The following is a 288,358-nucleotide window of genomic DNA, read 5'->3' on the forward strand; positions in this document are numbered from 1 at the left end:
AGAAAGCTTCTCCCGCCCACCCGCCCCATTTTTGTTAATCTTTCCTTATGTTGATTATTAACTTTATGTTTTTATTTTTGTTTTTGTCGTGTTGTTTTATTAGGGAGGAAGAATCGCCCAGCCATCTGGGTGGATTACGGAGTGATTACGGTGTTATTCAGTATGGATTGGTTATAACGGTATTTTTATGGTATTCATGGTTTAATAAAAAGGTTTAATTTATTGAAAATAATCTCCTAATAAACAACACGGCCATTTTATTTCCACAATATCTGTCTCTGGTGTCACTTATTTATAGGAATTAAGAGGGTGTGAAAGGAGTGTGGGTCATGTGTCATCATAAGTCCCCATCGGTTTGTGACTCTCCCACCCACAGGGAGTCTTTCACCAACGATTCAATCATCGACCGGAGTGGACAGACTATACACCTTATCTCACATCTGTTCTTGTACCGACCCGTTCTGTCAGGTCTATGTTAAGCCTTTTCCTAAGCATTCAGTACATTATTGGCCAGGGAAGACACTAATGCTGACCTGTCATGTATCCATGCAGTAACAGGAAAGTCTCTTTTGGGTCTTGGGCCTTGAGTAGTTTGCAGTGGGATGGAGGTAGTTCTCTATACATCCGCACTCCTTGAGTCCTTCCCAGGTTCCCTAATCTTGCCGTTCACAGTCAGGAGATAATAGCTGCAGTCACCACAGAGCAACCACCAGATGCGGCCTAGGTATCCTATGGACCTGCACATCTTCTCTTGTGACTTGTCAGACACTACACTCTACTCTGAACTAAGATGGAGTCTGTCCTCTTCTCATAGAAACTGGCTCCTCTCCTTGCGGGCTACTCCCACAGCTTAACTATTGCTTACCCTACCGTCAGTAGCTGAACAAGCTTTCTGTCTTACTAAACACCTTATCAAACACTGGTACTCAACATTCCTATACCTCATATACACATATTATTCCAAAGGGCTAATTAACACATTACCCGGACATTATCAGCACTGCTACATCTTATGACACACTACACCATCAACATAAACGCATAGCATAGTTCACATCATAACACAACATGATTGGTGTCTTCTGGTGCAGGAACATATTAGTTAGCTCAACCTCTTACAAGTGCTATTTAAAAAAAATGTCCAAATAATTTCCCACACACAGCTCCTCTCCATAATATTGCACCACACAGCTCCTCTCTGTAATATTCCCCCACACAACTCCTCTCCATAATATCCCCCACATAAAGTTCCTCTCTATTTTTACTCCCCACAGAGCTCCTCTACATATTATCTCCCCACATAGCTCCTCTCTGTAAAATCCCCCCCATACACAGCTCCTCTAAGTAATCCCACCCACACACAGCTTGACTCCATAATATTTCCGACCACACAGCTACTCTCAATAAATACAGTTCAATCTAGGGAGGTGGAAGCCAGAGCCATGTGGTTCTCTTCGGGTTGTACAACATCCTTCGGCCACATACGACCCACGGGCCATGTGTTGTGCAGGAATAGTATAGTCAAATAGCCACTCGCTTTATTTTAGCTTCAAATACACAGTATATAACAAAAGTGAGTACACCCCTCACATTTTTGGAAATATTTTATATATTTTCATGGGACAAAACTGAAGATCTGATAATTTGATACAATGTAAAGTAGTCAAGTGTACAGCTTGGATAACAGTGTAAATTTGATATGACCTCTAAATAACTCAACACACAGCCATTTAACGTCTAAACCACTGGCAACAAAAGTGAGTACACCCTTAAGTGAAAAAGGCCAAATTGACCCCAAATAGCAATTTTACCTCCCCCGTGTCAGGTGACACATTAGTGTTGCAAGGTCTCATGTGTAAATGGGGAGCAGGTATGTTGCATTGGGTGTTATCATTCACACACTCTCTCATACTGGTCACTGGAAGCTTAACATGACACCTTATATCAAAGAACTCTCTAAGGATGTGAAAACAAAGCATTTGTACTCATCATAAAAATAGCCTAGGCTATATGAAGATTGCCAACACTCTGAATCTGAGCTGCAGCACAGTGACCAAGACAATACAGTGATTTAACAAGATAGATTACACTCAGAATAGACCTTGCCATGGTCAAGTAAACACTGTGAGTGAACATACTCAGTGTCATATTCAGAGGTATAATTTTCAAGACAGACATCAGTTCTGCCAGCATTGTTGCAGAGGCTACTGGGTTGTGTGGGTCAGGCTGTCAGTGCCCAGACCATACTCCGCACACTGCATCAAATTGGTCTGCATGGCTGTCTTCCCAGAAAGAAGACCAAGAAAGCCCGCAAACAGTTTGATGAAGACAAGCAGACTAAGGACATGGATAGACCTGTGGTCTGTTGAGAAAAATTTGGTTTAGATGGTGTCAAGCATGTGTGGTGATAACCATATGAGGAGGTCAAAGCCAAGTGTGTCTTGCCTACAGTCAAGCATGATGGTGGGAGTGTCATGTTTGGGGCTGCCTCAGTGCTGCGGCTGTGGAGAGCTACAATTCATTGAGGGAACAATAAATGCCAACATGTACTGCGATATACTGAAGCAGAGTAAAATCCCCCTCCATAATCCCTCTACATAACAACCCCAAACACACCTCCAAGATGACCACTGCCTTGCTAAAGAAACTGAGGGTAAAGGTGGTGGACCAGCCAAGCATGTATCCAGACTTAAACCCTATTGAGCATCTGTGGGGCCTCCTCAAATGGAAGGTGGAGACGTGCAAGATCCCTAACTTCCACCAGCTCTGTGATGTTGTCATGGAGAATGGAAAAGGATACAGCGGCTCCTATGAAGCTCTAGTGAACTCCATGCCCAAGAGAGTTAAGGGAGTGCTTGAAAATAATAGTGACACTTTGGGCACAATTTGGCTATTTTCACTTAGGGGTGTACTCACTTTAATTGCTAGCGGTTTTGACATTAATAACTGTGTGTTGAGTTATTTAGAAGGCACAAAATTTACACTGTTAGGCCCCTAGCAGACGTTCATGTTTAAACAGGTGGAAGCCACATGTACCGGTATGGTCATCCGTGTTGTCATGCGTGTGTCGTCCGTGTGCTGTCCATGTTTGCATACGTGTGACATCCGTGTGACTGGTACTGGTAAAAAATGCAGGATACTGAAATTAATGGTTTTTGAATGTGTAAAAGATGGGCAAAGCCTGAAAAATTATAGATAGTTATAGAAAAATAAATAGAACAGATAAAATAGATAGATGGATAGAGAGATATAAAGAAAAAAATAAGAAAGAACATATAAACTAGAAAGAAAGAACAGATAGAATAGTGATATAGAGATAGCAGCATTTTTATTTTTTAATTAAAAAAAAATGACGTGTTGTTCCCCCCCAATTTTCTTATCTAGCACAGGAATAGCAGCAGCTGTGGGCTGCAACCCTCAGCTCTCTGCTGTACCTTGGCTGGTTATTAAAAATAGAGGAGATCCCAGGCTTATTTTTACATTTTTGATAACAAAAAGAAAAAAAATGACGTGGGGTCCCCTCCATTTTACTAAAACCATCCATGGTACAGCAGACAACTGGGAGCTGATATTATTAGGGTGGGAAGGGCCATGGTTATTTGGCCGTTTCCAGCCTAACAATAGCAGCCCACAGCCGCCCCCATCCATTAGATGTGCCATTTCTAGTGCTGGACCCGGCTCTTCCCATTGCCCTGCTGTGGTGGCAAATGGGGTAATACTTGTGGGATTGATGCCAGCTCTAGCTGGAATCAAGTCCTGGTAATAGTAATGGGTGGCGTCTAGCAGACACCGCCATTACTAACCCAGTAGTTGAAAGGAGAATAAAAAAGTTTATTTGAACAAAACCCCCCCAACTCCAGCCTCGTTCACCAATTTATTTGTTTGTGAAAAATAAAAAAATACAAAATGTCCCCCAAAATCCATCATGAGTTACCATGACGTTCCCCAAAAGCGAACCTGAAAAGACATAAAAAGAGAAAATCATTCAATAAATAAAGAAAAGAGACACCCTCTTTTCTAATTTATTTCCCTGTCAATGCCCTAATCCTGGTCCGATGTAATCCAATGGGGCGGGGGGCACATGGATCCCATACTGCTGTCACATTCAATGGAGAGCAGAACATTTCCCATTGATTGTGAGAGCAGCCCCCTGCAGGCACACACACCGCTGTATGCAGGGGTGGGATTCAGTCAGTTCTGTCCGGTTCGGGCGAACCGATTGTTAAAATAACAGCCAGTTCGCAGAACCGGCAAGAATCGGCGTCGCGACCCGATTCCCTGTATTCATTTGTATTGGCATCTTTAAAACGCCAATACAAATTAATTCCCGTAGTTCTGTGTACGACGCACTTCCGGGTTCAGTGGAGCCAGTTTGCTCTCTGACCCGGCGTCCGGCGGCATGATGACGCTACAGAGGTTACGGTAGCGTGGTGAGATTACCTCACCATACTGCCGCCTGTCAGCGTCAGTATGCAGAGTGCCGCGGATGAGTGATCGCCGGCACTTGGAGAAGGTAAGCTCTCTGTGAGCCGAAGGTGCGACTCTGCAAGGCAGGAAGCCACATGGGCTCTGCAGGGGAGAGGAGGCCACATGGACTTTGCAGGGGTGAAGGACCACATGGACTCTGCAGGGGAGAGGAGGCCACATGGACTCTGCAGGGGAGAAGAGGCCACATGAGATGGGAACCTGCATGGGAGAGAAGCCTGCATGGGAGTGGAGGACACATGGGGTGTGAGCCTGCATGGGAGTGGAGGCCACATGGGGTGTGAGGCTGCATGGGAGTGGAGGCAACATGGGGTGTGAGGCTGCATGGGAGTGGAGGCCACATGGGGTGGGAGGCTGCATGGGAGTGGAGGCCACATGGGGTGTGAGGCTGCATGGGAGTGGAGGCCACATGGGGTAAGAGGCTGTATGGGAGTGGAGGCCACTTGGAATCTGCATGGGATAGGAGGCCACATGAAATCTGCATGGGAAAAGAGGCCGCATGGGATAGGAGGCCACACGGAATCTGCATGGGAAAAGATGCCACATGGGAAAAGATGCCGCATTGGATGAGATCTGTAGGGGATGGGATCTGTATGGGAAAGGTTGTCCGTTCCAATTTGAGCAGGGTTCTTTTAGTAATAATTTTCAAACATTGTAGAAAAAGTTTCATACAATATGCCAAGTAAAAAAGGGACTGACAGTGACTGAAACAACTGGTACTTGATAGGAAAGTGAAGGTATAGGAAGAGTAAGAAGGGGAAAGTTTTAATTATTAATTACTTGTATTTTGTGGTTGAGGATAGTGTGCCAAAATGGGTGTGGCTAACAAAATGGGTGTGGTTACAGAATGGGTTGAGGTTTTCAAACGGTTGGGGTTTACAGAGAACCTGTTGTTAAAAATTTGAATCCCACCCCTGGCTATGTGTGCTTCCCTGCTGTGACCTGTACCTCATAGGGTCAGCCCAGTTTACGGCAGGTGTGCCCTCAGCAGTGTGTGTGCGGCCGCGGCAGTGACATCACGGGTTCATGGGTTTATCGGAGTTCACAATGAACTCTGAAGACACCCCCGTGACGTCCGCAATACAGCAGGTGTCCTGGCAGTAATGTCACAGGTTCATCAGAGTTCACAATGAACTCTGATGACCTCCTGCGGGTGTCGCGGCAGTAATTTCACAGGTTCGTCAGAGTTCACAATGGGTGGTGCGAGTGGCACGTGGGTATCATCAGGAGATCATCAGAGTTCATTGGATACTCCGATGACATCCTGACATCACGGAACACACTGCTGGATACTCACCTGCCCCGGCGATGCAGTCCCCGGCATTGCAGCTTCTGGCCTGCGGTGCAGTGAATATGCAATGAACTTAATGAGTGGGGGTTGGGAGCAAGTGACAGCAGCGCCGAAGTTTGAAGCACTGGAGACAGTTGAGTGTAGAAAATAATTATATTTCAAAGGCACGTGTTTTCTCCGCTACGTGTCACACTGATGTCACACAGATCACATCAGTGGGCGGGCCGTGGTGACATCAGTGCTGCTGGGAAAAAACGGATATGTCTCCGTGTGTGCGTGTGGGGCCACACGGTGCGTGTGAATTAGCCCATAGAATAACATGGGTACACGTGGCATCCGTGTCAAAAATGGATGTCACATGTACCTAAAACACGGATGTTTGAAACAGGCCTTATACATGCTGTAGACTGACTATTCTACATTGTATCAAAGTGTCATATCTTTAGTGTTGTTCCATGAAAAGATATGATAAAATATTTTCAAAATGTGAGGGGTGTACTCACTATTGTCATATACTGTATACAATAAATGTAAGATGTCTGGTTTATTAACTTTTTATCTTGGGGTAATCTGACTTAAAAGAGGGGAATCCCATTAGCAATCTCAATCAATTAGTCAGAGTAGAAAGGACTCTGGGGTCCGTTGGTGCATTAGATGGACAATTGATTGGTTTGAATGAGCACCATGAAATATTTCACTGCTCGCATTGGTGATAATGAAGCATGCAGATTATTGTTAACGCAGATTGCAGCTATTAGGCCTAAGACACACGGCGTGAAAATCTGACCTAGTGGGATGCGATAAAACATCGAATTCCACTCGGATCAATATTAGCCTATGTGTCAGCACCCGTGAGCGATTATTTTCTCAGCTCTAATCGTACCGAGAAAACAATCACAGCATGCTGCGACTGTACTGTGCTCCTGTTTCCTCTCGCACCCATTCAAGTCTATGGGACGAGAGAAAAATCGCACTGCACTCGCACTACACCGGTGTACTGCGCGAGTGCAGAGCGAGAATGGCAATATCCGGCAGCGGAGGAGAGAGGGAGATAAATCCCTCCCGCCCCTCCTCAGTGCTGCCCCCCCCTCCTCAGAGCCGGCCCGCCCCTCCTCAGAGCCGGCCCGCCCCCCGCAGCTGACAATTTGATCGCATTATCGGACCTCAGTCGCAGTGACACTCGCATGACACTCGGCTCCTGCTGTGCTGCCAGCGTGAGCAGTGTCATGTGAGGATTGCACTAGTGCCCCGTGTGGCCCTGGCCTTTATCGGTGGCTATAGAGGTGGAGGTAGCAGTCACACCCAGGCACTGGAGTTAGAGGGGTCATCTCAGCACATGAGAAGAGACCAGTATTAGAAATGATGCATGTAAATACTTACAAACTTGTAAATACAAGTTATGCCTAAACAGGAGCCTGTGATCAGCTTATTTTTGTTGAGCCTCTTCTAAGAAAAAGGTATTGTCTAAAGTGAAGAACATACTAAACTCTACGGAATTTAATATATTCTTGCAATATATTATTAGAAGGGTAAGAGCTGCCATGAAGGAAACCTAGGATATAATATAAAAAGGTATAAATTAAATAAAATCATTATTTATTCCTGGAGTGCTGAGAATTTAGCCATTACTATTATCTATGAAAGTAATTCCATTTATCTGGGAACATTTATCTACTGTTCAAATCCACGTTCTTGTCCATAGGGGGCAGTTTTTTTGGATTTAGAAATGACACAGTGAAGATATTCAGCTCAGTTTATTAGTTAAATGGTTTGAAGGAATTAGGAAAGAAACAATTTAGTGAAACAGAAATGTTCTCAGAACGATTATTACTTCCTTCCCTTAGTCCTCATGGCGGGTCATATCGAGTGCAATGCACAGCAGGGGGCGACAATGAGCGACAGAGGTACAGCAGCTTTTCCTAAATTTAATTTTGAAATTCCTGGTCTATGATTGAACTGACAATCTGAACAGGAAACAAAAGCTAGTTAACCCTTTAATACCAGATTATAATTAATTATAAATATTATTAATTCTAATTATTATTAATTAATATTCTAATAATAAAGGTAATTAAAATACTAACCCTCCAGCAGATTAGAACAAGTAGGATTGGGGTAGAAGAAAAATGGTTGCAGAGGATAATTTATTTATACATTCTCCACATATGACTGCAGAAAAGCAAATCGGCTGGCTTAAAAGGGATGTCCGATGAACAACATGTTACCTATCTACCAGACCACTGTGATGACCCCCACCAATGAACAGAGTCACCAGACCCAACAATGCAGACAAGCTGAAGACTGCTATCCAAGCAACCTGGGCTTCCATAACACCTCAGCAGTGCCACAGGCTGATCGCCTCCATGCCACGCCGCATTGATGCAGTAATTCATGCAAAAGGAGTCCCGACCAAGCATTGAGTGCATTTACTGTATAGACTGTAATTTTGTTAGTCTTATATAATAGTCTAACTTTCTGAGATAATGACTTGTGGGTTTTCATTAGCTGTAAGCCATAATCATCAACATTAACAGAAATAAACACAAAATAGATCACTCTGTGTGTAATGACTCTATAATACATGCGTTTCCCTTTTTGTATTGACTTACTGAAATAAATTAACTTATTGATGATATTCTAATTCATTGAGATGCACTTGTAACTGACTAACAAGGATTGCTCTATTATCAAGTTATTCATGTCGGGTGGGCAGAAATGAGTTATATATACACATATAGTCAAAATTGTTGGTACCCCTTGTTTAATGAAAGAAAAACCCACAATGGTCACAGAAACAACTTGACTACGTTCGGGTGTCCGTCTGCAGAAAACGTATATGTGCAAAAATAGCACAAAATAGAGCACACACTAATGTAATGTGCTCAATTACAGTGAATGGCCCTGCCGGAGCATGCGTCCGCAACACGCTTTGCGGAGTGGGGGAGGGGCGGTTCGGACGGATGCTCCAACGGGACCTGTGAACGTAAGGTAAAACGCAATCTGAAAGGAGCCTAAAGCATATCTAGAAAAGAACACTGTCCCTACTGTGAAACATGGAAGAGGCTCTGTTATGTTCTGGGGCTGCTTTGCTGCATCTGGAACAGGGTGTCTTTAATCTGTGCAGGATACAATGACATTTTAAGACTATCAAGGGATTCTAGAGAGAAATGTGCTGCCCAGTGTTAGAAAGCTTGGTCTTAGTCGAAGTTCATATGTCTTGCAACAGGATAATGACCCAAAACACACAGCTAAAAACACCCAAGAGTTGCTAAGAGGAAAACATTGGACTATTCTGAAGTGGCCTTTTATGAGCCCTGAACTAAATCCTATTGAGCGTCTTTGGAAAGAGCTGAAACATGCCGTCTGGAAAAGGCAACCTTCAAACACGAGACAACTGGAGCAGTTTGCTCTTGAGGAGTGGCCAAAATACCTGTCGAGAGGAGCAGAAGTCTCATTGACAGTTACAGGAATCGTTTGATTGCCTCAAAAGGTTGTGCAACAAAATATTAAGTTAAGGATGGAACCATCATTTCTGTCCAGGCCTATTTCATGAGTTTTATTTTTTTAAAAGTTCCGTGGAAGCAGAAAAGCATTGTCTGACTTTCATTAGGTCATTTTCATATATTTTTTATTTATTACTTTTGTCAGATTCAAGTTATTTCTGTGACCATTGTGGGTTTTTCTTTCAATAAACAAGGGGTACTAACAATTTTGACCACGTATGTAACTGATAAGCTTGGCTTATAAAAAAAATTACAGCAGCATTGGGTGACTATTTGTATTTGTGCGATACTGTGCCAGTTTACTTATCGTTCTTTTTAGGAAGAAACTTTTGAAAGAGAAAATTAGAAATGTTGTTTAACTTGTTATTTTGCAGATTTTATAGAAAACTTCAGTGGTTTACTGATTTCTAAATTTTTCTTAGCGGGACATTTACCAACTAATTTATTTGCCACAAATCACTGAATGTCGAGGAACCTTGAATTTTGTGAAAATTATTCTCTTATCTATCATCCGCTTTAGCTTCTTCAGCAGATATCTGTGATTTGTTTTTCATGCCGAAAGAACAATATCCTGTACATAAAAATAAATCTCAGCATTTCACTCATTTAAAGTCAGCATTGCCCACATTCCAGTTATTGGGACTAATGATATGATGTGTATAACTAAAGATGGAAACTTTTACATTCAAACTGAACAGGGCAAATATCAATCGTAAGTCCACCTCTTTTCCATTGTGTTTGGTTCCACTTGCGCTAAGGGTATATGGCAAAAATCAATCATAAAGCCAGCTTTGAGCATGTTATTCCAGGGGCTAGTTGAGTACTTTGACCTTAACTTACGCTTGTAAGAAAAAGGGGTCATTTGGGTGAATTGTCCATCCAGTTGACTATTTCCCCGGGTTTTTAAGAGCTCTGACTGTTTGTTTTAATTACAAATATATTGCCGCTTCAGATTTATTTGTGGCTATCGTCTAACTTCTCATTTAATATCTACTTTCTTTCTTGAAATGGCCTTCACTTCGATCTTGAGCCATGGAGACTTGATGGATGAACACGCTCTATATGATGATTGATCTTGTGCAGCCTAGATAGATCCACCAGGGTCTTCTCAACTCTTTCATTTTTTGTATAAAACCATTGGGTTGCTGGTCTTGCTCATCGCCTTGTGCCTTCTGTTTTTCCAACCATGACATCCATTTCCAGTGGTTTCTCTTTTCGTATGATGTGTCCAAAGGAGGCAAGTTGTACCTTGGTGATCCTTGCTTCGAGTGACATGTTTGGTTTGAATTGTTCCAAAATTGATTTGTTTGTTCTTCTTGCCATCCATAGTATTGATAACATCCTTCTCCAGCATCACATTTTAAAGGCACTGATTCTTCTTCTGTCTTGTTTGTTTATCATCCAGGGTTTGCATCCATATGTTACCACAGCACATATATGAATTGTACATTTGGGGTCTGCCAATCTCTGTTTTGATTAGGTACTTCAATATTTTCCCAAATAGGAGTAGAAATACTCTTTGAAGATTATTTAAACTCTTCATATTATTTTTAACGTCATAGTTGGGTCAGAAGTCTTGATTGGCAAGTGTCTGGGTCAAGTGTTCCTCACTAACTGTCTAAATTAAGGGAAATAAGTGCTCAGCTGATCCCACCAGTGTGGGCAGAGTGGTTTCTCATGACTGCCTATTGTACTTTTGTTGGTGGGATTAGCTAATCTGGTAATAGGAAAATGACCTCACTAATTTATACCATGGTCCCATTTGCCGGTAACGGTGTAAAACATCTTGACTAGGTGTTGTGGTCAAAGCAAAACCAAATCCTGTAAAAAAATGAATAGTCTGTAACACCATTCTAGTAAAATAAACTATTAGTCATACAAATCACATCAATTTTAAAAAATGAAATGAATCCCTCATTGGATAAAAATTATGACCATTAGAGAATTGAAAAACCCTATGCAGTGCATGAAGAATTTTTAAGCAGGTGAGTAATTTGACCATATCATCATTTTTATAAATAGTTTCCAAATCTTCAAGCCATTTAAACTTGAATGCTGATTTGTGTATTGATGGAGGGTGCGGCCTAAGTATATCAATACCCTTTATCAAAGTGTGCAGAATTATTTGGCAGCTTCTTGTCCTCCAACAAAATGGGCCCAAAAAGTGATTTTACTGACTCTGACAAGTCAAAAATTGTTACTTGTGATGCAACACTCTTAAAATAGCTAAGATATTGGGGTGTGATCACAGAACCATCTAACATGTTGAGAAAAAAAACGCACATTAACTGATAAAGATTTGAGAAGAAACAAATGTGGAGCGACCAGGATCCCATTATCCTCCAGCACTGTCATATTCCAAAGCTGCAACCTCCCTGGAGGCCAAGAGGTACATGGTGCCAGTGCTCAGATACATGGCCAAGGTAAAGAAGGTGGAAACCCGACCACCACTGAGCAAGACACTGAAGTGGACACGTCAACACTGGACCAAGAAATATCTAAAGTCAGATTTTTCGATGGTTTTATGGACTGATGAGATGTGAGTGACTTTTGACAGACCCGATAGATGGGTCCGTGGCTGGATTAGTAACGGGCACAGACGTCCACTTTGATTCAGGCGCCAGCAAGGTGGAGATGGTGTATGATCTGGTGTTATTAAAGATGAGTTGGACTTTTTCAGATTAAAGATGGACTCAAAATCAACTCGAAACCTATTGCCAGTTTTTAAAAGACACTTTCTTCAAGTAACAGTACAGGAAAATGTCTGCATCTTTCAAGAAAACTATGATTTTTATGCAGGACAATGTTCTATCACATGCATCGACATCTCCACTGCTTGGCTGCCAGTAAAGGCATTAAAGATGAATGAATAGTTAACAGGCTCCTTCCTCTCTCGACCTAAACCTTATTGAGAACTTGTGAGCCCTTCTTAAAGGGAATTTGTCACCAGGTTTTTGCTACCCTATCTGAGAGCAGCATAGTGTAGAGAGAGAGATCCTGATTCCAGTGATATGTCACTTACTGAGCTGTTTGCTGTTATTTTGATAAAATCACTGTTTTCTCTATTGCAGATCTAGCAGTTATTTAAATGTCGAGCTCTATAACCCACCCACACCACTGACTGACAGCTTTCTGCCCATATACAGTGTACACAGAAAACTGCCAATCAAAACTGATAAATATGATTGACTACTTGGCAGCAGGCCATTTAATGATAATCTCCTGCTGATTAATCAGTGATTTTATCAAAACTACACTAGAATCAGGATCAGATCGCTAGAATCAGGATCTCTGTCTCTACATTATGCTGCTCTCAGATTAGGTGGAAGAAACCCGGTCACAGATTCCTTTAAACCAGAGATTTCCGGTGAAGGAAAATAGTCCACCTCTCTATGCAGTGTGTTGGAAGCTCTGTTTGGTGCTAGCCAAACACTTCATAGTAAACAGATTAAGGCCTCTTTCACACATCCGTGTCTCCGGTACGTGTTTGGTCCGTTTCCTCACGTACCGCAGACACGGGCACACGTAGACCCATTAAAATCAATGGGTCTGCGCTCACGTGCGTGTTCTGCCATGGACCGTGTGGAGCATACGTGTGCCCGTGTGCTCCACACGTAGACATGTCTGTTTTTCTCTGGCATCACGGGTGTCACACGGCCCGCATACGGACCACACGGAGGTGTTCTGTGTGACACGCACAGGAGAAAACACACGTGTCTGAGAAAAAAATAACAAATCTTTACTCACTTTCTCCAGCCCTGCTGACTCTGCCGCTGCTGTCACTTGCTTCCGACTGCCGCTCATTATGCTCATTCCATATTCACTTCAGTGTGGCCGGAAGCAGCAGCAACGGGGAGTCGGCAGGACCGGAGACCGTAGATCAGCACCAGGGACAGGTGAGCAGAAAGTTGCCGTTCTCCGTGTGTTATCACGGATAACGCACGGAGAACACACTTGTGCCATAAACACGGCTCACGGAGGGCAAAACGCACCTTTGACACGTCCGTGAAAAACGTGCGTGATTTTCACGGACATGTGAAAGAGGCCTAAGAAACTGACAGATTCCCTTGATGGAAGGCTTATTGCTGTTATTGAAAAGATGGGCACCTATATTGGTCACTGATATTTAATTTGAAAATGTATTTTTGTACACTTTAACCAATGAAAATAAGCAATTGGGATTGGGAAAAATTACATTTTTCTCTTAGCTGCATAATAATTCTGCATACTGATAGCTGGCCAATATTCTGCATGCATAGATATTCTCTTAAGAAAGGCAAAATTTCACTTTTACTTTCTTAAATTTTCAGGTGTATTAAACTTTTGGATTGACCGACAGCACTTTGATTGTTCAATAATAAAATAAATCATCAAGCATATAAATTGCCTAATAAATGTGCACACTGTGTATAGTAAAGTGCATATAACTGGGAACATTAGAAATAAATAATCAATATCTAAAAATTTGTTGAAGCAATCTACTTTAAAATATAATTAAATTAGTAATACTGGGATATAGCCTGAATTATGACTCTCTCAGGACCCAAATAACCCGCCAGCTGTGACAACAACAAACCTCATAACTTAAGGCCACTTTACACGCTGCGATCTCGCTAGCAAAATCGCTAGTGAGCGTACCCGGCCGTCGTTTGTGCGTCACGGGCAAATCGCTGCCCGTGGCGCACAATATCATTAGGCCCTGTCACACTACTTACCTTCCCTGTGACGTCGCTGTGGCCGGCGAACCACCTCCTTTCTAAGGGGGCGGTTCGTGCGGCGTCACAGTGACGTCACACAGCAGGCGGCCAATAGAAGCGGAGGGGCAGAGAGCAGCCGAAGGAAAATCACACCCACCTCGTTGTTGGCTGGATGCAGGTACGCTGTTGTTCCTTGTTCCTGCGGTGTCACACATAGCGATGTGTGCTGCTGCAGGAACGACGAACAACCTGTGTCCTGCAACAGCAACGATAATTGGGAATAGAACGACGCATCAATGATCAACAATAAGGTGAGTAATTTTGATCGTTAACGGTCGTTCGTGCGTTTCACAAGCAACGCCGTCGCTAACGAGGCCGGATGTGCGTCACAAATTCTGTGACCCCAGCGACATCTCGTTAGCGATGTCGTTGCGTGTAAAACGGCCTTAAGTATGGACCAAATCATAACAAAAAAGCGGGAGGAAGGGTGGGTGTTGATCCACAATCTGGGGTATGAAAGAGAGATACTGTACACCACTATCTGTTATACCCCTTTTTACCCCTCCCTCTTGTCCCTGACCCAACCACAACACCTGCACATTCACATATTTACAAAACACGATCATTTGCTTAGCTTCTCCAGCAGTTTAACCCTTCGCAGCAGTCCTTGGCCCCTGCGCTACGTGCTGTGGGTCAAGACAATGAGCATGTGACTCTCTCAGGGCCCAAACAACCTGCCATGGGAGGAGATTGTGTAAATTTGTGCAATCCTCTGACCACTGCCACCCAGCAAAACCATAGCACTTTCTGAGCCGTCCTGCAAGCCAAATAAGAAAATGTTGTTGCCTATGGAATTTAGATGAACTCCGTCTGTCAACAGTAAATCCTGTTTGCTCCCTTCCAACAGCCGCCGACACACCACTACATCCCCATTTGTCCTCATGAATAGAGATGCTCTCATATTTAAAGCCTATTGGTCTTTTCAAAGCCGCTAAATTTCAAACCCCTTCCAAACCTGCTTAACCCCTTCACAACCGGCCGATTTTTCGCTTTCCGTTTTTTTTTTCCGCCATTCTTTTTCTGAGAGACGTAACTTTTTTATTTTTCAGTCAATATGGTCATGTGAGGGCTCATTTTTTGTGGAACGAGCTGTACTTTTAAATGAAACCATCAGTTTTACCATATAGTGTACTGGAAAACGGCAAAAAAATTCCAAATGCAGAAAAATTGCAAAAAAAGTGCGATAGCACTATGGTTTTTGAGATATTTTATTCACTGTGTTCACTACATAGTAAAACTGATGGGAGTGATGCCTCATGTCAGTGCAAGTTAGTAGACACCAAACATGTATAGGTTTACTTTTATATAAGGGGTTAAAAAAAAAAACGGAAGTTTGTCAGAAAAAGTGGCGCACGTTTTACGCCATATTCCGTGACCCGTAGCGTTCTCATTTTTCGGGATCTATGGCTCAGTGACGGCTTATTTTTTGCGTCTCGAGCTGACGTTTTTAAAGGTACCATTTTTGCGCAGATGCTACGTTTTGATCGCCTCTTATTGCATTTTGCGCAAAAGTTGTGGTGACAAAAAAACGTCGTTTTGGCGTTTGGAATTTTTTTGCCGCTACGACGTATACTGATCAGATTAATTGATTTTATATTTTGATAGATCGGGCGTTTCTGAACGCGGCGATACTAAATGTGTGTATATTTTTTATCTTTTTAACCCTTTAATTTTCAATGGGGCGAATGGGGGGGTGATTTGAACTTTTAGGTTTTGTTTTAAGTTTTTAAAACTTTTTTTTTAACTTTTTTTTTTAATTTTACTAGTCCCCGTAGGGGGCTATTGCGATCAGCAGTCCGATTGCTCTGCACTATCTGCTGATCACAGCTACGTAGCTGTAAACAGCAGATACGCTCACTGTCTTTTTCACTGTGCAGCGGGCACAGCGAAAGTGAAAGCAAGTCATGTGTAGTACAGGAGTCATCACATGACCCTGTGCTACCATGACAACTATCGGAAGTCACCCGGTATCGGGCGGTAAGTAAAAGTTTACCACGATCGCGCTTATAATGGCGCTGTCACATATTGACAGCACCATATAAGGGGTTAAACGGCACGAGCAGATAACGATTCTGCTCGTGCCTAGCAGGCACGCATCTCAGCTGTGAAAATCAGCTAAGATGTGTGCCGATCGCAGCATGCTGCTGCCAGCAGACCGCGGGCAGTAACGTTATGACCGCTAGGACGTAATTTTACTGCCCGCGGTCGTTAATGGGTTAAAGATAAAATCCGAATCATATCTGCCAATTTTACTTTACCCATCATAAGAGGTCAGCTTAGGCTACTTTCACACTTCAGTCGTTTCAAATCCGCCAGGTCTGTCGTTGCGACTGAATGACGGATCCATCATTTTTTAGCTGTCAACGGACGCAACAGATGAGTTATTTCACAGGATTCCGTTCACTGGAATCCTGAGAAAAACTGATTTGTCGCATCTGTTACATCCATTGTGCGTCCATTTTACGACAGATCCGTCGTGATCTGTTTGTTTTTGGGACAGCCCAATGGGAGTGCCAGACATGTTGGGCATGCTCAGTAGAACATGACGGAATCCAGCACTGGATTCCGTATTGTGACATATTACGGCGGAATCTTGCACCATAGACAACCATTATACCACTTGACGGATTGCGATGGAATCCTGCGCATTGCGTTTTTTTGACACTCTAAAAACCGTTACAGTGTCAGTTCCTTCCGCCCACCGGTCAGTCATTCCACGACTCATCCGTCGCGTGGCGGATGCAACGCAAGGCCATCAGTCGCAATCTGTCATTAATACAAGTCTATGGGGAAAAACTGAATCCTGCAAAATATTTGGCAGGATACCATATTTTCTCAAGGCAACGGATTGTGACTGATGGAAAAATCTCAAGTGTGAAAGTTGTCTTAGGCGGGCTTTGCACACTACGACATCGCAGGTGCGATGTCGGTGGGGTCAAATCGAAAGTGACGCACATCCGGCGTCACTTGCGATGTCGTAGTGTGTAAATCCTAGATGATACGATGAACGAGCGCAAAATCGTCGTCATCGTATCATCGCTGCAGCCTCCGACATTTCCATAATGCCGGGGGAGCGACAGGTACGATGTAGTTCCTCGTTCCTGCAGCCGCACACATCGCTGTGTGTGAAGCCGCAGGAGCGAGGAACTTCACCTTACCTGCCTCCCGGCTGCAATGAGAAGGACGGAGGTGGGCGGGATGTTTACATCCTGCTCATCTCCGCCCCTCCACTTCAATTGGCCGCCTGCCGTGTGACGTCACTGTGACGCCGCACGACCCGCCCCCTAAGGAAGGAGGCGGGTCGCCGGCCAGAGGGACGTCGCACGGCAGGTATGTGCGTGTAAAGCTGCCGTAGCGATAATAATCGCTACGGCAGCTTTCACTATATATCGAACGTGCGACGGGGGCGGGACTATCGCGGCAGCATCGGTAACACATTGTTACCGATGTTGCAACATGCAAAGCCCGCCTTAGGCTAGGTTCACATTTCCGTCAATTTGTATCAGTCACAATCTGCGGCTCTGGTAAACAACGAAATCCATTTGGCGGATTCCGTTGTTCCCACAGACTTGTATGAGCAGCGGATTGTGACTAATGATGCTGCGTTGCATCTTCAGCCCGACTGATCAGTCGTGGAACGACTGACCATCGGGCGGCAGGAACGCAACCTGTACCATTTTTTGAGCAGCGCAATCCGTAGGCTTTCGCTGCGCATGCTCTCTCTGGTTCCCTGCACACGTAACCAAGGTACACATCGGGTTATTAAGCAAAGCAAAGCGCTTTGCTTAGTTACCCGATATTTACCCTGGCTACGTGTGCAAGGAGCCAGCGCTAAGCGGTGTACGCTGGTAACCATGGTAAATATCGGGTAACCAAGCAAAGTGCTTTGCTTAGTTAGTAATGGCTTTTTTTTTCCCTCCTGCATAATACACAGTTGACAGATACCACAACTGAGTTCATACCTTTGGCGAAGAAGCAATTTTGGCATTTGCTGCATCAGTTGTTACATCTGATGTCTCCCTGCAGTGGACAGAAACAATGCAGTGTTTTGCCTGGCTATGTATGCTGACCATTGCAAAAAATGGACATAAGGCGCTGTGACTTTCTGGTGCCCGGACTCACCAGAGATTCCCAGGGCAGGACACACTCATGAGAATATAATGAGTGCAAAACTGTAGTATATTGTTAAAAAAATTCTGGTTCCAATGAATAATGTAAACTTCATAACAGTTTCATGAAACACTGTATAATTAATAGCATTTAAAAACAAACAAATAACATTTTATATTAAAGTATAATTAGCCGAAATCTTATCTCTTATTTCACCAAATGTAATCGTCTGTCGTGTTTGGTTCAGGGAATAGCACATGCTGGAGAAAGTGGGGGTAAAGCTGCAAACCTAATCTGTGCCCCAAGCTTTAAATAAAGAATGAGTCCGTATAAAACTGGATTACATGGATCTCCAAAAAATGACACAATATAACAAAATAAGGATATTCCCTGTCATTCTGTACTGGTGCATGGTAGAACAACAAGTGTGATATGCTGGGAAAATATACAAATGCTAAGCACGTTTTCTGCCTCTTTTTAATGCTGACTAATCATACCTAAGGACTAGTCAGCATTACCAAGTAGTCAGCATTAAAACTTCACTGCCCCAGCGATGTTACTCACTGGGACAGTGCAGATGAACGATTTCTTCACTGGCAAAATCTATCTGTGAAATAAATCGGATGAGACTCACCATTCAACTCTATGTGTGTGAGATATAAATCCACAGTATAGCATCCAATTTTTATGGATACTTAACAATTTTACAGCATAGGAAATTGTACGTGGTGCTATTATATATGATTAATAACCGCTTCTGTATAAAAACAAACAGATTGCACATGGAAGACAAATGAGAATAAAATCATTATACTGATATGAATGACAGTCAGACCGATTTTTTTTTATACTTTCATGTGACCCACCTCCAAGATCCTATCCCAATATGTAGTAGGTGTAATAATAATATTAGCAAAATACCTCCAATTAGAAATGTAGTCTAGCCATGAATCTTACCTCATGTGCAGGGCATTGCAGCTTAGTATCCATGGTTAGTTAGTCAGTTAGTTTCTCGTGGTTGTAACCATGGATACCTAAGCTGCAATGCCCTGCACATAAGGTAAGAGACATGGCTATATCAAGAGAACTACACTATATTACTAATTGGAGGTATTTTGCTAATATTATTATTATTACACCTACTACATATTAGGATAGAATCTTGAACATGGGAATACCACTTTAAAAATGGAGCTAACAATTCTATCTATCTATCTATCTATCTATCTATCTGTCTGTCTGTCTGTCTGTCTGTCTGTCTGTCTGTCTGTCTATATCTCTATCTTTCCTTCCATAAAGTGCACCTCTGGGAATCTACTAAAAATATCTTCTTATGATGTGTATTATGTTATGGTATATGGTATACTATGGTATATTATGGTATGTGTGTACTGGAATTAGTATAGGAAAAGTGGCAGGGGTAGACATATCATTGACATATCAATAAGCCCAAGAGATAAAGGGGCCTATTTTTTACCTCTTGGTGGAATTGTGCATTATGAGCTATTGAACTGCAAAGGGCCCATATATTGTTCTTGCACAGGGGCCTCTTCTGTCTGTGTCTGAAGCGATGGAGCGAGGGCACTCCGCTCTGCAGAGCAAGTCACGGTATCAGACAGACTTAATGGGTAAACCAAGAAGAAAATTTATTTATCAGGGTAACAAATGTAAGTTGCAGAGCAGCGGCGGGATAGGGGCAAAAAGGAACAAACGGTAAAAGAGACAACTCCAAATACAACAGTGTATACTTTAGCTGAGGCGGACGGCCCAGGTCGCCACAACTAGTACAGTAAGCAATGCAAGTTCAAATAGCAATACAATGAAATGCACATATACAACATTAACCAATCCTACTATATCCACTAACCTGGGTGGTCTCCTTTAAAGGAACCGTGTGGATACTGCACTCTCACTATGGTGGCCTATACTGCTTCCCTCACCGCCGTATACGGGCACTCACAGCTCCATCCACAGGACCGGTCTGCTCTGGGGCTTTTTCGTACAGAGGTGCACACTTCACTCCAGGAGGGCGATGCAGGACTTATTTTCCCAAATTTTGCTGGACAGCTGGGCTCCTCAGGCAATGAACTCTGACAGGCCAGATGCTGACTTTCCTTTATCCATCCCTCTGCACGTCCTGGAATCCACACTGTCCCAATTCCTGCTTCTCTTTCCACTTCTCTCCAATCAGACCAAATCAGCTCCAGCAGCAGGGGGAGATCTGGGCCATACCTTATGCTCTACTAGTGAGCCAGTCTCTTAAAGCCACAGTACAACACAATCTGAAAGTCCCAGTGAAGCAACATCCTTAGTAGGGGCTGTACTCCCCTACATGCCTACCTCCTTAACAATGGCCATCCTCAGCCATGATGATATAAGGGCATGCACCATTCAAGGAAGTTGTTTTTCTGCCTCTGGAGACCTACAATAAAGGGTGTCCGTTTCTCTAGTTATCTCCAGCGGTCCCACAGTACAACACAGGAGCACATAATGCATAGGTAACACCTTTAGAGGAAGACAACAGCATCAGGAATAATGATAATACAAACTGGTCCGCATATCTAACTGGTGGAACCCCTACCCCTACCCCTACGGATATCCTGGCTCTCACTTGAATCTTGGCTCTCTTCTAGGCTAGTGTTCACCACATGGTCCACAGGAGGATTCAATGGTTCTTCTTCTAGCCAACGTGACAACAATGAAGCTGTGCTTGTATTCTCAGACAGGGAGGCTCAGTTACGTTTGGGATGGACCACCAGTCTTCAACGTCTATAAAGACGGGGGACTCAGTCGCAGAAGCAGGGGCTGACTCCTCAATGCGTGGCAAATCTGGGGGTTTTCAAAGTGGCATGGACACAGCATATTTCTGTAGAGGACAAGGGGCTCCGCCGTCCCACCTTCAATCTGAACTTAATAGACGGGACCATCAGTATACACTCTTTCCAGCACCGTGTAAGGGTGCCCTTCCCATCTTTCATTTAGTTTGTCCTTAGGGCACATCTCTTGCACCAGCACTCAATATCCAGGCTGAAGTGGGACTTCTTGTACCAGCCGGCAACCACTGTGCACCTTCTTCTGCAGTTGTTGCCCTGCTAGTGTTAGGGCCAGGTGGACGGGCAGACCCAGGAGGTGGATCCACTGGGCCGAACTCCTCACTGAAGGCAAGGGGTCCGGTAGCCGGAGCACTACAGGTAGCAGGATAGTCCGTGCAAAATAGTGGAATGTAGAAGTCCCTGGGACCACGGAGTCACAGATGGTAGTCCGGGTGACGGAGCTCAGGTTCGGAGGCCAAGATGTTGTCAGGCAGAGTCCGGAACTGATGAAGTGAGAGGACGGGTCACCACAGGGATCAAAGATGGTACGGACTGACGGGATGGCAGATAGTCAGCGTGCGGGGTTCGGGAATCGGCAGGACCGGATGGCGAGGCAGGAGCGGCTCTAGAAGAGAGAGAGGTGAGTATATCACAGAGACAAGGAGACCTGACTCCTAGCTTAGGAAACACGAAGAACAGGCCCCGCCCACTTGGACATTAAACCCCTTTATACCCTGTACCTGTGTGTTCAATATCCTGTCTGTGGACGCTGGCCCTTTAAGAAAGGGTCAATGACCGCGCGCGCGCCCTAATGCGCATGCGCGAGGCCCGGGTGCCAGAAGCCAGGGCAGGGAGCGGCGAACAGGAGGCAGGGGAGCCGGGCTGGAGCGAAGCTGACAGCGGACGCTGGGAGCGGGGACCGGGACGCCTGGGGATCCTAGGTGAGGAGGCCTGGAGGCTGTGGAGCGGGGGACGCCGGACAGAGGAGCCGGGGAGCGAGCCAGGGAAGCCGGGGAGCGTGGCAGGGGAGCCGGGGAGCTGGACAGGGGACCCGGGGAGCGTGACAGCTAGCCGTCAGATTGTCTGCAGCCGTTGGCAGTGGTCCTTCACCCAAGAGGTGACTGCGTGTTCAGATAGGTCTTCGGGTTGGCCTAGGTTCAGTTCAAAAACCTCCCGTCCAGTTCTTCTGAATAACAGCAGATAAGGGCTGTGCGCTGTTGCAGAATGGACCCGGTTGTTATAGGCCCACACCAACTCCAACAAGTACTCCGGCCAGTGTACCTTTTTATCTTCCTCTAAGGGTCTCAGCATCTGAAGACGTGTACGATTGAACCGCTCACATGCTCCATTACCCTAAGGGCGTCTTTGCACGTTGCAACATCGCACATGCGATGTCGGTGGGGTCAAATCAAAAGTGACGCACTTCCGGCGTCACTTTCGAGATCGTAGTGTGTAAATGCTAGATGATACGATTAACGAGCGCAAAAGCGTCATTATCGTATCATCTTCGCAGGCTCCGACTTTTTCATAATTATGCTGCAGCGACAGGTACGATGTAGTTTCTCACTCCTGCGGCTGCACACATTGCTGTGTATAATGCCGCAGGAGCGAGGAACATCAGCTTACCTGCCGCCGCCGGCTATACGGAAGGAAGGAGGTGGGCGGGATGTTTACATCCTACTCATCTCCGCCCCTCCGCCGCTATTGGCTGCCTGCCGTGTGACGTCGCTATGACGCCGCACGACCCGCCCCCTTAGGAAGGAGGCGGGTCGCAGGCCAGAGCGACGGTCGCAGGGCAGGTGAGTGCATGTGAAGCTGGCGTAGCGATAATTACGCCAGCTATCACAAGATATCGTACCTGCGACGGGGGCGGGGACTATCGTGTGCGACATCGCAGCATCGGCTTGCGATGGCGCAACGTGGAAAGCCCACCTATGGATGATAGGGTGTGGTCCTAGATTGCTCGATGCTATACAGGTGATACAGTTCTTCCATTACTTTGCCTTGAAAACACGCACCTTGGTCAGAAGGAATCCATTTCGGGCACCCATATACACTAATGAAATCCTGGCAGATGACTCACGCAGCTGATTTGGCCGTCTAATCCCTAGTCGGGATGACCACAGCAAACTTGGAGAAATGATCAGTCATGACCAAACAGTACTGTGTACCCCGACCTGAGTTTCCCACGAAGAGGTAATCGATGATCAAGACTTCCAATGTCTCCTTAGTTTGGATGGTCTGGACGGGTGTCCTTTGCTTTGTGCTCTTGACAAGGTCGCACACTCGGCACCGCCGACAGCCCTCTTCTACTGCAGACTCCAGACTGGGATAATACACATACCTCTGTAGTCACTGACCGCACCACAGTGGGCTCCAAACTCATGAGCCTCTTTGACGACTTCGGGCATCAGGTCTCTCGGGAGGACCACCTGCCACCTCACCGCGATCTTCTTTGCTTCTGGCGGTAAAGTACAGCATCCCGAAGCGCCAACCTAACCCACTGATGCAGTATACTCTTCATGTCAGCATCAAGGCCTTTCCTCTCCTCTTTGTTTGGGATCTGCTGCAGGACTACCCATTGTGTTATCTGTCTCAAACCTTCATCCTTATCTTGAGCAAGCCCCCACTCTTTTTTAGTTCCTTCCAATGATTTAGTTGGGCACACAGGCCTCTCCGCTTGTCAAGGCCGCCATCACCAGGGGCAGGAACTTCCGGAAGTCAAGAGTCTCTTCCTTTTCCAAATCTTCATCATGATCCACTATGGGGACGTTGATGGTTACCCTCGACAGACCGTCTGCATTAGCGTTCTCTATGGCGGCATGATACCGGATGCTGAAGTCGAACTTCATTAGGCGAGCCACCCATCTCTGTTCTAGGTCTCCCAATTTGGCATTGTCTCAGTGTGCTAGCAGGTTATTATCCGTGCGGACCTGAATTTTAGTCCCTTTCAAGAAGCCTGCAAATTTCTCCATCATGGCCCACACCAAGGTCAGCAGCTCCAGACGGAACAAACTGTAGTTATGGGAATTTCTCTCTGTGTCCTATGGGGACTAGCTTGACTATGCGATTACTCTCTCCCGACCATCCTGTCATAGTGAAGCAACATCCTTAGTAGGGACTGCACTCCCCTACATGTCTACCAGTGGAAAGTGGGGATGATAGGAATGAGTAACATGAGCTAACAGCATTGTAAAGACAGTGATGGTGACCAGCTTTCAGCTACACTGCATCTACAAACTGTACATAGGTGAAAGCTCACTTGAGTGAATTAGGAAGGATGACATAAATAGTACAACTAGTTTAGAAGGTAAAGAATTAACCACTCTTAATAATGCTAAAGTTAACACGCATAGAAATAAGTTATTTGATAACCCACTATGCTCCTGTACTTTATCCATCTTATAGTTATCCTTTTACTTTAAATGCTTCTTCAGATCTAGGGATCACTGTGCCCTCAAATCTTCATAATGAAGATAAAGCAAAATTTCTTCTCTTGGAGCGCCTTGACTTTACCTTGGTGTAGTAGAAGGTGTCAGCTTTCAAGATCTATATTCTTTTTAAAATAATAAAAAAACAACTAAGCAGAAATAGGAGCACACCACTGATAATAAGTTAAAGTATGAAAAAAGTTTATTAACAATAATACACTAAAAACACCTAAAAATCACCATAAACCAAGTGCCCTAATGAGTATTCTCTGTATATATTGCCCTTTTGGCGCCCACTATATGTCTTTTTTCCCCTGATAAAGCTGCCTTGAGCAGTGATACGCGTGAGGTCTGTGACCACCCCACCAATCGCACCACACTTGTGATCTATATTTGTGCTCTTAATTTAGCTTTACTTCACGTCAGTTTCTTGCCTGGGTATTGTGTCTAATATTACCATCTACTTTTACTACATTTATTAGGCTCTTTACTTAGTTTGGGTATACTACGTTATAATAGTATATATGCCTTAACGGTCACTTACCTGTGACTGTATCTACATTTATTGGCTTTGGTCTAGTATACTGTATACATATATATGTAACCTTGATCATGATCCAGAACTGGTATTCCCTGCTCCAGAGTTTCCCAGACCAAGCCTGGTCATGTCAGGGATTAACTCCCATCAGCCTCGTTCTGGTTTCAGGAGACACTATATCTGGTCGCTGCACCAGCATTCCAGTGCTGGTTATAGTTTTGCTCTGCAGCCTGTGACTGGCTCTGGTGAGATTATTTGTTTGATCTGACTCCTTGTTACCGTGCCCTGACCTGTACCCTCCTCCGTTCGCCGTGTGTCCCAATCCCTAACTTCCAGCTCCTGTCAGTTGTTTACCTATCTTGGTTCATCCTCCTTCCCGTGTTTGTGTCTCCTTACCCTCTTGTCTTCTGTTCCCTGTGACCTTTGTGTTTCCCTCTGCATACCTGATCTCCCAGCATCTGACCTCGGTTCTGTTTTCTGACATGATCTTGCTCCTCCCTCTGCAGTGATTTGACCCTGACTGCTTGACTACTCTATTGCCCCCTGGTGGTTCGCTTGTGAACTGCCTGCTCACGTTACTTTGCTGTACTTCAGCCTTATTTCTGTTTCAGTGTTACTTTGACTCTCCTTTTCTACTTTGCTTCCACCTAGTGGGAAATTCACTGTACTACGTCTTACCAGCCCTTTGTACAGCATGACACCCTTACTTTCATATGTGATACCCCTGATTCATGGTGTTACTCGTGGGTTCAGATTCATGGTGTGGGTGACTGTCATGCAGAGACTACCGGGGTTCTGCCAGGTACATGGAAACTACCAGAAAGCGCCGAAACACTCAGGGTACACCAGAAACATGATACAATGGTGAGCCCTAGTGCTAGGGAAAGGGGAGCATGGTCACCTCCCATGCTCACCTCCCATGCTCACCTGAGGTTGATCCCTGCATTCTCTAACGTCCCTCTACAGGTTCTTAAACCCCATCGCCGATCACATCCCTATCCCTGTCTTTCCCTGGGCTCAGCCTTGTCTATTGAGCAGGGCAACAGGAAAGTTACTCCCACTCTAGGGTAAAGACACAGAGGATTAGACAGACATGGGTAAAATAAACAACAATCATACAAAGTGCTCAAAATGACAGGAGGAAGTAATTAGGAATGGACTTGAGGTGCAAAACCAAAAAGTAATAAGGAAGTGAACAGGTTCCCTCTAGAGGCAAGCTAAGCAGAAGCTATCACTGGCATTTACCTGTGCTGGGAGAATAGTCTTTATAGCAGTGGTAATTAGCAACACAGAGCAGCTGGCTCCAACTTTCATCCAGACTTTAGGATACCAGAGAAACTACCCTACAACCCTAGCAGCACTGGATAAAGGAGAATCTGCACAGCCAACAGTATCAATCTGAGAAAGTGTGTATGTAGCCCTTCTCTGCGATCTCCTGACACCAGAAATAGGAGGAGCCACTCTCCATCATGGTACCCTGAAAACAGCAAAATACTCATTGGCACACTTTGCCCATGGTGATTTTTAGGTCTTTTTAGTGTGTTATTGTTAATAAACTTTTTTGATACTTTAACATATTATTAGTAATGTACTCATATTTCTGATTAGTTCTTTTTCTTTATTGCATTTTTCACTACTAGTACTGAGCAGCCCTATATTGATTTTCTTGTATTTCTGTGCATCGCTAATATATTACTTAGGATATTCCTTTTAGAACCAGCCATTACAATTTAGATTTACAAAATAAATTAGACAATTGCTTTTGGACAATTTTTCTCCAATGTCTGCTGTCAAAGACTACAAGATTCAAAAACAGAACCCGGCACTCGACCTTAAGTTGAAGAATTTTTTTTTAATAGTGGCTGTACAGGTGCATTAAAGTGACGTTTCGGTCACAGGGAGCTTCATCAAAAATACACACTGTAAGGAAGCCAGGGGGAGTCAGCTGACCTGCAATCAGGCAGCGCTGGTGACTGACATGTCAATACTCTGCAGAAACGCAACTGACTTTTAGGATTGTTAACTTCATCAGGTGACACTAGAGTTCCTGTACTCTTTCTCTCTGAAAAAGATATTTGCTTATTTAATTTCTCAGAGGAGTATTGCATGGTTTATTAGTTTCCTTACAACCAGCTTAGCATGCTTCACAAGGAGACATGTTTCCTCTTAGACTCTATGTCACAGATTTCTCACCCAAATTACACCTCCTGCTTGCACTGATGAAGGGCAGACACCCTGAAATATGTGTGCAAAAATGAAGTGTTTGGTTTGTTCGTTTTTTTAACCTAAGTCATATGGTAAGACTCATTAAATTGGCATTATTGCTAGAGTTCTAGTCTTCTCCCTCTCCAAAGAGGATATTTGCATAACAAAACAATAAATATCCTGTAAGTGTGAAGATTTTATTTGTCACCTTGTCTGTCTTCCAACAACTATAGGAATTAGGCCAATAACATTCTGAGGTATTATTGGTATCATGGGAAGCAGAAGTGTCAGCACCAGTGAGAACGGAGTAAATTGGTATTTGGGTGGCTTTATCTTGAAGACACTTCTATGTTCCTTTAAAGCTGTTACTGTAGGTCTTTTTTTTAGATCAATTTGAACAATGTTATAGACCCCGGCCAGCAGCGTCGGACTGGCTACCGGAGGAATCTCCAGTAATGCCAGGCCTGGATTCAGTTACCTGCATTGCACTCCGGAGCTCTCACCTGAGCTCCGGCGTGCAGCCTAGACTGAACCGCGAGTGCCGAGTGATTGATTCCCCGGCGATTGCGGTTCACTTCATGACAGCTGCAGACATCCCGGGCTGATCTCCGGTGTTCTCACCTGAACTCCGGATTGCAGCCCGGCCTGTCTGCAGCTATCATGAACTGAACCGCAATCGCCGTGGAATTAATCACTCGCCGCTCATGGCTCAGTCCTGCAAACTCTGAGATCAGTCCAGGCTGCAGGTGAGAGCTCCGGAGTGCAATGCAGGTACCTGTATCCAAACCTGGCATTACTGGAGATTCCTCCGGTAGCCAGTCTGACGCTGCCGGCCAGTATGCCAAAATCCCTTGTAATCTAGGGCATCGATAGGTTTTGTGATTAAACCCTGGTGGTCTAGGGCAGTGAACTGGATAATAATATTATCTTTTGTGATCTAGAGCACAAAAGGTGTGTATGTTTCGATCCTTGGTGGATAAGGGCAGTGAAAATGTAAGTGCGATATACCTGGTGGTCTAGAGCAGGTAAAGGGTTAATAATAATGTATTAGCTGGAGTGCGGTGCCTATGAGAGACTTGATAAGAATGACAGCAGGAGGAAAGGGCAAGAGAAGCAGCATTTAACACCTCATGTGCCCCCTGCCGCTTCTGGGCCCCTGTGCTGCTTCAATGGCTGGATGCCTGCTCCTGGATATTGGGGCTTTTTAAGTTCTATTCCTTCTGTTATTTTTTTTTTTAAAGATAAAAGAAAGTGAAGAATAAACCTTTAGACAATAGTTGAGAGTTGATCAAAAATCGTTTGTTTTGCCCTTCAACAATGCCATGGGAGAAGCTGACAGCATGACATATAGATCACAGAGCAGTGGTTGAAGGTGAATGGTATCCGCGTGTATTACTGTCACTGATGGGGAAAACATTACAACATTGTCAGGTGGATGATATTTGTAGCAAGGGCATTGGAAGTATTCTGTGTGTTGTTAGTGAACATACATAAGCAGGTCTTCCATCTTCTTGCTTGGAGATGCACATGATTAAATAGGTAATTTACAGAAGGCAAGCTGGGAATCAGGATAAAATGCTCAGCCAGCACCAACCGTGCATCTCCTCTAATGGATAAGGTCATCTCCCTGATCTGCTCAGAGGCGCTACATCTCATAGAATATGGTGCTCCCTAAGTAATATTTGTAGACCCATCTGTAAGGTTAAAAGCTGCTCTGCGCACTGATTCCAGAGCTGATTCATGCTGCTTATTACCAAGGACAAAGTTATGGGGCTCCAGGTGTCATCGGTGTACTGACAAGGCACGTGGACGCAAAGCTTTCTCTAACTCACAAGTCAATATATGACATAATATAAAGGTAGTATTAAGTATTATGTTCTGTAAACAAACTCACATTTCTCAATCCATCTCATTGTGTAACATTTTGCATACTAGAAATGTAAAAAAATAAAATAAAAATATTTCTTTATTTAAACAGGTTTTTATGAAAAATATGTTTCAAAGGACTATGCCAAGATTGTAAATTATACCCTATCAGTAAAATAAGGGATAAGTTACTAATTGCTGTGAGTTTGACCACTGGGACCCCCACCCCACCAATCTCTTAAAAACTACTATTCATAGCCTATTCCATTCTTTGCGCTCCATTCAGACAAGACGCTGCAGAGCCCCATTCTTGGTAGAACTCCAGGTCATAATGTCTATGGGATAGTGGGGAACCAGGGCTCCTAAGCTGTCCCTCAAGCTAGGGGGCCCTATGCTGTCTCTATCCTCTGGGATACTCCTGATGGTGGAGAGGCCTGAGTCTCCTTCCTGGCCCTGCTCTTGACCAGTCCTGATTTTATTCCCCCTCCCCCCAGGGAAGGACGGGACAAGAGTGTGATGAAACCCACAGATAAAGACAGACAAAGGAAAACCAAAACACTCTCACTCAGCAAGCACATACAAAGGATAAGACAATAAGAGATTAAGGAGGAAAAACAAGAGCAGGAAGGAAGCTACAACAACAGGGGTAAATTTCACAACTGCTCCAAGCTCCAAGTAATAAGCACAACTTTCTCCACAGAGTCTAGGACACCACACCTCACAGACCAACACAGAACAAACTATAGCTAACATGGGCATAAGAATTCAACCAGAATAAATAGGAGGGGAGCAGATGTGATTTGGCTCCCCACAATATGTGATTAAAGGAGAAAGCAGCTGAGAAGAGATTAACTCTTGCTAGCCTGTCTATGAATCAGCACACAGCATGTCAATGCCCAAGTCTGCCTGTGTTGATCCCAGACAACAGAGAAATCATTGGGCAGAGTGTCAGAATCTGCAATCTGAACAAAGCCCAATGTTGCAATGATAGTCTGCAAAGATTGTGCAAAACTCAGTGTGACATTCAGCAATCTGTAAGTTATACCCTATCCAATGGAAAAGCAATGATTTACAATCCTGACACAACCTCTTTAACTTTTTAATGGGGATAATTTTCATAATAATCACATGTCAAGTATTCTACCATTTTATAGTACTTCACAGGTTTAGACTGAGACATGTATTACCAAAAAAATGTGGGACTTAACAGTTCTTCTATACTGCCTAGATAAGGCAGAATAGTAACACTCCCCCATTTTACTCCCTACTCTCTAGTAGAGTTGAGCGATGTTCGATGTTCGCCAATTTCATGTTCGAGTGATTTTGGGGGGTGTTTGAGAGGCTCGACAAACTCAAGCTTTTTGCTAAAAGCTCGACAGTTTGAGTTATGTTCCAGAACGGTTCGAGCACCAAAAAGCCAAGCTAGTTACTAGCTGGCTTTTCACTGTAATAGTGTGAGTCACTGTGTGAATCACGCTATTATCAAAATTCAGCGTATAGTGTGCGGGGGGGACGGGGTATAGATCAGTGCTGCTGCTGAGCTGAGTGCTGAGATAATGCTAATCGCCATTTTTTTTTTCCTAACCGCACGTACAGTGGGGTGGGCCAGGCTGTCAGCAAATCACAGAGATACACACTACACAGTGGATTTTTGCCAGACAAGCAAGGGCTTGTGTCATAGGCTGTGCATGTCACATGTCTTTGCTCTATAAAACACTGCCATTTTCCCCGTCGCCGCCATTATCTGTCTGCTGCGTGTGGGTGACAGTCACTGCTCCCGCTACCGCTGCTACTGCTGATGTGTGCGCTATAGTGATACAGTGAAATCTACACAGCGCTTTGGGGGTTAGGGACTATTGGTTATTTAAGCCCTTTTCAGGGCTGATTTAAAGGCGTTCATAGCCATAGCTGCTAGGCAGGTCTGTGCAAACGCTGTGCTGGGCTTTGCTGTCCTGCTGCCTACAGCACCCGTGCATTCTACCCACCTGGCCATTTTTTGCCACGCTATTTTATTTCCCCAAAGTGCTGACACTTTTTGTGGCATCCTAAAAGTGTCTGGAATACTAAGTTAGTGTTCCTTTGCTGTCCACTGACCCACAACACCTGTGCATGCTACACACCTGTCCATTTTTGCTACGCAATTCTAATTGCAAACTGTGCTAACACTGTTAGGGTCATTCTAAAATTGACCGGGATACTCAGTGTTGGTTCTTCAGCTGTCAATACAGCTAGACCACCTCTGCATTGTACACACCTGTCAATTTTTAGCAACGTAATTCTAATTGCAAACTGTGCTGCCACTGTTAGGGGCATACTAAAATTGACCGGGATACTCAGTGTTGGTTCTTCAGCTGTCAATAAAGCTAGACCACCTCTGCAATCTACACCACCTCTTCATTTTTGCTACCACATTTTAAGTGTCCAATCTTGTTGCTAACAAAATGAGTGGCAAAAGGACAGATGCTGGTGGAAAGGGGAACAGGCGTGTTGGTAAAGGAAAAAAAGTTTGTGTCCATGGGGTAGGTGAGAAACCTACATTAACATCTGCTGAAGAAAGGCCATCTTCCAGCAAAAGTAAGATGTCTACTACTTTCCGAGGCCAATCTGATCTGCTCATTTTTTTACGGAACCGAACAACTCTAACAAAGGTAGATGATGCACCAAAAAAGAACATGCTTGAATGGATCGCAAGTGCTCCAACAAGTGGCCTCTCCTCCAACTCAACTTCAACATCCAAAAAACAATAGTCCTCTGAGTTATTTGCTTGCTTTCTCCCAGCTCTCAAGTCTCCACCCGCCATGCAGAGTATGGTGTAACAGAGGTGGCTGAGGTGACAGGTCTGCAGTGGGAACTGACAGGTGCCAGGGTCGTAGCCCTGGTACCTCGGCTAGGAAGCAGACGGTGGCCTTAGCCTGCAGGAGCCGGGAAGACGGCCAGGTGGAACCGTGATGGACCGGGACAGGGTAGTGGCCCGCCGGTACCGACCCGAGGAACTGACTGGAAACCGGAGCACACAGGGGGGTACTCAGACCCTGAAATGAGGTCCAGAAGCCACTGGACTGAGTTAATTTACTGATTGAGGTCTGGACTATAGGTCCTTTCCCACCCAAGTCCCGACTGAAGACAACAGCCCACCGAGGGGGATAGAAAGCCACCACACAGGCAGAGAGATACCACGGGCCAGCATCTGTGGGCAAACAGGCTTTCCCGACACACATACCGCCGGGGAGCGGACTCCCGTCGCTGAAGCGAAGGCAGTCTACATACACACTACACAGTGTAGAAGAAAGGCAAAGACCACCGAACCGGGTGGGGGACCGGACGCAGACGGCTGCGGGCACCGACCACCATCAACTTTGTTTACCAGAGACTTGTGTGTGTCAATAACAGTGAGTACCACAGTGCCCTCCAGCCGCGCATCGCCATGCACCGCCCAGCTCTCCCCAGCGGATCCCGGGGCCAACATCCCTGCCCACGGAGGGGTTAACATCTTGCTGCATAACTATCTCCCCCGGGTGCCCCATAACTGCAGCGGTGGTGTCTACACCTTCACCACATCCCGTGGGTGGCGTCACGAACTCAAACATGGCTCCGGCCGTACACCTACCTACCACCCCCCTACGTAGCGCCAGCATCCTTTCAGAGCGAAGTACCCCGGGTCTGGAGGCGCTCAAGCCATCCACCAACGAGCCCAGATCCGAGCGGCTGGGCTGCAGCCGAGCGCGGGGCGGTACACATCGACTCTTCTGGCGTCATGAACAGGATTCGTACCTAATCACTTACCTAGTGAAGTGCGCCTTGAAGTTGAAGTCAGCGGTGACCCGTTAAAAATTTTCAGAATCCACCATCTTTTGGCGAGAAGATTCCCGCCAGAGTCTTTTTCCCCGCATAAATGGCGCGAAAAGCCGAAGCCCCACCCCCTGGGAACACAGCCATGCAGCAAAGCGCGCGGTCGGAAAGCGAAACTGCCCAGCAGAAAAAGGGAGTGCCGTGAAAAGACCAAGGGGGAGCAGATGGAGGATGTCTGCCCCGAAGCCTGATGCCGGCCCCGCGACGACCGCTGGAGCGGAGGTGCCCGCAGAGAATGCCACCGAGGAGGAGGTTACAGCTCCCGCTCCAGTTGCAGGAGCGCCGGGTCCAGAGGCTCCGGTGGTGACTCCCCGTGCAGCAGCTGGCGGTGAACCGCCTGCCACAGGAAGGATGTTGGCCCCAGCAGTCCGCTCGGCCGCGACGGGAACGGCGCCCGCCTCAGAAGACCTCCCAACAGCCAGCTCGGAGCCAGAGGGGGCTGCGTCTCCTGCCCTAGACGCTGGAGCTGAGGCGGCATGGGATCGGTTGCCGCCGGGAACGGCAACGTGGTTGGAGAGGAAGCTGGCGCAGTTTTGTATCCAGGTACGGGTCGAGTCGATGCAGCAGGCCTTGGGCTGGAAGCGGGAGATGCAAAAGATGGTGGCTGTGGTGTGGGGAAACGAGAGGCCTGCCTCCTGGAAAGCACCCCGGCAGGATAAGGCCGTGCAAACCCTTCCAGGCCTGCCGACCCGTCAGGAGACATGGTCCGTTCACGGTGAAACCGGCGAACCCCAGATGTCCCAGCGCCCAGAAGAGACAGCGTCGTCTGTGGGGCTGTCCCAGATCTCCGTGCAAGCCTTGGGTGTAAGGAGGGCGTACATGGGTGCTTAGCTGCACGTCCGCCCCTCTCCACCACCCTCTGACCATGAAGAAAAGAAGAGTGTTAAGGTAGCGGTTCCTGGCTACCATACTGCCCGTCCCCGTTGGGACTTTGTTGATTTTCCCATTATAGCCCGTTTTATATGAACAAGGCCGAGAACTTGCAGGCCACCCAATAACTTTTGGGCTTGTAAATAATCCCGGACCACCCTTTCAGGTCCTGCAGCCCCCGGGGAGGCTGGTTGGAGGAAGGGCCTGCGGCAGAGGAGGCCGAGGTCCTGTCACCATTGCAACCGGTGACAACCCTCCGGGTCAGGGGTCCCCTGGACGTGGGGCCTCTGAGAGACTGCTGGGTATGAAACTCTGTACCCGGCCTGTATGGGTAACACCTGGACCCGGACCCGATTCCTGGACTGGGGAAAAGGGGTGCTTACTTGTCTTTAGAGGCAGCATCAAGGTTCAGATTGTTTAGGTGGGCAACTGAAAGGACCCGGTCCTGTCTTGTTCCCGGTTAATAAAAATGTTTTTACATATTTGCAATGTTTAAGCAGAATGCCTCCCGTCAAAGGAAGAACCAGAAAGCCTGCATAATTGTATATATGTTATTATACTTGTAATGTCTCTTTTATCTTTTTCCAGTTCAGAAAGAAAAATAAATGGTGGTCGGACAGCCCGTGGACGGTCTGTAGTTAACCAAGGGGGAGTGTGACGCCCTGGACTAGCCAGGTAGTCACAAATAGCGCCCCGCACAACACCAGTCCCACACAGGTAACACCAGCCAAACACATAAACCCTAGTCACCTCCCTCAGTGCTTAATGGACACATCAGGGGGGCGGAGCCAGACGGTTGGCTCGCCCACCAAGGAGTTCAGAGGGCCTGAGGCAGGAAACACAGTTCAGTTGTCAGTTGTAGTCAGAAAGTTGTTAGTGGAGTCAAGTGCATCAGGCCTGTGGTGACAGGTGTGCAGCGGGAACTGACAGGTGCCAGGGTCGTAGCCCTGGTACCTCGGCTAGGAGGCAGACGGTGGCCTTAGCCTGCAGGAGCCGGGAAGACGGCCAGGTGGAACCGTGGTGGACCGGGACAGGGTAGTGGCCTGCCGGTACCGACCCGGGGAACCGACTGGAAACCGGAGCACACAGGGTGGTGCTCAGACCCTGAAACGAGGTCCAGAAGCCTCTGGACTGAGTTAATTTACTGATTGAGGTCTGGACTATAGGTCCTTTCCCACCCAAGTCCCGACTGAAGACAACAGCCCACCGAGGTAGATAGAAAGCCACCGCACAGGCAGAGAGATCTCACGGGCCAGTGTCTGCCAGCAAACGGGCTTTCCCGACACACATACCGCTGGGGAGCGGACTCCCGTCGCTGAAGCGAAGGCAGTCTACATACACACTACACGGTGCAGGAGAAAGGCAAAGACCACCGAATCGGGTGGGGGACCAGACGCAGCCGGCTGCGGGCACCGACCACCATCAACTTTGTTTACCAGAGACTTGTGTGTGTCAAAAACAGTGAGTACCACAGTGCCCTCCAGCCGCGCATCGCCCTGCACCGCCCAGCTCTCCCCAACGTGTCCTGGGGCCAACATCCCTGCCCACAGAGGTGTTAACATCTTGCTGCATAACCATCTCCCCCGGGTGCCCCGTAACTGCAGCGGTGGTGTCTACACCTTCACCACATCCCGTGGGTGGCGTCATGAACTCAAACATGGCTCCGGCCGTACACCTACCTACCACCCCCCTACGTAGCACCAGCATCCTTTCAGAGCGAAGTGACCCCAGGTCCGGAGGCGCTCGAGCCACCCACCAACGAGCCCGGATCCGAGCGGCTCGGCTGCAGCCGAGCGCGGGGCGGTACATTAGCGTTATTGAACTGAGTGAGTACGCAATTAACCCTTACCGGCCCGACGGCACCTCCCCGACACCATCACCGAGTCCCGGGGCATCCCCCCTACCCGTGGACCAGTTAAACACCTGGCTGCCCACACCATCGCCACCGGGTACTCCCAGCCGCAGCGGTGGTACTCTATCCTTACCACACACCACGGGTGACGTCACGAACTTTCCACACCATCCCCTGTACATAACCCCCCTTCAATTCGGGTGGTCTCACGACCCCCGGGTCCGGAGACCCCTCGAGCCACCGCGGACTTGGATCTGAGCAGCCCAGCTGCTGATGCGGGGGCACAATACCACTGTGATCCAATCCTGCGATCACAGCACAGCCGCGGAGGAAGGGAACGGGTGCTGCAGAGGGGAGAGAGTAATCTCCCTAACTCCTCCACTGTCAGCTGATGTGATTGGCGCACTGCACTCGCATTACCCGATGTAATGCGAGTGCAATGCGGTTTCTCTCACCACCATAGGTTTGTATGGGTGCGAGTGAAAAGAAATCGGATTGCACCCAGCGCATGCTGCAACTGTTTTCTCGGTCTGATTAGGGCTGAGAAAAAAAAATCGTTCATGGGAGCTGCCCTATAGAGTAACATACAGTAGGTGCGGGTGGAATGTGATTTTTTGATCGCATTCCATTCTCCCCGTTTTTCTCACCGTGTGTGCTTACCGTAAAAGTGATTATCTCCTACATATTGTTTTATATGGATGCTCCACAAATTGATTGAATGCCAGGAGTTTTCTACACTTTGAAGCTGTTAGCTGAAGCAGCAGCCTTTCCTCTCCTTTAGGCCCGTTTCACACGTCAGTGAAAACCACAGATGTTCTTCACTGACGTGTAAAACACGCCCATGTCCCTCCGTGTGCCGTGGGTTGTCTAAGTGCAATCCGGGCTCCGTTCTCCGTGGCCCGTGATTGCATTTAGAAATCAACTCACCTGTGCCCGCTCCCGCTCTCCATGGTGCTGATCGCTCCCGCGGTGCAGCATCCAGCCGGCGCTGACCCCCGCAGCAGCTGCTTCCGGGTCGGTTGTGTCGTGCATCATGAATATGCGCGACAGTAATGAGCCGGCTCAGAAGCAGCAGGCAGAACAGGCTGCACAGAGCGTTGCTGGAGCCGGGTGAGTTAAAATGCTTTTTATTTTAGAAGCACGTTTTTTTCTGGCACGTGTTTCACGGATCACACCATAGTGTGGTCTGTGGGACATCCGTGATGCCAGAAAAAAATGGACATGTCTCCGTGCAGCAATCACGGACACATGCAGTGAAAAATCACTGATGTGTGCGCAGACCCATTGATTATAATGGGTCTGCGTATTTCAGTGATTCTGGTACGTTTAAAAAAAAGCACACACGTACCAGAATCACCGACGTGTGAAAGGGGCCTCACAAAGATATTATTTTGCTGTCATGAATCATTAGTACATAGGATAGTGCAGCATGAAGTATCATAGTAGTACATGCTACAGGGTTTGTATAGCAATCTGATTTGGAAGATTTTGGTATTCCTAATTGCTATATAACTGACCTGGCATTGAATGTCACTGCCAGCCCTGTGCCAAACAGTCAGTATGACAGTTAATAATTTCTTTGTAGACTGAAGGCAGAATGCTCATGTCACCAATAAAGCAATTCATTCACATCTCATGTTTTGGAAATGTGTTTTCCAATGTTGTTTTGTATCTTTCATCCCCAAAACATATTCTAGAAGGCTTCTGTGATTTGGAATTGCCAGAGGACTACAATCAGTGGTATCTAAGCTTGTGCACAGAAGGTCCGGACTTGTGTACAGGAGGTCAGGACTTGTGCACAGGAGGTCCAGACATGTGAGCAGGAGGTCCAGACATGTGAGCAGGAGGTCCAGACATGTGACCAGGAGGTCCAGACATGTGAGCAGTAAGTCTGGACTTGTGCACAAGAGTTCTGGAGTTGTGTGCAGGAGTTCCAAACTTGTGTGTATGATGTCCATACTTGTGTACATGAGGTACAGAATTATGCACAGGTGCTCCAGACTTGTGCATAGGAAGTCCGGACTTCTTGCAGGAGGTCCGGACTTGTGTAAAAGAGATCTGGACTTGTGCACAAGAGGTCCGAACTTGTGTACTGGATGTCTGGCCTTGTGCACAGGACGTCCGGTCTTGTGCACATGACTCGCCCACCCCAGGGCTATGGGACACCCGGTGCCGGGCCGGACTAGTCCGGTGGTAGTCAGTGGTGGCTGGGCCCGGCTCCGTGGCCCTGGTGGGTGTCAGTAGTTTATGTGGCTTGCTTGTTAATGGTTGTGTTCGTGACGCCACCTGTGGTATGCGGCTAATAAGCCGCCGCTGCTGTGTGAGGCCTCCGGGATGATGTTATGGCAGCAATGGTAGTACTGCTCCCCACAGGTGGAGCAATGCCCGGGGCACAGTTGGTGCTTGTGAATGTCTATGCAGCGGAAATAACAGAGACCACTTCAAGGGTGCAGTTCAAGTTCTTTACTCACAGTTCTTGTCACAGCTGTGGGGACCCTCAGACTGCTGGGACCACTGTCAGGGACCTCCGCCGTTTCTGGGTGATTCAGAGAGTAAAAGCCGGTGCCCTCCTCTTAGTGTCTCTTTCTTCTGCTGTCTCCCTTAGCCTTGCCTTTGTTAGGATGGACCTGGCTTGGCCTCCACTACAGCCTCCAGGCTGGGGGGTCACCTGTCGGCTGATTACCCCTTTTCTGGACGTCTGCTATGGGTTCTGGCCCTGGGAGCTTACAACGTCCCTGGGCCTCGGTTTTTACTGTTTGGAGATTGTCTTTGCACTCCTCCAGTCTCTAGGGACCGTCCCCTGTCGCAGCTTAATCACTCCACCGATGTTAATGTGGAACAGGCCACCGCAGCCTGCAACTACCCGTGGCGCCTCTAGGCCCTCTCTTCGGTACCTATCAAGGACTGCTCGTGGTACCTCCAGGACTACCCGTGGCCCTGCGACTCCTTCTGTCTCTGCGTGGTGTCACCTGGACCTCTGGGTCCCAGGTTCTTCACCAGGAAGCGTCTCCTTCTGGCTCTCTGCTCCTGACTGACTTGGAGCCTTTCTTTCCTTCTTTCTTTCTTTCTCCTCCTTGCCTGCCTCCAGCAGGCCTCCTCCTCCCTCCTTGCTCTCGTTCTTCTTCTCCAACTACATGCTGGCTCCTCACTCTTTCACTCCCTGAGGTAAACTGAAACTAACTTGACCTTCCTTTCTCTATCTGCTCTCTGGTGGCTCCTCCCACCTCCCCAGTTGCTAAGCTACCTCCCTATGGGAGCAGGGATGGGTCTTACAGCCCCTCTCAGCATGCAGCATGGGAGGGTTGCCTGCCACTTTCCCTGGTCCCAGTATGTACCTAACAATGGGTGTAGTGTGGATTTACCAGGGGACCGGAGTTCACTCTCTTCCTCTCCCAGAATGGGGCATCACACCGCTGGTGGGGTGCAATGACCTGTGGCGACGGAAGCCTCAGGGGCGCCACACTCCCCCACAGCAAATCCCAGCACGTCCTCGGGCTGAAAAACAACAAAAACATGTGGAAGAACTGCAAAACATTTTTGGTATGCAAAACATAAAACAATAAAACATTTCTTCCCTTTATGGGAGGCACATTTACTTTAACGTTGCAAACTTCTTATAAAGAAACTATGTGTGCACTTTCAGTTCATTGCACAGTTTGGGCACTTCCCCCATAATTCTGGTAGGGGGCACAACGGGTGCAACTATCTACATTTTCGGCTACAACAAGTCCTGTAGCCCGGCAGTTCGTTTCTTTCAATCAACAATACGACACAATCAACCAGCCATTAAGTCCAATGGCCTGGTTACATAAGACACATACACATTCACCGGGGCCCACATTCCAGTTCAGTGGCCCGGTAACACATAAACATGGGGGGTGACGTCTTCAAAAAGCATGAGGGGCAGTACAGCAGGAAGGGTGTCATCTTCGAAAAGAATGAGGGGCAGACAGGGGCTATCTACAGTTCAGCATCTCTTCATCTTTACTTGTAGGGATTCTTCTCCGGCTCCCCACCTGGCAGCAGGTAGACAGCGGTCAGCACAGTCTGCGTCTCCTGCGTGGCTGTAGCAGGCCTGCTGCAAGATGCTGCGGCCTGGGCCTGCTCTGAGGTAGTGCTGCTGGCTTGCATAGGGTTACTGGCTGGCGCGAGGCTGCTGGCTTGCAGGGGGTTACCAGCCATACGGCGCCACTCTGGCTCTTCTGGGGCTGCCTCCTTGTCTTGGCGGGCCGCGCCTGGCATGGCGGCGGCCTGGGTTGGAGTCGCTGCTGCGGTGAGATCTTGGCGGGCCGCACCTGGCGTAGCTGCGGCCCGGATCGGCGTCGCCGTGTCGGGCGTCTCTCCAGGGACCGCGGGCATGGCAGCGGGGGTTGGGGCTCTCGCGCCGGCAGGGGCATTAAATGACTCACCCCTCAGTTGCATCTCCGGTGTTCTGGTGGTCGCTGTCTTGCTGCAGGGTGCTGGTATCGGAGCTGCGGTCGTGGCACGCGCGCCTGCAGGAGGACCGGGCAGGAACCCCACCTGGCAATCCGGGCTCCGCCGGCTGGGGGTGTCACTCTCTTTACCCGGCTCTGCAGCGGTGGCTGGATCTTCTCCGCTCTCCAGGACGCAGGACACAACCCGGTTCTGAGGTGCGTGTCCCGGCTCGGCCACTCCTCCTCTGGCCGCTCGTTGCTCGGCGTCCATCCTTTTAGCTTCTTCACGCGCCATCTTTTCTTCCTCCGCCTTCTATGGCGGGCACCGCTTCGCCGCTTTTCTTGGACAAGGGGGCGGGGCTTCTCTTCGTGCCCTTTCTTCTCTCACGCCCCCCTTCTTCCCGCTCTCAGCAGCGCTAATGGCAGCGGTTTCTCGCTGTAATACACAGTCTGTTTCACGATTCTTCAGGCGCACAGTACCCGGTGTGACCGGGCACGAAATCCTGTTCACAGCGCCAAAATTTGACTCGCCCACCCCAGGGCTATGGGACACCCGGTGCCGGGCCGGACTAGTCCGGTGGTAGTCAGTGGTGGCTGGGCCCGGCTCCGTGGCCCTGGTGGGTGTCAGTAGTTTATGTGGCTTGCTTGTTAATGGTTGTGTTCGTGACGCCACCTGTGGTATGCGGCTAATAAGCCGCCGCTGCTGTGTGAGGCCTCCGGGATGATGTTATGGCAGCAATGGTAGTACTGCTCCCCACAGGTGGAGCAATGCCCGGGGCACAGTTGGTGCTTGTGAATGTCTATGCAGCGGAAATAACAGAGACCACTTCAAGGGTGCAGTTCAAGTTCTTTACTCACAGTTCTTGTCACAGCTGTGGGGACCCTCAGACTGCTGGGACCACTGTCAGGGACCTCCGCCGTTTCTGGGTGATTCAGAGAGTAAAAGCCGGTGCCCTCCTCTTAGTGTCTCTTTCTTCTGCTGTCTCCCTTAGCCTTGCCTTTGTTAGGATGGACCTGGCTTGGCCTCCACTACAGCCTCCAGGCTGGGGGGTCACCTGTCGGCTGATTACCCCTTTTCTGGACGTCTGCTATGGGTTCTGGCCCTGGGAGCTTACAACGTCCCTGGGCCTCGGTTTTTTCTGTTTGGAGATTGTCTTTGCACTCCTCCAGTCTCTAGGGACCGTCCCCTGTCGCAGCTTAATCACTCCACCGATGTTAATGTGGAACAGGCCACCGCAGCCTGCAACTACCCGTGGCGCCTCTAGGCCCTCTCTTCGGTACCTATCAAGGACTGCTCGTGGTACCTCCAGGACTACCCGTGGCCCTGCGACTCCTTCTGTCTCTGCGTGGTGTCACCTGGACCTCTGGGTCCCAGGTTCTTCACCAGGAAGCGTCTCCTTCTGGCTCTCTGCTCCTGACTGACTTGGAGCCTTTCTTTCCTTCTTTCTTTCTTTCTCCTCCTTGCCTGCCTCCAGCAGGCCTCCTCCTCCCTCCTTGCTCTCGTTCTTCTTCTCCAACTACATGCTGGCTCCTCACTCTTTCACTCCCTGAGGTAAACTGAAACTAACTTGACCTTCCTTTCTCTATCTGCTCTCTGGTGGCTCTTCCCACCTCCCCAGTTGCTAAGCTACCTCCCTATGGGAGCAGGGATGGGTCTTACAGCCCCTCTCAGCATGCAGCATGGGAGGGTTGCCTGCCACTTTCCCTGGTCCCAGTATGTACCTAACAATGGGTGTAGTGTGGATTTACCAGGGGACCGGAGTTCACTCTCTTCCTCTCCCAGAATGGGGCATCACACCGCTGGTGGGGTGCAATGACCTGTGGCGACGGAAGCCTCAGGGGCGCCACACACAGAAAGTCTACAGTGCACAGATAACAAGTCGTTAAATCTTATTTATGGATATCCATGATTAAGATTTTTATAACTTGTTATCTGTTGAAATGAGTTGGATCGCTAAACTTGTGTTTCTATGGTTTCTGTGGACGTCTGTACCGCTGAATTTTAGAGAAATTTTGCAATAAAGGAAGATTTTATACATCCCGTACTGCTGGATTTGTTTCTATATCTCCATTTCGTTATACCCGGACCAGGGATATCCTGTGTTGACATCGTGAGACACTCCATATTGTGAAGGTGGTGAGCTGGCTAATTTGTGTATGTGATTCTATTGTGTAGAGAACTGGTAGTCAGATTTAGAAATAAGAAATGTCTTGTTTTATGGGTGTTTAGTAGTTCAGATTTGCAAGATTTCAGCACATCTTAGCTGTCTGCCTCAGGGCTGTGTGCTTAGACAAAAACTGAGTAGAGAAGTTATCGGCTTACCATAAGTTTGGCAGATACTTCATGTCATTAGTATGAACTCTTTAACCACTTTGCCTGTTTAAAAGTTTTACTTTGGAAGTTTTATTTTCTGTGAAGCCTGGGTTAGTTGATCTATCAGGGGACTGGAATACCTCATCTTTTTCAGACGCTCACTGCCTTTATAATATCGATTGCAGTGACAGTTAAGGGGGCTTTACATGGTAGCGATATCGCTAGCAATTTCTAGCGATAGCGACCGTGTAAGTACCCGCCTCCGTCGCGCATGCGATTGTTTGTGATCGCTGCCGTAGCAAACATTATCGCTACGCAGCGTCACACATACTTACCTGGTCGGCGGTGTCGCTGTGACTGCCGAACAATCCCTCCTTCAAGGGGGAGGGACGTTCGGCATCACAGCGACGTCCCCGCAACGTCACTAAGCGGCCGGCCAATCAAAGCAGAGGGGCGGAGATGAGCAGGACGTAACATCCCGCCCACCTCCTTCCTTCCTCATTGGGGCCAGCGGCAGGTAAGGAGACGTTCCTCGCTCATGCGGTGTCACACATAGCGATGTGTGCTGCCGCATGAGCGATGAACCACAACGCTAAACAACCCTTACCGATTTTTGACTTTGGGACGACCTCTCCATGGTGAACGATTTTCACCATTTTTGAGGTCGCCTAAGGTCGCTGGTATTACACGCTGCGATATCGTTAATAACGCCGGATGTGCGTCACTAACAACTTGACCCCGGCGACCAAACATTAACGATATCGTAGCGTGTAAAGCCCCCTTAAGTGGCACTTGAACACCAGCCTCCATCATGACTCCATCACTCCCCCTTCGGACCTCTGTACTAGAGTATGTGTAAGCTGTCAGAGTATATGTGAGGTGGAAGGTGCCCATACACCTTTAAAAGCTGTCTGTGAAATGCTCTTTTGGCCCACAGAATGTAGAAAAGTTATATCCAGTACTGAAAAAAATTGACATTTATTAGTTTTTAAAAAAACTTTTCTACATTGTTTGGGCCTGCCTGCTCCATTTTGTACACCAACTGGCTTATCATACAACTGGCTTACCCATACAAGGGTGAGCTGGATTTGAATTCCTGGAAGAATCATCGCTAGTGCGAAACATGCGTTGGGTATGGGGGATGCCATTACCGTTGCTCTGCTGACTCCCTTTTAGTGTAGGTATACTGCGAGTTACCAATGGACCTTTTTTATTTAGCCATATGTTTATAATGTGACTTCTGTTGGATATTTTTAAAACACACTTGTGTTTTTACTTTGTTATTCTGTCTAATATTTGCATTACTTGTATTATTGGCTTGTACAATTGTAGTTACTATTTGCACTATACGGGGAGTTGTCTGGCTAGGTGTTCCCAATATAATATCTACCCTTTGAGGGGATCTGTTTTTTGGAGACATTTTTTTGTATGTTTGGTATTTTAACATTTTTATTTATCTAATAAAAATTAAATTGTCATATGCGATTGCATATGTTGTTGGTATCTTATACTGTTATAATTATACAGAACGGCGACTTTCACACCTTTTTCCCCCAATAAAGCCTGTTCAAAGCCATAGTTTGTTAAGTGATTGATAGTCTACCCCAATAATAAGGAATAACAAATCCTGCGATGTCCATCTTCACCTATAGATTTAGCTCTTTTTATTACTACAGGTTTTTTTTTTCATATACATTTTCATAATTGAACCAAGCTCCACTTCAATTATTTTTTTCCTATAAATATAAGAATCTGAACTGATTTAAATATATCGCCCTAAAAATGTACAGAGCTAATGAGATTTCCTTCATGGCTGGAGACTTAGCAGTTCCTAGATTGGCATGTATATATTAAATAGAATATTCGCTCTGATTTGCCGTCTTTCAGCTCCTATGCCCAGCTATTAGGCTAGTGGAAACATGTTTCCCAGCAGATTTGCTAGACATATTTTCCAGCAGGAGGGGGTAAGAGAGTGAAGAGCGGCGAGCGGGGCCACCGTGTGAATCATTTATAAAGCTTAATAAATATGCTAATCTGGAGCAGAGCAGGAGAGAGGCCTGGTGCTCTGCCATGTTAATTATTAAAGCCCTGCTAATTCAGAAACGGCTGCTGTTTGCTTAATGGTGGGCTACTGTAAGTTCAGAGGCAGCGAACACTGAAGGCCTGGGCACATTGTGCTCCGCACTGTATGCCCTCCACCAGCTTCAATCTGATTATCTACCAAGGTCAAGAGGAAGCTGCTGCTGGGTCTGTAGGCCCCTGTAGAACCGGCAGCCGCTTCTGAGATGTATGCTTTCAGTTCCCCTCCATCTTTCTTCCATTTGTCTTGCATTTTATGCTTACAGCTTATTAACAGGTCACTGGTTTTGGCTGCTTATTAAGTATAAATGTGTGAAGCGCTGCAAATCTGAATCAACAGAGTCAGGATGATGCCTGCCGGGTCATTGGGGCAGAACAAGGACTCATTGGCAGCTATACAAAGTGGCAAGCGAAAATAGCCATATAGACTGTACAAAGACCCTTCTCTGTTTATATAATTAAATATTCAAGTGATTGTGCAACCACAGAAACAATAGAAGACTTCATATAATACAAGTCTGTGCTTTTATTAACAGGGCTACTTAAAGAGATTGTCTACTACCTTTACAGTGATGGTTTATCTTTAGGATAGGTCATCAATCTCTGATCGGCCGATGTTCTACACCCTGCAACCCAGCTGATCATCTGTTCTCCTATCCAACAGCAGCAGCCGGAAATGCTCAGTTCCGGAGCTGCTCCGTCTTTGGGTAGCAGCATACTACACATCCACCTCGTATTGATTTGAATGGGAGGCGGATATGCAGTACCCGGCCACGGCCACTATCAGCTGATGGGGCATTTCCAGAACTGAGCACTTCCAGCTGCTATTTGCTTCCACCGACACCAGGGTGTTGGACCCCAGCCAAACAGACATTGATCACCTATCCTATCCTATCCTATCCTATCCTAAGGATAGCCCATCAATCTAAAAGTAGTGGACAACCGCTTTGAAGAGTAATCATTGTTTTAATTTTTATTACCTAAATCAATAGTTCACATGAAAATAAGAACCTTTGTAATACATCTTATCAAAGAAATCTGCTTCTTTCTCCCCCTGGATTGATGTTTCACTCTTCATTCATGGATAAAATCTATAAAATCTGTATTCAGTGAAGATAGCTTCCCATAGATAGGACATGACAGTTAGTGTTTTAATAAGTCTATGGAGGGAGGAGTTAGAAACTGACACTGACATTCTGATGGAAGTTTTCCAGAAACGACATTTACAGTTCTCCATTGAAGTTTAAAAGCACCAACTGCCGTCTCTTATCTCAGTAGTGGGAAAATCTGTCCTCACTGAGGATATAGTGAGGAAAATAAGTATTTGCCGATTTTGCAAATTTTAGTACCTACAAAGAATGGAGAAGTCTGTAATTTTTATCGTAGGTAAATTTCAACTGTGACAGAAGTATTTGATCACCTACCAACCAGCAAGAATCCTGGATCTCACAAACCTGTTATTTTTTCTTTAAGAAATCCTCCTACTCTGCACTCATTACCTGTATTAATTGCACCTGTGTGAACTCATTACCTGTATAAAAGAAACCTGTCCACACACTCAATCACACTCCAACCTCTCCACCATGGCCAAGAACAAAGAGATGTTTAAGGACACTAGGGACAAAATTGTAGACCCTCACAAGGCTGGCATGGGCTACAGGACAATAGGCTAGCAGCTGGGTGAGAAGGCAACAACTGTTGGCGCAAATATTAGAAGATGGAAGAAACACCAGATTGTGGAGACACGGGGCTCAGTGGGTGCTCTTGTCTGCTGGCCCAGCCGCCTTTAGAAAGACAGCATGGCCCAGGGCTCATCCCAACTGACCGCCGATCTCCTTAACCGTGGGCGGAACACTACTCAAACAACACAGGGTGAGGGAATCACAATAGTAAGACTTTATTGGATCCTCAAAATATTAACAGCACATAACACATAACCAGCAAAACACACAAATGTAACAGGCAACAGAGTCTCACCCTTCCGCTGGCTCACCAGGGATTAGAATGTCCGTGCTTCAGAGCTTCCAGGGCTACTTACTCCAATCCAACAGCACCCCGTTTTTGGCGGGCACCCACCGAGACTGGAATAATGCCAGATTTACAAAGCTGGCTGAGGACTGCAAAGTCTGTAGCCAGGTGACTGGATTGTCCCACGCTGGGTTTCCTTCTTAAGTAGTCTCTGGTATGATGATATAATCCTGGCAGCCGGAGTCGAAATCCCTAGACTGTGGATATGGTCTCCAATCGGAACCGGAGTCCCTAGGTTGAAGCCATGTAGCCAAGTTATCCTCTAGTCAGAGCCAAAGTCCCTAGACTGAGTCCACAAGGTATCTTGGTCCTGATCCCCTAGGCAGCTCCTAAGAGCTTAGACTGGATCATGCACATCCATCAACTGGTGACTTAAGGAAGTCCCCTTTTTATAGCCCGCGCCTTCCCTATGGATATACTGTGCCCTTATCGGATTGGTTGTACAAGGTTGACTCTCTTATTGGATAAATTTCAAGCTGCATGGATAATGTTCATTTAAATTATGTGGATAGAAAGACTGAGGATTTTTACATGTAGTCTGCAAGTCACAGACTAGACAATGGCTACTAAGGTAATTTACATTAGATTAGCAATACACAACTACATTACAATGAATGCTCAGAGGGTCTGGTCCCAAACAATAGTTTAGCAAACATGAGTTAACACACAGAAGAACAATACGTCTGGCTGAATTTTAAGAAACTTTAACCCATGCTAGGCATTGGGTGTCCATGTCATCACACAGATAACTGTCAATTTTATTCAGTATTGGGCTCAATGCAAGACCTCGTCTCGTGGGGTAAGGATGATTCTGAGAAAGGTCAGGAATCAGTCAAGAACTACACAGGAGGATCTGGTCAATAACTTCAAAAGAGCTGGGACCACAGTCTCAAAGATTATTGTTAGTAACACACTACGCCATCATAGCTTAAAGGGAACCTGTCACCAGTTTTTTTACTATTAAACCAAAAGTGTCACCTTCTGCAGCTCCTGTGCTGCATTCTATGAAAGTGCAACTTGTTGCTGATCCCCCTTTGCATTCCCCAAAAAGAACTTTATAAAATCCCACCGTGTTGTATGCTAATGAGCTGTGTTGGCCAGATGGGCGGGCTCTATTTCGGCTTCTGTCCCTCCGTGTCGCATTGTTTGCCATCCTCATGTCATGATTGACAAGGATGGCGTTGCCATCATCATCCCATGCTGCTGTCCAAGTCTCGCGCAGGCGCAGTTCTCTCTGCCCCTATGGGCCGAGCATAAAAACAGTTTACCTCGCGCGTGCCGGTGATGTATCTGCGCAGGCGCGAGATCATGGTCGGGTACGAGGATGACGCTGCTGTCATGCACAGCGCTGACCATGATCTCGCGCCTGCGCAGATACAACACTGATGCACGCGAGGTAAACTGGTTTTATGCTTGCCCTCTGAACAGTGCAAACAGGTAACGAGTTGGCGAGCAGAAAATGCCTCCAGTTACTTGTCGAGTCGCAAATCCCAAGGGTCCACACAGACAGACTTGAGTAGCCCAGAGGCTGGGCCATCAATTCCTCAGCCTGGTCCTCCTTACTCACAACATTAGTATGCTAAGGAAACATATGGCGCCAAAGCAGGTTACTCTGAAGAACTGTTTACGGGACCCTTTGACCTTTCTTGCCTCTCACTGCACAACACCACCAACGCACGTGAGGCCGTAGTGTGCAGTTATGCACAGATTTGGCCTGAGGAGGAGCAGTAGGAGAGACAGACTGAGGAGGAGAGGAGGTTTAGGGAGACAGAATGTATTCTTAGCAGTGACACAAAACGGTGTCCAGTTCGGAGTGTGGCACACATGGCACAGTTCATGTCATAAAGCCTTTCTCATGACTGTCAGCTAGTCCACGTTTTGGCAGACAACAAATACTGGTTATGTACCTTCCTTGACCCACGCTACAAAGACAAATTTACTTCACTGCTTGTGTTGCGGGTGGGGGACAGATCACAACTGGGAGGCTGCTCGAGTGACGCTGGGGTCCGGGATCGTGTCTGGGGCTCGAGTGGCAGCCGGATCCGGGGCTCGAGCAGCCGTCTGTCGCCCACAAGTGAAAAGGGGTTATTTACAGGGGATTTAGTCTTTGTCAGTGACGCCACCCGTGGGTTGCGGTGAGGGATGGTGACACCGCCGCTGCCTGGTGATGGGGCGCCCGGGGCTGATGGAGCGGGACAGCAAGGTGGGATCCCCTCCACGGGTAGGGGAGGTGTAGTCCCGGGGCCCAAGGTAATATGAGAGGTATTGCAGGGAGCAGGAAACTCACAGTTCGGTTGTCGTGGTGCTGGATAAGGCTGTACTCATGTGGATGATCAGTAAACACAGAGTCCTTTTGTAAACCAAATCCGAATATCGGGAGCCTTTTGGAGGGGTGTGCTCGGGTCCCACACCCAGATATATAGCCAGGGGCCCTTTCTTCCACACTCTCTGTCTGTCTTTTTCTTGTCTGGAGTAGTCCGCTTGAACGGCCTTCGGATCGGGTCCCCTCTCTCAGCACCGGCAGGCCACAATCCTGCACCGGTCGGCCTCAGGCTCCCCACGACTTGATCTCCATGCCTGTGGCTCTCACTGCCACTTAGTCCGGTAGTCCAGGGCTCCAACCTCGACTACAAACCTCTCCAGGGAGCTCCAACTCTCTCCTGTCAGCTCTCCACTGACTACAGCACAAACTGAAACTTAACTCCCCTCTGCACTTCCTAAGCTCCTCTCGCTCCCTCCGATATTCCTGGGGGAGGGGGGGTGAGTAGGGCCTGATTGGCTGGTGTATATCTGTGTGGGGATTGTGTTGGTGCCAAGGAGGATTAACTCTTTTTGTGACTACCTGGTTTTGTCAGGGCGTCACACTTGTCGAGGCAAATAAGGATTGTACTATGGAAACATTCAAGAGGGCTGTAGTGGACCAGTTGATGAAGTGATCCCCCTCAGATAATGCTGGCGTCAGACGTAGCGTGTTATCTCATGCAACAGGATTACAAGAAAGGGCTATGCATTGTAGGAGCAACACAGGCAGGGAACTAATGTGCCAAAACTGGTCCATTTTCCTCAAACCGTCAACTTCGAATCAGATACCGGTTGGGGGAACTATGACAAGAAGGGAACACTTAAGTCCTTTGTGGAAGGTGCTATCTATACCTAGTATAATGTTTTCTACCACTACCTGCATTGCTGTTTTCACACTGACATTGGTATTTCTCATAATGCGCTGCTTTAACCTGATATAGCAGTATACACTGCTACTTGTGATTCTACTCTAGTGCTTACATTGATCATTTACATAAGTTGTTTGATGAAGGCCATCACGTGGCCGAAATGTCACATGTTGTCAACTTTTTTTTGGAAATAAATTATATGCAAATCATACTTTGAAGATTGCCTTGTATTTACTTGAAGACAGAAGGTTTGGAAGCAGACAAGTGCACCTCCATTTTTTCCACTACAGTGGTTGTGCCTCATCCTGTTATAATAATCTAACTTGTTATGCTGCTGCGATTTAATTGTTTGGCCCAATCACCCAGGGCATTATTTTTCAAGACTTTGTACATTATGCACTGGCACAACCACTGTCGAGGTTACACTGTCTATAACAATTAGTCAGGCAGTCTCTATTTGTGTTCTTTATTTATGCTGTGCTCCATGGTGTGTTACACATGGCCCCCTGCGGAACCATAATTTTTTTTTTACTCCTTGGCATGTTATGCACTGTTGCAAATCCTCACAATTTTAACAAAAAAAAGTAGTTGGGAGTACCTTCTGATGCTGTGCTCCATGGTGTCTGAACCATTCCCTCCTGGGGAAACGGAATTTTTTTAAATCCTCAGTGTTAGCTAGTGGAATAAAGCCTGAGTTCCAGAGTGAAACAACTGCCACTTCCATTGTGCTGCATGCTTCACAAACTGTGATCTAGGAAGCAGGCGATGATGCCTTCTGCTACCCACCCTGCTTTTGTCCAGATGCAATCATCATCAACGACATCAGCTTCGATGTCCCAGCGTGGCGTTTATTTGTCCATAAAACAGACATTACTGAATAATTTGAATAGATTTTGAATAGAGGGCCACTGGAGCCGGTGGTGTTGGTGGAGGAGGAGGGCAAGGCCGACATCCCAAAGGGCACATTGTAGCTGACCTTTTAAAGTGCTGTCAAATATGTCCCAAAAAAGGAGATGCGAGACAAACACCAATATAATGTATAAGTTAGAGCCCTTTCTAATCAAAAAAGGGAGAAAAATGTAAAAAACTAAACATGTGAACATATGCTAAAGTGTTTTTTTTTAGGTCGGGGCTTGATTTTATGTTGTATCACAGTGATTAGGCACTACAAACTATTTCTTATCAATTTCCCCTCTTTTACTTTGGCTTGAGAGCTGTTCTGGCGACTACGTAAAAGCCGCGTGCTGCTCTGAGCATGTTATTCCAAGACACCAGAAATGCAGTCACACACCTTCCACAGGTTGTGCCCATACTGTTTCTGCCTTTTCCCATCCATTTCAGCCTTTTTCTCAGTCCCCACAGCTCGCCGTTAGGTCCAACGTGAAATTATTCGAGTTTCCAATAGACTTACTTTGCTCATCAAAGATTCGCGAAGAGTCGAATAGTGGCGACATATTCGTTGGATATTCGCGAAGTTGAATATTTTGGTATTCGATCATCCCTATTAAGGATTCATGGCGTAAACAAGGGGACGGATATGATAGGTGTTTATTACAGACCACCAGGTCAATCAGAGGATATGGATGACATTTTTTCACATTAAATGGCCACTTTCTCAAAAAAACATGAAATAGTAATCATGGGAGATTTCAACTACCCATACATTCATTGGGAAACCCTCACAGGTAAGAGTAAAGGCTCTATACAATTTTTATCCTGCCTTGCAGACAACTTCATCTCCCAGCTGGTAGAAGAAAATACAAGGGGAACAGGCATCTTGGACCTAGTTCTAACAAACAACGAGGATATGGTTAAGGGGCTAAGGGTAGCAGAGACACTGGGACTCAGCGATCATGCTTTCATTGAATTTGGGGTTGCAAGAGGGGGAACACCTGAGAAGACAAATAATTCAAGGCTTGACTGCAGCAGAGCAGACTTCAAGGGCCTAAAAGCAAAGATTTGTAGAATTCAATGGCACCTAATTGTTAGGCACAAAATTGCGCACAAAGGATGGGAAATCTTCTGTAAGGAAATACTTAATGCACAAGAACTAACAATACCTAAAAGGAAGAAAATGGTAAAGTCCTAAGGAAACCAGGATGGATGACCAAAAAATTACATCACCCGCTTAAAAAGAAAAAGGAAATATACATCAAGTGGAAGGATGGGGGTTATACGTAGGGGTGAATACTAGAGATGAGTGAACCGGTCGCGGTTCGGCTCGAGGTCGGTTCGCCGAACGGGGGTCCCGTTCGAGTTCGGTTCGTCGAACGTTCGACGAACCAAACTCGAACCTATAGGCTATAATGGGAGGCAATCACAAACACATAAAAATGCATTATAAATGTACACAAACAGTTAATAAACATTGCCATAACACTTACCGGTCCTCGCGATCCCTTCTGCACTCTGTCTCCTGCCGCTATTCCATCCGATGATCGCTGAATCCTCCCGTGACCGGCACTGCTAGCAGAGATGCAGGACCTATCGTGACGTCAAAATAGCCATGTGACCAGTCACGTGGCTATTATCTCATTGGCTACAGACTGGTCACATGACTATGACGCGTCATGTAGGACCTGCGAGTGCATCTCTCCGGTACACGGTGCACATATGTGTATCGCCGTGTACCGGCGACATGCTCTAGCACACGGTCGACTCCCCGTTCCGTTAGGGACCGGCTGACACAGCCGGTCATTAACGGAGATCACCGTTGCCATAGCAACGCAGTTAGCGGTGACGTCACCGCTAACCGCGGCTCCGAGATCACCGTTGCTATGGTAACGCGTCTGTCAGCGTTACCGCTGTTACCGCTGACAGCCAGCACTGATCACTCACGGAGTGAAGGCTGCACGCTGCTTCCCGATTGTAGTGAGGATTGTAGTGAGGATGAGGTTCCCCAGCCCCAAGTGATGAGCTGGTGAACCTCATCCTCACTACAATCGTCACTACTACTACACTAGTGAGGATTGTAGTGAGGATGAGGTTCCCCAGCCCCAAGTGATGAGCTGGGGAACCTCATCCTCACTACAATCGTCACTACTACTACACTAGAAAGAAAGAAGACAGAAGAGCAGGATCGTGGAGGGCTGACAGGGGGTAATAAAGATGGAGTCTCTAATGTGTCTGTGTATTTATTTCTATTAAAGTATTTTTTCTCTGTGTGGTGTCTTTTTTTAACCCTTTATTGGAGATTCTTAATGGCCGGGTCAAACGTGCCTGACATTAAGAATCTCTGGCTTAATACTGGCTAGTAAAACAAAGCCAGTATTAACTCATGATTACCCAACAAGCCACCCAGCTCCAGGGCTGTTGGAAGAGTTGGATACAGCGCCAGATGATGGCGCTTCTATGAGAGCGCCATTTTCTGGGACGGCTGCGGACTGAAATCCGCAGCAGAGGCGCCCAGAAACCTCGGGCTAACCTGTGCTGCGGATTCCAATCCCCAGCTGCCTAGTTGTACCCGGCTGGACACAAAAATTGGGCGAAGCCCACGTCATTTGTTTTTTAATTATTTCATGAAATAAGTGAAATAATTAAAAAAAAACGGGCTTCCCTCTATTTTTGGTTCCCAGCCGGGTACAAATAGGCAACTGGGGGTTGGAGGCAGCCCGTGGCTGCCTGCTGTACCTGGCTAGCATACAAAAATATGGCGAAGCCCACGTCATTTTTTTGGTGGGCAAAAAAATTCTGCATACAGTCCTGGATGGAGTATGCTGAGCCTTGTAGTTCTGCAGCTGCTGTCTGCTCTTCTCCATACAGACAGACAGCAGCTGCAGAACTACAAGGCTCAGCATACTCCATCCAGGACTGTATGCAGAAGTTTTTCGCCCCCTGAAAAAATTATGTGGGCTTCGCCATATTTTTGTATGCTAGCCAGGTACAGCAGGCAGGTACGGCTGCCCCCAACCCCCAGTTGCCTATTTGTACCCGGCTGGGAACCAAAAATAAAGGGAAGCCCTTTTTTTATTATTTCATGAATTTCATGAAATAATTAGAAAACAAATGACGTAGGCTTCGCCCCATTTATGTGTCCAGCCATGTACAACTAGGCAGCTGGGGATTGGAATCCGCAGCACAGGTTGGCCTGAGCTTTCTGGGCCCCACTGCTGCGAATTGCAGTCTGCAGCCGCCTCAGAAAATGGTATTTTCATAGAAGCGCCATCTTCTGGCGCTGTATCCAACTCTTCCAGCACCTGCCTGCTATACCTGGCTAGCATACAAAAATATGGCGAAGCTCACGTCCTTTTTTTGTAGTTTTTTGGCAAAAAAAATAAAAAATGCTTCCCTGGATTTTCCATTGCCAGTGAAGGTAACACCAAGCAGTGGGGGTTAGCAGCCAGTAGCTGCTTGGATTACCCTTAGCTAGCAATACAAAAAATGCAGCGGGAGCCAATATATATTTTTTTTAATTATTTATTTAAATAACTAAAAATAAAATGGGCTTCCCTGTATTTTGATTGCTGGACATCACAGTGCTGTAAAAATAAATCTTTAAAAAAATGACGTAGCGCTCCGCGGTATTTTTGATTCTCAGCGCAAATAAAGCAGACAGCTATGGGTTGCCACCCCCATCTGCCTACCGTTACCTTGGTTGGCAATCAAAATACAGGGAAGCCCATTAATTTTTTCTATTTAAAAAATAGTTTAAAAAAAAAATGACGTTGGGTCCCCCCATTTTTGATAGCCAGCTAGGGTAAAGCAGACGGCTGTAGCCTGAAAACCACAGCTGGTAGCTTTACCGTGGTTGGGGATCCAATGTGGAGGTCCCCTCAGGCTCTTTTTTATAATTATTTTATAAATATTAATAATTACACAATAAAAGTAGGGTCCCCCTCAAATTGGATCACCAGCCAAGGTAAAGCGGACAGCTGTGGTCTGGTATTCTCAGGGTGGGAAGGTCCATAGTTATTGGGCCTTCACAGCCTAACAATAGCAGGCCGCAGGCACCCCAGACGTGGCGCATCCACTAGATGCGCCAATCCTGGCGCTTCACCCCAGCTCATCCCGTGCCCTGGTGCAGTGGCAAACGGGGTAATAAATCGGGTTGATACTAGCTGTAAAGTAACCTGAGATCAAGCCCAGCAGTTTGTGATGTCATGGCGTCTATTAGATACCCAACATCATAAACTGTCAGTACTAACAAAAAAAAAAAAATCGACAAAAGAAATTTATTTGAAAAAACAGTCCCCAAAACATTTCCTCTTTCACCAATTTATTGTAAGAAAAAAAATAAAGGGGTCCCACGACGACTCTGGACCGTCTAGAATATGGGGGGGAGACACTCAGGGAACGTATCCCCCATTTTCTAGGAGTGCGGACCCTTCATGTGAGGAGTGTGGGTGCAATGAATCTGCACTCACTCTTCTCGGGTCCACAGCAGCAGAGTTCATGTCGTAATGGTTGCTACCAAAGCTGCAATGCCCTGCTCATGAGGTAAGGGCATGCCTAATCAGGAGAACTACTGTAGAGGAAGCTCTGCTCACTGGTATATAGGTGCTCAGAGGTAATAATAGATAAAATTAGTGAGTAACCTCGGCACTCTAAATCTTCCAGACTAAGTCAGTAAGTCACAACGGATAGTAATGCAAAATCACTCTTTATTGGTCCGTATTAAGAAAAAAAAAATTTCATAAGCATATATGTTTTTGTCCAAAACAAGTTACAAATGACGTTTCGGCCTGAGCCTTCGTCAGATTGGACTTATCTGCATGTAATCATGAAAAATGACAATAATCAGTATCACATAAGAGTGAGAGAACAATAACATAAACTCGAACAATGTAGAGGTACAATTGGGATGCAGCAAAAAAAATTGCAACACAGCAAGAAATGAAACACATGATAGAAATGTCATAATACAGTACAAGGACAATATAGTAATGACAAATATGGGGTCAGAGTAGGCTTAGACAGCTCTGGTACGAAAGAGATGTCAATCATAAAGTAACATGTGCAGTAGGTGTAGAGCTACAGTATGCATGGCAGAGCTAATGGGTAGACCAACCATAGAAAAAGAACGGAGAAAAAGTGGAGAAAAAGTGGAGAATAAGTGGAGAAAAAAATGGAGAAAAAGTGGAGAAAAAGTGGAGAAAAAAATGGAGAAAAAGTGGAGAAAAAGTGGAGAATAAGTGGAGAAAAAATGGAGAAAAAGTGGAGAAAAAGTGGAGAAAAAGTGGAGGAAAAAGTGGAGAAAAAAATGGAGAAAAAAATGGAGAAAAAGTGGAGAAAAAGTGGAGAAAAAGTGGAGAATAAGTGGAGAAAAAAATGGAGAAAAAGTGGAGAAAAAGTGGAGAAAAAATGGAGAAAAAGTGGAGAATAAGTGGAGAAAAAATGGAGAAAAAGTGGAGAAAAAGTGGAGAAAAAGTGGAGGAAAAAGTGGAGAAAAAAGTGGAGAAAAAATGGAGAAAAAGTGGAGAAAAAATGGAGAAAAAGTGGAGAAAAAGTGGAGGAAAAAGTGGAGAAAAAAGTGGAGAAAAAGTGGAGAAAAAGTGGAGAATAAGTGGAGAAAAAATGGAGAAAAAGTGGAGAAAAAAATGGAGAAAAAGTGGAGAAAAAGTGGAGAATAAGTGGAGAAAAAGTGGAGAAAAAAATGGAGAAAAAGTGGAGAAAAAATGGAGAAAAAGATGGAGAAAAAGTGGAGAAAAAAATGGAGAAAAAGTGGAGAAACAGTGGAGAAAAAAATGGAGAAAAAGTGGAGAAAAAGTGGAGAAAAAGTGGAGAATAAGTGGAGAAAAAATGGAGAATAAGTGGAGAAAAAATGGAGAAAAAGTGGAGGAAAAAGTGGAGAAAAAAGTGGAGAAAAAGTGGAGAAAAGTGGAGAAAAAGTGGAGAAAAAATGGAGAAAAAAATGTAGAAAAAGTGGAGAAAAAGTGGAGAAAAAGTGGAGAAAAAGTGGAGAAAAAGTGGAGAAAAAATGGAGAATAAGTGAAGAAAAAATGGAGAAAAAGTAGAGAAAAAAGTGGAGAAAAAAGTGGAGAAAAAGTGGAGAAAAAGTGGAGAAAAAGTGGAGAAAAAAATGGAGAAAAAGTGGAGAAAAAGTGGAGAAAAAGTGGAGAAAAAATGGAGAAAAAAATGTAGAAAAAGTGGAGAAAAAGTGGAGAAAAAGTGGAGAATAAGTGGAGAAAAAATGGAGAAAAAGTGGAGAAAAAGTGGAGAAAAAGTGGAGGTAAAAGTGGAGAAAAAGTGGAGAAAAAGTGGAGAAAAAGTGGGGAAAAAATGGAGAAAAAAATGTAGAAAAAGTGGAGAAAAAGTGGAGAAAAAGTGGAGAATAAGTGGAGAAAAAATGGAGAATAAGTGGAGAAAAAATGGAGAAAAAGTGGAGAAAAAAGTGGAGAAAAAGTGGAGAAAAAAGTGGAGAAAAAGTGGAGAAAAAGTGGAGAAAAAGTGGAGAAAAAAATGGAGAAAAAGTGGAGAAAAAGTGGAGAAAAAATGGAGAAAAAGTGGAGAAAAAGTGGAGAAAAAATGGAGAAAAAAGTGGAGAAAAAGTGGAGAAAAAGTGGAGAAAAAGTGGAGAAAAAATGGAGAAAAAGTGGAGAAAAAGTGGAGAAAAAGTGGAGAAAAAAATGGAGAAAAAGTGGAGAAAAAGTGGAGAAAAAATGGAGAAAAAGTGGAGAAAAAGTGGAGAAAAAATGGAGGAAAAAGTGGAGAAAAAAGTGGAGAAAAAGTGGAGAAAAAGTGGAGAAAAAGGGGAGAAAAAATGGAGAAAAAAATGTAGAAAAAGTGGAGAAAAAGTGGAGAAAAAGTGGAGAATAAGTGGAGAAAAAATGGAGAATAAGTGGAGAAAAAATGGAGAAAAAGTAGAGAAAAAAGTGGAGAAAAAGTGGAGAAAAAAGTGTAGAAAAAGTGGAGAAAAAAATGGAGAAAAAGTGGAGAAAAAGTGGAGAAAAAATGGAGAAAAAAATGTAGAAAAAGTGGAGAAAAAGTGGAGAATAAGTGGAGAAAAAATGGAGAAAAAGTGTAGAAAAAGTGGAGAAAAAGTGGAGAAAAAGTGGAGAAAAAATGTAGAAAAAAATGTAGAAAAAGTGGAGAAAAAGTGGAGAACAAGTGGAGAAAAAGTGGAGAAAAAGTGGAGAATAAGTGGAGAAAAAATGTAGAAAAAGTGGAGAAAAAATGGAGAATAAGTGGAGAAAAAATGGAGAAACAGTGGAGAAAAAGTGGAGGAAAAAGTGGAGCACCCTTTGGTGCCTTTCATGTGGCACTAAGGGGTGCTTAGCTTTGTATTTAGCCAAAAAAATGAAAAAAAAAATGACGTAGGGTTCCCCCTAGTTTTGTAGCCAGCTAGGGTAAAGCAGACGGCTGCAGCCTGCAGACCACAGCTGGCAACCTCACCTTGGCTGGTAATCCAAAACTGAGGGCACCCCACGCTGTTATTTTAAATTAAATAAATAATTTAAAAAAAAACCACGTAGGGGTCCCCCAAAATTGGATCACCAGCCAAGGTAAAGCAGACAGCTGGGGCCTGATATTCTCAGACTAGGGAGGTCCATGGTTATTGGACTCTCCCCAGCCTAAAAATAGCAGGCCGCAGCCGCCCCAGAAGTGGCGCATCCATTAGATGCGCCAATCCTGGTGCTTCGCCCCAGCTCATCCCGCGCCCTGGTGCGGTGGCAAACGAGGTAATATATGGGGTTAATACCAGATGTGTAATGTCACCTGGCATCAAGCCCTGGGGTTGGTGAGGTCAGGCGTCTATCAGATACCCGACATCACCAACCCAGTCAGTAATAAAAAAAAATAGACGACAAACACATTTTTATTTGAAAAAACACTCCCCAAAACATTCCCTCTTTAACCAATTTATTAGAATGAAAAACAAATCCAGGTCTGGTGTAATCCAAGGGGTTGCCATGAGGATCCACACTGTCCCAGTCAATGAAGAGCAGGATGTTCCCCATTGGCTGGGAGAGCAGTGCAGTGACCTGAGCTAACATCAATGGGTCAGCCCAGGTCACTGCAGGGCATGACAAGTGCTGCTGTCAGCGAGGTACATTACCTGCGCTGATCTCCAGCACACTAACAAATAGGAATAACGTTTGGAACACCATTCTAAGTCTGAACTGGGTGCAAAAACCTAAAAAAACATCACTATGGGGAGATAAGGTATGCACACCAGTGACTATGTAAGGGGAATACATGAAATAGCAGAATCTGCTGTGTGAATACTGACTTGAAAAATCCAATAGCTATATGCAAGAGTGAATATGTGAAAAATGGAATCTGCATTACTGCCATGAACATATGAATCAAGAGAAATTTAGCTACTGAATTGATCAATGCAATAGAGCCCCAACACTACGCCAAAGTATTTCTCTACGTTGGGGTCCCTAGCTTGTGTGTGTCCTCTCATGCAGTTAAAAAACCTAGAGAAATACTTTGGCTTCCTGCACGTAACTAGGATAAACATAGGGTTACTAACCAAAGCGCTTTGGTTGGATACCCGATGTTTATCTTGGTTACCAGCTTCTGGCAGGCTGCCAGCGATGGCTCCTGCACACTGTAGCTGTAAAAAGCCCTGCTTTTTGCTGCTAGAACCATTATCGAACGTTTCTAGAACTATCGAGCTTTTGCAAAAAGCTCGAGTTCTAGTTCGATCTCGAACAGCCCCCAAAATCACTCGAGCCTAGAACTGGAGAACCTCGAACCGCGCTCAACTCTAGTGAATACCTGGCAGTTTGCAGACTCTGCAAGACAAGCTTCAAAGGAGCTAAGGTCGAACACGAATTGAGACTTGCAAAAGAGGCCAAGAGTAAGGTAAAAGGATTTTGGGGGTATGTTAAAAGCAAAAGAAAAGTGAAGGAGACCATAGGAGTCCTGCAGAATCAAAAAGGTGAAACAGTCAACAAGGTGGAACAGCAGGTGGAGATACTAAATTCATATTTCATATCTGTCTTCTCCCAAAAAAGTAATGCAAGCACCAACAAAAATCATGATAGAAATGATGGTCAGAAGGAGTCCAAGGTAACAATAAGCAAAGAATTGATATTAGACACTTAGCCAAGTTAAAGGAAACCAAGTCCCCAGGTCCAGACGATTTACATCCTAGAGTCTTGAAAGAGATAGCTGAGGAAATAATAGTACCACTTGCCATTATCTTCAATAAGTCATGGGAAACAGGAGAGGTCCCACTAGATTGCAAAAGGGCAAAGGTGGTTCCTATCTACAGAAAGGGGGAAGAGGAGGATCCAGGGAATTACAGGCCTGTAAGCCTGACCTCTATTGCAGGAAAAAATCTTCGAGCAAATTGTCAAAGAACATTTAGTTAGGTACCTGGATGGGAAGATATTAATCAACCAAAGCCAGCATGGCTTTATGACCAATCAATTTTGTCAGACCAAACTGATTACCTTCTACAACAAAGTCACTGAATGGTTAGACCAGGAGACTGCTGTGGATATAGTATACCTTGACTTCAGTCAGGCATTCGATAAAGTATCACATGACATCCTCATTGAGAAGATGATCAAGTATGGAATTGACAAAAAATCAGTTAGATGGATTCACAACTGGCTTAATGATCGGGCTCAACGAGTAATACTAAATGGATACACATCCAACTGGAGGAAAGTCAAAAGTGGGGTGCCGCAAGGCTCTGTTCTGGGGCCAGTGCTGTTTAATATCTTTATAAATGATCTGGATAACAGAATTATTGGGCAACTCATAAAATTTGCAGATGATACTAAGATAGGAGGCGTAGCCAACACTAGAGAGGAAATAAATCGTATTCAAAAGGATCTAGATACACTCGAACAATGGGCCAAGGAGAACAGAATGGTTTTTAACAGTGACAAATGCAAAGTCCTACATCTGGGTAAAAGAAATGTAAAAAGCATATATAGTATGAGAGGAATAGAACTAGGTGATAGCATCGGGGAAAAGGCCTTGGGCATAATAGTGGATCCCAGATTCAACATGAGCCAATAATGCGGAGCTGCAGCTAAAAAAGCCAACAAAATTCTGGGATGTATCAAGACAAGCATTGAATCTAGATATATTTTTTTATTTTTTATATTTTCTATTCATTATGCAACTAATTTGATAAATAAAATTATGATTTTTCATGGAAAAGACAAAATTGCCTGGGTGACCCTAAACCCTTGAACTGAAGTGTATGCAACATTAAACAATTCTGCTCTGTTCTTTATTCTAACCGGTCTCCCCAAAAGGGACCGTGTGGATACCGCACTCTGACTACGGAGGCCTACTATGGTTTCCTAACCATACTATACACACCGTACACTCACGGCACTGTCCGCAGGACCAGTCCGCACTGAGGCTTGACGTACGATGGTGTGCACTTCACTTTGGGAGGGCGATGCAGGACTTCTCTTCCCACGATTCACTGGGCAGCTGGGCTCATCAGGCAAGGTGTTCTAGTAGGCCGGATACCGAATCTCCTGACTATGTCACTCTGCATGTCCTGGAACTCTCTCACACTGTCTGCCACTTCCTGCTTCTCCCTGCACTTTTTTCAGGGAGACCAAACAAACGCACAGCAGCAAGGGAGATGCAGGCCATTCCATTGTGCTCTGCAGGGGAGCCAGTCTCTTAAAGCCACAGTACAACAAAATCTTAAAGTCATAGTAAAGCAACATCATTAGTATGGGCTGCGCTCCCCTACAAGTGAGCGCCAGAACGGCGCTGGCAGTGAGTGTAAGTTTTTTCCTTTTAACCCGTGGCAAATGCACTAATTCAGAAGATGTCCGAGTAGTTGACAACCCCTTTAAGATTTCCCAGAGAATCTACTAGACAGCCATCAAATACCAAGTCCTCTTTTGGAAAGGTTTTACCAGTATGTTTAATTTCCTCATGTGAGACAACAACAATAAATGTGCTCCATTTCTTGAAAAAGGCATCTGCCCTTGAATCTCTAACCTTCTTCACGTCAAGACTCTCCATATTTTTAATAATGTTTACTTTGAAGTGTAACATCCTCTGCCTTGGGAGCCTTGGCCTTTAACCAATAACCTAATAAACTTCTTTTTTTCTTTACTGCTAAAAGAATTATATGAGTCAACGGAGGCAGTGGGCTATCAAATGAATATGAGTGAAAAAAAATCATGGTCTCAGTTGGAAGAGTAATATTCTACAAATAGAAAAACAGTTTTCGCAATTCTCCCTCAAAATATGTATGAGAGTAGCATGACCAAAGTCTATGTAATAGATTAGTTTCAGTTGTTTACACTTTGGTCATGCCTGCAACCTATCGGGTAAGTTAATGCCAGAGGAAATATTAAACCTGTAAATTGTGTTGTGATTTCATAGTAAGATTCCTGCCAGACTTCATTGACTACTGTTTTCCATACTGCCTGGCATCCGTCTAGCATCTTTTTGTGATTTCAGGATCTTTCAAAACTCTTTCCCATCTGTAGATTATGCCCTTTTCCTCTGATCCAGTCATTTCCCTGCCTTAATTTATAATATAGGGTTGAGATTTAGCTGGAAGAGTTTGTATCATAAATAGAGATGTTCGGGTTCGGCATGTCCAGCCATACTTAAAAAGAAAAGTCTTGTTCAGGACCAGACTTTAACCTAAACTGGAGCCCGAACACTGGACCCCATATAAGTCAATGGGGACCAAAACTCCGGCGGCCGCACAGGATGCAGAGAGGAACGTTTTTGCTAGCGACAAAAAACTGCATAGTGCCAGGTGCGGCGCTGTGCGGCATGGTGCATAATGAAAGTCTATGCACGCCGAATCCGGTGGCATGCATCAAACACCGGAAGAATGTACCGGATTCGGTTTTTACTTCTGAGCATGCCCAGAAGTGATATAAATTCATTGCTTGTCAGAAAATCAATCACTCACTCACTCTCTCTCTCTCTCACACTGACTCACTCACTCTCTCTCTCTCTCACACTGACTCACTCACTCACTGACTCTCACCCACTCACCGATCACGTGCAGAGATGATCGGGGCGATAGTGCCGGTGTTTGTGCGGGGATGATGGGGGTGATAGTGCCGGTGTTTGTGCGGGGGTGATGGGGGTGATAGTGTCGGTGTTTGTGCGGTGATGATGGGGGCAATAGTGCCGGCGTTTGTGCGGGGATGATGGGGGCGATAGTGCCGGTGTTTGTGCGGGGATGATGGGGGCAATAGTGCCGGCGTTTGTGCGGGGATGATGGGGGCGATAGTGCCTATGTTTGTGCGGGGATGATGAGGGCGATAGTGCCGGTGTTTGTGCGGTGATGATGGGGGCAATAGTGCCGGCGTTTGTGCGGGGGTGATGGGGGTGATAGTGTCGGTGTTTGTGCGGGGATGATGGGGGCGATAGTGTCGGTGTTTGTGCGGTGATGATGGGGGCAATAGTGCCGGCGTTTGTGCGGGGATGATGGGGGCGATAGTGCCTATGTTTGTGCGGGGATGATGAGGGCGATAGTGCCGGTGTTTGTGCGGTGATGATGGGGGCGATAGTGCCGGCGTTTGTGCGGGGATGATGGGGGCGATAGTGCCGGCGTTTGTGCGGGGATGATGGGGGCGATAGTGCCGACGTTTGTGCGGTGATGATGGGGGCGATAGTGCCGGCGTTTGTGCGGGGATGATGGGGTCTCTCTCTCTCTCTCAGCATAAAAAAAAAAAAAAAACAGATCCGTTTTTTTACCGGATCTGTCGCATCAGTTTTTACACAATCGGAGATGGATCCGTTGCATCAGGCACAAACCGGATTGTGCCTGATTGCAAAAAACTAATGTGTGAAAGCAGCCTTAACAGATTATTATTTGTCGCCCATTTGTAATGGATCCTTTAAAAAAACAATGGATCCATTACGAATACAAGGTATAACGGATCCGTTGTCTATAGACTGCTATGTTAAAAAAACGGAGTCTGCAGAAATCAGTTACACAAAGGATCCGTTCTAATGGATGACTACAGAACAATTTAACTTTGAATGAGTACCAAGTACCTGAGAATCAAAATGCTTGTAAAGCTTACCAGTTCTCTCATCCCTATTGGCTCTGTCTGATGTTTTGATCTGGTTTTATTGCATTTTATTTAGAGAGGAGTAGAGACCAACAAAAACACATTGTTAATGTTTTCATTATTTTCCTAATATTTTTTTTTTTAATTTCTTTATTCTCAATAGAGGAAAAGTGGGGTGATTTGAACTTTAATATATTTTTTTGCATTTGTAAAAACTTATTTTTATTGTTACCTTTTTTAGTCCCCCCAGGGGACACCAACCTATGATTGTCTTATGGCCTATAATATACTGTATACTAAAATGCCATAGTATTGTAATATTGTGTAAATCTTTGTCTCCTTTGAACCTCAGCATAGAGCTTGGTTCTGAGGAGTACCAAGATGCAGTGATAGGAGCCAGCGAACAGATTAGCCCATTAATGCCCTGCAATTACATAAAAGACTTCATATGGTTACCTGTAAGTGCAATTAACGGCACATATTCCATTTAAATGCCAATGTCAGAGAATGAAGCAGTTTTTAAATAGTTAACAGCCTCATCCACATCTATCAGAGACAGTTGCCTCCTATTGAATATAGCCGATATCTGTCACACGTTGAAGGAGCTCGGCTCCTGAGCTATGACCTCACGTGACCACCCCCATACATGTACATGATATGGGCACTAAGGGATGAACCCAAACAGTAAACAGTACAATGAGAAGACAAATAAAAAGGCAGAAGTTCTTCTTTTTGGGTCATCACATCAGCTTGCCAATGGAAAAATCCAAAGGTCTCAGAATATGTTGATATATATATATATATATATATATATATATATATATTTTTTTTTTTTTTTTCACTGAAATCTTTCTAACATGTTAAATAATTTTGTTATGTCATTTGTACCGAACAATGAACACTTTCAAAAGGAAACCCCCAAAACAATGGCGCAATCATGGGTTTTTTCACAGTTTTACCACACCAATAACTGCACTCTTGGGTGAGCCTGCTGAAAGAGCTGGAAAAAGGAGGGGAGGAGTGAGAGCATGTGCTGGAGTGAGATACAGTAGGTTGTTGGAGAGTATCGCCAGACATAAACAGGAGGAGAGGAACTGTACGGTGGAAAATCTTGGAGAACTGTGATGTTAGGGGAATTATGGGACTGATGCGAGTGTCTTATCGTAGCCGTGCCATGAGTGACCCCTGATACAATTTCCGAAATGTACAAAGCTTTTATATGATATTCGTAAAAGATTGAAAAAGCAATCTCTTATACCACTGGATGTCATATATTAAAGATATTTTATAGCTATTCTACCCTACCATTGCCTTGCCTCTATGTGCCACGATATAGACCCTATTTGCCCTTAAAGGGAACCAAACATCAGGATTTTGGTATATAAGGTAAAGCCAGTTTGAAAATTCATCCACTTTTTGACTGACTTGTGCACGTCTCCAGATAATATCCGGGTGGGTTATACACATGATTATTATCTGGAGAAGTGCACACGTCAGTCAAAAAGTGGATGAATTTTCAAACTTCATAAACTTGGATTTCACAGCCTAAACATCCGAGCTGCCCACTAATGGTATGTAGATAATCTGCCTGATAGTGCCAGTACTGCACTGGCTTTACCTTATATACCAAAATCCTGATGTTTGGTTGCCTTTAAAGGAGTTATCTTAGCTTGCTACCTCAGGGTTGAATTCTATAAAAACAACAACATAAATCATATAGACCTGATGTCTACCCTCCTAAGTCCAGCCCATGCTGCTCTGTGGTTTATGACAGCACCGGAAGTGAATACTACACCATTCAAGCAGCCATAGGATTCATCAGAAGAACATCCGATGATGCGCAATTCAAGTCAACTGACCGCTGCAGCCTATCACAAGTCTGTGGCTTGTTGAATGGAACAGTCAATGGTTCCGATGACGGTCGAGATCACAAAGAGACCTGATCCAGTAAGTTGACAGCAGGTCAGTATGAATTATTTTGTTATTTATACAAAATAGAGCCCACACAGGTTACAAACACTTTTTGCCCAATGTCAATCTCATACAAAGTCATCTATAAATCAAATAAGATCACCACATTAATATTATTGATTCTTCAAGATTTTTTCATGACAAATTAAACTTGCACTAATATTTTATTTACTACAGTATCACGAAAATGAGTACACCCCTCACATTTTTGTAAATATTTTATGTCTTTTCATAGGACAACACTGACATTTGATACTTTGATACAATGTAAAATAGTCAGTGTACAGCTTGTATAACAGTATAAATTTGGTGAGTTGTCTAAAAAGCATAACACACAGCCATTAATGCTTAAACTACTGGCAAGAAAAGGGACTACACCCCTAGGTGAAAATAACCAAATTGTGCCCAATTAGCCATTTTCCCTCCCTGGCTACATGTGAGTCATTAGTTTTACAAGGTCTCAGGTGTGAATGGGGAGCAGTTTTATTAAATTGGTGTTATCTCTCACACACTCTCATACTGGTCACTTTAAGTTCAAAATGGCACCTCCTGGTAAAGAATTCTCAGAGGATCTGAAAAAAAGAATTGTTCCTGTACATAAAGATGGCCTAGTCATAAGAAGATTGCTAACATTCCGAAACTGAGCTGCAGCACGGTGGCAAAGACCATACAGCAGTTTAACAAGAGAGGTCCAACTCAGAACAGGCCTTGCTATGGTTGACCAAAGAAGCTGAGTGCACGAGCTTAGAGTCATGTCCAGAGGTTTTCTTTTCAAAATAGACGTATGAGTGCTACCAGCAGTTCTGCAGAAGTTAAAGAGATGGTGGGTCAGCGTGTCATTGCATAGATCATAAGCTGTACAATGCAATAAATTGGTCTTAAAGGCTGTTTTCCCAGAAGGAAGCCTCTTGTAAAGATGATGCACAAGAAAGCCTGCAAACAGTTTTCTGAAGACAAGCAGACTAAGGACATGGATTACTGAGACCAAAATAAACTTATTTGATTCAGATGGTGTCAAATGTATGTGTAACAACCAGGTGAGGTGGACAAAGACAAGTGTGTCCTGCCTACAGTCAAGCATGTTGGTGAGAGTGTTATGGTTTGGGGCTGCATAAGTGCTGCTGGCTTTGGGGAGCTACAATTCATTGAGGAAACCATGAATGCCATTATGTTCTATGACAAATATGCCTCCAAGACGACCACTGTCTTGCTAAAGAAACAGTGTAATGGTGCTGGACTGGCCAAGCATGTCTCCAGACCCAAACCCAATTGAGCATCTGTAAGCTATCCTCAAATGGAAGGTGGAGAAGCGCAAAGTCTCTAACATCCACCAGCTCCGTGAATTCGTCATGGAGAATGGATGAGGATTACAGTGTCTCCTGTGAAGCTCTAGTGAACTCCATGTCCAAGAGAGTTAAGGTAGTGCTTGAAAATAATAGTGGCCACACAAAATATTAACACTTTGGGCACATTTTGACAGTTTTTATTTAGGGGTGTACTCACTTTCATTGTCAGCTGATTAGACATTAACGGCTGTGTGTTCAGTTATTTAGATTAGACTATTTTACATGGTGTCAAAGTGTCATATCTTCAGTATTGACCCATGAAAATATATATTAAAATATTTATAAAAATGTAAGAGGTGTTCTCACTTTTGGGACTTTTGGGATGTACTGTATGTGCGCCCATAGATCTGCATGACCTAGGTTTTATAGCACATGATCTTTGCATGTATATGCTCCAATAAGCAAGTATAAAATCCCCATTTGTTTATGGCCAGATACGTTTCAGTTCATCTGCTTCCACAGCAGCCATGGCTATATTTGATTGCTACATTTTCTAGTAGGTTAATTTCCATTCTGCACATTAGTTGACATAATTAACACTATTTGCGTTCATCATTATTTTTACCGCTGTAAATAGTCTGTTTAGATAGTTACATTATTTACAGCATTTACCCCCTCCTATTACATCTGAATTTAACATTTTTAATAGCTCTGCATTAGGAGTTGTGAAAAGTAAAGAAATGCAATAATTTGATGTTCTGCTTAATTATATGCTTTGAACAGAAAACCATTGTGTCTGCATTGTTCTCTGGAGTACTGTAAGTACGGTATTTAGTAGCTGAGCTAAAATGCAAATCCAACACTGTCTGCGGCGGCTATTAAGATTCATAGAGTCAGTAACATAGAGGACTGTACTTAGCGGAGAGACAAATGAGGACAGGGCAGGCATTTTGCCCCCAAAGAAGGAACCCGCAAGGGATGGAGAACTGTACATAAAGGCAACAATGACTTCAGAACTATTTAAAGAGTTTTGCTGGAAGGGTGAAGAACATCAGCCGTGTCTTTGTGAACAGTGACAGATAATTAGGCACCTGGGAAGGCTGCAACTCTCAATCAATATGCTAGCTCCAATGTGTGATGTTCTCAAACTATTGAGTGGCTCGAGGTTTAAAACCTATATTCTCACATTATGACTTATAAACTAAGAAAATCAATACATAAGCTAGAAAATCTGGCAGATAACTCATTTAAAATGGAAGTAGCTCCTATTTTATGTCATGAGACATAATCATTACTTCTGTATTCTCTATGCTCGCTATCAATGTTCTATGAACACACGTGTCCCTCTTAAGCATGATAGCGTTGACAGAACATGTCACCTAGTACCTCCAAACTTATGTGCTATGTAATTGGACATCTCTTTTCTACCTATTGCTATCAAATGAACCTCCAGAGGACCAGACAATATTTATGTCCTCACTCAAGACCTCAAATGTCCTGCAGAAGACTATCTCACTTGAAGCTAACTTTGGCAACAGGCACTGAATCTTGAATTTTAAAAAAACCCCAACCTTTACCCTTCAATCCCTGGTCATTCCAATGTGAGTCAGTAGTACAGTAATCCCTGGCAGAGGACTACTTTAGGATTACTTTGCTCTTTGCCAAAGCTGGTTGGTCAGGATCATCATAAAAGAGCCAAAAAGCAAGTTGACTGCTGTGGAGATCTTGAGCATCAGGGGGTAGAGATAAGGCCTGGAGGTCACCCTGCAGAAGGGAAATGATGAATCCCAAGCCCTGACTCTCAGAACCAGATCATTATGAGCAAAACCTGAAATTCAGGCAACAGCTTTCTCTAAAATGGAAACTCCTAATAAACTCTTTTTCTCATTTATTGGATCGCTTTCTCTACTGGAACAAAAAAACTTGAGTCCAACACTGAGTGATGGAATATACAGATGGAGCAAGAGCCACACTAAAGTGGAAGCTCAGTGCACCTATATTACTTACATAGAGCAGCCTGCTCTTCTACTTTGTATGATGAATGCAAATTCTACATAAGTAGTATAGGTTTTGCGGTGCTATACTTAAATAAATATAGAGTACTACATTTTTGGGTACCCTACCTCCAGTTTTCCTTAGTGTGATTCCATTGATAGTTTTTCCTGCATATCTTTATGGCTTGCCTTCCAACACTGTTTCCCTCTGGCCCCTACCTGGACAATCTATAGACCATTCTCAAGCTTGTCTTATTATTTTGCTCTTCTCTTTAGAACCAACTCAGAATATTTGAACGCTTCATGCTATAGATATGCGATAGCCATATGGACACAACACTCATGTCTATCTGATCCATGAGGGTGCGACACTTGTCACCCTAGCCGATTGACTGTTACTGGCGCTGGAGGCAGCCGGACGTTTTTGGACGCAGCTGGAACACAGAAACTCTGTTACTTTTATATTGGCCGTGGCTTAGTATTGTAGATCCATCCTTCTTTGAAGTGAATAGTGGGTGGATCTGTAATACCTGGTCGCGGGAACTATAGTTTTGATAGTGCTGCAGTATTAAGTCATCATCGGAGAACTTTCATCCAGCACTGGTAAAAGCTGATTGGTGGGAGTGACTGGTCTCCCACTAGCACTGATCAGATATAGATGTCCTACTCTATAGATAGGCCATCAATAAAAAAGTAGTGGACAACCTCTTTAAGTGGCTAGTATTTGTTTTAGCATTCAAATCCCTACAGATCAAGAGTACTGAATAGGGCATAAAACATTAAAAGTAGTTAAAAAGGTTAGCTATCCCTTAACTCTGTGCCCACCTCTCATTATTTCTTACCATTTGAAACACCTACGTGTTCCTTATAGCATCATAAAAATAAAAACATCATTTCCACATCAGTTACTCCTCCACAAGTTAAGACTGCAATTAAATAGCCTTTGTCTAATAAAAGGTTTAAAGAATAAATATTACTTTAGACAGATGGAAGGTCCTATTATCCTCTTTTCATTCATGTGACATTTACCTGCAAGCCACTTTCATAAATTACTTGGTTTGACACAGACTAATACCCATAAGCCTTTGCAATGCAATTTCTTTCAAGTGCCTTAATTCCAATCAACTACTTTTTTGCTCTGGAAGCGTCTACAGCTCATGGCAAACTCTGATCTGTGACAGTCCGAATTGTAGGACTTAGATCTTGGCAGCTTGTCGATAAAGGCAATGTCAATTGAGTTATTGGAATTTTGGTTTTCTTTTTTTTCCCCCACTGTGAAGTGTTGATTACTGCATTCTGTCAGGATGCTGCAACCTTTTATGCATTTTACATATTACTAAACAGAGGGGAGAACGGTCAACTTCAAAGACCGTCGTTAGAAAGAGAGAGAATTTGGCAGCGATAAATTATTTGGCTGGCTTATACAATTCGTTTAAACACTTAAAATAGTGTTATTCTTGTGACAATTGGAGAAAGTAGCTAAAAAGTGAAATTGGGTAAATTTATCCAAGTGGATTTGAATTCTATTCGATTTTTAACGAAAAATTGTATTCTCTAAAATGCAGAATTGTTCATAATTTGCTCAGCTGACCACCATTTTTCTAAACCACGGAGGGCTGGCAAATGGTTTAAAAACAAAATATAACCCTTACTACTCTCCTTTTTGACCACCTCAGTTGCTCGTACATCCTCATATTTGCCTTAACGCCTCTTTATCTACTGCGGTGTGCTGGAACACCAGGCCTGTTCATGCTACAGTAGGTAGAAACTTAAAGTCAAAATCAAGCCTGGGAAGGCTCTGCGCGCGTGCGTCGTATTGTTGTATTGATGTCACGCCGTGACTTTATGACACGTAAACAATAGAAAAGAAAAATTGATCAAATAGCCAATATATGAAGTGAAAAACTTTACTAATCAGGTGAAAAGATTATGGCGTTGGACACAAAGAAACAAGATTGGGGCGCACATTCCAGGGGAAACCCAAGATACCATAATTAGATCATATGATGTACCCTGTTGCACAAACAAGTTGGTAACAATTTATACAAAATGTATATTTATATTCCAGAAATTTTCTTTTTTTTTCTTTAACATGTGAATAGCATGAAATAGCAAACAAAAATGCAAAAATGCATAATACAATGTACCAAGGGTACACCATTAACAAAGGAGGCACACAATTAAATAAAAAACTAGGCTAATCAGGATTTTTAAACCATCCCTTCCCATCATCACACCGCCCCCCTGACGAAGGCTCTCTAGCCGAAATGGACGTTGCGGTGGACGCCATTCCATGTGGGTACCTTGACCCAGTCCCCCAGGTGACCGATTGTCTCCTAAATATGCTCAGACATACATTATCCAATCACCCTGGTGTTCACTCTTCATGTGGAATTTCCATGTACTTTGACTGGTGTTTGTTATGTGGCTTTGTATACCATGAAACATTGTAGGACATTATACATCTGATTGCATATTTGCCTTACATGTTCCCTGCCTATTGTGGCAATGTGCTGGGGTTTAGTGTAGTTTTTTGCTAGCCTATTTTTTTATTCAATTGTGTGCCTCCTTTGTTAATGGTGTACCCTTGGTACCTTGTATTATGCATTTTTTATGCTATTTCATGCTATTCAGATGTTAAAGAAAAAAGAAAAAAAAAATTCTGGAATATAAAGATACATTTTGTTTAAATTGTTACCAACTTGTTTGTGCAACAAGGTACATCATATGATCTAATTATGGTATCTTGGGTTCCCCCTGGAATGTGCGCTCCAATCTTGTTTCTTTGTGTCATCATCTTTTCACCTGATTAATAAAGTTTTTTACTTTCATATATTGCCTATTTGATCGCAATTTTTCTTGTCCTTTGTTCATATGTTTGTAGAGATTTGCCCTGGTCCATTTCTAACTATTATCTGATTGGTATTTATCTCAATCATTCTGTATGATTATCATGCAATGGGTTGGGTTGGCTGCTGATTATTTTTTACTTCATGACATGTAGCCTAGGCAAAGACTTCTGTTGTAAAGTTGTGATGAGATCTTAGCGCTGATGTTATGATGCGCGGGGATGTTCTAGGCCTCAACATGGCAGTAAGAACAGGCGCAAAGGACTGTGTAGGAGACCGTGGGCAGCGCAGGTGAACAGTGAGGTTTTAGTTTAGTATTAGTTTTTTTTTTACATCTTAAGGGTATTATGCTCTGGGGTCTCTCAGGACCCCACAGCATGAAAAGGGACATTCAATTCACAGACAATAGATTCTCTGCAAATCAAATTTCCCAGTAAAATACACAGAAATTGGCAAATTTGCATCTTAACAGATGAGATTCGCTCATATCTACTAAGAAAGAAATGGCTGAGGCTGGAAAATATAGTATTTAGGGAGATCGTGGGGCTGTGGGGGGTTGAGGGCACTAAGGTTTATGATTCTCCATGCAATATGGCACATGATGTTTGATTTTAGCGTGCATTACTAACAAGGCGCTATTGATTTTGTTTTTACACATGCAAAATAAATAATGTTTGAAGGTGAAGAATCTGTTGACCCAAAATGCAGTAGATTTTAATGTAGATTGAAAACATTTGATTATATTCACAACCTATAATATATGTAGAGAAGTACCAATAAAGATCCTATTATATTATATTACTTAGCGATGCAATAATGAGAATATATTTAAATTTCTTAATTATTTATGTGACTTATTTATACTGTACATGTCCCTTCTGTCGGAAGTCACAGTGATAAGGGGGCATAATTTAGGACGATGCAATCCAAGTTATGCATCCACATCTTAAATCCGTCTGCATTCCAAATCATATTATGAGTCATTTTATCAGTAGCATGCTATTGAATTCATCCACACAGACCAGTAAGAGATGTACACAGATCTGAGTAGAAAATATGACTGATTTAATTGCGGAAGTTCACATACATTTAAAGAAATCAGTTGGCTAGGAGCCAAAAATACGTATCACGTCTCCTATTGGGTAAACTGTAAAAGAGCTTATTCTGCTATATATATGTATATGTGTTTCATCATTTTATATTGAGCTAAGTCAACATGAATCACTTAATACCAGAAAGTCACGTTTCTGAGTCCAGTTCAAACGCCATCTTGAGCCCTGTTTTTGGATATCTTCATATAATTCTTAAGAGTCAGTAGCCCAGCGCTAAAATTCCGTACAGTAATGCTCAGCAGGATGTTGGCCCTGGTGGACGACTGTTAATTTACTCTTTGCCTTGGCTACTTGGTCATGGTCATCATATAGGAACTGTAAGTCAACTGCTGGAAGCTCTTGAGCATCAGAAGGTAGACATAAGACCCAAGTCTGGGAGTCACTCTGCAGCAGGGAAATGATGAGTCCCATCCGCTGACTCTCAAAACCAGATAATTATTGCTGAAGCCTAAAATACAGACAACAGCTTATCCTAAAATTAAAAAAATTCTTATGGTCACCTGAAAGTCTATTAGACAGGTTAAACTTGGGTTCAGAAAACTCAAAGGAGGATGCTGGGCCTCAGTGGTTTCATAATACTGAAAGCGCCCCACAAGAAAGTAGATAAAATGGGCCATTCTTGCATGTGATCCACCACCATTTAGAGAGAATTCATAATTTGCAGGCCACTAAATCTGTCACGTCTGTCAGAGGCCACAGACTCAAAATGGCTACCTCGGACAGACTTGGTCCAGGCCAATCTATTTGCCAGATTCCAGAAAAGCCCCAACCTCCACCCTTTAACTCCAGTAGAGAGTTCTAGTATTACAATGTGGTCCACTAGATTGCTGTCCGGAGGAGTGAACCAGAGACAGGAAGGGTATCCAGAAAGGTTCAAATCCAATAGGACATATTAGCTACAGAATCATAAAACAAGAGGTCAAAATTCAAGCCAGAGTCAGAAAACAGGAGGAATCAGGAAAACAACACAAGCAGGAACTAGAGCACAAGCCAGGTGGCAGAACCAATTGCCTGGCTGCTAGAGATCTCGGGATTTAAATAGCAGGCAGCTCCATCCAGGGCTCTCAGAAAGGAGTACTCAAAACCAGATAATTAATCCAATAGCTCCTGATCTAATTACATCAATAGTCCTAGCAATAAAACAGGACTGATGCTATTATGCCTCATTCACAACAAAAATGCGCCACTACCTAGTGACTGAAGGAAAAGCAAGCAGAACAGAAGCCCACACAAATTTTACAGTACATCATTGCAATGATTTTGCCTATAAGCTTTTATCTAGCTGAGTGACCTGCAAAAAAAAAAAGATCCAATCCAATCAGATAACCTGCTCCAGACTGCTCTTTTGTCCCCCTTCCTTCTCCAAGTGTTAGAGATAGCGAGAGGAAGGTGGTTTCACAAGAAATAGAGTGGACTGAAAAAATCTAAAGTTTAATGGAGAATAATGAGGAAATGTGGAAGCAGTCCACTCCTTGTGAATCTCCCCCAAGTTTTTGAATGGCCTTTTCTTAACAATCCTATCAAGGCTGAGGTTATCCCAGTTGCATGTGCATCTTTTTATATCACGCTTTTTCCTTCCACTCAACTTTCCATTAATATGCTTGGAATCAGCACTCTGTGAACAACTAGCGTCTTTAGCAATGACCTTTTGTGGCTTACCCTCCTTGTGGAGTGTGTCAATGACTGCCTTCTGGACATCTGTCAAGTCAGCAGTCTTCACCATGATTGTGTGGTCCACTGAACCAAACTAAGAGGCCATTTCAAACGTTTACGAAGCCTTTGCAGGTGTTCTGTGGTAATTATTCTAATTTTCTGAGATAATGACTTTTGGGTTTTCATTGGCTGTAAGCCATAATTATCAAAATTAACATAAATAAACACTTGAAATAGATCACTCTGTTTGCAATAACTCTATATACCCCTCATTTAATAAAAGAGAAACCCACAATGGTCACAGACATACCTTGAATCTGACAAAAGTATTAATAAATAAAAAAATCTATGAAAATGAACAAATGAAAGACAGACATTGCTGCTTTTCTGCTTCAACAGAATTAAAAAAAAAAATAAATAAATAAACATGAAATAGGCCTGGACAGAAATTATGGCACCCTTAACATTATATTTTGCTGCACAACCTTTTGAGGCAATCACTGCAATCAAACGATTCCTGTAACTGTCAATGAGACTTCTGCTCCTCTCGACAGGTATTTTGGCCACTCCTCAAGAGCAAACTGCTCTAGTTGTCTCGTGTTTTCCAGACGGCATGTTTCAGCTCTTTCCAAAGATACTCAATAGGATTTATGTCAGAGCTCATAGAAGGCAACTTCAGAATAGTTCAATGTTTTCCTCTTAGCCATTCTTGGGTGTTTTTAGCTGTGTGCTTTGGGTCATTATCCTGTTGCAAGACCCATGACCTGTGTCTGAGACCAAGCTTTCTGACACTGGACAGCACATTTCTCTCTAGAATCCCTTGATAGTCTTGAGATTTCATTGTACTCTGCACAGGTTCAAGACACCCTGTGCCAGATGCAGCAAAGCAGCCCCAGAAAATAACAGAGCGTCCTCCATGTTTCACAGTAGGGACAGTGTTCTTTTCTTGATATGCTTCATTTTTCCGTCTGTGAACATAGAGCTGATGTGCCTTGCCAAAAAGTTCCATTTTGTCTCATCTGTCCATAGGACATTCCCCTAGAAGCTTTGTGGCTTGTCAACATGTAGTTTGACAAATTTCAGTCTGGCTTTTTTTATGATTTTTTTTTCAACAATGGTATCTTCCTTGGTCATCTCCAATGAAGTTCACATTGACTTAAACAACGACGTATGGTGCAATCTGAGACTGATGTTCCTTGAGCTTGAAGTTCACCTTTAATCTCTTTAGAAGCTTTTCTGGGCTCTTTTGTTGCCATTCGAATTAACCGTCTCTTTAATTTGTCATCAATTTTCCTCCTGCAGCCACGTCCAGGGAGGTTGGCTACAGTCCCATGGATCTTAAATTTCTGAATAATATGTACAAATGTAGTCACATGAACATCATTGTCAAATAGAAACAAGGCACTCCCAAGGTTGACTGAAATGTGTATTTATTCACATGTGCGTGAAAAATAACATTTTCGGTCCCACTGGACCTTCTTCAGTTCCACATTGTCTGGGTGAGATGACCGTGCAGGATGGCAAGGAAGTGCGGTGTCCATGCGGGCATCTCACCCAGACAATATGCAACTGAAGAAGGTCCAGTGGGACCGAAAACGTTATTTTTAACGCACATTTAAATAAATACACATTTCAGTCAACCTTGGGAGTGCTTTGCTTCTATTTGAAATCTGTGGCCTTGGAACCTGAAGTGTACCCCTTTATCCACGAATTTTCTACACAGTGGAATTGTTTATTTTCTACATGAACATCAATGGTCTTATAACCTTTACCTTTAACATGCTTGTGTATAATTTTCTTACTAATCTCCTGAGACAACTCTTTCCTTCGCTTCCTCTGGTCTATGTTGAGTGTGGTGCACACGATGTCACCAAACAGCACAGTGAGTATTTGTAGTCCTATTTGCAGGTCTACTGACTGATTACAAGATTCTAGACACCTGTATTGCTAATTAGTGGACCGAACTTGATTTAACATGTACCTTTTATCACATTATTTTCAGGGGTACCATCACTTCTGTCCAGGCCTGTTGCAGGTTTTTTTTTTAAATTCTGTGGAAGCATGGTTGAAAAGCATTGTCTGATTTTCATTTGTTCATTTTCATAGATTTTTTATTTATTATTACTTTTGTCAGACTCAAGTTATTTCTGTGACCATTGTGTCTTTTTCTTTCATTAAACGAGGGGTGCCAACAATTTTGACCATGTGTGTAATATATGCATTCCCTTTTTATATTAAATTACTGAAAAAAATTAACTTTTTGAAGATATTCTAATTTATTGAGATGTAATTGTATTTCCTTTAGATTTTCAATTGTCCCTATTGTATCTAAATAATCCTGTGATCTCATATGAAAGCAAGAGAGGACTTTTCTTGATAGATTTATGCTGCCGTTTCAGTTGGGTGTAATAATATGAAGATATTTTTCCCCTTGTAGCTATGAAACATTAATGTACTACCATGTTTCCCTGAAAATAAGACCTACACCAAAAATAAGCCCTGACATGATTTTACAAGATTTTTTAGAATATACTTGAAATATAAACCGAACTCCAAAAATATGCCCTAGTTACAGTTAGGGCTGATGTTAGGGGAGTCAAATTTCTCAATTTCTCAGGGCCCCACTCTCTTAGGGACCCAGGAGTTGTATTTTGAGGTTCAGATTGTTTAAGGACCTTTGATTACTTCACAGTTATGTGACCAAAGATCTCTTGATTGAAAGAACTGAACAGGAGGCAGGCTGGTATGCAGGACTGGGATTAGGAAGAAGGGAATGCAAACTGAGAAATTTTACAGAGCCCTCATTCTCCTAGGGGACCCAGCTTTTATATCTTGATAACACTGCTTCAGGACCTTTGTGACATTACGTAGTGTGACCAAAGGTCATTGCAGGAATCTAAAGTTGAAGAGGAGACAGGCTGGTATGTGTGTGTAGTGTGTGGGTATGGATGGATGGATAAATACATGGTGGGCCATAAGTTTGAATACACCTTGGGTGGGCCATAAATATGGACACACCCTGATAAAAAAGAGTAAAGTTGAATTCAAAATGGCAGCTTTGCAGATGGCCGTCATGGGCGTCACCCGGCCTCAAATGTTTTGCCCCTCCCATACATTTTATCAGGATGCAAAGAAGAGGGGAGCCAGCACTGCTTATGAATGGCATGCAACAATGAAAAAATAAAAAGTGTAAAATTCACAAATTCATTCCTACTGTAACAATTCAATGAGATTTTTTGCAAATTATTGATCAACGATTTGAGCCCCCCCTGCCCCGTCACGACAAATCTCTATAGGGGGGTCCCTAAACTATGTTATAAATTAATATCGTACCATAAGGTCTCATATAATGACTTGAACAGGACCATATAAGAACACCACTTACCCGGGGAATGTCAGAACCACTCCCATGCTGCAAGGACTGACAACATGCGAATAAAGGCGGCCCAGGTGCCAGTGTGTGTGGCATTGTGTGGCATCCTGACATTGTGCTGGTGTGTGTGGTTCTGCCACACACACTGGCACCTGAGCTGCCTTTATTCGCGGTTGTCAGTCCTGGCAGCATGGGAGCGGTTCAGACATGTCTTGGCTAAGTGGTGTTTTCATATGGTCCTGCTCATTATATGAGACCTTATGGTACATAATAATTTATAATATAGCGTTAGGGACCCCCCTATAGAGATTTGCTGTGACGGGGCAGGGGGGTTCAAATCATTGATCAATCATTTGCAAAAAATCTCATTGAATTGTTACAGTAGGAATGAATTTGTGAATATTACACTTTTTATTTCTTCATTGTTGCATGCCATTCATAAGCAGTGCTGGCTCCCCTCCATTTTATCAGGATGTATCCATACTTATGGCCCACCAAGGGTGTATCCATACTTAAGGCCCACCCTGTAGATAATATTAGATAGATAGATTTTAGATAGATTTGGAGAGTTATGTTGATGTTCCAGAATGTAATATAACTATATTTGAATAAATGTTGATTTTATTTTTGTTCAAGAATAAACGTGGATTGTTGTTCATGGAAAAAAATGAGATATCCCCATTTTTCTGAGCAAAAAATAATATAAGACCCTGTCTTATTTTTGAGGGGAATTCGGTATTAAGCAGTACTCTGTGCCTACAGCTTCCTAGTGCCCTACTGCCTTTATGTACATGGCTCCTTTCTTTTGTTTCTTATCCTTTTAAGTGCTCATATTCACTTTTATACACCTGCTCTGAATACAACGCTTCCAATATTCCACTGCTTAGCATCAATTTATGCAATAAACTATCTTTCTATATTATTTCCTGAATTGTTTTTCTGCACACAATAACCTTGAGCCCTCGTTTACTGGCGTGATTCTTCCGGTATGTGTGTCATTATACATGATGCGCTGGTCTGCCCGCTTCCAGACATTAGTCAGAGCAATGTCTCACAGGATCACGAAGGGCAATGGAAGAGAGTTTTCATTAGGAATTGGTTTCTTTTCATCTTGCTGCTATGCGTGAAATCGGGACATTTTCACTGTGACTAGGCCGTGAAATCTGCTAGCAAGAGTCATGGTGTATAGTAGGACTATTAGTGTGATCAATCCCTGGTGCGGGACACCTTCAGGACACCACTAATAAGGAACTCGGGTAGGAAAGAAATACAGCTTAGACTGGTCGAGAGAAGTCAAAGTATAAAAAAGAGCAAGTGCTAAAAAATAAAAAAAAAGACTAGAAAAATATGCCTGAATCAGGAAAATAACCTCCTCTCGTAAACAATCATTTTGCTTTCATCGTTTTTACCCAGCTGCTATGTATAATTAATAGGTAGCAAAGGGAATTCTTTACATGTGGTTTAAACACTATCTATTTTGCTAAGCTGTGAGATATAGGTTTATCATCAGAGCTTACTCTATGTCTTATAAATAAAATGCATGAATCCGTGCTGCAAGATGTGGATTTAATATCGTTGCTTGCTCTCAGTGGTAAAAACAGTGCACATCGGGGAAACGCTACAGAAAAAAGTTCTTGCTTGCGGAAATCATCTAAGCGGCTTTATGCTAATGACGGAATCATTCTCCGGATTTATTCATTAAGTGGGATTATAAATGACCAGAGCTTAGAACACAATTTCTCATTTTCTGTCCTAATTACCCCCTGAACTGGTCAAGTTTAAAGAATACCTTTAATGAATCATTATTGAATATAAAGAATGATTGGAATTATCATTCTAGAGATTAATCCGGTTCTTACTAGGTTGGACATATCCAATTACATGCACAACTGTGAAACTCGGGAAAATTTTGGCTTGATGTTATTTCTTCTGATGTACAGCCAGAGACCACACTTTTCCATGTACTAGTTGAAGAGGGCATCAATAGAGTAAAATTTAAGAATATTTTGAGCTCTTCTTACTTAGAAAGTGAGTAAGGCTGCTTTCACACTTCCGTCTTTTTCCATCAGTCACAATCCGTTTTGTGACTGATGTGACGGATGCATTGGAGATTGTGGTACAACTGATGGGGCGCATCTGTTAAAAAATGGATCCGTTGTAGCAGTTTGTACTTGGCAAAGAAAATCCAGCTGTGGCCGCGGGTAACCTGATTGACGTCACCGCTGACAGCGCGACTCACTTCAGTTGCTCCGTGGAGCTCACAGTGAGCGGCGGTGTTCTACAGCCGTTCCTGTCAGCTTCCGATGTAGCAGAGCTGAAAGCGTCGTGGGACCTCATGTGGATTACGTTGGACCCGGAGGGGTATTTGGGGATTAATAACGTGGTGAAAGAGGGTGTTTATTTGTCTTTTATTTCAAATAAAGGATTTTTCGGTGTTTGTGTTTATTTACTTTCACTACAGTTTAGTGATGGGGGGTGTCTCATAGACACCTGCCATCACTAAGCTAGGACTTAGTAGCAGCTATGGGCTGCCATTAACTCCTTATTACCCTGATTTCTACCGTACCAGGGCAATTCGGGATGAGCCAGGTAGAGTCTCGGGACTGTCGCATCTAATGGATGCAGCATTTCCGGGCGGCTGCTGGCTGATATTTTTAGGCTGAGGGGCTCCCCATAACGTGGGGCACCACATCCTGAGAATACCAGCCCTCAGCCATGTGGCTTTACCTTGGCTGGTATCAAAATTGGGGGGGGCGGCGTGCTTTTTTTTAAAATTATTTATTTATTTTACTGCAAGATATAGACCTGCCCACTGGCGGCTGTGATTAGTTGCAGTGAGACAGCTGTCACTGAGCGTGGGGGCACGTCTGCCTGCAACCAACCATAGGTGCCGGTGGGTGGGGGAAGCAGTGAATACGAGATGGAATAATGAGTGTCCTGCATTTTCAAAAGCAGGAAAAGCTGCCAGAGCAGTGTGACAGCTGTGCAACACCACACAGCACCGGTAATCGATGAGTATGAGAGAGGGGGTGAGAGGGAGAGACTGACCGACAGAGAGAGAAAGAGACCGACATCGACAGAGAGAGAGACCGACAAAGAGAGAGACTGGCAGAGAGAGAGATATTTTCTAAACAGAAAGGAATTTACACATCTGATCAGCTTGGTTGCTAAAAGACAGAAACATCACCGAAATATGTAACTAGACGGATTCCGCCGCCGATAGGCTTCCATTGTAACACATGATGGACACCGACGCATCCGTTGATGTCAGTTTTTTCGCCGAACAAGAAAAAATGTTCCATTCTGCGTTGCTTCCGCCCGACGGTCAGTCACTCCTCGACTGATCCGTCGCACAGCTTATGTAATGCAGAGCCATCAGTCGCAATCCGTCATTAATTAATCTATGGGGAAAAAACTGAATCCTGCAAAATATTTACCGCAATTACTCAAGACGACGAATTGTGACTGGTACAAAAAGATTTAAGTGTGAAAGCAGGCTTAACCATCTCATAACATGCGCTGTATATGAACGCAAGTCGGAAACAGGTGTATGGAATGGGCTCACGGGATGAGTACTCGGCAGGTAATGGCTGTCTCTAACAATAGCGGGTGGCATGAAGCACTGTCTGCTACTGTTAAAGGGAACCTGTCAGTTGCAATATGCACCCTGAACCACGAGCAGTTCTGGGTACATATTTCTAAAGAGTGGAATGAGCACAGGAACTAACACCCTTGTGACTAGTCCCTGCGCTCATTAGCATATCATAAAAGATCTTTAGAAATACTCTTTCTAAAGATCTCTTTATCTATGCTAGTGTATACAGGGACAGTTAAGCTGGGTTCACACTAAGCGACAGCGACAATGACGTCGCTGTTACGTCACCATTTTCTGTGACATAACAGCGACCTTGTAAGTCGCTGTTATGATCGCTGCTTAGCTGTCAAACACAGCAGCCGAAGCAGCGATCATAGCGACACGCGTCGCTGTGCTGCAACATGTGCAGGGAGCCGCTCACACTGAGCGCTGGCTCCCTGCACTCCTAGCTACAGTACACATCGGCTTAATTACACGATGTGTACTGCAGCTACATGTGCAGAGAGCAGGAGCCGGCGCTGGCAGCGTGAGAGCGGCGGAGGCTGGTAACGAAGGTAAATATCGGGTAACCACCTTGGTTTCCCGATGTTTACCTTGGTTACAGCTTACCGCAGGCTGTCAGACGCCGGCTCCTGCTCTCTGCACATTCAGGATTGTTGCTCTCTCGCTGTCACACACAGCGATGTGTGCTTATCAGCGGGAGAGCAGCAATAAAAAAACGAACCAGGGCTGTGTGTAACGAGCAGCGATCTCACAGCAGAGGCCAGATCGCTGCTCAGTGTCACACACAGCGAGATCGCTAATGAGGTCACTGCTGCGTCACAAAAACCGTGACTCAGCAGCGATCTCAGCAGCGATCTCGCTGTGTGTGAAGCACCCCTTAGGCAGGGATTAGAAATATGCACCCAGGACTGCTTGTAGTTCCTCCACACCATCTTGGGACATCTATACCCCAATCAGGCTTCCTGAAGAACCTGAAACGCATTGAGGCCGCCTTTTGGATGATGTTATCCATAAGGGAAGATTTGTTTTTTTCTCTTTATGTTTTTGCCTGATCTACAGCTCTTATTTTGTAACCCTTTAATTGTGGGTTCCTCATTTAATTCCTGCAGGATGCTCTGGTGCACACCAGTAACCCTAGCAGACTGATTTGTTCTTTTCATGCTGGATCTATTAGGATTCAGCATGGCATATTTTTAGTGGATACATCCATTATTATCACCTTTGAGTTTGGTTATTTAAACCTAATTGGTCAGAGTTGGTATTTGTGGATAATTCTGTTGATAGGATTCAGTTTAGCGACTCATTAGGGTCTTTAAGGGTGAGTCATCAGTGAGCTGGGGCGCCAAATGCACTTTATTAGGGTGCTAACCTCCGCGGCAACGGCAGGGCCCTTTAGGTTTACCTAGATCAGGGGTCTCAAACTCGGCTGGGTGTATGGGCCGCACAGAGGAAAAAAATAATCTGGGGGGCCGCATTCTTTGCAGGACAAAGTGACATTTTTATTGGTACCATACATTTTTTTTTTTTTACACACGTTTGGATCACTGGTTTTGAACATTTTTCACTTGTTTATTATAGCAAATGTGCACATTGTTTGTTTAAATATATATATAAAAAATTATGTTAAAAAACAATGTCATGATCTATTTTGAGTTGTTTTTTTTTACATTGTATCCCTTTCTTGTAACTAATAGTGTTACAAATAGCACTATATAAAAATTTTGGCCAACATCTTTTAGTAATGTTCCCCATCTTGTTGTAATGTGCCCATCCTTGTCTCCTTGTAGTATTGTGCCCCATCCTAGTCCCCATCCTATAGTACTGCGCTCATCCTTGTCCCCATCCTATAGTAATGTTCCCCATCCATGTTCCCAACTTGTAGTAATGCGCCTCATCCTTGTCCCCATCCTATAGTAATTTTCCCCATCCTTGTCCCCATCTTGTAGTAATGTATCTCATCCTTGTCCCCATCCTATAGTAATGTGCCTCATTCTTGTCCCCATCCTATAGTAATGTGCCCCATCATTGTCCCCATCTTATCGTAATGTGCCCATCCTGTAGTAATGTGTCCATCCTCGTCCCCATCTTATAGCAATGTTCCCAATCCTTATCCCCTTGTAGCAATCTCCCTATCCTGTAGTACTGTCCCCATCCTATAGTTGTCCCTTTCTATAGTAATGTGCGCATCCTACAGTAGTGTCCCCATCCTATAGTAATGTGCCCACCTTGTCCCCATCCTATAGTAATATCCCCAGCCTTGTTCCCATTCTATAGTAATGTCCCCATCCTTGTTCCCATTCTATAGTAATGTCCCCATCCAATAGTAATGTGCCCATCCTTGTAATGTCCCCATCCTTTAGTAATGTGCCCACCTTGTCCCCATCCTTTAGTAATGTCCCCTCCCCAGCCTTGTTCCCATCCTATAGTAATGTGCCCACCTTGTCCCCATGCAATAGTAATGTCTCCATCCTATAGTAATGTCCCCATCCTATAGTAATGTGCCCACCTTGTCCCCATCCTATAGTAATGTCCCCATCCTATAGTAATGTGGTGGCGGCGGCTGTAGGGGGGGGAAGTGGCGCTATAACTTACAGATCGCTCTCCTCAGCTTCCACAGATGCTTGAGTGAAGCTGAGGGGAGCAGTCTCCAGCCCCAGATCCACAGTGATTGGAGAGATTGGTCACAGAGCGCTGGGGGCGGGTGAAACAGAGGTCACCAAGCACCAGCCAATGATCAGTGCTATAACTGCACTGATGAGGCTGGATTTCAATGTTTCAACAATTTTCAATGGCTGAAACATTACATTGGCTGTGATTGGCTGAGCGGCGTTCGTCAGCCAATCACAGCCTCTGTAGGTCCGGGGAGGAGACACCACCCCTCCTGAGGTCAGGCAGAGGTCCCCTCCTCCCCGAATCTATGGTATTTGCAGAACAATCGCAACTACCAGGGCTCCGGGGCCGCGATTTCGCCATGACGTACTGGCTACATCATGGGTCCTTAAGTACCAGGGAGTCATGACGTACCCTGTACGTCATAGGTCGCTAAGGGGTTAATGTGCCGTCCTTCACATACACACACAAAAAAACCCCACCATTCTTCTCACCTGTCCCGCATTCCCTCGGCTGCCTCATCTCTGCTTCTTGCTGTCTGCAGGCCCGTGCCCCCGTTGACTATTGCGGCCGGTGCAGGGGCCGCAGCCCCTGTCAGCGATTTATGCCAGATGATTGTTTTGCCGGCGCTGCGCACGCAGAGTCAAGCTCTCTGTGCACAACGTTTCCAACGCAGCCATAGCCGTCCGCCAATCAGAGGTAAGCAGCTGAGGTCAGGCAGTTTCCACTGGAGGAATAGTTGTGCACAGAGCGCTGGAGTCTGAGAGCGCAGCAAAACATTCATCTGAGGCCTCCGTCACACTCATGTGCCTCCAGTACGTGTGTGCCTTTTTTTTCATGTATCGGAAACATGGGCCGACGTGTTCCTATGTTTAGTTATTGTTTTGGACACATGTAAGTATTTAGGAATGGAACGTGTGTCCGTTCTGTACTTACGTGTGTCCGTTTTTTAAAACCGCTGACATGTCCGTGTTGCTCCAGCAGCACGGGTGTCACATGGCCCGCACCCGTACCACACGGAGTAGTGTGGATGCGGGCCCGTGTGACACGTGCCAGAGAAAGACACGTGTGAGTGTAAAAATAAAAAAAAACTCTTACTCACCTCCACCAGCCCTGCAGTCTCTGCCGCGGCTGTCCCCTGCATCCGTCCCCCAGTGAATTTGAACAACGCTTCTCCTTCACTGGGGGCCGGACGCAGCGTCAGCGGCGCGTGGCTTTGGCCAGACGCTGTCATTCAGCACCACAGTCAGCGCCGGATGATGCAGGTAAAGCGGGGCTTTCCATTCTCCGTGTTTTATTACGTATAACACACGGAGAACACGTACGTGCAACAAAAACGGCACATGGGACAAAACCACCCCTTTAACACGTACGTGACAAAAACGTAAGGCCTGACATAAAGCGCAGACAGCGGCTGCGGCCCCTGCACCGGCCGTGATAGTCAACAGGGGCACGGGCCTGGGGGCCGCACGAAGCAGCCTGAGGGGCCGCATGCAGCCCGCAAGCTGCGTGTTTGAGACCTCTGACCTAGTTCCTTGCTTATCTCACCTTTTTTTTTAATCCTCTCGATTTTTTTTTTAGTGTTTTTATACATCCACTTATTGTGTTGTTTTTTAATAATATATCTAAGAAAAATTGGAAATTTTAGGAATTTTTGTTCTGTTAAATACTATTTGGATGCCTCCTATATCATATATTGTTACTGAACATGTAGAAAAGAGTTAGAACCAGATTTCAGTTGAGACATGCTTGATTTTGATCGAGATCATGCCCAGAAAGTCAAAAGTTCAAAGCATTGTTACCCTTTTGCTTGTCACTCTATATGTACTCTGTAGAAGTGATGCTAAACAAAAATTTCATTATGTAATTGTTTTTACATGGATTCAAACCTATCAAAACAATGAAGCAGAATACTTGGACACAAGTGGTGAGCCAACTTGAAGATGGTGAAATAAAAAATGAAAGTTTTGAGTACATACAAGGATGTTGATGAGATTAGTTTATTTGTTTGCATTTATTTATTTATTTATTTATTTAATTTATTCACCAGTGTAAATGAATTGTCAGGTAAATCATTAACAATGAAAACAATAAAAATGGTTTTGTTTTTTTTAATGACATATGAAAAAAACCTTTAAAGACAAAAACTGAAAATCAACACATTGTTCAATAAAAAAATAAATAATAATAAATATATGTTAATCATTAAACGTTTGTGCTAGTTTTTGTGAAATTAATTTATTACATGTGTAGGATAAAAACTGAATTGGTGTGGCTGAATTGCTGAGAAAATGCTGTGAAGAATAAGAACTGTGAGAGAATACAAGACATTTTGTTCTTCTAGTTTCCTACTTGTCCTATAGCTAATGATGTCATAGGGCTCAGCTAGCGCTGATGGGGGGGGGAGTTTCACATTTCTGGTCACACCCCTATTATTCTTATTGGTCCAGATGGACAAGGCCTTTGTCCCTTACCTTATTTAAACTGGTTACATGCACTAATAAAGCAGAATTCTTTGCGTACACCACAAAGCGTGTGTGCTGTATTGATTTCCCAAGTACTCGTAAATCAAATCTTATTAATTTATAGTTCCAGACGCATAGAGGGAGTGTATTTTGCTCACAGAACTGAACTGGAAAACTCTGTGGGAAATAACCGAGATAGGATGAAAGGTTACTGCATGGGAAAGACCCTATGTGGTTTGAATGGAAACTAGCGGGGGGAAAAGGAAGCAATTAGGACTCAGGGAGGAAGACGACGTGTTTTGAAGTGGAAAAATTTGTGGTGGGACTACAGATATTGCTCATAGTGATAAAACTGGGTAGTGCGAAACAAGTAAAAATGCAGCATAAATAATTAAAATATTAGCATATCCACATTAGGTATTGGTAATGTTTGCTAGTAAATAAATACAAGTACATAGTGAGGGAACCATTGCAAACAACTTATGTTGATAAAAGAAATTTAGGAGACACAGCGAAATTAATAAATTTATAATAGACTAAGAAAAATAGATAAATATAAAAATATATAAATATGTTACCAGCAATGTGTAAAAACAGGCATTCTATAGAATACCTAGGCAATGTATACAATGCCGGAAATGGATCGTCAAAGTATGAAATACATCAGATGTTCATACATTTCTTAGTCATTCTATAGAATACCTAAATGACAACCAGGCAGAGTGTAGAATACTACAGGGGTGGGCCATCCAAACGTAGGTGGACAGAGCAGAAAATGAAAATGGACACTGACAAAAAATTTCCTCGTGCATCTTTGGGGGACACTGTGCGGATTCCTATCCCTGACGTAGACAAGGGACGCAGTGATCCGCATAATCTGCTAGCAGTTGTTTTGGATATGACAGAAGACAGCTTTTACTGACTCGGTGCGAGGAATTTTGAACCAATTCTATGGAAGATCACAAATCTGTGATTGTCAAAAGGGCTTGCTCAAGGTTCAAGATGTTCCTGACCACAAAATACCTCTTCGATCTGCTGCTACTGCTCATTCCACAGGAAGTGGCCAAGGATTTTTGAAGTGTATGTGCAAGACTAAGTGCCAAACTAACAAATGCCTTTACGTAAAAAAAAAAAAAAAAATGAAGTGCAATTGAAAATGCCATTCTAGCCTCCTGTGCTGCAACAAATAGTCAGGAATGACACTTCTGATTCCTTTATTTTTTCCCAGCAAAGATATCCTGTTGTTCATTTTGCATTTCTTCTTTCATGATTTTGACTGTTTGTTACTAAAGACTAATAGTCAGGAATGACACTTCTGTTTCTTTGTGTTTTTCCAAGTAAAGATATCCTGTTGTTCATTTAGGATTTCTTCTTTCATTAGTTTTTTGACTGTTTGTTACTTTTTTCATTAGTTTTTTGACTGTTTGTTACTAAAGACTTTTCCAATCTGGGCATTATATCAAACTTTGCCTGAGCAGTTCTTGTCATTCTTTATAATACCTAGACATTTTATGTAATGCCTAGGAAAAGTATAGAACAACGCAGATATTTTATACCTTGCCTGAAAACAACAGGGATTGTATACATTGCCTAGGTATTCTAAAGAATGCCCAGTTTTCATACATTGCCTGTAACATATATACAAATACTGACATATAATAGTTGATTTGTTGCATTAAAAAAGCAAGTCTGTTATTTCATTTTACCCTTGAGGTTTAAGAGCGTTGAGTTTATATATCCAATTAACCTTTTTACTAATAAGTAATTCATTTTGGTTTTCAATTCAGCTAGGGGTCCATTCAGTTGGTGTGACCCGTATTTGTTTTGTGTCTTTATTGTGATGATTTCACTTGAAGACCTATAACATTTGTTATTTTTTTTTGTTCAGATTTAAACATTATTTTGTGCCATGCTTTCCTGGGGGCTAGATGATGAATATGCAACAAAATTTGTTTATGCAGCAAAATTGTGGTTGAATTATGTTTTATTAAACCTCAAAAGTGAAGGAAACATGTCAGTAATACAAGCAAAGTTAAAGGGAACCTGTCATCAGAAATGTAGCTATAAAGCTAAAAGTTCCCCCCTCTGCAGCTCCTGGGCTGCATTCTAGGAAGCGTCCTATAGTTTTTGTGGCACCTTTTATACCAAAATAAACACTTTGTAAACTTGTACCTTTTCTTATGCAAATTTCTTAAATCTTCAATGGGGGCGGGCTGCCTGGGGTCCGTTGCTGTTCCTCCTGCAGATTTACGCCACCCCCGAACGCTGAATTTCAAAGCTCAGGACGCCGCCCCTGGGTGCCCGTGGTCCCGCGCATGCGCTGTTCCACTGTAGCGGTGCCGTGCACTGTGTGCACGTGTGACCGCTGGTGACGCTTTGCGCGGGCACGAGGTTATGGGCGGCGCTGTGAGTGTCATCAGTGAGTGCCGCCCATAACCTCGTGACCGCACTTTCCCCTATTACTCCAGCGTTATGCGCAAGCGCTCGCTGGCCTGATGACCGGACGTCACCTCCTTCCCATCCTGCTCAGCAGCAGGAAATGGATGGGAAGATATTTCTTGTCCCAGTCTTGATGTTTTATCTTATGTTTCTTGTTCAAAGGTGGTCATTTTTCTAAATCGAACCTGCATATACAATAGTGACAATACCATCCTACTGATCATTAATCAAAACCACTGTACTAGAACTGATATTACCACCACACAACGTGACCAAATAATAGTAATATCAGTTGTACACCAGTTCTTTGCAAACGATATGTGTGTATACTGTACAGTATTTCACCACTGACATTCATGCTGATTGTAGCCATCAACTTTCCCCTTTTTTTCCATTTGTTTCAGACCACCATGACCACTTCTTCCAACCATTATCAATGACCTCAGTAATAATTATACCATTTTGTGCCCCGCACCGTAATAGTCCTCTTCTTTTGCACCTCACACAATAACAGTGCCCTCTCTGTGCTTTCTGATAATTTTCCTTAGTGTATCTGCTTATACCAATGCCCCCTTGTGCCTCTCTATTATAATGCCCCTCATTCTGCCACCTTACCATAATATTCTCTATTCTGTCTCCTTATAATAATGCCCCTCCCATTGTGCCTCATTATTATATTGCCTCCCATTCTTCCTTCTTATAAAATTCACCTATAATACCATAATATTCACTATTCTATCTCCTTGTAGTAATAATATATCCATCATGTGTCTGACAAAAATTAAAAAGAAACCAATACTTACCTCACTCCCCTTCCATGCAGAGATAATGTGATGCAGTGAGCATGTAATTACCAACAGGTAAGGCTTGCATAGGGCGCCAGTCACACAAATATGTGTGAAGCATAGTGTTTGGCTTATAACCTATTGATGATGCCCATACTATTAGATCAGGTGGGCTGCCCTGCACTATGTATAAGTGCACCCAACAGGACAGACACTCCAATTCACTCAACCAACAATAAAGGACCCAGTTGCATTCTGCACAAAAATGAAAAAATATGTAACAAAAAGATGATAAATCTTTTCAAAAATACATGATGTATTGGTCCACATTTTGGCCAAAATACGCCAGTTCACAACCCAACATCAAGGGTTCTCAAACTTGAAAGTCCCTACACTAAATTAAAAAAATGGCTTACATAAGAAGGACATAAATTAACTCCCACTTTTCTTTTTTTTTTATTTATTTATCTCCTTTTTCTATGAGCCACAGTGAGAATGTCCCCTGCATGGTATCGACCTCTTTTAGGCTAGAAGTCAAAAGCAGCCTGCTTGTGAAGTGAAGCAGTAGGGAGCCAATGGCTGTCTGCTCCTCTACACTTGTTTACAATATTTATATGCTAAGAACATGAATACTATTAAAAATGTTTTGTTCAATTTAACCCACTGCCAGATTGACCCATCTGGCATTTGCCAGAATTGGCAGTTGGCCAGTCCGGCCAAGGCCCAGAGTCAGTGAGAAGTTTAAATTTGACATAGTATAACATAAAGAGTAGTGTTGAGCGAGTATGCTTGTCACTACTCGGTACTCGCACGAGTATCACTGTACTCGGGCTACTCGGCGGGTACCGAGTAATTTCGCGATACTCGTGCTGTACTCGTGGTCTTCATGTTGGCGCTCTTTTGAGAGCCAGCCCTCATGCAGGGATTGGCTGGCAGACCGCAATGCCACAGCCCTGTTACTTGTGGAATTGCAGTGATTGGCCGGCCCTCACAGAATGACCGTGCCTTTAGCCCGACACTTCCCCGCTCGGCTACGGCCCCTCCCGCACTCCACTCCGCGTGTATATCTATATGCACGCTTACACACACACGCACGTTTTTTTTTTTAATTTACAGTTTTATGGTTTCTCCATGCTGCCGGTGGTCATTTCACAAAAATACTCGGGTCTCCCATAGGATAACATTGGGCTCGGTGCTCGGGCCGAGTACACGAGTATCTTGGGAGGCTCGGCCCGAGCCTCGAGCACCCGAGCTTTTTAGTACTCGCTCATCACTAATAAAGAGGCATTCTGCCTTTCTTGCTCTCAGTTCACCGTGACGTGGCAGTGGGCTTCATACAGTCTGATCAGAATGTTAAACCAAGAACCTCATGTTCAGGTATTTATTTTTGCCTAGCGGCATTTTATCAAAGTATGATTTTGGGATATGCGATTCATGTCTTTTTCTACAGTTGTTGCATATTGCATTGTCTGTCCCCTGTGTTTTTTTTCTTGAATCAGCACTCCCCCCATTTGGCACAGGCGTTTTTAATTAGCAGGAGACTGCAAAGAGGGGTTCTGCCTTTCTTGCTCTCAGTTCACACACTGGGAGCTTGTGGAAGGGGAGTGTACAGCTCCTTTCACGGTGTGCTGGTGCTGTGTGGCGGCCATTGTTGTGGTGGTTTTGTGTCAGTGGGGCCTAGAGCCATGGGGGCTCTGCCTTGCATCATGGTGTTGTGAGACACCAGGTCACCTACCCTGCTGGTGCTTCGCCTCTGCAGCAGTGGTTAGCGCACGGCACCGCACCTTTATAGCATAGATTAAGGACCCTCTTGGAGGTTCGCCGTGACATAGCAGTGGGCTTCATACAGTCTAATCAGAATGTTAAACCAAAAACCTCATGTTCAGGTATTTAATTTTTGCCTTTTGCATTAGATCAAAGTATGATTTTTGTGATGTGCAATTCATGTCTTTTTGTACAGTTTTTGCATAGAACATAATGATTTGTCTGCTGACCAGGTCAGAAATTTGCCATTCTGTGCATAATGTAAAGATATAACAGCTGGGCAGCAATACTCCTTGACCAGCAGAAAGTATTAAATGTAAACACCCCCCAGCAGCAGAGGAGTAAGTTCCTATCAATGGTTGACCAGCTGGATGGAGTGACAACATCAGCACTGGTGCCACTGTCAGTGCCGCATGCGGAGACAGAGGGATGGTGTGGAGCGAGGACAGGTAAGTAATAGGGATGATTGAATATCACAAATATTCAGCAATATTCGGCTTTGCGAATATCTGACGAATAGTTCGCCGCTATACGAATATTCGATGTGCAATCTAAGTCTATGGGAAACCTGAATAGTTGCTATTTGGCAACTATTCGGGTTTCCCATAGACTTACATTGCGCATCGAATATTCGCAAATAGTCGAATAGTGGCGACCTATTTGGCGAATATAGGCGTTGCCGAATATTTGCGGTATTCAATAATCCCTAGTAAGTACGTTACAATATCAGGTAGCTAACACTTAGGCCTAAAACACACTTCCGCAAAAAAAACGTCCATATGACACGGTCCATTTTTCGGGTCCGTGTTCCGTTTTTTTGGGCGTTTCTCCGGTACGTATGGCATCCGTGTGATGGCATATGCGAGCCGTGTGTACGTGTAAAATGTCCGTGTTTGTGTGTAAAATGCCCGTGTATGTGTACGTGGAATGTCCGTGTGGAATGTCCGTTTGTGTGTTGCACAATGTCGTTGATACATGTCGGCTGACAGCAGACAGAGTTGCGCGATGAGAATGAACTCGGGTGAACTTCACCCAACTTCATTGTCATGCCGCGGCTCTGTCTGTGTGCCGCGTACTGATTAGCGGTCACCTGTGAAGGATTCACCAGTAACCACTAATCCCCCGAGTGACTGAAGTGAGCAGCCCTCTCTCATACTTACCGCTCCCCGATCACCAGCGCGGCGAGGAACAGCTGTGCAAAGAATACGCGGTAACAATTACTTTGAATATGCCGGATGCTCATTAATCAATCCCGTATTCCCTGCTTTCCCCACCCACCGGCGCCTATGATTGGTTGCAGTCAGACACGCCCCCCACGCTGAGTGACAGCTGTCTCACTGCACCCAATCACAGCAGCCGGTGGGCGTGTCTATACTGTGCAGTAAAAAAAATAAATAAATAATTAAAAAAAACGGCGTGCGGTCCCCCCATTTTAATACCAGCCAGATAAAGCCATACGGCTGAAGGCTGGTATTCTCAGGATGGGGAGCCACACGTTATGGGGAGCCCCCCAGCCTAACAATATCAGTCAGCAGCCGCCCAGAATTGCCGCATATATTATATGCAACAGTTCTGGGACTGTACCCGGCTGTTCCTGATTTGCCCTGGTGCGTTGGCAAATCGGGGTAATAAAGAGTTATTAGCAGCCCATAGCTGCCAATAAGTCCTAGATTAATCATGTCAGGCGTCTCCCCAAGATTCCTTCCATGATTAATCTGTACATTACAGTAAATAAACAAACACATCTGAAAAAATCATTTATTAGAAATAAAAAACACAAACATATACCCTGGTTTACCACTTTAATAAGCCCGAAAAAGCCCTCCATGTCCGGCGTACTCCAGAATGGTCCAGCGTCGCTTCCAGCTCTGCTGCATGGAGGTGACCGGAGCAGCAGAAGACACAGCCGCTCCTGTCACCTCCACGCAGCTAGTGAAGGGAATAGAGTGATCAGCTGTATTCAGCGTTGGCCGCGAGTAACCTCAGTGACAGTTCAGCTGATCGCGTAGCTGTCTTCAGTTGCTGCGTGGAGCTGACAGGAGCGGCGGTGTATTCTGCTGCTCCGGTCACCTCCATGCAGCAGAGCTGGATGCGACGCTGGAGGTCCGTGGAATACGCCGGACATGGAGGGATTTTTTGGGCTTATTAAAGTAGTGAACCAGGGTATGTTTGTGTTTTTTATTTCTAATAAAGGATTTTTTCGGGTGTGTGTGTTTATTTACTGTAATTTACAGATTATTCATGGAAGAAATCTCGGGGAGACGCCTGACATGATTAATCTAGGACTTATTGGCAGCTATGGGCTGCCAATAACTCCTTATTACCCCGATTTGCCAACGCACCAGGGCAAATCGGGAAGAGCCGGGTACAGTCCCAGAACTGTCGCATATAATGTATGAGGCAATTCTGGGCGGCTGCTGACTGATATTGTTAGGCTGGGGGGCTCCCCATAACGTGGGGCTCCCCATCCTGAGAATACCAGCCTTCAGCCGTATGGCTTTATCTGGCTGGTATTAAAATGGGGGGGACCGCACGCTGTTTTTTTTAATTATTTATTTATTTATTTTACTGCACAGTATAGACACGCCCACCGGCTGCTGTGATTGGGTGCAGTGAGACAGCTGTCACTCAGTGTGGGGGGCGTGTCTGACTGCAAACAATCATAGGCGCCGGTGGGTGGGGAAAGCAGGGAATACGAGATTGATTAATGAGCGGCCGGCATATTCAAAGTAATTGTTGCCGCGCATTCTCTGCACAGCTGTTCCTCGCCGCGCTGGTGATCGGGGAGCGGTATGAGCCGGGGAAAGAAAAAAAACGAGCGCCAATGTAAGTATGACTGAGAACAGCAGAAAAAAAGGTAAGTATACTGAATTTAATTAAAAAAAAATAAAAATAAGATCGCTAGTGTAAAAACGCACACGCACGAAACGTGCTGAACACGGACATACTCCATGTGCGGTACGTGCAGGCACGGACCCATAGACTAAAGCGGGTCCGTGCCTGCGTGCTGCCGGCCAAAAACGGACATGTTGTCCGTGTAGAAAAGCGCACACACTTACTTACCTCACGGACTCACGTTCCGTGCGATTTTATTTGTGTGTGCCATCTACCATTGATTAACATGGGTCTCCGTGTCTCCGTGTCTCCGGTACATGCAAATATGTACCGCACATGTACAAATTAAACGGATGTGTGTTGCGGGTCTTAAAATCATGGGTATATCCTGCATTAGGCAAATCTTCATTATGTTTTACTATTGCATGTATTTATTTACTTCTGTTCTGGAAAGTGGTTTACAAACTACAAAAGGTTTTCCATGCAGATCTGACCTACATGTAGAAAATTTCCCATGCGCACAGGTTAACGTCAGTCCATGTGTGACCCGATGCTCCAAGAAATGCAAACTAACCAAAAATACATATCATAATGATAGTTAGATACCAAAAATATTAAGCTTTTTGCCGTTTAGTAATATTATATTTATTTTTTTCCATTTGATTAAACTTTTTTTTACTGTATTTAACAACATGTACCAAGAAATGTTAAAATTTATGGTAATCACATTTCCATTACAATTTACATATGGGAAAAAGAACTTGATCAACAGGTCTGCAGGACGCAATCATATATTCCTTTGATTTTTGTTAGTTTCACTAAAAATGAAGTCTGAAATCTTGATTGCTTTGAATGGCATCAGTTTCATTTGATTTCATGGCAGTCAGGTTTCATGTAGCCAGTTGTGACTTTAGGTAATAGAACCAATTTTATATATATATAAAATAAAAAACAACAGCATACGGTATTTTATTCTTATATACTGCATTACAAAGATGAATTTATTGGGTTCTTGAATCGAGATATACGGAAAGGTTTGAGATCATGTGATGACGGCTTCCCGATGCTGAGCTCACATAATATCTTCCCAACCAGTGGGGAAAGTTTAAAACCGTGACCTGGTATAAAAGAGGAAAGGTTAGAGATAAAACTAATTAATTAATTAATGGAGTTATACTATTATAAAACAAATAGATTTATATATTTTCCTAGAACTTACTAATATTATAGTGTTAGCTATTGACCATCTGATTTTATTGCCAGGCTGGATCCCAGCAGATCGGCTTTTAGATTGTACTCAATACACAAGAGAGTTTTGTATTAAAGAAGTTGTCGTTACCAAAACGGATTTATTTTTTTTTCTCATAAATCTTGCTAATATGTGCCTCTCCATACATCTATTATGTTATTTCAGCAATATTACCTTTTATCGTGCTCTAGCAGCATATCCTCATTTCTGGCTCCAGCTCTGATGGGGCTAATCTCTCTCCTGAATTCCTGGGTTCAGTACCTACAACTCCCATAATTCTTAGGACTGTATCTAACACACCCACTCAGCTCTCCACTCAAAGACTCCTCCCTGCCTCTTCCCTGTGGAAGCACTGAGAGAAATCACACAGAGACAGCAGAAGCTCCCAGCTGTGCACGACCAGGGGAAGAAAGCATCTATCTTCTGCTGGTTCTCATATAGTTCATAGTGTGTGTGTGTGTGTGTGTGTGTGTGTACAGAAATTATGATTAGTCTGCCTTCACACATCAGTTTGTTGGCACCAGGCACAATCCGGTGTAAAAACTGATGCAATGGATCAGGCGAAAAATTGGATCAGTTGCATCAGTTTTTTCCATCAGTTCCTTCAGTTTTTGGACGGATCCGTTGTGCTACTGAGCATGCTCAGGAGAAAAAAAAATGGAATTAGTCGCTGTAATGCGTTGTATGCCGCTTTACAATGGATCCAGCACCCATAGGCTTTCATTGTACATGACGCCGGATCTGGCGCTGTTCGTTTTTTTGCCGCTGCCAAAAAATGTTGTATGCTGCGTCCTTTCCGGCAGCTGGACACATACATTTCGCTGGATCTGTGCACAACGGATGCAAAACAAGGGCATCAGGCACAATCCGGCGCTAATACAATTAAATGCGGAAAAAAACGGATCCGGCTTTTCCGTTTTTCGCCGGATTGTGCCTGATGGCAAAAAAACTGATGTATGAAAGCAGCATTAGCCGGCGCAACATGTAAAAAAATAAATAATTGGGGGAAAAAAATGATGGGGTCATGAGATTGCTTTTTCCCCTCTTGCCTAGTCTCTGTGTGTCGTCCGTATCATCCTTGTAGCATGCATTTTGCAGGCTACTTTCACATCAGCGTTTTTTTGCCTGTAGGCAAAAAAACGCCAATCGCATATGGCCGGATCCTGTGGATTAAATGTGCAGCGCATGCAACCGCAATTGTTATTTTACCAGATCCTTCTGCAGCAGGACACAGAATTTATCAGCCAGCACTGGAGTCAGCTGACTTCTGATCTCACAGCCCGCACACACTGCGATGGACACAGGTTAACAGCAGTCACTACCTGCTGCCGATCACATGTGATTGTGTGCGGGTTGTGTGGTCAGGAGTTCAGATCAGCAGACTTCAGTGTCGGCCGATTACTTGTTCTGTGTCACGCTGCATCCATCGCAGTGTGTGTGGACTGGAGTTCAGCTGTGTTGATATCATCTGATTCCAGTGCCGGACTGAACTCAGCTGACCTCACAGCCCACACACACTGCGATGGATGCAGAGAGACAGGGGGACACAGAACAAGTAATCGGCCGACACTGAAGTCATCTGATTACTTGTTCTGCTGGCTGTGTGGTCAAGAGTAGGGATGAGTGAGCAGCAAAATGCTCTGGTGCTCGATGGGCGAAGCCCATGTCGATTTTTTTTTTTTAAAAAAATTCATTAAAAAAATAAAAAAAACAAAAACAAAAATCAAAACACATAACCCTAACCCTAGGGTTAGGGGTAAAAATAAAATGCATGGGAAGCCCTTTATTTAAATTATTTCATGAATTTCATGAAATAATTAAAAAAAAAAACATGACATGGGCTTCACCCATATTTTGTGTCCAGCCAGGTACAACTAGGCAGCTGGAGATTGGAATCCGCAGCGTAAGGTGGCCCAAGCATTCTGCCACCCCGCTGCGAATTGCAGTCCACAGCTGCCCCCAAAAATGGCGCTTTCATCGAAGCGCCATCTTCTGGGGTGCTGTATCCAACTCTTCCAGTGGCCCTGATGCCAGGTGGCACACTGGGTAATAAGGGGTTAATACCAGCTTTTATTTTTACCAGCTGGTATAAAGCCCGAGATTCTTAATGTCAGGCCAAGTCTGCCGGATTAGCCCTCTTCACTGCTCCACACTGGCGTCCCGTGCCATCCTCCGGATCCTCCCCTCGATGCTGGGCTGTGACGTGCGGTAGTCACCGCCCACAGCCTAGTCAATCAATGTGAGTGGCGCCAGCATCCCCTGACGTAACGTCCAGTTTGAGAGCCCAGAACTTGACGGGACCTCAGAGGATAATAGCAGCCGCAGCACCAGGGGGTCATGTGACCGGCACTAAGCGTGCAGGATAGCGCTGCTCAGTGTCAAAACTACAAATAGAAGCCAATGAAGAAGTGACCTAAAATTGTAAGTTGCACTCATATAGAAGATAAAAAAAATGGAAAAATGGGTGAACCACCCCTTTAATGTAAGATGCAGGGTGGTCAACAATGACCTCCAGACTGGAATTTTTTTTTTTAAACAATGATTTATAGTTAGCTGAGATCAGGAAAAAAAAAAATCATTATTCTTAGGAATAAGGATAAAGCGGGGTGCCACAAGTCGCTGTCTTGGGCCTAGGGTTGTTCAATATGTATTTAAGATCTGGACAATTACTGGGGAACTCAGAGAATCTGCAAATGATACTAAGATAGGAGGTGTAGCCAACACTACAGAGGAAAGAGAGAGTATTCAAAAGGATCTAGATTCACTTGAACATTGGGACAAGGCAAACAGAATGGTGTTTAATAGGCACAAATGCAAAGTCCTACATCTGGGTTATAGAAACGTAAAAAGCATATATAGTATGGGAGGAGTAGAACTAGATGATAGTACCGGGGAAAAAAAACTTGGGCATAATAGTGGATCACAGATTCAACATGAGCCAACAGTATGGTGTTGCAGCTAAAAAAGCAACACAATTCTGGGATGTATCAAGACAAGCACTGAATCTACTGTAGATCAAGAGAGGTCATTATTCCCCTATACTCTGCCCTGGTCAGACCCTACCTGAAATACTGTGTACAGTTCTGGGTGCCTCAATTTAAGAAACACATCGACATATTGGAGCAAGTCCAGAGAATGTCCTATGAAGACCGGGTAAAAGAACTAGGAATGTTTAGTTTGCAAAAGAGAAGGCTGAGAGGAGACTTAATAGCGGTCTACAAATATCTGAAATGCATTCACAGTGCAGAGGGAACCACCCTATTCTCATTAGCACAAAGAAACACAAGAAGCAATCTGATGAAACTGACATGGAGGTAGTGAGCTCTCCATCAATGAAAATCTTCAAAGAGAAGCTGGATAAACATATAGCTGGGATGATACAGTCATATGAAAAAGTTTGGGCACCCCTATCAATGTTAACCTTTTTTCTTTATAACAATTTGGGTTTTTGAAACAGCTATTTCAGTTTCATATATCTATTAACTGATGGACTGAGTAATATTTCTGGATTGAAATGGGGTTTATTGTACTAATAGAAAATGTGCAATCCACATTTAAACAAAATTTGACAGGTGCAAAAGTATGGGCACCTCGACATAGGAGTGACATTAATATTTTGTAGGTCCTGCTTTTGCAAAAATAACAGCCTCTAGTCGCTTCCTGTAGCTTTTAATGAGTTCCTGGATCCTGGATGAAGGTATATTTGACCATTCCTGTTTACAAAACAACTCCAGTTCAGTTAAGTTTGATGGTCGCCGAGCATGGACAGCATGCTTCAAATCATACCACAGATTTTCAATGATATTCAGGTCTGGGGTCTGGGATGGCCATTCCAGAACATTGTAATTGTTCCTCTGCATGAATGCCTGAGTAGATTTGGAGCGGTATTTTTGATCATTGTCTTGCTGAAATATCCATCCCCTGCGTTACTTCAACTTCGTCAATGATTCTTGCACATTATTGTCAAGAATCTGCTGATACTGAGTTGAATCCATGCGACCCTCAACTTTAAACAAGATTCCCGGTGCCGGCATTGGCCACACAGCCCCAAAGCCACCAAATTTTACTGTGGGTAGCAAGTGCTTTTCTTGGAATGCCGTGTTGTTTTGCCTCCATGCATAACGCCTTTTTGTATGACCAAACAACTCAATCTTTGTTTCATAAGTCCACATGACCTTCTTCCAAAATGTAACTGGCTTGTCCAAATGTGCTTTTGCATACCTCAGGCGACTCTGTTTGTGGCGTGCTTGCAGAAACGGCTTCTTTCCTATCACTCTCCCATACAGCTTCTCCTTATGCAACGTGCGCTGTATTGTTGACCGATGCACATTGACACCATATGCAGCAAGATGAAGCTGCAGGTCTTTGGAGGAGGTCTGTAGATTGTCCTTGACTGTTCTCACCATTCTTCTTCTCTGCCTTTCTGATATTTTTCTTGGCCTGCCACTTCTGGGCTTAACAAGAACTGTACCTGTGTTCTACCATTTCCTTACTATGTTCCTCACAGTGGAAACTGACAGTTTAAATCTCTGAGACAACTTTTTGTATCCTTCCCCTGAACAACTATGTTGAATAATCTTTGTTTTCAGATCATTTGAGAGTTGTTTTGAGGAGCCCATGATGCCACTCTTCATAAGAGATTCAAATAGGAGAACAACTTGCAAGTGGCCACCTTAAAAACCTTTTCTCATGATTGGATACACCTGCCTATGAAGTTCAAAGCTCAATGAGGTTACAAAACCAATTTAGTGCTTCAGTAAGTCAATGAAAGGTAGTTAGGAGTGTACAAATCAAGAAATTGATAAGGGTGCCCATACTTTTGCACCTGTCAAATTTTGTTTAAATGCGGATTGCACATTTTCTGTTAGTACAATAAACCTCATTTCAATCCAGAAATATTACTCAGTCCATCAGTTATTAGATATATGAAACTGAAATAGCTGTTGCAAAAACCCAAATTGTTATAAAGAAAAAAGGTTAACATTAATAGGGGTACCCAAACTTTTTCATATGACTGTATAGGAAAGCCTGCACTCACAGGGGGTTGGACCTGATGGCCTTTGAGGTTTCTTCCAACTCTACCATTTTATGATTCTATGAAAATAGCAACATTAACGAACAGGTCATTTTAATTGGATAGGGGTTCAGAACAAAGGCAATCGATCCACAATAGCATTAACTCAATCAGTCTCTGAATACTTTCAGTCACAGACAGTGGACACTGGGTTCCTGGGTATTACAGCTATGGTGTCTGAGGGTGTTATCTTCTTGTCCTCCACACACTGCTTGCATACACTATTTTTTATGGGGATGGCTCTGGTGCTGGATTCTTGCTGTCTTGAATAAAGTTTATTTTTTGTACCTGGTCCTTTTGCCTGGCTGCTGTCTCCCAAAAGCAGTCACGGTCCGTCTCTTGCTCCTACTGTTCTCTGATTATTCTGGGGTAACCTGCTGTCCCCACCAATCCTGAAGCCAGCTCCTGTCTTCTATGTCAATGAGAACATGTCAGCACAGTTTTATGTAAGGGAGATGTACTTACTGCCCAGCTTCCTCCTTAAACACACAAGTGCATTTATGATGTGTAATGTATATTGTGACATGCGTCTTTATTAATAGATTATATTTTGCCTGACAGTAGGGTGAGTTAGGGTTAATGTTGGTATTAGCCAATAGTGGGAGGGGCTAAAATGAAGGGACAGAGACAGTTACCTACCGGGAAGTTAGATTGGGCTCAGTGTGCACTAAAATCTAAATTAAGGTGTAAGTAGGGATCAGGGATGCACGATCTGGGTGTCCCTGATGTGAATCGAGAGTAAGACAGTGGATATCATGATCCTGAGTAAAAAGGAAAGAAATGGTACAAAAGGATGGTGTGGTTAACCAGAGACAGGATGCTGCCTAGCAGTATGGATCTGAGATAATAACTCATAGAGGTAACGGGGCAGGATGGAACAAAGAACGTGAGATGAAGAGAGTACCCCGTGTAGGAGTTCCAAGGCATCAGAGGTAGAGAAGATAAGTACTGGCCATACTGGCAAATTAGTTCTTTTCAGAGGAAGAGAGGATGTGGAATTGAGGATTGAGAATAGGACTTTCACTAATTGGACTATAGTATTGTGCTGGTGTGTGGTGGAGGAAACGAGACTTATTTGAGGCAGAAACAAGTAAAACAAGTAAACTATAAGACGTAAAGACTAAAGAGACTGTGTGCTCAGTGTTGCAAAGGAAACGTTTGTGAGGTTATGTGCTTGCTATCTGTGGTATCTAATTCCCACCAAGTGACTGTTATGGTAAAAGACAGTTTATTTTGGACTGGTGGTCTCCCTCATTGATCCATCTAACGTTTGGTCCTGGCCAACCAAAGTCATCAGTTGTATGTGGCAAGGGCATAGGACCCCTTTAGATGAAGTGCACACACCTAACCAGGACCCCCACCTGGGGAATGTGGGATGAAAAGAGTGCCCATGGTAGGAGTTTTAAGGCATCACAAGTAGAGAAACTAAGTACCATACAGGCAAACCAGTTCCTTTAGGAGAAAGAGAGGATGTGGAACTGCGGGATGAGAATAGGACTTTCACTAACTGGACTGTAATATCGTACTGGGATGTGGTGAAGAAAACAAGACTAATTGAGGCAGAAAAAAGTAAACTTGGAGAAGAAAAGAGACTGTGTGAAAATGCACTGTGTTGCAAAGGAAACGACTGTGAAGTTATGTGCCCTCTATTTATTGTACATAATTTCCACCAAGTGGCTGATTACTAAAAGTCTGTTTATTTTGGACTGGTGATCTCCCGCATTGAACTATCTAACATGTGGTCCTGGCCAACCAAAGTGATCAGTAGAATGCGGTCTGTAAGGGCGTAGGGCTCCTTTAACCGAAATCCATATACTTAGCCAGTAGCCCCACCTTTATGTAATGTGCCGGGACATAAGAAACAAGTACGATACCTCACCCATGGCTACTGCCCCACAACATTTTACTTTTACATATGTAAGTAATGATAAGGCAGTATAGGCGCTTGTCCCACAATAAAAATGGTACCCTATCTGTAGAGATCTGATGTGCCAGTCATGAGAAAACTAGTGTCGAAACCGTATGCAAATCAGGATGGAAATGCACTGAGGCTAACAATGCACATTTACACATCCATACTATTACTTGTATATGCCAAACCATGCTGACAGTCAAAGAGTGGAGCTGCCAGGAACTGGATAAGGCACTAATATCTGAAAATCTGGGCACCTTTACTATAGGTCAACGATTAAGTCCTACTCCTATATATTGTTGTTCCAATTTTTTTTTTAATGGAAACCCATTGAAAGGAACAATGGCTAGTATAGTGTGTAAGAGATCAGTCCATGACTGAAGAAAAAAAATTAAAGGGAAGGTGTTGCGTTTTTTTATTTTTGTATTAAAAATAGTGATTATGAAATCAAGTATTTCTAATACAAAATGAAAATCGCAGCTTATTTAGTTTTTATGTAATTCTTATTTTACTAGAGGCACTGGGGGCTGCCATGCTGGATTTGCCGTGTGTGTAACGACAGTAACTCCTTCCTTTATGGCAGCCCCTGTGCATAGACTCTGATAGTCGGGGTCCGACCCCATGAAGTACGTTACAGTGGGCGTCTGCTGTGACCTGGACGCGCCCCCTGGGCTGTCCAGAACACAAGAGAGGGAGGAGTTCAGCGCCATTATTGTGGAGCTCACAGCGTGTGCTGTTTGCTCCACTTTACCCCTGTCACCCGCCGGGATGTGTGAGTACGGGCCGCCTCCCCTCCCCTCGTTACTGTCTCCGATGACATCCCATCCCTCCGTTCTCCCCAGCCCCTGCTCTGCCCCAGCTACTGACGCCGCCCCTCCCCCTGCCGTTACCGTCTCCAATGACACCCCCCTCCCTCCGTTCTCCCAAGTCCCCGCTCTGCCCGCTCCCGCAGCTCCCCCAGCTCTGCCCGCTGCTATGTGTGTGTGTGTCACAAGGTCTCCATCAGGGGTGATTGTGAGTGTGTGTCGGCGCTTGCGATGCTGTGCAGTGAGCTTCCAGGACCTGCGAGAGGATCACATGGGAAGCATGTGATATCTCCGGATTGTACAGGTATGTGCGATATCGTGAGTGTGTGTGAGTGTATGCGATCGGATGTGTGAGTGTATGCGATCGGATGTGTGAGTATATTCGATCGGATGTGTGAGTGTATGCGATCGGATGTGTGAAATGTCGGCCGGACGCAGGGGAGGATGGCATGCAGCACAGCTGCCTGGAGCGCCCACCGGAGGTCACAGGGAGGAATGATGTGAAAGGTGTGTCTGTGTGTGGCACAAGGTCCCCATCAGGGGTGATTGTGTGTGTGTGTAGCACAAGGTCCCCATCAGGGGTGATTGTGTGTCTGTGTGTGTGTGTGTGTGTGTGTGTGGCACAAGGTCCCCATCAGGGGTGATTTTGTGTGTGTGTGTGTGTGTAGCACAAGATCCCCATCAGGGATGATTTTGTGTGTGTGTGTGTGTGTGTGTGTGGCACAAGGTCCCCATCAGGGGGGATTGTGTGTGTGTGTGTGTGTGTGTGTAGCACAAGGTCCCCATCACGGGTGATTGTGTATGTGTGTGTATGTGTGTGTGTGTGTGTGTGTGGCTCAAGGTCCCCATCAGGGGTGATTTTGTGTGTGTGTGTGTGTGTGTGTAGCACAAGGTCCCCATCAGGGGTGATTGTGTGTGTGTGTGTGGCACAAGGTCCCCATCAGGGGTGATTGTGTGTGTGTGTGTGTGTGTGTGCGCGGCACTGCATGTGAGTACCTGTGTGTGTACCGGTGATACTGTCTGCAGGGTTGTGTATCTAATCCTCTCCTGTGTGAGGATTAGATACTGTCTGTACGGCTGTGTGTCTAATCCTGTCGTGTGATACTGTCTGCTGAGCTGTGTATCTAATCCTGTCATGTGATACTGTCTGCTGAGCCGTGTATCTAATCCTATGTTGTCTAATACTGTCTGCAGGGCTGTGTATCTAATCCTCTCCTGTGTGATACTGTCTGCTGAGCTGTGTATCTAATCCTATCCTGTGTGATACTGTCTGCTGAGCTGTGTATCTAATCCTATCCTGTGTGATACTGTCTGCTGAGCTGTGTATCTAATCCTATCGTGTAATACTGTCTGCAGGGCTGTGTATCTAATCCTATCGTGTGATACTGTCTGCTGAGCTGTGTATCTAATCCTATCGTGTAATACTGTCTGCAGGGCTGTGTATCTAATCCTATCGTGTGATACTGTCTGCAGCGCTGTGTATCTAATCCTATTGTGTGATACTGTCTGCTCAGCTATGTATCTAATCCTATCCTGTGTGATGTCTGCAAAACTGTGTATCTAATCCTCTGCTGTGTGATATGGTCTGCACGGCTGTGTATCTAATCCTATCCTGTGTGATACTGTCTGCAGAGCCGTGTATCCAATCCTATCGTGTCATACTGTCTGCTGAGCTGTGTATCTAATCATGTCCGGTGTGATACTGTCTGCTGAGCCGTGTATCTAATCCTATCCTGTGATACTGTCTGCAGGGCTGTGTATCTAATCCTATCCTGTGTGATACTGTCTGCTGAGCTGTGTATCTAATCCTATCCTGTGTGATACTGTCTGCTGAGCTGTGTATCTAATCCTATCCTGTGTGATACTGTCTGCTGAGCTGTGCATCTAATCCTCTCCTGTGTGATACTGTCTGCTGAGCTGTGTATCTAATCCTCTCCTGTGTGATACTGTCTGCACAGCTGTGTATCTAATCCTATCCTGTGTGATACTGTCTGCAGAGCCGTGTATCCAATCCTATTGTGTCATACTGTCTGCTGAGCTGTGTATCTAATCCTATCCTGTGATACTGTCTGCACAGCTGTGTATCTAATCCTCTCCTGTGTGATACTGTCTGCACAGCTGTGTATCTAATCCTATCCTGTGATACTGTCTGCAGGACTGTGTATCTAATCCTATCCTGTGTGATACTGTCTGCAGGGCTGTGTATCTAATCCTATGTGATACTGTCTGCTGAGCTGTGTATCTAATCCTATCCTTTGTGATTCTGTCTGCTGAGCTGTGTATCTAATCCTATGCTGTGTGATACTGTCTGCTGAGCTGTGTATCTAATCCTCTCCTGTGTGATACTGTCTGCTGAGCTGTGTATCTAATCCTCTCCTGTGTGATACTGTCTGCAGGGCTGTGTATCTAATCCTATCCTGTGTGATACTGTCTGCTGAGCTGTGTATCTAATCCTCTCCTGTGATACTGTCTGCTGAGCTGTGTATCTAATCCTCTCCTGTGTGATACTGTCTGCTGAGCTGTGTATCTAATCCTATCCTGTGTGTTACTGTCTGCTGAGCTGTGTATCTAATCCTATCCTGTGTGATACTGTCTGCAGAGCCGTGTATCCAATTCTATCGTGTCATACTGTCTGCTGAGCTGTGTATCTAATCATGTCCGGTGTGATACTATCTGCTGAGCCGTGTATCTAATCCTATCCTGTGATACTGTCTGCACAGCTGTGTATCTAATCCTATCCTGTGTGATACTGTCTGCAGGGCTGTGTATCTAATCCTATCCTGTGTGATACTGTCTGCTGAGCTGTGTATCTAATCCTATCCTCTGTGATACTGTCTGTAGGGCTGTGTATCTAATCCTGTCGTGTGATACTGTCTGCTGAGCTGTGTATCTAATCCTATCCTGTGTGATACTGTCTGCTGAGCTGTGTATCTAATCCTATCCTGAGTGATACTGTCTGCAGGGCTGTGTATCTAATCCTATCCTGTGTGATACTGTCTGCTGAGCTGTGTATCTAATCCTATCCTTTGATTCTGTCTGCTGAGCTGTGTATCTAATCCTATCCTGTGTGATATGGTCTGCTGAGCTGTGTATCTAATCCTCTCCTGTGTGATACTGTCTGCTGAGCCGTGTATCTAATCCTACAGATTAGGAGAGGGGAGGCGTGCCACCACACACAGGAGAGCAGACTCCGCCCACTTTATGGCAGGCTGTAATCTGAGTTTTTTATACAGTGGAAATTCAGTAGGATTTCAGAAGCTGCTCCCCCTAGTGTTTAACAGTGGAAAATATCAAACTTTTTAATTTTTTTTTTATATTTTGCACAATTAAAAAAAAAAATAATATTTAAACAAAACATTTAAACATTATTACTTTACATTTTTTTTTTTGACGATACCTTCCCTTTAACAAAAAGTAAAAAAATGAAAGAAGCACTCCATTTGCTAAGAGTACTTATTATTCACTTGATAACATACAGATTTACCTAGATATTTTTGGTTCTGCTGTGGAAAAATCAAAACCCACCCTAATAATCCCTAATGTGCAGGATGGTATCCCTCACCTGAAAATCCAGAGCCTATGACAATGTTTTTGTGCAGTGGGTGATAGTCCAAAATAAAATTACAGTCCGGAGTATTCTAGAAAGGAAAGAAAAAGTTATATAAAATCTGTCTCATAAATTATGTAACATATAATTGACATCAGACAAACCAGCTGTATTATGCTTTGCCTTATGAGGAATAATGACATAATCACTGTATGTTGTCTTTTGTCATGTTAAGAAGATACTGAATACATGCATTAGGAACATACGGTATTACCTTCTAAACACGATAGTGATGTTTGCAGGATTGTATGGCATGACAAGTTGTATCATGCGTGATACGGTATTACCCCAGTAATTATTGTATTGTAATTAAGTATTACCTCCCATCTAAATGAAATAGACCACACACCGAGATGGATTATATTGGTCACAGCAGCCTTTTATTAAACAAACAACAAGAATAACAACAACTCTAACCATAATAAAAAGGAGAATGGTCCTTGAAGCCCCTGATTGAGTCAGTTGATACACTGATGAGCAAAAGGGTAACAATGTTTTAGACTTTTGACTTTTAGACTCCATATCTCACCATCCACTACAGCTTTGAGCGTGAGACTACCTTCATTTTATAGACCATCATCTTGGCTATCTCATACATAAATATGACTTGCAACTATTTAGCATATGATTAGTTATGCAGATTCATCATATGTCACTGCATTGTTACCGTTTTGCGTCTTAAAATCTAAACATAAATTTATATTATTTTGTTAGTATTTTGTAAATCCACCTTTGACTTTCAACACTGTCTGAATCCTTCTGGGCATGTGTGACTCCCTGGACTAGCCAGGTAGTCACATACATACCAACACACACACCCCCACCCTAGGCAGTTACACCAGCCAAACCAAAAACCCTTGTTGCCTCCCTCCAGAGTCTGATGTCCACACCAGGTGGGGCGGAGCCAGGCGGTTGGCCCCACACACCGAGGAGTTCACAGGCCTGGAGGCGGGAAAAGTGTCAGTTCAGTCTTGGAGGTGAAAGTGAGAGGAGTGAACACTTGAGGTGTCTGGGTTGGAGCCCAGACACTGACAGCAAGGTTGGCAGATGGTGGTGGCCGTCTGCAGGAGTTGGTGGAACTCCGCAGAGCTGTAAGGACCGGGGTCGGGTGTCGTCCGCCGGTACCGGACCAGGGAACGGAGTGAAGCTAAGCACACAGGCAGGGCCATCGGACCCCGACCAGGCTTGGAGCTGCCGTCAATAGTCAAATCTGAATGTGACAGGAACCCCAGGGGTTTCCTAACAACCAAGTCCCGATTGAAGGCAACCGTCCACCCAGTGAGGATATACAGCCACCGCCACAGGCTAAAGTTCCAAGGGCCAGCGCCTGAGGGCAAAACGGGCTCCTACGGCACCTATACGCCAGGGAGCGGACTACCGGTGGGCAACCACAGGAGTCAAGAACATTCTCAAAGGTGCAGGGAAAGACAGCCACCATCAGCCGTCCTGGGAGAGCACAACAACAACACTGCAGCTGGCTGCGGGACCCGTCCATCCGGCCGTTTTGGTTTACCTACGACTCTGTCAGTGATTGTCTGAGTGAGTACACCAGTGCTGTCCGGCACCACGCCGCGCAGTCCCTGCACCACAGCCATCCGGCCTCCCCGTCACACCATCGGGCCCCGATATCACCAACCCCTGCCCACGGAGGGGACAACATCTCAGCTGCACCCTACCATCTCTCCGGGGATCCCCGTTACCACGACCCGTGGGTGGCATCATGAACAATCTCCCTAAACATACCATCCCCCATTTCACTCATGGGTGAGGAGTGCTGCTCGAGTCCCCGGGTCCGGTCCACCGCTCGAGCCACCGAGCAGCAGCAGCAGAAGCCCCGGACCCGAGCGTGGCGAGCACGTCCCCTCCGCCCGCGACACATGCTCTCAATCAGAATCAAGCATGTCTCGACCAAAATCTGATTTCAGGTCTCTACTACACGTTCCCAATGTTGGTGCATACTAGTCAACTCCCTTGGAAAGAAAAAGGATTTTTTTTCAGCTCACCCTTTTCAAATGACTTCTGGACATTGTAATCACAGGCAGTGCACAGTGTGTGGCTCCATGTCCAACAGCAGCAGTAAAATACATGTGGGTAAGAGATCTGACGTCCCAAGGTAAATAAAAACCTTCTTTATTGGATTCACATTAAAATGAAAAGATGCATCTTATGAGTATCGAACCCCAATTGGTTCTTAATCATAGACCTATTAGTCGAAACCCTTGGGTATGTATACAGCTTTTTCTTCAACTCTACCGAAACGTTTTCAATTGGGTTGAGGTCTGCGGACTGTGGGGGCCAATCCAGCACCTTTCAGTTCCCCAGTCTGGGGAGAACTTTGGGGGATCTACGCAAGCTCGGGAGAACTTTGCTTTGAACTTGGGAGCTGGGCAGCCGGATGGTGGTGGGTTTGGTTAGTAGTGTTATGTAGGTTTTATTGTGTTTTTCTTCTGTGTTTCTGTATATATATATATATATATATATATATATATATATATATTTGTTATATTGTATATATTGTAAACATTGGGTATGTTTGTAAGGGCAATGGAGCTATGGTTTGGATGTGTTGGATATTTTTATACCAGGTACAGGCTGGAATGTACATACATTTTATTGTTATTTTTTGTGTCTGTATATATCTACTTTTATATTAATAAAAAGGACTTCCAGCACCTTTACTTCATTGTCATTGAACCATTTCTTAGCCAATATCGACGTATGATTCAGACCTTTGTCCTGCTGGAACCCTATGTCGTCCTTTTCATACCCATAGTTTTTGAGTATATAAAGTAACTCATCTTATAGGATACTCACATATAGCTCAGCTTTGAGATCATCATAGATCTTGGTCAAGTATCCAATGCCTTTGGCTGTGAACACCCCATATCATCAGGCTTACTCCTCTGACGTTGACAAATCCTTTAATTTCTCAATCCGTTAACCTCTTTGTCCCTTGTTCCTTCCAGAAATATTTGCACATAGCCAGCACATCACCAGAGCCTAGTCTATTGACTTTTGTCTCACCACTCCAAATCACCAATTTCCAATAATCTTATGTCCACTTTTTGTACTTTTTTTTGCAAACTCAAGCCTTTGCTTCTTATTATGATATTGAACTTGAGGCTTCTTCACCTTTTTTTGAGCCACCATTCTAGACTTGTGTAATGAGCATCACAAAGTGCTGGCATGGATGTCTGTAATTTCAGAATTACTAAGCGTACGAGCCATTTCCACTGCCATTTTTGTCACACCAGAACTGATAGACCTTGTGAAGAGCTGACTTGTTAACTCCACTTGGACGACCACCTCTTGGCTTTTGAATGAATGGAAGGACTTAATTTATAATTCTTCCAACTGTCATAGCACTCACATGATGCAGTTTGGCAATTTTCTTGACCGAGAGACTGCTATCGATGAGCTGTATGATGCTGTTTGGGAAATCTTCATGACTCTTCCTCGTTTTGAACCGACGTGACTTTCGTTTGGGAATCAATCTAATTACACATTGAGCTATTAGAGAATGTGAGAACAGGTTGTAATTTGTAGTATACCGGAAGAAAAGATTTTTCAAACACCAGAAGCAAAATAGTAACAATGCAATGACAAGACAAGAATCTGCATAATTAATCATATGCTAAATAGTTGCAAATCAAATTTATGTATGATACAGGCAAGATGATTGTGTATAAAATCAAGGTGGTCTCACGCTCAAAGCTGTAGAGAATGGTGAGATATGGAGCCTGAAAGTCAAAAGTATAAAACATTGTTAACCTGTTGCTTGACACTGTATATATACACATCAATTCGGACTACCAAACAACAAAGGCAGGATGGGTGGAAATTTCTTCTCTCTTGGGCTATGCCTAAAATGGCTACATTCAACTAAAGGACACGACCTTATAAATCGCCCACCTTTACCCCTCCTCCCCTACAACTAACCCCTTATGTCACCCACTACTCTCCCCTTTTACTTAACCCTTGCAATACCTAAATGTTTTAATCACTTTTATTCTCGCACCAAACCCTGCTGGCCTCTCTTTAATGGAGGGGCTCAATCACAGTCTCAATTAGGCTGGGGATACACAGTGACATAGGTCATATGGTCAAAGATTTCTGTATGCAGCTGCTACATTAAAGCATAATGTCCATGAATGGACCCACGGACGCAACAAGCAAGTCGAAAAAAATCCCAACTGTCTTTTAGAAACTTGCTTGTCGTGGTTGCGACATTCAATTGCAATATTCTGCATGACCTGTGCGGGGGCGAAAGTCACCACCTACCACCAACCTAATTTAGCCACTGTTTACATAGAAACAGCATATAGTCTGTACACCAGCCTTCACTTGAATGGGACAAGCTACATTACAAGGCAAAAGATGTAAGCTTTAACCAGCAGTCAATTATCTGGTAGTGAGGGTCCCAGATGTTGGACCTCCACTGATTAACTATTGATAGACTATGGAGAACCATATTAATTATACATTTTAATATAGTCTCAAGGCTCAGTTGTCCCAGATTCTACTCACCGTATACATGCACTGTTCTATCACGGCTGGCTTAGGATGCAAGCCTGGAAAGTATTGACTGACAAAATTGCACAGTATTTGGATATCCTGGATTTTTTTGGGTTTGTCCTGAAGCTCACGCTCTTCAGGGTCTGCCTCATTTCCGCCATGAAAACAAATCTGTGATAGAAAATACAACATTTTATGATACAGAATGAAAGATACAATCTAAGTCACCATAGGACTAACAAGGCAATGTATTGAGGAACATTCATAGATTATTATTGGTGCTGTGAAGCTGTGCTAGAAACTGGTGACTTACTCCATTTATACCATAACACTACTGCGATAATTTGCTTTTTTAAAAGTGCACAGGGAAATTTATCACATGCTAAAAAACATTTAAATAAATGCTTACGTAATATAATGATAGGTGAATAGTAATTATTTGTGTTCAGAAAATGCCTACCGAATACAGAGCACTATTCCAGTATTCGTCATGGTAAGAAAATACTCGAGTTCCCCATTGGCTTGCATCAGGTTCGTTATTCGTGACGAATACCGTATTAGCACTTTGGGATTTGTTATGAATAATCCAAACACGATTAGTCGGCCATCACTAGATATTTCATGTGTAGAAATGATAAATACATACGGTAAAATATTTTTTGCCACAGAAATGTTGAATGTGCCCCCAGAGGTTGCGACTAGCCCAGGGGTAACTGGGACCCGCTGGCCCCAGTGCCTGCTTCAGCTGGAGATGGTTCCAAGGACGCACATACAGCTGAAATGCATTCCAGCACAGAGACCTGTTGGATTCCTTTGCTGCAATACAAGCTACCAACGAAACAGTGGCTGGCAGCTGACGTCAGAGTGCATGTGATGTGAGCGCATGTCAATGTTGTCATGTGCCATGGCGAGCACGCCGATATTACCTGCCAGTCACTACATACTAGCTACAGAGGCCGACGCGTGGTGTAGGAGCTTATTAAGGTAAATAGAATGTTTTTTTTTTTCTTTTTTTATGCATTAGAGGCAGAACAGGCTTTGTACATGCCAGGAAAGGGCCCAGGATAAGGACATATATACTAGGATCTGCCAAGGATGAGGATATATATATCAAGATGGGGACATATGACATATATACCGGGATGGAGAGCATATATACCAGGATGAAAACATATTTACCAGAATGATGAACCTATATATCAGGATGGGAATCATAAATACCAGGATGGGGTACATATATTCCAGGATTCAGACATATATACCAGGATGGGCCCTGGATTGGGGACATATATATCAGAATGGGGCCATATATACCAAGATGGAGACATATATACAAGGATGGGGGAGATCTATAGTAGGATGAGGAACATATATACCAGGATAGAGACATATATACCAGGATGGGGGACATATACCAGGATGGGAAATAGTTATTCCAGGATGGGGACATATTCACCAGGATGGGTCCTAGGATGGGGAACATATATACCAGGAAGTGGCCCAGGATGGGAGACATTACTACATAATGAAGGACGGGGCAACTTATATGTCTTCATAGGAGTTAGCATGGTAGGGCCCATACATCTGACCAACATGCAGGAAAACACGCGTGTAACACTCTGAGGTCTCCCAGGACTGCATTAAACACGTATTAGGCTCTTTAATGTAAACACAGTCTTGGTAATGTCCATGTGACCTCAACATGTATGGCTATGGTTAAATGATGTTAGCTGTTTATTACTGCTGTCCTGTCACACACTATCTGTAATGAGTAATCAATGCTTTAAAGTTTTAACTCTATTGCTAATCTGTGAGCTCTGCTGCTTCATTCCCTGCCTCTGCTTTGATACAAACAATGATAGTCCTTCCTGATTGCTGAGCTATACCATATACAGTATATACACCTACATGTGCATCAAAAGCATACAAAATTGATCACTGGAACAAAAGGACAAGGACATTAGTCAAGCATGGCAATACCTTCACAAAAAAGATTATGTATACCTCTTCAGAGACAACTTTATTCTCTTGATTGAGGGTGAGTTGCAGTCATCTGCACAATTCCTGCTCAGAAGCAGTGAAGTACAGAAGATTTGTTGGGGTCCAAAAGACTAGGCCCTAAAAGTAAGGGGTACTTTGCATGCTGCGACATCGCTAGCCGATTGTAGCGATGCCGAGCGCGATAGTACCCGCCCCCGTCGCAGATGCGATATCTTGTGATAGCTGCGTAGCGAACATTATCGCTATGGCAGCTTCACACGCACTTACCTGCCCTGCGACGTCGCTCTGGCTGGTGACCCACCTCCTTCCTAAGGGGGCGCATCATGCGGCGTCACAGCAACGTCACACGGCAGGCGGCCAATAGACGTGGAGGGGCGGAGATGAGCGGGATGTAAACATCCCGCCCACCTCCTTCCTTCCTCATTGCAGGCGGGACACAGGTAAGGAGATGTTCCTCGCTCCTGCGGCTTCATACACAGCGATGTGTGCTGCCGCAGGAACGAGTAACAACATCGTACCTGTCGCTGCAGCGAAATTATGGAAATGACTGACACTACACAGATCACCGATTTTCGACGCTTTTGCGATCGTTTATCGGTGCTTCTAGGCTTTACACGTTGCGACGTCGTTACCGGCGCCGGATGTGCCTCACTTTCGATTTGACCCCGACGATATCGCAGTAGCAAAGTACCTCTAAGTTAAGGTCTTAGCAATATGCCTAGTATATGTCTCCACATCATCACCGCTCAGATTGGAGCTGCTGGCTCCGACAATAACCCTAATCTGGGCTTCCCCACCTCAAATTCCATATTTCCTAATAGAGTATATAATCACCTGATGTTTCTATGAGACAATCCTTTGAAATCATTTTAGTCTGTATAGGATATGGCAGCAGAGTAACAATTTAATTGACGTTTTCTCCGGATTTCAGGCAAATTAACGTTTCTACATATCCCTCAAGGGTTGGATGTAGACATACAAACATGAACTCAATGTAATCAATTAATTAGTTAAATAAATCACAGTTAATTATGATATGGATGTAATTATTGAATGTTCATGTCATTTTATTTACATACTGCCTCAATGAAGAGCCATGAGATATTTCTGTAGGCCTCTACAGACTTGTTTTTCTTAGTCTATTATTGAACCGGCTACATTTAACGCTTTATTCTAATGAATCAGGGTCAGAGAAAATGTACATGTAGCATTCAGAAAAATGGAAATAGAAAAATTAGTGCCACAATGGAAATGGACAATATCTGTAGCAGAAAATAGAGTAGGGACTTGATGTACTGTGAAATGATGTTCAAGGTTGGAGATACACATTGAAATATTGCTAGGCAGTAAACATCACAATATTGGCTTGGATAACCTCTACTTTTGTTCCTACAGAGTCCATTATATTCTGTTAGGTCAATAGGGCTCCGATGGTGTCCTCTATCTACCAAATTTACGTCCTGCATGATTTCTGATTTTATGTTCTTCTAATGGGACAGAAAACAGATTTCCTAATACAGATGAGACCATATGCTGGGAATAAAGTGATTACATGTAAGATAAGCAGACGTAGGCACCTTAAAGAGCCCCGGGTACTCCTGGGAGGGTAGTCCATACACCTCATGCTCTTCTCCATTCAGGTTTACACCCAGGAATGTAGGAAATTTTTGCAGGAGTCCAGATCTCCCAGGAATTTTCTCCTTCCAGTAACAGACATTAATTCTTAGAGTCTGGAAAGCAAACACACATATAATAAAATAAACAATATGGAACATTGCCATGTAATAACTGTACTGTCACAAAACATTATATGTAATGGGTACGAGCCATTATTTAATAAAAGCAGCTAAATAGCTGCATTATAACTTACACATATCCACTGTTACCATGTAACAACATTACCCAGTGCTACTTAGGATAAAATAATCACCATGTACCTTGCACAACCTATATAATTCATTATGTCATATGGTAATATGGAAAGCTGCTTCTGTTACGCTCATTGTCTAACTTGAATATTCAATAGAGCAGAAAGCAAAGCCAATGATACCAGATTTTCACAATATTGTTGGCAAAAATTAACTAATACTGTGTTTCTTCAAAAATAATGCAGGGTCTTATATTATTTTTTGCTCCAAAAGATGCACTAGAGTTTATTTTCAGGGGATGTCATATTTTCCCATGAACAACAATTCACATTTAAGGCCCCGTTATACACAACGACATCACTAATGAAATGTCGCTGGGGTCACGGAATTTGTGACGCACATCCGGCCTCGTTAGCGACGTCATTGCGTGTGACACGAGTGACCGCTAACGATCCCAAATACTCACCAAATCGTTGATTGTTGACATGTCGTTCATTTTCAAAATATAGTTGCTCGTTTGAGATGCAGGTTGTTCGTTGTTCCTAAGGCAGCACACATAGCTATGTGTGACACCCCGGGAACGACGAACAACAGCGTTCCTGCGTCCTCCAGCAACGAGGTGGGAGTGACATTCATGCGGCTGCTATCCGCCCCTCCGCTTCTATTGGTGGCCTGCTATGTGACGTCGCTGTGATGCTGCACGAAACGCCCCCTTAAAAAAGAGGTTGTACGCCGGCAACAGCGACGTCGTTAGGAAGGTAAGTTGGTGTGGCGCGTATCGGCGATATTTTTCGCCACGGGCAGCGATTTGCCCGTAACGCATAAACGGCGGGGATGGGTGCTATCACTAGCGAGTCGACATCACTAGCGATGTCGCTGCGTGAAAAGCAGCCTTTATTGTTGAAGAAAAAAAAAAATCAACATTTCTTCAAAATCTAACTATATCATCACATTCTAGAACATCAACATTGTGTTAATCCAATTACTGGGTCAAATGCACATTTTCTTATCTGATCTGCTATTCTCATGGTGCAGAATCAGTCCTATAGTGGTGGGTAGAGATGAGCGATGTTCGAGGTTCGCCAATTTCATGTTCGAGTGATTTTGGGGGGTGTTCGAGACGTTCGACGAACTCGAGCCTTTTGCTAAAAGCTCGACAGTTCGAGTAGCGTTCGAGAACGGTTTGAGCACCAAAAGCATGGCTTTTCACAGTAAGTATGTGTGCACCTTTCATATCTGCATGAGTCCTGCGTCCCCAGCACAATCCCTCTCTCTTTCCTACTCACCGATCATGGGCGTCTCGCTGCACGGTTGTCACAAATCTCCCGAGGCTTTTCCTCTTTTGAACATGGCTGTCGCTTCATTATTTAATTAGTTATTCTGTGCTTTCCCCGCCCACCGGCACCCATGAATGGTTGCAGTCAGACACGCCCCCACGATGAGTGACAGCTGTCTCACTGCAACCAATCACAGACGCCGGGGGGCAAGTCTATATCGTGCAGTAAAATAAATAAAAAAAAAAATAAAAATGCGGTTCCCCCCATATTTGATACCAGCCAGAATAAAGCCACACGGCTGGAGGCTGGTATTGTCAGGATGGGGAGCGCCACGTTATCGGGAGTCAACCACCCTAACAATATCACCCAGCAGCCGCCCGGAATTGCTGCATTAGATGCGACAGTCCCGGGACTCTACCCAGCTCATTTCGAATTGCCCTGGTGCGGTGGCAATCGGGGTAATAAGAGGTTAATCATACCAGGCGACTCCCCGAGATACCTTCCATGATCAACCTGTAAGTGAAAGTAAAGAAACATACACAGCGAAAAATCCTTTATTTGGAATAAAAGACAAAAACCTCCTCATTTACCTTTTTATTAATCCCAAAACAACAATCCAGGTCCAAAGTAATCCACACGACACTGTCAGCTCTGCTACATGAAGATGACAGGGAGCGATCTGTGTCCTCTCACGTAGCAGCTGAAGTGAGCCGCGCTGTCGCCGGGACTTCAGTCTGCAATGTAGAAGTCAAGATAACCAAATCTGCCTATGTTTATTAATAGAGCCAGTGGCTCAATGAATAGAGCTCCCGTCTAAGAAGCAGTACTTCACGAGTTTGTGTCCCGGCCGTCCTGGTAAAAAATGTAATTCATTTTTAATTATAATTATCATTTATTTATAATTATAATTTAATTTAATTATGCACTGAAGGGAGGAGCCGGACATCAGCTGTGAGCCGCGGGACACACCTCTAAAATCAGAGCAGTTCACGGAATGAGGCTGCATTGCTCTCTTTCTCTCAGTCTCTCTCTCTCTCAGTCTCCCTCTCTCTCTGTCTCTCTCTCTCTGTCTCTCTCAGTCTCTCTCTCTTAATCTCAGTTTCTCTCTCTCTCAGTTTGTCTCTCTCAGTCTCTCTCTCTCTCTCTGTCTCTCTCTCTCAATTCAATTCAATTCAAATATGTTTTATTGACAGGACCAAAATACAATTAGTATTGCCAAAGCAAGAGAAATACAGTAAGTGTGGTGGGAGGGGATCAGGGTCATGGGGAGTTGGGGGCACAATTTGGGCTCTGAAAGTCCTTTTAAGGGCTTTATGTTCCCCTCAGCTTATGACATGTGGTGACATATTGGGTTGCGATCTCCACCATTGATTCCTCTTCCCCCAGTAGGATGCAGAGTTTCATATCCTCGTCCATGGATGAAAGTCCGGGGTATGAGTGGTAAGTTTCTGGAAGTGGGAAGTCCTCACTGCTGAGTATTTGTTACAGTGCAGCAGGAAATGCACCTCGTCCTCCAGAGCCCCCTGCTGGCAGTGCTAGCACAGTCTGTTCTCCCGCGGCTTGTATGTCTGTCGGTGCCGCCCTGTTTCCACCTCTAGGCTGTGGGCACTCAGTCTGTACAGGCACAGGGTCTGCCTCTCTTTGGGGTGGCATAGCCTCTCCAGATATGGGGCCAGATTGTAGTCCCTCCGCAGTGAACGGTAGATGGTGAGTTTCTGGGAGTTCTCTAATTCTCTCTCTCTCTGTCTCTCTCTCTGTCTCTCTCTCTCTCTCTCAGTTTCTCTCTGTCTCAGAGACTGAGAGAGAGAGAAACAGAGAGAGAGAGAGAGACAGAGAGAGACAGAGAGAGAGACTGAGGGAGAGAGAGAGACTGAGAGAGAGACTGAGGGAGAGAGAGAGACTGAGACAGAGAGTGAGACTGAGACAGAGAGACTGAGAGAGAGACTGAGACAGAGAGACTGAGACAGAGAGAATGAGAAAGAGACTGAGAGAAAGACTGAGAGAGACTGAGAGAAAGACTGAGAGAAAGACTGAGAGAGACTGAGAGAAAGACTGAGAGAAAGACTGAGAGAGAGACTGAGAGAGAGACTGAGAGAGACTGAGAGAGAGAGACTGAGAGAGAGAGACTGAGAGAGACAGAGAGAGACAGAGAGAGAGAGAGACTGAGAGAGAGACAGAGAGAGACTGAGAGAGAGACTGAGAGAGAGACTGAGAGAGAGACAGAGAGAGAGAGAGAGAGACTGAGAGAGAGACTGAGAGAGACAGAGAGAGAGAGACTGTCTCTCTCTCAGTCTCTCTCTCAGTCTCTCTCTCTCAGTCTCTCTCTCAGTCTCTCCCTCAGTCTCTCTCTCAGTCTCTCAGTCTCTCTCTCTGTCTCTCTCTGTCTCTTTCTCTCTCAGTCTCTCTCTCTCTCTCTCTCTCAGTCTCTATCTCTCTCTGTTTCTCTCTCTCTCTGTCTCTCTCTCTGTCTCTCTCTCTTTCTCTCAGTCTCTCTCTCTCAGTCTCTATCTCTCTCTCAGTTTCTCTCTATCTCTCTCAGTCTCTCTCTCTCTGTCTCTCTCTCAGTCTCACTCTCAGTCTCTCTCTCTCTTTTCTCTCTCTTTTCTCTCTCTCTCTTTTCTCTATCTTCTCTCTCTCTTCTTTCTCTCTCTTTTTCTCTCTCTCTCAGACCTGGCGATGATCAGCTGATGCGGTCACCTGACGGAATCAGCTGACACTATAAGTCAAGTGGTGAGGCTGGCTTTTACCACCCGGCCGGCTAAACTATCAGCTGATGCTGTCGGACAGGAGTCTGCACCGAAGTGTGTAGTTTTTTTTTTTGCACTGATGCATCAGCTGATTGTATAAAAGCCGTTTATACAATCAGCTGCTGTGTCATGTGATTCAGGCCCTTGAACCTGACACATCATCTGATCGCTTTGCCTTCCAGCAAACCGATCAAATGATATTGGATCCGGATTGGACGGAGCGGGACCCTTGACCCAGGATTACTATGGAGGGGGGTTCTTTATTTCAATAAAGATGGAGTCACTAATTGTGTTGTGTTTTATTTCTAATAAAAATATTTTTCTGTGTGTTGTGTTTTTTTTTATCTGTACTAGAAATTCATGGTGGCCATGTCTAATATTGGCGTGACACCATGCATTTCAGGCTTAGGGCCAGTTGATAATATACAGCTAGCCCTAACCCCATTATTACCCAGTGAGCCACCCGTCACCAGGGCAGCTGGAAGAGTTGGCTACAGCGCCAGAAGATGGCGCTTCTATGAAAGCGCCCTTTTCTGGGGCAGCTGTGGACTGCAATTCGCAGCAGGGGTGCCCAGAAAGCATGGGTACAAATAGGCAGCTGGGGGTTGGGGGCAGCCCGTAACTGCCTGCTGTACCTGGCTAGCATACAAAAACATGGCGAAGCCCACGTAATTTTTTGAGGGGGCAAAAAACTCCTGCATACAGTCCTGGATGGAGCATGCTTAGCCGTGTAGTTCTGCAGCTGCTGCCTGTTTGTATGGAGGAAAGCACACAGCAGCTGCAGAACAACAAGGCTCAGCATGCTCTATTCACTAGTGTATGTAGGAGAGCAGACAGCAGCTGCAGAACTACAAGCCTCAGCATACTCCATCCAGGACTGTATGCAGGAATTTTTTGCCCCCCCCAAAAAATGACATGGGCTTCGCCATATTTTTGTGTGCTAGCCAGGTACAGCAGGCAGGTACGGCTGCCCCCAACCCCCTGCTGCCTATTTGTACCCAGCTGGGAACTAAAAATATAGGGAAGCCCTTTTTTTAATTTTTTCTTGAATTTCATGAAATAATAAAAAAAAAAAAAAATCGACATAGGTTTCGCCCCATTTTTGTGTCCAGCCAGGTACAACTAGGCAGGTGGGGATTGGCATCCGCAGCACAGGTTGGCCTGAGGTTTCTGGGCCCCTCTGCTGCAAATTGCAGTCCGCAGCCGCCCAGAAAATGGCGCTTTCATAGAAGCGCCATCATCTGGTGCTGTATCCAACTCTAGCAGCCGTGAAGCCGGGTGGCTTGCTGGGTAATAATAAGTTAATACTAGCTTTGTTTTACTAGGTAGTATTAAGCCAGAGATTCCTAAAGTCAGGCAAGTTTGACCCGGCCATTAAGAATTTCCAATAAAGGGTTAAAAAAAGACACAACACAGAGAAAAATTACTTTAATAGAAATAAATACACAGACACATTAGAGACTCCATGTTTATTACTCCCTGTCAGCCCTCCACGATCCTGCTCTTCTGTCTTCTTTCTCCTTCAACCCATTCAGCTCTGCTACATCAGACAGCACTGCATGGGATGAAGAACGCTGCTGCTCCTGTGCAGTCTATTCACTCAGTGAGTGAGCAGCAGTATTTTTTCCAGAAAATTATTGCAATTACACTTTTTTTATAGACATGTTTGAGTTTTTTTGTGTGTTGTTCCAATATACCCAAAGAAAATAGACTAAAAAACGCAAATTGGACACAATTTCACACAAAACCCTCAAAATGGGTAGGACAAAATTGTTAGCACCGTTCCAAAATTGATGCTCGTTCATACGCACCTGTGGCAAAAAACAAGTGTGGGCAATATGAAAATCACACCTGAAACCAGTGTGTCATACTGAGCATGGAAAACATAAAGTGGCGAAGAGAACTGTCTTGAGAAAAATATCAACAATCTAAAGGTTACAAGTCCAACTCCAGAGATCTTGATGTTCCTTTGTCACGGTGCCCAACATAATCAAGAAGTTTACAACGCATTGCACTCTAGCTAATCTCCCTGGACATGGATGGCAAAGAAAAATTGATGAATGGTTGTGTGATGCCCTGGCCTATCAGGTCGTCACAGGGTATTGTTCAATCTGCCCTTCTGCACAGTATCCACTCCTCCTTAGTTACGGATCCTGGTCCTTTGGTGTTGCTAACAGCTTAACCAGTCAAAATCCTAGGAACACTTTGCACCGAACCCACCAGACACACTATTGGGGGGCCTGAAGGGAGTAGGACCGCCCACATGGGGGTTGGTAGGGGAAAGTGAGAAAGTGACAGAGAAGTGAAACAGGAGTGAAAGCAGTAGGAGGTGGAAGGTGACTCTCTGAGAGGGAGAGGTCACCGGTCCAGAGCAGGGCTCCTGAAGTTTAATAGGTGGCAGACGCTGGTCTGGGCGTGGTAGGAGCTGGAACCCTGGTCGCAGGGGATCGCGTCAAGGGGCACGGACTCCTGAGGAGGGCATCCAGCGGCCTTGAGCCATTACTGGGCAGGGGCCAGGGGACGACGGGGTACGTGGACCCTAGGCTGGGAAGTAGCTTCACGCGTCCCTGTAATTTACCCGACAGGGGTGAAGACTTCAAGATTCATCCCCAACCCACTCCAAAATCGGGATACTAGCGCACCGATGGGGTAGGACTTTCCCAAATTACAGTCCAAAGAAATCCTACGCGTGAACCCTGAGAGCAAGCTCACTCCATTAGCCATACAGGTGAGCAGGACCCGAAAAGTTTCAAGCTTGAGGGTCCAACTAGTGAGAAGGTGCCACGGAAAAGGCCACAGGCTAACAGCAACATCAAGGGCACAGATCCACACGTGCTCCCTCCATGCTGCAGCGGTGCTCAGAATTCTGGTTTACAAGCTGTCGGAGTTGTTATTCTTGGACTGAGTGAGTACGCTGAAAAGCCCTTTTCCTCTACCCAACGGCACCCCAGTCACCAACACCCAACGGGCCCTGGGGCACAAACCCTCTACCCACGGAGGGGTTAAACATCCTGCTGCGACACCATCGCCACCGGGCTCCCCAACAGCAGCGGTGGTCTCCTACATTACCATGCACTGTGGGTGGCTTCACGAACTTACACATCCCCTGTACATACCTATCCCCTCTCTTTTGAATTCGAGTGTCCGCGCGAACCCCCGGGTCCGGAGACCCCTCGAGCCACCGCGGCTCCGGATCCGAGCGGCTTGGCCGGTGGCACGGTTGTGGTACAGTTGCAACGCAGGATAGTCCAGATGGTGGATAAGCAGCCCCAATCAAGTTACAAAGCAACTCAAGCTGTCCTGCATGCTCTGGGAGCATCAGTGTCAGCACAAGCTATCCATTGACATTTGAATGAAATTAAATGCTATGGCTGGAGACCTAGGAAGACCCCACTGCTGACACATAAAAACCTAGACTGCAATTTTCAAAAATGCACATGAGTGACCCAAAATCCTTCTGCGAACACGTCTTATGGACAGATGAGACAGAGATAGAGCTTTTTGGTAAAACACATGAATTTACTTTTAACTGAAAATGGAATGAGGCCTACAAAGAGAAGAACACTGGACCTACAGTCAAATATGGTGGACATTCAAAGATGTTTTGGGGTTGTTTTGCTGCCTCTGGCACTGGGTGTCTTGACTGTGTGCAACTGAAAATAAAGATAGCGCATATGAGAAGCACCCGTGGGACAAAGTTTGTTACAGCGTATTAAAAAACTGCTCACCTGATTGAGTTGTGCGCCCTCGCACAACCTCGGTGATATCATATAATTCCTCTGGAGGATGGTGGGTTATCTCGGCTGGTGTTATCCGATGTTAGGCTGAGTGAACCTGGGGAGATGACCGCTCCTGGTTCCTAGTTCCCCGACTCATAAGATCCTGGAACTAATTGCGGCCGTTTGTCTTCCCTCTAGGGTTATTTGGGAGGATTAAGATCTACCTGATGATGGCAAGTTTATCTTGCTGAAACGCGTTGTGATAACAAGAGCTTTATTTGTTTTAATCTAATTGTCACAAATAAAGCATAATTATTCACAAAGAAAACCTGAGATAATAGATCTATTAGCGCTCAAAGGACCGGTTTTATCTATCTACATTGACTGTGTGCAAGGCATCATGAAATCCAAAATTACAAAAGGATTTTGGGTTGAAATGTAGTGCTCAGTGTCAGAAAGCTGGGCTTGCATCCTAGGTCATGGGTCTTCCAGTGGGACAATGACCCCAAACATACTTCAAGAAGCACCCAGAAAGGGATGGAAACGAAGAGTTGGAAAGTTCTGAAGTGGCAGCAATGAGACCGACTCTAAATTCCATTGAGCACCTGTGGAGAGATCTTAAAATTGCTGTTGAGAGAAGATACCCATGAGAGGCATGGAACAGTTAGCAAAAGAAGAGTCCAAAATTCCTCTTGAGAGGTTTAAGAAACCTGTTGATGGTTGTAGAAAAAGATTGATTGCAGTTATATATTCCAAAGGCTGTGCAACAAAATATTAAGTTGAGGGTGCCAACAATTTTGGCACATTTTTGGTGTTTTGTGTTAAATTACAGTATGTCCAATTTTCTTTTTTTTTCTTTGTTATTTTTTGGTGTTGTTCCAATAAACACAAAGGAAATAAACATGTGTATAACAAAATGTGTAATTGCAATAATTTTCCTGGAGAAATAATGTTTTGCATTTTTTGGAAAAATTTCAAGGGTGTCAACACTTTCGACCATGACTGTAGTATGTGTACACATAATAAGTTTACATTTAATATAATTTCAGAGTTTGGAATTATATTCATTGAATGTCCTGAACGCCTGGTGCATTCGTAATTGGGTTGTTTTCCTTGCAGGCTCAATTTATGAATCCCCAGTAAGCAGCAGTGAGAGAGGGTAATTGGTTAAATCCATTCTGCAAAGTTTGGAGGAATAAACTAAAAGAAATTAGTGCTATACTCTTTACATCAATAATGCTCAATGTATGAGAAATCTGGTGCATTCCTGAAAGTTTATAGAACAATTTTTTCTTCTTGCAGGTGGTCTTATAACTGATATTTTAGTATGTACTGTATACAGTCTTGGCTGAAAGTATTGGCACTCTTGACATTTTTCGGAATAAACTTTTCTCCAAAAAACTTAATGCAAGTAGACATGTTTTGTCCTACAAATGTTTATTTCCTTTGTGTGTTTTGGAATAGCACAAAAAAAAACAGAGAAAAAAAGCAAACTTCACATAATTTCAAACAAAACCCCAAAAATGGGACAGACAAAAATGTTTGGCTTCAACTTAATATTTAGTTGCATACCCTTTATCAATCGCTTCCTATAACCATGAACAGGCTTCTTACACCTCTCAACTGGAATTTTGGACCACTCTTCTTTTGCAAACTGTTCCAGGTCTCTTATATTTGAAGGCGCCTTCTACCAGCAGCAATTTTAAGATCTCTCCACAGATGTTTAATTGGATATAGATCTGAACTCATTGCTGGTCACTTCACATCTCTCATGCGCTTTGTTTTCATCCATTTCTGCGTCTTACATTGTGACCCAAAATCTTTTGATAATCTTCAGATTTCATGATGCCTTGCACATTTGAATAAGCATGCCTACGCTTTTTCTCCCTTTTATTGATGCCTTTCACAGAGTCAAGGCACCCAGTGCCAGGGACAGCAAATCAACTGCACATACATTTTGGCAAACTGCAGTCTAGCTTTTTTATGTATCTGTGTCAACAGTGGGGTCCTTCTGGGTCTTCTGAGTTAGTGTTTCATTTTCTTAAAGTTTTGACGAATAGTTTGTGCTGACACTGATATATGAATTTCTTTGGAATTTAATTGCGGCTGATTTTCCACCATCTGTACTTTCCTGCGTTACAAGTTTTCATCAATTTTTCTCTGCTGTCCACATCCAGGGAGATTAGCTACAGTGTCATTGGTTGTAAACCTCTTGAGTATGTTGCACACCTTGGACAAAGGAACATCAAGACCTCTGGAGATTAATTTATAACCTTGAGAACAATCTTAAATCCTCAGACACTTTTCTTCTCCTCTTTCTGTTCTCAATGCTTAGTGTGGCACACACAGATACACAATGCAAAGATTGAGTCAACTTCTCCCCTTTTCCTCTGGCTTCAGTGGTGATTTTCATATTGACCATACTTGTTACTTTCCACAGGTGAGTTAGAACAAGCTTGAAATATGCTTGAAACAAAGTTATTTACCCACAATATTGGAAAGGTTCCAGCAATTTTGTCCCACCCATTTTGGGGGATTTGTGATAAATTACGTCCAATTTGCCAATACATACAAAGGAGATAAACATGTGTATAACAAAACATGTATAATTGCAATAATTTTCCGGGAGAAACATTTCATTTTCTGGAACAATTTCAAGGGGTCCCAACACTTTCAGCCACAACTGAATGTAAATTAGTCATCCACTTCTTATCTAATTGTTCTATTGTAGAAATTACAGAGTGGGAGAAGTAATTTTGAAAACATTTGCATAGAAACAATACTTTGGTAAAACAATAGGATGAGGGCTTTAACTTTTCCTATTCTAAGCTATTTTATTCCTCACTGCCTATATTTCTCTGTTAAAGTGTCAACCTGTTCTTTTGGCAAGGTTTAAAATCATCTGAATCAATATAATATTTTAGTGTTCCCCAGTCCTTACACATCATTCAGTCTTCTGTAATTGCTTTATTATTGCAGAACAATTGAATACTATGTATATTCTGTAATGTTCTCAGCAATAAGTGGTTGATTTGTGCACATTAATATGAACAAAGGCTACAGGAGATGATGCAGGAAAAATGATGAAAACTTTCTGATATTCATGTAAATTTTAATACAAAGTCATGAAAGCTCAGTGCAATGAAACAGTTATTGTCAGAATGTATTGTAGTAAAATGCATAATTATATCGTTACCATTCTGATTTCTACCCCAGGCATTATATGAAACATGAATGTCATATACATAGCTTGGAGGACATGACAGTGGAGTATGAAAGAATTAAAAGAATATAATAAATTATTCTATCAAACAAAATGAGGGTCTCATTTGCAGAAGGTTATACACTGGCACGCAACGCAAGGTTCGGTATAGAGTGTCATAATAAATTAAATACTTTATTGTTTATTTCTTTCATAGTTTGAAATCTAGATCTTCATAACCAGAAATGTAGCTGATACAAGAGTATATATTTGATATTATTTAAGATGCATTAAAGTGTATAATGTAGATGAATGATGTCCAAATAGTTAAATACAGTACCCAAAAATTCATATGGAACCACAGCCTTTCTCAACATAATGATCGAACATGAGAGCTCATCTACAGAGATGAGTGAACCCGAGGTTCGGTGTTCAGTGTTTGTATCGGACACAGACTCTACCAAAAAACACAGTTCGAGTTCAGAGTTCGGGTGCTTTACGTATGAACACCACTCGCATGAGCATGGCTGTGCTCAGGTACTCTTGGTTCATAGCCCAGTGTGAGCTACTTGCAGTGTTTGATCCGCTCACACTGGGGGTAACAACAGAGTTATCGGATGTAGTGTGCACCAAAAAAGAAAAAATGAAAAAACCCTGCCCACCTGCGCCCGGAATTGTTCTGTTTATTGCTGGTTGCATGTGGGCAAAGACCTGAACTGCCCCGTTAGTGACTTCCATTGGGGTTCAGGTCAAGTCCAGGTCCCAAACCGAACTTTATCTAAAGTCCGGCTGAACCTGCCGAACTAAACTTCCAGGGGTTCGCTCATGTCTACTCATATACTGAGTGCTCTCTGTCACGATTCTCTGTGCAGACCATGAGATGCTCTGTGGTACTTACAGATCTGACAGTGTCTATTCCTTTGTGCAGAACATCTTGCCCTTGGAGATGCTCTGTGGCGCTGTCCTTGTTAATGAACTAGCAGCTTGGTCACTATACGGAGTCCAGGTTGGTTCTTGGAGGTGCTGGTTACTCAGCTGTTTCATCTTTCTGGTAATTGCTCAGGCTTCTTTACTGAGCTCCCCAAGAACTCTGCCACTCTGTCTCTAGCTCTGCTGTGCTGCTGTAGTTTGTGTGTCTGCTTGTGGTCTGATCTTGGTATTCTGACCCCGGACTGTTATTGGACTTCCCTCTGCCCGTTCCTTATTCCTGTCATGCATTCCTGTCTTGGACCCCGGACTGTTATCTGACTACGTCTTTGCTTGCTCCCTTTTACTACTATGTGCTCTTCTGGTATTGTGACCCTCAGATTGTGCCCTAACTATGCCTCTGTTTACCTCGTATGATTATACATGACCTCCTGTTACCAGACTCTGGCTCTCCTGACTACCCTTCCATTGATGAGACAAGCGTTACACTGGGTCTAGATGTAAAAAATAATTGTTCCCCAGATTCTTCGGTTATGCGGGTATCATTCTCATCTCTAAAAGCTGTATTTGGTGTATGTTTAGATATAAGCACAGATCTTGCAAAGGTTACCTTCATGCAGAAACAAGAGCACTGGGATATCACAGTACAAAAAAAGTGTAAACAGGTACCTAACTTGACATTGGTCAATGTCTTATACAATGTTAAAGGGGTTGTCCACTTTCAGAAAGATTTTGTATATAGGGTCAGTATTTTTACAGCTTTAAAATGTTGCTAAATTTTGGCGCAACTCAAGGTGGCACTAAAATTTTGCGACTTTTCCCAAACCATTTTTGCTCACCTCCAACAAAGTTGGTTGAGCTGTGGCAGGACAGGGTTGTGGAAACCATCACTTGTGAAATTTATGACAAGCAGTGCTTGGTATGCTACAAATCTTAATCCAGCATGGAGTGGAGTAGGATTTGTGGCGAGGCGCACACAGAGGTGCAAACCTCTTCATGAATCAGGAGTGTCTGACTCCAGTACATCTCTTTATCAAGACCAGCTTCAACAAAGGTCTGATAAATTGTAACCTAAATATTATTTACCCTTCCCGGGTCTTGAATCAGTTCTCTGCTGCTGCGCTGGTGTGTGCTGTTAGTCTGCACCCTGACTTCACATCGACAGCACTGCAGCCAATCAAAAGCTCAGAGCCTCTACCCAAATAGATGGCACAGGCCGCAGAGCTCACTGACTGGTTTCAGTTCGGTCACATTTAGCATAAAAATAAAAAAAACAATATATCTTGCTGATAGAAGCAAACGTAATGCAGTAGGTACTGGACATATTTGCATATGACCCAGTAATAATAGACTTCAAGAGGATTTAGCCATGGCAGTAAAAGACACGCACATTCCCAATCTGGAAGGAGGATTGCTAGTTATAAAAAAAAATCAGACCGATAGAGGAAAGAATATCCGATAGTTAATATGATGACATCTCCTAAGATTAGAACAGAAGAACTAACTGACCAACAACTGACCAAAGTCAGCACCAGTCCAAAAACTACATGAGGGCGGATATAACCAAAGCCAGAAACTCAGTGCATATGAACCAACATATTGAGAAGACATATATCAGCTCTCAGAAGAAGAAGCCATTAAATGGATAGAGACTGATAAGAAAGGAAATCCTACCATAAAAATAAAGCAGTCAAATTATCGAAAAATCTGTCTGAGAGGGAAGAATCAGAAAGCATGGAAAGGGAAATGAAACTTCTGACGGAACAGATAAAACAGCTGAGACAAAACTTGGTGGATAAAGATCAAGAGAGCAAGATGCATGAAGAAGAGAGAAACATCTTGAGAGAGAAACTGTTACTAAGGAAAAAAGAAGGAAATAGACTGTAAACTTTTAGACAAGCCATAATGGATATATATGCATAGTCGCTTGATTACAGTGAGAGGCTTCTTGGGTTGATATGAGGCTGGTCCTGATAGACCAGGTGTTGAGAAAGGAGTTAGAGTATACAATAACTGCAGGCTCATGCTTTGGAGGGATTATCTTTAGCAGACAGTAAATGGCATTGTGTTCTAGGCAATATTGTATTATCTCTCTGCTTTGTTTTATCTTATTCTTCCACGTCATGATGGCAGGGTGGTTGCAGTGTGTCCCAAGTAAAACAAGTCAATCTCCCACAATGTCTGAATACTGCAAGACTGCGCACAATAAAACGTGCAAAAATAATAAACTCTGTATCTATTTGTGAACTTTTTATATATGCAGTTAAGCTATATTCCTTATAAAATTTGCCAAAAATGAAATAAAAAGAACATACAGTATTTCTGATAAAGTCTTCTGTGTAGATTAAGCAAATTATTTAGCCAGAAATCTTGTGTAAAAGACTTAAAAAAAAAAATCTAATTTTGTTGGCAGTGCTATATTGTGCAAAAATGTTGTGACTTTGTGGATATTTCACTCAAGTCTAGTACAATTCCACCAAACTGGGGATGGATGGGGTGGGACGGGGCGTTGCGTAACCCGCACTTTTAGTTCATGACAAGTTGTAGCATGCCCTACACCACAAATCTTACTCCAGTCTCTGACTGAAGGTGCACGCCACTTTTTCAGACTCGCCTGATCCATCAACAGGTGCATAGATAATTTTTGATAAAGCTGCCCCATTAATGTGGTTATATTTGTTTAGCTTACAAAAATGCCCTCTTATGGAATGTAATGTAACAAACTTACACTCTCATAAGTGGTTGGAAATTACTGACATAAAAGAAACCATATTTCTAAGGAACTACATACCAAACATGTAACAAAAAGAAACACTTTGTAAGGCCCCCTTCACACGTCCGTGAAACACGTGCGTGTTTGTTCCATTTCCGTATATACCGGAGACACGGACAAACATGCACCAATGTTAATCTATGATTGTGGTCACACATGCGTTATTTCATTATGTCCGTGTGTGCGTGTCCGTGATCCGTATGTGTTTGCGTTTTGCACGGATGCATGTCCGTTATCTGCACGGAGCACGCACACGTGGACACAATGAAAGTCTATGGGTATGTGCACACACGTTAGTAAACACGTATGTATCTACCTATAGTTCGTGTCCATTTGGTGTTTTTATTTCTAGTGATGTCGGCCATTCTTTCTATTTCTGTGTATGTCGGTCAATCTCCCTGAGTCCGTCAGTCGGTCTTTCTGTCTCTCTGTCGGTCTCTCTGTCTGTCTGTCCCTCTCTCACAGTCTGTCGGTCAGTTTCCCCCCCTCTCTCATACTTACCGTTCCCCGATCACCGGCGCGGCGCTGCACGGCATTCACACTGCTGCAGCGGCTTTTACTATTTTGAAAAAGCCGGCCGCTCATTAAACAATCTCGTATTCCCTGCTTTCCCCGCCCACCGGCGCCTATGATTGGTTGCAGTGAGACACGCCCCCACGCTGAGTGACAGGTGTCTCACTGCACCCAATCACAGCAGCTGGTGGGCGTGTCTATACTGTGCAGTAAAATAAATAAGCAATTAAAAAAATCGGCGTGCGGTCACCCCCAATTTTAATCCCAGCCAGATAAAGCCATACGGCTGAAGGCTGGTATTCTCAGGATGGGGAGCTCCACGTTATGGGGAGCCCCCCACCCTAACAATATCAGCCAGCAGCCGCCCAGAATTGCCGCATACATTAGATGCGACAGTTCTGGGACTGTACCCGGCTCTTCCCGATTTGCCCTGGTGCTTTGGCAAATCGGGGTAATAAGGAGTTAATGGCAGCCCATAGCTGCCACAAAATCCTAGATCAATCATGTCAGGCGTCTCCCCGAGATACCTTTCATGATTAATCTGTAAGTTACAGTAAATAAACACACACAGCCGAAAAATCCTTTATTAGAAATAAAAAACACAAACATATACCCTGGTTCACCAATTTAATCAGCCCGAAAAAGCCCTCCATGTCCGGCGTCATCCAGGATGGTCCAGCGCCGCTTCCAGCTCTGCTGCATGAAGGTGACAGGAGCAGCAGAAGACACCGCCGCTCCTGACACCTCCACGCAGCAACTGAAGACAGCCGCGTGATCAGCTGAGCTGTCACTGAGGTTACCCGCTGTCACTGGATCCAGCGTTGACAGCGGGTAACCTCAGTGACAGGTCAGCTGATCGCGCGGCACTCTTCATTTGCCGCGTGGAGCTGTCAGGAGCGGCGGTGTCTTCTGCAGCTCCTGTCACCTCCATGCAGCAGAGCTGGAAGCGACGCTGGACCATCCTGGATTACGCCGGACACGGAGGGCTTTTTCGGGCTGATTAAATTGGTGAACCAGGGTATATGTTTGTGTTTTTTATTTCTAATAAAGGATTTTTCGGCTGTGTGTGTTTATTTACTGTAACTTACAAATTAATCATAAAAGGTATCTCGGGGAGACGCCTAACATGATTAATCTAGGATTTAGTGGCAGCTATGGGCTGCCATTAACTCCTTATTACCCCGATTTGCCAATGCACCAGGGCAAATCGGGAAGAGCCGGGTACAGTCCCAGAACTGTCGCATCTAATGTATGCAGCAATTCTGGGCGGCTGCTGACTGATATTGTTAGGGTGGGGGGCTCCCCATAACGTGGAGCTCCCCATCCTGAGAATACCAGCCTTCAGCCGTATGGCTTTATCTGGCTGGGATTAAAATTGGGGGTGACCGCACGCCGTTTTTTTAAATTATTTATTTATTTATTTTACTACACAGTATAGACACGCCCACCGGCTGCTGTGATTGGGTGCAGTGAGACACCTGTCACTCAGCGTGGGGGCGTGTCTCACTGCAACCAATCATAGGCGCCGGTGGGCGGGGAAAGCAGGGAATACGAGATTGTTTAATGAGCGGCCGGCTTTTTCAAAATAGTAAAATGAATGCCGTGCAGCGCCGCGCCGGTGATCTTCGATCGGTGAGTATGAGAGAGGGGAGGAAACTTCAGTCACTCGGGGGATTAGCGGTCACCGGTGAATCCTTCACAGGTGACCGCTAATCAGAACGCGGCACAGACAGAGCCGCGGTATGAGGATGAAGTCGGGTGAAGTTCACCCGAGTTCATTCTCATCGCGCAACTCTGTCGGCTGTCAGCCGACATTTATAAACGACATTGTGCATCACACACACGGACATTCCACACGGACATTCCACGTACACATACACGTTCATTCCACACACACACACGGACGTTCTACACACAAACACGGCTAGCATACGCAATTCACACAGGTGCCACACGGACCATAAAAACGGACACAAAAACGGGACACGGACCTGAAAAACGGCCCGTAACACACGTGCGTGTTTTTCACGGACGTGTGAAGGGGGCCTAAAATAAAGACATTTGTATTGTGGAACTGCAATAAATGCAATCCATAGATATTTGAAGGTAGAATATAGATAGCAGACATGATGTAGCTTGACTTTGACATAATTGTGACCATTGTCTTACAACTTTAACGCTACTTCAAAATATTGGAATAGTTTATGTGCTTGATAATTAGATTTTATAAACTACCTACAAATCGTAGCAGAATGGTAATGGTCTCAGGATAAGGCTGGGAATCACAAACAAGATGGCACAGCTCCCATTCTAATGTACTTAGCTATTTCTGGTCCTCTCCGGCTATATATGATCCGGTGGTCCGCACTTTACTGTGTGTATCCTAAAATGTCCATAAAAAGTAAGCAGCTTGCAGGAGATTCTGCAGCTCCCGAGGCAGTGAACCAGCTGTCAGACACAACAGTACTCCCTATAGGGAAAACCGATATGATGGATTGTCATGTTTGGCTTTCTGATCATTAAATATACAGAGCTGAACAATCATTGAGTATACCCTGACAGTGCTTCCTTCTCTGGACCCAATGATTATGTTGTTTATATAACTAAACCTTCCAAAAGGGGAACACAATTATAACCCCTTCACCCCATGGAGATTTTCCATTTTTCATTTTCTACTCTTCTTCTTCTAAGAGCCATAACTTTTATTTTTCCATCAATATAGCTATTTGAGGGCTTGTTGTTTGCGGGTAGAGTTGTACTTTTGAATGAAACCATTCATTATACCCCATACTGTACTGGAAAACAGGAAAAAAATTCCAGGTGCGGTGAAATTAAAAAAAAAACAAAATAGCTGGAGAAAAAGACATGAACCACACATCCAAAAATCTTACTTTGCTCTAATGCAAAAAAAAAAGATTAATTGCGCAATTGTTTTTTTTTTATTTACCATGTTCATGATATGGTAAAACTGACCTGGCAGTATGGTTCTCAAGGTCAGTACGAGTTTGTAGATACGAAACATGTATAGTTTCATTTTTATCTAAGTGCTGACAAAAATCCAAAAGTTTGTGAAAAAAAAAATTTGCGCTTTTGTCACCATTTCCCGAGACCTACAGTGGTTTCATTTTTTGGAATCTGGAGCTAAGTGATGGCTTGTTTTTTGCATCTTGAGCTGACATTTTGGGTAGATGCAATGTTTTGATTGGCTTTATTGCATTTTAAAGCAATGTTGTGGCAACCAAAAAATCTGTAATTTTGGCGTTTTGATTTTTTTTCTTGCTAGGCCTTTTATCAATTAAAATAATGGGATTTATATATCGGCCATATCTGAACCCAGCGATATCAAATATGTGTATTTTTAAAAAATTTATTATTTTTTTATTTTCAATGGGGCAAAAGGGCAATTATTTGAACTTTTATTTTTTATACATATTTTTAAAACTTTTCTTTTTTCCATTTTTTCTTGATTTTACTATTCCCCTTGGGGGACTTTATAAATGTACTGTCTGATCACTTCTCAGAGCGATGCTTCACCATCAAGGTTCAGAGGAACTGTGCTCTGCTAACAAGCTGGATGGTCCCACCCTTGTTAAACCCCCTGGACACAGCATCTGTGGATTCCACAAAAAATTTCAAATTTTATTTGATCTGACCACAGAACAGTTTCCCATTTTGCCTCAGTCCCCTTTAAATAAGATAAAAAATAAGACAGCAGCATTTCTGGGTTGTGATGATGTACAGCTTCTTCTCTGCAGGTTAGAGCTTTGATGTGTATTTTTGGATTGCATGGAAAACTATGTTCAGTGACCATGATTTCTGAAAGTATTCCTGTACTTATGCAATGATCATGTTCTTTTTACAGACAGTGATGTGACTTATTTGAAAATTGACCCTCCAGCTATTTTTCATTAACACTTACTTTTACAGGCTTATGTTAATCCTGTTCCAACTTTTCTGAGATGGCTTGCTGCTATCAATTTGTAAATGAGTGATTTTTTTGTTTAACTTTCAACTACTGATCTGTCTTCTATGTTCTGTTGTGAATAAAACATGGCTATAAAATGTTTCCAAATCTTTGTATTCTTAATTTCTTCCCATTTTACACAGCATTTCAATTTTTGGGGAATTGTGGGTGTAAAAGAAAAAAAAAATCTTTTTAAACCATCTATATATTACACATATGTGGCTACAAGGGAATATGTCTGTCCAGGGAGGTCTCATTAGCAGGGGAAAGTCATCTTTGGACAAATAACCAAAAGACAATGGACAATGGATCAGATGGTGAAATGTGATTTATCACACTTAGGGGTACTTTGCACACTACGATATCGCAGCTGCGATGTCGGTGGGGTCAAATCGAAAGTGACGCACATCCGGCTTCGCAGTCGATATCGTAGTGTGTAAAGCATTTTTGATACGATTAACGAGCGCAAAAGCGTCGTTATTGTATCATCGGTGTAGTGTCGGTTATTTCCATGAATTGGGAAATACTGATGTTACGATGTTGTTCCTCGTTCCTGCGGCAGCACACATCACTGTGTATGAAGCCGCAGGAGCGAGGAACATCTCCTACCTGCGTCCAGCGGCTCACGTTGGCTATGCGGAAGGAAGGAGGTGGGTGGGATGTTTACGTCCCGCTCATCTCCGCCCCTCCGCTTCTATTGGCCGCCTGTCGTGTGACGTCGCTATGACGCCGCATGACCCGCCCCCTTAATAAGGAGGCGCTTCGCCGGCCAGAGCGACGTCGCAGGGCAGGTGAGTGCATGTGAAGCTGCCGTAGCGATAATGTTCACTACGGCAGCTATCACCATGATATCGCAGCTTTGACGGGGGCGGGGACTATCGCGCACGGCATCGCAGCATCAGCTTGCGATGTTGTGGTGTGCAAAGTGCCCCTTAGGCTATGTGCGCACTAGAAAAGTGATTTTTCTCAAGAAAATTTGTTGAGAAACTTCTGGGAGTTGAAGATTACCGCATCTGCGGTAAAAAAATGCACCAAAACCGTGGGAAAAACGCATGCGGTTTTGCCGTGTTTTTGCCGCGTTTTTGGTGCGTTTTTGCCGCGGTTTTTCCGCAGGTTGGTCCTTGCGGATTTTTATCCTGTAACTGCAATAATATATAAATAAAGCATGTTGAAAAAGAAAAAAAAAAATTGATAAATGGATAGATAGATAGATAGATAGATTGATAAATGGATAGATAGATAGATATTGGATAGATAGATAAATGGATAGATAGATATTGGATAGATAGATAAATGGATAGATAGATAAATAGATAGATAGATAATGGATAGATAGATAAATGGATAGATAGATAGATAGATAATGGATAGATAGATAAATGGATACATAGATAGATAATGAATAGATAGATAAATGGATAGCTAGATAATGGATAGATAGATAAATGGATAGATAGATAGATAGATAATGGGTAGATATATAAATGGATAGATAGATAATGGATAGATAGATAGAAGGATAGATAGATAGATGGATAGATAGAAGGATAGATGGATAATCAATAGATTGATCTGTCCTCTATCAATCAATAGATAGCGTCCCTGGGAGGACACTGCAGTTCTCACGGTCGGTAGTGTGTTCACATTACCGACCATGAGAAATGACCTGTGGTTACCTCTCTGTAGTCTCAATACGAGGCTGCATTCTGTACAGTGTCAGTCGCGGCTGGATGCAAGCGTCGTGGGACCTGCGTGGATTACGCCGGTGCTGTGTGTTGGGTGGGTTAATAAAGGGGTGAAAGAGGGGGCTTTTTTGTCTTTTATTTAAAATAAAACATTTTTTGGTGTGTGCTTATTCACTTTACTTATGGGTTAATCATGAAAGCTGTCTCATAGACGCTGCCATGATTAAGCCAGGACTTAAATGGCAGCGATCCGCTGCCATTAACTCATTATTACCTGGATTGCCACCGCATGATGGCAATCTGGAAGAGCCGGGGACACTCCGGGACTGCCGCATAATGGATGCGACAGTCACGGGGCAGCTGCGGGCTGATATTCTGGGCTGCGGGAAAGGGGGGGCATTAACCATGGCCCTCGCCCTCTCCAGCCTGAGAATACCGGGCTGCCGCTGTGTGTTTACCTCGGCTGGAAAAATACGGCCGAGCCCACGTTTTTTTTTTATATGTACGTTTCATTTCTATGTGTATTCTATATGTCTGTGTCTGTGTGTGAGTGTGATATGTGTGTGTTTACTATATGTCTGTGTCTGATATGTATGTGTTTACTCTCTGCTCCGCTTCCTCTTCCTGTCATAATGACATCACTTCCCTGCAAAACGCAGGCAGTGATTAACATTACTGCAGGTAAACCGCTGCTATACAGAGGGTATACCGCACATCATTTGCTACCTGCAGTATACCCACGGTATTTCGCGATTACATTACAGTGAATGGAGTGAAATACCGCAGGTACCTGCGGAAAAGAAGTGACATGCACATTTTCTCAAGAAATTCTGCAGAAAGAATATTCTTGAGAAAAAAACGCAGTGTGCGCACAGCTATTTTTTTTTCCCATAGGTTTTGCTGGGAAATGGCTGCAGAAAGGTTACAAACATTTCTCAAGAAATTTCTGCAGCAAAACCGCGGGTAAAACCGCGGGTTAAAACGCAGTGTGCGCACAAGGCCTTACAGTTGTTGTTGAACCATCACAATAACATTTTAATTAAATAAAATACAGTATAATATCTGTGCAGAAATCTGAAAATATATTCAGTGCATCTGGATCTGCAGGAGCTTAATGCAAATTATGCTATGTTTCAGTAATTAGTCTTATTTATGATGAAGACCAAATACGGCTTAAAAAGTGATTATATGCAACATCTGTGCCGGTTTCTGCTTCGACCGCTAGGGTGATGCTTGATATAGCAATCCTATCCAATCTTGAAGTAGTCAATAAAAATTACATTTTGTGTTGTGTTTGGAGAGTTGCTACTGAATTCTTCATATTCTATCAAGAATTGTTCTGTTGGAAAGCTCCAGTGAAGTCAAAGAAATAGATTCCTCTTAGAAGGCCTGACATTTTCCATTAGGATTTCCTGATACTTTACTGAAATCATCTTTACCTCAAATACTCCGCAAATTTCCAGTGACAGATGAAGCAGACGCAGAGCTTCCCCAAGCCATCTCCATGCTTTACTGTAGGTAAGGCGTCTTTTTCAGTATATTGCTTCATTTTTCCTACCCCACACTTATGGCTAATAGACTCAAAAAGTTAGCTCTGTTTAATTGCTCCACAGAATAAGGATGCAAAACTTAAGAAGCTTGTTTATGTGGTTTTGACCATATTAGAGTTGACTTCTCTTGAGTTTTTGGGTCAATAGAAGTGAATGTCTTGGATTTTAGGTATGGATACCTTCAGCCTTTAGTATGTACTCCACTGTGCAAACTAAAACTTCAGTGCCTACTGCCACCAATTCTTGATACAGGTCCATTGTAGTCACTTGAGGGTTTTTTACCATTTGCCTCCACAGGTATTTGGTGGCAGCCAATGATCGCTTCCTCTTTTGACCCCTTCCAGGTAGCTTAGACAGTGTTAATGTAACTTTCAACTTGTGAACTCTGCTTTCAACTGCATCTCTATGAATATTGAATGATTTTGCTATTTCCTTCTCCTTTTTTGTGCAAGTCAATTGAGTCGCCTGGCCACAGCGGTCACCCCAGGGACACCGCTCCACCTCCAGGGACGCTGCAGGGACTTCTCCTTTGGATCTTCTGGTGACAGGTCTGTCAGGTTGGTTACATCTGAGTCGTGATGCAACTCTCGGTTTGCGGTCGGGGTTATGTGTGACCGCCACTGCAGTTTTAATGAGCGTCTGGGGCTGATGGAATCTGCAGTCAGATGGTGTGGCCTCCCGAAAGTGAGGCTGGCCCCAGGGGCACGGTGTATGTGTGTAGAACAACAGGTAACAGAATAACTCAGTCTCAGTCCAAAGTGTCTTGCAACTGGTTTTTACTCACTTTCAAATGCTTCAAGTGGCACCCGGGCGATGCTGAGATACACCAAGAGAGAACCAGGTATCCTTCAGGATGGTATAAGGGTAACTGTCAGCTCGCCTTCCTAGCACTTCTTGTTTCGGACTACCCCTGACTTGAAGTACCGTGGGGTTCATCCAGGGAAGTCGCAACTGCCTTTTCACCACTTTTTGGCCCGTTTGATGGCAGCGTGGACCAAGGATTATGGCTCCAAGCTCAATCCTCCTTATGGGCCCCCTCATTGCTGCTGATGCTTGGACTCTGTTTTGGTTGGTGTGCGACTTGTGGTCCTCCCCACCAGCAGGTTTAGCAGACCACTAAATGGATGTCTGGCTCTAGGGACCTGTTCCCCGTGCATGCCTAGCCACCAGAAGTCTCCGTACATGACCAGCTGACTTCCTCAGCGTCTTTCTGTCCAACTTCTGGTGACCGTTCTTCCCCGCCAACAGCCACTACACGTGCAAGGTCTGACTAGCGTGTCCGCTCTCCTGCGTCTCCGCTTCAGACTGGCTACCTCTAGCTCCTTTTCCTGACTGCCGCTGCAACCTAGCTTCCAGCCTCTCTACCGCACCCCTTGATTGGATGTGGAGGCACGCCCTCTCCTGGGTCTGCCCAGGGGTCCCCTCAAAGGTGTGTGAGACCTGGTCACTATGTTTCTGTGTGTACACACCCTATTCCAGCCTTTTGGATTACCTGTTTGCACTCACCCAGCATGGGTGCAAACTCAGTGGCGCCTGAGCAGGTCAGGGGCGCCACACAATGATTCTCTTAACTTTTTTTCCCTGTTTCATGACAACCCAAGAACATTAGTGAACAGATTGTCATCGTTCATGTGTAAAAAAAAAAGTAAAAAAAATAAGGAAACATGCAACAAGAGGAAGATGGGGATTATACTTAGTGAAGAATATATGGACGTTTGCAGACTGCAAAACAAGCATCAAGGAGCTAATGCTGAAAACAAATTGAAGCTTGCAAAAGAGGTAAATGGTAAAGTAAAATATTTGGGGGGTATGTTAAAAGCAAAATAAAAGTGAAGAAGGCTATTGGAGTCCTGCAGAATCAAAAAGGTGAAACAGTCAACAAGGTGGAACAGTAGCTGGAGATACTAAATTCGTATTTCCTGTCTGTCTTCTCCCAAAAGACTAATACAAGCGTCATACGGGACGATAAATCATGCGATCGCGTAAGCGATCGCACCCGCCCCTGTTGTTTGTGCGTCACGGGCAATTTGTTGTCCGTGGCGCACAAAGTCGTTTACCCCTGTCACACGCACTTACCTGCCGGACGACCTCGCTGTGGGCGGCGAACATCCTCTTCCTGAAGGGGGAGGGACGTTCTGCGTCACAGCGACATCACATAGTGGCCGGCCAATAGAAGCGGAGGGGCGGAGATGAGCGGGACGTAAACATCCCGCCCACCTCCTTCCTTCCGCATTGCCGGCGGGACGCAGGTAAACTTTGTTAGTCGTTCCCGTGGTGTCACACGGAGCGATGTGTGCTGCCACGGGAACGACGAACAACCGGAGCATAGAAGGAGGAACCACTTTTTGAAAATGAACGATGTGTCAACGAGCAACGATAAGGTAAGTATTTTTGCTCGTTCACAGTCGTTCCGAGGTGTCACACGGTACGATATGTCTGACGATGCCGGATGTGTGTCACTAACGACGTGACCCTGACGACATATCGCTCGATATATCGTACCATGTGACGCCCGCATAATGCAAGCATCAACAATAATCATGATAGAAATAATGGTCAGAAGGAGTCCAAGTTGACAATAAGCAAAGGATTGATAAAATAACACTTAGCCAAGATAAAGGAAACCAAGTCCCCAGGTAAAAAGGATTTACACTATAGAGTCTTGAAAGAGATAGCTGAGGAAATAATAGTACCGCTTGCCATAATCTTCAATAAGTCATGGGTAGCAGGAGTGATCTCTCTAGATTGGAAAAGGGCAAATGTGGTTCCTATCTACAAAGAGGGGAAAAAGGAGGATCCGGGAAATTACAGGCCAGTAAGCCTGACCTCCATAGCAGGATAAATCTTCGAGCAAATTGTCAAGGAACATATACTTAGATACCTGGATGTGAAGGCATTAATCAAACAAAGCCAGTAAGGATTTATGACCAATAAATCTTGCCAGACCAACTTGATTTCCTTCCTTCCTTCCAAAGTCACTGAATGGTTGGACCAGAGGAATGCTGTGGCTATAGTATACCTTGACTTTAGTAAGGCATTCGATAACGTATTACATAACATCCTCAATGAAAAAATGATCACATATGGAATTGACAAAAAATCAGTTTCAAAACTGACTTAAGAATGATTGCGCATAACTAGTAATACTAAATTGTTATACATCTAACTGGAGGAAGTCAAAAGTGGGGTGCCGCAAAGCTCTGTCCTGGACCCAGTGCTGTTCAATATCTTTAAAAATGATCTGAACAACGGAATTACTGGGGAACTCATAAAATTTGCAGATGATACTAAAATAGGAGGAGTAGCCAACACTAGAGAGGAAAGAGAGCGCATTCAAAAGGATCTAGACACACTCGAACAATGGGCCAAGGCAAACAGAATGGTGTTAAACAGGGACAAATACAAAGTCCTACATCTGAGTAACATAAATGTAGAAAGCATATATAGTATGGGAGGAATAGAACAAGGTGATAGCACCGGGGAAAAGGACTTGGGCATAATAGTAGATCACAGATACAACATGAGCCAACAATGCGGAGCAGCAGCTAAAAAGGCCAACAAATTCTGGGATCAAGACAAGCATTGAATCTAGTCAAGAGAGGTCATTTTTTCCATATACTTAGCCCTGGTCAGACCCCACGTGGAATACTGTGTACAGTTCTGTGCACTCCAAATCAAGAAATACATTGACATACTGTGGCAAGTCCAGAGAAGCGAAACCAAGATGGCAGAAGGTTTGAAAACCATGTCTTATGAAGACCTAAGAATGTTTAGTTTGCAAAGGAGAAAGCTGAGAGGAGCCTTAAAAGTGGTCTACAAATATCTGAAAGGTAGTCACAGTGCAGAGGGAACTACCCTATTCTCATTAGCACAAAGAAGTACAAGAAGCAATGGGATGAAACTAAAAGGAAGGAGATTCAGATTAGACATTAGGAAAAATTTTCAGATAGTGAGGGGAACAGGCAACCACGGGAGGTGGTGAGCTCTCCATCAATGGAAATTTTCCAGCGGAAGCTGGATAAACATTTTGCTGTGATGATTTAGGAAAACCTGCACTTGCAGGGAGTTGGACCCGATGGTCATCGAGGTACTTTCTAACTCTACCATTCTATGATTCTATGTAATGGGCTAAGGGGTACTTTACACGCTGCGACATATGCTAGCGATGCCGAGCGTGATAGCACCCGCCCCCGTCGCACATGTGATATGTGGTGATTGCTGCCGTAGTGAACATTATCGCTACGGCAGCTTCACACGCACATACCTGCTTGGCGACGTCGCTGTGACTGCCGAACAATCCCTCCTTCAAGCGGGAGGTACGTTCGGCGTCACAGCGACGTCACCGCGACGTCACTAATCGGCCGGCCAATAGAAGTAGAGGGGCGGAGATGAGCGAGACATAACGAAATACAACATCGTACCTGCGGTCGACCCGTCATTATGGAAATGTACGACGCTACACAGACCAACGATTTTCGACGCTTTTGCGATCGTTTATTGTCACACCTAGGATTTACACGTTGCGATGTCGATACCGGCGCTGGATATGCGTCACTAACAACGTGACCCCGACGATATTTCGGAAGCAATGTCGCAACGTGTAAAGCCCCCCTTAGACTCCTCAGCAACAATGCCAGTAGTTGGAGTTTAGATATGCATCACATTTGGAGCAGATCAAATCAGCCAAGCTAGCGATACTAAATACTAAAAATACTTGTGTGTCGCCCCCACGCCGGCAGCCTGCCGCTGCCGCTCGGATCCGGATACGCGGTGGCTCGAGGGCTCTCCGAGCCTGAGGAGTCGGGGTCGCGCGGCCACCCGAAATAAAAAAGGGGGGTATTTACAGGGGAAGATATGGAAGGTTCGTGACGCCACCCGTGGTGCGTGGAAAGATTGGAGTACCACCACTGTGATTGGGAGTACCCAGTGACGATGGTGCGGGCAGCCAGGTGTTTAACCCCTCCACGGGTAGAGGGGATGTCCCGGGACTCGGTGATTGCGTTGTGGAGGTGCCATCGGGCCGGTAAGGGTTAATTGCATACTCATTCAGTCCAATAACGCTGATGCTCTGTGACCTTAACCTTGGCTCCTCTTTTCTGTAGTTGGTCCCTTTTAGCATGGAACTAAACGGGTCCCGCTCACCAGTATGGCTAACTGGGTGAGCTTGCTCTCAGGGTTCACACTTGGGATTTTCTGGACTATGTAGTGGGAAAGTCCTATCCCCCTCGTTGTGCTAGTACCCCGATTTTGGAGAGGGTGGAGAACGGATCTTGAAGGCTCTGTGTCACGCTTCCGGGGTCCCGGCGTCGATCCTTAGCCACTGATCCGGTCTCAGGATCTCGGCGCCGCTCCTTAGCCACTGATCCGGTCCACCGTGGCCGCTGCTCCCGCTCCTGCTCCCCTGCGTCGCCCGTGCTCCCTGCTCGGCAGTCCCGCCGGCTTGCTGCGGCTCGGGACTCTGCCCCCGGCTCCCCTGCGTCCTGTCCCCAGCCTCCTGTGCTTGTCTCCGGCTCCCGGGCTTCGCGCATGCGCATTAGGGCGCTGGCACGCTCATTCACCTTTTCTTAAAGGGCCAGCATCCCTCGAACAGGATATGGCCGATTACAGGTGCAGGGTATAAAAGACTTCCTGCATACGGGCGGTGCTTGTTCAGCGAGTTCTTGCAGCTTAAGGCCCCCTTCACACGCCGTGAAAATCACGCATGTGTTTCACGGACGTGTCAAAGGTGCATTTTCCCCTCCGTGTGCCGTGTTTATAGCACTACGTGTGTTCTCCGTGTGTTATCCGTGATAACACACGGAGAACGAGAACTTTCGACTCACCTGTCCCTGACGTCGCTGTCTGTGGTGCTGAACTTCGGTCTCCAGCCCTGCAGACTCCCCGCTGCTGCCGCTTCCGCCGCAGTGAAGTGAATATTAAATGAGCATAATGAGCGGCGGTCGGAAGCAAGTGACCTCAGCGACAGAGACTGCAGGGCTGAAGAAGGTGAGTAAAGATTTGTTATTTTTTTCTCTGACACGTGAGTTTTCTCCGGCGCTTTTCACACGGGATCGCATCCACACTACATCCGTGTGGTACGGGTGCGGGCCGTGTGACACCTGTGCTGCCGGAGAAAAATGGACATGCATCCGTGTGGAGCACACGGACAAACATATGCTCCACACGGAGGCACGGGCTAATGGCACGTGTGCACATAAATCCCATGATTTTAATGGATTTACGTGTGCCCGTGTCTCCGGTACATGCGGGCACGGACCTAGCACGTACCGGAGACACGTGCGTGTGAAGGGGGCCTAAGGCCGCTTTACACGCTGCGATATCGTTACTGATATCGCTAGCGTGCGTACCCGCCCCCATCGGTTGTGAGGCACGGGCAAATTGCTGCACGTGGCGCACAACATCGCTCAGACCCGTCACACTACTTACCTGCCTAGCGACGTCGCTGTGACCGGAGAACCGCCTCCTTTCTAAGGGGGGCGATTTGTTCGGTGTCACAGCGATGTCACTAAGCGGCCGCCCCATAGAAGCGGAGGGGCGGAGATGAGCGGAACGAACATCTCGCCCACCTCCTTCCTTCCTCATTGCCGGCGGCCGTAGGTAAGGTGAGGTTCCTCGTTCCTGCGGTGTCACACATAGCGATGTGTGCTGCTGCAGGAACGACAAACTACATCGTACACGCAGCAGCAACGATAATTGGGAATAGGGGGGCATGTCACCGATTAGCGATTTTGAACATTTTTGGGACGATTCAAAATATCTTATAGGTGTCACACGCAACGACATCGCTAAAGCGGCCGGATGTGCGTCACAAATTCCGTGACCCCAACGAGATCGCTTGAGTGATGTCGTAGCGTGTAAAGCGGCCTTTAGTCTCTTGTGCTAGTGTTCAAGCCCTCTGTGTTTTGTTCCTGGATTAACCCTGTATTTGCCCTCAGATCCTGACGCCCGGCGTGTGCTCCAGCTCTTCCAGCTCCCTGGAGATTTACCGGTGTCCGTTAGCAGTGGACCTCACCATCTTCGCTCTGCTCCGCCACCGGCTCTGGATTACATCCGACGTCTCCAGCCTGCATTCATCACTGGTTCTGGACTTCGCCTGGCTCCGGTTATCCGTCCAGGTTTCCTCTGGTCTCAAGTCACCGCGGGAGCGGCCCCTGTATTCTGTCCGAACTTTCCAAGGACGCTCCCCGTATCCCCCCTGTGTTCCGGCTGCTGTGCATCTAGGCCCTCTGGGGCGCCAGACAGTCCCTGTATAGGGGTTCGCTCCTGGTGGCTTCCCTGCGGGAGTCCGGTGCATGGTCGCGTGGATCCACTCCTGGACAGAACGCTACAGTTTGAACAAACCATGGATCCCGCCGAGATACAGGCGTCCCAGCTGGCTGGTTTGCAACAGGAACTGGTGCGACAGCGTGACACCCAAACCCGCATGCTGACTTTCATGTCGTCAGTGGATAACTGTCTGAACACTCTACAGGCAACAGCCCCGTCTCTGTCGGCGCAACAAACAGCGGCAGCGTCCGCACCTGTTTCCTCCTCAGCTTCGCAACTCCACCTTGCTGCTCCGCCTCGCTATGCTGTGGATCCCAAGACCTGCAGAGGCTTCCTGAACCAATGCTTCTTGCATTTTAAGTTACTCCTACATCATTTTGTCTCAGATCAAGCAAAGGTGGGCTTCCTGATGTCTCATCTAGAGGGAGAGGCATTGGCCTGGATGAATCCCCTGTGGGAGAGAGAAGATCCAGTGACCCACAACATTCGGGACTTTCTGGGGACCTTTCGCAGAACCTTTGAAGAGCACGGATGCACCAACTCGGCAGCTTCTTCTCTCCTTCGGTTACGCCAAGGATCTCTAACGGTTGGCCAGTATGCCATCCGTTTTCGCACGCTTGCCTCTGAATTAGGATGGAACAACGAAGCATTGTCCGTCGCCTTCTGGGAGGTTCTTTCCGATCGCATCAAGGACGAGTTGGCTGGCCGTGAAGTACCAACTACCTTAGATGCTCTAATTTCTCTGGCCTCCTGGATCGACCTCCGCTTCCAGGAACGGACCAAGGAAGCAGTCTGTGAGAGGAGACCGATGTGTCATGTTCCTACTCCGAAGACGTCCGTTCCCCCACAGTTGCTGTCGTCCGGTTCTTCTACCTCCGAACCTATGCAAGTGGACCATCTGGGTCAAGCGGCACTATGCCGGGCAGAGCGGCTCGCCAAGGGCCTATGTCTCTATTGTAGAGACAACACACACCTGATCCATTCTTGTCCTAAAAGGCCGGGAAACTCCAAGGCCTAGGGTTGGTAGGAGAGGCCACCTTAGGCGCCAAGGCCCTCTCATCCCCGGTCACACTGACCATCCAAGTGACAGCGGAGAAGTCTCGGTTCACTGCGGAGTCGTATCTGGACTACATCTCAGCGGGCAACTTTATACAACAGGCCACGGTGGACAAATATCACATTCCTGTCACGCCACTCTCGGAATCCCTGGTGATCGCTTCCGTGGATGGGAGACCTCTCTCCGAGGCCGTGCTCTTCGTCACAATGCTCGTGGAACTCCATATAGGCGCATTGCACACTAAACAGATCGCATTCTATGTTCTGCCGAAGCTGGCTCACCCAATCCTGCTGGGGCTACCGTGGTTGCGAACACATGAACCTGTCGTCAGTTGGCTTTCCGGGGAGATCACTAGATGGGGCCAGGCCTACCACGAGACGTGTCTGCAACCAGTTCGTCCACTCCATCAGCCTCCGGCACCGGACTCCCTACCAAGACTGCCGTCTGCCTATTGGTCCTTTGTGGACGTCTTTGACAAAAAAGAAGCCGGGGTATTGCCACCGCATAGACCCTATGATTGCGCCATAGACCTGCAGCCAGGGTCTACTCCTCCCCGAGGTCACGTGTATCCCCTGTTATCAGCTGAGACACAGGCCATGTCGGAATACATTGCTGAGAACCTGGTGAGGGGGTTTATCCGGAGATCTGCATCCCCTGCAGTGGCCAGGTTTTTCTTCGTGAAAAAGAAGGATGGATCCCTCCGGCCATGCATTGACTACAGGGGTCTAAACCGGATGACCGTGAAAAACAAATACCCTCTTCCTCTCACCCCAGAGCTCTTCGATCGGCTTAGAGAGGCCCACATCTTCACCAAGCTTGATCTCCGTGGAGCGTACAATTTGGTCCGTATTCGCCCTGGAGATGAATGGAAGACCGCCTTTAACACCCGGGACGGGCACTACGAATACCGTGTGATGCCGTTCGGTCTCTGTAACGCCCCAGCTATCTTTCAGGAGTTGGTGAATGACATCTTTCGGGACCTGCTGTATGTCTGTGTGGTCGTCTATCTGGACGACATCCTGGTTTTCTCTTCGGACATATCGACCCACAGGAGGCATATGCGTCTCGTCCTGCAGAGGTTTAGAGAGAATTGCCTGTACGCCAAGTATGAGAAGTGTGTGTTTGAACAGACGTCCCTTCCTTTTCTTGGATATGTTATTTCCGATACGGGTCTACAGATGGATCCGGAGAAAGTGTCCTCCATCCTTAAATGGCCTCTTCCCTCTGGAATGAAAGCCATTCAATGCTTCCTCGGATTTGCAAATTATTATCGTTAATTCATCCCCCACTTCTCAGCCCGGACGGCCCTCCTCTCCGCCATGACTAGGAAAGGAGTGAATCCATAGGAATGGTCTCCTGAGGCCGAAGATGCCTTCCATTCCTTGAAACAGGTGTTTGCCTCCGCTCCAGTTCTCCATAGACCCGAGCCGAATAGACAATTCACGTTGGAAGTGGATGCCTCCTCTTCGGGCGCCGGTGCCGTACTCATGCAGAAATCATCCTCCGGAAAAATGGTTACCTGCGGCTTCTTCTCCAAGGCTTTCTCCGTCCCGGAACGCAACTATACCATTGGCGATCGGGAACTCCTGGCTATAAAGCTGGCCTTGGAGGAGTGGCGATACCTGCTGGAGGGGTCTTTATATCCGGTCATAATTTACATCGAACATAAAAACCTGGCGTACCTGCACTCGGCCTGAAGACTCAATCCGCAATAAGCCTGGTGGTCATTGTTTGTTGCCCGGTTCGACTTTCAACTCCATTTCCGGCCTGCTGACAAGAACGTGCGGGCAGATGCCCTGTCCCGATTCTTTGTACCTGCAGAGCAAGAGGATGAGAAGGACCAGTCCATCATTTGTCCTAGTAAGGTCATCTCGGTGTCTCCGATCACCTTGTCATAACTTCCCCAGGGGAAGACCTTCGTTGCAGAGAATGACAGATGGAAAGTTCTTCTATGGCGCCATTCCTCGAAGGTTGCTGGACATGCGGGCCAGAAGAAGACTTGGTGCCTGATCGCCCCTCACTACTTGTGGTCGTCTCTCTGCAAGGATGTCAACCTCTTTTGTGTCGGCATGTCCGTCCTGTGCCCGCAACAAGACTCCCAGGCAGCTGCCCTCTGGTCATCTCTTGCCTCTGCCTATTCCTTTCATACCATAGCAGCATATCGCCAAGGATTTTATCACGGACTTGCCCTTGTCTTCTGGCTATTCAGCTATCTGGGTCGTGGTGGACCGTTTCTCCAAAATGGCTCATTTCGTTCCCTTGCCTGGACTGCCCTCTGCTCCGGAACTCGCAGACAACTTCATTCAACACATTTTCCAACTTCACGGCTTTCCTCTGCACATAGTGTCCGACAGGGGAACTCAATTCACCTTGCGCTTCTGGAGGGCGCTCTGCAAACAACTAGGAGTGTCTCTGGACTTCTCGTCTGCATACCATCCTCAGTCAAACGGCCAAGTCGAACGAGTCAACCAAGTTCTGACATCCTTTCTCTGGCACTTCGTCAATTCCCATCATGACGACTGGTCCAAGCTGCTCCCGTGGCCTGAGTTCTCCTACAATCATCATGTCAGTGAATCCTCTTGCAGTTCTCCCTTCCATATTGTCTATGGTCTTCAGCCTTCCGTGCCGCTGCCGGTGACCTGTAGTTCTGGTGTTCCTGCTGCGGATGCACTCTCCACAGACTTCTCCAACATATGGAGTGCTGTCAAGACATCCCTGGAACGTGCTTCTCTTCGGATGAAGAAACATGCCGACAAACGACGCGTCGATCCTCCTCACTTCTCCCCGGGAGATAAGGTGTGGCTGTCCTCCAAATACGTCCGGCTGAAGATCCCATCGAACAAGTTGGGTCCTCGAAACATTGGTCCTTTTAAGATTCTCAAAAGGATCAACAAAGTTTCGTACAAATTGCAGCTTCCAGCCACGATGCGCATCTGGGATTCCTTCCACGTATCCCTGCTCAAACCGATGGTCATCTCGCCCTACTTCCCTGATACCGGTAGTTCTCCTCCTCCTCTTGCTTCTGATGATGATGTGTACGAGGTAAGAGACATCTTGGCCATGAAGAGGGTGAGAGGTAGGTCGTACTTTCTCATTGATTGGGAGGGTTTCGGTCCTGAGGAACGATCCTGAGAACCTCGGGAGAACGTCGCTGCTCCTCTTGTGCGCAGTTTCCTGGCCCAGTTACGGGGAGGAAGGCGTGAGGGGGGTACTGTCACGCTCCCGGGGTCCCGGCGCCGCTTCTTACCCACTGATCCGGTCTCGGGATCTCTGCGCCGCTCCTTAGCCACTGATCTGGTCGACGTGCATACTGACCGCAGCCGCTGCTCCCGCTCCTGCTCACCTGCGTCGCCCGTGCTCCCTGCTTGGCGGTCCCGCCGGCTTGCTGCGGCTCGGGACTCTGCCCCAGCTCCCCTGCGTCCTGTCCCCAGCCTCCTGTGCTTGTCTCCGGCTCCCTGGCTTCGAGTATGTGCATTAGGGCACGGGCACGCGCATTCACCTCTTCTTAAAGGGCCAGCATCCCTGGAACAGGATATGGCCAATTACAGGTGCAGGGTATAAAAGACTTCCTTATGCACACGGGCGGTGCTTGTTCAACGAGTTCTTGCAGCTTAGTCTCTTGTGCTAGTGTTCAAGTGTTCAAGCCCTCTGTGTTCTGTTCCTGGATTAACCCTGTCTCTGCCCTCAGATCCTGACGCCCGGCGTGTGCTCCAGCTCTTCTGGCTCCCTGGAGATTTACCGGTGTCCGTTAGCAGTGGACCTCACCATCTTCCCTCTGCTCCGCCACCGGCTCTGGATTACATCTGACGTCTCCAGCCTGCATTCATCACTGGTTTCGGACTTCGCCTGCTGTCTTCGCCCGGCTCCGGTCATCCGTCCAGGTTTCCTCCTATCCGAAGTCACGGGAGCGGCCCCCGTATTCTGCCTGGACTTTCAAAGGACGCTCCCCGTATCCCGCCTGTGTTCCAGCTGCTGTGCATCTAGGTCCTCTGGGGTGGTCGCCAGACAGTCCCTGTATAAAGCTTCGCTCCTGGTGGCTTCCCTGACGGAGTCTGGTGCATGGTCCCGTGGATCCACTCCTGGACAGAACGCTACAGTCCGTCCTCGTCGGGTAAATTACCAGGATGCCTGAAGCTACTTCCTGGCCTAGGGTCCACATACCCCGTCGTGCCCTGGCACCTGCCCGGTGATGGCACAAGGCCGCCGGCTGTCCTCTTTGACAGTCCGTGCCCCTTGTCACGATCCCCTGCGACCGGGGTACAGCTCCTACCAGGCCCAGACCAACGTCTGCCACCTAGTACACCAAGGAGCCCAGCTCCTGATCTCTCCACTCAAGAGTCACTTCTCAACTGCCTCTCTCCTGACACTCCTGACCTCCCCTTACCAACCCCCCAAGTGGGCGACCCTATTCCCTTCAGGTCAGCCACTGGTGTGTCTGGTGGGTGTGGTGCAGAGTGTTCCTAGGATTTTTATTAGCTTGTTCTTAGCAACACCAAAGGTCAGCCACCCGTAACCAAGGAGGAGGTGGATATCATGCAGAAGGGCAGATTGCACAATACCCTGTGATGACCTGATAAGCGAGGGCGTCACACTTGTTGTGAAGGGGTTGAATAATTATGAGATTTTCAGTAAAAAATACATTTTGTGATGAATTTGGTGAAACCATTGTTATATTAGTTGTATTGAGCTATTTAAATTTGGCTAATAAACCTAATTTGCAATGGGGGTTGAATAATTTTAATTACACCTGCCATTACATTGCATATATCTTCCCTAGTAACTTTTTAGCTGTACTTGTGAGGCTATTTTAACAAAACATTTTCCACTACATTATTTCCCCAAAAATGTAATGAAACTTAGCGGGCTTTACACGCTACGACATCGCTAGCAATTGCTCGAGCGTGTAAGCACCCACCCCCATTGTGTGTGCGATATCGTGTGTTCGCTGCCATAGCGAACATTATCACTACGGCAGCGCCACACGCACTTACTTGGTCGTCGTCGTCATTGTGACTGCCGAACAATCCCTCCCTCAAGGGGGAGGGACGTTCGGCATCACAGCGACGTCACCGTGACGTCACTAAGCGGCCGGCCAATCAAAGCGGAGGGGCGGAGATGAGCAGGACGTAACATCCTGCCCACCTTCTTCGTTCCGCATTGCGGCCGGCGGCAGGTAAGGAGATGTCCCTCGCTCCTGCGGTGTCACACACAGCGATGTGTGCTGCCGCAGGAGCGACGAACAACATCGATAATCAACCATTACCGATTTTTGGTTTTGGGACGACCTCTCCATGGTGAACGATTTTCACCATTTTTGAGGTCGCTTAAGGTCGCTGTTACGTCACGTGTCACACGCTGCGATATCGTTAATGACACCGGATGTGCGTCACTAACAATTTGACCCCGACGATAAAACATTAACAATATCGTAGCGTGTAAAGCCCCCTTTATTCTGGTGAGAGTACACCCCAGCTTGAAATTGTGTATAAGGGCCTTCAGGTTAGGTTCATACCACACCTATGAGAGGCGTAGTGCTAAAGAATGCTACTGTATAAGTGTGGCGCCCCTGAGGCTTCCGTTGCCACAGGTCATTGCACCCCATTCAGCGGTGTGATGCCCCATTCTGGGTGAGGAAGGGAGTGAACACCGGTCCCCTGGTAAATCCACACTACACCCATTGCTAGGAACATACTGGGACCAGGGAAAGTGGCAGTTACCCTCCCATGCTGCATGCTGGGAGGGGTCGTAAGACCCATCCCTGCTCCCATAGGGTGGTAGCTTAGCAACCGGGGGGTGGGGAGAGCCAGCCGAGTGTAGAGCAGAGAGGAAGGTCAGAGTTTCAGTTTACCTCAGAGAGTGAGAGAGTGAGGAGCCAGCATGTAGCTGTGAAAGAGAAAGGAGCTCTGTGAGCTCAGAGTGTCCGCACAGAGAAAGCAACAGAAGTCTGAGAGAGAGTGCGGAAGGAGGAAGAGGTCTGCAGGAGGCAGGCAAGGAGGAGAAGTAGAAAGAGAGCTCCAAGTCAGTCAGGAGCTGAAAGGAAAGAAAGAGACGCTTCCTGGTGAAGATCCTGGGACTCAGAGGGTCCAGGTGACACCACGTAGAGAACAGAAGGAGTTGCAGGGCCACGGGTAGTCTGTAGAGCTGTCCAGGGCAGTTTAGAGCTACGGTGGCCTGGTCCACAATAACATCGGTGGAGGGATCAAGCTGCAACAGGGGACTGTCCCTAGAGACTGGAGGAGTGCAAAGATCATCTCCAAACAGTAAAAACCGAGGCCCAGGGAATGTTGTAAACTCCCCGGGCCAGAACCCATAGCAGACCTTCCAGAAAAGGGGTAATCAGCCGACAGGTGACCCCCCAGCCTGGAGGCTGTAGTGGAGGCCAAGCCAGGTTTATCCTATCAAAGGCAAGGCTAAGGAAGACAGCAGAAAAAAGAGACACTAAGAGAAGGGTACCGGCTTTTACTCTCAGAATCACCCAGAAACGGCGGAGGTCCCTGACAGTGGTCCCAGCAGTCCAAGGGTCCCTACAGCGCTGTGACAAGAAGTGTGAGTAAAGAACTTGAACTGCACCCTTGAAGTTGCCTCTGTTATTTCAGCTGCATAGACACTCACAGCACCAACTGTGCCCCGGGGCATTGCTCCACCTGTGGGGAGCAGTACCACCATTGCTGCCATATCATCCCCCGGAGGCCTCTTACAGCAGCGGCGGCTTATTAGCCGCATACCACAGGTGGCGTCACGAACACAAACTTTATTCATCAGCCACATATTCTACTGACACCCACCAGGGCCACGGAGCCGGGCCCAGCCACCACTGACTACCACCGGACTAGTCCGTCCCGGCACCGGGTGTCCCATAGCCCTGGGGTGGGCGAGTCATAAGTATGGTCAATTTATACTGGCTTTATTATCAGTGGAGATGAACAAATAAACCCAATGGAATTGAATGCTACTGGATATTTACAAACATTCGCATTTGCTAAAGTCAGGATTTTTGTAATTTGCATCCGCGCAGATTTAGCAACATGATGGCTCCTGGCCTTTTTTTTTCCACCGTTACACATCCGGTCCTCGTCGCATCTTCCTAGCACTGCTGCAGGGGCTGAAATCTGTGAGCCTCTCATGCTAGCTTGGGACTTCTAGCTCTGATGAGGATATGGATTGTTTTCCACGACGCATGCACATGCTAGGTCACGCCACGTCATGACCTTTCACATGCTTCCGCAAAATACTCTCAGGCCTCATCAGAGCCGGAAGAGAGGACCAGACGGGTGACAGTAAGGTACGTAGAGGTCGGAAAGGTGAATAGGGTGTGATAATTAAGTATTTTTTTAACATGTTTTACAAATTACATTCAATATGCTTTGGGGTCTGGAGGGACGTTAAATTTGTGGAGAAGGACTTCTCCGCAAATCAAATTTTCTGGGAAAATACGTGCAAACAATGCAAATTTGAATGTTGCCTTATCTCTAGTCATCAGACTATGCTCTTTGTCAGGGAAGCCTAGTATGGAGAGATGATCATGCTCCTATTAGCCATAACTGTGCAAATAATAGTGTTTTTGGCCACTGGTGTCTAATTAAAGAATACCCCTATCATATAGTTTAGGAGTCCAGTGTATAGATAAGGAGAAAGTTACCCCCCCCACTTCTCTTTACCTTGCCTGGTTCCTGGGGCGGTGATTGACTGCTGGCTGCTGTGTATCTAATGGTAAAGAGTGGGAGATAGCTTTTCTCGTTAATACACTGGATTCTTGACTTCTATACATAGTATATTTTCTGATGACTCCTATTAGCCAAAAGACATAATGGCCCTGATTCATTAAAGCAATTTCAACAAAATTGTGGAGTAAATTGCTTTGAAAATTCAGAACATTTTTGCGCAAACTCTGAGTTGCGCAATAATGTTGTCACTTTTGCCACACAGATTTCTTCAAGCTCTACTAAAATTTGCAGATCTGGGGCAGAATGGGGGAGGAGAGGGGGCATGATGCCATGGCTTCTCTAATCATGATGAGCTGTGGTGTTCCTTAGGCCAGAAATCTCACTGGTCATGGACAGGAGTAAGATTTCTGACGCACACCACTCCTTAAGAGGGCTTTACACGCTACAACATATCTAACGATGTGTCGGCGGGGTCACGTCGTAAGTGACGCACATCCGGCATCGTTAGTGGTGTTGTAGCGTGTGACAGCTACGTGCGATTGCAATTGAACGTAAAACCGTTCATCGCATACACGTTGTTCATTTGCTAAAAATTGCACGTCGGGTTGTTCAATGTTCCTGACGCAGCACATATCGCAGTTTGTGACACCCCGGGAATGATGAACACATCTTACCTGCGTCCCACCGCCTATGTGGAAGGAAGGAGGTGGGCGGGATGTTTACGTCCCGCTCATCTCTGCCCCTCCGCTTCAATTGGCCGGCCGCATTGTGACGTCGCTATGACGCTGAATGTCCCTCCCACTCCAGGAAGTGGATGTTCGCCGCCCACATCGAGGTCGTATGGAAGGGTAAGTACGTGTGACGGCAATTAATCGTTTGTGCGACACGGTCAACAAATTGAACGAGTCGCACATACGATGGGGGTCTGTCACATCGCATACGATATCGTATGCTTAATTGTAAGGTGTAAAGCAGGCTTTACTCTACTAATTCATTAAGAGATGTGTGCCTTTCAACGAACCTGGAGCGCCTGACTTCAACACGAATCCTCATTTAGATGAAAATCAATGATATTGGTGAATTGAGGCTAATATTTTTTTGTGCAATTTTGCCTAATTAATATATAGGGCAACATAGTATAACGATAGATTTTAATGGTGAGCTATACATTTATATACCCAAATGTATGCCAAATTAAAAATCTTTTGTGCGTGTATATTCAACTTAAAGAAATCTGTGGATGTAGAATATATGTCTACATGTGTTTCTTGTTAGATGTATGCTGCCCACGCTATGCGGTGTGAGTAGTGCCCAAGATATGCCGTCATTATTTGTGCCACTTATATTCCTAATCAAAGTGTTTTGACTCAATCTAGCAAAGTTGTAGGAAATAGGTATTGTCAGACCAATCTATAATAATCAACCTCCTTAGAAGAGGTTCATAAATTAGAAACACTTCTACAGTGTCTTGCTCTTTTAATGGCAACCAGTCGCGGTTAAGATAAACGACTGTGTTATTTCTCTATCTAGAGTGTTCATATAAAGAGAAAAGTAATCCCTAAAGGTGGTTGGAAATTGACAGACCTACAACACTAAGGTTTTGTGTTGTTACTTATGAAGAATCTCAAGGCTACAGGAAAAGAAACTGGCTGCAATATAAGCTGATTGTTGGTAGAGGAGCTTCTAACACATTGCAGTGATATATATTGCCCAAGGGAGGATGACAGTCCCAGAAACCTTTTAAATGCAGTTCTGTTTCAAGAATCATACTGTAAATCAAATGAAAAGGTAATAAGTAATCCCGCTACTTGCCTTCTTGAAAAAAGAGATTTTATTATAAATGCCAAAATATTTTAACAGTAGAAAATTTAAAACAAACGAAAATTTTTTTCTCACCTTTAAGGGTAGTTCAAGGCCCAGTGGGCTAAGCACCTTCTGTGCCCATGGCCCTGCTGTGATGACTAATTTTTCAGCTTCGAAGACACCGGATGTAGTTGTTACAGTGACCACCTGTCCTGACTGTATGTGCTTCACCTTTTCACCATCACGGATCACTCCACCCATTTTTTGAAACTGATCCTTTAAGAAAATCATAAAGAAGTTTATGGAAAATAAAATATTTTTACAACAGTTTGTGGCTCCAAAAATGTGGGTAAATTATTAAGTTTTTTTTCTGTAGTAATATAAGGATGTGAATCCAGGACGATAAATAAACAAGAGAAAAGAAGAATAAACACTTTCAAAATGTGGTCTGGAGAACGATGTTATCAACACCATGGATGTCAAGAAGAACAAACAAATATATTTTAGAACAAATCAAGCCAGCCATATTCAATGCAAGGATCACCAAGCTACGACTTGCCTACTTTGGACACACCATACGAAGAGAGCAATCACTGGAGAAGGACATCATGGCCAAAAGAATAAAAGAAACAAGGTGAAGAGGAAGACCATCAAACCGATGGCTTGATAACTGCGGAGAAGACCCTGGTGGACCTTTCTAGGCTGCACTAGATACATCTAACTACAGAGCGTTCATCCATTAAGTCACTATGGCTCGAGATCGAGCTGAAGGCCATTAAATATTAATAATACATTATTATTCATTAATAAACACCTCCCTCTAAATCTGTATGCCGGGGTGTTCACATTTTCATAACAAAAGAAAGTATAGTAAGAACTTGGCAAGATCGAATTCAACTAAAATGTTTTTCATTTTCTAGAATTTCTAAGCCTCCCATTCTTAAAGGAGCTGTCAATGGGCATGGGTTATGACACAGATACAGATTGTGAAGAAATGTGGAACTGTTTCTAGAAAAAAAAATATCATGACATTCAGTGGGATTATCCCTTTAACCGGTTCATCGCCACGCCATATCCCCCCTTTCCTGACTTGGCATATTTTTAGGTATTATCGAACATGCTCTTTTAATAGCTCTAAAAAAATTCACATATAGATATTTAATTTTGCTTCTTTTTTTCACCACACATGGGACCTAATGTTTGTAATTTTTTTTATATTTTTTATGTTTATGGAGGGAAAAAATAAAGAAAAATATGAAATGTGTCTATTTTTCACATTTTGTTTTAACAACTACAAAGGACAGCTAAAAACATTGAAAATGTTCTCCTCTATAGAAATTATTTTTATATATTGGACATATTTTTTTGATGAGGGTGGGGCTCAAAACAACAATTTAGACTGACTTTATTATTTATGTTTCTTTTTTTATTTCATTTTTTTATATTTTTATTTATGTATTCTTTCATTAAGACACCTAGGATGGGGGGGGACAATTTAAAATATCAATACTTTTTTTTTTTGCTGTTTTTCCCCTCTAACTGGGGCTTATATATTAACCTGAACTGCAGGGAAATTTCAGTCTCCTGGCTGCATATCAGAGCTGTCTGGGTTTCCTTTGACCTAGCAGCTCTTGATCCCTCTTAGGCTATGTGCGCACTTTGCTTTTTACCTGCTTTTTACCTGCTTTTTCAACTGCAGCGTTTAATGCCAAAATGGTTGTGTTCTGCTTTTCAAGCAAAGTCTATGGGAATTTGGGTTTCTTGTCCGCACTATGCTGTTCAAACTGCAGCCTTTTTGTTGCAGAACTTTGGTCAAAAACTCAGCTTTGCAGTGCAAAACCCAAATGGCAAAAATAAAAACATGACAATTGTTTTTGCCATTTGGGTTTTGCCCTGCAAAGCTGAGTTTTTGACCAAAGTTCTGCAACAAAAAGGCTGCAGTTTGAACTGCAAAGTGCGCACAAGAAACCCAAATTCCCATAGACTTTGCTTGAAAAGCAGAACACAACCATTTTGGCATTAAACGCTGCAGTTGAAAAAGCAGGTAAAAAGCAGGTAAAAAGCAAAGTGCGCACATAGCCTTAGAACCCAATGATCACATGATCACTGGGTTTGGCGGAGGAAGCACAGTCAGTGCTTCCTAACCTGCATCCATAAAAGCTAGTTAACTGCTGTTTATACAGAGATTGAGAAGGTATATATGGAAATAATGTCTGCTGTGTGACTACAGCTTCTCTCCCCCGCAGCTTCACAATCTGGTGCTAGCTGTTTACTCACAATCTAGTGCTAGCTGTTTACTCACAATCTAGTGCTAACTGCATTGATGTTTTAAAATGTCAGTGGAAGTGTGGACTGCTTTTTTTTTTTTTTTTTTAATCCATTATACAGTTCTAAAAATATAGAGCTTATTTTATTATTTTATTCAGGACTAATTTTTATGGTTTTTGCTAATGGCTCAAAGGATTCTCTGGGGCAGTGGCGGACACAGACAGATGCAGGAACAATATAAGAGCCCTTCTCAGTCCAAATAGCTTATAATAATGCACAATGCCAACTGTTTTGGAGGTAGAAATGAGGTCTCTTACCTCCCGGGCCCCTGTGCAGCTGCACAGATTGCACCACTGATATGCCCTCCCCTGTCTGGGGGGTATCTTTGGGCTGCTCTGTATTATTATTATTCTATGAGCAACTCACAGATTTTTGGAACTGTATAGCAGCATTAAAAAAAAAATAAACAAAATAAACTAAAAAATGAAATGGAGCAGTAATAAAATAATATAAAAAACTGGCCACTTTTGACCTAGTGACAGGTCAAATTATGATTTTAGCAGTGGCTATGGTATTTATATGTAATTCAGAGATCACCCCTATTTTGTTACCAAAGCTCCATTAATCATTCAGTAGGAAATACTCAAACTACGGTATATATTTACCTCTACTAAAATTAAACAAATATGAAATGGATACATATTCCTTAATATATGTTTAATTTTGAACTTGCCCTCATAAAAGCTTATAAGGCTGTGGATAAAATTGCAGATTTTTGTTTATGCTGTGATTTGATATTTAATGCATGACTCCTGTTTGTTGTGATTTTTTTTTTAATTTCACCTCTGAAGTGATGCTTTAATTCTAAGTCCCCTGCCAACTGTCTAATACTCACATGCCGTCTTCATCTTTTTCCAATATCGCTCCCATCGGTCTCTAGCAATTTGTGACCTGCTGGCAACTGCAGCGGTTCAAGGGACAACCAGAGGTTACAAATCAATGCAAGTCTATGAGAGCCTCTTTCTGGATCTCATAGACTTGCAGTGAGCGCTTGTGACGTAACTTCTGACGTCCGGCCAGTCAGAAGTTATGGGCACAAGATTCTGCTACAAGACCAGAGCAGCGCCAACAAATATGTAAACAACAACAGGTAAGTGTAATACTACGAGCAGGGGACTTATATTTAGGGTCTTTTCCACATGCGATTTTCATGCGCGAGTGCAATCCGATAAAAAAATCGTATTGCATTCGCACCAGTGTTAATCAATGAGGCAGTGCTCTCTTTCCTTTTATTTCTCGACACGAATTGTGCTTTCGGCGCAATCTCAGCATGCTGCGTTTTGCAGCGAGTCTCAGCTCACGCACCCCCATACAAGCCTATGGGAGTGTGTGAAACATCGCACTGCACTCGCATGCTGCTTCTTTTTTCAGCCACAAAATCTGCAAGAAAAAAATAAGCATCGTGTGCACAGCAAGTCACAATTATTATAGACTTTGCTGGGATGCTTTTTCCTTGCTTTTATTGATTAAACTAAGCAAGAAAAAACACATAGAAAAATGCAAAAAAAAACCCTACAACATGTGCACATAGACTAATTTTGACAAGAGGTGCCCAAACTTTTACATGCCACTGTAAATCAAAATACTGAGCTTCTAATTTTTCAATTTTTTTCCTTTTTTGTAGATCTTGTTCTCATGACGTTTCCAGAAGCGAGTCCTGACCTATAAGGCCCTGTGCCCACGCTGCGTATTTTGACGCAGATTTTGACTCAAATTTTCAGAAATCTGCAGCAAAATCTGCATGTCCATTGTGAAGCCAGCAAAGTCTATGTGAATTCAGAAGTGCTGTGCCCACGTTGAGTATTTTTCTCTTGCGTATTTGGTGCAAATTTCTTTCTTTTCTGCACCAAATCTGCACCAAATACGCAAGGGACAATTAACCAATGTGGGCACAGCACTTCTGAATTCTCATAGACTTTGCTGGCTTCACAATGGACATGCAGATTTTGATGCAGATTTCTGAAAATACTTTGAACCAAAGAGAAAAAGAGTATTAAGTGCAGCTAATGAAAATGTGTAAACACTTATGTGCATCTAACGGGAATCAACGAATGACCAAAAAAGACCCATTGTGAAGTACAAAATAGTAATTTTATTATAATCAAAAACAACTCCCAAACAATGCCGTACATAAAGGTACGCATTTTAAACACATAGTAAAGAGAAATGGAAAAATAAGGTCAAAGAGGGAGAGGAGGGTAGTGGAAAAATGGTCCTGTATATTAATGGTGGAGGAATTGACTGGAGGAATGGATGCAAAGGAATAAAAATATGGTATAACACAGCGCATAAAGATCAAGGAGACACCTCAGAGCATAAATGCATACACACAGATTTTGCAGAAAACTGCAGTAGTAAAGCGGTGAAAAAATACACCAAGATACACTTAAGGGGGCTTTACACGCTACGACATCGCTAATGCGAACTCGTTGGGGTCACGGAATTGGTGACGCACATCCGGCCGCATTAGCAATGCCGTTGCGTGTGACACCAATGAGCGATTTTGCATCGTTGCAAAAACGTGCAAAATCGCTCATTGGTGACATGGGGGTCCATTCTCAAAAATCGTTACTGCAGCAGTAACGAGGTTGTTCCTCGTTCCTGCGGCAGCACACATCGCTCCGTGTGACGCCACAGGAACGAGGAAGCTCTCCTTACCTGCCTCCCGGCCGCTATGCGGAAGGAAGGAGGTGGGCGGGATGTTACGACCCGCTCAGCTCCGCCCCTCCGCTTCTATTGGGCGGCCACTCAGTGACGTCGCTGTGACGCCGCACGAACCGCCCCCTTAGAAAGGTGTGCAGTGACGTCGCCGAGCAGGTAAGTATGTGTGACGGGTCTGGGCGATGTTGTGCGGCACGGGCAGCGATTTGCCCGTGTCACACAACAGATGGGGGCGGGTACCCACACTAGCGATATCGGGACCGATATCGCAGTGTGTAAAGCGGCCTTTACCCATGATCTCGCTCCAGAAAGCCGAGCGTCCACCAGAAGTAACAGGACCACCCCTACATGTTTCGTGCCATTGCTAGCACTTCCTCAGGGGGTGGTTTAACATGGGGCTCATGTTTTTTCTTAAATTTGGATGGTTAAAGATTTCTAAAAATACGCGTCAAAACTCCACAGCGTGGGCACTGTACCTAAGAATGTTTGTAATGTTAATTTCAATCTACGTGGCAGCCAACGTTTGTGCAATTTAATCATGTGCATCGAGGAGATAAGAGAAAGTGTAATTAAACATCATGACAAACCCAACTTGTACACATCATTCAAATTATTGTGAACAACCCTTTTAATTTGTTGGGATGTTTAATTAGATATAGATCAAATATAATGTAAAGAAACATGTTTAAATTGATCCTGTTTTGTTTGTTTTTTTTCTCGTAAGATGAACTCCGTGTATGTGAAACACTCTACGCTACAGTTTGGTTTAGTCCCTAAAGAGTTACTTTGCTCTTTCCACCGTAAAACAAAGAACTATTTATGAACAAAGCAATTTCACACTTTGGATATGTGCTCTCTGTAGAATGAAGACATGTCTCTACTGAAAATTAGATTTTTTAATTCTTTTGCATAAATATATTTTAATCATTAGCTAATCTAATTACAAAGAACCTTCCAATGTGTATCTAGCAGGGGACACAAAATGTTTTGTTTATCACTTTGTGCTGGGGTGAATAATTATGTGAACATGCCGTGGTGCTTCATGTAGTGGTTACGTAGATCTCTAAGGAATACCATTATGGGATATTCTCACTGTACCTGCACGGCCCGTAAAGCCTTGTCGGCACTCAGAACTCCGCCATCATGATCACAACAGACAACTTCGCCTGGCTTTGGAAAAAATCCTGGATATTTCTGTTTGCATTGTTCTTGAGTCAGAGACTCCCATGATATCTGTCTTTCTTCCATATTCTTACATATGGACTCAAACTCTTCATTTCCAGATGGGGCAATAACCAGAAGGCCCATTTTCCTGTGGAAATATCATAAAATAATCTAAAATTAATCAAATAAACTCTAATACATCAATGAGCATCTTATTTCAAGTCAGCAAAAAAGATATTAGACTTGAGAGGTACTGTATACTTATGAAAATGTTTAATATTTTTGATGACGAAACTGCACATTTCACTATGATTATTTCTATCCATTGCTAAAAAGGTTGTGTGAGATAAAACAAATTTTATAATTTACAACGATCTTTTGTCCATCTGGTATATCTGGTATTTCAACTCCACTAACATTAGCATGAATTCAAAATTGGTTCCAAGAATGTTTTATTGACCTATACTAACTTTACCTACTATTCTGCCTGGAAGAAAAATCTGTGAATCTGTCTTATTACGTATCCATGCACGGTTGGCCAATGCAGCTGCAAAAATAGTTAATGGCATCTTAAGTAAGTAACCCTAGGGTGCTTTCACACTGTGCTTTGTCCACCGTTCAGTGGCCCCTTTGGGGCTCCAATCCGAACCCCCATAAAAACGGGATTTGAACGTATGCGCTGAAGAGGCCTTTTACTATAATAGTACAGACAGAGACACTGAGTTCTGTCCTGCACCATTTTTGGGCAAATACGGCTACTGGAGATTGACACCCAAACGCAGTTTACTGCGTCTAGATGTCTACCTCCAGTAGGTGTATACACCTGAAAATGGTGCCAGACAGAACACACGATTAGAGATGAGTGAACAGAGTTTGCTTTCGGAGATCGGTACTTTACGTATGCAAACCACTTGTGTGATTACCGGTATGCTTAGGTACGCTCAGTGCTCAGCCAGTGCGAGCCGCTTGCAGTTTTTGAATGGCTGGGGGTAACAACAGCGTGATTAGATGTAGTGTTCAGTAAAAGAAAAAAAAAAAAAAGAAAAAAACCCTTCCCACCTGCCTGATCTGTCTATGGCTGGCTGCAGAGACCTGGGCGGAGACCTGAACTGCCCAATCAGTGACACCCATTGGGGTTCCAGTCAAGTCCGGGTTCCAAACCGAACTTTTTCAAAAGTCCAGCTGCACCAGGGGAACCAAACTTGCATGGGTCTGCTCATCTCTACACACAACTCCGTCTGCACCATTATAGTCAATGGCCCTATTGGCTCGTATATCTGAATCCTGTTGTATGTGGGGTTGGAAACGTAAGCCCCAACAGAACCACTGCATGGGAAACAAATCGAAGTGTAAAAGCACCCTTAAAGTAGTTTTCTACTGGCAAGCTAGATAAGAGAATGTGGGTCCCAACCTGACTATGTATCAGTCTCATAGATTTTGAATATAGAGGCATTTTTTACCACATTTCTATTCAAGCGCCTCACTGTGGTTGACTGGTGAAGAAAGTATGGGAAATTTGGGAAATTTACTTTAGTGATCTGTTGGGATCCTACAAGCATGTATTCATCAAAGATCCTGGGGTTAGATGATAGATGTATCATACTTTGGAGAAAACCCCTTTAATGTTTTGGTCACTAATATCACTCTTATACTAGTGCAAGATTCCAATTCTGAAATTTGTGACCAGACCTTGTGATTTCTATGTACATCCTCTACCAGTGTCGGACTGGCTACCGGAGAAACCTCCAGTAATACCAGGCCTGGCTGCGGTTACCTGCATTGAACTCTGGAGCTCTCACCTGAGCTCCGGAGTACAGCCTGGATTGAACTCAGGGTTTGCAGGGCTGAACTGCGAGCGCCGACTGATTCCCTGGCGATTGCGGTTCAGTTCATGACAGCTGCGGACAGGCCGGGCTGAACTCCGAAGCTGTCACCTGAGCTCCAGAGTTCAGCCTGGCCTGTCCACAGCTGTGGCATGAACTGAACCGCAATCGCTGGGGAATCAGTCAGTGCTCGCGGTTCAGTCCTGCAAACCCAGAGTTCAGTCCAGGCTGCACTCCAGAGCTCAGGTGAGAGCTCCGGAGTTCAATGCAGGTAACCGCAGCCAGGACTGGTATTACTGGAGGTTCCTCCGGTAGCCAGTCCGACACTGCCCCCTACTTTTTGAAGTAGAGAAAGTAGAGAAGGCTCAAAGACACAAAATACCCTCTGTTGGTGCATGTCCTGCTGTTTTGTCCTCTAGTTAGACTGAGAAAGGCCTTCCTTTCTCATAATTCGTATAATGATTGCATGGGCAGCCTCTATAGCACATACACCTTTTCCTTTGACCTATTCTTCGCAGGTGCAAAATTTGGAGCAAGTCACAATTTTCAGGTCATTTTTATTCTGATTCTAACCAGTTTATTATCACATAAAGGTGTTTTTTATTTTTTTTGTACCTTGTCGTTTATTTTGCCTTTAATTTATTGTACAATCAACCATTTTGAAATGATCTCCGGTACATGATGTATTGTGGATAATTACTAATAATCTGGCAATGCTTCAGTCCAGAAGAAACACATTTTGGGCTGGATGGTGGATTTGTTTTATTTGATGAAGACTTATGATAGACCCTGTTGGACGTAAAGAGTTAACATTGTGTCTTTCCTGGGAAATTACTCAGTGTAGTCTCTAGAGACATTTATGTTACATTCTGTGATAACCCTGAAGTGGCTTAAAATAGATGTATTGTTAGATGAAACACCGTGGAAGAAGCACAGCAACAGCCCTGTTTAGTAGGAGTGTGGGGGGCTACATTAGTGCATATGGAGACCGGTGAGTGGCAGCTCCGAAATGAAATATGTAAGGTGGGGTATGGGGGATTTTTTTTTTTTCAAACAATTTTATCATAGAGGTGAAATTGCCCTTGACGGGAAGTCTCAGCTAGAAATAGCAATGTGCACACAAGAGACAAAGAACGTGCACGGTACATAGTGATTTTCATTTTAACGGTGGAATACAGCTGAAGAGACCAGAAATAGCTATTGTGTTCTGTATACAGAGGCTGCAGATAGAGGACAATGAATATACAAATTTTTATAAAAAAAAGGCAATGCTTGCAGAGGCTAGTACTAGCTAATGAGTAGAACATCATTACATTGTCGAGGTCACATGAATGTCGTGTTGCTATTGAAACTTTTACTCCTAACTAATTTGTCTCCAAAGTTTATAGTTGGAAAGAGATTTACATTTTTAATTGGACATGAATTAAAAAAAAATTTCTATACTTTTGGAAGGAATTTATTTAACCCCTCCACCGTGGGCGATTTTCCGTTTTTGTTTTTTGCTCCCCTTCTTCCAACAGCCGTAACCTTTTTATTTTTCTAATCAAAAGAAAATAGTCAGGACCCGCCGAAGCACACACTGTGCGAAATGGCCAGCCGTCGTCCTACCCCATTTGCCTCTCCTCACCTCCCCCCTATGATGTACCCGATCCACATGTAATTTAAAAAATAAAAAAACACGTATGAAGATATGGTGTTGCTGCCTCTTCTATCCTGGATTGGATTTGAGTATATGCTCTATTTATTTTTCTATCAAAGGCCATGAGGCCTTGTTTTTTGCGGGATGAGTTGTACTTTTAAATTAAACCATGAGTTTTACCATATAGTGTACTGGTGCGGAAAAAATGAAAAATAACAGTGCGATTGCACGATTATTTTTGAGGTATTTTATTCACCATGTTCACTATATGGTAAAACTGATGTGTCGCTGTGATGCCTTAGGTCGGTACGAGTTTGTAGATACTAAACATGTATAGGTTTACTTTTATCTAAGAGGTTAAAAAAATTCAGAAGTTTGTCCAAAAAAGGGGCACACTTTCTGCGTAATTTTCCGCGACCCGTAGCGCTCTCATTTCTCGGGATATGGGGCTCAGTGATGGCTTATTTTTTGCATCTTGAGCTGACGTTTTTAATGGCACAATTTTTGCACAGCTGCTATGTTTTGATCGCCTGTTATTACATATTGCGCAAAATTTGCAACAACCAAAATTTTAACTTTGGCATATGGAATTTTTTTGCCGCTACGCCGTTTACCGATCAGATTAATTGATTTTATATTTTGATAGATCAGGCATTTCTGAACATGGCGATACCAAATATATGTATTTTTTTTAACTGTTTAATTTGCAATGGGGCAAAAGGGGGGTAGTTTGGACTTTTAGGTTTTCTATTTTTTTATTTTTTAAACTTTCTTTTTTAACATTATTTTAAATTTTACTAGTCCCCCTAGGGGACTGTAAGTGGTACTTTGCAAGCTGCGACATTGCAAGCCGATGCTGCGATGTCGAGCGCGATAGTCCCCCCCGTCGCAGCAGCGATATCTTGTGATTGCTGGCGTAGTGAACATTATCGCTACGCCAGCTTCACATGCACTCACCTGCCCTTCGACGTTGCTCTGGCCGGCGAACCGCCTCCTTCCTAAGGGGGCGGGTCATGCGGCGTCACAGCGACGTCACACGGCAGGCGGCCAATAGCAGCGGAGGGGCGGAGATGAGCAGGATGTAAACATCTCGCCCACCTCCTTCCTTCCACATTGCAGAAAGGGACGCAGGTAGGAGATGTTCCTCGCTCCTGCGGCTTCACACACAGCGACGTATGCTGCCGCAGGAACGAGGAACTACATCGTACCTGTCGCTGCACCGGCATTATGGAAATGTTGGACTCTACACCGATGATACGATAACGATGCTTTTACGCTCATTAATCGTATCAAAAAGGATTTGCACACTACGATATCGACTGCGACGCCGGATTTGCGTCACTTTCGATTTGACCCCACCGACATCGCACCTGCGATGTCGTAGTGTGCAAAGCCCGCCTAAGGATCAGAAGTCTGATTGCTCATTCATTTTTCCTGATCAGAGCAGCATCGTTTAGTTTCTGTTTAGTAGAAATGCGGCGTTCTTGTTACAGCCAACTCTCTGTCGGCTGTAACAGGAACTATGTACCGATAGCAACAGGAATCATCACATGACTCTGTGCTACCATGACAACCATTGGCTCCCTATGATCGCGTCATGGTGCCTCCGATGGCGGCAAGGAAAGGCAATTTCTTTGCCGAGGCCATTAAAATTGCGTTGTCACATTTTGACGCGATCTAAAGCAGGCTTTACACGCTACGACATCGCTAATGCGGAGTCGTTGGGGTCACGGAATTCGTGACGCACATCCGGCCGCATTAGCGATGCCGTTGCGTGTGACATCGATTAGCGATTTTGCATCGTTGCAAAACAGTGAAAAATCGCTAATCGGCGACACGGGGGTCCATTCCCAATTATCGTTACTTCAGCAGTAACGAGGTTGTTCCTCGTTCCTGCGGCAGCACACATCGCTGCGTGTGACGCCGCAGGAGCGAGGAAACTCTCCCTACCTGCCTCCCGGCCGCTATGCGGAAGGAAGGAGGTGGGCGGGATGTTACGTCCCGCTCATCTCTGCCCCTCCGCTGCGATTGGGCGGCGGTTCAGTGACGTTTCAGTGACGTCGCTGTGACGCCGCATGGACCGCCCCCTTAGAAAGGAGGCGGTTCGCCCGTCACAGCGACGTCGCCGGACAGGTAAGTATGTGTGACGGCTGTGGGCGATGTTGTGCGGCACGGGCAGCGATATGCCCGTGTCGCGCAACAGATGGGGGCGGGTACCCACACTAGCGATATCGGGACCGATATCGCAGTGTGTAAAGTAGCCTTAAGTGGTTAGCAGGCATGGGTGGATTGCGGATCCACCTGCGCCTGATAACCACACATGTCTGCTGTTCAAATCAGCAAACATGTACAGGGATCTCCACCGGCTCACTGCAGCAGCTGGTGGTGATTATACCGACATGATCTAGGACGTACCCAGTATGTCCAATGTTGGAAGAGGTTAATCAAAACAACAACTAAATGAATAGTCTTGCCCTGTTCGCAATCACCATGGACCCTCTCCGGTGCTACTGATGATGTGCTCCATTCAAATGAATGGGCTTAAAGAAAATCTGTCACCAGGTTTTTGCTACTTCATCCTAGAGCAGCATGATGTAGGCAAAGAAATTCTGAATCTAACAATGTATCATTTAGATTACTGACTGCAGCCATACTGTCACACTGAAAAATATTATTTTTTGGATGCAGCAGTACTGGGTGAGCTGTCCCCACGTACACAAGGTTTTCAGTGCACATTTCCATACACAGAAGCCGCCAATCACAGAGGGGGCAGAGTCGTCTTACAGCTCCCACCCTGCTGAGACCCATTAATGATAAAGCTAAGATCTTAAGGTCCAGTCACACTAAGCAACTTACCAGCGATCCCAACAACGATAGGGATCGCTGGTAAGTTGCAAAGAGGTTGCTGGTGAGATGTCATACTGCAACGCTCCAGCGATCCCACCAGCAACCTGACCTGGCAGGGATCGCTGGAGCGTGGCTACACGAGTTGCTGGTGAGCTCACCAGCAACCAGTGACCAGCCCCCAGCGCCGTGTGGAAGATGCTGCGCTTGGTAACTAAGGTAAATATCGGGTAACCAACCCGATATTTACCTTGGTTACCAGCGCACGGAGCTACAAGTGCAGAGAGCAGGGAGCAGCGCACACTGAGCGCTGGCTCCCTGCTCTCCTAGCTACAGCACACATTGGGTTAATTACCCGATGTGTGCTGCAGCTACATGTGCACAGAGCAGGGAGCAGCACACAATGCTTAGTGCTGGCTCCTTGCTCTCCTAGTTACAGCACACATCGGGTTAATTACCCGATGTGTGCTGCAGCTAAATGTGCACAGAGCAGGAGCCGGCACTGACAGTGAGAGCGGCGGAGGCTGGTAACGAAGGTAAATATCGGGTAACCAAGGACAGGGCTTCTTGGTTACCCGATGTTTACATTGGTTACCAGCCTCCGCAGAAGCCGGCTCCTGCTGCCTGCACATTTAGTTGTTGCTGTCTCGCTGTCACACACAGCGATCTGTGCTTCACAGCGGGACAGCAACAACTAAAAAATGGCCCAGGACATTCAGCAACAACCAACGACCTCACAGCAGGGGCCAGGTTGTTGCTGGATGTCACACAAAGCAACATCGCTAGCAACGTCACAAAAGTTGTTCGTTAGCAGCGATGTTGCTAGCGATGTTGCTTAGTGTGACGGGGCCTTAAAACTAACATTGCAGGTAAACAAAAACACACTTTGAGATAAGAGATGTCTGGCTGTAAACTGCATGTTAACTCCTACAGCATGCTGCCTTCAGATTACATAGCAATAATGTCCTGACAGAGTCCCTTTAAAATCTTTCCACCACAGTTTGGATGATTACACACAATAAAGTGCTCATGTGGATGGAAGGAAATATTCATAAGTGGTTTTCTTTTAGTGCTTATTGATAAGTATATACATGTATATACAGTCAGTATACAAATAATAGCAAAATAGCTTCATAAACTAAAACAGCAAAAGAAAAAGACAAAGCAATTAGAAAAACAAATGTACTACTTTAATGCAGCTAAATTATTTATCTTTATGCATGTGTTTTGCAGACAAAATGAAAGGCTGATAAGTATTCATGTATATAATAATGGTAGTTTAACTTTAGCGCTAAATTGCAATTCTATCAGCCTTCTTGTAATCATACTTTCAGCCTAGAAGCAACAGGATAATTTAAGAAGTAGGCGAAGGAAACACAAATCAATTTATTCAACTTATTCTGGCCTCTCTGGATCGCTCTGTGCCTCAATAAGAAAATCATTAGGATAAGCCTAAATGTAACAAAAACACATTTCCTCGATCTCCTGGTTATCCAATATTCTCTGCAGGCCGGGAAACTAGAAGATTGATGTAAACCAAACTTACAGACTTTTAACTATAGCATTTACTTTGGAAATCATACATTAATATCCATGGAAAATATAAGGGTTTGCATTCTTACTTAGTGATTGTCCAGGACTAAAAAAATATTTACTGAAGTCAAAACACCATGTATTCCGTATTTGTAATGCATTCTGTATAGACATATTTATCCCTAATGGCAGATCTCAGGAATAATGATGCATACCAGCACTATTTGTTTTTCACATGGTTAGCATCCATATTGAAGAACATATACATAATGTGCCAGGTACACACTTCACTTACGCATGTACGCAATGTAAAAGAACCTGTAGTGATCACTGATGTACCCAATAATGGTCTCTAGAGGGACCAAAAAGTTATATAGGATGTATTATAAAGTATGGATATGTTGTGTGTACTTTGCATAATTCAATATATGTTGCCAGTAGAGATGAGCGAGCCTCTGAAGGCTCGAGTTCAGTTCGGTTCGTCAAACGGAGACCCCGTTCAAGTTTGAAAACAATGGGAGGCAAACACAAACACATAAAAACACATTATAAATGTACACATACAGTTAATAAACATTGCCATTATACTTACAGGTCCCCGCGACGCATCCTGCACTCTGTCTCCCACCGTTTTTCCTTCCGATAATCGCTGCGTCCTCCCGGTAACCAGACCTGATGATAGGACCTATCGTGACGTCAAAATAGTATGTAACCAGTCACGTGTCTATTATCTCATTGGCTACAGTCTGGTCACATGGCTATGACGTCATGCTAGGTCCTGTCAGTGCATCTCTCCGGTATGCGGTGATCGTTCCAGCATATCCGTGTACCGGCGAAATGCTCTGACAAATGGTCGACTCCCCGTTCCTGCATGTGGACGCTCTTTACAGAGTCAGCCCACATGCAGGTACTAGCTGTCACAGCCGGTAAATAGCAGCACCGCGAGTCACGTGATCGGAGCACCGCTGCTATGGTAACCCGCTTGTCAGCGGTAACGTCACCGCTTACAGCCTGCAGCCTCTGCTCACTCTCACTGAGTGAATAGACTGCACGAGGAGCAGCAGCGTCTTCCTCCCATGCTGTGCTGTCTGATGTAGCAGAGCTGCATGGGTTGAAGGCGAAAGAAGACAGAAGACCATGGATCGTGGAGGGGTGACAGGGAGTAATAAACATGGAGTCTTTAAGTGTGTCTGTGTATTTATTTCTATTAAAGTATTTTTTCTCTGTGTGGTGTCTTTTTTTTTAACCCTTTATTGGAGATTCTTATTGGCCGGGTCAAACTTGCCTGACATTAAGAATCTCTGGCTTAATACTAGCTAGTAAAACAAAGCTAGTATTAACTCATTATTACCCAGCGAGCCACCCGGCTTCAGGGCAGCTAGAAGAGTTGGATACAGCACCAAATGATGGCGCTTCTATGAAAGCGCCATTTCCTGGGGCGGCTGCGGACTGCAATTCGCAGCAGACGGGCCCAGAAAGCTCGGGCTAACCTGTACTGACGATTTCAATCCCCAGCTGCCTAGTTGTATCTGGCTGGACACAAAAATGGGGCGAAGCCCATGTCGATTTTTTTTTAATTATTTCATGAAATTCATGAAATAATTTAAAAAAGGGCTTCCCTATGTTTTTAGTTCCCAGCCACGTACAAATAGGCAGCTGGGGGTTGGGGGCAGCCGTACCTGCCTGCTGTACCTGGCTTAGCTTACAAAAATATGACGAAACCCACGTCATTTTTTTGGTGGGCAAAAAAACTCCTGCATACAGCCCTGGATGGAGTATGCTGAGTTTTGTAGTTCTGCAGCTGCTGTCTGCTCTCCTGCATACACTAGTGAATGGAGCATGCTGAGCCTTGTAGTTCTGCAGATGCTGTATGTTCTCCTCCATACAGACAGACAGTAGCTGCAGAACTACAAGGCTCAGCATACTCCATCCAGGACTGTATGCAGGAGTTTTTTGCACCCCCAAAAAATTATGTGGGCTTCGCCATGTTTTTGTATGCTAGCCAGGTACAGCAGGCAGCTACGGACTGCCCCCAACCCCTAGCTGCCTATTCGTACCCAGCTGGGAACCAAAAATATAGGGAAGCCTTTTTTTTTAATTATTTCATGAATTTCATGAAATAATTAAAAAGAAATGACGTGGGCTTCGCCCAATTTTTGTGTCCAGCCAGGTACAACTAGGCAGCTGGGGATTGGAATCCACAGCTCAGGGTGCCCAAGCTTTCTGGGCACCCCTGCTGCGAATTGCAGTCCGCAGCCGCCCCAGAAAAGGGTGATTTCATAGAAGCACCATCTTCTGGCGCTGTATCCAACTCTCCAGCTGCCCTGGTGACCGGTGGCTCGCTGGGTAATAATGGGGTTAGGACTAGCTGTATATTATCAACTGGCCCTAAGCCCGAAATTCATGGTGTCATGCCAATATTAGACATGGCCACCATGAATTTCTAGTACAGATAAAAAAAAAACCACAACACACAGAAAATATTTTTATTAGAAATAAAACACAACACTATTAGTGACTCCATCTTTATTGAAATAAAGAACCCCTCCTCTGCAGTAATCCTGGGTCAAGGGTCCCACGCCGTCCAATCCGCATCCAATATCATCTGATCGGTTTGCTGGAAGGTAAAGTGATCAGATGATGAGTCAGGTTCAAGAGACTGAATCAGATGACACAGCAGCTGATTGTATAAACGGCTTTTATACAATCAGATGATGCATCAGTGCAAAAAAAAACCAAACAAACTACACACTTCTGTGCAGACTCCTGTCCGACAGCATCAGCTGATAATAGTTTAGCCGTCCGGGCGGTAAAAAGCCGGTCTCACCGCTCGACTTATAGTGTCAGCTGATTCCATCAGGTGACCACATCAGCTGATCATCGCCAGGTCTGAGAGAGAGAGAGAAAGAAGAGAGAGAAAAAAGAGAGAGAAGAGAGAGAGAGAGAGAGAAGAGAGATAAAAGAGAGAGAGGGAGAGAGAAGAGAGAGAGAGAGAAGAGAGAGAGGAGAGAGAGAGAAAAGAGAGAGGAGAGAGAGAGAGAGGAGAGAGAGGGAAAGAGAAAAAGAGACTGAGAAAAAGAGAGTGAGAAAAAGAGAAAGAGAGAAAGAGAGAGACTGAGAGACTGAGAGAGAGACAGAGAGAGAGGAGAGAGCAGAGAGGAGAGAGAGAGGAAAAAAGAGAAAAAGAGAGACTGAGAAAAAGAGAGAGAGAAAAAGAGAGCGAGAGACTGAGACTGAGAGAGACAAAGAGAGAGAAAAAGAGAGAGACTGAGAGATACTGAGAGAGCGAGAGAGACTGAGAGAGAGACAGAGAGAGAGAAGAGAGAGAGGAGAGAGAGAAAAGAGAGAGAGGAGAGAGAGAAGAGAGAGAGAAGAGAGAGAGAGGAGAGAGAGAGGAGAGAGGAGAGAGAGTGAGAGAGAGAGGGAAAAAGAGAAAAAGAGAGACTGAGAAAAAGAGAGAGAGAAAAAGAGAGAGAGAGAAAAAGAGAGAGAGAGAGAGAAAAAGAGAGAGACTGAGAGACTGAGAGAGACAAAGAGAGCGAGAGAGAGCAATGCAGCCTCATTTCGTGAACTGCTGCGATTTTAGAGGTGTGGCTCACAGCTGATGTCCGGCTCCTCCCCTCAGTGCATAATTTAATTAAATTAAATTATAAATAAATAATTCTAATTTAAAATAAATTACATTTTTTACCGGGACTAGAACTCATGAACTAATGCTTCTGAGTCAAGCACTCTAACCATTGAGCTACTGGCTCTAATGAAAAACATAGTCTCAGATTACAGCGCGGTTCAGTTCAGGTGCTACGTGGCGAGGCCACAGATCACTCCCTGCATCTTCATGTAGCAGAGCTGAAAGCGTCGTGTGGATTACTTCGGACCTGGATTGTTGTTTTGGGATTAATAAAGAGGTAAATGAGATGTTTTTTGTCTTTTATTCCAAATAAAGGATTTTTCGTTGTGTGTGTTTATTTACTTTCACTTACAGTTTAAACATGGAAGGTGTCTCGGGGAGACGCCTGGCATGATTAAATCATTATTACCCCGATTGCCACCGCACCAGGGCAATTCAGGATTAGCTGGGTGGAGTCCCGGGACTGTCGCATCTAATGGATGCGGCTATTCCGGGCGGCTGCTGGGTGATATTGTTAGGGTTGTGGGCTCCCCATAATGTGGAGCTCCCCATCCTGACAATACCAGCCTCCAGCCATGTGACTTTATCCTGGCTGGTATCAAAAATGGGGGGAACCGCATTTTTTTTTTATTAATTTATTTATTTTACTGCACGATATAGACCCGCCCGCCGGCGGCTGTGATTGGATGCAGTGAGACAGCTGTCACTCATCATGGGGGCGTGTCTGACTGCAACCAATCATGGGTGCCGGTGGGCGGGGAAAGCACGGAATAACTAATTGAATAGTGAAGCGGCAGCCATTTTCAAAAGAGGAAATGCCGCTGGAGATTTGTGACAGCCGTGCAGCAAGACCCCCGTGATTGGTGAGTAGGAAAGAGAGAGGGATTGTGCTGGAGACGCAGGATGCATGCAGACAGTAACGTGTGCACATAGCCTTACTGTGAAAAGCAAAGTTTTTGGTGCTCGAACCGTTCTCGAACGTAACTCGAGCTGTCGAGATTTTAGCAAAAAGCTCAAGTTCGTCGAACGTCTCAAACACCCCCCAAAATCACTCGAACATGAAATTGGCGAACCTCGAACATCTCTAGTTGCCAGTCCTAAAAATGCAATAATTTAACCCTAGGTTATTATGCACCAAAATTACCTGCTTTTAAGACCTGTGGCTGTGATGTGTTCATTTTTTTATCAATACAAACCTGCTGTCATGAGGTGTAATATGGTAACTGGGGGGAGGGGCGTCTAGACTGGCCCTCAGACTAAGAGACCCTAAGTTGACCATTAGTCCAGAGGTACGCCTGATGGTGGCGAGGTCTGGACCGCCAGCATGACCCTAAAGGCCGCTTTACATGTAACGACATTGCGAAAGGAATTCGTGATGCACATCCGGCCTCTTTTGCAACGTTGTTGAGACACGCAGGAGTGACTGTTAACGAGCGATAATACTCACCATATCGTTGCTCGTTGACACGCTGTCCAGTTCCCAAATATCATTGCTTTTGCAGGACGCAGGTTGTTCGTCGTTCCAGAGGCAGCACACATCGCTGTGTGAAACCACAGGAACGAGGAACATCACCGTACCTGCGATCGCCCGCTCATCTCCGCCCCCTCTGCTTCTATTGGGCGGTCGCTTAGTGACATCGCTGTGACGCTGAATGAACTGCCCCCTTAGAAAGGAGGCGGTTCGCCGGTCACAGCGACGTCGCTAGGCAGGTAAGTAGTGTGGCGGGTCTGAGCGATGTTGTGCGCCACTGGCAGCGATTTGCCCGTGTCGCACAACTGATGGGGGCGGGAACGCACGCTAGCGATATCGGTACCGATATCGTAGCTTGTAAAGTGGCCTTAACTCCTGAAAAGCCCTGCTATAACACTCCCACCCAGGGGATGGCTGGGTCAGGAGAAATATATCCCACGAATAGCAACAAGCAGGGGAAACCAAAGCTCAAACTAACCGCAAGCACACACAGAGGAAAAAACAATACGTGCTCATGCTCAATGATGAATAAAGTACAGGAAGGAAATAAATAAACAACAACGATACTTCCACTACACGCCAAATAGCAAACAACAAATCACCAAAACTGAATCAAATGCACAAGACCGGTGTGGCTGGAGCAAGCTAGAGCTATGGAACCCCAGGTGCCACCATCTTTTAAAGGGCGGAGGCGGCTGTGATAACCTCTGCTCACAGCAGGAATTCACAAACCAGCAGGAATTAACTCCCGCTAGACCAAATACGACAGAGAGCAAATCTGGTCGACACCCTGCTCTGACTGAGTAACTGAAATCCACCAGGAGATGTGTCAGACTCTGCAGTGTGAAGAGAGTCTGAAGAGCCAATCCACCTGGTGAGTTAAGAGCAGACACCGCATAACACCTGCTTCCCGGAATGGCCATATCTCCATTGATGTCAGTCAAGAGAATCAGCCATTAACATCTTTGGGACTCCTTGTTCTTAAGGATTAGAGCCTTAGAGGTGATACCTGCTCCTCTTAGAATTGTTTGGGCTAGAGATGAAAGAACCCGATGTTCGGTATACTGTTTTCATCCGAACACTCACTTTTTTTAAAAAAACAAACAAAGAAAAAACAAACTTTGTGTTTGGAGTTCGGGCGCTTTACGTGAACTTCACTCACTTGAGTATCACTATGCTCGGGTACAATCGGTGCTCAGCCCAGTGCAAGCTGCTTGCAGTGTTTGATCTGCTCGCACTGGGGGAAACAACACCGTTATTAGATGTAGTGTGCAACCCCCAAAAAATGGAAAAATCCCATTCACTGAAGTGATCTCTGTATGGCTGACCGCATGTGGGCAGAGACCCGCACTGCCAATCACTGACTTCTATTGTGGAGGTATGCTTTGGCTGCAAACTTCCACGGGTTCTCTCATTGCTATTTAGGACATATCATGTGGATACTGATCCTGTAAATGTCTCGTTTAAAGATACTTTCCCGTGCTTTTTCCTTTTTGTCTATCATAAGGGTATACACATACATCTTTCTTATGGAAAGTTAACCTGGCAAGATTTTCAAGAGGAAGATAATTGGGTATTTTTTTTAGCCGTCCCATTGCCTTGCATTGTAAAGTACATAGGGAATTCGGAGCAGAAAGTGCCTGAAGAATGATCAGCCACCTCTTTTAACCACTTGGCAAATCTAGAAGCACTTAACCCTTGAACGCGCAACCATAGAAATCTGCCATAGAAAACAAGTGACCTTGCAGGCCTGTGAGGCCCCAGGTATGGGTTCTAGGGTTAAAAGACTTAGCATATGAACAGCAAGTCATTCTTACATAGAAACATGGTTTACATTATTACATGTTCATTCTTTGGAGTGTTTTCTGGGCTCTTTTTCTTTCGTGTTTTGGAGTGGACCCACCCTATCAAGAATACCCCCCAAAAATCAGATTCTGCATGCCAAAGCCAGTAGTGCAGTAACAACAATGTTTGTATACGGCGCAAAGCTTTTATTTTAACTAGCCATTCACGTTCATTTTGATACATGATTTTTTTTTAAACTAAAACTGTGAATTAATTCAGAAAAGAGCAAAGTCATGAACCTTTCTCCCTTCTCTACTTAGGACAAAATAAACCCTGCATGTAAGAACTGGATCAAAATGCAAAGCTGGGTTTAAGTATTAATGGAAAGTCTACCAAATATGTAATTAAATCTTTTACTGTAATGAATCTAATAAAAACAAAAATATGTGAATGTATTATGAATTTGCAACTAGCCATTATATCGTGAAATTAATAAACTAAGGCTGAGCTCACATCTGCGTTGGAGACTCGATGAGGAACCTCAATCCCAGATTCCATCATGTTTTCAGGAAGCATACTGACAACTGACATCTGACACCATTTTGGACCTTGAAGAACCCCACTAAAAGTTATTGTGGTTTATTTCACTGTAGCTGATCATTATTTGACACCATCATTTTTGTTTTCCTGCTCTTATGATGAAACAAAGAATTTAGATGTGGCAATGAATGTTTTCTGTGAGAAATGATAAGGTTTTGGGGCAGTACAGACAATAGTATTAATTGATAGTAAAAAAAATAATTCTGGTGTAACTTCCAATTACATGGTTTTAATTCTGATGTTGGAACCATGCGTCAGGAATATTATAACACCAGAGATATAATTTGTACAAAATAATAACAACAATGAAATTAAGGAGTCATATGCATTGTAAGTCTTTTTTGACGATACCAAACTATGTAGGATATTAAAAATGGACCTTGATAATTCAATATTAAAAAACAATCTGGATAAGATGTCAGAATGGGCAGACACTTGTCAAATGAGATTTAATGTTGCTAAATAAAGAGTAATGCACCTAGGATGGAGTAATTCTATAACTGCGTATACATTAAATGGAAGTAAACTCGGGACTACAGAACAGGAGAAGGACTTGGGTATTCTGGTACAAGTAAGCTGAGTAGCAGAAAGCAAACAAGATTTTAGGGTGTATAAAAAGAGAGATTAGATCCTATGATAAAAACAAATTGGTACCCCTCTATAAATCACTTGTAAGGCCACATCTAGAATACGGGATCCAGTTTTGGGCTCCAAACTTTAAAAGGATATTAAGAAGTTAGAGTCAGTTCAAATGCGAGCAACTAGATTATTGCAAGGACTGGAGGCCTCCCATATGATGAGAGGTTTGTTTAATTGAGAAAAAAGTCATTTCAGAGGAGATCTCATTAATATGTATACATACATGTGTGGTCAATACAAAGGACTGGCACATGACATATTCCTTCCAAAGACAATACCAAGGACCAGGGGGCACTCACTGCGAGTGGAAGAAAAGCGATTCCGGCAGCTAAATTGGAAAGGGTTCTTTACAGTTAGAGTAGTCAGACTGTGGAATGCCGACCACAAGAGGTAGTAATGGCAGATACTATAACAGCTTTTAAAAAAGGTCTGGATGTGTACACACAACATTGTTGGTTATAAATTATTTAGTTACAAAATGTATAATTGGTGGAGGAAGGGTAAACTATATGGACCTAGGTGTTTTTTCAATCTATATAACAAAGTATCAAATGTGGTCCCTGTTATTATTCAGAGAACATAGTGCTGCAGGACATCTGCTGCATTATCAGGATATATCACAATATTTTTTACTTTTCCACAACTATAAAGATTTATTTTAGTCCTTACAAATATTACCATAATCTCAGATGTGATCTTATGTTCTATTCTTATGGGATCATAATTTTAGAGTAAACTGATGAAGTAATTATAGGAGGCATTGATACATAAACTTTCCGTATTTCACTAGGGTTCAGACGCTGGAAAATGATATATTTGCTTCTTGTTGGGGTCAGAGCTTGCAATCTACTGTAATAACTTTCTGCAATTCTCTGTAGACTGACATGTGGGTAACGCTGATATTGGAATCAGTAGAGTGATCATGGTACCGCTTTGTGCTTGCACTGGACTCCTCGTGGTACATTTATTGTTGAGCTTTCTGTGTGTTTCCTAATCTTCAATATTATTCTTTTATTGTCATATTTTTTTCATGGTTTCATTTCTTTTGTATTTCTCACTGTTCTACAATACACACGCATGTCAAGTTTTTACATCCTTTTTTCCTAAGGAAAAGTGAAAATGGATCCTGGTTAGTAATGAGCGAACCAGGTTTGGCCACCCAGATAATAAAAAAAAAAAAAAAAAAGAAACAAAATGGTTGAAGCAGGAGAGTATACTCATCGAGCCTCCTGCGCGGTGGTAACACTACTTCTGGGTCTGCTCATCAGTCCTTATACATATTCACTGCTTTACTTGCCCAACGGCAGCTATGATTCACTGCTGGTAGACCCTCTCCAACAGTGAGTGTGATTGTTTGGACTCACAGGCACCGTCTGCATGCTTATAATTGAGTATAAAAAAATAGCATAGGGTCCCCCTATAGTGATACTAGCACAGATAAAGGTATGGCTACAGGTTGCCACCCCCAGCTGTGGGCTTATCTTGGCTGTGTATCAAAAATTAATTAAAAAAAGATATGTGGTTCCCCTAATTTTGATACCCAGCTAAGATAAAGCCGACAGATGGGGGCTGGTATTCTCAGGCTGGGGAGACCCATGGTTATTGGAACCCCCCAGCCTAAGAATAGCAGCCTGCAGCCTGCAGCCGCCCTGGAATTGTTGCATCAATTAGATATGACAATCCCGGTGCTTTATCCAGCTCTTCCCGACTGCACTGGTGTGGTGGCAGTCAGGGTAATAATGGGTTAATGATAGCATACAAATGTCATCAAGCCCAGAATTAGTGATGGGTAGGGTCTTTGAGACCCCCCATCACTAATCCTATAAGTAAAAAGAAATAAACACAAACATCAAGAAAAATTCTTTATTTGAACCAAAATACAGCACCCTCTCTTCCCTCTATTTTAACCCCAAAAAGACCCTTAAGGTTCTGCCGTAATCTACATGACATTCCATGATATACCTGGCCATGACTGGTGTGAAAATACTAAAAGTTGCAATAGTTTTATGTAACTTACAAATTGGGCTAAAATATTATGGCCTATTAAGGTGTTTTACGCCTGAATTCTGAAAAACACATTAATAAATCGGTCCTTGAGCTATTTCTGAGCCCCACATGGCAGATGGGTGCTTCAGTACTTCCCCTGGATGTCTGCAATGAAGTCAGTAACATTGCATCAAGCCAATAATAATAACTCCTGAAGATGATATCTCCTAATATTTCTTGACTATAGGACAATATAGTTTATTGTTATGAAGACTCAACCTGTAACCGGTGCGACCTTTAGACTTCTTTACTTACCTGCCGGATATAATACATAACTACCGTTGTCTGCGAATACTCCTAGGAGAATCTAAACCCACTGACGTCTACAGTCTTGCCTTTCTGCAATCACTTCATGTTCTTAAGGTGCTTGAACTGAAGATAGTCCTTAAGGGATCCAAAACATCAGTGTCTATTTAAAGTGCAACACCGCATAATCCTTCTATTTATCATAGAACTGTGAGACGACGGTCTCCAGCAGACAGCCTGGCTTGCATCGAATATCCTTATAGTTTTAATAATGAAATACTTCCCCAGCTGTATGAAAACAGTGTGTATTAAATATTAAATCCAGTGCTGGAAGTAGAAAATGTTCCATGTTCCTATGTCTTATCCTATTGTGACCATTGCTTCTTCACAGGTACGTACGTCTACTTATGGACTTTGCACCTAATATTTAATATACAATTAACAAAGAAGGGCAACCTGTTAATTATAAACACACCAGGAATGATGGAGGCCAACGCTTTTTAGCCACAACTCATGGGAACCTGCCGAGACATGCATTGTAATAAAAATATGGAAATTGACCGTGCTGCACAGTGGCACCTCGAGGCTTCTGCTGACGGCTCGAGATGTGTTTGTGCAAAAGTATCTCACAAGAGCAAGACAGAAAGCAGGAAGACAATTCCCGAAATTAAAGTTTAATGTTGAAATGAGAAATAGCAATTGTATAAAGTATATGTTAGCACCCGCAGAAGAAATACAAAAGGCTGGATGTGTTAGCGGTATATGTTCTAGGTGAAATTTTGTTGCCATATAAATAAAATGAAAGGTGGGGTTGCTTGGGGCATTATTATGTTACTATAAGCTTTGGATTTTTTATTCTATAGTTCATAACACTAAATCATTATTACATAGACACACAACCAATTAGACCATCAGTACAGTGGGGCAGAAAAAGTGATTATTGCAACTCATGAGTAAATAATGATCACCAATTTACAATAATTAGTATCGTTGGAAAATTAGCACTAGTTTGTTGCTTATTTGCTTTTCTTTTTTCTTTTTAGGGGTACTTTGCACGTTGCGACATCGCTAGCAAATGCTAGCGATACTGAGCACGATAGCCCCCGCCCCCGTCGCACATGCGATATGTAGTGCGAGCTGCTGTAGCGAACATTATCGCTGCAGAAGCTTCACACGCACATACCTGGTCGGCGACGTCGCTGTGACTGCCGAAGAATCCCTCCTTCAAGGGGGAGGTGTGTTCGGCGTCACAGCGACGTCACCGCGACGTCACTAAGCGGCCGGCCAAAAGAAGTGGAGGGGCGGAGATGAGCGGGATGTAAACATCCCGCCCACCTTCTCCCTTCCGCATTGCCGGTGGACGGCGGGCGCAGGTAAGAGGATGTTTGTCGGTCCTGCGGCTTCACACACAGCGATGTGTGGAGCTGCAGGAATGACAAACAACATTGTACCTGCGGACGCACCGACATTATGAAAATGAACGACGCGACACAGATCAGCGATTTTTTTACTGTTTCATGCTCGTTCATCTTCTCTCCTAGGCTTTACACGTTGCGACGTCGTTACCAGCGCCGGATGTGCGTCACTTTCGATTTGACCCCGACGATATCGCAGTAGCGATGTCGCAACGTGCAAAGTACCCCTTAGAGTATTTTTTTAAAAAAAAAAATCTTTTTTTATTCTCACCCATTAATATACTATATATATTTTTTTTTCTGAAAAAGGCCAAAAACAAAAAACTCTAAAATGAATAATACTTTATTTGTATACAGATAAAATCTCCAGCAAACATACCGCATTCGACAGAAAAGACAGTGGTGTGTAAGTGTGTGCTGCCCCTGTGTCAGTTTGCGGATCCGTGGTGGCTCGAGGGGCGTCCGGACCCGGGGGGTCTCGCGGCCACTCGAATGAAGGGGGGTATTTATAGGGGGTATGATATTTTGAGAGTTTGTGACGCCACCTGTGGTGTGTGGTAAGATGAAGTACCACCGCTGCGGCTGGGAGTACCCGGTGGCGATGGAGTGGGCAGCCAGGTGTTTAAGCCCTCCACGGGCAGGGGGAATGCCCTGGGACTTTGTGATGGGGACAGGGAGGTGCCATTGGGGAGGTAAGGGTCACTTACGTACTCACTCAGTCCAATAACACCGATAACTTTAGTAAACCAAAGTTCTGGACATCGCTGCCACTGAGGGGGAGCACGTTTGGGTCCCGTTTCTGTTGGTGTTGCCTGTTGATCTGTGACCTTTTCCCATGGCACTTTCTTTCTTTCTTGGTTGGTCCCTGTAGCCTCAAACTAGTCGGGTCCCGCTCCCCAGTATGGCTAACTGAGGGAGCTTGCTCTTAGGGTTGACTCTTGGGATTTCTTGGACCGTATATGTGGAAAGTCCTATCCCTCTCGTTGCACTAGTTCCCCGATTTTGAAGCGGGCGGAGAGCGGATCTTGAAGGCTCTGTTCTCGTCGGGCGAATTGTCAGGTTGCCTGAAGCTACTCCCTGACCTAGGGTCTACGTACCCCGTCATGCCCTGGTACCAGCCCGGTGAAGGTACAAGCCCGCCGGCTGTCCTCCACGACAATGCCGTGCCCCTTGTCATGATCCCCTGCGACCAGGGGTCCAGCTCCTGACAGGCCCAGACCAACGTCTGCTACCTAGTAGTTCCAAGGAGCCCAGCTCCTGACCTCCTCTCTCTTTCACCTCCAACTCTACACTCCCCCTTTCTCTGACTAACTCCTGACACTCCTGACCTCCCCTTAACCAACCCCCCAAGTGGGCGACCCTATTCCACTCAGGCTGTCCACTGGTGTGTCTGTGGTGCAGAGTGTTTCTAGGATTTTGATTAGCTGGTTTTGGCAACACCGTTTGTTAGGGACCCATAACCAAGGAGAAGGTGGATATTGCACAGAAGGGCAGATTGCACAATACCCTGTGACGACCTGATAGGCCAGGGCGTCACATAGGATCTATACATGGGTAATCGTGGACCAAAACCAGTAGGGGGTAACAGAGAGTGATAGCCCTTAGCGATCAGGGCATAGATAGGTAGTATAACTGATAGGATAAGGGCTTTGCCCTAGACTTAGCTCCTGCCTAACAACGGAGGTATAATCACCCTAAGTTATGCGGTGCCCCCGCTCCTCGGTGGCTGTCCCTGTTACACCCTAAACTGTCACTAATAAAATACCCTCCACCAGACCTCACAAAGTGCAGGTACAGAAATACTCATGTAGACACCTTCAGGCAAAGATACTAGAAAAATCACGTCTGCCATGGTAACTGTGTGTACATGTATTGTACTCGTCCACCATATATGCTGGTCATGAAGAACAAAATCATTAAATGAATAGTGGTGGAAAACAATGGTGACCCTAATAAATGGGGACCTTGACAGAAAGTCAACAGTCAGGCCAGCATCCTACAAGAGATATTTATAGGTCAGCTTAATTAAATGGATTAGTCCAACCAGGACCAATTATGCAACACTCATACGTCATATAAGTAGGAAAATATGGCCCTTAGATACTTAGCGTGCAGATGTTTCTTCAAGATATGAATGCCAAGTCCAAGGTCCCAACTGTATTCATAACGACCCATTTCCCCCTAAAAACGGGGTTCCTCACGGGTCAGAGGACTAAAAGAATCCTACAAAAGACAAAAGATGAGATCCTCTTATAATAAAGATGCAGTGCCCGGGATTTCAGTCCATATATTCCTCGTGGGGCACACAGCAAGATGCTGGCCTCCTGCTGCAGTTCAGGATGAGTCATATATTTTTTCTACCCTTTACACTATCTTCTTCTATTATTTAATGTGTTCACCAAATGCATGTGATCTCTTGAACCCAACTCCACCCAGATTTTGGGTCCCAAAGAAGCTGCCACGGTGGCGCTTCTGCACTATGTTTGGAATCTATTTGATGTATGCATCGAAAAATGTTCCTCATTTATATATTTTTGTATATGTATGGGAGAATGTTCCGGACACTTTTGACTTCTTTTACATGTTCATATAGAAGGTATATGTGGCATAATTTTTCTTCAATGTTACTGAAAAACAGGGTTGACCACACACAATATAACTAAATTGAAAATAAAATATTACATATATGTACAAGCATACAATGGGAGGCATATTTCAAACTAGTGCAACATTCATATTGTCAAATATATATTGCCTAAACATATCCTTTGGTCTCCTAAACTTCTCTTCTGTTATTCCTCTCATTAAAGGAATACAGCTAAGGTGAAGGGAACACTGTTATTAAATGGAATCTGTCTGCAGGTTTTTGCTATGTAAGCTGAAGACAGCATATTGCAAGGGTTAACATTGAGAATTCAGGGATGCCTGTGTTGTCAAGGTCTGATCTGTTGTGTATTTGCTATGTTTGTTTAAGCAGCAAGACATCTCATTGCTTGGACTACAATGTCACATGCCGGGCAGTTTGGCACGCCCCCGCCTCTAATTGACACCTCACTGTCAATGTACAATCTCGATAGAGAGCCTGGTGTGGGCGGGGACAGCTCTCTCAGCTCTGCTAAATTGCTAAATCTAATCTGATTGTGTCAGCACAGTTGCATCCAGTAATCTAAGTGATACATAATTGGATTCAGGATGTTTTTGTCCTCAGATAAGGTAGAAAAAAATCTGCTTAAAAATTCCCTTTAAGGCATATAAAATAAAGGATGCTGATAAACTTGGTGAGATTCTCAGTGGTACTTTACTCTATGACACTTTTAGTACTGCATTTCTGGGGTATCTAGGAATTTCCACCTGAATCCCTAAAAACAGGACTCAAATACTTGATAGGGCCATAGACTGTAATGACACGAATGGAGATCAAATGGACTCGGGCTTGTGTTCCTCAGAGATAGACACATAGATGTAGCCTCCTATCATTTGTTTCTGTGCCCATCTGAAATTATGAACTCTAAGGCTGTGTTCACACACTGCGTTTTTGGTGCGTTTTTGCTGCAGAAATTTCTTGTTAAATTCTTGTAACCTTTCTGCAGCTAAACCTATGGCAAAAAAAATTAGCTGTGCGCACACTGCGTTTTTTTCTTAAGAAAATTCTTTCAGTAGATTTTCTTAAGAAAAAGAATGAGCATGTCACTTTTTTTCTGCAGCTAACTGCGTTAGTTACCATAGATAATGGCACAATAATGCAGGGAGCAACCAGCGGTAAAAACGCACCAAAAACGCACCGAAAACGCACCAAAACGCGGTAAAACGCAGGTGCGTTTTTTGTGTGTTTTTTAACGCAGGTGCGCTAATCCTTCACTCTCAAGAAATTTTCTTAAGAAATTTCTTAAGAAAAATCCTTTTTCTAGTGTGCACATAGCCTAAAGGGTACTTTACACACAACAATATCACTAACGATATATCGTCGGGGGTCACAGTGTTCGTGACGCACATTTGGCGCCGTTAGCGATATCATTGTGTGTGACTAAAAGGAGCAACGATCAACGATCGCAAAAACGTCAAAAATCGTTGATCATTGACACGTCGCTCCTTTTCATAATATCGTTGGTGGTGCATGCCGCTGGTTGTCCATCGTTTCTGCGGCATTACACATCGCTATGTGACACCGCAAGAACGTGTGACACCAATGTGACACCGCAAGAACGACGAACGTGTCCTTACTTGTGTCCCCCAGCAATGAGGAAGGAAGGAAGGAGGTGGGCGGCATGTTCCGGCCGCTCATCTCCACCCCTCCTCTGCTATTGGGCAGCCGCTTAGTGACGCCGCACGAACTGCCCCCTTAAAGGAGAGATTGTTCGGTGTCTCCAGCGACGTCGCTAAGCAGGTATGTGCGTGTGACGCTGCCGTAGTGATATTGCTCGCTACGGCAGCAATCACCCCCATGACAAAACAGCGACGTGGGCGGGTGCTATCGCGCACGACATCGCTAGCTATCGCTAGCGATGTTGCAGCGTGTAAAGCCCCCTTTATAGCCTGTATTGAAATATAGTGTGACCAGGGCCAATGTCTAAATAAGATGGCAGTGCTACTCTGTCGTCTATTACGGTAGTTCAGAAACCATTTCTGCTATAAATCTGCTATACGATAAATGTCAATGCCCCAAGTTGTTTACTTATCACCATCAAGTTGGTTTTCTCTTGTAAAAGTCTAGAATGTATTATTCTCACGGATTATTATTTCAAGTGTTTAAATGATCCCCGCAGAATAATTGCCTATTCTGAGTAAAGCTTCTCTCGATGTTGGAAGTTTATTAAACACAAGTGCACTACAAAGCACTGCTCTCAGAATGACCATCATTTTTTAGATTATTGCGCTAATAGTTTTCTTTTATGAAAAATAGTAGCTGTTTAAGGCAAAAACCTCAAAAAGGTTATTTATATAATGACATGTAAATATTGTATTAATTATAGTAATGGCACTTAACAAATAAGTGAATGTTACACTTTATAACACAATGTCGATGTTTTCTTTTATGGACGCACATTTCCTACATAGTCATATGGTTAAAATATACCATTATGATTTTGATTTCCTACAATCACCACTAGAGGGAGTGATGGAGCTTAAAATGAACTCAATGCATGCATGCAGTAAGCTCATAAGCTCCCTCTAGTGGTGCAGGAATCTACATCACATCTTTTAATTTTTGGTCTCTGCAGGTGATATAGAGCTCTGTATGGAAAAAAAAAAAGCAAAGCTATGTTAATTAATTACCTTGTGACTTTTATTAACTGGCAAATATCAAAAAATTGACCAGCACCTCCAAGGATAAGACAGGTGGGAAGAGGTGCAGGCCAAGACAATTAAGTCAATATAGCAAAAAAAGAAATAAAAATACAACTGCACTCTGAAATGCTAGAATATGTAAACATTGAATGTATGAAATTGGAACTGCATTACTGCTATAGAAACTGTTAAAAATGATGTACTTAGTTAGTGCACAAGTTTGCCAATTCATGAGAGCCCAAAAGCCAGTGAAAAAGTGTACCCCTTTTGGGATCCTAAGTTTTTATCCCTCTACCCTACAAGTTAAAGGGCAGGAAGGATGCAGATTTTATTAAAAACACCCTAAGCTGATGGAAAGAGTGTACTACAAATATAAAAAAAACTGACCAGCACCTCCAAGAATAAGACAAGTGTGAACAGGTGTAAGCTGAGAAAACTAGTAAATACAACCAAAAAGATATAGCTGCACTCTGAAATGCTGTAATATGTAAACATTAACTATATGAAATTAGAATAGCATTACTGCTGTAGAAACTGTGTTAAAAATTATGTACTTATTGCACAAGTTGGCCAATTCATGAGAGCTCAACAGCCAGCGACAAGGCGTACCCTTTCTGGGACCTTAACCTTTTATGCCTCTACCGGGCCTGAAAGCCTACAATTTAAAGGTCAGGCAGGATGCAGCTTTTATTAAAAACACCCTAAGCTGATGGTAAGAGTGCGTAGTCACAAAGGAGCGTACTACAAATATAAAAAAAACTGACCAGCACCTCCGATAATAAGACAAGTGGGAACAGGTGGAAGCCGATACAACTAGTAAATACAACCTAAAAATTACAGCTGCACTCTGAAATACTATATATAAACTTTGAATATATGAATTTGAAACTGCATTACTGCTATAGAGACTATGTTAAAAAATGAGATACTTAGCGCACTAATTGGTGAATTTATAAGAGCCCAATAACCAGTACCAAGGTGTATCCGTTTATGGTTTTATCAACTGGCAGGTTTGCATTTTTTTTATTTTTACTCATCTTAAAAACTTTTATATAAAAATGATTAATCATTTTTTTTCAATGGAAAATTTCAGGAATGAAAGAAATTAAAATCAATGTTGACAATAACTTTTCAAGGACTAGATAAGCTAAATTCTGCAATAATAACATCCTTTTCTTGGAGCTCTGAGAAAGGTGAGTGACAATGCTACAAGCCGAGCCTTTGTCAATGATTGTGCAGACCGCTGTGGCTATACGGAGGGCGCCTGAAGGTCAGAGTAGTGCAGAAATCATTGGCACAGTAGGATTGCTTTGTGCCCCCTTTGTGTAAGATGATACAGACAGATGATAAATCTGCCATTAGGCAGCCTGTGCGTATGAGAGATACTGATGGAAGGAGTCACGTGCCAATGGAACAAAAGAGTATGCACTTTCTCAGAGCTGTTGAAACCAACTGGGATAATTAGTAAGAGAAAAAAAGTTAATATGGATGAGAGAGGTTGACAGAATTAGAATAATTAATAACTAAAGATAGACTGCTGGAATCCTCTATCCTGTATCCGAAACCCTTTGCGGCAAGAAATAATTTTCTCAAGCAACACATTACTAGTGTGCAGTACAACTATGGAGCACTGCCACAAGATTGCATCTGTAAAAGAAGGAACTTTATCTTATAACTGTCCTGATGAATGAAGAGTGTACATACAGTGCCTTGCGAAAGTATTCAGCCCCTTTGAATTTTTCAACCTTTTCCCACATTTCAGGCTTCAAACATAAACATAAAGATAAAAATTTTAATGTTATGGTGAAGAATCAACAACAAGTGGACACATTTGTGAAGTTGAACGATATTTATTGCTTATTTGAAACTTTTATAAAAAAGAATAAACTGAAAATTGAGGCGTGCAATATTATTCGTCCCCTTTAAGGTAATACTTTGTAGTGCCACCTTTTGCTGAGATTACAGCTGCAAGTCGCTTGGGGTATGTCTCTATCAATTTTGCACATTGAGAGTCTAAAATTCTTGCCCATTCTTCCTTTGCAAATAGCTGGAGCTGAGTGAGGTTGGATGGAGAGCGTTTGTGAACAGCAGTTTTCAGCTCTTTCCACAGATTCTCGATTGGATTCAGGTCTGGACTTTGACTTGGTCATTTAAATACCTGGATACGTTTATTTGTGAACCATTCCATTTTAGATTTTGCTTTATGTTTTGGATCATTGTCTTGTTGAAAAACAAATCTCCGTCCCAGTCTCAGGTGTTTTGCAGAGTCCAACAGGTTTTCTTCAAGAATGGTCATGTATTTGGCTCCATCCATCTTCCCATCAATTTTAACCATCTTCCCTGTCCCTGCTGAAGAAAAGCAGGCCCAAACCATGATGCAGCCACCACCATGTTTGACAGTGGGGATGGTGTGTTCAGGGTGATGAGCTGTGTTGCTTTTACGCCAAACATATCGTTTGGCATTTTGCCCAAAAAGTTCAATTTTGGTTTCATCTGACCAGAGCACTTTCTTCCACATGTTTGGTGTGTCTCCCAGGTGGCTTGTGGCAAACTTTAAATGACACTTTTTATGGATATCTTTGAGAAATGGCTTTCTCCTTGCCACTCTTCCATTAAGGCCAGATTTGTGCAGTGTACGACTGATTGTTGTCCTATGGACAGACTCTCCCACCTCAGCTGTAGATCTTTGCAGTTCATCCAGAGTGATCATGGGCCTCTTGGCTGCATCTCTGATCAGTCTTCTTCTTGTTTGAGATGAAAGTTTGGATGGACGACCGGGTTTTGGTAGATTTGCAGTGGTATGATACTCCTTCCATTTCAATATGATCGCTTGCACAGTGCTTCTTGTGATGTTTAAAGTTGTGAAAATCTTTTTGTAACCAAATCTGGCTTTAAACTTCTCCACAACAGTATCACGGACCTGTCTGTTGTGTTCCTTGGTCTTCATGATGTTACCTGCGCTTTAAACAGAAGGCCGGGGCTACACGGGGCACTAGTGCGATGCTCGCACGATACTTGGCTCGCGCTGGCACCATTTGATGATAGCCATAATTTTTCATCTTTTTTCTGTTAATGAGCTTGTTTTTGTGCAGAGTATTTATTGAGCGTTCACTTATGCAGCAATATCAAATATGCTATTGATTCACTTCATTTTTAATGGGGAAGAAAAACGGTTGTGCTTAAGAGAATAACTGTGATCAAAGCGGAGCAGTCATATCATTAGTGGCTGCAGCGCTGTGATCATTGTAACTAGCGGTGAATGGTGAGCACAGGTCTGGGCACCAGCGCTATGGCAGTGACTGCATCCAGGGACCTTTTCTCACAACTACATGAAATCACTACTGCAGCGCTGGTCACATGTACTCACCGCTAATTACAATGTTCCCAGCTCTCTAGCTGGTAATGCTCCACTCATATCTCAGTTATAGAGGGAAGTTGTAGCCCAGTGCGCAGCACTGAGCTACAATAGAGTGGCGCCTGGCTTCACCTACAGCTATGATCTGGACAGCCCAGGTGTGTACTGTGTTCGCATGTGAGGCAGCCACAGGCATGAAAGACAGGGTTGTACACTGACTGCAGTCTTCTGCAGATGCTGTATTGTTGTATGCAAGTGTCATATGTCGTGCTCTTATACACCCGTACAAATAAAAATGGCAGTGCCCAGCAGGTGAGTAAAAAAACTATTAAGAAATATATATATATATATATATATATATATATACACGGTATATATTTATATATATATATATATATAAATATATAATATATATATATATATATATATATATATATTAGTTTCTATTGTACTGTAATAAATAAATTAAATTACATACGGTAATTAAAAATCATTAATAAAAACAGGTACACATGCTTTAATGACTGTGGTAATGTTATAGAGAGAGAATATATAATCCTCCTAATTTCAAAAATATCTACCTACTGTAGATAAATCCCTCTCTATAATTATTCCTATTACAGCTTATTGGGTGTTCTCCTTATCTGACCTCCTCTATTCAACAGACCGTATACCGTATTTTTCGGACTATAAGACGCACCGGACCATAAGACGCACCCTGGTTTTAGAGGAGGAAAATAAAATTTTAAGCAAAAAATGTGGTCATGACACACTGTTATGGAGCGAGGATCTGCTGCTGACACTGTTATGGGGATAATGTCCCCAAATTCTCTACTAAGGTACCCCATCATGGTAATGATCCTCCTGCCTTGTATATACAGTATATGTCCCTCATCCTGGTATAGCCCCCATCCTGCTATATACCGTCATCCTGGCATATGGCCGCATCCTACTATATACTGGCATATGGCTGCATCCTGCTATATACCACATCCTCGCATATGGCCCAATCCTGCTATATAACCCATCCTGGCATATGGCCCCATCCTGCTATATACTCCCATCCTGCTATATACCTCCATCCTGCTATATACCTCCATCCTACTCATAATATACCCCCATCCTGCTCATATACCTCCATCCTGCTCATATACCCCCATCCTGCTCATATACCTCCATTCTGCTCATATACCCCCATCCTGCTCATATACTCCCATCCTGCTAATATACCCCCACCCTGCTCATATACCCTTATCCTGCTCATATACCCTCCACTAATCTTACTAATGTAAATGAATTGCTCTCACTCTGAAGGACACCCTCATAAATAAACATCAGCGGTCGGCATTGGGCACTTACGAACCTTACCAGAAAACCAAGGAAACAAAAGTGACAAATATGTTTTTTGCCACTTAAGTGTCATACTACTTTGTATTCTTTTGTGCCTAAGATCATATAGGTGAAGTAATTTATGATTTTAGGCTCGGTTCTGGCTTTCTCCACTTATTCCACAGGCTGGTGATATACACAGTTTTTTTGGGAAAACCTCTTTAAGGCTATGTGCGCACGCTGCGGTTTTATCGTGGTTTTTACCACAGATTTGCCGCGGATTTGTTGTCTAACATTTCTGAACTCATTCCCAATCAAAACCTATGGGTATAAAAAAATGCTGTGCGCACACTGCGTTTTTTTATACCTGCGGATTTACCGGAATTGCCGCTGCAGAATTAATGTGCATGTCACTTCTTTTCTGTAGGTACCTGCGGTTTTTGCCATAGATAATGGTAAAAAAACGCAGGGACCAACCTACGGAAAAACTGCGGCAAAACTGCTGCAAACCACAGCAAAAAGTCGGATGCAAGTTTACCGCGGCTTTTGCCGCGGTGCGATATTCTGCAAGAGTGTGCGGATTATTCTTAAGAAAAGTCCATTTTCTAGTGCGCATAGCCTTAATGTCAAAGTGTTTGTAGTCAATAGGAATACGTGGAGACCCATGTAAGGCTATGTGCGCACGTTGCGTCGTGTCCATGCTGAAAAATCTGCAGCGATTTGACAGCTCATGTGCGCTTCAAATTGCTGCAGAAACACTGCGTAATGGATGCAGTGTGTCTGCAGAATAGATGCCGATTTCATGCGCTCTGGATGCTGCCTCTCCCTTAGGCCCCCTTTACATGCACGTGCCTCCGGTACGTGTTAGGTCCGTTTCTGCACGTACCGGAGACACGGGCACACATACTCCAATGTTAATCAATGTACTGAGTTACAGGCTCGTTTTTCCATACGGAGCGTGTGTCCGTGTGCGTGATACGTTTGTTGGTGCGTTAAACACAGAAGTATGTCCGTTTTTCTCATGGAACATGCACACACGCACTTATTAAACTTAATGGGTCCGTGAGCACACGTACGTGACACGGATGCATCTCCGTATTGTCCGTGTCCGTTTTTTTGAAAATATGGCAATGATTGTATGATTTTGGAAAAGGTTCATGTTAATTAAAAAAGGTCCCTAGGAAATCGAATTTATCTTGCTGGACACAGTGTGTATTATTGTCCCTCATACTGTATATACCTGTGGAAAAATTAGTCATATCAAGACAATTGGTCAAAAACATTGTTTTTTATATTGTTAACCTAACAATTGAACACACCAGCAACATATTATCCCATTCATTACATGACATTTTCCTGCTACACGTACTAGCAAAACGGATGGCATACGGATTACACACAGACTACAAACACTGACACACGCACATCTCATACGGACATACGGATGACACACGCATCACACACGGAGCCAGAAAACGGACGTTAAAAACGCAATACGGACATGAAATACGGTACGCATAACACGTACGTGATTTACACGCACGTGTGAAGGGGGCCATAGACAGAGTGGGAGCAAAGCGCACCAAATAAGTGACATGTTGCTTTTTTGAGCGCAGCAATTTGGATCAAAATTTCAGCATCCGAAACGCCGCTGCGCTTCATAGATTGTGCAGGGGACGCAGGACGCATGCAGTTACGCTGCAGTGCAATATGCAGCGTAAACGCATGAAATTACGCAACGTGAACACATAGCCTAATACGTTTATGGAACTGTTGAATAACATTTTTAATAGACAAGACGCTGAAAATAAAATATGAACATGTTCTATTGATTGGTGGTGTCCTAGCAATGGGAACCTCATCAAACATACATTTATCAACTATCCTGTGGATTGGGGAAGTTTGCAATGGGTCAACTGTACTAAATCTTAAAAAAATGTCAATGAAAGACTATACAAGAAAAATTAAAATGAAATAATTCTTCCATAAAGTACAAGTAAACAAAACATATTTTTTATATATCTTACTAAAGAAATCTACTGATTACACCACTTATGAGCCCATTTTTTGTCATCTGATCATTTGCTGCTGAAATTTGTGTACACATCTGTCTGCACTGAGGGATCAAATTACACCTGTTGCTATAAAACTCTATGGAGGGAGGAAGGAGACAATGCAGAAAGACAAAGAAACTGCTGGGGATTCTAAGGGCGGCTTTGCACATTGCGACATCACACGTGCGATGTCGGTGGGGTCAAATCGAACGTGACGCAAATCCGGCGTCACTTTCAACATCGTACTGTGTAAATGCTAGATGATACGATGAACGAGCGCAAAAACGTCGTTATCGTATCATCGTTGCATTCACCGACATTTCCATAATGCCGGTGCCGCGACAGGTACGATGTTGTTCCTCGTTCTTGCAGCAGCACACATCGCTGTGTGTGAAGCCGCAGGAGCGAGGAACATCTCCTTACCTGCCTCCACCGGCTATGCGGAGGTGGGCGGGATGTTTACATCCTGCTCATCTCCGCCCCTCCGCCGCTATTGGCTGCTTGCCGTGTGACGTCGCTATGACGCCGCACGACCCGCCCCCTTAGGAAGGAGGCGGGTCGCCGGCCAGAGCGACGGTCGCAGGGCAGGTGAGTGCATGTGAAGCTGGTGTAGCGATAATTTTCGCTACGCCAGCTATCACACGATATCGTACCTGCGACGGGGGCGGGGACTATCGCGTGCGACATCGCAGCATCGGCTTGCGATGTCGCAACGTGCAAAGCCCGCCTAAGGCTATGTGCGCACTAGAAAAAGGATTTTTCTCAAGAAATTTTCTTAAGAAATTTCTTGAGAGTGAAGGATTAGCGCACCTGCGTTAAAAAACGCACCAATAACGCACCAAAAAACGCATGTGTTTTACCGCGTTTGGTGCGGTTTTGGTGCGTTTTTTGTGCTTTTTTTGTAGGCTGGTCCCTGCGTTTTTTAATGCTTTAACAGCAATAAATAATATAGATAATAGATAGATAATGGATAGATAAATAGATGGATAGATAGATAAATAACGAGATAATGGATAGATAGAGGGATAGATAGATAGATAATGGATAGATAGATAGATAGATAGATTGAAAGATGGATAGATGAATAAATAGATAGATAATGGATAGATAGATGGAAAGATAGATAAATAGATAGATAATGGATAGATATATAGATAGATAATGGATAGAGGGATAATAGATAGATAGATAGATAGAGAGATAAAGAGAAAGATGGATAGATGAATAAATAGATAGATAATGGATAGATGGAAAGATAGTTAAATAGATAATGGATAGATAGATAATGGATAGATAGATGGATGAATAGATAGACAGATAGATAAATAAATAGATAGATAATGGATAGATAGAAAGATGGATAGATAAATAAATAGATAATGGATAGATAGATAGATAGAAAGATGGATAAATGAATAAATAGATAGATAATGGATAGATGGAAAGATAGATAAATAGATAGATAATGGATAGATAGATAATGGATAGATAGATGGATGAATAGATAGAGATAGATAGATAAATAAATAGATAGATAATGGATAGATAGATGGATAGACAGATAGATAGATAAATAGATAGATAATGGATAGATAGATAGATGGATAGATAAATAAATAGATAATGGATAGATAGATAGATAATAGATAGATATATGGATAGACAGATAGATAAATAAATAGATAGATAATGGATAGATAGATAGATGGATAGATAAATAAATAGATAATGGATAGATAGATAGATAGAAAGATGGATAAATGAATAAATAGATAGATAATGGATAGATAGATGGAAAGATAGATAAATAGATAGATAATGGATAGATAGATAATGGATAGATAGATGGATGAATAGATAGAGATAGATAGATAAATAAATAGATAGATAATGGATAGATAGATGGATAGACAGATAGATAAATAAATAGATAGATAATGGATAGACAGATGGATAGACAGATAGATAGATAAATAAATAGATAGATAATGGATAGATAGAAAGATGTATAGATGAATAGATAGTTATATAGATAGATAATGGATAGATAGATGGATAGACAGATAGATAGCTAGATAGATAGATAAATAAATAGATAGATAATGGATAGATAGATAGAAAGATGGATAGATGAATAGATAGATTGATGGATAGATAATCGATGGATAAATAGATAGATGGATAGAAAGATAATCATTAGATAATCAATAGATAGAGGACAGATCAATCAATCAATAGATAGAGTCTCTGTGAGGACACACTGCAGTTCTCGCGAGTGGTAATGTGTTCACATTACCGACCATGAGAAATGTCCTGTAGTTACCTCTGCAGCACTGAACGATGGTGCATTGAGTATGTGTCAGTCGTGGCAGGATGCAAGCGTTGATGGACCTGTGTAGATTATGCTGGAGCTGTGTGTTTGGGGGGTGTTAATAAAGGGGTGAAAGAGGGGGCTTTTTTGTTATTTTATTTAAAATAAAGTATTTTTCGGTGTGTGTGTTTATTTACTTTACTTACAGGTTAATCATGGAACCTGTCTCATAGATGCTGTCATGATTAAGCTAGGACTTAGTGGCAGCTATGGGCTGCCATTAACTCGTTATTACCCCGATTGCCACCGCATCACAGCAATCGGTAAGAACCGGTAACACGCCGGGACTGTTCCATAATGGATGCGATATTCTCGGGGCAGAGCGGGCTGATATTCTTGGCTGCGGGAGGGGGGGGGGGGCATTAACCATGGCCCTCGCCCTCCCCAACCTTAGAATACCAGGCCTCCGCTGTGTGCTCACCTTGGCTGGATGGTAAAAATACGGCGGAGCCCACGTTTTTTTTTTATTTTTAATATGTACGTTTGATTTCTATGTGCATTCTATATCTGTGTCTGTGTGTGAGTGTAATATGTGTGTGTTTACTCTCTGCTCCGCTTCCTCTTCCTGTCATAATGACATCACTTCCCTGCAAAACGAAGGGCAGTGATGAACATTATGTCCCAAAAAACATGAAATAACGCTGTAATAACGCAGGAAAACGCAATGAAACGCACAGAATTTGCTACCTGCGGTATACCCGCGGGATTTCATGATTACATTACAGTGAATGGAGTGAATAACTCAGGTACCTTTCACCCCATTGAAAATTAAAGGGTTAAAAAAATAAAAAATATACACATATTTGGTATCGCCGCATATTCAGAAATGCCCGATCTATCAAAATATAAAATCAATTAATCTGATCAGTAAACGGCGTAGCGGCAAAAAAATTCCAAATGCCAAAATTGCGTTTTTAGTTCGCCGCAAATTTTGCGCAAAATGCAATAACACGCGATCAAAATGTAGCATCTGCGCAAAAATAGTACCGTTAAAAACGTCAGCTCGAGACGCAAAAAATAAGCTGTCACTGAGCCATAGATGCCGAAAAATGAGAACGCTATGGGTTTTGGAAAATGGCGCAAAACGTGCGCCACTTTTTTCGGACAAGCTTGTGAAATTTTTTTAACCCCTTAAATACAAGTAAACCTATTCATGTTTGGTGTCTACAAACTCGCACTGACCTCAGGCATCACATAGATACATCAATTTTACCATATAGTGAATACTCTGAATAAAATATCCCAAAAACTATTGTACGATCACACTTTTTTTGCAATTTTTCCGCACTTGGAATTTTTTTGCCGTTTTCCAGAATACTATATGGTAAAACTTATGGTTTCATTTAAAAGTACAACTCGTCCCGCAAAAAACAAGCCCTCATATGGCAAGATTGACAGAAAAATAAAAAGGTTACGGCTCTCGGAAGAAAGAGAGGAAAAAAACAAAACGGAAAAACACAAAATGCCTGGGGGCTGAAGGGGTTAATCAGCAGTAGATTATCAAAACTACGCTAAGCAGCCCAGTAAGTGACACATCACTGGAATCAGGGACTTTATCCATATATAAAGATGCTCTCAGTCCAGGTGGCAAAAACCTTTTGACAGATTCCCTTTTAGTAAATCATTTCGACATTTTCTGACCTGAAGAATAACATAGCACTTATGATCAATGATAGTATTTTTAGCTTAGTTTTTGATACTCCACCTGTACAGCTGGATTCCACACTCCTTCTCCAACTCTGCCCAAAGCTCGTAGCTCTCTTTCATCATGTGGGTGTAAAAATCTTCCGCATAAGCTCTACGAATAATTCTCGTTTGCCCATGAGAGCTGCCTCTGGAGTGGGGGAGGGGAAACTGGAAGAAAAATTATATTTTTTAAACCAAAATGTATTGGTGCCAGCAGCACAATATACAGGCTCCTTTTATATAAAAGCGATTTACGTGTCTCTGTACTCTCTATTCTGTCTAATTATAGTCATAGCACACATCCTTGGTGGCTGGATGTCTTCACGTCTCAAAAGAGATTTTACATTCGGCTGAAGACAGTCCCATGACTGGCAAGTATATCTTATTATGTTTCAATCTCCTTGTCTCCGTGTAGACGGCAGTGTAAAATGTATTAGCATATTAAAATGGATCACTTCCAGTTCTTTTTTCCATCAGAAGAATCAATTGCTTTCTATTTGCGTCTTTCTGGGGAGCAAAGTTCAAGGTCAAAGACGTATTAAACTAAAATAATAATCCCTTTACCATCTCCTTTCTTCCAAGTGTAGCATGAACAGATATTTTTCTAGACACAACCTTAGATAATAACTATGTTCATGGTAATCCATAATTGTCAGTCTTCAAAATAACAAAGTCAATGTGACACTTACTGGGCTTCTTGCTGTAGTTTTGATAAAAATCACTGTTTTACCAGCAGGAGATTATCACTAGAGGACTAGTAAACCTGCTCTCATGTAGTCCTCCATATTCATGAACTCTGTATAACCCACCCCACCACTGATTGACAGCTTTCTGCCTATGCACAGTTTAAGGCCCCCTTCACACGTCCGTGAAAATCACACACGTTTTTCACGGATGAGTCAAAGATGCCTATTGCCCTCCATGTGCCATGTTTATGGCACACGTGTGTTCTCCGTGATAACACACGGAGAACGGGAACTGTCTGCTCACCTGTCCCGGTCGCTGCTGTCTGTGGTGCTGATCTATGGTGTCCAGCCCTGCTGACTCCCCGGTGCTGCTGCTTCCGGCCCGCAGTGGAGTGAATATGCAATGAGCATAATGAGCGGGGGTCGGAAGCAAGTGACAACAGCGGCAGAGACAGCAGTGCTGTTGAAGGTGAGTATAGAAATTCTTTTTTTTTTTTACAGACATGTATGTTTTCTCCTGTGGGTGTCACACAGATCACATCCGTGCGGTCTGTGTGTGGTCCATGTGACATTCGTGATACCGGAGAAAAGCGGACATGTCTATGTGTGGAGCACACGGGCACACGTATGCTCCACACGTACACACAGTCCATGGCAAAACACACACGTAAGTGCAGACCCATTGATTTTAATGAGTCTACGTGTGCCCGTGTCTCCGGCATGTGAAGAAACGGACCAAACACGTACCGGAGACACGGACGTGTGAAGGGGCCCTTAAGCTGTTAACCAGTGGTGTAGGCAGGGTTATACAGGGCTCAGCATTCAAAGAACTGAATTAAAAACTACAGTAAGCAGCCAAGAAAGTGATAGATTGCTTAAATGAGGGTCTCTGTCCATATATCGTGCAGCAATAGATATGGTGAAAAAAACCTATTCCTTTTAAAATCCCCGACTGCTACAATGCCAGCGTTTAAATGGAGAAAACAGGCCAATTACTGGACAATTCTGTCCCCTTATGACAAAACATTTTATTTTTTAGTTTTTATATCAACACATTTCAGGAATCTTTTATATTTTTACCAATGTAGCTTGTTTTTTGTAGGATGAGTTGTATTAGTTAATGGCACAATTTTGGAGTACAGATAAGTTATTACCTAAGTTTTATTAACTTCTTATGGGAAGTTTTTTTTTTTAATTTTCAGTGCGTCCATAAGATTATGGCGATATCAAGATCATAGAATTTTTGAGTTCTATGGTTTGTGATATAGTAATGATAACTAATGATGAGCGAGTTTCGAAATACTCGGATTTGCGATACTCGTAACGAGTACTCGCGTATTCATTCCAAATAGTGTGTGCAATGCAAGTCAATGGGAAATACTCGCAATGTATCGAGTAACCCGAATGCCGCACTATTTACTACTCGTACGAATAGTACGGGTTACATACGTTAAATTGCGAGTATTCCCCATTGACTTACATTGCACACACTAATATTAGTCGGAATGCATAGTATTTGACAGTAATCGTAATGAGTATCACGAATCCGAGTATTTCGAAATTCGATCATCAGTAATGATAACAAATCCCAAAGTACTATTCTGATATTTATCACGAATACCAAACCTAATGCAAGTCAGTGGGGAACCCAAGCATTTTTCTTGCCGAGCTGAATATTGCAATATTGCTCGGTATTGGGTAAGCATTATCCGAACACAAATAGTTACTATTCGCCCATCTCTTAGTTTTGGGTTCATTATATTTTTAAATCCATACATTTTTCCTAGTTATGTCAACGCAGCTGTATGATTAGTTTTTGCTTGACAAGATGTATTTTTCACTAGTACTATTTTTTGGTACATACAACTTTTGATCACTTTTTATTATACTTTTTGGGAGACTAGAACAAAAAGAAAAACCCAACAAAAATTGATTTATTTTTGTTTTGAAATACCATTTACTATTTAAACTTTAATCGACAAATTAACTTTATTTTGCAAGTTGATATGATCATGATGACAGTAAATTTATTTTCGTTGACTTTTTTTTACGTTTTACTACATTTACACAATTTTTTCTTTTTTTTTTAAGTAACTTTATAAATAAAAAAAATCATCAGTTTTTGGGTCAAAATTTTCAAAAATTCATAATTTGTTTATTTTTCTATTGAGTAGAATCTGTAGTTATCGCTCGTTCCATTTTTGGGTACAAAACTACTTATTGATCACTTTTGGGGGGCATTCGTTTTATATTCAGATTAAAGAATGTACAGTAACAAAAAGTAAGAGGAAAAACTAGGCAATATGCAAGAGAACAGCCTTATTTACAACACTTAGGTGCTCTATCGTGCACATGTTGAGTATTTGGTGAGGGTTTTTTTTACCTCAGTATTTGTAGTCAAACCCAGGAGTGGGTGATAAATACAGAAGTAGTGCAGAATAGAAATATTATATATTTCCTCTGATTGTCCCACTCCTGGTTTTTCTTACAAATACTGAGACAAAAAAACTCACCAAATACTCAACATGTGCATGTGGCCTAGTTCTCACAGCAAACTTTAGGTGAGTTTTTGATGTTGCTTAATTTCTGAACCTATTATGTAAATTTGTCCACTTGCGTTTTTGTGTGTGTTTTATATATGTTTTTATCACATTTTTGGCTGCATTTTTTTCACTTTTTGTTAGGTCATGTTTTAAACAAAGCTACGTTGTTTTTGAACATTCTGGTATTTTGCTTTGATAAAACTCTATATACTTATGTGCGGATTGCATATTGGAAATGCACTAAAAAATGCATGTGCGTTTTTTTACCTGTGGATTTTGCACATCCAATGCAAGTCTATGGGAAAAATCTACACAGAAAACTTGGCGAACACACAAGAGAAATTGACATGTTGTGGATTTGAAGCACACACCCCAGGTCAATTTACACTGTATAAAAAAGAAGCGCAGTGGGCAAAAGATTTCTATAAATTCCATCAACTTTGTTGGAATTGTAAGACGCTTCATTTTTTACACCACAGTGAAAATACACAGCGTCAAAAACTCACTAAAAACTCATTGTGCACACAGCCTAAGAAATATGCATCACAAGTCTCATCCTGAAAAGAAGCAATTTAGTGGAAAGGTCTATAAAAATGAATTTGGGGATAAATAAAAAAACTTAGTCACTCAATATACATATTCCATGAGACCTTATGCACACAGGGTAGTTTGTTAAAATTTTTGAAGCAGTTTTGCAGCCAAATCAGGACTGGATACTGAAGGAAGACATGGCAAAAATAAAAAACATAAGCCTCCCCTCAAGTTAATGCAGACTTTTCAGCATAGCAACTTGCAATTGAACTGTTCCAATTAAATAAATTGAGTGGTGGAGTATAATATTAAGGGACAATTGCCGGATCTGAAGAACATGTAATTGGGTTTTGTCAATATAGAAATATTATTGAACACCTGGAGCTCTGCTTGTGCTTTGTTCTGTGTAAGCAACCAAAAAGCAATGGAAGGAAGGACAGGCACCGAAACATATTCAAGGGCCGTGAGATTAAGGGAGATGACACGATATCAAATGATTCCAATCATGATAATGTGGTGCCCCTGAGGCTTCAGTCACCACAGAGTATTGCAGCTCATCCAAGTTGCGGTATTCACCTCGAGGTAAGGAGGGGGGTATTCACCGGTGTTCCACATTTACACTTTACATATAGCTTAGGAGACTTCTTTCTGTGGAGCTGAAGTAGGGTAGGCAGGTGGGTGGCCAACACAGGGCTTGGGACTGCCCCGGTAACTAGGACAACACACTGGGGGGACGGGTTGCACTTGGGGTAGAAGAGGAGCAAACTCACACAATCACTAGTCAGTCTACCCGGGACATCAGTTCTGGGACATGACACCACTTCTTCCTTCTCTACAGAGGACCTGGGGCTGGGGGTGTACCGCTCAGCCCAGGTGCCTCACAGCTACAAGGACAACTCTGACAAAGGACTTTCTTCTTCGTTTCAACACGGTGACTTTTCCAAACTTATCCGGGGTCAGCGGAGCCATCACAGCATGTGACCAGTATTACCCGGGCAAACAGCACCAAAGAGTGAGTAAAGACACCTGGAACCGCAGCCATAGACTCTGTCTCTTGATTACTAGCACCGCCGCCCCGCGCCCCGGCGCCAAACGCCATCACTACTCCTCTCATCCTCCTCCCCAGCGCCCGCTCCACCTGTGGGGAGCGATACCATCACAGGCTGCTAATACCATCCGCCCCGGAGGACTGTGACAGCAGCGGCGGCTCATTCCCTGGCCGCATTCCACAAGTGGCATCACAACATACATCCTACTACTACCCCAATTTTCTCCCCCACCATTTACTGTATGCCTCGGGGCAACGAAGCCAGGCTAGGCTGCCCGTGACAACGTACTTGTAACAAACAGTTGGACGCTCAGACAGGCTCGACTCGTGTAGCGAGTATAATGGAAGATCTTCTGGCTTGAGCTTGAGTTCTCCCGTTGACTTCAATTATACTCAGTACACGAGTCGAGCCCGTCCGAGCCTCAGACTGCTCGTTACGAGTACCAACCACCCAAGAATGGTAGTGCCTGTTCATCACTATTCGTTATGCGTACGAGCACCCAAGCATGGTAGTACTCGCTCATCACTATTTGTTAAAAATACTGAGCACCCGAGCATGGTACTGCTCGTGTAAGGGGGGGTGGGGGTCAGGGCTTTGCCCACCCCTGCAGAAATAGCCATCACACTGAATGTTTAATGTCTTATGTATAACGATGTATAGTTGTTGAGGACAAGAATTGAGTATATAAAAATACTTAATTCAGCCATTTCATAGACTCAGTTATATACGGTAGTTCAGTAGATGTGAACTAACACACATATTTGTGAATGCTTTTGTTTCTTACTAACATGTATATATGTATATTACATATTCAGTGATTTTTCCTTAGACACAATATATATATATATATATATAGCTTGAAGATGGCTGCCATTTCCTGTTTTGCACATGGGACGATAGACAAAAGAAATTCCTTGAGCCTGGACTGACCAATCCAAGGAGGATGTGCAGATCTCTCTACGTCATGAAGCCCTGCCCTACGATACTTGATTGGACTAAAACTTTTGTTTACACCCCCTAACTGCTCGGTCTAGTTTTTTCAAATAATAAAGATTACTTGGTCAACAGCCAGTCATGGAGATAGATGTAACTGACTTGCTGTCCAGTTATTCTTCATTCTCGTGTGCACACATGACATTGATTTGAAACAGCAGCCAGATCCTGAGAGACCTTTTGAGTCTCACCATCATCATCGTCATTTTGAACTTGACAGTTGGCGCACCAAGTGTGGGGCCACAGATAAGGGTGAGTCAGATCTTCCATTTTCCGGACGTCTGGGGGCTACTCCACAAGTATCCAGGTGTTGCTCGATATCGAGGACTTGATCACCCTTCATTCTGCGGTAAGCATCATATACATTGTGTGTGCTGTTTTACCTGTGGTTAGAAAGACACCTGGCGAAAGGGGGTGGTCACTAGTCCGGAGAATGGTAGTGCACCGGAGACCTAACGGTGTGACTGTCGCTCGCCGGTGACCTAGAAAAGGACCCAGACCCTATAGGTGCTGGCTTTTAGGTGTTAAAGGCTCTGGCTGTCTGTATTATTGATTTGCTGTAAGTAAGGTAGAAATGGGGGGCTTTTTGATTAGCTGTTGATTTGTATATAGTGTATGGTTAATCAGGCTTGTGATTTCTCTGTTTAGTTCTCGGAGAGTTAATTGTCTGAGCAGACAGCTATAGAAATGGTGGAGAGAAGCTCAGCGTGCCTGCAGTCTCTTACACAAAAAGGAAGGGGGTCAGTCCCCCACTGGCTACTTTGGCAGGGACAGACTGCAACTCTACGTCCCTGCATTTCTCCACTAAGAGGAAAGCAAGAAAAAGATGGGGGGGTCACTCACTCACGCAGCTACGTTCTTTAGCCGAGAGGGCAGCATTAAGGGGGGTCAGTGTGTGTTGGCCATTGCCCATCGGCTGCTTGAGACAGAGACAGAGCGGAGATCGAATTACGCAGCCTGCATTTTTTCGCTGAGAACAGAAGAGAGCAGGAAGCAAGGAAGAAGGGGGGTCAGTGTGTGTTAGTAATCCCCCACTGCCGTGGTCTTTGCATTGAAAGGGAGAGAGGAGGTGTCATATACCCATAGCTGCTTGGAGTGAGGAGAAAGGAGGGGTCAGTGGGCTAATATACAGGACGCAACAGCAGCCTTTGTGTAGTACAGCAAACGGAGGAGTTGTAATGATTTGAAAGAAAGACAAATGCTATTTTGGTTTGGATTGGAACAAAAACTGATGGGTTCATGCGTTTTTCAGTATCTACAATTGTTTGTTTTTGAACAGAAGTATGAGAACTAGCGATTCCCCTGTGTTGCAGATGACACAGCCACTGTTTATTAGATATTAAATATTAAATAAATAATAAACGAGGCGGGAAGGGTTCTGTTAACTTAAAGTGGAATTAGCATATTCCCCTGCGTTTTAAATGTGAGCCACTGTTATGAGGGGGTAGGTCTTCATAACGAGGCGGGAAAGGATTTCATTTTAGTTAAGTTAAAAGTGTCGGAATTAGCGGATTCCCCTGCGTATTAGACGCAAGTCTCTGTTTGCATTGGATATGCAAACGAGGCGGGGAAAGAATTCCGGTTGGAGTTGGCCGGTCCAATTAGAGCACTGTATACTCTGTTCAAAAAATAAATATGTTGTTTTTAGTAAGAGCTGAGAACGCTGTCGCCCTAGTTACAAAAAAAAAACGGAAAAAATATAAAAGATTGCAAAAAGTTGTGTAAAATCGTTGGACTACCACTAGATGGCAGGCTGCAACCCATGTATTGAAGTTCAGATTAATCTCCAGTGAGAGTATACTGGAGGACAAAGACCCTATTCACTGTGTGTTGCTGTTTGTAGAATCACTAAATGTCTTTGTCTAGCTGTACCTCATTGTTTTCCTTTAGAAGTCATCATATCTGGTGCTAATCAAATCTCTCCTTTGTATGCTGGAATGCAAATTTACAGGCACTAAAAGTATCCCTGGTTTACTACGTAGTTCCAGCCACTCCCAGTACACCCAGGGAGTCACAACATGGATGCTAGACCCGGAAGTCAGGTGCCTGGAACTTCCTGTGGCAGCCGACTTGCTACACCCACTGATGGCAGTACACCTCATAAGCCACACCCCTCGCAATGGCTCTTTGTTCAAAGCTCTCCACCCATCCCCGGTGGGAGGTGTTCTCTGGTGTATATGACTAACACATTTGAATAAGTATAAATAGTATATTTGTTTACTCAGCTATCCAATACATGCAAGTCAAAGATAAGTAAGTGAAATTTTTACTGAATTGATAAATAGTCAGAGATACGAATGGAATGTGTCTTTCCCCAATAGTGACGTAAGTTTGGTTTAACCCTTAGAGTTCAGGATTTCCCATTTTTAGTTTACTGCTTATACCTGAATAGGGAATATTAGATTTCATGGGATGTGCGATTTATTTTTTGTGTTGTTTTGTTTTTTAATGGCGATTTATTTGAACAATATATTTTTATTTTGTGACTCTATCACCTTTTCTGTTTTATGATTATTTCTAAACAATTTATATATTTTTGCAGGTTAGTCGCCCAGTCACAGCTGTCATTTAATCATGTCTCAGTTATTTCTACTATCAAAGGTTTTTCTTTTCTTTATGGATACAGTGTTGTTTATCGTAAGGTTTTAAAATTCCCCAGCAATGTATATTGTTGTAAGATATACGTTATTTTCAGTGTTTGTTCATTTTAGGTTTTAGTATGTAGCTAATTTATTACCTGCTGTTTTATCTTTTGTTTTAGGGCATACCAGTATAAAAACTCTGAATTTTGCCATATTGGTAAATAAACAATTAAGCAAGGGGGGAATAAGGTATTAATTATATTCTCCAGTTTCTTCGAGGGTGCAGCAGGCATATTAGATAGGTTTTGAAGCTGACCTTTTTCCCACAGGTTATCTTTATTAGATTACTATGAGGTATATCTGTTAACTGAAATAGGAAAGTCTTGTCTTATATGTTTATTTGTTTATTTATTTAGTATTTTCAGTCATATGAAGTATAGATGACCACTAACTGTGTTATGGTCAGAGTTAAAGTTATAAGAATGATCTAATGTATATTTTTTAGCTTTTGTTTTTATAGATGAAACCAGATGGTGGTCGATTCTGCACTGGATATGCTACAAGTTACACAACATGAGGTAGTTAAATTTGAGCCACTCTCCCCTCCTATCGATACAGGAGGCAGTGACGTATTAAATGCCCTCTCTAGATGGGTAGAACAGGAGTGGGTAAGAGTCTTTAGATGTGTATGTAGGTTGTAGATCTTTTCCTATTGTCAAATGAATTAGGTATGCTGAAGAGAAAGTCTAGATCTGAGCTGATGGAATCGGATGGAGATCCCCGCACAGGTGCAGCTGACCAAGAAGCAGTGAACGGGCCTAGAGTTGAGAGTCTTTCACCAATACCGACCATGCCTCGGTGACACTGGTCACGTCAGTGACTTCTGTCACTCCTTGTGTTCTTAAATCCCTACAGGAACAAGCAAAACAACAAGGAATGGAGTGTGACATGCAGGGAGCCAGCTGACTGAGGAAGGTCTGTGGATAAAGGGTGATAAGCTTTCTCTGCCATGAGAGCTCTTCATAATGATGGCCCAGGTAACATCTGTGAAAGACAATTGTCAGTGTGTGCTTTGGAGACACCAGGGTTCAGTACCCAGGTGGACAGACTCACCGAGTCTTGTAAGACATGTGCCTAAAATGAAGTGAGAAAAACTGTAAAGAGTCCGCAGAAACACCCTGCACCTACTCTACCCATTTTTAGAGACTGCAAACTCATTATAGATATATATCATGAGCATGTTGTATGCAAGTCTGTGCGTGTTGTGTAAATTTCTCTCCAGGTTTGGTCAGAGGCATTCCAGTGCAGAAACCGACATTATTGTTGAGAAGCACATAAAGGTGGTATGTAAAAAAAAAAAATGTGTTTACAAAAAGTGTATATTTTATAGAAAAGTGGAAACTGGCAAATCGTGTACAAAATGTATGTTTTGTTTTGTTTGTTTTCGTAATAAACAGGTCTTTATGTAAGAAGTTTTTTGGTTTGACACAGGCATGTATATTTTTATATAATTGACTGAATAGTGTGATAATCAGGTGTATTTTCCAATTCCAGATCTTAAATCAGAGCTATTAGCATACGGTCTCCAGTCAGGAGACTGATTGATCCTAAACGACAAGCGAGAAAGACCCATGAGTCAACATTAGAGGAGCCGATCCAACCGCAGAAAAATCTATGGATCCACGCCTCGCATTGGAGAAGGGTTGATCAACCAGAGCTGCACTGAGCGTTCTGCTCATACTTATCCTTTTCAGAAAACCCTGTACAGTCTTAGACCAGCATTGCGAGAACAGTTAGAAGAGAGGACTTAGAGAACCTTGAGACATGGGAAAGTCCAACTACAAAGGGTGAGGACTCGCCTAGGAGTCCTTGGTCTCAAACTGGTGAAAAAAAACACTTCCCCTTTCCGCCCATGTTTCAACGTTCAGTTAGGCAGGTTTTTCGATAGATCTTTCTACCTCTCTTCCTAAGGGAACACAGTACCCTTAGAATTTAGAAATGGCAGAAGTAAGTCTTTAGGGGGGACTGTTGAAGACAAGAATTGAGTATATAAAAATACTTAATTCAGCCATTTCATAGACTCAGTTATATAGTTCAGTAGATGTGAACTAACACACATATTTGTGAATGCTTTTGTTTCTTACTAACATGTATATATGTATATTACATATTCAGTGATTTTTCCTTAGACACAATATATATATATATATAGCTTGAAGATGGCTGCCATTTCCTGTTTTGCACATGGGACGATAGACAAAAGAAATTCCTTGAGCCTGGACTGACCAATCCAAGGAGGATGTGCAGATCTCTCTACATCATGAAGCCCTGCCCTACGATACTTGATTGGACTAAAACTTTTGTTTACACCCCCTTACTGCTCGGTCTAGTTTTTTCAAATAATAAAGATTACTTGGTCAAGAGCCAGTCATGGAGATAGATGTAACTGACTTGCTGTCCAGTTATTCTTCATTCTCGTGTGCACACATGACATTGATTTGTAACAGCAGCCAGATCCTGAGAGACCTTTTGAGTCTCACCATCATCATCGTCATTTTGAACTTGACATAGTATTTTGTGTAAGTGGCCACCAGGTGGCAGTGTGGCTGAGGGACAGCAGTCCTGGCACCTGGGTAGGCAGGCTAAGGGTTAAGGAAGAGGAGGAGAGCAGCTTATAAAAAGCACAGTAGAAAGGAACAGGGGTAGGAGAGTCCCTAGGAGAAGACATTGAAAGGAAGCCCTAATCTATTTACTAAATTTGTGGACCCTAAGGGTTACCCCTACGATCGCTGACACATGGGATCCTGCACATAGAGACTTGTCTAACTGCATCCCCAGAAGAGGGGTACATTCCGGTTGGTCGGGGAGGTGTCCGTTTTCCTGGATACAAATACCCTAGGAAACCCTCTGCGAGATTGAAGGTCAGTTGCGCCCTCAGGAGTAGGGTATGTATTGGTTCTGGCCTAAGCATGAACGAGGAGTGCTGTCATACGTGGCCCTTCCAATGCGCAAGAAATCCCTTTGGGTGGATGGAGTGGCCAAAAAGACTATTTTATTCTGTCTGTGCTAGTGTGATTTCAGACAGGGGGATGAGGGGCCTAGCAGTGTCTTACGGAGTCCAGGTTCCAGGAAAGCGGTCGGCCATGAAACTGCATTGTAGGATGGAGTCTGGAGGGAACCCCTATGGGACCACAAATGGTGTCCGGATAGTGAAGAAGAAGATTGATGCTATAGATGCAATGAAGAAGCTGAAAGCTGTACATGTTACTGAGAAAATAAGTAAAGTTTTCATTGGTTGAAAAGTATACCACTGTGTGCCTTTTACTGACTCAGTGTGAAAGTGGAGTAAAGAGTGGACAGTGCAGGAGTCGTCCTTAAAGTGGTGTAGTGACAGGGAGGCATGGGGCTGCGGCCTGTTGACCCCTGAACACACGACTACCACTGCCTCCTCATGCTGCCTCCCACAGTTGCTCATCACTATTCATTACGAGTACTGAGCACCCAAGCATGGTAGTGCTCAGTCATCACTATTCATTACGAATACCCAGCACCTGAGCATGATAGTGCCCACTCATCACTATTCATTATGAGTACCCAGCACCTGAGCATGGTAGTGCTCACTCATCACTATTCATTATGAGTACCCAGCACATGAGCATGGTAGTGCCCGCTCATCACTATTCGTTATGAGCACCGAGCACCCGAGCATGGTAGTGCTCACTCATCACTATTCGTTATGAGCACCGAGCACCCGATCGTGATAGTGCCCACTCATCACTATTTGTTACGAGTATCGAGCACCCGAGCATAGTAGTGTTCACTCATCACTCCTCTGCACTTATATATTCTTAGTATGGTAGGTATGGAAAAGCCAACGATACCGCTGGCTACTGAGTAGCGGCTGAGACATGTTGCTTTCAACTTGGGTCAAACTTATCACATCTCTCTAAGGAAAAAACAAAACTGTGTTTGTTGCCCATAGCAACCAGAATCCAGTTTAAACTATTCAAACTTGTAGGATGACATGGAAACTGCAGGTTAGATGGTTGCAGTAGGCGACAAGGCCAGTTTTACTCATTGAGTTTTGATACATCTGAATTACTTTAAATTTATAACAAGTATTTTTCATTTTAATTTTATTCTTTAATGTTTTTTGTTAATTCCTACCATCCAAGAGCCACAACTTCTCTCCCCTCTGCCTGTCTATGCTACTGTCAGAAGCACTTGCCACCCAGAAAACAGATCTGTGAAGGGGCAGTGCATTTCTCTCATGCTTGGTGATGTGCGCACCACTATGCCATTTCCAGTTATTTTATTGCTATAATCCTGGCTCAGCTATTATTTGATTCACCTTTGTTTCTGATCCAGTTTTGATCCTTGTTTATTATGCTGATTAAACATCAGATGCCCTTTTGGATCCTGTCCTTGGATATCTGACAACTACCTCTTTTTTTGCATTGCAACTCTGCCTCATCTCATCGACTTAATCTGTCCACTGAATATGCATTTAAAGGGAACCTGTCATCAGGTCTTTGCTTTGTAATCTGAAGACATGCTGTATGGGTTAACACAGAGATTTCAGTGATTATCTCTTTTCATACTGTGTGCAGTTGTTTTCCCTGCAATGTTTATTTTAGCTTACAGAAATTATCATTGTCAGACTAGGTCAGCTAGTGGTCAGCTAGTCCGTAACACCTTTGCTGTGATTAGCACATCACTGTCTATAGACATTGTAAATGGAGAGCCTGGTGTAAGTGGGGCCTGCTTTCTGAGCTCTGCTTAAAGGGAATCTATCTCCAGATTTGGGGCCCATAAGCTGCGGCAACCACAGTGCATTCTAACATGCTGTATATAAGAGCCCAGGCCGCTGTGTAGAACATAAAAATCACTTTATAATGCTTACCTAAACGGACGCTGCGGTGGAGTGAGGTCATATGGGCGTCTCCATTTTCCGGTGCCAGTTCCTCCTCTTTCGGCCATCTTTGTTGTCCTTCTTCTGAAGCCGGGGTGCATGATGCGTCCTAAATGGTCTAACATAAGTGCCGTACTTATTTATGCGGCTCTCTAATGGTATGCGCCATTAGTGATCATACTGACTCAAGTACCATGCTTTCTCATGCTGCTTTCCAAACATATGCGCTGATTGTGGTGGGATTGTATAGGTCATCGGCATTATATGCATGCGCTGTATGGCTCTTGGCAATGCGTTGTTCGTTGCCTTCTTACAGGCACACATGCTATTGCTATCCCCGGGTCTCATGTGTAGTATAGCAGAACACATGCACTATTTTTTCAAGGGGACACCGTCCTTTGTCACAGCTACTAGCACACACGCGGTGTCTCATTTCCTGGTCCTTATCCCACTCAGCGACATGTGTTGAGACTATGTAAGCCATGCACTTGCTCAACTGCTCTGAACACACTGGTAATCAATGTTTATAATTGTTATGCCTATTCATAGCCCTATGTGCAACTTCAGTATCACCACCTCCTGACAAAGCTGGCTTAGTCAGCGATACGTGTGGGGATTGCACTCACTTTCCCTCCCCCCTCTCCTTGCCATGGCTTGACCACATGCCGGTTTCTTTACCGCACCTTGAACATCTTTTCTTGTACCAGGTTGTTTGCTGACCCACTGCTACCAGCTCACTTCATTCACATTTTGGAGTTAGCTCTGGGCTTTCAGCTTTATAGCCTCCGTTTACCTTGATACAGGTCTGAGTCCCCCTGTGGCCATATAAGCACGGAGTTTTGTGTAACATTTGTTTCTTTTTGATAGGTATTTGGCAATAACCTGTATATTGTACATGGTTCTGTCTTATAGACTTGAACCATGCTATTATCATACTGCCTGCTATGATTTATTGTGACATCTATGGTTCAATTTTACCTCTCTGGCTTCTTACTGCTTCTGTGACTTATTTTTATCAGTTGGGTACGTATAATAACATTTTTTTGTATATATTTCCTCTGGCTGGCCACTGTTTGTATTTGTATTTGCATTGTTGTGTTTTAGTGGTTTTAAGGGCCATTTACACGCTGCAACATCGCTAACGATATATCGTCGGGGTCACAGTGTTTGTGACGCACATCCGGCGCCGTTAGCGACATCGCAGCGTGTGACAGGCTGGAGCGACCTTAAACGATCGCCAAAGAAGAAAAATCATCTGTGATAGGTGGTTTATTTATGAAAAATCGTTGTCTGGTCAGTAGCGATGTTGTTTGTCGTTCCTGCGGCAGCAGACATCGCTATGTGTGACACCGCAGGACTGATGAACATCTCCTCCTTACCTCCGTCCACCGGCAATGAGGAAGGAAGGAGGTGGACGGCATGTTCCAGCCGCTCATCTCCACCCCTCCTCTGCTATTGGACGGCTGCCGTGTGACGTCGCTGTGGCGCCGCACAAACCGCCCCCTTAGAAAGGAGGCGGATCGCCGGCCAGATCGACGTCGCAGGAAAGGTAAGTCCGTGTGACGGGTGTAAGCGATGTTGTGCGTCACGGGCAGCAATTTGCCCATGACGCACAACCGACGGGGGAGGGTACGCTCGCTAGCGATATCGGTACTGATATCGCAGCATGTAAAGTACCCTTTACAGTTATTGTGTTAAATAAAGTTTGTCTATTTTATTATTCTGATGGAGTGCTTTGTCTTTTTCCATGTATTGCTCTTTGCTTCTAGCATTGTGAGCACCCATGTTTATTCTTTATTATTGTATTATTGCACCAGTGAAAACCCTTGGGATCTGCTAAGCAGAGAAACGCGTGCAACTATTTGAGTTAACATATTGCAAAGAACTTTCTGTTCCCTTTCTTATTCACCATTCTTAGTAAATAATGTAATATATTTAAAGTTTGGATATTTAGTTTTATATTTTTGGTTTAGTTTACATATTTTTGAAGACTTTTTTTTCATTTTATTTATTCCACTGGGGGACTTCAACCTGGATCACTGAAAGTAAAACTCATAGTTACATAGTTACAAAGGTTGAAAAAAGACCTAAGTCCATCTAGTTCAACCTTCCTCCAACAATTATATACACCGTGTGCAGAATTATTAGGCAAGTTGTATTTTTGAGGATTTTTTTTATTATTGATCAACAACTATGTTCTCAATCCACACAAAAGACTCAAATATTAAAGCTTAATATTTTTAGAAGTTTGAGTAGATTTTTTTTAGATTTGGCTATCTTAAGAGGATATCTGTTTGTGCAGGTAACTATTACTTATACATTTATATCCATAGGAAATATCAACAACATGTATTCATAAATAGAACATGCTAAAAAGCATTACAAATATATGGAAAAACCTGTGTGGTTAACCATAAATAGAAAGTGCAAAAACCACTTAAGGAATATAAGAAAAACAGGAGAACAAATGTGGTTTGAATGCAAAAAAGGTATACACCAAATTTTATTACAACATGAAAAATTCAATGAAGCACAAGGGTAAACATATATGTGCAAAAGACAGAGTTCACATTGGCACTAGAAAAAGTAATCACATGGAAAAAGTATCATTAAATAAAGCTGGTGTCACACATAACGACGACGACAACGACGTCGCTGCTACGTCACCATTTTCTGTGACGTTGCAGCGACGTCCCGTCGCTGTTGCTGTGTGTGACATCCAGCAACGAGCTGGCCCCTGCTGTGAGGTCGTTGCTCGTTGCTGAATGTCCAGCTTCATTTTTTGGTCGTCACTCTCCCGCTGTGACACACACATCGCTGTGTGTGACAGCGAGAGAGCGACGAAATGAAGCGATCAGGAGCCGGCACTGGCAGCTGCGGTAAGCTGTAACCAGCGTAAACATCGGGTAACCAAGGGAAGACCTTTCCCTAGTTACCCGATGTTTACGCTGGTTACCAGCCTCCGCTCTTGCTGCCAGCGCCGGCTCCTGCACTGTGACATGTGGCTGCAGTACGCATCGGGTAATTAACCCGATGCATACTGTAGCAAAGAGAGCAAGGAGCCAGCGCTAAGCAGTGCGCGCGGCTCCCTGCTCTCTGCACTGTGACATGTAGCTGCAGCACACATCGGGTTAATTAACCCGATGTGTGCTGCAGGAGAGCAAGGAGCCAGCGCTAAGCGCGGCTCCCTGCTCTCTGAACATGTAGCACAGCGACCTTATGATCGCTGCTTCTGCTGTGTTTGACAGCTAAGCAGCGATCATAACAGCGACTTACAAGGTCGCTGTTACGTCACCGAAAATTGTGACGTAACAGCGACGTCGTTGTCGCTGTCGTTTAGTGCGACACCAGCTTAACACCTATTTTGGATAACATTGTAAACCATGTGATAAGAGAGAACAATAGCTGGTATGTAGTTCCTACAGGCTGATGGCTTTTTCTGTGCTGCTGACTGTTTACTGCCTGCTCTCTACCAGCAGCTTCTTACCAGCTATTGCTCTCTGCTATCACATGGTTTACAATGTTATCCAATTGAGGTACTATTTAATGAAACTTTTTCCATGTGATTGCTACAGGCTGATGGCTTTTTGTGTGCTGCTGACTGTTTATTGATTGCTTTTTACCAGCAACCTTTTTACCAGCTATTATTCTCTGTTATCACATGGTTTACAATGTTATCCAAAATAGGTGTTATTTAATGATACTTTTTCCATGTGATTACTTTTTCTAGTGCCAATGTGAACTCTGTCTTTTGCACATATATGTTTACCCTTGTGCTTCATTGAATTTTTCATGTTGTAATAAAATTTGGTGTATACCTTTTTTGCATTCAAACCACATTTGTTCTCCTGTTTTTCTTAGGTAACTATTACTGTGCAGAATTATTAGGCAACTTTAAAAAAAAAAACCAAATATATTACCATCTCACTTGTTTATTTTCACCAGGTAAACCAATATAACTGAACAAAATTTAGAATTAAACATTTCTGACATGCAAAAACAAAACCCCAAAAAATTAGTGACCAATATAGCCACCTTTCTTTATGATGACTCTCAACAGCCTACCATCCATAGATTCTCTCAGTTGCTTGATCTGTTTACGATCAACATTGCGTGCAGCAGCCACCACAGCCTCCCAGACACTGTTCCGAGAGGTGTACTGTTTTCCTTCCTTGCAGATCTCACATTTTATGAGGGACCACAGGTTCTCTATGGGGTTCAGATCAGGTGAACAAGGGGGTCATGTCATTATTTTTTCATCTTTTAGACCTTTACTGGCCAGCCACGCTGTTGAGTAGTTGGATGCATGTGATGGAGCATTGTCTTGCATGAAAATCATGGTTGTTTTTAACAATACCGACTTCTTCCTGTACCACTGCTTGAAGAAGTTGTCTTCCAGAAACTAGCAGTAGGTCTGGGAGTTGAGCTTCACTCCATCCTCAACCCAAAAAGGTCCCACAAATTCATCTTTGATGATACCAGCCCATACCAGTACCCCAGCTCCACCTTGCTGGCATCTGAGTCGGAGTGGAGCTTTATGCCCTTTACTGATCCAGCCTCTGGCCCATCCATCTGGCCCATCAAGAGTCACTCTCATTTCATCAGTCCATAAAACCTTTGAAAAAATCAGTCTTAAGATATTTCTTGGCCCAGTCTTGACGTTTTATCTTATGTTTCTTTTTCAAAGGTGGTCGTTTTTCAGCCTTCCTTACCTTGCCCATGTCCCTGAGTATGGTACACCTTGTGCTTTTTGATACTCCAGTAACGTTGCAGCTCTGAAATATTGGTGGCACATGGCATCTTGGCAGCTTCACGCTTGATTTTCCTCAATTCATGGGCAGTTATTTTGCGCCTTTTTTGCCCAACACGCTTCTTGCGACCCTGTTGACTATTTGCCATGAAACGCTTGATTGTTCGGTGATCACACTTCAAAAGTTTTGCAATTTCAAGACTGCTGCATCCCTCTGCAAGACATCTCACAATTTTGGACTTTTCAGAGCCTTTCAAATCTCTCATTTCACCCATTTTGCCAAACGAAAGGAAGTTGCCTAATAATTAAGCACACCTTATATAGGGTGTTGATGTCATTACATCACACCCCTCCTCATTATAAATATTCACATCACCTGATTTACTTAATTGGTAGTTGGCTCTCAAGCCTATACAGCTTGGAGTAGGACAACATGTATAAAAAGTATCATGTGATCAAAATACTCATTTGCCTAATAATTCTGCACACAGTGTAGTCTGCAATTAAATCATGTATAACCAACAATGTTGTGCATACTGAGGAAATCATCCAGCCCTTTTTTGAAAGCTGTTATAGTATCTGCCATTACTAACTCTTGTGGTAGGGCATTCCACAGTCTGGCCGCTCTAACTTTAAAGAACCCTTTCCTATTTAGCTGCCGGAATCGCTTTTTTTCCACTCACAGGGAATGCCCTCTGGTCCGTAGTATTGCCTTTGGAAGGAATAAGTCATGGGCCAGTCCTTTCTATTGACCACACATGTATTTATACATATAAATGATCTCCTCTGAAACATCTTTTTTCTAAGTTAAACAAATCCAACTTTTCCAGCCTCTAATCACGTGGTAGGCCTCCATTCCTTGTAATAATCTATTTGCTGCCTTTGAGCTGACTAATTTCTGAATGTCATTTTTAAAATGTGGAGCCCAAAACTGGATTCCATATTCCAGATGTGGCCTTACAAGTGATTTATAGAGGGGTAACAATACGTTGGGATCCCGGGATCTAATCTCTCTTTTTATACACCATAAAATCTTGTTTGCTTTAGCAGCTGCTGCCTGACATTGAGTGCTGCTGCTCAGCTTATTTGTAACCAGAATCCCAAAGTCCTTCTCCTGTTCTGTAGTCCCGAGTTTACTTCCATTTAATGTATATGCACATATATGTAGGATTACTCCTTCCTAGGTGCAGTACTTTACATTTATCAACATTATGTCTCATTTGCCAAGTATCTGCCTATTCTGACATCTTATCCAGATTGTTTTGTAATATTGAACTATCAAGGTCCATTTTTAAAATCCTACATAGATTGCTGTCGTCAGCAAAGACTTAAAATACATATGACGCCTTAATTTAGTTGTTGTTATTATTTTGTACAAATGATATCAAGGTCAGTTTTTAATATCCTACATAGTTTGGTGTTATCAGCAAAGACTGACACTTTACTATCAATCCCATCCACAACTCCAGTAATTTTTATTTTACCACTGATGCATGTTCTCTGCCTCTAGTAATGTACTTACCAACCTCCATTTTCTGCTCTTCTGGGCTCCACTGCAGTCCCGTTCTGCCATCTTCTGATCGCAGCTCCTGATTGGTCAAAAGTCAGAGCTAATAGTCACTAATTCTAAATGTAAGTCTATAAGAGCACGGGCGCAATGATTGTGGTTACAGCGAGCGCGACTGCGACCGGCCCCGGGGCTACAGGGGGCCCATCAGCCTTAGTGTCTCTTTCAGCTAGATGTTTGTCCGAAGGGGTGCATCTAGCTAAAATATATCGTAGCATGGAGACCCATTGAGTCCCTGCACTGCAATTTACTGGCTGCCAATTAAGGCTATGAATATTCGCTGCTCCCTACACCCATAATCCAAGGCCAGAGGAGCAGAGAATATGCCAGCACCCGGCAGCAGACTGCGCTGTAAGTGGGTGCACTGTACATGACAGTAATCATGCAGTAATCATCATGCGCTGCACTGCTTACACGCTGGTCAGTTGCGGCATGCCATCATTGGAGGAAAACACCGGGGGAGAGGGGGAAAGGTGAGTATTAGTAGGGTATCATATGTACCAGAATGTGGCCAGGATGGGGCCATTATGGGACCATATAAACCAGGATGGGGCCCAGCATATGTACATATACTAGGATGAGCCATGATGGGGACATAAATACTAGGATAAGCCAATATGGAGACATAAATACCAGGATATAGCCATAATGGGGTCATACAGCAGGATGGGGCCATGGTAGAGACATATATACAAGGATAAGGCCGTATATACCATGATGTACCATAAAGGGGAGATATATACCAGGATGGCACCATGATGGGGCCATATATACCAGGATGGGGTCATATTTACCAGGAAGTGGTGCAGGATGGAGGACATTTGTACATGATGGGGGGGTCAGTTCTACACAATGAAGGGGGAGGGGTGGCAACTGTCTTTATAGGATTTAGAATACTACAACTGTCCGGACATCTGACCAACATGTCGGGGGGCCCATCGGACTCTAGTTACGCCACTATATAAGAGTCTCGTTCTGGCTCTTCTACACTTACTTTGATAAGTGACCTACGGTTTGTCTAACAAACACTTGAATGATCTGGAAAGACGCAACCAGCAAAAGACAACCGGAGCAGCGCTGGGAACAGAAGAAGATGGCAGCTGGAAGGTAAATTATTAGGGGCAGGGAACATGCATTAGTGATACCCCTCCAGTGGTGAAATAGAAAAAAAAAATATGGAGTAGTGTTTTAATTGCTGGTACAAAATACTGCTTATTGTACTTTCATCATTTGTCATTTACCTTTAAGTCAAATAATTTTTACAAACAAAATATAAAAATACATTAAACCAGAAAGTAATGGAAGCCGGTCCCTAAGAATTATTTCTGGGAAGTCATATATCTCCGAAATATGCAGGCTTGAACATACATTAATCTCCAATGCTTGCTAAGGACCATTACACTTTTTATATTAACTATGAAAATACACTTGAAGAATTATTCCTCACTTTTGCTCTTGAAGCACTATTGTAATTAATCTTTTGAAAATGGGAATCTAAAAATATCTGATCCCTTCCTCACAGGAACTTATAAAAAAAGACTCTGAGCATTGAAAAAAAAGAGGAAGAGGTAACATTTTGAAGGACTTTCTTGAAATGTAGCAGAGATCTTTGTACTAAAACATAATTCTCTCTTGTCAATTCGATCATTTCATTAGATATGATCCCTACATTGATGTGATATCATCATACTGCATTGAACTGCTCTATTTTACCACTTCACAAAAAATGTCCCAACTACATTATATAATTGAAAAGTATTTCATACTGTATGTGTATATTTCACAAAATGTATCTACGCACAACAGGAGGCCAGTTTGGGCAATCCGGAATTAGATTTCTTTCTGATTAGTAATTAATGTGAATAATATGCATACAGTATAATTCAAAAATTAAGTTTATAACAAATATATTGTTCTGACCAGTTGATTTTTTTCATGAAGACTGGTCCTACCTATGGAACATTTATCCCTACAAGATAAAGATGAGGAGCATAAGTTAAAGGGAACTTGGCAAGTCCCCTATGTCCTCCAACCCAGCAGCATTCTCATGTGTATGCCAAATTTCCCTGCCTAACCAGCCCTGCATAATGTCATTTACCAAAATTAATGTTTAAAGGGAACCTGTCACCAGGTTTTCCCCTTATAAGCTGCGGCCACCACCAACGAGCTCTTATATACAGTATTCCAGAATACTGTATATAAGAGCCCAGGCCACTCTGTATAATGTAAAAAACACCTTTGTAATTCTCAACTAGGGGTGTTTCGGTCCGATGGGTGTCGCTGCTCTTGGTCCGGCGCCTCCTCCATCATGTGCTATCACTGTCAACCTGCCCAGCCCCATGTGCATGAAGTGTCCTGCATCATTTCACAGTCAGGCCTCCATTGTGCTCCTGTGCATGCGCACTTTGATCTGCCAGGCTGAGGGCAGATCAATGCACTGTAGTGCACATGCGCTGGGGGGCTTTGACCTTTTCTCGTGTCTGCACATTACAATACTTTGCTCTGCTCTCAGCAGAGCAGATCAAAGTGCACATGCACAATTGAGGCCTTTCTGTGAATAATGCAGGACACATCAAGCACACGGGGCTGAAAAGGAGGACGGCAATTGCAAGAAGAGAGTAGGCGCCGGAACAAGACCAGTGACAACCATCAGACCATCTAGGTGTTATAAAAGTGTTTTTTATGTTATACAGATTGGCCTGGGCTCTTATATACAGTGTTCTGGAATGCTGTTTAGAAGACATCACTGGTGGTGGCCGCAGCTCATAAGGGCCCTTTAAAAAAAAAGCATTTATACAGTGAACTTTTAATAATTAGCTAATTTAGTCCTGTGACTAATGCAAGGGGCATTATTTCCCCAGACTAGTCGGCCCTATTTCTATGTTATCACACCCCTGTGGGCATGATAACATGATTTCCAAGACCTGGCGTCATCGCAGTGTCAGTGTATGACCAGAAAAAAAGCTTCTGCACTTACGATCATGTACAGTGCGCTTCTCTGAAGCCGGGACATGTATACCTGGTTTTGCAGGTGCACCGACGCTGCAGAAATGAGCCGCGTACATGCGCAAGATTTCTGGGAGATGTGATGACACTGGCTTTTGGAAATCATGCTATCATACCCACAGATTCAAATTTGGGATTCGATTTTGCCAAATCACGTGGATTTTACCAAAAAACTCAATTGCATAAAAGTTTTTCTTAATTGAATATTCTCTATGATACTCTGGAGTCTCCCCAGACCCCAGAACATAATGAATATGACAAGTAAAAAATGAAAAAATAAACCTAATACTCAACATGCTGCACACCTGTTCCACCCCCCTGATCCCTACTGTCTGTTTATTTGATCCTCATGGCCTCTTCTTTCTGCAATTGCATGCCAGTTTCTTCACTCTAGAACATGACTTCCGACTGTGATAAGACCTCAAAGGTCATGGTGCATCGCAACTTTGTGGCATTGTGACAAGCTGTGATTTCTGAGGCCAAGTCACGTCTGGAAGTCCTGTTCTATAGGGAAGCATGAGTTAAGAAGAGGCCATGAGGATGGGATCGTGGGCAGTGGTCATTCACCAAAGACTGCGAGAGTGCCTGGCCAGGTGAGCGGTAAGGTTAGTGTTAGGGGGGAGGATTTAAGCTTTTGCCGGCCTCTACAGTTCTGAACAAAATACATGCAGAAATTTATCCATGAAAAAAAAACGTAATCTAAACAGCTGAATAAAATTACATTGGTCCGAGTGCTGTGTGTGATGTCAGTGTTTTTCATGGATAGCACTCGGACTGAAAATATGATCGTGAGAATGAACCCTTTGCCTCATTATGGCAGTAAAATGACCGATAGCATAATGGAAACCCAGGTGATTCTCATAGTCTGTAGGGTCTGTTGGCTGCTGTTTATGTCCATCATGTGATGGGTCAATCCCTAGCATGAATATCTTTTTTCTATTGTACTAATGATATATTAGATTACCGTTGAATAGATAGGGATAAATGCCGTGCTGCCGTGAGAGACACAATCTGTAATTTTATCAAAGTGATTTTACAATTCAATTTGAAGAGATACCCCTGTCTTTGTTCAGGAAGAAGGAGAGGGGTATTTTTCCGAAATGAGTTGAAATAAAATCACTGAGAAAATTATAGATTGCCTCACCCTATGGCAGCACGGCATTCATCCCTATCTATTCAAGGGTCATCTTCCACATCATGTGGGGCTGCGGCAGCCGTGAAATACAGACGCACTACAGTTAGTTGTGATTCACACAACTATACAAGGTGAGCTCCCCCCGTTAGATACCCCCCGGGTACCATGTGATAAGACCCTATCTTTGCGCTTCTTGTCTTCCAGTTTTTCTACTGATGATATATTGATGCTTTATGAATAACATATGGATCACATTTAGTTTCACCTGTATTTTATTCATTTGCCATAGAGCTTTATGGGCCTTTTTAATTGGCAAAAGAGATGAAATATGAATAAGTCCTTGAAATAATACAGTACATATATTTTGAAGTCCATGTTCATAGACTTATAAATTAACCTCCTTACTGTGGGTGGAATCCCCCCCGATGTATTACTAATGAAATAGACCCCATTATGGCTAAAACATCTTTGGTATATTTCTGAACCTAGATTGCTTCACTGTGCAGCTGGTACTTGGGTCTATGTATGTAGTACCGTATGGTATTTTGTAACTCCCCATTCTACCAGTCAGGTAAACTAAAGCCCGCTTTACACACTACAATATATCTTACGATGTGTCGGCGGGGTCACGTTGTAAGTGACGCACATCTGGCATTGTAAGGTACATTGTAGTGTGCAACAGCTACATGCGATTGCGATTGAACAGTAAAACGTTCATCGCACGCACGTCATTCATTCCTCATGGATTGCACGTTAGATTGTTCATCGTACCCGGGGTAGCACACATTGCAGTGTGTGACACCCCGGGAACGATGAACAGATCTTACCTGCGTCCTGCGGCTCCCGGCCGGTATTGTGGAAGGAAGGAGGTGGGCGGGATGTTTACGTCCCGCTCATCTCCGCCCCTCCGCTTCTATTGGCCGGCTGCCTCATGACGTCGATATGACGCCGAACGTTCCTCCCACTCCAGGAAGTGGACGTTCGCCGCCCACATCGAGGTTGTATGGACGGGTAAGTACGTGTGACGGGGGTTATCCGTTTGTGCGGCATGTGACGCCCTGGGCAAGCCAGGGGTCACAGGTCATAACACCACCACACCCTACACCCCAGATAGGAACATCAAAGCTAACCAAAAATCCTTGTTGCCTTCCTCCAGGGGCTGATGTCCACACCAGGGGGGGTGGGCCAGGCGGTTGGCTCCGCGCACCGAGGAGTTCACAGCCCTGGAGGCGGGAGAACCAGGCAGTTCAGTTTAGGAGGAGGAAGTAGAAGGAAGTAAAGTGGTAGAGGAGCAAAGGAGAGAAGCTGAAGTAAAAGGGAAAGTGACAGTTAAGACAGCCTGAAGTTGGTCACGGCGGTGACCGTCTGCAGGGGTGGCTGCTTGGAGGTTGCCGAAAGGACCGCGGACGGGTGGTGGCCCGGCGGTACCGGAGCGGTATACGAAGAACAGTCAGCACCATTGGCAGGGGCCTTTCGGATCCCGGCAAGGCTAGGAGTCGCCGTGAATTTGCCAAATCCGTTAGTGAAGGGGACCTCTGGGTCTCCCAACAAGCAAGTCCCGATTGAAGGCAACAGTCCAACCATTACAGAGAGACACCGCCACCGCCAGGCCACCAGTTTCTCAGGGCCAGCGCCTGCGGGCAAAGTAGAGCTCCTCCGGCCCATATCCAAGCCGGGGAGCGGGTTACCGGTGGGAACCCATCGCTACCAACATCAACTTAGGTGCAGGAAAAGGGACCGTCACCGTCAACTACTGGGGAATAGCAACTGCAGCCATCCGTGGGAACCGTCTTTTCAGCCGTGTGTTTTACCGAGAACTGTGTCATCATCTCAGGCTGAGTGAGTACCACAGTGCCGTGAGGCACAGCGCTGCCCCCGCGTCCCTGCACCCCACCAAGCCCTGCATCACCCACCTCATCACTGGGCCCCGGGACAACTACCCCCTACCCACGGAGGGGAGAACCAACAACTTTGCTGCTCCCTGTCACCGCTCCTGGGATCCCCATACAGAGCAGCGGTGGTGTCCACACAAATCACCACAACCGTGGGTGGCGTCACGGACAATAAACTATCCCAGAAACCAAACCCCTTTCACTCACGGGCGAGGAGCTCCGCTCGAGTCCCCGGGATCCGGCCCATCGCTCGAGCCACCGAGCAGCAGCAGCAGGCCGCAGCAGCCGCAGCGGCAGCCGGACCCGAGCAGTGTGAGAGCGCGGCGTCCCCTCCTCCGCCCGCGACAGGCACATTCAACAAAATTGAACGTGCCGCACATACGATGGGGGTGGTTACGATCGCATGCGATATCGTATGCAGAATCGTAACATGTAAAGCAGGCTTTAGGCTACATCATCAAATACACTAGGAAATTCTTACAAGGTGTATGGCTAAAAAGTAATCTTCAGTACTATTTTGCACAAAAAAATGTATTCTGTACAAATTGCATTATATTATTAAGAGTCAACAGAAGACGTACCGTATACTGCATGGGCATAGACGCGGTGTATACTGCATGGGCATAAACACAGTGTATACTGCATGGGCATAGATGTGGTGTACACTGCATGGGCACAGACGGGGTGTACACTGCATGGGCACAGACGGGGTGTACACTGCATGGGCATAGATGGGGTGTACACTGCATGGGCATAGACCGGGTGTACACTGTGTGGCATAGACATGGTGTATACTGCATGAGCATAGACATGATGCTGGGTGGCGAGTTTCAAACACGGGGGAATTTATCATTTATCATTCTTTCTATACAGGTTTAGGAGCATCAAAAAGGTTACAAATTTTACAACTTTTTGTCCTTCACAGACCCATCAAAGCGGCTGTTTTGTTGATTGAGTTTCCGTCATGGTGCCATCCTGCCAGTGCCAGTCTATTGGTCTATGATAAACTCTTGCAGCACATAGATGGCATCAGAGTTGCATCACAGTTCTGTTTATTTTTCATTGATTGTTTTCTAGAAGAATCTAGAGAAATCTCCATCATTGGGATATAGCAACATTTCTATAATCTTCCAAATGTATTATAAAGTATGGCAGAAAAAGTAACATATTGTAGCTGAATTCTACACCAGCTCGTGGCTGGCATCAATTACATTTTCTGGCACACAATAAGTTCAAACATACACCAAATCTATTTAAAGGGAATCTGTCACCAGGTTTTTGCTCCTCCATCTGAGAGCAGCATAATGTAGGGGCAGAGATCCTGTTTCCAGCGATGTGTCCCTTACTGGGCGGTTTACTGTCATTTTGATAAAAATTAGTGTTTACTCTCCTGCAGATCTAGCAGTATTTGAATTTAGAGTAGGGTTATAACGAGCTCACGGAGCTTCTGGACTACCTGGCAGCATGCCAAGTAGTCCTCTGATGGTAATCTCCTGCTAAATAAATAGTGATTTTATGAAAACTAAACTAATAAGCCCAGTATGTGACACATCGCTGGAATCAGGATCTCTGTCTCTATGCTGCTTTTAGATTAGGTGGCAATAACCTGGTGACAGATTCCCTTTAAGAGTCTAGTGCTCATTACTCCAACATTATTTTGATTCAAGACTGGCATATAAAAATGCCATCATAAATTCCCCACCCCCAATGATGCCCAAATGTTTTGTAATCCATGAAGAATTGTTAATTATTGTGTTGTACTGTTTTATGAGATGGATAATGACTGAGTAATCATACACTACAATGACAAACTAATCACATGCATGAATTTCCACCCGAAACTGACTGAGGATCTGGTGTGAGTGGTGACAATTGGTGTATAGTGCTGAAATCTGAATTATGAACATTCTGGTACTATATAAGTTTCCCAGAGGAGCATTGCAGCTATAAGACTCCTCACTGGCAGCCAGATTTGTTTGTCAGTCTCCGCAGGGAGAAAAGTTCTCCCCTTAGGGGTGCTTCACACACAGCGAGCTCGCTGCCGAGATCGCTGCTGAGTCACGCTTTTTGTGACGCAGCAGTGACCTCATTAGCGATCTCGCTGTGTGTGACACTGAGCAGCGATCTGGCCCCTGCTGCGAGATCGCTGCTCGTAACACACAGCCCTGGTTCGTTTTCTTCAAAGGCGCTCTCCCACTGTGACACACAGATCGCTGTGTGTGACAGTGAGAGAGTGACGAAATGAAGCGAGCAGGGAGCAGGAGCCAAAGTCTGGCAGCTGCGGTAAGCTGTATCCAAGATAAACATCGGGTAACCAAGGTGGTTACCCGATATTTACCTTAGTTACCAGCCTCCGCAGCTCTCACGCTGCCTGTGCTGCCGGCTCCGGCTCTCTGCACATGTAGCTGCTGTACACATCGGGTTAATTAACCCGATGTGTACAGCAGCTAGGAGAGCAAGGAGCCAGCGCTAAGCAGTGTGCGCGGCTCCCTGCTCTCTGCACATGTAGCTGCATTACACATCGGGTTAATTAACCCGATGTGTAATGCAGCTAGGAGAGCAAGGAGCCAGCGCTCAGTGTGCGCGGCTCCCTGCTCCCTGCACACACAGCTAAGCGGTGTGCGCTGGTAACTAATGTAAACATCGGGTAACCATACCCGATGTTTACCTTAGTTACCAGTCTCCGCAGCTTCCAGACGCCGGCTCCGTGCAAGCGCAGCGTCGCTTGCACGTCGCTGCTGGCTGGGGGCTGTTCACTGGTCGCTGGTGAGAGCTGCCTGTTTGACAGCTCACCAGCGACCATGTAGCGATGCAGCAGCGATCCTGACCAGGTCAGATCGCTGGTCGGATCGCTGCTGCATCGCTAAGTGTGAAGGTACCCTTAGACCCCACTATAGCTTCTCAAACAGTCAGATCAGATCTCATACTTTGCTCTGATAAGGGACAATCACCCTGAAACACCGTGTCTGCAAATTGAGGTTCTGATCTGGCATGAAAGTGATATGAAAAGGCTTGTTAAAGGGCCACTTTTGACTTTTAGAATTGCTACTTCTAATAGGTGGCACTAGAGTTCGATTACTTCCTCCCTGAAGAGACAATTTACATGGTGCTATATAAATAACGGGTATCACATTAATACAATTACAGTGAGTGAGGGGTATTGTACCCTCTATGGGCAGTATATTAATCACCTGTATTGTTATTTTCTGCTATTTCAAAATTAGCCTTAATGAGTTTTAATTAAAAGAAATTGATTATTAAAGTATATGATCAAACATTTGACATGTCAATTTCTGCAGTGGATGAGATTTTGTGAAATCAAATTGAAAATGTAGGTACTATAACATGCAGGAGAGTTTCCAAAAAAAAAAGGATGGAAAATCCTACATATAGTTAATTCGTGTGGACATAGCCCACAATGAGTCTTTGGTACATTTTTGATGCTACAGATTTTCTGCAGCATTTCTGAACCAATTAGCTAAATTGGGCTACGTGCACACACTGCAGATAAACTGTTCACAAAGAAACTGCATCTTGTGGCAGAAAATGCAACAAAAACGCACATGTTTTTTGCCCGTTTTTTTTGTGCGCTTTTGTCCAACGCTATTTTTTTTTGTCAACTCAATGGCTGGAAGGGCTACAATATGCTGGACAAAAACACACAAAGAACTGACATGCTGCAGTTTTTCTGTGCCCCAAAAACTGCAAGGAAAGAAAAGCAATGTGTGTACAGCATTTCTGATTTCTCAAAGACTTTGCAGGGAGAAAGAAAGACATGCAGGGTTGGACAACAAACTGCAAAAAAAAAAATGCCTTAGGCTACTCGTTTTTTTTTTTGTTTTTTTTTTGCATTTCTGAGTGTGTTCTTTGTGCACACTTTTTAATCATGATTTTTCCGCTGCACCATGTCTTTTTTGGTGTGTCATTTTTTTAAAATAAAACGGCTTTGTTTTGGATAATTAAATGGGTTGTCCACTACTTTTACATTGATGGCCTATCCTTATGATAGGTCATCAATGTCTGATTGGCCGGGGTCCGACTCTCAGCACCCCCACCGATCAGTCGCTTTCAATGCCGGTGGCAGCAGCAGGCAATATTCAGTTCCGGAGCTGCCCAGTCAATTGATAGTGGTCATGGTCAGGTGCTGCACATCTGCCTCCCTTTCACATCAATAGGAGACAGATGTGCAGTACCCGGCCGCTATCAGAAGACAGAGCAGCTCTGGCATTGAGCATTTACGGCCGCCTGCTGAGGAGCTGATCGGCGGGGGTGTCGGTTTTAGCCCCCAGGCAATCAGACATTAATGACTTATCCTAAGGATAAAGTAGTGGCCAACCTCTTTCAAGTGAGGCCATGTGCACACATTGAGTATTTGGTGAGTTTTTTCCCTCATTATTTGTAGCCAAAACCAGGAATGGGTGGTAAATACAGCAGTGGTGCCCGTGTTTCTATTATACTTTCCTCTAATTGTTCCACTGTTTGGTTTTAGCTACAAATACTGAGGTAAAAAACTCACCAAACAGTGTTTGCACGTGGCCTAATGATAAAGTCATGTGTGGTCTACATGCGTTTTTAGTGCGTTTTATTCTTGCGGATTTTCTTATTCAAGCCTATAGGGAAAATATGTCTGAAAAAAATAGAGACATGACCCAAGTCACAGAACAATCTTGTTACAGCAAGTATTTAGGTCAGTGAACCACTGCCAGCATTCTGATGGCATCCCAGTTGTATCCTAGTGCTGTTTGCTTTTCAATGGCTATCTATTACTACAGTCGCAGATTTGTGTAAATTTTACTATCAATGAGAAATTGACCGTTTTATTCTCTGGTGTCAGCCTATTTTCATCAGTGTGGAATCCTAGTAGCATCTTTCACTGTAGACATGTGTTTGTTCCCAAGCCAATAAAAAGACCCCTAGAAGTTTCTTTTTTTTATTCTTATTGACCACCAAGCAATGGAGCCAGAAGACGCGGAAGCAAAGCAGAAGTATTCATATTTCACGGATCCCCACTGATTTGTACGGATCGGAATAGGACCTGACTCACAGATTTCACAATTGGCTCTGTGAGTTTCACAGAGGGACGTGTGTATAGATCCATTATTGGACTCTGGGTCAGTGTGCTGTCTGAGAAAGTAATCGGACACCAAACGGACAGTTCACAGAGATGTATGACTGTAACCGTAGGGTGCATTCTCACATCAGTTTTCACGTGCGAGTGCTATGTGTGCTTTACCCAGATAATATTACGTGTATCTATGTCTGTGACTTTTCCCTGACTGAGTGGTCTGTGTAATATCATGGACACATATAATGCAAGTCTATGGGTCCTTCTAAAAAAAATCAAACGGCACTCAGATGTCATTCAAGTGCGGTCATTTTTATGGACTGTTATATAAGTACTAGAAGGTGGCCCGATTCTACGCATCGGGTATTCTAGGATTTACGTATTGTGTAGTTCATGTATGTTTTTTGTTTTATATATATATATATATATATATATATATATATATATATATATATATATAAATATAGATGTTGTTGTGTGTAGTTACCAAGTGTTTGTGTAGGGGCTGTACATGTTCTGGGTGTTGTCTGGGTGTGGCGGGGGGTGAGAGCGGTGTTGTATGTGTGTTGCGTGTGTTGCGTTGTTTGTGGAGCGCTGTGTGTCTGTCGCGTTGTGTGTGTTGCGCGGTTTGTGTGGGTGTGGTGTGTTTTGGGGGGAGGTATGTTTTGTGCAATGTGTGTGTTGTGCGGTATGTGCGTATATTTATGTATGCCGCGGTGTTTGTGTGTTGGGTGTTGTGTGTGTGTGCAGCGTTGTCTGTGTGTGTGGGTGTCTGTGTATGGCGGTGTTTGTGGTTCCCAGTGTGTGTGTGGTGTGTTGTGTGTGTGTGTGTGTTGGGGGGAGGTGTGCACCTCCCATCGTGCTCCATCCCCCATGCTGCGCACCCCCCATCGTGCCTCATCCCCCATGCTGTGCATTCCTCATCGTGCTCCATCCCCCATGCTGCGCACCCCCCATCGTGCTCCATCCCCCATGCTGCGCACCCCCCATCGTGCTCCATCCCCCATGCTGCACACTCCCCATCGTGCTCCATCCTCTAAGCTGCGCACTTCCCATCGTGCTCCATCCCCCATGCTACGCACTCCCCATCGTGCTACATCCCCCATGCTGCGTACTCCCCATCGTGCTCCATCCCCCATGCTGCGCACCCCCCATCGTGCTCCATGCGCCATGCTGCGCACTCCCCATCGTGCTACATCCCCCATGCTGCGCACTCCCCATCGTGCTACATCCCCATGCTGCGCACTCCCCATCGTGCTACATCCCCCATGCTGCGCACCCCCCATCGTGCTACATCCCCCATCATGCTACATCCCCCATCGTGCTACATCCGCCATGCTGCGCACTCCCCATCGTGCTACATCCCCCCATGCTGTGCACTCCCCATCGTGCTACATCCCCCATGCTGCGCACCCCCCCATCGTGCTCCATCCGTCATGCTGCGCACTCCCCCATCGTGCTACATCCCCCATGCTGCGCACTCCCCATCTGTGCTACATCCCCATGCTGCGCACTCCCCATCGTGCTACATCCCCCATGCTGCGCACCCCCCATCGTGCTCCATCCCCCATGCTGCGCACTCCCCATCGTGCTACATCCCCCATGCTGCGCACTCCCCATCGTGCTACATCCCCCATGCTGCGCACTCCCCATAGTGCTACATCCCCCATGCTGCGCACCCCCCATCGTGCTACATCCCCCATGCTATAATAGTTCTCCTAATATACTCAGAGAGGAGTATAATAGGAGGACTGTAATAGGAGGAGTAGTCCTGGGGGGAGAGGAGTATAATGCCGGCTCCCTGCACATGTGTACCGGGAGCCAGTGTACGCTGGTAACTATGATACACATCGGGTAACTAAGGGACCTTAGTTACCCAATGTGTATAATGGTTACCAGCGTTCACGGGCTCCGTCAAGATCCCAGCATCGCAAGGTTATGTCTGGCGCTGCTGGGATCGTGACGGAGCCGGTGTACACTGGTAACTATGATACACATCGGGTAACCAAGGGACCTTAGTTACCCGATGTGTATAATGGTTACCAGCGTTCACCGGCTCCGTCACGATCCCAGCAGCGCAAGGTTATGTCTGGCGATGCGTGCGGAGGGCCGGGGCGAGCAGCCAATCCATGCGGAGGGCGGGGCCAGGCCGAGGCGAGCGACCAATCCGTGGGGGGGTGGAGCCGAGGCGAGGCGAGCAGCCAATCCGTGCGGGGGGGCGGGGCCATGGCGAGCCCAGCGGCCAATCAGCTTTCTGTCACCGTAAGGACACAATTTTGGAGCAAGACAGACAGACAGACAGACAGACAGACAGACAGAATAAGGCAATTATATATATACTAGAAGGTGGCCCGATTCTACGCATCGGGTATTCTAGAATTTACGTATTGTGTAGTTCATGTATGATTTTTGTTATATATATATATAGATGTTGTTGTGTGTAGTTACCAAGTGTTTGTGTAGGGCGCTGTACATGTTCTGGGTGTTGTCTGGGTGTGATGGGGGGTGAGAGCAGTGTTGTTTGTGTGTTGCGTTGTTTGTGGAGTGCTGTGTGTGTAGCGTTGTATGTGTGTGTTGCGCGGTTTGTGTGTGTGTGGTGTGTTTTGGGGGGAGGTATGTTTTGCTGTGTGTGGGTGTCTGTGTAGGGCAGTTGTTTGTGGTTCCCAGTGTGTGTGTGGTGTGTGTTGTGCAGTGCGCGCGCGCTGCGTGCGTGTGTGTGTGTTGGGGGGAGGTGTGCACTTCCCATCGTGCTCCATCCCCCATGCAGCGCACTCCCCATCGTGCTCCATCCCCCATGCAGAGCACTCCCCTATCGTGCTCAATCCCCTATGCTGCGCCCACCCCCCCTTCGTGCTCCATCTCCCATCCTGCGCACCTCCCAAACGTGCTCCATCCGCCATGCTGCGCACTCAGAAACGTGCTCCATCCGCCATGCTGCGCACTTCCCAAACGTGCTCCATCCGCCATGCTGCGCACTCCCCATCGTGCTCCATCCCCCATGCTGCGCACGCTCCCAAACGTGCTCCATCCGCCATGCTGCGCACTTGTCCCCATCGTGCTCCATCTCCCATGCTGCGTACTCCCAAACGTGCTCCATCCGCCATGCTGCGCACTCCCAAACGTGCTCCATCCCCTATGCTGCGCACCCTCCATCGTGCTCCATCTCCCATACCTGCGCACTCCCAAACGTGCTCCATCCGCCATGCTGCCCCACTCCCAAACGTGCTCCATTCGCCATACTCTGCACTCACCCATCGTGCTCCATCCCCCCATGCAGCGCACTCCCCATCGTGCTCCATCCCCTATGCTGCGCACGCCCCCATCGTGCTCCATCTCTCCATGCTGCGCACTCCCAAACGTGCTCCATCAGCCATGCTGCGCACTCCCAAACGTGGTCCATCCGCCATGCTGCGCACTCCCAAACGTGGTCCATCCGCCATGCTGCGCACTTCCAAACATGCTCCATCCGCCATACTCCCGCACTCCCCATCGTGCTGAATCCCCCAAGCTGCGCACTCCAAAACGTGCTCCATCCGCCATGCTGCGCACTCCCAAACGTGCTCCATCCGCCATGCTGCGCACTCCCAAACGTGCTCCATCCGCCATGCTGCGCACTCCCAAACGTGCTCCATCCGCCATGCTGCGCACTCCCAAACGTGCTCCATCCGCCATGCTGCGCACTCCCAAACGTGCTCCATCCGCCATGCTGCGCACTCCCAAACGTGCTCCATCCGCCATGCTGCGCCACTTCCAAACGTGCTCCCATCGCCATGCTGCGCACTCCCAAACGTGCTCCATCCGCCATGCTGCGCCAGCATCAGCCTCTCTACCCGCAGCATCAGCCTCTCTGCCCGCAGCATCAGCCTCTCTGTCCCCAGCATCAGCCTCTCTGTCCCCAGCATCAGCCTCTCTGTCCCCAGCATCAGCCTCTCTGTCCCCAGCATCAGCCTCTCTTCTCCCAGCATCAGCCTCTCTCATCCCAGCATCAGCCTCTCTGTCCCCAGCATCAGCCTCTCTGTCCCCAGCATCAGCCTCTCTGTCCCCAGCATCAGCCTCTCCTCTCTGTCCCCAGCATCAGCCTCTCTCTCCTCCAGCCTTCCCCAGCATCAGCCTCTCTCCTCCCAGCCTCCCCCAGCATCAGCCTCCCCCAGCATCAGCCTCTCTTCTTCCAGCCTCCCCCAGCATAAGCCTCTCTCCTTCCAGCCTCCCCCAGCATCAGCCTCTCTCTCCCAGCCTTCCCCAGGATCAGCCTCTCTCCTCCCAGCCTCCGTCCTCCCAGCCTTCCCCAGCATCAGCTTTCCTCTCCCAGCCTCCCTCAGCATCAGCCTCTCTCCTCCCAGCCTCAGCCTCTCTCCTCCCAGCCTCCCCCAGCATCACCCCAGCATCAGCCTCCCCCAGCATCAGCCTCTCTTCTTCCAGCCTCCCCCAGCATCAGCCTCTCTCCTTCCAGCCTCCCCCAGCATCAGCCTCTCTCTCCCAGCCTTCCCCAGGATCAGCCTCTCTCCTCCCAGCCTCCGTCCTCCCAGCCTTCCCCAGCATCAGCTTTCCTCTCCCAGCCTCCCTCTGCATCAGCCTCTCTCCTCCCAGCCTCAGCCTCTCTCCTTCCAGCCTCCCCCAGCATCAGCCTCTCTCCTTCCAGCCTCCCTCAGCATCAGCCTCCCCATCCCAGCCTTCCCCAGGATCAGCCTCTCTCCTCCCAGCCTCCTTCCTCCCAGCATCCTTCCTCCCAGCCTCCTCCTCCCAGCCTCCTTCAGCATCAGCCTTCCCCTCCCAGTCTCCCCCAGCATCAGCCTCCCCCTCCCAGCCTTCCCCAAGATCAGCCTCTCTGCTCCCAGCCTCCTCCAGCACGCCGTGCTCCTCTGCCGACACTCACACACACGATCGCATACACTCACACACACCCGATCCCGACACTCACACACACCCGATCGCATACACTCACACACACAGACACTGACGATATCGCACATACGCGCTCACAGTCACAACATCCGGAGATACCACATGCTTTTGGCCATGTGATCCTCCGTCAGGTCCTGGAAGGTCACAACAGCACAGTATCGAGGCCGAGAAGCAAGCGATATCGCCGGATGCTGTGAGTGTGTGGATGCGATGTGATGTGTGTGTGAGGTGTGTGTGTGAGGTGTGTGTGTGAGAGTGAGTGTGATCTGATGTGTGTGTATGTGTGTGTGTGTGCTGTTATGTGTGTGCGTGTGGATATTCCGCCGCTGCAGGACCTTGATGCGCTTGTAACCATGCCAACGCATCCCGTCCCCCGCTCGCACGGGAGCCCACACCACTCCCGTGCGAGCGGGGGATGGGGGACGGGGGGGGGGAGTACAGTACTCACCTCCGTGACAGCCGTGTCAGTTCGGGGAATGCGCGGGGGGGGAGAGGGGGGGGGGGAGTACAGTACTCACCTCCGTGACAGCCGTGTCAGTTCGGGGAATGCGCGGGGGGAGGTGGGCTGGGGCCAGAGCTAGCGTGCGTTGCGTGAGGGGGGTGGGGCGTGGTGTGGCCGAATTGCCAATGCCTGCAGGGTGCCGGGGCGAGAGGCCAATCTGTGGGGGGGGCGGAGCCTGGGCGAGCGGCTGGCCAATCCGTGTGGGGGCGCAGCCTGGGCGAGCGGCCAATCTGTGTGGAGGGCGGGGCCATGGCGAGCCCAGCGGCCAATCAGCTTTGTGTCACCGTAAGGACACAATTTTGGAGCATGACAGACAGACAGACAGATAGACAGACAGACAGACAGACAGACAGACAGACAGAATAAGGCAATTATATATATAGATAGATAGGTGGAGAAACTTTTTTTTCACATACTGTATGAGGAAAACTAATGAAAATTGGACCAAACTCTGATAAGACTGATTAAAATCACAGATGAAACTCGGTTCTTTTTTTTCCCATAATCAATTAGAACTTGCTTCTGAATGAGGCCATGGGAGATATCATGAGTATTTTGCATACAAGGAAAGGGGATTAAACACTGATGGGAAAAACTGACACACACTGATGAAAATTCAATACCACATATTTATGGAGCTCACAGAAAAAATAAACCACTGAATGAAGCCTATGTGTATGTTTTTAGTCCACATGTTATATGTGCAGAAAATGGATAATGTTAGTCTATGTTTTAGTTCACATGGTGGTTTTTTTTTTTTATTTTAAATTTTAAAGTCCATGTGAAAGTCGTAGCATGCATCAGTCTGGTACGATTTCCAGACTAGACTAGTGCATGGAAATAGCAGGGACCTGCTGCACCCGTCCACTGAGTCTGACTGAACGTATTAGTGTCAGGAGATGCACCATCTATTTTCCACACAGACAGCACATGGACCCAAAAATTGTTCCAATCAACGAACCCTAATGCGGGCTTTACACGAGACGATATATTGTGCGATATGTCGTCGGGGTCACGATTTTCGTGACACACATCCAGCATAGCACACAACGTCGTCTCGTGTGACACCTCTTAGCGACGCAGTATCACTCACAAATCGTGAATCGTGTACTCGTCATTAACTTTCATAATATCGTTTATTTTCATGGGTGCAGGTTGTTCATCGTTTCCGTGGCATCACACGTTGCGCCGTGTGACACCACGGGAACGATGAACACAGCATACCTGCGTCCACGGCACCCGCCGGCTTAATGGAACGAAAGAAGGTGGGCGGGATGTTTACATCCCGCTCATCTCCGCCCCTCCGCTTCTATTGGCCGGCTGCCGTGTGACGTCGCTGTGATGCCGAAAGTCCCTCCCACTTCAGGAAGTGGACGTTCGTCGCCCACAGCGAGGTCGTCCGGAAGGTAAGTGCGTGTGACGGGGGTTAAACGAGTTTGTGCGCCACGGGCAGCGATTTGCCCGTGACGCAAAAACGACGGGGGCGGGTACGATCGCTTGTGCTATCGCACGATAGATCGACTCGTGTAAAGCAGGCTTAAGGCCACACGCTGAGTATTTGGTGAGTTTTTTACCTCAGTATTTGTAATCCAAAATCAGGAGTGGAACAATCAGAGGAAGGTTTCATGGTCCCTGGGCAAAAGAGTCTCAGTAGGCCCATGAACACTTCGACATGCACATACACAGATGCATTCACATACAGGCATTCATACATATACATACTGTACTTGAAGACAAATTCACAAAAATACGTATAAACTGACAAATATATGCAAAGTCATATACAGTGATGTACATAGATATGCACATCATACATACACACACAGACATATTAGAACTATTTTTAATATGGGGAAACTGGCAACAAGTCTCGCACAACTCCCCTGCTTGTTTTCTGCCAAGCTCTTCCCAAGCATGTGGTTGTGCAGGGCGTGTTGCTTGATGGCCGACACTTTAATAGACATGGCCACACACAATGCACTGTGATGTGTGTGCTAGCAGTGACACTGATAGGCCAGCACTGTATCTTTAATTCTGTTTGAGTGCCAGCATGGCAGTGTCACTTTCTAGCAGAGAAGTCTGCACAAGTGCACCCTGAGACTATGGTATATACATCACAGGAAACATGGGGACTACAGTATACACATCACAGGGGTGGATGGGGAAAAATCCATCACAAGAGGGGCTGGGGGCATAGACATCACTGGGGGCATAGACTTTACTGGGGAGGCTGGGGGGAATAGAGATCACTGGGGACATAGACATCACTGGGGAGGCATAGACATGACTGGGGGGCATACACATCACTGGGGACATAGACTACACTGGGGGGAAAAGACAGCACTGGGAAAGCATAGACAGCACTGGGGAAGCATAGACAGCAATGGGGAAGCATAGACAGCACTGGGGGCTTACACATTACTGGGAAAGCATAGACAGCACTCGGGGCATAGACTTTACTGGGGGGCATAGACATTACTGGGGTAAAGACATCACTGGAGGCATAGACATAACTGGGGGGCATTCACATTACTGAAGGTCATAAACATTACTGCGGGGCACACACATTACGATGGCATACACATTATTGTTTGACCAGGTCAGGCTGGTGATGCCAGCCCTGATCAGGGGAAAGTATAAGGCCACGTGCACACATTCAGTATTTGGTGAGTTTTTTACCTCATTATTTGTAGCCAAAACCAGGAGTGGGACAACCAGAGGAAAAGTATAACAGAAACACGGGCACCACTTCTGTGTTTTTTACCCACTCCTGGTTATGGCTACAAATACACAGGTAAAAAACTCACCAAATACTCACAGTGTGAACGTGGCCTAAAGGCTATGAATACAGAAGTTCAGTAACATTTCACAATCATATAAGATGTCAGCATGTCTAGTCTGCAAACTGCGTAGCGCAAGATTTGCAGTACAAGTGCTGGACAGATGATTCCTATACAACCTGCCTACTAAGGCTGGATTCACACGATGGTATGGCATTTGATGCGACTGCAGCGAATGCGATATGCTAATGACTCAGCTGCTGTGCTGCCAGCGTGAGTCATGCAACTGTGATCCGATCCTGTGATCATATCACAGCTGTCGAGGAGAGGGAGGGACTAATCTCCCCATCGCCTCCATTGTCAGCTGATGCAATTATTGCACTGCACTCCGGTGTAATGCGAGTGCAGTGCGATGATTCTCTCTCACCCATAGACTTGTATGGGTGCGAGCGACACATCTCTCGCTGACAATCGCAGCATGTTGCGACTTTTCTCTCATCCAGAATCTGGATGAGAAAAAAGCTGGCCATTGGCTCTCCCTCATTGAATAACATTGGTCTGAGTGCAATGGGAGATTTTCTTGCATTGCAGTCATCCGATTCATATGCTCGGTTGAGCGTACCCTAACCTGTACCCTTGTAACAGCCATTTTGTTGTTTTGTTATATAGTTTTAAATAAATAAAACCATGAAATATTGGCGCAATGGTCATCCACTTTATGTCACAATGTATCAGCTTTTTTTTTTCATTATGTACATATAGTAAATCATTAAAATTCATATTTTATTTCAGCCTGGTGAGTGCTGGCTGTAATGAGCAAAATGTAATAATTTAGTCTTAATGAGAAATATATCGAACTCTGATTTAATATGAATATCTGCTGTAACCATAATAGCATTGTCACATACATCAATGCTACATTAATTTAATACACATATGATATACAGCTTAATAAAGGCCGACAATTAATTTCCTAAAGATCCTGTGATTTAAGTTGCAATTAATTAGACGCTTGTAACATGTAAGCGCCTAGCACAGTTAGTACTGTAAATATAACTATAAATAATACGGACACAGATCGCAGCCTGTGGTATAAATATATAGTAATATTGATAATATATTATTCTTCTTTATAACAGAAGGTCTCAGCCTGTAAATCCGAGAGGGTCAGGACTGTTTGATGAATTGCGCCAATCTTCCAAAGTTCAACATTCCGAGTAAACACAAGACGAAGCGAGAAAACGCCACAATTCTTGCTATTCTCTAAGAAGTCGTTTCACAGATGTAAAATTTGTTAAGCCTTGGAGATAATCTTATGTATTCCCTTGTGTTGTGCACTATCCTAGTGACTTGATATAGAACATGAGTAACTGACGGCTCAGTGCACAGTCCCCCCTTGTACCTGCTCCAGCAGTAGGGTCTTCTTCTGGTTTTTAGCTAAGTGATACGCAGTGAAGGAACCCTGGATTCCAGCTCCTAATACAATGCAGTCAAATACGGCGCTGCTGGGAACAGCCATGTTTGCTTGATTCTTCACAGTGAGAGTATTCAGGAGGCCACAAGCCCCCGCTCTGGCTCCACCAGGAGGAGGGAACGTACACTCATTGCTTCAAGCAAAAATATCCAGTCACTGCTGCAACAGTGTATGTGTATTGAGTAACTTGACACACTGTTGCAGTTATTTTGCACTTTAATCCTTTTCAGACTTGAATTGCTTGTTGTAAAAGAATCATTCACTATAGAAAATTCTACAAATGTATTAGAAGTGTATGTAACATACAGACTTTGAATTGCCAAATGCACAATGTGCTTAGAAGGTGTAAGCGGATCGATCCGGGACTGATTGACTTTTAGTTGAATTTCTAAGACCTCTGTGAATTGGAATAGTTTTCAATTCAATTCCTAAGTATCACCACATAAGAGGAAAAAGAAAATGCCGATCACTGTTTAACACACTGCTGAAGACTAGACAGAGCGGCTAAGGCTGCTTTCACACCTCCGGTTTCTGCAATGCGGCACACTCCGGCACTTTGCAGGAAAATCGCAACCGTTTTTTTTGCTGCCGGTTGCGTTTATTCTGCATAGACTTTAATTAGTGCCGCATTGTGCCGCATGGCCTTGCGTTCCATCCGGTTTTTGCCGCATGCGGCAGATTTAGCCGATGCGGCGGCCAGATGGAACGTTGCCTAGCACGATGCGGCGCATTTTTCAATGCATGCCTATGGCGGCCGGATGCGGCAAAAACCGCATCCGGCCACCGCATGCGGTTTTTGCCACTGCGCATGCTCAGTAGCATGCCGCAAGCGGCAAAAAACGGACGGGCCGCAAGGGAAAAACTTATGCAAAGGATGCGGTGTTTTCACCACATCCGTTGCATAGCTTGCACAGCCGGATTGAGCCGCAGAGCTCAAGCCGGATGTGTGAAAGCAGCCTAATAGCATCAGATGCGAATGACCTTAAAGGGAACCTGTCACCAGTTTTGGGACCTATAAGCTGTGGCCACCACCAGTGGGTTCTTATATACAACATTCTAAGATGCTGTATATAAGGGCCCAGGCCGCTGTGTAGAACGTAAAAATGACTTTATAATACTTACCTAAACAGTCGCTGCAGTGGAGTTGGGTCATATGGGCGTCTTCGTTCTCCGGTGCCAGCGCCTCCTCTTTCAGCCACCTTTGTCGTCCTTCTTCTAAAGCCGGGGTGCATGATGCGTCCTATATCTTCCACACTTGCCAGCATTGAGGTCCTGAGCAGGGCAGATCAAAGTATTGTAGCGCGCCTGCACAGGACCGGCGAGTATGTATGACGTAGGACACGTCATGCACACAGGCTTCAGAAGGAGGAAGAAGATGGCCAAAAGAGGAGGTGACGGCACCAGAGAACAAAGAAGCCCATATGACCCAACTCCACCGCAGTGACCATTTAGGTAAGTATTATAAAGTGATTTTTACATTCTACACAGCGGCCTGGGCCCTTATATACAGCATGTTAGAATGCTGTATGTAAGAGCTCACTGGTGGCCGCAGCTTATAGGCCCCAAAACTGGCGACAAGTTCCCCTTAAATTTTCCCTTTTGGCTTTTGTCAATGATGCTTCTATCTAATATATAAAGCTGAGTGTGTGTGTGTGTGTGTGTGTACAGTATGTGTGTGTGTATGTCTGCTAAAGGAATCTGCACCATCGCATTTACAATCACGAAAATTTTGCACAGACGCCTCATGTGACCCAGGGAGCGTCATAGACTTTGTTTTGACAGAAAAATTTAACCCCGTGCTTTACAGTTAGTCTCTAAAATCCTGCTGCTATTAAACTGAATGGAGGTGGGAGCTATAGGTTAATAATAGCAAGTTTCAGTGGTTGCTATAGGAACAAAATAAACTGTTAGTTGAAGCTTATGTGTGAGGTTATATGATGTCGGTGGAGAGATGGATAGAGAGACAGAAAAAGAGACAGACCTGGAAAGAGACAGACCTGGGAAGAGACAGCCCTGGAAAGAGACAGACGGTCAAAGAGACAGCCCTGGAAAGAGACAGAGGGGGAAAGAGACAGGCGAGGAAAGAGACAGACGGGGAAAGAGACAGTTCTGGAAAGAGACAGACGGGGAAAGAGACAGACGGGGAAAGAGACAGACCTGGAAAGAGACAGATGGGCAAAGAGACAGCCCTGGAAAGAGACAGATGGGGAAAGAGACAGACCTGGAAAGAGACAGACCTGGAAAGAGACAGATGGGGAAAGAGACAGACGGTGAAAGAGACAGACGGGGAATGGGACAGCCCTGGAAAGACACAGACAGGGAAAGAGACAGACAGGGAAAGAGTCAGCCCTCGAAAGAGACAGACGGGGAAAGAGACAGACCTGGAAAGAGACAGAGAGGAAAAGAGACAGACCTGGAAAGAGACAGCCCTGGAAAGAGACAGACGGGAAAAGAGACAGGCGGTGAAGAGACAGCCCTGGAAGGAGACAGACGGGGAAAGAGACAGATGGGGAAAGAGACAGCCCTGGAAAGAGACAGATGGGGAAAGAGACAGACCTGGAAAGAGACAGACGGGCAAAGAGACAGCCCTGGAAAGAGACAGACGGGGAAAGAAACAGACGGGGAAAGAGACAGACCTGGAAAGACACAGACGGGGAAAGAGACAGACGGGGAAAGAAACAGACTGTGAAAGAGACAGACGGGGAATGAGACATACGGGGAAGGAGAGAGCCCTGGAAAGACACAGACGGGGAAAGAGACAGACGGGGAAAGAGACAGACCTGGAAAGAGACAGATGGGCAAAGAGACAGACCTGGAAAGAGACAGACGGGGAAAGAGACAGACGGGGAAAGAGACAGATGGGGAAAGAGACAGATGGGAAATAGACAGGCCTGGAAAGAGACAGACAGGGAAAGAGACAGATGGAGAAAAAGACAGCCCTGGAAAGAGACAGTCCTGGAAAGAGACAGCCCTGAGAAGAGGCAGCCGGGGAAAGAGACAGCCGGGGAAAGAGACAGCCGGGGAAAGAGACAGCCGGGGAAAGAGACAGTCGGGGAAAGAAACAGACCGGGAAAGAGACAGACGGGGAAAGAGACATTCCTGAAAAGAGACAGTCCTGAAAAGAGTCAGCCAGGCAAAGAGACAGCCCTGGAAAAAGAGAGTGCCGTGGAAAGAGACAGACGGGCAAAGAGACCGATGGGCAAAGAGACAGACCTGGAAAGAGACAGCCCTGGAAAGAGACAGCCCTGGAAAGAGACAGACGGGGAAAGAGACAGACGGTCAAAGAGACAGACCTGGAAAGAGACAGCCCTGGAAAGAGACAGCCCTGGAAAGAGACAGACGGGGAAAGAGACAGACAAGGAAAGTGACAGATGGGGAAAGAGACAGATGGGGAAAGAGACAGACCTGGAAAGAGACAGACGGGGAAAGAGACAGATGGGGAAAGAGACAGACGGGGAAAGAGACAGACGGGGAAAGAGACAGACCTGGAAAGAGACAGACCAAGACAGACGGAAAAGAGACAGACGGGGAAAGAGATAGACAGACACACATATAGAGATAGACACAGAAATAGAGAGAGACAGACATAGAGATGGAGATTGATAGACTGATACAAATACAGACAGAGATAGAAATAGTCAGACAGAGACATAGACAGACAAGGAAAGAGCCAGCCAGACAGAGAGACAGACAGACAGCGACACACAGACAGAGACTGGGAGACAGACAGAGAGACAGTTACTATCCCGGGCAACGCCCGGGTACTACAGCTAGTTTTCAATAAAACAAAAATGAAACTCAAATTACTGGCTCCCAAAATGAGCGGCCAGATCCCCCCTCTGCTTCATGGCCATGTGTAGGCAGCGCGATTCTGTGACAAACTCAGCAGGTAAGCAGCATGTGACTACTGATAAGAGAGCTCTAAGATGCTCGAGTGCTCAGTACTCAAAACGAGCAAGTGGTACTCAACTTGATTACCGAGTATAATGAAAGTTACTGGGAAACTCGAGCATCTTGGTGCTCGTGAGTCACTACATGTGACTTATCAGACAGAGTAAGGCCCTGTGCGCACTTGCCGGTTTTTGCCGCGGATTTCCTGCGGTTTTGCTGCATGTTTCGCTGCATGTTATGTTCATAACATCTCTGCAGTTATTCACCAGCAAATCCTATGGAAAAAAAAATGCTGTGCGCACTATGCGGATTCTGACAGCTGCATGTTTTGCTGCGGGATTCCCACAGTGAAAACAATTGCATGTCACTTTTTTTCCAATGTAATCGTGAAATCCCGCAGGGAATAACGCAGGTAGCAAATTCTGTGAGGTTCATTGCGTTTTCCTGCGTTGTTCCCTGCGGTATTTCGCAGTTTTGGGACATAATGTTCATCACTGCTCTGCGGTTTGCAGGGAAGTGATGTCATTATGACAGGAAGAGGAAGCGGAGCAGAGAGTAAACACACACACACACACACATCACACAGACATAGAATACATACATATCACACTCACACACACACAGACATATAGAATACACATAGAAATCAAACATACATATAAAAAAAAAAACGTGTGCTCCGCCATATTTTTTACCGTCCAGCCGAGGTAAGCACACAGTGGCAGCCCGATATTTTCAGGCTGGGGCGGGCGAGGGCCAGGGTTAATGGCCCCCCTCCCGCAGCCGAGAATATCAGCCCGCCGCTGCCCCGGGACTGTGTATCGCCCCGCACTCGGCTGCAGCCGAGCCGCTTGGATCCGGGCTCGTTTGGTGGGTGGCTCGAGCGCCTCTGGACCTGGGGGTCACGTCGCTCTGCAAGGGGTTGCTGGCGATCTCGATGGGGGTGGTTAGGTAGGTGTGTACAGCCGGATCCGTGTTTCAGTTCGTGATGCCACCCACGGGACGTGGTGAAAGTGTAGACACCACCGCTGCAGTTACGGGGCACCCGGGGGAGATGGTAGTGCAGGAAGATGTTAACCCCTCCGTGGGCAGGGATGGTGGCCCTGGGACCCGCTAGGGGAGTGTAGTGGTTGGGCGGTGCAGGGCGGTGCGCGGCCGGATGGAATGTTGTACACACGATTACTGACACACTCAAGTCTCTGATGAGCAAAGTTGATGGTGGTCGGTGCCCGCAGTTGGCTGCGTCTTGCCCTTCACCCGGGTTGGTGGTCCTGTCCCTTCTCCTGCACCTCTTTATGTTTGTGTAGACTGCCTGTGCCTTAGCAGCGGGAGTCCGCTCCCCGGCTGTGTATGTACCGGTGGAGTCCGTTTGCCCACAGGCGCTGGGCTCGTGGGATCTATCTGCCTGTGTGGTGGCTTTGTATCCCCCTCGGTGGGCTGTTGCCTTCTTTCGGGTCTTGGGATGGGAAAGGACCTAAGGTCCAGACATCAATCAGTGAATTCGACGTGGTCCAGTGGCTTCTGGGCCTCGTTCTGGGTCTGAGTACCACTCCTTGTGCTCCGGTTTCCAGTCGGCTCCCCGATTCGGTACCTGCGGGCCACTACCCTGCGGTCCCTTATGGTTCCACCTGGCCGTCATCCCAGCTCCTGCAGGCCAGGCCACCGTCTGCCTCCTAGCCTAGGCACCAGGGCTACAACCCCGGCACCTGTCAGTTTCCGCTGCAGACCTGTCACCACAGGCCTGCTGCACTCTACTTCACTTCTGTCACTAATCTGACTTACACTTCCTGCCTCAGGGCCTCTGGACTCCTCGGTGGGTGTGGCAAACCGCCAGGCTCCTCCCCCTGGTGTGACCATTGAGCCCTGAGGGAGGTGACTAGGTTTTGTGTGGTTGGCTGCTGGTACCTTATTAGGGGGACGGGTGTTATGCAAGAGCCTACCTGTGACTACCTAGCTAGTCCAGGGCGTCACAACTGTCGTATCCATTATGCGGCAGTCCCGGAGTGTCCCTGGCTCTTCCAGATTGCCGTGATGCGGTGGCAATCCAGGTAATAACGAATTAAATGGCAGCGGATCATCCTTTGTAATCACTGGAACTTTATTCTTCACAACCAAATCTCGCATCTTGAGGGCACCGCTTCTGATCCCGACGGGGTTCCCTTTAGTTTCCATTACATAATCCAATTTACCGGCCCACCGCTTCCCTAGCACCTGGGTCTCAGAGAGCACTGCTAGGACACTCATCTTTTCCTTAGACTTTACAACACATGACAGGCTCATTTTCTGCTCACACGCTCTGTCCCCACCCTATCCTTAGGAGCACACTAATCGTCAGTCTCTTGAAGGGAATTCTTTCCAGGGAACAGCCACCACTCACACTCTCTGGCCTAAATCCCAACAGCAGGGGGCATAGATATCTTCAGTCCTACTCGTTCAGGTCCCCATGTGTCCATGGTATGGGTTTGACCCTTAGGGTCTTGTCAAAACAATCGTTTGGGCTTCTGCTCTGTTTCTCCTACAGGGGACTTTCCTGTTCTCTTCCTACAATTTGCCCCTGTTATAACGTTCTGTACTTCCTGCAACTAACCCCTTTCTACCTATGGGGTACCAGGGAAGCGGTCACTTGGGTCACACTGCCACCTAGTGGCCACACAACAAACAGCATAAAACACTTTAATACACATCCATATACAATACCAGATACCTCTGTGGGGGTGGCAGTGCCTTGTACCCCCTTACATATGCACCTATATACCCCCGCATTTAAGAGACTCTAACCATCACTTCCTTTTTGTGAGTAAAGTACTCTTGAACTGACTCCTGTGTACAGGGATTCTCAAACTTTTTCTACTGGGGCCTTCATTGGACTGATAAAGGTGATATCCTTACCATGTGTGACAGAAGTTCATGCCAAAACTAAAAATACTGCCTAATTTAAAATTAATTTGTCCCTTGAATTTTGTATGTTAAAATGACTACAAAATGAGTCAATTATGTTGCCAAACCAATAATTACTGCAGGCAGAGAATGAATTGTGCGGCTTATAATCATTTACGTGAAAATTCTATAAATTTGATACATACTTGACAAATTAAATCACACCCCAAACTGAACAATTAGGAAAACATACAAAGGAATACAGTCACGTAGTCTATAAATATAATGCAGGTACCAGTTTTAACGTCATATCTTCTGTAGGCAAAAAATACCCAACCGTCTGTCTGTTTTTATAATCATGTCTCAATCTTTTTAAACTCCTTAAATAGCTCTTTCTATAGTATATTACAATTTATCCTGAATTCTTTCCATTCTAAAACATTTTGTTTATGCGAGAAAATTGTACTAAGTCTCATTATGATTTTTTTTTGCTTCTTTCTATTCTTCTAAATAAAATTACATTTGTGTTCAGTTGAATAAATATGTAAATTTTCATTGCGCTGCTGAGAAACAACCGAATATTGTTATGAAAGCAACTATTGCTCGTTAAAATTTGGCTTAGTTCTAAACATTTCACAAATATAGACAAATAACCAAACAAACTATTAAATTGTTGTTCCAGCCACATGCAATAACTTTTATTGAATTATACTTATTTTCTATAGTATGAAGAGCTTAGACTGAATCTCTACTTTTTATCATCATGCATTGTTAAGGTCTAAAATTCATTGTTGATTTACTGTGCAATGTATCTTCATAGAAAGCAATAAATTTGTTTTCTAATAAAGAGCTCCAGTTCCTTTGTATAGATGTGCGGTATCCTACTTTGGCCTCCCGTTGGAACAAGAGGTATTTCAGAATTATAGGTGGATCTTATTTTTTTGGCACCTGGTAAAAAGAGTTCAGATTGGCACCCCTCCCCTCCGCCAAAGCAGTTTATGCAGTCGTCATGTGACCGATCATATGTGATTTTCATACTTAGGGGCCCTTTGCACACTACGACATCGCAAGCCGATGCTGCGATGCCGTGCGCGATAGTCCCCGCCCCCGTCGCAGCTGCGATATCATGGTGATAGCTGGCATAGCGAACATTATCGCTATGCCAGCTTCACATGCACTCACCTGCCCTGCTACGTCGCTGTGGTCGGCGACCCGCCTCCTTATTAAGGGGGCGGGTCGTGCGGCGTCATAGCGACGTCACATGGCAGGCGGCCAATAGAAGCGGAGGGGTGGAGATGAGCGGGACGTAAACATCCCGCCCCCCTCCTTCCTTCCGCAGAGCCGGCGTGAGACGCGGTGACGCAGGTAGGAGATGTTCCTCTCTCCTGCAGCTTCTCACACAGCGATGTGTGCTGCCACAGGAACGAGGAACAACATCGTACCTGTCGCTGATGCCAAATAATGGAAATGTCGAACCCTACACCGATGATACGATAATGACGCTTTTGCGCTCGTTAATCGTATCAAAAAGGATTTACACACTATGATATCGACTGCGACGCCAGATGTGCGTCACTTTCGATTTGACCCCACCGATATCGCACCTGCGATGTCGTAGTGTGCAAAGCCCGCCTTACAGTCACATGCAGACTAGCTGCTTTTCCTAATTCTCTCAGTGTTCAGTGAAATACTATATCAATGCTTCTCTGAGAGGAGCAGGAAGAGCCTGTCATGTTACGCTAAGTATGAAAATCACATGTGAGTGGTCTTGTGATGAGTGCTGGAACCAGACGGCAGAACTGAATCCTAACAGTGTATTGCACGTTATAAGAGCTGGGCATACTTCAGTGCTTAGTGTTATATTTAAAGGAGTTGTCCAGATGTGTAATGAAAGTCTATTTGTACTGTATGTGCCTGCAGACTCCTTAATTCACTTACAGTGTGCATTGCACATTTTAAGGATTCTTCCAAGCCTGCAGCAAGAGTCAACAGTCATGTTAGTGCAAGTGTGTGATTTGCATACTTCCTGCAAAATTCCAACTAGACATGACTGGCTTTGCTCAATTTACTTGTATTGAACGAGGCAGTGCATGTCTAGTTGGCATGTGACTGCATGTATGGAAATCACATACAGTGGAACCTCGGTTTATGAGTAACCCGGTTTGCGAGTATTTCGCTATACGAGCAAGGCTTGCTGTAAATTTGTAACTCAGTTTAAGAGCAAGCTTTGCTGTACGAGCAAATACTCACCGCACACACTTCCGGTTCTGTACTTTAACCGCGCTCTGACACGCTCTTGCACTCTGCAAAAACACACACAAACACACACAAACACGCACGCACACACACATATTATGCTCACCTTACCTTCCGTTCCATCGCCGGCCTCATGGTTCTTGTAGTTCGCCGGTACAGGATGTGTATCGAGTAACCACCGCAATGATGGAGGAACTTCCGCTGTTAGCCGCTACTCAAAGGCAGCACGCTGGCCAATTAGAGGCAAGCGGCTCATGCCTTTGACGTCAGCGCTCTGGCAGCGGAGGTTCCTCCACCGTCGCGATGGTTACCCAATACACATCCTATACTGGCGAACTACAAGAACCATGAGGCCGGGGAGCATAATATGTGTGTGTGTGCGTGTGTTTGTGCGTGTGTTTGTCCGTGTGTTTGTGTGTGTTTATGCGTGTTTGTGTGTGTTTGTGCATGTGTGGAATGGCACAATTGGGGACCAGGATAGGACATTGAACAAGTTGTGGAACGAATTGTCTGAGCTTGCATTATTTCCTATGGGAAATTTTGCTTTGCTAGACGAGTAACTTGGTTTAGAAGCACACTCCTAGAACGGATTGTTCTCGGAAACCAAAGTTCCACTGTACTTGCATTTTCATGACCTCCCATTCTCCAGTTCGGCACCAAAGTATCCCGACAGCATGCATTGAACACACAGTGAGAAATCAGAAGCCTGCAAGCACATAGAATGACTGCAGACTTTCATCTCAGACTTGGACAACCCTTGTAATGCTTATAAGGCTGGAGTCACACGAGTGTATGAAAAATCTGTCCCATTCTCCTCTGGAAAAGTTGGACGAGTGGAATCCGTATGGTAGTTCGTGTGTCATGTGAGTGGATGCTTTAGGCTGAAATCACACGAGCATATGAAAATTGGTCCCATTCTCCTCTGGAAAAGTTGGACTAGTGGTATCTGTGTGTCATGCGAGTGCTATGCGAGTGGGTTCTTTTTCTCACTTGCTATCCATGTGACATCTGTGTGTCATGCGTATGCAATGCGATTTTCCAGATGCGATTTCAATTGAAGTGACACTATAAAAACATCCTTTAACATGTTCCACAGTGAGAGCACATCCATATTTTTGTTGGTGATCCCTTTTTGTGGGTTTTTGGTGGATCAAGTTTGTTCCCCAGGCAAACATGTCTTTCCCTTTAATGTTCAATAGCACTGAACGTGTACTATTGCACTGGGTGCTGTCTAGGCAGTTTGATGAACAATACCTAGTAGCTTAGGATTGTAGAAGGCGGCACAGAATGTGGGTTCATCCAATAATGGGACAACGTAACAGAAGAGGCCATTTTCATAGGCTGTATGCTGAGCTCCACTGCCATCATGACAAGTTTAAAGACTACTGCCGTATGTCCATTGCAACCTTTGATCTGCTGTTGGAGGAGATAAGACTCATACTAAAGGCCCCGTCACACTAAGCAACATCGCTTGCAACATCGCTGCTAACGAACAACTTTTGTGACGTTGCTAGCGATGTTGCTGTGTGTGACATCCAGCAACAACCTGGCCCCTGCTGTGAGGTCGCTGGTTGTTGCTGAATGTCCTGGGCCATTTTTTAGTTGTTGCTGTCCCGCTGTGAAGCACAGATCGCTGTGTGTGACAGCGACAGAGCAACAACTAAATGTGCAGGCAGCAGGAGCCGGCTTCTGCGGAGGCTGGTAACCAATGTAAACATCGGGTAACCAAGAAGCCCTGTCCTTGGTTACCCGATATTTACCTTTGTTACCAGCCTCCGCCGCTCTCACTGTCAGTGCCGGCTCCTGCTCTGTGCACATGTAGCTGCAGCACACATCGGGTTAATTAACCCGATGTGTGCTGTAACTAGGAGAGCAAGGAGCCAGCGCTAAGCATTGTGCGCTGCTCCCTGCTCTGTGCACATGTGGCTGCAGCACACATCGGGTTAATTAACCCGATGTGTGCTGTAACTAGGAGAGCAGGGAGCCAGCGCTCAGTGTGCGCTGCTCCCTGCTCTCTGCACGTGTAGCTCCGTGCGGTGGTAACCAAGGTAAATATCGGGTTGGTTACCCGATATTTACCTTAGTTACCAAGCGCAGCATCTTCCACGCGGCGCTGGGGGCTGGTCACTGGTTGCTGGTGAGCTCACCAGCAACTTGTGTAGCGACGCTCCAGCGATCCCTGCCAGGTCAGGTTGCTGGTGGGATCGCTGGAGCGTCGCAGTGTGACATCTCACCAGCAACCTCCTAGCAACTTACCAGCGATCCCTATCGTTGTTGGGATCGCTGGTAAGTTGCTTAGTGTGACTGGACCTTAACCTTCCAGGACACCAACATGCGGCAGTGCAGTTCTGCTAAACAGCGCCTCTTGGTGACATTAAGGATTGTTTTTTTTGTTTGTATGGAGGTCTAGTTTGGCATTGGGGATTTTCCATTCTTTGGCTACTTGGCCGATGCCACCTTAATGTTATTTCCAACATTATGCCTTAGTGACTACACAGGTTTTGTTTTGTTTTTTGTTTTTTTTTGTTTTTGTGTAGACTAGTATGCACTGATGCAATGTTCCATTTGACTATGTTTTTGGGTGTTTTACCATCCTCTTTATGTGGCTCAGCACCCTTTTTTCCTTTACATCATTTTGGGCTTGCTTCAAATTTTTGCCTTGATTTTGTGATTTCACTTTGGTTTTCTTTTTGTGGCCCAGAAATAGGTTTCTAACAACAAATCTGTCATATTCAGCCTTACATCTGCAGTTCGTCCAGGGCAAGTGGACAATTTCAGAGATTGTTTGTTTCACTTGTGAAGCTACCTGGACCAAGCTGCTACCCTCAGATATGCCTAAGCCAAGAAAAGAAGACTGGTACCAGATTGCCTTTAGATTCCAGGAAACATACCAGTTTCCAAACTGCATTGGTGCTCTTGTCTTGATGGCAAACACATCTGTGGTAAGAAGCCTCCAAACTCTGGCACCAATACTAAAACTACAAGCAGTATTTTTCTTTTGTGCTGTTATTGCGGACGGGGGCGGGGCAACTGCAGGGACTGCTCGGATCCGGGTTCGTTACTGCGGCTCGAGTGGTAGCCGGACCCAGGCTCGTACAGCCGTCCGTCCTCACAACCGTAGGAAAGGGGGTATTTACAGGGGAGAGAGTTTTTGTCAGTGACGCCACCCGTGGGTTGCGGTGAGAGTTGGTAGCACCGCCGCTGCCTGGTGATGGGACGCCCGGGCTGATGGAGCAGGGCAGCAGGATGGAATCCCCTCCACGGGAGGTGTAGTCCAGGGGCCCAGGGTGTACGGGAGCAATGACTGCTGAGAATGACGTACAGGGTTGGACCAGGGATGAATGGTGTACACACAGTTCAAAGAATTGCACACAAAGTCCAGTGGTAAACCAAATTGCCAGTGACCGGTCGCCTTCGGCAGGTCTATTCGGGTCCCACACCCGGGTGTAGCAAAAAGGGGTCCCTTCCTCCTGCACTCAGTGTTTGTGTCTTCAATGGGACAACTCCGCTTGGAACGGGGAAATCCACTCCCGGTACTGTGTATGTTGGGAGCTGTGGCCCGCGAAATCTGACCCTTATGATCTCTGTGGGTTCTGGCGGACACCCTATCCCCCGTGTTGGGCTTCCGTTTTGCTCTCTAGGCTTACAGTGAAACAAGGCCTGAAACCTTGCCCCCGGCTGGTTAATTAACAAGGGGCTTGCAACCTTCCTTGTCCTAGGGTCCAGGCACCCCGACTGTGCACGGCCTCCGGACCAGATTCCCGCTGTCGGCACCATCGGGCTACAACCCTACCTCGGTCCACTTTAGGTCTCCCGCGACCGGATCTCCATCGCCTGTGGTCCTGCTTGCTGTCTGCCACCTAGTCCAGGGTCCCATACCCCTGACTCCGCTGCCACTCAACACTCCTCCACTGTCAACTCTCAGAGCTCAACTTTCACTTCAACTTCAACGCTAACTGTCGTGTTCCCGCCCCTGACACCTCAGGACCCCTAGGTGGGCTCTCCCATCTGCCTGGTCCCGCCCACTGGTGTGTCACTATTGTCATGGGGGGTTGGCTAAGCTTTTCTGGCTGGTGTTGGGCACCTGGGTGTGGATTTTGTCTTGGTCTGCCAAGGAGAATAGAGTTTTGTACCAGAGAGACTTGTACAACCTCTGTGACTACCTGGTTTTGCCAGGGCGTCACACTGATAGCCTTGGCTGACAGCACATACAGGTTTGTAATTGTTGATATTGGAGCCTATGGACCAACAAGAGATTCTTGAATCTTCAATTCGTCCATAATTCGGTGGCGGCTCCGTAACAAGGATTTGTTTGTCCCACCCCCATGGCTCCTACCGGATACCACAGTCAACCCTGCACCTTTTGCTGTGGTAGGGGGATGAGGCTTTTCAACTATGTAGAGAAGAACTCCGCCACTATTCAATGTTTTTTACCTTGTAAAGGGAAATGCATTATCTTTTGGGTTTTTGTTTGACCAAGAGACCACTAAATGAATTACGGTATAATTTCTAAAGAAAAAAAAACAACACATTTCATCAAACCAAAAATAAACATTTATTCACTATCCAACACAAGTATATTCTGTACATTTTTCCCAGTTTGAATACATATGGTTTGAGAAAAATTTCTAACAATCAGAAAATAAAAAAGAGGGAAATAAACCATATGATCATTACAGATTCTGATATGTGGTGGGGGAACGTGGTTGAGGGGAAGGATTGGGAGGAGCATGATTCTGTGGGAATGGCCCGGGTTGGTGGGAGATAGGAGTAAGAATTGTGCTGAGGTTGACTGGATGCTGCTGAGATCTGAGGCTGCTGCGGAACAGGGTATGTCACACTTGGCCCATACTGAGACTCATGGGCCTGGGGAGCAGGAGACCAAGACTGTTGCCATGCTTGTGCCGGAAAAGCGGCTGGGTCATTGGCAACAACAGTAAAGCCTCCATGTTCCCTAGGAACATGGTGAGAGCCATAATGTGTTTGGGGAACATGTTGTGGTTGGGGTGGGGGTGGTGGCTGACGTAGATATGGAGGAGGGACTGGTTGTTGTGCAGCTGACTGTGGCTCCTCATTATTATTAGCAGGCATGTGGAGTCAGATGTTGGCAGACTGTTGCCATTGTTACAGGGCCAGGAAAACAATACGAGGATTTTTGGGTGCAGTGCATGCATCTACAACAATCTGCATGGTAGCCCTTGCCCAGAGCCTGACAGTACATGGTATTTTATGCAGATAGTTGGCCATGCTGCATGTAAAAGCCTCCTTCCCATCATCATTAACAGTACGAGCTAGATATGGTAATATCCCAGTATCTACCTCGCGCCTGGTATTGATGATGGGAAGTTTCCTCCTGCAATGGGCTACTGATACAGGGCAGTTGTACAATGGCAGAGTTGGACTGCTGCTCCGTGGTGGTTCCTCCTCCTCATGTCCCTGCTGGCCACCTGGTGATAGGGGTGCTGCTGATGCTGCTGGTGGTGGTGGTGGAGCCGAAAAGGTTGCCAAACAGCCCTCATCTGCTGACTCCTCAATTGACTCCATGTCTGCATCAGATTTGGAGGCTGACCGGTCTCTGATGTTAGCTTCCATTCTGCAATAGAACCCAAACAAAAGCTTGTTAGTATCAACTTGGTACATATTTCCACTTTCCACTTAAAAAGCAACAGAAACAAACAGGCACTTACGGCCATAAAGCCATAATAGGGGACAGGAAATTGAGGTGTTCAAAATAAATATATCGTCTTTTGTCGGTGCCTCCGAGCCACTACCCCCTTACTGCTGTCTCTCCCGCCTGTACTGATCCCGGCAGCTCCACCAGTGGCGAGTAACATCATTCACTGCAAAAGCACAAATGCTCCTTTTAAAAATGTGAACATGCAGCAGGTAACAATTTGGGTCAAAACATGCATCAAACATACACAAGTGGATTGAAACAACGGATTAACTCACTTATGTCACATTGCATCTCTGTGGAGCTGTCATCGTTGGTGGGAAACAACTTGCAACAAATGCACATCCAAGATACATCACAGCGGTAGCGGTCAAGATGGCCAGGGTGCCCAGTGTTCCACAATTCTAGTCTTTCCTGGACAAGGACAATAAGCAGCTCAAGATTAATGTGTCTGGACATGGTGCTGGTCTCCGTTGAGCCATGACTTCCTTCTATTTATTGGTTACCTGTAGTGCAACTTTTCTCTCATCCAGAATCTGGATGGGAAAAAAAACCCATCTGCTCCAACTCATTGACTAACATTGGTCCGATTGCAATGCGAGATTTTCTCACATTGCACTTGTGCGAGTCATACGCTTGAGTACCCTGAACTTGACATTAGTGAATGACTTGTGCTATATTAATTTTAACTCCTTCACGACCAAGGACATATTGGTACGTCTTTGGCCGTTTTTACCCTGTTACCATGGGCTCCTACGGTGATCCCGCGTTAATCCTCGCAAATTTATGCTGATCTGATCAGCAGACATGTGAGGCTAACTGGATCAGAGATCAACCCAAGCCTTTTAATCCCTCAGCGGAATTTAATGTGCTCCAGCAGGGATCGTGCCATTCCCCACCGCCATTGGTGGCCCTGTGATGTGGTCATGGGGTGCCCATGGGTTGTTATGTTAGCGTGAGGTCAGATGATGACCCCTGTCACTGACAGGGAGTGAGTCATGTGAATACTGACTGAGCGCTGCACACATAGGAACACAGCATTTCTGCTTATTATCAGAGTGATGCTGAAGCATTGCTCTGATCAGCAGAAGCAATTGGATAGTGTAAACATAGTAAAATCAATAAAAAAAGTAAAAATAAGTTTTAAAAAAAATATTGAAAAATAAAAAAACCGAAATATTCAAATCACCCCCCTTTTGCAGCATTGAAAATAAACAATAAAAAATACACAAATTTGGTATCTCTGTGTTTAGAAACAAAAATATAAAATCAATTAATCTGATTGGTACGCAGCAAGAAAAAAATTCCAATCGCCAAATTACATTTTTTTGATCGCAGCAGCATTGCATTAAAATGCAATAACAGGCGATCAAAACATCACATCTACCCAAAAGTGGTGTAATTAAAAATGCCGGCTCAAGATTCAAAAAAATAAGCCGTCACTGAGCCCCAGATCCCAAAATATGAGAACGCTATAGGTTTTTTTTTTCCTCAAACTTCTGTTTTTTTTTAGATAAAAGTAAAACTATACATGTTTGGTATCTATGAACTCATACTGACTTGGGGAATCATAGTGCCAGGTCAGTTTTTCAAAATAGTGAACATGGTAAATAAAAAGCTCAAAAAACTATTGTCCAATTACAGTTTTGTTTGCAATTTCACCACAGTTGAATTTTTTTTCCCATTTTCCAGTACAATTTGGGACAGAATGAATCATGGTGTTCAAAAGTACAACTCATCCTGCAAAAAAAGAGCCCTCATATGGCTATATTGACAGGAAAAAAAAGTTATGGCTCTTGGAAGAAATTATTATTATTACACCTACAACTTTTTAAGATTGGATGTTGAAGATGGAAATAACCCTTTAAAGGCCCAAAAGAGCACTTTTGATTAGTCCACAACTGCATACAGTTTTTCCCATAGATAAACATGGTGTATATAATATGATTTTTTTACTACATGACCCAAATTTAATAAGATCAATTTAATCAACATGAATCCTTGCTAAATGGAATTGGTACAAATCTATTTGTAAGAGGGTCAATCATCTAGGTCAGTAAACTCTGGTAGCTGGATTCAATCAAGTCCAGAAAAAAAAAAGCTTCTCACATGACACAGCGCGTGGCTCCTTGATTGGCCAGCCTGGCATGATGTTGCATATGCGTCACACCATAATTATGACGTTATGTCATGCTGGCTAATGAAAAGAATAGCCATGGACTGTCAGAAAAGAGGCCGTCCTCAAGGCTCATTTATAGATGCCAGAGAATACGGACCTCACCGATGGCCCAAGTCATGGGAATCTATTTGCACCAACTCTGCTGTTAAACAACCTACACTCAGAAAATGCAACATGCTTGTTTAGACAAAAACTGTGCAGTATTGGACTGATAAAACTGCATTGTGTGGCCTCATCCTAAAGCCCACTTTACACGTTGCAGTTAGTTGTACAATCGCATTTGCGATGTGACACGCCCAGGTTGCATACGGGATCTATGAGATTTCACGTTGGTCGTTCATTTGCTGTCACACGAGCGTTAGTAGTCTATGTTAAATTGGTCAATTTTGTGTGCGATCCTTTAGATCATGTGTTCCGTGACGTATGCATTGGGCACCTTTTTTTTTTTTTTTTTTTATTGACTTGCCAAGCGTGTGTAATGTGTAGGGATGCGTTTTTACTATGTCATCTGCCATTCAGCTCTGCTACATGGCCGCTAACAGCAGACACAGACAGCCATGTAGCAGAGCTGAATGGCAGATCACAGCAGACACAGACAGAGCCGCACTGTCAGAATGAACTCGGGTGAACTTCACCCGACTTCATTGTCATGCTGCGGCTCTGTCTGTGTCGCGCCCTGATTAGCGGTCACCTGTGAAGGACTCACCGGTGACCGCTAATCTCCTAAGTTACTGAAGTTAGCAGCCCTCTCTCATACTCACCGATCCCCGATCCCCGGCGCTACACGGCATTAACACTGCTCCGGCGGCTTTTACTGTTTTGAAAAAGCCGGCCGCCCATTAAACAATCTGGTATTCCCTGCTTTCCCCGCCCACCGGCGCCTATGATTGGTTACAGTGAGACACGCCCCCCACGCTGAGTGACAGGTGTCACACTGCACCCAATCACAGCAGCCGGTGGGCGTGTCTATACTGTGTATTGAAATAAATAATTAAATAATTAAAAAAAACGGCGTGCGGTTCCCCCCAATTTTAAAACCAGCCAGATAAAGCCATACGGCTGAAGGCTGGTATTCTCAGGATGGGGAGCTCCACGTTATGGGGAGCCCCCCAGCCTAACAATATCAGCCAACAGCCGCCCAGAATTGCCGCATACATTATATGCGACAGTTCTGGGACTGTACCCGGCTCTTCCCGATTTGCCCTGGTGCATTGGCAAATCGGGGTAATAAGGAGTTATTGGCAGCCCATAGCTGCCAATAAGTCCTAGATTAATCATGTCAGGCGTCTATGAGACACCTTCCATGATTAATCTGTAAGTGACAGTAAAAAAACACACACACATGAAAAAATCCTTTATTAGAAATAAAAAACACAAACACATTCCCTCATTACCAATTTATTAACCCCCGACAAACCCTCCATGTCCGGCGTAATCCACAGTCCTCCAGCGTCGCGTCCAGCTCTGCTGCATGGAGGTGACAGGAGCAGCAGAAGACACAGCCGCTCCGGTCACCTCCACGCAGGTAATGAAGACAGCCGGCGATCAGCTGAGCTGTCACTTAGGTTACCCGCGGCCACCGCTGCATCCACCGCTGGATCCAGTGACAGCGGGTAACCTCAGTGACAGCTCAGCTGATCGCGCGGCTGTCTTCATTACCTGCGTGGAGGTGACCGGAGCGGCTGTGTCTTCTGCTGCTCCTGTCACCTCCATGCAGCAGAGCTGGACGCGACGCTGGAGGACTGTGGATTACGCCGGACATGGAGGGTTTGTCGGGGGTTAATAAATTGGTAATGAGGGAATGTGTTTGTGTTTTTTATTTCTAATAAAGGATTTTTTCATGTGTGTGTGTTTTTTTACTGTCACTTACAGATTAATCATGGAAGGTGTCTCATAGACGCCTGACATGATTAATCTAGGACTTATTGGCAGCTATGGGCTGCCAATAACTCCTTATTACCCCGATTTGCCAACGCACCAGGGCAAATCGGGAAGAGCCGGGTACAGTCCCAGAACTGTCGCATATAATGTATGCGGCAATTCTGGGCGGCTGTTGGCTGATATTGTTAGGCTGGGGGGCTCCCCATAACGTGGAGCTCCCCATCCTGAGAATACCAGCCTTCAGCCGTATGGCTTTATCTGGCTGGTTTTAAAATTGGGGGGAACCGCACGCCGTTTTTTTTAATTATTTAATTATTTATTTCAATACACAGTATAGACACGCCCACCGGCTGCTGTGATTGGGTGCAGTGTGACACCTGTCACTCAGCGTGGGGGCGTGTCTCACTGTAACCAATCATAGGCGCCGGTGGGCGGGGAAAGCAGGGAATACGAAATTGTTTAATGGGCGGCCGGCTTTTTCAAAACAGTAAAAGCCGCCGGAGCAGTGTGAATTCCGTGCAGCGTCGGGGATCTGGGATCGGTGAGTATATGAGAGAGGGGGATAGACTGACATGGACAGAGAGTGAGGGACAGAGATAGTGACCGACTGACAGAGATTACTGAATGACAGACATTGTGAGGCGCTTCAGAATGCAGCTTTTCAGCTGCGCTCTGAAGCGGACCTTTTATAAGCTGCGGTGCAGAGCGCACACCTGCGCACATAGCATCAGACACCGAAATCGTATGAGGGATGTCACACGTTACAATTCACTAGGTTCGTGCAACAAAACGCTCAATTCTAGAGAATGATACGATGTGTTTGCGATCAACGGTTTTGCGTTCAATCCTGATCGCAAGTAGATGTCACACGCAGATACCTCACAAACGATGCCGGATGTGCGTCACTTACAACTTGACCCCAACGACGGATTGTGAGATATATTGAAGCGTGTGTAGCGGGCTTTAGGCTTTGGTTCCACTAGTGTATGGTATCCGATGCAAGAACATGGGAAGTGATATGCTGATGAGCCTTGGCTCAGGCTCTGCTACGAGTGTAAGCTGAGCGTCATTCACTCGGATCTGATTCTCTCACATGCGAGAAGAAGGTAAAATTAATCTCTCGATTTTCTCCATTGCCTGTCTCTGCAAGTGGCATAACGACCACGGTCGCAGAGATAGCCACTGCGACCGGCAGGGTTAGGGGCCCAGCACCCGCACTGCATAGAAGCAACCGGCTCCTCTCTGTGATAGAGGAGCTGTGCTGTAACAACAGACCACATGGCCACTATAGAGCCCGTGAGTCAGGGGGGCCTGGTGACAGCAGCGGCACCAGGCTCCCCTCGCCCATCATCGTGCACAGCAATGATGAAGAATGGTCCGCTCCATCCTTTTCCTTTCTCCTCCTGTGCTTGCGCTCGACGTCTCAGTGCAGCTGAGTGTGGTGACGTCACTACTGCTGTGCTGAGACATGCAGAGCACAGGACGCTGACCAGAGCAGTGGGGGAATGAGGATAGGTGAGGACTTGTTTATTTTTTTAATCAGTGAGTACACGGTGGCCAGAGGCCTATGGGGGTGCATTAAACTGTATGGGGGCTGCATAATACAATATGGACTATGGGTGTGTATAATGCAATAGGGACTATGGGTCTGCATAATGGAATATGGACTATGGGTCTGAATAATGCAATATGGACTATGGGGCTGCATTATGCTATATGGAGGACTAATGGGGTATAGTATAATATATTGAGAACTATGGGGTGAATTATAATACTTGGAGGGCTACCTTATACATGGAGGACTATGGGAAATGCATTATAATACATGGAGGACTATGGGAAATGCATTCTATTATATGAAGGGTTATGTGGGACCCATTATACTATATGGAAGGCTATTGTAAAGTGTAGAATACTGTTACTATACAGTCTAGTGTGTGTGTCTATATGTGTGTGTGTGTGTGTGTGTGTGTGTGTGTGTGTTAGGCGTTGCAGGCGGTCTCCCTCGGGGGTCAGACTTCCTCTGTCTCTCCCTTGCTTGAGATTCCCTCTGTGGCTGCATCCACTGCTCTGTCGAGGCGCCGGTCTCAACGTTCTGCTGGCTGCTCTGAAAGAGTCTAAAGACCGCTTTACTCGCTGCGATATCGGTACCGATATCGCTAGCGTGGGTACCCGCCCCCATCTGTTGTGCGACACGGGCAAATCGCTGCCCGTGCCGCACAACATCACTCGGACCCATCACACGGACTTACCTGCCCGGTGACGTCGCTGTGACCGGCGAACCGCCTCCTTTCTAAGGGGGCGCTTCGTTCAGCGTCACAGCGACGTCACAGCTGCGTCACTGAACCGCCGCCCAATAGAAGCGGAGGGGTGAAGATGAGTGGGACGTAACATCCCGCCCACCTCCTTCCTTCCGCATAGCGGCCGGGAGGCAGGTAAGGAGAGCTTCCTCGTTCCTGCGGTGTCACACGGAGCAATGTGTGCTGCCGCAGGAACGAGGAACAACTTCGTTACTGCTGCAGTAACTATTTTTGAGAATGGACCCCCATGTCACCGATTAGCGATTTTGCACGTTTTTGCAACGATGCAAAATCGCTCATAGGTGTCACACGCAACGGCATCGCTAATGCGGCCGGATGTGCATCACCAATTCCGTGACCCCAACGAGTTTGCATTAGCGATGTCGTAGCGTGTAAATCCCCCTTTAGTCTGGAAAACGGGCCACTGAGCATGCGCAGACTGAATCTGCTCTGCCAGAGTCTAAATCCAGAAAATAGGCTGCTGAGCATGCACGTGACATGGCACCTTTTGATTAGCCATTGGACGTCAGCTGTCCTGATGATGCGGCATCCCTGGATTGGCCGTTGGACGTAAGCTGGGAACAGGGCAACGTGGTATGTATTTGAATGTGTAATGTGTTGAAACCGGGACTCAGGAACCGGGTTTAGCATTACACCCAATGTTGGGTGCAATACTCTGTGGTGACTGAAGCCTCAGATGCCACACATGCACAGACCAATCATTTAAATCTATGGGATGTCTGGTAAATGCGGGACAAAAGAGGTTATCTAGAATTACTAGTATAGAGGCTCAATGTAACTTCTCTCCATTCTGGCCTCGAGATAAGGATCCTGAACAGGGGACCCTCCTCTAATAACTCAAAACAGAACAGGTTTTCTGAACACAATTATCATTGAATTGGAATTCCCATCTCATATATTTATGGCTTATCCAAATATATGATAGATGCAATATTGGGAGTAACATCTATCTTGAGAACAGAGGGCCCATGGCATGATGGCATGCCGCTGTCTTTGGATAAATGGCATGTGCTCCTCACCTTATTTATTTGTGTGGGGCTCTGAAAGCTGCTGAGGAAGCACATTTGTGAGTTCAGTCTCATTTACTTGAACTTCACATCCAGGATTCCTTTGAAACATAAATTCCAGAAAAAGTGATAGAGTGATCTTTTAAAGTTGAAGTAAAATTTAATTACGCTTTTTATAAAAAATGTATAATGCTGTTGAATCGGGTGAATAATTATTGCTGAGTGAACTGTTTTGTAAATTATGCTCAGTTGTCTAAATATGGTATCAGTAAAAACACTTTGATATAGTGATATGATAACATAATATTTGTAGACATTTCTCTGTGTATCTTATTGCTGGTGGTAAGGAAAGAACCTAAGGGACTTCTACGCCCGTCCTAGAATTGCCGGGCAGTATGGGATTTCTAAAGCACTTTTAAAGAAGAATAAAGAAGTAATCTAAGAGGATTTACAAACATAGACCAACCAAGATGAAATAGCTCCAACTGCAAAAAGGGAGAACAGAGTTGGTCTTTGAAGATCCCTTACTGCCTTCAACTCATCCACTGAGCAATATTTCATGTATATTTCTATGTTAAGTAGTTCCAATATCTCCCCTTAGATGTTACCCCTCCTGGGTGATCTTGTTCCCTTTTATCTCCCTCTCAATTTCCCTTATGTAGCTCTTCTTCACTCCAGTTTTCCCAGTAAAGAGACAGAGAAAGTATTCTTTACTCATCCGATCCCTGAATGACATGTAATATACTGTATTTAATGTGCACAAATTTAGCGCATTCATGAAGTAAGCCATTTTGCTGGATTCTGCAGCTGGGCAGGAAATTCTGTGCTGTTGTACTGTTTCGTGTTTGTGTGGGAGTTGTGGCACATAACGATCATCAGTTGCAATGTAAACAGCACAGACGGGAAACAAATGCGTGAAACGGAAAACAGCTGAGACTTTGTCATGTTTGAAGGAAACTGACAATACCAAATCTGAAAATATACTATGGTACAAATGTTATTCCGGGCCTGATAATGCTTTTGGGTATTAATCAATTTATTTCATTGATAGATGATGGCACTATATTGGTAAACAAGTATGTGTTGTTCCTTGCAGACACCTATAAGTATTTAACCTCTTACCGACATTGAACGTACTGGGTACGCCCTAGATAATGTTGGTGTAATCACCACTGGCTGCTGCGGTGAGTCCCGCACATGTCAGCTGATTTTAACAGCTGACATGTGAGGCTATCAGGTGCAGGTGGATCTACGATTCACTCACGCCTGTTAACCCCTTAGATCAAAAGTTGCCTTTCCCCGCTGCTATCGGAGGCCCCCGTGAAGTGATCACGGGGAGCCAATTGTTGCCATGGTAGCACAGGGTCATATGATGACTCCTATCGCTATCATGACTCACTTCCTCTTACAGCCAGCAGAGCATTGGCTGTAAGAGGAGAGCAGCATTTCTCCTGGACTGAGCTTTGCAGCTATGATTGGGAGAAATGAACAAGCAATCAGACTGCTGATCCTTATAGCCCCATAGGGTGACTAGTAAAATAAAATAAAAGTTAAAATAAGTTTTAAAAAATTAAAAAAAACCCTAAAAGTTCAAATCACCTCCCATTAAAAATTAAAGGGTTAAAAAAGTAAAAAATATACACATATTTGGTGAGTTCAAAAATGCAAGATTTATCAAACTATAAAACCAATTAACCTGATCAGTAAATGGCATAGTGGCAAAAAAATTCCAAATGCCAAAATTATGTTTTTTTTGGTCGCCGCAAATTTTGCGCAAAATGCAATAAAAAAGTTGCATTTGTGCAAAAATGGTACCATTAAAAACTTCATCTCAAGACGCAAAAAAAGCAGCCAGCACTGAGTGCCATATCCCGAAAAATAACAATTTACGGGTTTCGGAAAATGGCGCAAAAAGTGCGCCGCTTTTTTGGACAAACTTCGGAAATTTTTCAACTCCTTAGATAAAAGTAAACCTATATAAGTTTGGTGTCTACAAACTCGTACCGACATCACACCGACACATCAGTGTTACCATATAGTGAACACGGTGAATAAAATACCTCAAAAACAATCAAGCAATCACAATTTTTTTTGCAATTTTTCTGCACTTGGAATTTTTTTTTAAGTTTTCCAGTACACTATTTGATAAAACTTATGGTTTAATTTAAAAGTACAATTCGTCCCGTAAAAAAATCAGCTTTTATATGGCAAGATTGACGGAAAAATAAAAAAGTTATGGCTCTCGGAAGAAAAAAAAAAAACTAACGGAAAATCACCAGGGGGTTATGGGGTTAATGACCAGGTATGTTTTATTTCTCCCTTTGTTCCAAGGGCTGCTACTTTTTTATTTTTCCACTGACATAGTCATATTAGTGGAGAGTAGTGTTGAGCGGACCCGGATCGGCAAAATCCGGATCCGCACGGTTTGAGCGGCAGATCCAAGTCCGACCTGGTCGCGGGATTCCGGGTGGACGATCCGGATCCGGTGTTTTTTTTTTTTCTTTTTTTTTAGTCCCAGTCCGCTCAACTTTATTGGAGAGCAAATCAAATTAACATGAAATTTTATTAAATTTCGTTGGTCGAATTCAAACATTTTGCAATTTAATTCTCTCACACGTAACCAAAACAAACAAGTAACAAAAGTGCAGCCTCTATTTAAGGCCCGTTTCACACATCAGTGAAAAACACTGACGTTTTTCACTGGCGTGTAAAACACGCACATGTCCCTGCGTGTGCCGTGAATCACGGCACACGTGGGTTGTCTAAGTGCAATCCGGGCTCCGTTCTCCGTGGCCCGTAATCAACTCACCTGCGCCCGCTCCCGCTCTCCATGGTGCTGATCGCTCCCGCGGTGCAGCATCCGGCCGGCGCTGACCCCTGCAGCAGCTGCTTCCGGGTCGGCTGTGTCGCGCATCATGAATATGCGCGACAAAAATGAGCCAGCTCAGAAGCAGCAGGCTGCACGGGCGGCAGAGGACATCGCTGGACGCCGGGTGAGTTAAAATGTTTTTTATTTTAAAAGCACGTTTTTTTCTGGCACGTGTTTCACGGACCACACCCCTGCGTGGTCCGTGGGACATCAGTGATGCCAGAAAAAAATGGACATGTCTCCGTGCGGCAAACACGGACACGCGGGTACGCTGCACGAAGACACGTGCAGTGAAAAATCACTGACGTGTGAGCAGACCCATTCATTATAATGGGTCTGCGTATGTCAGTGATTCTGGTACGTTTAAAAAAAAGCACAAACGTCCCAGAATCACTGACGTGTGAAAGAGGCCTTACAGATACAGAAGATTGCATTAACTATAGAAGACTCATAGGTCATCAGGTGCCACCACACAGATTTCACCATAATGCCTTGCAGCTATCACATCACATGGTATAGTGCAAAACATTAGGAGAGATTATCATAGACCGTATCAAAGCTGAGGTAAGGAATGCAGCAGCCATTTTTATCATGGTGCAGAATAGTGAGAGGATATCAGAACTGAAACAATGTTGATCAAATATTCCACATAGTAATGTGCTGTACAATTGCAGCAGTGAAGAATATGAGTGTATTAATCTGGGAATAATACACAGATTCAATTGATAGAGGTGAAAGCGTTAAGAGAATTGGTAGCTGCATTGTTAAACTAAGGCTACTTTCACACTTCAGTTTTTTCTATCAGTCACAATCTGTTTTGTGACTGATGCGACAGAGCCGTCGGAGATAGTGGTAAAACTGATGCGACAGATCCTGTGAAAGAACAGATCTATTGTACTATTTTTTATTTTCCTGGCAAAGGAAAAGAGAGAGAGAGAAAGAAAGAGATGGATTCCGACGGATTTGGTGCCTGTGGGCTTCCATTATAACAAAAGACGGATGCCGACGGATCCGCCCATGTCCGTTTTTTCAACAAAAAGCGTTATATTCTGCGTTGCTTCCGTCCAATGGTCAGTCATTCCACGACTGATCCGTCGCGCGACGGATGCAACGGAGGGCCATCAGTCGCAATCCGTCGTTAATAAGTCTATGGGGAAAAAAAACTGAATCCTGCAAAATATTTTGCAGGATACCATATTTTCTCAAGGCGACGGATTGTGACTGATGGTAAAAGACTGAGGTGTGAAACTAGCCTTAAGGCTGCTTTACACGCTGTGATCTCGCTAGCGAGATCGCTAGCGTGCGTACCTGCCCCCATCGTTTGTGTGTCACCGGCAAATCGCTGCCCGTGGTGCACAAAATCGCGCGGACCGGTCACACTACTTACCTGCCAAGCGACGTAGCTGTGACCGGCGAACGGCCTCCTTTCTAAGGGGGCGGTTTGTTCGGCATCACAGCAACGTCACTAAGCGGCCGCCCAATAGAAGCGGAGGGGCGGAGATGAGCCCACCCACCTCCTTCCTTCCTCATTGCCGGCAGCAATGCATTGCCGGCAGCCGCAAGTAAGGTGAGGTTCCTCGTTCCTGCAGTGTCACACCTAGCGATGTGTGCTGCTGCAGGAACGACGAACGACATCGTACCTGCAGCAGCAACGATAATTGGGAATGGGGGGGCATGTCACCGATTAGCGATTTTGAACATTTTTGCGATGATTCAAAATCGCTCATAGGTGTCACACAGAACGACATCACTAATGCGGCCAGATGTGCGTCACAAATTTCATGACCCCAACGACATCACTTTAGCGATGTCGTAGCGTGTAAAGCGGCCGTTAGTATTTGAAAGATAAGCTGTGTTAACTTTAATTATATTGACTAGTTTCTTGAGTGTGCACCTCTTCACATTTGTCTGTTTCTTGGATGTGCTGATCTTTTTTTTTATATTTGTAGTATACTCCCTCCTTACTGAGCACTCCGCACTCCAGCCAAGACCATTTTAAATATAATTATAGCTGGACCCTACCTGCCCATTAAGGGCGGCCTCGCACTTGCGAGTTTCTTGCAGTAGTGCAATGCGAGTAATTGTCGCATTGCACTCGGACACATGTTATTCAATGATTCAGCTCTCATCTGCGATTTTTTTCTCAGTCCAAAATCGGTCTGAGAAAAAAATCGCAGCAGGCTGCTTTTTGGAGAGTTTCTCGCAGAGTCTCTCTAATGCAACTCTATGGGAGCGTGAAAAAAATGCATGTCACACGGACCGGCACTCACACCATCCTAGTGACATTCGTTTTTCTAAATACATTAATCGCATGTTTCTCAAAACACTGGAAATGAGTGAGGTCTCACAATGTCGGTCAACTATAGAGATTGACCGACATTGTGAGACCTCACTCATTTCCAGTGTTTTGAGAAACATGCGATTAATGTCGGTCGGTCTCTCCCTCTCGGTCTCTATTCTCTCTCGGTCGGTCTCTCTCTCTGTTGGTCTCTCTCTCTCTCTGTCCATGTCGGTCTATTCCTTCCCCCCCTCTCTCATACTCACCGATCCCCGATCACCAGCATGGCGCTGCACGGCGGTCACACTGCTCCGGCGGCTTCTCCTCTTTTGAAAAAGCCGGCCGCTCATTATTCAATCTCGTATTCCCTGCTTTCCCCACCCACCGGCGCCTATGATTGGTTGCAGTCAGACATGCCCCCACGATGAGTGACAGCTGTCTCACTGCAACCAATCACAGCTGCCGGTGGGCGGGTCTATATCATGCAGTTAAAAAAATAAATAAATAATTAAAAAAAAAACGGCATGTGGTCCCCCCAATTTTAATACCAGCCAGGGTAAAGCCACACGGCTGCAGGCTGGAATTCTCAGGATGGGGAGCCCCACGTTATGGGGAGCCCCCCGCCCTAACAATATCAGCCAGCAGCCGCCCGGAATAGCCGCATCCATGAGATGCGACAGTCCCAGAACTGTACCCGGCCATCCCGAATTGCCCTGGTGCGTTGGCAATTGAGGTAATAAGGAGTTATTGGCAGCAGCCCATAGCTGCCACTAAGTCCTAGATTAATCATGGCAGACAGCTCCCCGAGATACCTTCCATGATTAACCTGTAAGATAAAGTAAATGAAGACATGCACCAAATAATTCTTTATTTGAAATAAATAACAAAAAAAACAACCTCTTTCACAACTTTATTCAAGTCCCCAAATACCCTTCCGTGTCCGACGTAATCCACAGAGGTCCCTCGACACTGTCAGCTCTGCTACATCGGAAGCTGACAGAGAGCTGTCACAGACCACGACCGCTCTCTGTGAGCTCCCCGCAGCGACTGAAGTGAGTCGCGCTATCAACGATGACGTCACTCAGGTTACCCGCGGCCACTGCTCTCAGCGGGAGGACTTCTGCTGTGGCCGCGGGTAACCTCAGTGAAGGCACCGCTGATCGCGTGGCTCACTGTGGTCACTCAGGGGATTTGCGGTCACCGGTGAGATCTTCACCAGTGACCGAAAATCAGGCCATGCCACACAGACAGAGCCGCGGGATGACAATGAAGTCGGGTGACGTTCATCCGACTTCATTCTGATCATGCGGCTCTGTCTGTGTCTGCTGTCAGCGGCTATTCAGCTCTGCTACATGGCTCTGTCTGTGGCTGCTGTCAGCGGCCATGTAGCAGAGCTGCATGGCAGATGACAGTTGCTGAGAAAAAAAAGGATCACACACGGATCACACACGCATTACACATGCTCTGCTACCCTGGAAACATTTAAAAAAAAAGCATCGCACTTGCATTGCACACTGACCTAATGTGAACTAAAATCGGCCGAGTTTTTTTCAGGCAACTCGGACCGATTTTACACGCATAGGTGTGTCTCCAGCCTAAATTGTATTCTTTTAGGCCAGGTAGAAGCATTCAAGGTTATGGTCCCAACAATCGTTTGTTTTATTGCTGGCTGCAAGGCTTATCCCGAATTGGCCAAATGAACCAAGTACCTTATTTTTACCTAGTTTCTATGACAGTTTGCCACTCCAAACTTCATATATTCAATGTTTCCCTAGTATTGCATTTTAGTGTGCAGCTGTATTAGCTTTTTGTGAAATATAATTACATATTTTTTTATTTTTAATGCAGTAGAAAGTAACAGCAAGTCAGCACAATATTTTAAAACAAAAATGGAAAAAAAAATATGAAATCGGTGACATTCAGAGATGATGTCCTTGCATATCACAAACAACTTTATACGGAGTTTTTGCATTTCGTGTGCAATCTTTTTTGTGAAAGAGGAATTATATTTTTGGGGACACTAATTTTCTTATGTTCACTTGTACTATTGATTTATTTAAAGTTTCTTGAGCATACAGTGTCCATTTAAAATGAAAGACCATGCCCACTTAAAAGGACCCGTCCCTTAACCACTTCTTTCCAATGCATTTTTCAATAAGGCAGGTGTCAAGAAAAATTGCCCATTTTGTTAAAAAATGGTGCGTACAATGATTTGTGACTAGTGTTGAGCGAGTAGTTAACTATTCGTACTCGCTATGCCATGAGTGAGTACTGTTCACTCTGTTCGCTACTCGCATATTCGTTACACGTAGTGGGCCCAATGTAAGTGAATGGGAAATACTCCCTAAGTAGCGAGTAACCTAAAAGCCGTACTATTCGCTACTCGCACGAAAAGTACGGCTTTCAGGTTACTCGCTACTTAGCGAGTATTTCCCATTGACTTACATTGGGCCCACTACTCGTAACAAATATGTGAGTAGCGGTCAGTACTCACTAACAGCATAGCGAGTACGAATAGTCAACTACTCGCTCAACACTATTTGTGATTTTAACAGCTCTTGGAGCAAATGGATTCATAGATTTGGGCCTATCCTTTACCAAGCTAGAGCAATTGGATAACTCATATTTCCCAATGTTGCCCTGCAGGACCTATCAGCAGGATGCAAGTCGCATGTACAGAAATCTATATTCTGTCAATGCAATGTAGACTCAGATTAACATGGCCTCCTGTTGGGCTTTACATTATGTTGCTGCTGAAGTGTATACCGGCTGCTATCAAAAGATGTATAGAATGCACAAAACCTCTGTCTGGTTTGTGCTTAGATATGAACTTATCATATGAGCTTTGTTATGTTATACTGTGTTCTAGTATATCACCCTTATATCAAAATGTCAAACAATGTATGTGACGATCTACTTGTGTATGCGCATAGTGATAATCTCTATTTCATAATTCTATAATCTTAGAACACTTCATATAATAATAATAATAATGTTATTCATTTATATAGCGCTATTAATTCCACAGCACTTTACATACATTGGAAACACTGTCCCCATTGGGGCTCACAATCTAGAGTCCCTATCTGTATATCTTTGGAGTGTGGGAGGAAACCGGAGAACCCGGAGGAAACCCACGCAAACACGGGGAGAACATACAAACTTTTTACAGATGTTGTCCTTGGTGGGATTTGAACCCAGGACCCCAGCGCTGCAAGACTGCAGTGCTAATCAGTTATACATGTTCAAATAGAAATTTTTCGCAATGCAGAAATGTACACATACAACATTTTATTGTACAAATGGTTTATGCCCACAAATAAGTACATGAGCAGTCATCCCTTACATGACAGCATGTGTGGAAGTAAAAGATTGCAGAGGCACATATGCCAATTAATCTGCTTGCAGAATGTGCAGCACTACTTATTTGCATTTTGCATATTATTTGCATAAAATGTAAAGAACTGATCATATACTGTGTACCGACACTTATATGCGCTTCTCAGGGCTGCAGCTAGGGGTTTAGCTCAGGGGGGGGCAAAACACCAGAGTGGGTCCCTAACCAGGGAACCATGATGACTACGGTGGTGCAGACTAATTGTGGGTATAGGGAACTTCAGCAGATGACACATATTACTGCTATAGGGTGACTATATAGTGGTAGATTTCAGTCCTGCAGGACAAGAGTACAGTAAGAAACACTGACCTACAGCTGACGTTCTTTCTGGTGGAGTTGTTCACTTTTCCTGGCTTTTCCATCTGGCCCAGACCGATACGACAACTTCTTCCAGCCATGACTCGTCTACAGAGATTACAACAAAGGCACATTTTACTTCTCACATTGCCGTCACCGTTCCCATCTATTCCCAATGTGTACAAACTCGAAATACTGCTGATACCCCAATACTGAGCTGCTGCTGCCGTATGTGTCCGTATTACAGCACCTATTGGTGGTACATTATTAATAATAATACTAATAATAATAATAATATTTATTCACTTATATAGCGCTATTAAGTCCACAGTGCTTTACATTCATTGGCAACACTGTCCCCATTGGGGCTCACAATCTAAGGTCCCTATCTGTATGTCTTTGGAGTGTGGGAGGAAACCGGAGAACCCGGAGGAAACCCACACAAACACGGGGAGGACATACAAACTCCTTGCAGATGTTGTCCTTGGTGGGATTTGAACCCAGAACCCCAGCGCTGCAAGACTGCAGTGCTAACCACTGAGCCACCATGCCGGCCCATTAACAAGGCTTCTCCTACTGCTCCACATAGTAATGCCACCATTATGGCCCTTACATGGTAATAATGCCTCGTTTGTGCCCTCAAGATATTAAAATTGCTCCCTAGAAAATATTAATGCCCTGTGCAATTGCCCTAGAAAAGTGTCCACATTTTGCTCATAGAACGTAATAATGCCCCCAGTTTGCCTGTGACGATCACAATACCCTGACTGCCCTTCTAACAATAATAGTTCTTAAGTGTCCACTTAACATTTAATATTGCCCCCCATGTACATCACGTCTATACACAGTATGATACCCCTACACCTCCCCTATAGACAGTAAAATGTTCCCAAAGCTCTCCTATACACAGCCTGATTCCTCTACACCTCCCCTATACATAGTATAATGGGCCCACAACTCCCCTAAAACAATGGTCCACACACTGTATGGCTCCCACAATAGGTGACATACTGACTAATTGTCCACACAGTAGCCACCACACTGTATAATGACTTTCAATAGTTGCCCCTCACACTGTATGAGGGCCCACAAAGTAGTCCCCACAGCATATAACAGCCCCCATTAGCTCTCACACTGTATAAGGGCCCCCCATACTGTATAAGTGACAAGAGACCCCCCCCTCCCCACCAGTGGCATAACTACAGTTTGATGGACCGTGATGGAAGATTTGGATCTGGCCCCCATTCCCACCCCTCAGCATGTTGATGTCAGATGTACGGGCCCTTGCAGCTTTCTAAATCCTATAAAGACATATGTGTTGCTCCCCCTCATTACGTGGTAATGTCCCTCATCCTGGTATATACGTTCCCCATCCTGGAAAATGTTCCCCATTCTGGTATATATAGTATGTCCCCATTCTGGGCCTTTCCTTGGACACAGTATATGTCTCCCAGCATGGTATATATATCCCCGAACCTGGAATACATATCTCCCAGCCTGGGCCCCATCCTGGTATATATGTCTCGCAGCCTGGGCCCCATCCTGGTTTCTATGTCCTCCAGTCTGGGCTCCATCCTGGTATGTATGTCTTCCAGCCTGGGCCCCATTGTCGTATATATGTCTCCCAGCCTGGCATATATGTCCCCCAGCCTAGGCCCCATCCTGGTATATATGTCCACCAGACTGGGCCCCATTCTGGTATATATGTCCTCCAGTCTGGCCCCATCCTGGTATATATGTTCCCCATCCTGGTTTATATGTTTCCCAACCTGGGCTCCATCCTGGTACATATATCCCCCATTCTGGGCCGCATCATGGTATATATGTCTCTCAGACTGGTATATATGTCTCCCAGCTTGGGCCCCATCCTGCTACATATGTCTCCCAGCCTGGCATTTATGCTCCCCAAGCTGGGCCCCATCCTGGTATATATGTCCCCTGTTCTGCATAAAAACATTATATACTCACCTAAATCCAGGTCATCATGCTCCCAAGACTTTAGAGTCCCAGAGCTTTGCGATGACGTCACCACACTGGGACTCTGGGACGGATGTCCTGCACGTGCAGCGACAGTACAGGGAGAGTAGGAAGTTAAAAATAGGGAGGATCCAGGTGGGCGCCTGATGAGTGAGGGGCCCAGGGCAGTCACACCCTCTGCCCTCCGGTAGCTATGCTACTGGTGCTTATGATGATAAATTAATACCTATTATTTTTTCAAACTGTAATGCCGCAAAGCTAAAATAGATTTTGGTATTTATGTATTAGCGCACTCACTGTTGGAAACCGTCTCACCTATGACCATGATGTCTATAGATACATTATGCACATTGCAGTAAATAGCTCTATCATAATTCATCTTCAAAGAAATAACTAGTCAAGAAATTGTAAAAATAACAAATGAAAACTCCACGGAATGTTTATAATTTATTGCAATTGCCACAAATATTTTGTCACCATAAATATCTGAAGACATGTTTTATGGGCGAGTTACTGAGCACATTTTAATAGACACTCTAATATACAGCTGCGGGTTGTACCAGCATGTAGAATTTTTCCTTGCAAATATTTGAATTATCTACTGTTCACTATATAATGGGTTTTAATAGCTTCGCGTCCAGGGTGAATTCTCCATTGTATTATTATTTTGATGAAAGCCGGACAGATCAGTTTCTCATTTGTTTCATAAAATGGCAACGTATTACTTCTGTTCAATTTGCAATGATATATCGTAAAATATACTATAAAAAAGGTCACTTACATAAAATTGCAAAATATAAAAGTCATGGTTAAGAATGGTGAAAAAGGGTCAGTGACCTACACTATAACGAGTCTCAATGCAAAAAATAAACTAAGCCCCTCATTATATGCCATATTTTGCCACCCAGACTGGAACAGTTTTGTGTTTCTGCTTTCACTTCTTTTCTATTACTTCTGAGCTAATTAGTTCCTTTGGAAAGTTAGTTTCTTTATATAGGATGTCTCTTCCAATGAGTAGCAAAGGCATGGGGAAAACTAAGACAAGAAAACATGTCTAAGAGCCTTAAAGCAGCCTCAAAGACAATCAATATGGTATATACACATGTTTTACTACTACGACCAACAACAATGTGATAATGGTAAGAATCTTTATTTATACACCTCCAACATATCATAGAATCATAGAATCAATATGTTAGGGTTGGAAGGGATCTCCAGGGTCATTGTGTCCAACCCCCTGCTCAATGCAGGTTTCACATATTCTACAACTACACTACTTTAAATTCAGAGGGTCCATGTACAAAGGAAATTAAAGGGAATCTGTCACTAAGTTTAACTCCCCTAAACCATTTATACAGTATGCATATGTGTGACGACCTGGCACACCAGGTAGTCACAGAAAGTTAATCCTCCTTGGTACCACCTGATGCCACATCGGTGCAGTGAGGCAGCTGCACCCTCCCCCCAGTGTAGCAACTGAAAAGAGCAGGAGGGGAGGAGTTGAGAGTCAGTTGGAGAAGGGAGTGAGAGGAGAGCAGACAGGGGTTGTAGCTCCTGGGCTGCTGGGGAAGTGAAGAAAAGCGAAAGCCGAGTCTCAGGAGCTGAAGTGGAGAGTAGGCTCAGGGGAACCCGTGGTGGACCGGGGCAGGGTAGTGGCCCGCCGGTAGTGTGCACGGGAACCCAGACTTGTGCAGAGAAAGGACTTCCCCCATCCGAAACCGAGGAGGAAAAGGTGACTGTCAGCTGGAGTGCAGGAGAGAGAGGGCCCTGCTTCTTATACCGGGTGTGGGATCCGAACACCCCGCACCAAAGGCCTACGGACACTGGCAGTTTCTGGTTAAGTACTGGACTCTGAGTATTTCTTCCATCTGTTTTTACTGACCCTCCACATCAATGCAGCCTCATCCAGCACCACGACTACCAATTGTAAGTTCTCTACTTCCTGCCTCCTAAAGACTGCTCCCTGAAAAACCTCACAATACCCTGGGCCCCAGGACTACACCTCCCCTACCCGTGGAGGGGATACTACCTTGCTGCCCAGATCCATCAGCCTCGGGTACCCCATATACCTGCAGCGGCAGTGCCATCTATCATCACTGCGTCCCATGGGTGGCGTCACTGACAAAGACTCTATCCCTTGTAAATAACCTCTTTTCACTTGTGGGCGGCAGACCGCTGCTCAAGCCCGGGTTCGGTTCCCACTCGAGCCACAGTAAAGCCCTGGATCCGAGCACCCCTGAGCAGCCCCTTAGCTATGGTCTGGCCCCCGCCCGCAACATATGTATCCTGGTGAAAGATGAACTATGGGTACCTTTTTCTGAATCTTGAGAAATCCCCATTTTTAATGATATGAAAATTAATTGAGTGGGAGAATGCAATGAATAAAACTCTGCCTCCTTGGGATATTAACATTTTTGGCACTTTTTTCTCTGCTGTTCGATAGTTCATGTACATCTGATGTTACGCGCTAGCCAGGAAATTGCTTGCCGGCACAGATCAGCGGTCTCCTCTATTCTGCGCCCTAACTTGCCATTCTGAGGGCACAATCTTCAGCCTTCTGTGATGCATGTGTGCTGCCCCCGTGCCAGCAGCCGGCGCTGCTCGGGTCCGAGCCTTCTGGGGTGGTGGCTCGAGGATCTCCGGACCCGGGGGTCTCGCGGACACGCCGAATAAATGGGGGGACGTAGATGTACGGGCTAGGCTGTAGTAAGGTCGTGATGCCACCACTGCTGTTACGGGGCACCCGGGGGAGATGTTGTGCAGCAAGTTGTTAACCCCTCTGTGGGAAGGGATGGTGGCCCCGGGACCCGATGGCTCTGGTGCAGGGGAGATGACGACCGCAGGGGGTGCAGGTGTACTCATTGTTAGTAAAACACACAAGTCTCTGGTAAACCAAGGTGGTGGTGGCCGGTGCCGTGGCCGGCTGGTGATATCTATCCTTTTCCTGCACCGTTATGTAAGGTGGACTTTCCCAGTATAAAACTCAGGAGTCCGCTCCCGGCTGGATGTGGCCTGAGGAGCCGTGCCCGCAGATGCTGGCCCGTGGGATCTATGGACCCTGGCGGTGACCTCTTATCCCTAATCGGTGGGCTGTTGTCTTCTATGAGGGACTTTGGGTGGGACAGGACCTCTAGTCCTGGCCTCAATCGGTTAATTAACCAGTTCCACTTGTTTCTGGTTCCTGGCTTCAGGGTCCGAGTACCCCCCTTTGTGCTACGGTTTCCGGGTCGGTTCCCCGTGTCGCTATCGGCAGGCTACAACCCTTGCCCGGTCCACCTCGGTTCCGCCGAGCCGTCTTCCCGTCTCCTGCTAACGGAGACCATCGTCTGCCTCCTACCGTGTTTTTCCAAAAATAAGACCTCCCCCAAAAATAAGCCCTAGCAGGGATTTTCAGCATTTTCGGAGAAAGGCTTAAATTTAAGCCCTCCCCTGAAAATAAGCCCTAGTGCCAGATCAATAATGAAGTGTCCCTGCAGCTAAAAAAGTTACAGATACTGCAGGACACTTCATTATAGACAGCGGCACCCGGCAATTACACTCACCAGACGCAGAGCAGCAGGACCTGCAGTGATCACAGACCCGCACACATCAGCTCTCACACACACACACACACACACACACACACACAAAATCAGATCTCACACACACACACACACCAGATCTCACACACACACACACACACTCCAGATCTCACACACAAACATCGGATCGCACACACAGTCAGATCGCACACATAATCAGATCACACACACAAACATCGGATCACACGCAAACATCAAATATCACACACACACACACAAACATCGGATCGCACACACATCGGATCGCATACACACTCACCTCATCCAGTGACACTTATCTCTTCTCGCCGGGAGAATCCTGAGAGGCAGTGCGGTGCAGTGCGACGAACAGGACCTGCGGCCGGACACGTGACTTGCTCTCATTCCCTGCTGCCGTAAGTGCTGGATGTGATGTGTGTGTGTGTGATCTGCTGTGTGTGTCTGCAATCGGCTGTGTGTGTGTGTGTGTGTGTGTCTGCGATCAGCTGTGTTTTTCTGCGATCGGCTGTTTGTGTCTGCGTTCGGATGTGTGTATCTGTGATCGGCTGTGTGTGTCTGTGATCGGATGTGTGTATCTGTGATCGGCTGTGTGTGCCTGTGACCGGATGTGTGTATCTGTGATCGGCTGTGTGTGCCTGTGATAGGCTGTGTGTATCTGTGATCGGCTGTGTGTGCCTGCGATCAGATGTGTGTATCTATGATCGGCTGTGTGTGCCTGTGATAGGATGTGTGTATCTGATCGGCTGTGTGTGCCTGTGATAGGATGTGTGTATCTGTGATCGGCTGTGTGTGCCTGCGATCGGATGTGTGTATCTGTGATCGGCTGTGTGTGCCTGCGATCTGCTGTGTGTGATCTGCTGTGTATATCTGCGATCTGCTGTGTGTGTGCCTGTGATTGGCTGTGTGTATCTGTGATCGGCTGTGTGTGCCTGCGAGCTGCTGTGTGTGATCTGCTGTGTGTGTGTGTGTGTGTTTGTGTGTGAGATCTGCTGTGTGTGTGATCTGCTGTGTGTGTCTGGGATCTTCTGTGTGTGTCAGCGTGTCAGCTAGCAGCAGGGTAGGACGGCGTGCAGCACCGACCGGAGATCACAGGAGGACCTTGGAACCACGCAGACGTCCTGGTCTGGTGAGTATGAGTCTCCTGGGAAGTGGGGGGTCTTCTTTTTTGGGGGGTAAACTTACCCACAACCGTGTTTCTCCAAGAATAATACCTCCTCCAAAAATAAGCCCTAGTGCTTTTTTGGGGGGCAAAAAAAATATAAGACAGTGTCTTATTTTTGGAAAAACACGGTAGTGGCTCCTACCCTGGTACCGTTCAACTTGAACTTTACTGCTGGAGCTACCCTTAGCTCCAGCCCACACTCCTCTCCAAACTGAACTATAAAGCTTAACTGCCCTTTTTCCCGCCCTGGGCCGCCTAAACCCCTGGGTGGGCATGTCTAGGGTTTTCTTGGTTGGCTGTGTGTTTCCTAATGAGGGAAGGTGTTATGTAGGGGCCTAATTGTGACTACCTGGTTTTGCCAGGGCGTCACACATGCACAGTATAAGAATGAAGACTATTTAGAAACATGCTTAATTTGCATTCATAAAGCAAATGAACAATAAAGAAAAATGTTATTTGTAAGTTAACATAGCCTTTAATGTAAACATACTGTTTTACGAGTGTACTGTACTCACACGATTACGAAGTTAGACCCAGTGTACACATCTAAGTTGTAATGTTGCTTACAATGGAAGGTTCATCTGAATTATTGCCTGTATTGTATTTAGAGGGTGGAGATACTATATACACTGCTCAAAAAATTAAAGGGAACACTCAAATAACACATCCTAGATCTGAATGAATTAAATATTTGTAGCGCCCCTGAACCCATCAGGGCACTACAAGGTACTGCATCCTGTCAAAGATGCAGGGCCTACCCCCAGGGACCTGGCAGACTGGTGCTGGTAACAGCAAAACACATAAACAAACCCAGTTTCCCTCTCCCAATCATGGGTGACTGACTAGTCCGGGACCCAATGGATGGCCACCCAGGGGTGGAGCCAGTCCAGTGCACTAGACGACAAGACAACCAGGTGGGAGGGGACAACAGACAGACAGGGAGAGTCCAGTAGTGACAGTTGAAGAGGACGGACGTGTCTCCAGATGGGGTTGTGTAACAGTGACCTAGGTGGCATGGGAGAGTGATTGCCAGGGAGGGAACAGCCAGGTACACCTGGAACCAAAGCACCGACGGGGCACAGGGCCTTAGGTCAGGTGAACGCTTCTGGCTTCCTGACAAATAACTGCACAATGAGGGTAACATCAAGGACCTCACTGACCCAAGAATCCGGGGGCACCAGCAATAAAAAGAACCAGGGACCGGAACAGAATACCGACCCGACAGGGTTCGCACTGCCTACTGTACGGACCAGAGACTGCCGACAAGCAGTAGGGGACCCCCAGACGCTCCAAGCCACGGGGTCCCACCAACTAGTGAGAGGTGCCGGGGAAAGACCACCAGGTTACCACATCAGCACTGGGACAAAAGGGACCAGAGGTCAGAACCAGCCATCCTCAGTGCACCAGCATCAGCACCGCTGTGAGTAAACACCAGTTGCACTGCATCCCCATCGTGTGGTCTCCCTTCTTTCTGCGCCGGATCATCCATTCCTTGGGGCCCGACCCTACTTGCGGAGGGCCTGTCATCCAGGCTGCCATCACCATCAGCCCCAGTGGTAAAAGACTGTGCAGCGGCGGTTCCATCTTCATATTAAGACAGGAGAAAAAGAGTTGCTGTATATAGGGATCAACCAATGCGTCTTTATTCAAATCAAAAAATTATTTTTTTGGTACAAAAATTTGTGCATGCATAGAATCCACACAAGACAGTGATATGGTTTAAAACATTTCAAATATGTATAATCAACAAACACCCCAATACATAGTTCCATGTCAGGAACCTGACACCGAAATTCCGAATACCAATTAATTATTTAGCATTGGTTCCATCTTCATAACCGCAACCCACAAGTGGCGTCACGATGTAAACTCTCTTATCTCCAATGTATATAACCCCTTTAAAAGTGATCCCCAGGTTCACGGAACCGGGCATCGGCCATTACAAAGTCGTTACACAGCACCCCCGTACATATACGGCCCGGGACTGAGTGCCCAATAGCCCTGGGGCGACACATATTCTCATCGAATACTTTGATCTGTACAAAGTTGAATGTGCTGACAACAAAATCACACAAAAATCATCAATGGAAATCAAATGTTTTAACCAATGGAGGCCTGGATTTGAAGACACGCACAAAATGAAAATGGAAACAAGTCAAGATGAAAATCAAAACAAGATAAGACAAAATGAAAGTGGGAAAAAGTCAAAATGAGGCTCAGTATTTTTTGTGGCCTCCACGTGCCTGTATGACCTCCCTATAATGCCTGGGCAATGCTCCTGATGAGGTTGCGGATGGTCTCCTGAGGGATCTCCTCCCAGACTCCTGGACAGTCTGTGGTGCAGCGTAATGTTGGTGGATGGAGCGAGACATGATGTCTCAGATGTGCTCAATCGGATTCAGGTCTGGGGAACGGGCAGGCCAGTCTATAGCTTCAATGCCTTTATCTTGCAGGAACTGCTGATACACTGCAGCCACATGAGGTCTAGCATTGTCCTGCATTAGGAGGAACCCAGGGCCAACCGCACCAGCATATGGTCTCACAAGGGGTCTGAGGATCTCATCTCAATACCTAACGGCAGTCAGGCTACCTCTGGCGAGCACATGGAGGGCTGTGCGGCCCTCCAAAGAAATGCCACCTCACACCATTACTGACCCACTGCCAAACCGATCATGCTGAAGAATGTTGCAGGCAGCAGATCACTCTCCACGGTATCTCCAGACTCTGTCATGTCTGTCACATATGCTCAGTGTAAATCTGCTTCCATCTGTGAAGTGCACAGGGTGCCAGTGGCAATTTTGCCAATCCTGGTGTTCTGTGGCAAATGCCAAGCGTCCTGAATAGTGTTGGGCAGTGAGCACAACCCCCATCTGTGGACGTCAGGCCCTCATGCCATGCTCATGGAGTCGGTTTCTAATCGTTTGTGCAGACACATGCACATTTGTGGCCTGTTGGAGATCATTTTGCAGGGCTCTGGCAGTGCTCCTCCTGTTCTTCCTTGCACAAAGGGGGAGTTAGTGGTCCTGCTGCTGGGTTGTTGCCCTCCTATGGCCCCCTCCATGTTTCCTGGTGTACTGGCCTGTCTCCTGGTAGAGCCTCCATCCTCTGGACACTACGCTGATAGACACAGCAAACCTTCTTGCCACAGCTCGCATTGATGTGCCATCCTGTATGAACTTCACTTTCTGTCCCACTTGTGTGGGTTGTAGAGTTCGTCTCATGCTACCACGAGTGTGTGAGCACAACCAACATTCAAAAAATGACCAAAACATCAACCAGAAAGCATTGGTACTGAGATGTGGTCTGTGGTCCCCACCTGCAGAAATACTCCTTTATTGAGTGTGTCTTGATAATTGCCAATAATTTCCATCTGATGTCTACTCTATTTACACAACAGCATGTGAACTTGATTATCAATCAGTGTTTCTTCCTAAGTGGACAGTTTGATTTCACAGAAGTTTGATTAACTTGGAATTATATTTGGTTGGTTAAGTGTTCCCTTTAATTTTTTGAGTAATGTACATAAACCCTTGGAAGAAGCCACGGCATTGTGCGTTGGGTGTCTCCAGGTAATATGCACTGCATGTAACTGGGCCTTATACCATCATTGGCTCCTCACAGCCTTTAGGTCACTTTAGCACTTGTGTATTTTGCACCAAGTATCTGTCACAAGGGTACCACGACAAAGAGTGGTCCTTCCTATTTCTGGTGTCAGGAGATCACAGTGCAGGGCTTCATACACACTTGCGCAGGATAATACTGCTGGCTGTGCAGATTCTCCTTTATCCACACTGCTAGGGTTAAGTAGATCCTCTGGTCTCCTGAAACTCTGAGTGTGAGCAATAGTCAGCTGTTCTCTATTGCTAATCAGCTCTGCTATAAAGACTTCTCTCCTAGGCCAGGTAAACTGCTGGTGATAGTTTCTGTTTTGTGTTGTTTTCCCTTTCTTAGCCCTCTCTGGTTTTTCCCCTTTGGTCCGTTCCTCATTATTACCTCTTGTTGTTTGGAGTGCTTTGTATGATTGCTGTTTATTTTACCCTGTCTGTCTTTTCCCCTTTGTGTCTTTAACCTACAGCAAGACTAGCATTCCCGCTGCTCTACACTATACAGGGCTGAGTCCAGGGAAAGAAAGGGATAGGCACGTTATCATCGACGAGGTGAAAAAACACATATAGGGACGTTAGGGAGTGCAGGGATCAGTCTCAGGTGAGTTTAGGAGGTGACCCTGCCCCCCTTTCCCTAGCATCAGGGGATCACTGTTGTATCGTGTACCCTGTGTGTTGCGGCACTCATCAGGGGTTCCTGTGTATCTGGTGGAACCCCAGTAGTCACTACGTGACAGTATCGACCAATACATCATGCATTTTATACATGCTTTTCCATTTTTTTTTGTTGCACATTTTCTTAACTTTTGCAGGGTGCAATCTTTTATATTAGCTGGGGTAAGATAGGGTGTTTGTGGGGTGCATTTATATAATGTTGGGTAGTCCGCCTGATCTAGTATGGGAGTCACCAATAAGTTGTAAGCCAGACAATGTGCACCACATGAATCTATGTGACCAATGCCCTATAAAACCATATCTGTCTGCATCTATAATACTAGGCAATCATCCACTCCATGATTGGCAGATGTGTGAGTAATTATTTCATCAGTATTTTGCACTTGTGCGGATTCAGCCTTTATCCTGGGGGTCTTCTGCATTAGCATTGTTACTTGGTGTTGGTAAATAAGGCTGCCTTTCTTCTGTGGTATTTTTTTATGTCTTTTTTGGTGAGATGCTAATAATTTATTGGTATACTTTTCATTCCACATTAAAATGTGATTCATGATACTGATGCAGTAATTGTCCACAGATGGTTGATTACATGACATGAATAACAGTTTCTGATTTCATTATATTTTTGCCTATACCTGCTATTGTCACGTGATTTACCTTTTTATGCAGCATTTTATTGTACTTTTAGTGTGTCCTGTCTATGTGGGGACATTAATGACAGCTTGTTGGAATCCATCTGAAAGGAGGAATACACCTGCATTGTCAGCGGCCGCGCATCTCATTTGTGTTTGAATGAATAAGTCTGGACAGGCAGCTCTCCCGTCTGGTATCTCTTCAAAGGAGAATTTATGGATTCCTAAACATGACACATTTACAGAGGAAGAGATTAGGGATTTGTATTTATAATGAGACAATGACTTGTGCCATGAGCAGCCCAAGATCATCTTCAATGCCGCACTCAGAGGGAGGCTCAAGATAGATCATTTACCAATATATGTATTCCAAAATACAATAAATCTGACTAAAAATGTCCTACTAGACATCTACCCTGTGACAGGCTTGTATTATTTATCACGTAAAAGGATGCCAGTCTCTAACCAGTACTCGTAAAAATATGTGAACTAGAAGTGAGTGGTTCAATCCAAGGACGATCAACTTTGAGTGGAATTTCTTGAAATTTATGGTTTTACATGTCATGGATATATCACGGCCGGCTGACAATCCTGTGACAGCGAGTGTTAGAAAATTCCAGAGATTAGCACGTATTGTTAGTTCACAGTTCCCTGTTTCTGCAGCAGCAGACTCTAGGGCCCTGGTAAATTGTCAGTTTTGTCATGCAGTTTTGGCCTCTGACTTCCTTTATAAACCTCATCCTGGGGTTATTTGGGTGTGCTTTATAGTTTGTTCCTGGCTGAGCTCTGGAGAAGTCATCTTAGGTTGCTCCGGACTCCTGTGGTTGCTGCAACTCAGATAAGTGTTGTCTTTTGTTATCTACCAGGGCTCTGGTAATTAAAGTTGTGTTTCCCCTGTTTTGTTCCCTTGTTTCTTCCATTAGTGATAGTGGTGTTGATGAAGAGCTCATATCCTCCAGCCTTACTTAGGGCCCATTTGTCTGGGTAAACTAGGGTCCCAGGTATTCTAGCTTGGTGACAGGTGCGGAATCTGTATAGGGGCTGTGAAGGCAGGGAGGGTGAGCTGCAGGTTGCAGTCAGGGGCCACCATTTTCCACTTTCCCTAGAAATAGGACATTCCTTTTGTCTTACCTTTGCGTTGTCCTATATGGCCCGTTTAGCCTCTCGCCCCTGTCGTGACATCATGCTAATTTAAAAAAAATTAAGATTCGATTAGCAAAAAACTCTAAAAACTCTTCTCACACTAATGAAGAATCAGAGAGTGGGATCAGGGATGTTTTTGCCTTGTCGCACAGGCTTTCCCACAATGCCCTACAGCCATGAGAACTTACAAATTATCATACCTTGTACAGTGGTGGTCAGTACCGGGCCACTCAGAGTTGTTTTCATTCTCTGGAGTCACTTGGTAAGTCTCTCTATTCTGTAGAGTGTAAGCACTTATCATTAGCATGGCTCTCTATCACATAGAGTGCAAGCTCTTTTGCTCAGTAGGGTTCTTTCTCTCTCCTGCAGAGTATAAGCTTTTTTGGTTAGTAGGGTCCTCTCTCTCCTGTATAATGTAAGCTGTTCTGTTCAGTAAAGTTTTTTCTCTCTCCTGTAGAGTGTAAGCTCTTCTGCTCAGCATGGTTCTTTCTCTCTCCTGTAGAGTGTAAGCTCTTCTGCTGAGTAGGGGGTCTTTCTCTCTCCTGTAGAATGTAAGCTCTTTTGATCGGTAGGGTTCTTTCTTTCTCCTGTAGAGTGTAAGTTCTTCTGATCAGTAGGGTTCCTTCACTCTCTTGTAGAGTGTGAGCTCCTTTGTTCAGTATGGCTTTTTCTCTCTGCTGTAGAGTGTAAGCTCTTCTGCTCAGTAGGGATCTTTCTCTCTCCTGTAGAGTGTAAGCTCTTCCACTCAGTAGGGGTCTTTCTCTCTCCTGTAGAGTGTAAGCTCTTCTGCTCAGTAGAGGTCTTTCTCTCTCCTGTAGAGTGTAAGCTCTTTTGGTCAGTAGGGTCCTCTCTTTCCTGTATAATGTAAGCTCTTATGGTCAATATGATTGTCTCTCTCCTCTCCCCCATGTGTATTTTCTGAGCAATTGCAAGCTTTCCATTATTGAGATTTGCACACATTTTTTCACTACAGATCAAATTTTGGGGGAAAATTTGGCAAAGTCAAACTTCAAAAGATTGGCTCATCTATAATACAAGGCATCTATATATATTATCTATACACTAGATACCACAGAGGTGGCCCATGTTATCTGTTATGGGTCCCCCTGGAGACAGGCCACTCAGTCTTTGTTGGCCATATCCTTTATAGCAATATGTGGTGAGAGGGGAGCATGGTGGCTCAGTGGTTTGCACTGCTGCTTTGTGCCATTGTGTGCTAGGATCAAATCTCACCAAGGACAAAATCTGTAAGGAGTTTGTGTGTTTGAGTTTGGGATACTCTGGCTTCGTGCCACACTCCAAAGTCATGCTACATTGATGATGATGTCTGTAAAGCATTGTGAAAATTAAAGGGAACCAATCATCAGGATTTTCGTGTATAAGCTGCAGCCAGTGCAGTACTGGCACTATCATGCACAGTGTGTACATACCATCAGGGTGCAGCTCGGGTGTTTAGGCAGCGAAATACAACTTTATAAAGTTTGAAATTTCGTGCACTTTTTGATTGACGTGTGCACCTCGCTGCTAATGTCCGGGCGGGTTATGCAGGAGTTCCCCGCCCCCCACCAGCCTGTTCCTCCCTCTCTCCGGGCGGGTTATGCATGTGTTCCCCGCCCCCCCCGCGCTGCCTGTTCCTCCCTCCCTCCGGCTGTATGTAAATATCTAATCTTCAGAAACATGGCGCCGGAGTGGGCCTCTGCGCATAGCGCTTATCTCCGGCGCCATGTTTCTGAAGCCCCCGCATTACACAACTTGGTGTCTGAGAGGGCGGCGCCACAGCGATGTCACACCGGCTGGTGTGTTGGCCCGGTGTCCTGTGGCGGCACGATACAGGAGCAGCAGGTAATCGCGTCCTCCGATCAGCTGTTCTGCAGTCCTGTTGTGATCGCGCTCGCTCCTGCGGTCACAACGGAATCTGAAGGAGCGAGGGCGCATGCGCCGCCCTCTAACACCAAGCTGTGTGATGCGGGCTTCAGAAACATGGCGCCGGAGATAAGCGCTGTGCGCAGAGGCCCACTCCGGCGCCATGTTTCTGAAGATTAGATATTTACATACAGCCAGAGGGAGGGAGGGAGGAACAGGCGGCGCGGGGGGGCGGGGAACACGTGCATAACCCACCCGGACATCAGGAGAGAGGGAGGAACAGGCTGGTGGGGGGGCGGGGAACTCCTGCATAACCCGCCCGGACATTAACAGAGAGGTGCACACGTCAATCAAAAAGTGCACGAAATTTCAAACTTTATAAAGATGAATTTCACTGCCTAAACACCCGAGCTGCCCCCTGATGGTATGTACACACTGTGCATGATAGTGCCAGCACTGCACTGGCTGCAGCTTATACACGAAAATCCTGATGATTGGTTCCCTTTAATGGTGCTATAAAAGCAAGAAAACTAAACAGGCTGAAAACCCAAAGATCATGAAATGGAGATTAGGGGTAAACAAACACCAATTCCACCAAAGGTGTTAAAGTGTATGGTGTGAACCTGATTTTAATATGAGCTATGGGTCCTCCACTCATTTGTGTATGCCCCTGTATTTATTATGTTATGACACTTGCAAAAACTAGACTGCAATACTATTGTAACATTTTACATGGTAAAAATAATCATCACTACTTTCCTGGTATTCTGCATTTATATAATCACAGAATCCTCGGCAACTTGAAGCTTTTTTATAATTTATAGAAGCATATACATTATCCCATACATAATGCATAACTCAGATATCTCACAGTGTAATCAGTATTCATTAAGTGCATGAAAAAGTAAAATCATTTCCTTCAGTTCATTCTGACCTTCTGACTAATTTGCAGATGGTTAGATGCTGTATAATGTTACTCAGTCCTGAAATTCTACAGTCGTTTTAAAATAAGGTGGACTCATTTGGATTTTCCAATTCTTTATTGCCTAATGCTTACCTCTCTCAGAATAACTGATCATGGGGACGAGGGGGGCTAGAGATCATTGGTCTGGAACTGTTATCAGTGTTGCTAATTATTACTATGTAAGTGTGTATTTTCCTTGAAGCAATACTGCAAGGCATTCATTGAAATCAGCAGCGTGCATTATTTTAATTGGATGTATGTATTACCTAGTAGACAACTCCAAAAACCTGTGTTAGTATATATTAAGACTTTGACTTTGTTGCAAATGCTGTCACAAAAGTGTTTTCAGAAATATTTTATTAAAAACAAAGACCACAACTGTGTCAAAACAACATATATGCTTTTTTTTTGTTTGTTTGTTTGTTTGTTTTATTTTTGGGGGTACAATAGGGTCTGTTAAAAGTATGGTTCCATCATGTCAGGTTGTTAGATTTATTTTTTTTTTATTCTTGATAGCACAAATAAAGCAGCATACAGAATGAAGTTTGGCTTGAAAACTATGGAAAACTTGATTAAAGCCCCCCAAAGTCCTCACTATAGGTTACTCCATCTTGCAATGATTGAATGTGTTGAACTTTGAACCTATCAGGTTAGATAACACTATTAATCTGCAGATACCGGGTAAAACCTGCGGGTTAATATTGTTAGAAAGGTGCTCAGCCTCGGCAGTGAAAATGTGGCTCCCATGATAAAATTAATGGGGTCGTTCACCACTCTGCATTAGTGGCGACATCTCTAAAACTGATAGGGAAGTCTTTTTGTAAATACCTTGTGTTGACAATCCAGCCTCTGAGTGGCGCTATCGCAGTCCACTTTCCCCATCGTGTGACCCCTGGGCTCCATGACTTCTGGGATCTGGTGATGTCATGTCAAGTTGACCTGACATCACTGAGGCGGCCCCAGTTTTCCTGAGTGACTGGGCTCTGAGCAGAGCTTCACGGCTCATCACAGCCCAGCATTCTCCTTCACTGCAGAGCGCTAAAGAGATGCTGGGCTGTGATAAGTGGTGAAACTCGGCCCACTCAGGGAGACTGGGTCCAGGCTCGGTGATGTCAGGTCAACTGGAAGTTGACATGACATCACCGGATCCCAGAAGTCACGGAGCCTGGTGGTCATGCAATGGGGAAGAGTAGACCGTGATTGTGATGCTCAGAGGCTGAGCGGGCAACACAAGGTATTTACAAAAAGCCTTCCTTATCAGTTTTAGAGTGATGTGGTCACTACTGCAGAGTAGTGAACTACCCCTTTAACTTTATTCCTCCCAGGAGCCACTGGCTTTCAGTCAGGTGCTGTGAGTGGTGGATATAAGTATGCTCTAGAACTTTGACTGAAAGCTGATTTTGCATAGATGTATTGTCCAGCCGGCTGTCAGTCAGTGCTGCGGGTGCTTATAACAAACCGCTCACAGGAATGATGCCGGCACGCCTATGTGTCTGCTCCTGGGATAAATAAAATGCATTTTCTCCTGAGTGCTCCATGGCATTATCTGACTTTACAAGATCCCTTTAATAGTTTATCGTTCTGCCCCATCATTGCCATTACTTGAGTTGTTCCCTCATTGTGCATTTAACCACCTCTACACTAGGCTATGCATAGTAACTGTATAGTTTTTTGTGTACACCCTAGTGGTCCCCATATCATCAACAGCAGGAAAGTGGCTGCAATTGACAGAATCTCGTACTCCTAGCTTGTTAACCCTTTCATTGCCAGAGTCAATGCAAGTGCCAACTCTGTATAAAAATGAGTGTAGAAGACTAAGTAAATAATTTGTGTAAATCAGCAATTATGTCACCATTGCTTATTAAACTAATTTCTACTATACTGTACAAAGTGTTAGGACTGCAACAATTTGCCTGGCATTGTCCCAACATATCAGAACAAATGCTACAGGAGTTAAATGTGGCAATTGGTCAAGCATGCCTAAAGTGACCAGACCTTCTCTTTAATGTAGGACGCTTATGAAAAATGTATTCTGCACAGCCTTGCTCCATGCATATTTCATGTGTCCTAGACTGAAGGGAGGCCTGGTTTGCTAGGATTATACATTATCTAGAAATTTGCTAGCAATACAATGAATCAGAAGTCAGCTCATCGGTAGCATCCTCTAGTATTAAAACTAAACCTTCGCTTTGTGTCACCCGTTTTTGCAAAGTTCAGCTCACAAGTCTTTGTCAAGTAATTAGAAAGCATGGAAAGTAAAGACAGATTTCACACATGACATAACTGGGGGCAACGATACAGCTTTTACAAATGAAACATGTTAATGGATTTTGAAAAAGTGTTTCATGCTGCTACTGTAGATATAGTGTCACGATTTTGGCAATATGTTTCAAAATGTTGAATCTAGTAGTGCAAGTGCAAGCTACAAACACATAGTACAAGCTACATCTTTATAGAGAAATTAGGCTAATTCCCCAGATGCGTTGAGAGAGAGAGAGAGAGAAAGAAAAAAAAAAAAAAATCCCGAACCCGGATCGTGCAGCCGGATTCCCGGGTCGAGGTCGGACCCGGATCGGACCCTGAAACCGCGCGGATCCGGACTTTTACAGTTCGGGTCCGCTCAACACTATTCATAAGGCTTTTTATGCTTGGGTTTGTGTCGAAAATAAGACCTACCCTGAAAATAAGCCCTAGCAACAATTTTCTGCCTTTTTGTAGTATGCTGAAAATATAAGCCTTCTTCTAAAAATAAGCCCTAGTTACGGTTCAATAATGAAGTGCCTGGGCAGCTAAAAAAAAGTTAAAGAATACATTAGAGAAAGCAGACACCCTCAAAAGAAAGAAGACAGCCTCAAGAGAGAGAAGACAGCTCTAAAGAAAGTAGACCACCCCCCGAAAAATAAAATCACAATCACCAGACGCTGAACAACTACTGCTACAAGTGTCAATAGTGGATAGGCTCTCCCACAGTGATCTGCCTCACGGTCAGGTCCCATGCCATTCAGCTCACACATACACATTGGGTCCAGTATCCCTCTGCTCTCACACATACGTACAGTTGAAACCATAAGTTTACATACACTATCTAATAAGACACATCTGCATGTTTTTCTCAATATCTGACGTGAAATTAAAATTAACCTTTCCCGTTTTAGGTCAGTTAGGAACCAAAATTATTTATATTTGCCAAATGCCAGAATAATGAGAGCAAGAAAATGTTTTAAGGCATTTTTATTACCTTCTGCAAAGCCAAAAGTTTATATACATACTTATTTGGTACTATTGCCGTTACTGTATGACTTGTGTGAAACGTTTTGCATATCCTTCTTCAAGTTTCTCACAATATTTGGTAGGAATTTGTGCCCATTCCTCCTGGCAGAACTGGTGTAACTGAGCCATGTTTGTACGTCACCTTGCTCCACCTGCCTTTTCAGCTTTGCCCATAATATTCAGTAGGATTGAGATCAGGGTTTTGTGATGGCCACTCCAAAACATTGACTTTGTTATCCTTAAGCCACTTAGTAATCAGTTTGGCAGTATGCTTCGGGTCATTGTGCATTTGGAAGACTCATTTCCGCCCAAGCTTTAAGTTTCTGGCTGGTGTTTTGTGATGTTGCTTCAGTATTGCCACATAATCTTTTTTCCTCATGATACCATCTATTTTGGGAAGTGCACCAGTCCCTCCTGCAGCAAAACAAGACCCACAACATGATGCTACCACCACTGTGTTTCACAGTTTCGATGGTGTTTTTAGGCTTCAAAGCTTCTCCCTTTTTCCTCCAATTTTAACAATGGTCATTATGGCCAAATGGTTCAATTTTAGTTTCGTCATACCACAGGACATGTCTCCAAAAATTAAAGTCTTTGTTCCTGTGTGCATTTATAAACATTAATTTGTCTTTTTTTATGTTTCTTTTGGAGTAATGGCTTCTTCCTGGCAGAGTGGCCTTTCAGCCCATGTTGATACAGTACTCGTTTCACTGTGTATAATGACACAATCTTACCAGCTTCCGTGTCTTCACAAGGTCTTTTGATTTTGTTCTTGGGTTGATAAGCATATGTCTCACCAAAACACGTTCATCTCTGTTCCACAAAACCCATCTCCTTACTGAGCGGTAGGATGTCTGGACATTCCCATCTTGTTTGTACTTGTATATAATTGTTTGT

At 44.7% G+C, this 288,358-nt stretch overlaps 1 protein-coding gene across 1 annotated transcript; it reads right to left on the bottom strand.

The window, feature by feature from the left end:
- Positions 1-94,852: 94,852 nt before the first annotated feature.
- PIPOX (pipecolic acid and sarcosine oxidase) lies at positions 94,853-237,789 on the bottom strand. Its single transcript, XM_075333183.1, has 8 exons — positions 237,615-237,789; positions 197,337-197,485; positions 161,499-161,712; positions 155,505-155,687; positions 114,974-115,126; positions 111,408-111,566; positions 106,836-106,911; positions 94,853-95,350 (listed from the first exon to the last, which is right to left on the bottom strand). The coding sequence occupies exons 1-8, from the start codon at positions 237,729-237,731 to the stop codon at positions 95,220-95,222; spliced, it is 1,182 nt and encodes a 393-aa protein (XP_075189298.1). The 5' UTR covers positions 237,732-237,789; the 3' UTR covers positions 94,853-95,219.
- Between the last annotated feature and the right edge of the window lie 50,569 nt (positions 237,790-288,358).

The sequence above is a fragment of the Anomaloglossus baeobatrachus genome, chromosome 2, assembly GCF_048569485.1.
Source record: "Anomaloglossus baeobatrachus isolate aAnoBae1 chromosome 2, aAnoBae1.hap1, whole genome shotgun sequence".
In the NCBI taxonomy this organism is placed as follows: domain Eukaryota; kingdom Metazoa; phylum Chordata; class Amphibia; order Anura; family Aromobatidae; genus Anomaloglossus; species Anomaloglossus baeobatrachus.

Excerpts from the sequence above, each read along its gene's own strand:
- PIPOX (XM_075333183.1), bottom strand. The coding sequence starts at position 237,731 with ATGGCTGTTCCCAGCAGCGCCGTATTTGACTGCATTGTATTAGGAGCT. Across the intron at positions 106,912-111,407 it reads TAGAACAGTGCATGTATACG|AATACTCCGGACTGTAATTT; the intron begins GTGAGTAGAATC and ends TTTCCTTTCTAG. Across the intron at positions 95,351-106,835 it reads CATAGGCTCTGGATTTTCAG|GTCACGGTTTTAAACTTTCC; the intron begins GTGAGGGATACC and ends CTTTTATACCAG.